The 271,490-nt window shown below is 41.1% G+C and overlaps 21 protein-coding genes and 1 long non-coding RNA gene across 31 annotated transcripts; 13 read left to right on the forward strand and 9 right to left on the reverse strand.

The window, feature by feature from the left end:
• Window positions 1-7,971: 7,971 nt before the first annotated feature.
• Window positions 7,972-20,318, reverse strand: LOC114447770 (carbohydrate sulfotransferase 15-like). 2 transcript variants are annotated; one of them, XM_028424219.1, is made up of 8 exons: window positions 20,121-20,318; window positions 12,261-12,849; window positions 11,433-11,775; window positions 10,119-10,262; window positions 9,410-9,569; window positions 9,102-9,258; window positions 8,401-8,548; window positions 7,972-8,320 (listed from the first exon to the last, which is right to left on the reverse strand). In XM_028424219.1, exons 2-8 carry the CDS (start codon window positions 12,702-12,704, stop codon window positions 8,130-8,132), a joined length of 1,587 nt encoding a protein of 528 aa, XP_028280020.1. In that variant the 5' UTR covers window positions 12,705-12,849; window positions 20,121-20,318; the 3' UTR covers window positions 7,972-8,129. The 2 variants fall into 2 exon arrangements, with proteins under 2 accessions (XP_028280020.1, XP_028280021.1); XM_028424220.1 differs by having other exon boundaries at window positions 20,117-20,318.
• Window positions 20,319-34,682: 14,364 nt separating this feature from the next.
• Window positions 34,683-36,678, reverse strand: nkx1.2la (NK1 transcription factor related 2-like,a). Its single transcript, XM_028423713.1, has 3 exons — window positions 36,492-36,678; window positions 36,140-36,148; window positions 34,683-35,293 (listed from the first exon to the last, which is right to left on the reverse strand). Exons 1-3 carry the CDS (start codon window positions 36,676-36,678, stop codon window positions 34,683-34,685), a joined length of 807 nt encoding a protein of 268 aa, XP_028279514.1.
• Window positions 36,679-59,017: 22,339 nt separating this feature from the next.
• LOC114447546 (protein FAM53B-like) lies at window positions 59,018-78,218 on the reverse strand. The gene is made up of 5 exons (XM_028423884.1): window positions 78,069-78,218; window positions 69,510-69,776; window positions 68,009-68,063; window positions 65,646-66,505; window positions 59,018-60,146 (listed from the first exon to the last, which is right to left on the reverse strand). Exons 2-5 carry the CDS (start codon window positions 69,588-69,590, stop codon window positions 59,814-59,816), a joined length of 1,329 nt encoding a protein of 442 aa, XP_028279685.1. The 5' UTR covers window positions 69,591-69,776; window positions 78,069-78,218; the 3' UTR covers window positions 59,018-59,813.
• A 2,472-nt stretch (window positions 78,219-80,690) lies between these two features.
• Window positions 80,691-84,187, reverse strand: eef1akmt2 (EEF1A lysine methyltransferase 2). Its single transcript, XM_028423398.1, has 6 exons — window positions 84,025-84,187; window positions 83,566-83,631; window positions 83,313-83,427; window positions 83,018-83,125; window positions 81,682-81,898; window positions 80,691-80,986 (listed from the first exon to the last, which is right to left on the reverse strand). The coding sequence occupies exons 1-6, from the start codon at window positions 84,135-84,137 to the stop codon at window positions 80,889-80,891; spliced, it is 717 nt and encodes a 238-aa protein (XP_028279199.1). The 5' UTR covers window positions 84,138-84,187; the 3' UTR covers window positions 80,691-80,888.
• Window positions 84,188-84,585: 398 nt separating this feature from the next.
• On the forward strand, window positions 84,586-92,824 carry abraxas2 (abraxas 2, BRISC complex subunit). Of its 2 annotated transcripts, none has more exons than XM_028423761.1 (9): window positions 84,586-84,702; window positions 85,911-86,001; window positions 86,514-86,550; window positions 87,015-87,081; window positions 87,542-87,732; window positions 88,008-88,130; window positions 88,726-88,810; window positions 88,908-89,025; window positions 89,284-92,824. In XM_028423761.1, the coding sequence occupies exons 1-9, from the start codon at window positions 84,631-84,633 to the stop codon at window positions 89,859-89,861; spliced, it is 1,362 nt and encodes a 453-aa protein (XP_028279562.1). In that variant the 5' UTR covers window positions 84,586-84,630; the 3' UTR covers window positions 89,862-92,824. The 2 variants fall into 2 exon arrangements, with proteins under 2 accessions (XP_028279562.1, XP_028279563.1); XM_028423762.1 differs by having other exon boundaries at window positions 88,011-88,130.
• Window positions 92,825-93,508: 684 nt separating this feature from the next.
• Window positions 93,509-109,232, forward strand: LOC114447424 (ubiquitin thioesterase Zranb1-like). The gene is made up of 10 exons (XM_028423669.1): window positions 93,509-93,859; window positions 94,829-95,895; window positions 101,376-101,563; window positions 102,502-102,655; window positions 103,468-103,539; window positions 105,000-105,198; window positions 105,751-105,871; window positions 106,255-106,384; window positions 107,236-107,465; window positions 107,773-109,232. Exons 2-10 carry the CDS (start codon window positions 94,923-94,925, stop codon window positions 107,989-107,991), a joined length of 2,286 nt encoding a protein of 761 aa, XP_028279470.1. The 5' UTR covers window positions 93,509-93,859; window positions 94,829-94,922; the 3' UTR covers window positions 107,992-109,232.
• A 1,312-nt stretch (window positions 109,233-110,544) lies between these two features.
• Window positions 110,545-114,863, forward strand: paox (polyamine oxidase). Its single transcript, XM_028423272.1, has 10 exons — window positions 110,545-110,789; window positions 111,127-111,303; window positions 111,433-111,563; window positions 111,641-111,828; window positions 111,981-112,162; window positions 112,351-112,520; window positions 113,176-113,261; window positions 113,342-113,454; window positions 113,583-113,737; window positions 113,826-114,863. Exons 1-10 carry the CDS (start codon window positions 110,636-110,638, stop codon window positions 113,976-113,978), a joined length of 1,509 nt encoding a protein of 502 aa, XP_028279073.1. The 5' UTR covers window positions 110,545-110,635; the 3' UTR covers window positions 113,979-114,863.
• A 281-nt stretch (window positions 114,864-115,144) lies between these two features.
• mtg1 (mitochondrial ribosome-associated GTPase 1) lies at window positions 115,145-117,468 on the forward strand. The gene is made up of 11 exons (XM_028423468.1): window positions 115,145-115,354; window positions 115,477-115,541; window positions 115,673-115,777; window positions 115,867-115,953; window positions 116,032-116,088; window positions 116,250-116,340; window positions 116,423-116,484; window positions 116,558-116,654; window positions 116,763-116,844; window positions 116,935-117,047; window positions 117,166-117,468. Exons 1-11 carry the CDS (start codon window positions 115,252-115,254, stop codon window positions 117,261-117,263), a joined length of 960 nt encoding a protein of 319 aa, XP_028279269.1. The 5' UTR covers window positions 115,145-115,251; the 3' UTR covers window positions 117,264-117,468.
• A 964-nt stretch (window positions 117,469-118,432) lies between these two features.
• Window positions 118,433-119,539, reverse strand: sprn (shadow of prion protein). Its single transcript, XM_028424085.1, has 2 exons — window positions 119,468-119,539; window positions 118,433-118,900 (listed from the first exon to the last, which is right to left on the reverse strand). Exon 2 carries the CDS (start codon window positions 118,898-118,900, stop codon window positions 118,433-118,435), a length of 468 nt encoding a protein of 155 aa, XP_028279886.1. The 5' UTR covers window positions 119,468-119,539.
• Window positions 119,540-121,353: 1,814 nt separating this feature from the next.
• Window positions 121,354-123,807, forward strand: echs1 (enoyl CoA hydratase, short chain, 1, mitochondrial). The gene is made up of 8 exons (XM_028423291.1): window positions 121,354-121,515; window positions 121,969-122,166; window positions 122,264-122,391; window positions 122,504-122,603; window positions 122,699-122,803; window positions 122,974-123,093; window positions 123,201-123,268; window positions 123,360-123,807. Exons 1-8 carry the CDS (start codon window positions 121,425-121,427, stop codon window positions 123,423-123,425), a joined length of 876 nt encoding a protein of 291 aa, XP_028279092.1. The 5' UTR covers window positions 121,354-121,424; the 3' UTR covers window positions 123,426-123,807.
• Window positions 123,808-126,080: 2,273 nt separating this feature from the next.
• On the forward strand, window positions 126,081-128,042 carry fuom (fucose mutarotase). Of its 4 annotated transcripts, none has more exons than XM_028423407.1 (8): window positions 126,097-126,368; window positions 126,547-126,639; window positions 126,814-126,882; window positions 126,960-127,030; window positions 127,105-127,203; window positions 127,298-127,371; window positions 127,502-127,564; window positions 127,924-128,042. In XM_028423407.1, exons 1-8 carry the CDS (start codon window positions 126,194-126,196, stop codon window positions 127,937-127,939), a joined length of 660 nt encoding a protein of 219 aa, XP_028279208.1. In that variant the 5' UTR covers window positions 126,097-126,193; the 3' UTR covers window positions 127,940-128,042. The 4 variants fall into 4 exon arrangements, with proteins under 4 accessions (XP_028279210.1, XP_028279208.1, XP_028279209.1 ...); XM_028423408.1 differs by having other exon boundaries at window positions 126,104-126,368; window positions 127,502-127,592; window positions 127,924-127,942; XM_028423410.1 differs by having other exon boundaries at window positions 126,271-126,368; window positions 126,471-126,639.
• On the reverse strand, window positions 127,715-129,248 carry LOC114447245 (titin homolog). The gene is made up of 4 exons (XM_028423406.1): window positions 129,168-129,248; window positions 128,970-129,024; window positions 128,819-128,856; window positions 127,715-128,620 (listed from the first exon to the last, which is right to left on the reverse strand). The coding sequence occupies exons 1-4, from the start codon at window positions 129,173-129,175 to the stop codon at window positions 127,927-127,929; spliced, it is 795 nt and encodes a 264-aa protein (XP_028279207.1). The 5' UTR covers window positions 129,176-129,248; the 3' UTR covers window positions 127,715-127,926.
• Window positions 129,249-143,372: 14,124 nt separating this feature from the next.
• msx3 (muscle segment homeobox 3) lies at window positions 143,373-144,583 on the forward strand. Its single transcript, XM_028423565.1, has 2 exons — window positions 143,373-143,846; window positions 144,085-144,583. Exons 1-2 carry the CDS (start codon window positions 143,486-143,488, stop codon window positions 144,489-144,491), a joined length of 768 nt encoding a protein of 255 aa, XP_028279366.1. The 5' UTR covers window positions 143,373-143,485; the 3' UTR covers window positions 144,492-144,583.
• A 1,266-nt stretch (window positions 144,584-145,849) lies between these two features.
• znf511 (zinc finger protein 511) lies at window positions 145,850-147,755 on the reverse strand. Its single transcript, XM_028423431.1, has 6 exons — window positions 147,530-147,755; window positions 147,370-147,443; window positions 147,004-147,205; window positions 146,751-146,875; window positions 146,216-146,434; window positions 145,850-145,969 (listed from the first exon to the last, which is right to left on the reverse strand). Exons 1-6 carry the CDS (start codon window positions 147,716-147,718, stop codon window positions 145,897-145,899), a joined length of 882 nt encoding a protein of 293 aa, XP_028279232.1. The 5' UTR covers window positions 147,719-147,755; the 3' UTR covers window positions 145,850-145,896.
• A 3,955-nt stretch (window positions 147,756-151,710) lies between these two features.
• On the forward strand, window positions 151,711-152,583 carry LOC114447263 (uncharacterized). The gene is made up of 2 exons (XR_003671822.1): window positions 151,711-151,940; window positions 152,044-152,583. It is a non-coding gene; the product is annotated as an uncharacterized LOC114447263 (long non-coding RNA).
• A 2,575-nt stretch (window positions 152,584-155,158) lies between these two features.
• rassf4a (Ras association domain family member 4a) lies at window positions 155,159-169,416 on the reverse strand. Of its 2 annotated transcripts, none has more exons than XM_028424175.1 (11): window positions 169,330-169,416; window positions 164,110-164,178; window positions 163,889-163,964; window positions 158,800-158,909; window positions 158,328-158,398; window positions 157,547-157,719; window positions 157,105-157,206; window positions 156,967-157,018; window positions 156,774-156,895; window positions 156,099-156,196; window positions 155,159-155,500 (listed from the first exon to the last, which is right to left on the reverse strand). In XM_028424175.1, exons 2-11 carry the CDS (start codon window positions 164,160-164,162, stop codon window positions 155,431-155,433), a joined length of 927 nt encoding a protein of 308 aa, XP_028279976.1. In that variant the 5' UTR covers window positions 164,163-164,178; window positions 169,330-169,416; the 3' UTR covers window positions 155,159-155,430. The 2 variants fall into 2 exon arrangements, with proteins under 2 accessions (XP_028279976.1, XP_028279977.1); XM_028424176.1 differs by having other exon boundaries at window positions 164,110-164,223.
• Window positions 169,417-169,615: 199 nt separating this feature from the next.
• Window positions 169,616-175,259, reverse strand: tmem72 (transmembrane protein 72). Its single transcript, XM_028423563.1, has 5 exons — window positions 174,966-175,259; window positions 173,067-173,133; window positions 172,296-172,367; window positions 171,972-172,111; window positions 169,616-171,705 (listed from the first exon to the last, which is right to left on the reverse strand). Exons 1-5 carry the CDS (start codon window positions 175,039-175,041, stop codon window positions 171,278-171,280), a joined length of 783 nt encoding a protein of 260 aa, XP_028279364.1. The 5' UTR covers window positions 175,042-175,259; the 3' UTR covers window positions 169,616-171,277.
• Window positions 175,260-197,439: 22,180 nt separating this feature from the next.
• On the forward strand, window positions 197,440-202,709 carry cxcl12a (chemokine (C-X-C motif) ligand 12a (stromal cell-derived factor 1)). The gene is made up of 4 exons (XM_028423000.1): window positions 197,440-197,578; window positions 198,968-199,085; window positions 199,966-200,049; window positions 201,474-202,709. Exons 1-4 carry the CDS (start codon window positions 197,512-197,514, stop codon window positions 201,499-201,501), a joined length of 297 nt encoding a protein of 98 aa, XP_028278801.1. The 5' UTR covers window positions 197,440-197,511; the 3' UTR covers window positions 201,502-202,709.
• Window positions 202,710-225,620: 22,911 nt separating this feature from the next.
• ercc6 (excision repair cross-complementation group 6) lies at window positions 225,621-238,299 on the forward strand. Its single transcript, XM_028422999.1, has 22 exons — window positions 225,621-225,693; window positions 226,183-226,388; window positions 226,499-226,727; window positions 226,835-226,955; window positions 227,062-227,176; window positions 227,404-228,121; window positions 229,371-229,502; window positions 229,981-230,139; window positions 230,963-231,098; window positions 231,311-231,481; window positions 231,578-231,754; window positions 232,840-232,956; window positions 233,384-233,479; window positions 234,161-234,379; window positions 234,803-234,913; window positions 235,278-235,397; window positions 235,547-235,641; window positions 236,095-236,237; window positions 236,325-236,900; window positions 236,995-237,166; window positions 237,256-237,334; window positions 237,424-238,299. The coding sequence occupies exons 2-22, from the start codon at window positions 226,193-226,195 to the stop codon at window positions 237,874-237,876; spliced, it is 4,335 nt and encodes a 1,444-aa protein (XP_028278800.1). The 5' UTR covers window positions 225,621-225,693; window positions 226,183-226,192; the 3' UTR covers window positions 237,877-238,299.
• Window positions 238,300-239,888: 1,589 nt separating this feature from the next.
• drgx (dorsal root ganglia homeobox) lies at window positions 239,889-244,854 on the forward strand. Its single transcript, XM_028423658.1, has 7 exons — window positions 239,889-239,934; window positions 240,096-240,184; window positions 240,960-241,060; window positions 241,497-241,598; window positions 243,109-243,281; window positions 243,505-243,617; window positions 243,701-244,854. Exons 2-7 carry the CDS (start codon window positions 240,127-240,129, stop codon window positions 244,078-244,080), a joined length of 927 nt encoding a protein of 308 aa, XP_028279459.1. The 5' UTR covers window positions 239,889-239,934; window positions 240,096-240,126; the 3' UTR covers window positions 244,081-244,854.
• Window positions 244,855-247,673: 2,819 nt separating this feature from the next.
• Window positions 247,674-262,523, forward strand: c15h10orf71 (chromosome 15 C10orf71 homolog). 3 transcript variants are annotated; one of them, XM_028422639.1, is made up of 3 exons: window positions 247,674-248,120; window positions 249,752-258,592; window positions 258,749-262,523. In XM_028422639.1, the coding sequence occupies exons 2-3, from the start codon at window positions 249,962-249,964 to the stop codon at window positions 261,881-261,883; spliced, it is 11,766 nt and encodes a 3,921-aa protein (XP_028278440.1). In that variant the 5' UTR covers window positions 247,674-248,120; window positions 249,752-249,961; the 3' UTR covers window positions 261,884-262,523. The 3 variants fall into 3 exon arrangements, with proteins under 3 accessions (XP_028278440.1, XP_028278441.1, XP_028278439.1); XM_028422640.1 differs by having other exon boundaries at window positions 249,752-260,869; window positions 261,183-261,313; XM_028422638.1 differs by having other exon boundaries at window positions 249,752-262,523.
• A 1,103-nt stretch (window positions 262,524-263,626) lies between these two features.
• On the forward strand, window positions 263,627-270,141 carry vstm4a (V-set and transmembrane domain containing 4a). 2 transcript variants are annotated; one of them, XM_028423365.1, is made up of 8 exons: window positions 263,627-263,911; window positions 264,880-265,359; window positions 267,737-267,790; window positions 267,874-267,981; window positions 268,071-268,104; window positions 268,272-268,420; window positions 268,947-269,014; window positions 269,743-270,141. In XM_028423365.1, the coding sequence occupies exons 1-8, from the start codon at window positions 263,863-263,865 to the stop codon at window positions 269,896-269,898; spliced, it is 1,098 nt and encodes a 365-aa protein (XP_028279166.1). In that variant the 5' UTR covers window positions 263,627-263,862; the 3' UTR covers window positions 269,899-270,141. The 2 variants fall into 2 exon arrangements, with proteins under 2 accessions (XP_028279166.1, XP_028279168.1); XM_028423367.1 differs by having other exon boundaries at window positions 264,901-265,359.
• Window positions 270,142-271,490: the final 1,349 nt, after the last annotated feature.

The raw sequence follows: 271,490 nt of genomic DNA on the forward strand, positions 1-271,490 counted from the left end.
TGCACCACATGTCTCCTGCAAAAATGTCAGGCAAACATTATAATAATGCTGCAACCATCTGTTCAGCAAGAAAACGTGTACGTGTGTGTGTGTGTGTGTGTGTGTGTGTGTTTGAAAAAGGGACAAACAGATTTAAGAGAAAAAAGTCGAGGAATCACCAGAAGGAATCACTGGGCCACAAATCACGTTCTAATCCTTTCAGTAGCTGTCACAACATTTTATATTGAAGCGTAAATGTCAATTTGTTGCTTTATAAAGTCAGAGAATCATGAAACCTCTGCAGGAGTACTACTTTAGGTGGTTGTTAATATTTCTTAAACAACTAAAATTGAACTTTGTGGTGTCAGAGGAAATTAAGGAGCCTGGTAGTGTCACTTTACTTGTGCATGATCCTAATGAGGAATAATTTTATTTTTATGGTATATTTCATACTGTGAATCAAAGGAGAACTTAACAATGGAAACTGAATTTGTATTTGTAGCAGGCTTTTAACATAAAGGTCTATGGGAATGGAGTCAGTTTTAGAGCTCTCATCTCTACAGCTGCTTTCAGCTGTCCTTTGGTGTGCCATGTTTGTTTAGTAGAGTGTAATCCACAGTGGAAGCTGAAGATCATCAACTCGTCAGCTTTAATCTGCAGAGGACCCATGATGGATTCTTTGTAAAAATATTCCACTGCATTCATGAGTAGATTCAGGACTGGATGAATTTTTCAAAATATGACATCCGTTAAAGCATTATTGATCTGATTATTTCTCTTGGAGATGCAATCTAAACCACATTGGGACCCCACACCTCTATGCAAATACATCCAATTGTGTGTCCTGCTATGAGAACCACCTTCCTACAATCTTAGAATATGCTGTATGTACTGCATGATAATCAGGCTGTATGTTACAGAGAAGGGAATGATTCTCATGCACACAGAGTGAAGGTTACTGAGAGGCATAACGAATATGCAAACACTGAGTCTCTACTCCTGCTGCTTCTTCGTGTGTGAGTCACACCCACAGCTGAGTAATGCTGCCCTGAATCGAACCGAAAACTCAAGAGGAGGGAATTCTTCCACACGTTTTGTTTAAAAATAGAACAGCAAAATATGCTCTTTACTTTTTTTTTTATTCCTAATCAAGATTCAAGATGAGACAGCAGACATGCTAAGGTGTAACAACGGGGCTCTTATGCGAATGTGAATAATGAAGGAGTCTATTTACATGCAAAGTGCTTTTTGAAGAATACTCAGGAGTACTGTGTGATAACTTGCATGGCTGCTTTTACCAGGCGCGGCATGTTTTATTTTTTGGTGGGTTTAGCTGTGCCAGCTGCTGTAAGGGCTTTGCTGCTGCTGACAGTTAATGAGAAGATGATGTAGTAGGGTGACTCACTTTCAACCATCTGCTTAATGATCAGAAGATAACAATAACCGTCAGAAGTTTGGGTGAGTGTACAATTTGGATGTACGACAGATGGCTTCCACTGAAACTTTTGATTGGTGTCCAATACTTAAAAACATGATTTTTAATTGATTTATTGAAGTAAACTCTCTTTTTATAGCATGGGTTGATGATAAACTCTAACTGCAGACTTGATATTATTTGCTTTGTGTAATTTACAACTTTATGTATTGAAGATTTTATGTGAGATAGAGGGTTTTATTATTTGTAGTGTATGTGTGTGTGCTAGATAAATACAAGCTGCAGCATTCAGTACACAAAAGTTAAAGGGTTAACGGCACTGTGAGACCAGTTTTTGCAGACATGCAGCTCTGTGCTGTAGCTTAGCATGGTGGCCGATGTATTTACATCAACTCTAACCATGTTTCTAGTTACTACTAATTGCTGCTGGTGTTGTTCTGCAAGTACAATGGTGCATAGTGCCAGTTTTACATATAATTATTTCATTACTGTGCTCCTGATGAGTAAATACATCATGTGTAAATAACAGCACATCATTACAGAGAAAGTGGTTTCACTTTCCCAGGGCTGTTTACCAGTAACAGATTCTTTTCTGACCTTTAAGCCTTCAGTTAACATGCTGCCCATGTTTACCAGTCCCGCCCGGTATACAAAGCACATATTCAGACAGCTGCCTCCACTGATGGTGCGCTGCATGCAGACTCCCAACAAATCCATCCATTAACTTGACTCGGCAGTGCGTCAGATTCAATATGATTTCTCTTGTGCAACATTCATAGAATGCGCAATATGTCACGTGCAATAATTGGAGTAATCAGTGTTGCAGGCTGTTAGTTTATCTATCCATAGCATCTTCTCTTATTCACACAGCATCAGATAAACACACTATTGTATCACTGCCATGTGTCAGTTTGCTGAGATAAACCTCAGGCTATGAGCTGATGCTATGAAATGCACCTGACAGGGATTTCCACCTTTTTCATTACCTTGCTGTCAGCCACAGTGAAAGCTGTGTGCAGTAAAAATGTGCCAAAAAGAGCCAGTCTGACATGACTTACGATTAAAAATCCCATCATACAATAACTGAGACCAAAGAGGGGCACATCCAAACTGACACAGGGGGAGATGCATCCTTTTTAAGGATAGATCCTAGATCTTAAAGGAAGGTTAAAGGAAAAAGCAGAAGTGAAGACCCCACTCATGATTGTGCTATATTTTAACAGATAAACCTATTCTGATGCTGTGTGAAGAATAAGGAGAGAGGGGTATTCACATGCAACAGGATGTTACCATATATGTCCTTTTCCACTCAGTCAATGCACTCAGCCACAGAGGAAATCTCCAAGAGAAATGTAAGGAGAGTGCCATTCTAAGAAGAGGCACAGAAAGGCCGGTGGAGGGATTGGGAATCTATCAGAAGAACAGAGAACAAAACTGATCTACGCCATTATTGTTTGAGCCAGCTAAGAGCCCATGGCTTAGGGAAAATCCATCAAGTCATTTCATTAGGACAGACCTCGGCAGTGAAAAGATCTGGAGACAATGGAGCCACTTTCTGGAGAACAGCGGTTACACATGAATAAGCCTCTCTCACAGAGGTCAAATGAACATGCAAGCTGTGAAAAGGGGAATTACTGTCAAGTGAAAACACTTGATAAGAATGACCACGGGAGACCTGAAATTGCAGATGACCTTCTTGTAATTTCCCTGACGTAAAAGCACGTACAATTCATTCATCTGCATGTCCAATATCGGATGCTTCCACACTGTTATTAAGAAATGACGCAAGGCGGGTATGTCGATTCAGAGGTAAACTATGGTGACGTAAGTGGTGCAACGGTTAACACCCCCTCTTCAAAAAATAGTGGGTTGATTGTGTGGTCAGTGCATGCGTAGGCTGTCTCTGGTGTTCTTACCTTGTGAGACAGAAAGCTTCATCACACAAGAGTCTCTTCAGAGTGCTGTGAGGAGCTGCTGCAGGTGTGACAGCAGTCTACAGTCACAATAGTGACAGTTGTATCTAGTCCTAACACATGTTGGTCAAGTGAACTGAAGGTGAACCTGTATAAGTGTGGCTGCTGTGCTCCAGAGCACTACAGTACTGTCTACAATGGCAGGCTATGTAGCATTAATGTTTTATACTAACTACCTCACCACACACACACATACACAGAGAGAGAGAGAGAGAGCCTTCAGCTGATTAAGCAGCATCATCACTGACAGAGGCGGACATCCATTAGCATGCATGTGTGGATGTGTGAGTGTGGTTGTGTGGATGTGTCAGAGAGGGAACAGAGAGTATAATGGCTGGCATGACATTAACCTGACAGAGGGGGAAACATCGTCACCTGCTGCGAGCCATGAAGGCTCCTTATCCGTTTCCAATGCTCCACTAGCCACATGTCTCACTAATAAGGTGAGCGAGACGAGATGATATGTTTGATAGCATCCGCACAGGAGAAACCCATCCTTGATGTGACATTATTTTTAACCACAGAGCAAGAACAAGTGTGTTAGAGCATTTAATAAGGCACTGGACCATTTAATATAAATGGAGATTCCAATATTCTTCTGTTGGATAGAAAATAATGGCAGATTCTTATTTCACACAATTCTGAATCATTATGCATCACATTGTAAAAGTGATTTTTATCACATTTTAAGTTTCACATAATTATTTATGAGTCAGATGTAAGAGAACACAGCAGCTGCAGACTGACGCTCACACACACAAAAGAAGCAGCATGATTAATTATTATCTTCATTAGCTTTTACACACTTTTTTCAGCAAGATAAGATTTATTGTTAAGAGTTGGGACATAAGGAAAGAAGAGAAAGACAGGAAGTCATATTTTTGATCTCCAAAATAATAAATAAATTGCTGCTGAAAACTAAACCCACAACAGAACACAAACTCATCTATCCACCCTGTATTTAAACATCGTGACCTCTTATACCTGTGTGAAATGATCATACTGTATGTAGAAAGCCATTATCTTTCATGCAGTATAGCATATGTGTATTTCTCCTGTGACACTACCAGGGGAAACATACACAAAAATGGTTGCTTTTCTTACAATGATAATAAAAAGGCAGAGTCCCTGCAGAGGGCCACTCTATTGTGCAATCAAATGAGATAGCAGGATGAACTTCCTCTCGCTGAAATTGAAGTCATAGCTGAGTTCAACCATGACTGATTGCCTTTTCTCAGGCCCAGAAGTACACAGAGATTTATCTCTATCATTCTTTTGCTCTGTCTCTGCAAGCGTAAAATGAGACACGTTGCCGTTCAGAGAGGTCGACTCTTGTTGCTGATGATGGGCGTTCATGAGGAAACAGATCCAATATACACAAAGTCAGGATGTATACCTCTGTAACACACTGCTGATCCTACACAGGGTCATTTGTTTGTGTTTCCTTCTGTGTAAAAAAAGCAACAATACTGATTTTGTTTGCTTTTCTATAAACATTGTATCACTCATATCAAATTTATTCTCAAGCTAATATTAATAATGTCTGCTAGTGAGACTTTGCAGCTCTGCTCCATAAATGGATCGACTCGCGGGACCCATTATTCCACATTATGTGACAGTGTCTAGATTATATTCTGTATCAGTGATAAATATGATGTTTACTCCGAGCCAAGTTATCACATGTAAACAACACAATATGTTGAATCCCCAAATGACAAAATCAGATATTTAGATGAAGTAGCAGATAATATAAAAAAGGAGAATGCCATGAAGTGGCTTCTGGTGCCTGATGTGACTAACCTGATGTGAGGCACAGCAGAAGATGCTTAGAAAGTAATGAAAATATGGATGCCATTCCATTTAGCAAATTCTAATTCCCAGACTGGCCCTGGTTGACTGGAAAACATTGATTTGTATTGACTGGTAGGTTGCTGCCTCTTTAAAGGACCATTACACCAAAGATCACACCAGAGAGGATCGTTATAGAGTGATATGTTCTCTAAATTTGGGTTCCAAGGTGTTACAGGGGGAAAGACAAAATTATTAGCCCCCCCCCCCCCCCCCATAAAAATTAGGCTACTCTTTCTTTAAGCTCAAATTAAATGCTTACAGCATCGTTCAGTTAAAGCATAGACTACATTGCCTAACAGTGATTTGTACTATGGCTAAAAAAGAGGACAGATCTTTAGGGGGGTAATAATATTGACCCTGGAATGAAGTGTCAGATATTTCACTATTATGAAGCAGCATTCTGACATCCTTTGTTCAAATTACAGGTTTTAATTAAGAAGTCTGACAAAGTGCTGCTGGAGAAGAACTGTACTAATAATCATGTCTGCTTTTCAGTCTAATCAGATTGTCAAAAAATTGGATTCATTAGTTATAGCAGCAGATGTGTCTTATTTGCTGTGACCACGATGATACAAGGACGTCATTGTGCTTATACATGTGGTTTTTTTCTTTAACAGTGTTGTTGTTCTCCTGGAAACCAGAGATACTTTGTAGAAGCTAAGAAACTTTTAATTCAGCGCAATCAACAACAGCAAAGGAATGAAAATAAAATACATACAGGACAACTCATGCAGAATAACACAAAAGCTCATTTAATTAAATTTAGCAACGGCAGTTTCCGGTCCAGCCAAACAATGAGTTTGATTCCTCCCTGTTGTAACTTATAATATTGGACTTAATATGGGATGAGTTCAACAAAACCTAAAAAACTGTATTGGGTTAATGCCAAATATATCCTGGAGGAAGTCATCATTGTGAGACCTTCTTTGCTTTGAGCCTATGTGCTGCTGCAGGTCCAGGCTAATGATCTTTGCTCACTGCATTCTCAATTGATTGAGTAATCAGTGAGCTGAGGATGCTTCAAAATTTCAGTGGCTTCTTTTCCTCACAAGCATCCTTATCCCCAAAGAGGAAGCATCATGGCCTCATGTTTTCATCTATTATTTATTGATTTTTTTTTATCATAGCTTGTGAAATATTTTTTCATCTATGGTGTACTTTTGAGCAAGGCACAAAACCACTGTAATAAAACTGCTCAGACATGATGATGAAGATGATGAAAATGTTTTTTTCTCATCAGTTTCCAGGTGTGAGGAGTTGGAACTGTGAAATTTGGTGTGAAAAGGAATGATGCAAGAAAAAAGCTCTCACATACACTCTCGCAGCTTAAACACACACACAAACACACACACACACTACTGTGTGCACTATCACACGTCCTTGACAAAATGGAAGAATGTCAGAAGACACCTTATCAGTCTCTTTTTCCGCCTGGAAGAAGGATTACTATCATATCAACTGAAGAGGGCAATCAGCCTGTCAACTGTCGTCATCGTGACGCCAACAACATCGTAAATGCATAAAATCAAACTCCTATAAGATGCTCAGCCTCCACGGGCCCTTTCTCTGTCTGTGACCTTTGATTTTCCATCTTCAATAACTACATATTGACGAGTAAAATGTCACCTGTAATCTGAATAGTGTTAATTGTAATAGGCCAAACTGTCCAGTGAGGTACAATGGAGTAATTTTCTGAAAAGGTGGCATGAAGTGAAAATAGAAGAGTAAAATAACTCATCCATGTACAAGAGCAGTTTATGTAAGCGAATCTCCAGAGACATTTTAGTGCAGTCTGAGAGTGTAATTTTACTTACACAGAAAGCAAAGAGAAAAAATGTGAAGACAAATCATTTTACAATGTTGTCTTCCCTTGACAGAAACAAAAGCAATTACAGAAGAGAGAGAGGAAGGAAAATAGTCTTATATCATCACAGTAGTGATTTGCAACTCTCCTGATTCCTTGGCTGAAATAAAATAAAAATATTATATTTAACAACTCCCAAGGAGATTAGAAGGCCAAAAGAACTGCGGATGAGGCGCTGCTGAATTCCAGTGACATCACCACACAAGAGACCACTGACCGGATCCATGACATGACAAATCGATCTCCCAGGAACGTGTGCATACAGTTATCCACGTGTCCTGAAACTCCTTGTGCCTGATAAGGGCGGATTTATTACAACACTTTGTTAGAGACCTCTGATTTTTGCTCAGTGGTTGCCATTATTTATCATCTTTATGTGATATAATTTAACATTCTGTGTGGTAAAGCTGCCTGAAACACAAAGATGACCTGTAGTCTCACGTTCGGTGGCTGTTCCAGTGTCCATAATGCTCTAGTGAGTTATTGTGAATAAAACATTGTTCCTAGATTTTATCTGATATTCACTAAAGTATTCTGGTTTAGTTGTTACACATTATTGTGTATTCTCTCAGCAGCTCAGTCATGTGGCACAGTTTCCTCTGTGAAGAGGATTGTGGGTAAGAAAATCCAAAGTATGTCCAAAGATGTAGCAAGTAGAACATCCTGGTGTTTTTGGCATATTACAACTAACATACTACATGATGGTGCGCAACTAATTCTTTTTCTGGAATATTAAAAAATAAAAAATAATAAATAATGGACACTGGAGAGCAGCCAATGTTACACTGAGATCTCACGCTGTGTTATAGTGCCCTCTTGTGGTGGCTCTGTAAAATGTATTATTAACTTGAAGTAAATTAAAAATTGAATAAAATAGAAACACAAGCCTCCTTTTATTATCATGATTTGATAATCCACTCACAGTCTTTAAAAAACAAATAAATATCACAAACACTCCTATTCAAGGCCCTCTGTGTCCTTTCATTGTACATTATTTTCTTCGCTCTGATCATTCACATGTGTCCATTCAGGTGTTCCTCCAGAGGAACGCCTTGTTGTCCAGCACACTTGCCAACTTCATGTTGAAAGGACGGTGAAATTCACTGAGGAGGTTTCTGGTGGCTGGAAGCATAGGACCAAGGTTTCTGTCTGCTACACGCCTGGTGTTAGACATGGGCCGTTTACTCACTGCTGCCTCCACCTGCTCCGACAAAGGACCTGCAATGAATGAAGCTTTTAATGTACAGAGCTCGTCACTCAGACTCTATGTTGTTGTTGCAGCTCTTTCGGATACACACCTACACCCAGGAAATCAAAAACCTTCTTTATGGTCACTTTGAGGCTGGCTGCATAGTCTTCCAGTCGAAGGACTAGAATGTGCTCCCTGTGAAAAACTGTCAGCCAGTCCAGTACGAAAACGATGTACATGCCCAGATTCAGTCTGACCTGTGTGGAAAAATAAAAACAAAAACCAAATTTCATCTTTTAATGGTGCATGGATGGTAAACCTTCAAACTACTACAACTCTCAATGTAATGTCATATGACTCAAACAGTATGCCACATGGAGGGCATGGTAAACAGAATATGTTCCACTTACTGAAAAAGACATATGACTGAAAAATACTTTGTCTGCAATAATCATTTAACAGTTGTACAGACACTTTATGTCCTCAAGGGGGCACCACAGCACAACACCTCTGCTGAAACTAGGCTGCTGTGGTCTGACCTATCAGCAGACTGGCAGTACTCTTCCTCTCCTCTGTAACAGCAATGTAAACTACATGGGATTTTTCGGACTCTGCAGTGTTAGAGTTGATTGCTGCTTTTACTGCAGTAGATCTCAGTAGATCTCAGTAGATCAGTGACAGAGGTCACATGTCAGCTCACTGTCTGATAGAATAAAGGGTCTAAGAGGGTTTTATGCAGCAAATATTCTAGATTTGAAAGAGCTGTAATTATTCTTAATCATTTAAATGCAGAATTTAATTAGAGCTGACCGGCATGGCGTTTGAGAGGCTGGTGTTGTAGACGCAGGAGCGCAGTGACCTCTCAGACAGACAGGAGTGAAACAACTGCACTGACTCTACGACCTTCTGATGGAAGTCCTCTGCCGATTTGTTGGCCATCTTAAAGTACAGGTAGTCAGAGTAAAGCCTGGAAGCACAGTTAAACACACTTTCTTTAATCAGCTGGAAGAAGGGAATTAAATTTCGCTTGACAAACAGGAATCCTTCAACAATGACAAATGACAGCAAATCCCTTTAGAAGCAATTAAACCTGTCAGGATGGATTTCTTTCTTCGTACCTCTCCACTGGATCTCTGAGCATGATGATGATTTTGGCACCAGGCTGGACTGCATGGATGAAGTCCTGAGCCAGGAAGGGGGGCTCTGTTGTCTCCTCTCTGTCTCCATGGAGATAGCTCCAGGCTTGGTTGTCCCACATTGTGGATGCACTGGCTTCACCTGTCAAGACACTGACAGTCTGAGTATCACCGTGGGTAACAACAGTTTATTTAAAATGCAGCGAGTGGTAGAAACTGAATTTTTTAGGTCAAAAACACTGATGCTCCAACTGCAAGCATTGGTGACTCATTAAAGTAAATAAAAACAAAGTGTTAGTCATATGCAAATACTTTTTGAGGGGTTGCATATCATTTTCTCACTGTCAGACAAACTTTTCACCCACTCTCTGTGTACATTTCTAAATACAAGAGGCTGTACGCATTAGACCACAAACTATGTAGAACAATGTGGTATTTCCCTGCAGCTCTTCACTGCACTGCTTCTGAGTCGAGAGCCATTTGTAGGAAAATCCACTGAAAATGACCCCAACAATAAATGACACAGCTGTATTTATTTTTAATCAGGATCTGGATCCAGTCGTCCCTCAAAAGACGCCCTAAATGAAAACTTTAAAGACTAAAGATTCTTCCATCTGATGCATGATGGGCGCTAACATTACCACAAACCATCCCCACCCACACACACACAAACGCTTTCACATGTGTTCACCTGTTATGAGCTGCACTGCTCGGTGGTCCCCAGATGAGTTTCCACTGATTCCTTCTTGGATGTTGTAGGCGGCCAAATCAAACAGATCCAGGTAATCTTCCACAGGGAAACTTTCCTGGAAGCCATCTTTGAAACGGATATAACCTGCAGCCCGAGGTAACACTCATTATAAACTCATTTATGGACTGCCCTGCCATAGGATGCATTTAATGAACTGCTTTTGAACCTGGTAACACAAAACCTTCTCTGGATAATAATCAGGTTGTCTGCATGCACATTATACATTTTAAACATTTATTATGTATTAGTGACTGAAGCCATTGCAGTCATTCTCGATGTGTTGCACTTCCTGCAGGAAGCTGGCTATAAAAACTCTCCAGGGAGGAGAATTAATGAGGCCTTTTAACTGTGAAGCAGCTGCAGAGGGACTTATGTTATAGTCAGCAGCATTTGATTAGCTTTAGCTTAATTTTACAAGCTTTAGCTGTAATTCTACATGTGGACGTTTTTACAGTGACTGTGAAATGTGTGTCACAGCTGATGTTTTGAATTTGATCATGAGATGGTGGAACTGAATGCATCTTGCAGTTGGGAATTTTATTAAACGTTTACAAATGTTATGAAAAGTGAGTAAACTGGGAGTCAACCAGCTCCAGTTCAAGTTTAGAAGCAACTATGCTAATAATGGTTTGCTTTAAAAAATATTAACTTTAGGTTTATGGTTTATTAAAGGAATATTTTCACATTTAGGCAAAAAACAAAGGTCCACATCGGGAGGTTACAGCAGATAACAGGGGAACCGGTCACAATGAGTTTGCTTCCAGTGCAGGACCTTTTTCCCCTGTATTTTAATGTTATTTTATGTTGCTGTTTCTTCTTTTTTTATTATTTGAGTGGAAATGACATTGACAGCGATGGCTGCTGTTTGTTGTTGTTGTTGTTGTTGCTTGATTATGTTTAGAAGAAGAACGATTACAGATAAATGCTTGTACAATTCTTTACCATTGAAAAATTACGATCAAGGTCCAATGTAATAAATATATTGGTGCTGCCACCACATAACCTATTTTTCACTGTTTAGATTTTGTTTAATCTGTCTGAGGCAACAATATTTGCAAAGTGGTGGCCGTGACTGGAGACTTTCTTCAGTCTCTGCTGGTTGCCTAGCAACATGGCAGGGACCACAAGGTTTTAGAAAGTTACTTTCTGCAGATAGTTCAGTGCATACAGAGCTCAGCTGTCTCCTGGTTTTAGCTGTATATACAATGGAAAGATATGATATGAGGAGTGACTGATAAATTTAAAATGCCTTACCGAAACGTTTTCTGGTCCACCAGTGCGGCTCCTTCATGGTGTTGAACCTGACCTCTGGATGTAGCAGCAGTCTATGAAACAAGTCTGTTGTACCGCACTTTGGTTGCCCAATGATGTAGAAGTACGGCAAGCACCGCAAGCGAAAGTGTTTGCCTTCCCTGTAGAGTAAGTGGTGGCGGAAGCCGGCCCTCAGGCGGTCACACGCAGTCTTGAAAGCTTTGGAGCGCAGGGTAAAGAGGTTCCTCCTGTAGGGATCAGCACTGAGATCATGACTGGAGAACTCCTCGTACCAGCAAGGGCTCTTGATGCCAGGCAGGAAATTACGAGGAATTGCAGCGAACAACTGCACAGAGGAAGGAAAAGCTGAATTTGGCTTCACAGAATTAAAGCATGACGTAGATAACAGCAGACATAAGAAGAGTCAAAACATCCATAATTCACAGGCACATTACATGACTCCACAGCTTGTCAACTGGTGTGTCATCACCTGCTTGGCCTCTGTTATTGCTTTAAAAATACACTCATACACCACTAATTGGTATCCATCTTATAGACCCACTTCTTTGTAGCTGTGATTTACAGCTTAACTAGCAGATGTGCTAATGCTCTTTCTATAACTACTGCCAACGATGTGTTGTAAAGTAGAAACACACGATGAGGACATGCACCGACACCCGTCAACACTTAGTGAGAGTGTTCCTAGCAAATGCTGGTCATTATGAACTGCATAAATGAAAGCCTTTACTACAGAGTTGATTGAAGGTTGTATGCAATGTAACAGCGCCAATATATCTAACCGTAACTTGACACAATGTCTTCTATACGTACATGTGAGTCTGTATCCATGACATCCTTTTCTTTGGGCACCTTCCTCGGTGTATATTCCTGTTTGGAGCTGATGAGCTTTACCAGCAGTTTGATGTCTAAAGTCTTTTCGAATGAAACTTCAGATGGCGTCGCCGGTCTGAGCTGATAAGGTGATGGAGTGAACAAAAGTCCTTTCTTGTCCCACATGAGGACATAGGAGGCCATGATGAGGAATGTCAATGTCAAGGCTAGAAGGAAGCTCACCACTTTGACTTTAGAGATGCTCTGCAGGTTGGTTAAAAACAGCAGAGGAACCTGCCTCACGTCCAGATTTTCAGGCCCGTTTGTGTGAGTAAAGTCAAAGAATGTCCTGACAGGCCGTTTGCTGTAGTGTTCAGCCATAGGCAGACTGTGGAGGCTGTAACCGTGGTCCCTTTTGGGGTTGCTCCCATCTGACACTGACATACTGACACAGTGTCTGAGTAGGCATGTAGAAAGAGATACAAGGAGATTATTGTCTAAAAATAAGTTCAGGTTTCACCTGGGAGAGGTTGTGTTTTTAATCTGCAGGTCATCTTTTGTGTTGCTCTGTCGCTGTGAACAGGGCCTCCTGTAAAACAGAAACACATGTTAAAACACATTTCAACCACAGTGCTGCACTGTTTCCTGTAAAGTATTTTAGTCATCCCCTATAAGACCAAAAAAAAAAGGTGGTCTGAACATTTTTAATATCGCTGCCACTCTGATGCATCAGAGTTCAGACTTGCTCCCATTACAGGAGTCACCTTTAAAGCATCTGAGGTCAGCTGCGGAGTGTGTGTGGTCTGCTGTATGGAGAGCTTTATGATGAAAGCTGTACAGCACATGCAAAGACCAGCTCCAACAAGAGACCTTCAAGGTCAGAATAATAGTTACTTTGTAATTCAAAACTAGAAACACATGATTATTTTTCAGTGAGCTAAAAGCACTGAGGGTTCTATTTTGTTAACCTGGAAATGTTTTTTTTTTCCTAGATCAAGAGAAAGGACTGTTAGGTATTGATACAGGTGGACAAGCAGTGTGGCAAGTGCACGTATTGTGTTTTCCTTTCTCACCACATGAATAATAAGAATGTAGGCATTATTATTTCAAGGTTGGTGTGCTAATAAATTTCTCATGCTGAAGTGTAAAATGTTTTTAAATCACTTCTCTGACAGTTTTTCTTTTCAGATTTTTTTCTAACAATCCCACTGGACCAGGTAATTAAAACAGAACCAGCAAGCCTCAATTTACAGTGTATTTATTCTTACTGCACAACAGGACCTCTTAAAATGCAGCCTCAGTATCATTATGCGACTCCACCTGATCACACTGTCATCATTAAAGAAGTATGCTAGGGAAGGGGAAGTTTATCATAAACCAAGGTGTTTGATTGGTAAAATAAAGTAAACCAAATAACCAAGCAGGTAGTTAACAAAAAGAAAAAAGAAACAAAACAAACAGGGCACAGAAAAAAAACAGGGCACATGCGGTTAAAAACTAAACCAGAGCCTAAGCGCTAAGCTAAGCTAAACAAAACCGAGAGGCGAAAACACAAAACAAACGAAGCCTCAGCATGGTGCTAGCTACTAGCTACACACGAATCCAACCGATTACAAAATGAAGCACGGAGCACACAGTAACACAGCAACCCAGTCGACACAGAACAAGAGTCACTCGGGCAACTGCAAACTCCAACACAGCTGCATCGGCGGAAAGCCGGCGTCATTTTTGAAGCTTCCGGTCCTCCCGCTGATTGGCCCAGTAATCTTTGTCGTAGCCGTAGTTCAGCCAATCAACGGACATAAGGTGGACAGGTCCACACAAACAACAGAGGGGTGAAAAATAAATTAAAAAATGGGGCCGTAACAAGTATAATAAAATCACCTCTGCTTCTGTGCATGGTGCATCAAACCAGTGAAACAATTGTAACAAATATATATGATGATTGTATAAGAAACTTCAACTAGCTCAGACATTCACTTTTAGACAATTACATGGCTACAGCACACAGAAGTAACCTCAGTCAGCCAGATGGAAGATACAAACACTCCAGCCTTTGGAGGCCCTGCCTGTCTCACCTGCAACCATGACATGGTTCCATTAGGTACATGTTTCCATTAGTGTGAGACTAGCCAGTAGACACAAGCTTACTTAAAGACTGAAGCTGAAACAGGAGGCTAGCGGGCAGGAAGCAAGCTGACTCTGAAGCAGGAGCTAAAACGGGCGTGAGGTTATGTGACTCAAGCAGGAAGCTAGAAATGTGGAGGCTTGCTAGGAGAACTTTAGGTTAGTACTCAGAGGAGCATAGTGGCTAACTTCTTACAGGTGTGTGGACCTAAAAAGAACTAAACCCTCAGCTCTGTTGGTCCCCGTAGTTTGGCTCAAAGTCAGAAGGAGCAGTCTTCTGAAAGCAGATTCATTTGTAGGCCTATGTGTAATTTAATTATTCTGCAGTCTGCATCAGTAAGGGTTTGAATATGTGCACAAAAGGCTTCAGAAGTCCAGCAGAAAAAAAACCCTCACACACTTGCAGATTTCATAATGGAGAAGCTCTGAGTATTTGCAGACTTATCAGGAATGCATGCTGATATATGAGCTCGGAAATGGCTTATTTTTTTCTGTTAGAGGTGCTATGGGCTTAATTAAATGAAGTATTGGTACAGAGGTGAGCTCTTCAGTAGTTAGTAGGTAGCAACTGTTCTGCTTCTCATAGTGATTTTAATTTATATTTGTTATATATTTCCGTTTATTTCTGCAGTTTTTATTCTTTTTAATGATGCCTTTGCGGCTGTGTTTTTTGACAAATACCCCATTGATGACATCCTCTGTTCCTCCCTACGCTCATTTTCTTCTACCTCTGCATATCTTTGTTTCTACATACGCAGGTAATCGTTATCATCTCTGGTCTCTGAAGCTCTTAATCTATTATTCCTATTAAGCACTGATGTCTGGCTCGAGCGAAATTTCAAAGAGTGTAGGGGAAAAGAGAGATTTGAAAATGTGACCGTTCAAAAAATAAGACAGTGAGAGTAAAGGGTAAAGTGGCGGAGATGAAAGAAACAGTATGAGAATAAGCAGGAAAGAAGACTTTAGACCTCTTTAGTCTGAGAATCGATCGAAGGCAGTAAGCCCACGGCAGGTGGGATTGACTCAGGTGAAAATCCACCATCAAAATCCTGAATTCAAAATTGCAGGACACCTCTGCTGTGTCAGGCTGGATCTATCAAAGTCAGAATGGGATGTTATTCACCATGTTTGTTGCAAACTCTAAGACACTTTATGGTGATATAAATCCTAGCTGCTTTTTTTCTGAAGTGCCAGGACATAATGTAAGATTGCCCAGCAGCTTACACAGTAATTTGAAACTCACATTATAGTACCAAAAGTTCAGGCTGGAAACACTTTGCAGAATCATAATTCAGAGCTCAAGTGTTTCTACTAAGTGGTAGAAGACATTTATATTTGTGCACAGTACACTATGATCATATAATACCAACATCTTTGTAAGACTGAATCTGTGAAACTGTGGGGTGAAAGCAGACGAGTGTTTGACTGAACAGCTGAGCTGGGATGAGGCCAATCATACAGAGGTGGTGAAACGAGCTAAGCTTCTATGTTACATTAACAAAGATGAGACACGTTCACCAAGCAGTTTTACACATATAGTATAAATAGGCACTTTGCCATATTTAGGGCAAACTACAGCTCATCTTTTCCAGATACACTAACATTGTGGCATAGGAGCCCTTAGACACTCACAAAGTCCATCCTACCCTTTGGACCAAATCAACATATTATAGATTGTGTGCTGGCTTGAAAGTTTCATGGCCCCTGGAGAATTAACGATGATGCTTGCAGTGAGTTCCTGACCTTTTGATAGTTCTGCTGTGAGGCCAAGATTTCCCAATATTTTGGAAAAAAATGGGATGTTTGCCATGGAATTCAGAAAACACAACTAAACACTCACAGAAAGTTTTTTTTTCTCAAAAAAACGAAAGAGCACATTCAGGTCAAAATATCAGCTTTGCACAACATATCCTATGAACTCAAGTCCATGCTCATTAAACACTGTCTTGCTGTCTGACAAGTCTCCCACCACTACATCTACTATTCCTGAAACAACTCAGCTTCCTTAAAGACAAATATACTTAATGCAGATGTGATGTACATCTCTGTGCATCTCTGTGCATCACACACACATTCTCACCTCTTCTGAAACATGTTTTAATGATGTCTTTGTGTTTATATATGTATAAACACATCCTGACCTTACACAGTACACTCTGTGACTGGTACTTGGATGAATCCCAGCACCGAGGCACAAGAAAAACCTGACGCCACAAAAGGAAATAAAACAGCCTCCCTGCTGACGGGGACGTCAGACAAAGACAGATGGGACACAAAACTGAGGTAATAATAAAACTTTCTCTGTGTGGCTGAAAAGGAAATCAAAAGTCAAAGTCATTTGAAGGAAAGAAAACAGCAATTACTTCCTGCTGTGAGGTGCTGGGCTTCCTTTTTCTTTCTGAAGCTGCTTTTGCATTCAGAATACGTATGAAATCTTCACAGGAAATCCAGAAGTGCCCCGAGAGCCCGAATATCTCAGGAAACTGGCATAATCCACCTGGTCGTGCTGGACTGTTCCTCCATTTCCTCCTGACTTCCCTGTTTTCTGTCACTGGAGAATGATGTCGCCTTCACGGGAATCCTAATGTCTTAATTTGTTAATTTGGTAGACTATTGAAGCAACAGCCTTCAAGTAAACATGCTAAAAAAAGAAGCATTAAGCTGCTTGTTTCACCACAGGGCACCATGACATCTGGAGTGCAGATGTGGTTTTCAGTTACATTTGTTGATGCATGTCAGTGTATATATCTGCATGCAAATGTGTTTGCTTGCTGTACGTTGTTTGATTTAAGCAGGAATATAAAAGTAATGTGACATTAATAGCAAGCAGAGAACATCTGAAGCCTTATACCTAAGAGGAGTAGGGAGGTGTGAAGACATGAAGTGCATCCGGTGGTCAACCTGGGTGGGCAAGCCCCTCAAAAACCTACTCCTTTCCTGATCATAGCTAATTATGATAACACATCATGATCATGCTACTGTAGTTTTTACATGCAGTTTTAGCAATTAACTTAATGAGTTAAATGTTTACCAGTAGGCTGCAAATCACAGTTGTTTTATTGTGTTAAAAGCCAGTTAAATCTGAGCAGATCTGCCTGATTATTCCTTCCATTTGATTAACAAGCACAGGAGCCAAATTAACCGCAGCTCTGTGTTTTCCTTGAACATGACGCATGTCTCCTTCTGAGCAGTGAACTCGCCTCTACCTGTTCTGCTGGAAAACACTCAGGCAGAGCTGTCCAGCCACCTCAGATCGCTTTTGACTGTAAATGAAGACGTATAACTGTAAATCCTGTTTGCACACACAGTTTGTTCCTACAACATGCAGCAACTTGACTGCATTGATCGGATTTCTTTCTTGTGAACTAAACAGTGAAAAAATCTACTACTACCTTTAGACTGTGATTAGTATGTACCGTGAATGTAATAATTATATCTGTAGAATGACTCACAATGTCTCTGCCTTATGTTTCACTTGGAGTTCTGCCTGATCCCACATAATAATGCTTTTAATACGTTACAGAAAATATTTGTGTTGGCTGGTGACTCAGAGTGGATTCAGGGTTGCAGCACGTATGCAGCTAATCAGAGCAGTTTGAAGGAAAAATCTTAATGGATGCAACATTAGAAAGGGACATGACCTCTGCCTAAGCACTCGTTATATGAAGTATATGTTGAACATATTTTGATGGTCCTTATATCACTTTTTGCTGGTCCCATTCATAATGTGTAATGACCCACTTGTTATCATCATGTTTAGGCGTATCACTGGTATTTCCAATTTCTGTGAGGAGTTCAAAAATCAGTAATCAATGCTGAGTCAAAAACCAACAATATAATGTTAGTGTAATTAATGCAGTGTCACAGTAATTTGGTTTGCAGGTGACCTTACAGCCCCATGATTCTGTGAGGCCACCAATCCAGTGAATGTAATTATTTTTCAAAACAAAACAGTTTGTGAGTTAAAAGATGAATTTGACATTATTTGTTTTACTTCTATTTTAAGATCTTAAGATTGATCTTTTAAGTGTGTTGGAGGAGATTTAAGATTTTGAATGAAAAATGATCAGGGTGACTGAGAACATCCATTGACGTACATTCAGTAGGTGCTTTATCAGTCATTATTAATGGGTGCAATGTGTTGAAGCCACATCCTTTCTTCTTGCTGTTTTTGTTTCATTTTGCTTTTTTATGTTTATTTTTATTATCTGTTGACATTTGGTTATTTTTAGGGAGTTTATTCCTATGACCAGAAAATCTGGGTTACTTTGACCACATTAGAACACACCATGACACACTGTGTGGGCAAAACGTGAATATACAGCACATACAGGACAGTATGGGATGGAATAATATGTGATCATAATACCAGTTGTTTTGTTTGAAATCTAGTCAAACAAGACCATTTTAAAGAATGACAGAATACGTTTTTAAATTAAGGGCATTGAAGTGCAAATTTTGATGCTGCGACTGTAGAAAATATGATGTCAAAACACATCATCAGAATGAAAAGAAAAACAAACATCATCCATCAGGAAAATTGCTCAACTGAAAGAGCAGAACAACAGAGTGATGGATGCAGATAAGAGTCCTTAAAACCCTTCTCATGTTAGAAATAATAATACACAGCTTATCATGCATTACTGAAGCCTGTTGTCATCTCAGGTTAAAAACTACAGACTCTTGAAATAGAAACTCTGCCGTGTTGCCAAAACACTTTAGTATCATGCAGTCCTCCCACATTCCTAATGCTGTGTTACAGAATCCTTTTCTTCCATTTGTGGCAGACCCCCAGAGTCCAGTCTAAACAATCTGATATGGTACGACTCGCTCGCTCTCACTTCTCATACTTGTAGCATTACCTAAACATCTGAAGCGCTGGCTCTGACCAAAAGAACCACGGCTTTGACATCTCAGACATTTGTTCCACAAATTCTAAAGGGGGGCAACCTAAAACCTTCCTGCCCAGCAGACCAGACGGACTGCAGCAGCCGCGGTGAGGTTTCAGCTAGGGTGTGTACAGAGTCCACCCCCCTCCTCCCCTCTTCTCTGATTAACAAAAGAATACAACTAAAGTAATTCAGGATCCGTGCTCAGAGGCAGGTTTGTCCAAAGGTCATCTGCCGTCCTGTCAGGACCTGAAAATGAACTGAGCGCCAAGAGTGCACAAAGAGATCTTGATTTCAAACCCCATCAACAAACCACTTCTGGGCTTGTTTGCAGCCATGCAGAGAAGGAAACATTTGTGCACCATGACAGGAATCTGCTCTCAGATGTTGACGAAGAACACTCCAGTTTGTTATGCTATGGTCTGCTTCTGGCTCATCACACAGTCCTGTTTGTGATGACTAAACCCCTGGTCCTGTACCCCCCTGGACTTGACACTGAGATGTTGTGCAGCTGTTCAGGGAGGGGTGCTGTTTACACACAAACTTTGAGCAATACTACAGCTCATTTCTGGACATTCAAACACTGTATGCAGTGTTCTGTAGCGTCTGTGGCTTCTCCAATGTCGCAGAGCTCTGATCTGCTGTCAGGTTGTCCGACACATCGTCACAGTTCTCTTTGAGATGGTTTTAACAAGGCGAATTAAACAAAAAAACTCTTCAATTATAAGAATAAAAACTTTTAAATAATTAAAGAAAAAACAGAATTCAGCAAAGCAAACAAATACGACAATACAACATCTCCTCACTGTTTTTGTCATTGATTATCTTGGACAAACGTACTCACGCTGGAGTTGCTGTTTATTCCGCGCGTCTCTTGTGCATCTGGTCACGATCCATTGTGAACACAGCTGAAGGGAAACAAACCGACTCGACAAGTGTGTGAAACGTTCGCGAGAATAAAGGATGAGCCTCCTCACTGTGAGCGGTGTTCATGCTGAAAAAACGCCGGTAAGGCGGGTTAGTGTCCATCGGACTGAGCTGTGCTGCGCGCAACAGAGAGGAGAGGAGGAGAAAGGGGAGGCGCGCATGTGGAGGCGCAGCACCATCCAACAGCAGCCTGTTACTTTATCTGCTGTATCTATAAATGCTTTTATTGATTAGGGTCTGATGAATGATGTATCACTGAAGAATAAGCTGAGTAAGTAAAAGTGAAGTAAATGATTCATTGATAATTAAAAGTACAATAAAAAGTAGATGAAAATAATATCTCATTTAAAGAAAATACTATTAATGATTGCTAGAGAGTAATAAATGCTCCAAAAAACCCTCCTTTGTAAAAATGACTGGAACAAAGTGACTATTTTGTGCGCATCGATAAGATTAGCCTGCCAGTTGCTACTTAATTAGCATAACTAGCTATGCTACTTAGCTTAGCATAACTAGCTATGCTCAGCCAACATACCAAAGTATCCAGATCCATGCAGCATATCTGAGCCACAGCTAGCTGGCTAACTTAGCTTGCTTGCTAATTTCATTATTAGCAAAATGTCTTAATTTGATTTTTATTTAACCAAATGTGATACATGCGGTATGGATTTTAGCTTAATAGTTGCTTTGCTAAGAGCAACACAAGTCAGTGTTAGCTGAGCAGCTAGCTGTAGCTGAGCTGGTGCTCCTCGCTGTAATTCAGTTGTCATTATGCCGTGAACACTCATCATGTTGACGAGATGTTTCTGTTTCTTTCGTTCGGAGTTTGTAAAGCTCCTGCAGCATGTTTTTTAATAAAAATGTTTTTCCCTCCTGTTCCCCAAAACTCAACAGATCATTAGCATGCACACTCTAAACAGTCCTTCTGTGAGCTCGGCTGCAACGTGAGGATTTTTGCTTTCATGGACTCTTTGCAGCACTTACAGCCCTGATATAATCTGTGATATAATCTGTGTTATAATCTGTGTTATTGTGAGGTTTCATTGCAGTTTTAATGAACTGCCTTCCCTTTATTCATCAGAACCTGTCCTCATAGTGGACTGAGAAATGTTGATATTTGTATGAGTGGCACCCTGCAACTAGAGACATGTCATGGTTGTGTAATATCTACATTGTTACCTGAAGAGCTGTCATGTGTATGTGACAGGTGGTTATGACTGGTCCTCTTTTATTGGATTTCTTTCTTCTTCTTCATTAGTTGTTATGACTCATTCTGTGTGAGTGGGAGTCACAGGGACTAATGATAAAACCACAAGCTCAGCTAAAATGAAACTCAACTGCAGGTCCACACAAGTACGTGACAGTAGTGTTTTGTTATGTAATTCATTCTGTGGGAAAAAAACTTGTGAATCCTGGAGTATTGTTTGTATAATACTGATGATAATAATACTGATACATTATGTCGAGAAATTGTTAGTCTTTGTTCCTCGATTCTGCTGAAAGGTGTCATTTAACTCCCATAAAAAGACAGCACCATATAAACGTATCAAAAAGATCAGCTGGATAAAACTTGATAATCATGATGAAATAAACCCTTTCAGTTCACTGTACGTTCACACACATAGTGGCTTCTCAAGTCGCTGACACGTTTCCTCCTCTTTACAGGAAGGAAATTAATTCTCTTGTCGAGATCCAACTCCCTCATCATTCCTCATGACATCTGTTTCTTGCAGGGAATAAACAGGCAAAAAAAATGCCATGATGTTCATCTTTGGAGCTCCCACCCGTTGCAACTTTAAAGAGGTGAGATGGTTCATTTTTGACAAGTGAAAGAGGCCGCCCTGGGAAAGCAGCGCTGCTATAAGACGATAAAGTCCCATTTGAATAAAGTGCCTCCCCCTATTAGAGCGTATCCATATGCATGAGAGTCTAATTGCTGTTAATTCCTGCTAAATTGACTGGGAATTTATTCACATTTCATGGAGAAGCACAAGCTGGGGCTGAATTGAGGTTAGCAGTAAGATTTCCTGCACTCAGCGAATTAGTTATAATCAGTTTGAATGAATCAGATGTGCTTCATGTAGTTACATTCAACAACATTAAATTATCTTATCAGTATTGGCTGTTCCTGAATAGTTAGTCTCATTCGTATTTAGTCAAATATCTCCAAAGAAACTAGTGAAAAGTTTAACTGTGTCCCTAATTTTTCTTTTCATTTAAACACTTTCATGGAGCATACAGGTCTGTTCTTCACAGAAATCTAGAAATGATGTCATCAACACTGTCCAAATCGTGAACAATCAGCCCTTTCTTCAACTCAATAAAGAGGCAGATGTCAAATCAGGTGAATGGTGTTGTTCGAGTTCAAATCCGTGACTTCTGGGCTGCACTGTTGCTGTGGTGAGGCAACACTCTGCTCTCTGTAGTGGGCCCCTGAAAGTCTGACCTTTTTTGTAGTCTACCAGTGGAGCTTAGACTGCACCCCAGAAAGTGTTTTTCTTGGGAGATGTTGACACTGTTTTGGTGAGCCTATGCATCACTGTTCACTGTTCACATCAAGTTACTGAAAAGTTTCTAAGATTTTGCCTCAAAAATGGTAGATTGTCTCTGTCTCTTGACATTTTGTGACAAATTTGCTTCTCATCAGGCCCAAGGAGGTTCAGGACATGAGGAGAGCTCACACCTTGGTCATTTGGAGTTTGTTGTGAGTACACTAATATTTTTCGGAGAAACCCAGCTTGATTACATTGTACTCTAAGTCACATTAATGTTGTGTCAATGACCAGCCCTTCAGGATGGAATGACCAGGCTGGTCATTGTGTCCAATGTCTCCAATGGCCTTTTCCTCTGCCATGTTTGAAATCAGCAATCCACTTCTCCATGCCAGAGCACCCGCCACCAGTGTTGTTTCAATGTTCTTAGGTAGTTAACTGTGTGTGTTTGTAGTGAGCTGTATGACTCATATCCTACTGTAGGCCACAGATACATCACCCTTGGTGTTGTTTATGTGTCACACTTTATTCTTTCTTCTAAAGCTCATGTTAATTTCCTATACTCACCATAAGTCCAAACACTCCTCAGCTGTATATAGAAAATGCATATATAAACATATAGACCTGCAAACTTCCTGTCATCTCTGCAGGAAGTTGACACTTTCTTCAAAGAGCTGTGAGGGTGCTCAGCAAGGTGTGGATGTTTGTTTACATGGTTGTTGGAGATCCGTGAAGGGAGGCCAGGCTCATTAAAGCTACTCTGCATACAGCACCGGAGTCAAATATTAAGACGTCAGCTCAGCTCGGAGTGTTTTCTATTCAGCAGAGAGACATTCAGATTTCATCAGTAAGCAGAGGCTACTGTGCTCATGAGAGGTGAGGAGGCAGACAGACGGTTGCATCTCTGTTCCAAAGCAAACAGATTTCATGAGAATGTCATTAGTTCACTCAGCAGCCGTTAAAAGATAATGTCCTCTAATGATGTGTTGGAGCTGCTTGTGTGTGAGGGAGGATGAGCTCACTTCTAACACTGTGGTCTTTGACTTTGAGACAGACTGTAATTAACAGCACAATGTCCTCCTCTGTGTTATTAGCAGAGCTGACCTTTGAATGCATCTGATCAGCGAAACAACACATCTGGTAAAGCTGCAGTGTTTGAAAACAGCAAAGGTGGACTGAATATTAAACAGAAGCTGTCAGTGAGAGGAAGTTTCTCCAATTATTGGAAGTCTGTTGTTGCTTTGTTTTGATCAGAAGCTACAGCATTTCTCTGCTTGAGCACTTCCTTTGTATTATTCAATATGTATCCTCAAAAATTATTACGTGATACAATTTAGTAAAGAGTCAATCCTCCACTGGAGGGAGCTGTTTCTTTTCTTCATTCGTACTGTCAGGGGCAGTTCTGAATAGAATCCAATCCAAACTTAAACCCAACCAAAGCAGAAGTAACCCAATGAACACAAAGGGTTCAAAACAACTCCAACACACTGGAAACACACAAGATGATCAAGGCAAGGCAAGGCAAGCTTTATTTATATAGCACCATTCATACACAAGGCAATTCAGAGTGCTTTACATAAGATGAAATCACAGAATAAAAACATATTAAAACATTAAATTAAGAAGGAAATTAAAATAATAAAAAAAAAATAAAATCATAAAATCATAAAAAACATCAAATAAAATCAGGATGATTAAATGAGAAGAGTGCAGTCAAGAAATTAGGAGAACGCTGCAGTAAACAAATGAGTTTTCAGGCCTGACTTAAATGAAGTGACTGTCTGAGCAGACCTCAGGTGTTCAGGAAGGCTGTTCCACAGGTGAGGGGCAGAGTAACTGAATCCTGCTTCACTCTGTCTGGTTCTGACCCTGGGTCCACACAGTAGGCCTGTCCCTGATGATCTCAAGCGTCTGGATGGTTCATAGGGAACCAATAAGTCCAGGATGTATTTTGGTCCAAGACCATTCAGTGCTTTGTAGACCAGGAGTAAAGTTTTGAAATGGATCCTTTGACTCACAGGAAGCCAGTGCAGTGATTTGAGGACCGGTGTGATGTGGTCCATTTTCCTGGTGTTACTCAGAACTCTAGCAGCAGCATTTTGGACCAGCTGCAGCTGCCTGACTGATTTTTTGCTAAGACCTGTGAGGACGCCATTACAATAATCTAGCCTACTGAAAATAAATGCATGAATAAGTTTTTCTGTGTCTTGTTTGGACAGAAAGCCCTTGATCCTAGCAATGTTTTTCAGGTGGTAATAGGCAGACTTAGTAATGGCTTTTACATGGGTGTTAAAATTCAGGTCTGAGTCGAGTATTACACCGAGATTTCTGGCTTGGTTTGTGACCTTCAGTGACATGGAGTCAAGGTAAGCACTGATCTTAGCTCTTTCATTTTGGGGCCAAAAACGATCATCTCTGTTTTGTCAGCATTGAGCTGGAGAAAGTTCTGGCTCATCCACTCATTGATTTGTTGAGTACACTTACTTAGTGAGTGTAAGGGACTGTAGTCATGTGATGACACTGATATATAAAGCTGTGTGTCATCTGCATAGGTGTGGTAGGAGATGTTGTGCTGTTCTATGATCTGAGCTAGGGGCAGCATGTAGATGTTGAACAGAAGTGGTCCAAGAATGGACCCTTGAGGAACCCCGCATGTGATTTTAGTTCGGTCAGACTCATAGTTACCAATTGACACAAAGTAGTCCCTATAATGTAAGTAAGATTTGAACCAGTTTAACACAGTGCCAGTAAATCCCACCCACTGCTCCAGCCTGTCGAGCAGTATGTTGTGATCAACAGTATCAAATGCAGCACTAAGGTCCAGCAGCACTAAGACAGAGACTTTGGATGCATCATTATTCTGATGTATGTCATTTAAGACCTTAATAAGTGCAGTCTCAGTGCTGTGGTGTGCTCGAAATCCAGACTGGAATTCATTAAAAAGATTGTTTTGCACCAAAAATACATGAATTTGTTGAAAAACAGCCTTTTCAATGACCTTTCCCAGAAAAGGAAGGTTAGATATTGGCCTGTAGTTATTTATTGCTGAAGCATCCAGATTTGATTTTTTGAGCAGAGGTTTGATTACTGCAGTTTTCAGGGCCTGGGGAAACTGCCCTGACTGAAGAGAGCTGTTAACTATCAGCAACACATCTGACGATATGCAGTTAAAAACGTTTTTAAGAAAATGTGTAGGCAGATTGTCAAGTGAGCATGTTGTGGGTTTTAACTGTTTAACAGTTTCTGTCAGTGCTGTATTATCTAGAAGGTTAAAATGTGCCAGCTTAACTGGTGGATGAGAAGGCACAAGTGACATTATGGTTTTGCCAGAGCTAGAGCTACATACTGTTTGTCTTATTTTTAACACTTTATCTGTGAAAAAAGATGCAAAGTCATTGCATGACTTTTTAGACAACAGTTCAGGTGGGACTGATACTCCTGGGTTTGTTAGTCTGTCTATAACAGAGAACAATGTGCGAGCATTGTTGTCTTGCATTTTTCAGTTCCTGTTGTAGTTATGTAGGCTCTCTTTGTAAATGTTATAATGAACCTGGAGTTTAGTTATTCTCCATCTGCGTTCTGCCTGTCTGCAGACTCTTTTTTGAGCTTTAACCAGTGTGGCATTTCTCCAAGGTGACTTTTTCCTTCCTGACAGAACTTTGGTTCTGATTGGGGCAATTGAATCAATAACAGTCATAACTTTGGAACTGAAACTGTTTACAAGGTCGTCAACAGGAGCTGTGGGCAGGGTTGGTGATGGTACAAAAGCCTGTGTGAACAGTGCACAGGTGTTATCATTAATGTGATGCTTTCTGATCACCTTTCCTTCTACCTTGTTGGGATTAGCAGGGTTGGTCGTTTTAAACGCAACACAGTAATGATCAGAAAGAGCAACATCGGTCACCACAACCTCAGAGATGTTCAGACCTTTGGAAATAACTACATCCAGTATATGTCCCTTGTTATGTGTTGAGTCTGTTACATGCTGTGACAGCCCAAAGCTATCTAGGATGTTAAAGAGTTCTTTGGCACTTCCATCATTAGGATAGTCAATGCACATAATAGACAATAGTTTGGCAAACTCATCAAAGAACTTTGCATTGTATTTCGGGGTTTTGTAAATAACTGCAAAGGTTGCTTGACAGGAGGATTTTAGCTGAAGAGCAACATATTCAAAAGAGTCAAACTTTCCATAGGACACCTTTTTGCACTGGAGGCAGTCATTAAACAAAATGGCGACTCCTCCTCCTTTCTTGTGCAATCTTGCTTCACTCATGAAACCAAAGTTAGGAGGAGTAGACTCAATAAGAACTGCTGCACAATTGTCTTGCCCCAACCAAGTTTCAGTTAAAAACATAAAATCCAGATGGTGCTTTTGAATAAAATCATTAATTAAGAACCTGTGTCCTGTCTATGTTCAGGGACAGACTGTGGCTGACATTGAATAGATTTTAAATTTGATAGTACATTTCTTGGATGATGGGGCTTTCTTTTCCTTTTACTTATCAAAACATGAATTGATGAAGCTACGCTGTGGGAGAGTGCTCTCTCCCTGGGCCTCAGGTTGGTAGTGGGATTATTATGGGTACAAGTCCTCAAACAGCAGAAGCCCTGGGTGTCCTAGTCCCTGATTGCAGCCTTGGTGTTGTTAAAGGCCTTAGAGGCCAGTGCTCTGGGTGGTGGCCGGGGAGGCTTAGATGGTGTGCTTAGGGGAGTGGAAGAGGGAGGGGTGGGTTGGGTTGACCTGAGCTGCATAATCTGGGGGGAGGACGGAGGGGAGCATCTTGGGGGCCTTGAGGGAGGTGTCTGGGGGGATGCTGGTGGATGTTTCAGTGTTGAGGTTAGGACCTTGATCTGGCTAGATTGGGGGTGAGGGGGACCATTTTGATCCCAGACTTCACCAAACTCTCCATGTGACTTGGAAACCCAAGAGGTGAAGCAGGGGGGGAGATGGATATCGAGGAGTTGGAAGAGGATGTAGCTGACGCGGTGCAGGGCTGTAGTGCAGGAGGTGAGGTGGGGAGATCCGGTGAAGCGGTCCTGCTGTTGTCCCCCTGCAGCTGGTGTTCACTTTGCAGTGGAGCCTTAGGCTGGGCCCAGGGGGGGTCGGAGGCGTTTCGGTGTCTCACAGAGTGGAGAAGATTATCGGTTAGCCGCCTCAGTCCACGTCCATTCAGATGAGGGCCTCTTCCTTTGAACAGGTCATCACGTTCCCAGAACAGGTTGAAGTTATCGATGAAGGTCACTGCATGTGTCTCACAGGTCTTAGACAGCCAAGTATTCAGTGCAAGCAGGCGCCTGAATTTATTTATCCTTCTATCAATGTTTGGGAGCGGCCTGCTGATAAATGATTGGACTTCCAGTTTGTTGAGTATCTCTAAAAGTTTAGAGAAATCTTTTTTCAGCAGTTCTGATTCGCCCCTGTTGGTGTCAACTGCACCCACATGCAGAATGATCTGTTTGACTCCTGGGTGGTTTGACATGACCTGAGGGAGAAGTCCTGTTATATCAGTGACCATGGCACTCGGATAGCTGCATGTGAGCATTCTTTCATTCTTGACATCAGTGATAGCGCCGTCTCCAAGCAGCAGGATATCTTTGTCCTTCACTTCTGACACAGATTCTCTGCCTCTGTGTGCCTGATGTTTTGTCTTCGTCTCCCTCTCTGTTTTATTCTTTATGTCCCATTTCTTATTGACTGCATTGTATACTGGCTCGTTTACAGCCAACTCAGACAATGGTTGATATTTGTTTCTGAGCTGTATGCCTGGTGATGCAGCGTATACCCCGCTGATATTATCATTCATTTTTCTCATTCTGTGTCTTTTTGGTTGGCGCCAAGTGTATGCCAGGTGGCATCAGTCTGTTTAGGACCAGCTTTCATAAGTTTTGGAAAGGACACAGTGTCGTCCAGGTTTAGCATATCAGCAGCAGAATCATAATTAACACTGCATTTTGTTAATGCAGATTTAGTCTTCTTACCACCGGGTGTGATCGGGAGAGTCTCATGGAGTCCTTTTTCCATTTCCAGGGCAAAAATCTTTGCTTTAAGCTCGGTGATTTCCTGAAGATAATTCCAGCAGTTTTGGCAGCGTAAGCTTGTTGTGGTGTCTGCTCCAGACATTTCTTCACTAGGCTGATGAGTAGACAAAGTGAGCTGCAGCAGGTCCGTTGATTTGTTTAAAAAGTTAAAATCCAAACATCCAGTGATATAAAACGTATCATGGGTATAAGATTGAACTGTAAAATCTTTGTGGGTAAAAAGAGTGAAAGATAAAAAGGTAAAAAGTAAAGTAAAGGCAGGCAAGAGCAGGAGCAAGCAGAAAAGCAGAGAGATCAGGCAGAAACTGAGAGGAAACACACCTTAAATACACCTGGAAGGGGAAGACAATTAGACACAGGTGGAGCACATTAGGGCGGGGACAGGTAATCAACAAGGAGGGAAAAACACACCAGGAAGTAAAAACTGACACAAGGATACACAAAGGGGCGGAGCTTACCAATTATAAACAGGAAACAATCAAACAAACCATGGAGGCACAATCACAGAGAAATAACCAGGATTAAATGAAAAAAACAAGAACAACAGAATACAGAATCATGACACGTCGTACACCAAACGGATGTCAGAATGATGTTTGTACCATCAAGAAATCATCCAATAACCAACCTGCTGGTTAGAGCCCGCCTTCACCAACAAAACAGCTTCTGGACTGACTGGATGCTTCTTTGATTCATTATCTTGTTCTACCATGGAAGGGACCTTCTCAAAGGGATTAATAAAGTATATTCTATTCTATTCAGTATGTAGCATACGTCACCAGGTAAACAAAATGATGATGTCAGGCAATATGATCTGGTGTGTTCTGTTAATGTAAATGTAACATCATGTTTACATGCATTAGACATAAATAAAGGATTGTTTTCATAATGGATACTGTAATATATTACAAAAGGTACCCTAAAATAACATTTATAACAGAAGAGTTGGGTTTTACAGTGAAGTCACCCGAGGGTTTGTCTAATAATATCTGGCCTGAGTTAATACGCGGTAGAATCATTTTATCCTGAAGTCTGACTGTTATGAGAACATTTACGTCCTCCATGTGATGATGAGGAACACAGTTGTGTCAGCTCTGGTTAAATTCAGCTGAAACTTAAAGTTGATTCAGGATCTGGAATCCCCCCTCATCTTATTCATGATTAAATCACAAGCCCCTTCCCTGGAAAATCTCTTTTCATCCAGTGGCTGACTCTTGTGCCAGCAGTCATGTAATCAGCATGTCTGTGTGCAAAGATTAGAACAGATGAAGTCAAAACATTTGTGAGTAAAAGGCAAAGATGGACCTAGACAAGCTTTAAACAGTGGTGTGTGCCAGAGGTTTATTGAAGACATTGCTCATGCACTCAGCAAGACATTTCTGGACTGTCTCAATCTAAAAAAACAAAAACAAAAAAAACCCTAAAACTGTGGAGTCATCCAAATATTTCCCCTGAACTGAGATGAGTCCAGCAGCCTCTCTCTGTGTGTCTAATTGCTCATACTGTAGCTCATTCTGTGGCTTCTTTCATTGTTTTGCCACTTTGAATGTTCTGCCTCTCACAGGGAACTTCTGCGTAGAAATTGCTTTATCAAAACCACCTCGTTCATCATAGGAAGGAAGAAATCAATAAGAGAGGGCAAAGCCAGACTGAATGAGACAAAATATTGACTTTCTCACACACTCTGCTCCCTCAGGCAAATCCAGAGACAAAATCCAGTCAAAATAGAATTTGCTGCTGCAAATGGAAATTCAGATTTCATTATAAACACAGAAGAAGATACTTCAGTACTTGCAGATTTCTTTTTCATTACATTCTTTCCTAATGAGTGCTAACAGCTGGGGAAGGCGGCTAAAACGATGACAGACCGCAGGCAAACATAAGGAAGTGTTTAGATTATGAAGACATCTTTTTGTTCAAACACAGAAGCTGTCTGTCGCTGAGTAATGTGTGTTTCCAAGGATGTAGGAAGACTTTAACAGCTGGTGTTAGAACCGTAACGCATGGATGTTCAGCAACTCTTGCTCCCATCAATGATCCTGATTAAGTTTTCATGACTTCCGTGGCTTGTCATTGAACCGACCCAGAGATGAAGTGGTACAGTACAGCCGCTCATGTCTGGCAGTTAAGCCTTGAACCTCAGAGGATACTCCTTTAACAACAAAAAAAACCTCAACCTGACTTTCACTGTCCACAGCTGATTAAAAGACCATTACGAGTTCAGTCAGCTCCTTCTGCCAACTGACTGAAGACATCAGTTTTATCTCCTCCTGCCTCGCCAGGGGTCCCCGCTGCACTGGTAAATGCAGCTGAAATACAAAACATCTAAAAGAGACGTCAAGCAAAAAGATGTCTGTAATGCAAGACCATCATCATTCGATTTGATGCCATTCTCTTTGTGTTCGTCCACCATATTACTCACAGCAGATCCTCATGCTTCCAGCAGACCTACAGATGTTTAGAGAATTATCTCATGTGACACATGTGTCTGTGTTGGGTTAGTTTTACTATAAAAATGCAGATTAACAATCACCAAACAACCACTTTAATGGTAAAAAGTGTGACTGAATTTAAGACATTTTGATACCATCCAGTATTTAGTTCCATCTATATTGCCTTGGAAACAATGTTAAAATAAAAAAGACAGCTCAATGCAAGTATGGATGGAGTTTGTTGGGAGTTGTCATTGTCAAGGTCATAATGACACCGAGCTGTTTCTATGACGACTGGATGAAATCCAACCTCAAAGGAAGACAGTGGGTGGACACAGAGGCTTTTGTCTTTTGAGTAATGTCACATTTTGTATATTATTTTTTAACATAATCAATAGTTCATATTAACAGCTGATCACAGAATCTGCTCTCATCAACATCACTTGTGATGAAAATGGATAAACATTTAATATATCGGTTGTTTTGTGAATCTATTCCACTCGTTTCCTCTTTAATGAAGCACTCCCACCGTGTTCTGCCTGGAAACAACTGCCTGTTTTCCTTCCAATATCTCTTCTCACCCTCCTAACCACACCATCCACTCTTCCCATATGACCTGTAAACCTCAGCGGGAAGGACACCAGTCCCAGTGGACCACCACAGCTGAACATAGAGCACACACACACACACACACATGCACTGGGAAATCCTCAGCTCGGTTTTATTTATTCAATCCTCCTACTCGTTTCTCTGCAACAGATAAGTGCAGTGAACAGGCGCTGTAAATGGAATTGTCTTTCCATACCACCACACACACACATTAAAGCACTGTTACTATTAACTTCTGACCTTATCCCAGAACATTTCTCCATGAATTTTAAACAAGTGCCCTCATCCTCCAGACCTAAATGATCCCCCTCAAATACCTTGCAAAATTATTCATCACATTGTCAGAGAGACAGTTGCCTCAAGCCAAAATATGGGATGCGTGGATCCCTGTGCTGGATTTCCCAGAGTATTGATCAAAACTGTCAAGTTCTTCGGCTGCATGCCAGGCATTGTTAAGATGAAAAATATCACAGAGCCAAAGGCAGGGACATTCATATGCACCAGTCAGAACAAATAAATGTAAAAATTTTATTAATGTGTTTACAGAAGTCAAACATACACACTGAAAAAAGGGAAAAAAAGGGAAACTACATAACTATGAGCCAGCAAAGCAGCAGCATCTCAGCGACAGGTTGACATCGCCCAGGTTCTGACAGAAGTGACAAAATTCTATCTACTGTAATTGAAGGATGCTTGTCAGCCCTCAAACCATCAAACTGATGTCAGGGGGGAAATTGCCAACCAGCCACTGTGTGCTCTTGCTCACTGTCTGCAGAAGCCTGTTATTTAACCAGAGTGTTGTAGATCAAGAAGAAGTGAAGGCACAGCAACGCTGCTGAAGGATGTCAGTTAATGACACTGGTTTGACTTTGTGTTGCAGGCTCTTAGTTTCCTGCTGAAGCATCGCACTGATCGTCCTGGACACTAAAGCTGTTGTACCAAATGTTTTTCTTTTCCTTTGTGTCTTCTGTTCGGCTGGCTGCCTTCTCTCCACTCAGTGGGTGATACGTTACATCAGACATGCACAAATGCACAGAAAAAGAAATGTGTGAAGAGCTTGGTGCATTTCCTCCACAGCCTTACAAAACAAGTTCAAAGATAAGCTGAATTAACAGGTAATCCCAAATTAAATGTAGTGTATGTTTCACTGTATTTCAAAATGAAAGAGCCTCACTGCCATAACAAAGGGATAAAAAATAGGACTAATTGCAAATATAAGCACCAACGAGATAATAAAAACATATAGGCCTACAGACAAAGAAAAAATATACATTGATTAATGGGATTTATAATCCTCCAATTACCCATTTGTTCTCATTCTGATTACCAAATCACTCCATATATCCAGTGGCCCAGTGGTGTCTGTGCATAAAAGCTGTGAAATATTGACACCATGTGGTCTGAGTGTGTAAGTGTAAGTTAGACTGTTGAGCGTAGAGGAAAAGGTAAAAAGAATTACATTACTTTAGTTATTTGCAGAAAAAAACAGTTAATTAGTCATAACATCTGATTTATGATACTATATTATCAAATACAAGCCTGAATACAGAAGACACCATTAACACTAACAGATTATCAACCTGCAATTATGCACTTTTAAACTGTTAAAAGCAAAGAACTGTATTGTGTTGTAAATTTAATAAACTAAAACTAATAAATGATTTCCCACTTTAATAAGATATGTCAGCAGTTGTAAATGTTTTGACATTAAACAAAAGCTTTATTATTTTGTCACTGGTAATCAGTTAAAGTTGAATAGCTAGTTACCTGTTATATAGTCAACTAGTGTTTTCTGAGCTGCTAATATTGGGTTATTTAAGCTGTTATGTTTATATATGTTTTTCAACTGTAACACATAAAATAAGAAGTTCATGTTAGTGTTCAAACAAAACTGCACAACAGTAAAACCCTTACACTGTAGCAGCATCAACCTCTTTACCTATCAGTGCTCAGTATTTTGGATGATTGATGATTTTTAATACGAAAGCCTCCAAATGAATGGCAATGTAATTGTGCATCTTTATATAGGATCATTAATATCAGGTAATATGTTAAACATTTTTAAAGAAAATATGAGATATTTTGTTAAAATGGAGGATGACAAAAACTGTACTTATTAATATATCTAACCAAAAAGGCCTGGTTATTGATTTATTAGCAATTAACCAAGCCATTACTTACAGCATCTAAAATGATGCTTCAATACAGTGACACACATGTTTTACTGTCATTATTATTTTGTTAAGTAACCAATATATTTGATGAATGTTTGTATACTTAGGATTAACAAATGCTTCATCTGCCTGTGGAATGCTGTGGAGCAGAAGAATAATACATTTCCACAATCACACACAAACAAAATAACGAAATAATGTTCTCCATGTTCTCCACTGTGCACAGCATATAAGTAATGTATGTTTTTATAAATGATTGTATTTATATTGTAATAATGTATCTATAACAAGGACAGGATCCTGCTACAAGTCCATTATGTCACCTTTGCAAAGTTAATGTTAACATGTTTGCAATCTCAAGTAATGCTCATGTAACAGGAGACACACAGACAGATGTTTTATGACTCTTTTTTAATTAAGTTACAGTGATCATATTGTAAAAATGGCAACAGATGTCCACACCAGTAAGAGGTAGAAACAATGAGGCCACAGTCTGAGATGTTCAACAATACACTGACACAGAACACACTTCTGTCTTTTCACAGGAAGAACACTTTATCTATGTTGTTTTTATCATTATGTTAAATATTCCCTAAATGTAAAATGCTGAAAGTTGGACAACATGAAACAAGGAATACTGAAGCAGGTGCAGTTACTCTTTGCATTAAATATTCTTACTTTGTTTCAAAATATATATAAAAATGAGTCAGTCAGTCAGTCTTAGTTCATTTTATAGATGTGGGCTAAAATAACTCGGCTGAATGAATCCACTGGACACGAAGGGGTGCAGGAGCCCTCCAGTGGATGAAAGTGGAACACCACCGGCTGCGTGGAAAATCACATTCCCAGAGCTGAAGTTGGAGAAAGTTTGGTGGAAGTTGGCGGAGCTTGGCGCACATGTGGCCGTATTTGAACTAACCAAGGAGTTGGTGCCGGGCTGAAGGGTGCTGTCAGCCCCCGGGTTCTGCTTTTTCCACTTGGTCCTCCTGTTCTGGAACCAGATTTTCACTTGTGTTTCGGTCAGGCTTAAAGACAGGGCAAGGTTTAGTCTCTCACACACGGACAGGTAGCGAGTCGAGCGGAACTTGTTTTCCAGGGCCACTAGTTGTTCATAAGTGAAGGCTGTTCTGGCCCTCCGAGGTTTGGCGCACGCCTGGTCCGGGCGCCGGCGCTTCTGAGTGGGTGAGTGACCCTGGAAGGTGACGACAGACTCCCGGTCTCCGTCGTCCTCTTCTCCGGTGAGACATGGCTCTGTTTCAGCCGGTGGAGAGAGAAGAAGGGGGTCACTAATATCTGTAGGGGGTCCAGGGAGTGGAGAATGTTCATCTCCTGTCTCATCCCCTAGAAATAAAAAGAAGAGTTTAGTTTACAGGAAACAAATGCTAAAAAATCTTTTTATTTTAACTGAAACGCAGAAAAAGCGTTTTAAAGTGAATTCTGCCTTATGCGTAATTGTAACTTTTTCCCTTAAAATTGCTTTTTTCACCCAGATTAAACCGTTTTAATATGTGGTCTGTAGTATTTTACATACGTGTGGAAACGTGAGTTTTATTTGTGTTTCTGTGCTTTAAATGTTTGTACAAAAATCCTGAAAGGCCAATAAATGTGCTAAATTGTCCGTGGTGCTGAAGAACAGCCCTTGACAGGTCAGAAATCCCAGAGTTAAAGACTCACACCCGGTAAAGAAACGTATCTTCATTGTGCAGTGACGCTCCTCTTTGTTCATTTTGAAGTAAATACTAAAAATAGGAGGCCTGAAGCTGACATGTGTAAAGTGTTTGATTAGGATCCTGAGGCTGTTGGAGTGAAACGAAGCACACAGATTCAGAGGAGAGGGGGGAAGACTTGGTCACTAATCCTTAAATAATTTATAAACCACACAGCGCCTCAAATGTCATGTTGCGGAAAGAAATCCCGTCTAAATCCAGCTCCGCCAACTCAGCCATGACGTGCTAATGGAGTTTCATATTTGCGGGTGGATCGATAAATGTCATCTATTTAAAGGGAAGTTTTAATCGAACGATATTTAGGATCAGACATGGATGGGGTGTGAAGTTTGTACCTGCAAGGTGCTGGAGGGAGATATGCAGGATGCAGTAATGGGATATCGATCAAAGCGCGCAGAGGCATCCTCAATGGGACGATTTAAACAATTATCTAGACTGCCTGTCCCAGTGCCAATCACACGCTGGGGCTCTGGGAGCAACCCTTTGTGGCTTCCTTTGAAAGGAAACGCAGCCTTGGAAATTAAGGGAAGGTCATACAGAGATGACAATAAATCTGATAGAGAGAGCACCCCTTTCTGGTGTTATACTTTAATTTTATTTGTAGGTTTATTGGAGGATTTTAAAGCATTTGTTAATTTATATTTATATTTTTTATCATCAGTGTTTTTTATTATTTTTTTCATAAAGCTACATATTTATATAATTCACATCTGTAAACAAAAATGTGAAACATTTCCACGTTTAACATTTTATCTATGTTCTAAATGATAAAATAATAATAATAATAAAATGATTATTATGTGGTTTTCTACCTGCTTCTGTGCGATCATCTCTCAAGTCTTCACCTGCAGTGCTGTCCGGCTCCAAACTTGTCCTCTCTGCATTTGGCACAGGAAACTTCTCCTTCGCAGTGGAAAGTTCGTTTACCCTTTTACTGTTGAATTTGTTCGGATCCAATATATCAATAATAGAGAAGGAAATCTTGTGACTAGACGTCATTGTCACTCCCTGGGTTCCAGCATCCTTTACACAGAAACACCCATAAACACAGAGAGGAGGAAAATGCGACTGCCGTGCGTAATTACGCGCGTGGAGAGGAACTTTTTTGTCAAAGTTTAGCCCACTTCTTGTCTTCAAGCTTCTTTCGCAGCTGCTCAGTGGCGATGATCCCCGCGCAGTGTGGGCTTCTCTGCTTCTGTCTGTCTGTCGGTCTTGCGGCGTGAATGAGATGACCGGAGCGCGCGGTCTTTAAAGCGTCTGTCCCCCTCCAGTCTCTCGTTGAGACACGTGACACAAACACTATTAGTGTTTCACACGACCACCTAATGGGCTCAAAGCATTCGCCGATAATCACCCATATCATTAAATTCAATCATTCACGACCTGGAGGGAAATTGGGCACAGATGGCACCTGATCCATATCAGAGATCTCTTTTTTTAGAGACGTTGCTGTCATGGAGGGGATTTTCATGTCCGTGGGGAAACAGAAAAACTTTCTTTTAACAGACACCAGACAGTGTCAGCTTCAAACTGCTGTCTGACGTTGCAGCATCACTACTTCTATCAGCATTGTTAAGAGGGATGAAGCCTGCAGAGCACAGGATGCAGGAGCCACTCTGATAATGATGCTTCATAGACATAAAGGATGAATATCCACTTTTTCTTTAACCTTTTATTTTACACAGCATCAAGAGATGAGATGTTTGGTTTCCTTAAAGGAATGCTCTTAAAATAATTATTATAATAATAGCAACAAATCTGCTTTACATAGTGAGGGAGCTGCCTCACACAACAAAAAATGTTTTAAAATTCCTCAATTATGTAATGTACTTTTTACTCATCAATATTTCCATTTCAATATTTTCAGTCATTTGTACTAGACTGCAGTGTACTCATGGCTGTTTTTGTCTATGTAGTATTTGTGTACCTCCATTTGCTTATTTAAAAGATACTAAATGAGAATGTCCAGGCTGCCTTAAAGCATCCATGATGACTCACTGATCTATATGCATCTTTAAAGCATTCAACAGTATAAATTGCCGGCGCGGAGTGAATGCAGCTGATTGTTTTCTCACCTAATGTGATAGATTTATATTCACAATCAATTGGCTCCCGATTAGGAGTCAATATAAAGTGACATGGGGTTGTTTAAAGCTTGATGCCCCGTGATGGCTAAAATGGTGAAACCAGCGCAGGATCAATATTCTCAGCAGGTGTCCAATACAGATAAAACCCTGATGGCTGCAGACAATCATTTAGGATACTGGGAGGCTAAACCAGTAACTGCAGCTGCACAGAGGGGTTAGTTTAAAGTGTCTTTTAGTCCTTGGATGACCTAAATTTGCATTTTCTGTTTATCAGTTTTCTACCTTTTTTCTTTCTCTTCAGGAATGTGTTACAGAATTCAAACAGCTGATATAAATAAGTGTTTTTTTCATTTGCTTATTAACATATTTTACCATCTAATCCTGTGAGGTCTGCATTAAGTGTGGATGAGACAGAAGGCACTATTTCTGTTCTATCCAGTGTTACTGATCTAATCATGTTTACCTACTGTTAAAGGCCTCCCGGCACAACTTCCTGTTACTTACACAGTTCAATGTAATGGCAGTTTCATTGCCATACCAGTCATAGTCTGGTGGACTGGCTGTAGTTACATAGTCAAACATTTGTTAAAGCCACCACACTACAGGGTGTCTGCATGTCTGCATTTGCATGTGTATGCCACTGACACGGCCATTACTGTAGTCCCTTCATATGAATAGAGCCCACTGCACACTGGAGGTTTACAACTTCCTACGAGAAAGCCCAGTGGCTGGACATCTGTTTTCTGTGGGTCAGTGGGACAAAAGGATGGACCCCAAGGACAAAGAAACCCTCAGGTATACTTCAGAGAACGGGAACAGCAGTTGTCTCAGATCCTCTGAGTCTGCACGGGCTGGAGCAGGAGGAGAGTTCCCTGTTGAACACCGCAGGGAGCCACGGAGACACACTTCCATCCAAGACCCCCCTACAGGGTCCATAAAGTCATCAAGTTGCAGGGAGGCTGCCCCCAGTCTGCTAAACGTCAGATAATTTGTCTAATGGCAGGAGCGGCATTATGAGCCCACAGACTGTAGTGTCCATTGTTTTCTTTAAACACTGCCACTGTCTCCTGACTCCTCTCTCAAACAAAAGATCAGCAAGTGTCTGCTCAACCATTCAGGAAGCTTTTACATCCTCTGTGCCAGATTCCTCGAAGCTGAGGTGGCTTGGTGGTTTCATAGGATACAGAAAAATCACCTAAGGTTTGAGTCATAACTCTACCTTCCATTGTCAGTTAGGGAGAGGCATGAAAAAACAGGGAGAACAAGGCAAGCAAATGTGTCACGCAATGTGTCATAATGTTTTTCCATGTTAAATTTGAGCAATACATTGGCTCTAATGTTGGCTATAACCACATATTTAATACTCCAGCTGGTTTTACTTTCAGTAAAAGTCATCAGGATGACACATGAAGCTATGATGATGAGCATACATGACTTGATACTTACTAAATACGTGTATGTTGTCAACTACTCTGCTCCCATTTGAGGATTTAAGCGCCATCTTTACAAGTTTGTGTGTGTCTGTCCACAATGGAAGTTATTTCAGAGTTCTGCTGCTACCTACACTTCTACTTTATCTTTGCTTAGGTGGCATCGATGTGTGCCAGTGTAGATCAATACAGTACAATCTTTCTTAACGGACATAAAGCTTCCCGCTTTCTGCCAACTCTCCTGCTGCCTGCACCACAACATGCCACTGGGCACTACCACCTTTTTCTTTTAAGTTAGACCTCTGTGTTTGTTTGACTCTCTCCCTGACAACAAGGTCAGTGGCATTGCCCAGTAATTGTCCTAACGGCCTGTATACCTGTTGGGTGGAGGCGAGTAATGAGAGTTTTTCATTACAGGCGGGACGGGTGAGTGCGTCTGGCAGATGCTGACAGGCAGCAGATGTGTAAAGTTGGGGGTGATTTGTAAAGGGGTCAACTGCATCACAGAGACGATGGAGGGCGATGCAGGGTGGGGGTAAATTATGCTGAGGGACACTGTCAGTCATACTGCACCCCTGTCACAACAAGGTAAAGGTCAGTTCAAACGTTTGTGCCGTCAGCCGGCAGTCAGGATAGTGTGGTTATATCAGCAAAGAGAGCACAACTTTTCAGCCATACAGACACATTTACTGTAAGTTTGTGTCAATAAAAATCTGAAAAAATTACTTTTTATCCATTGCGTGTCGATACAAAGCACGTAAATTGGATTGTTTCTTTCTTTTCTTCATCTCAAGAGAGAATTTCTTTACAGTTTGTAAATGATAAAAATGGTCAACAATTGACTGCAGAAAACCCAAGGAAAACTTAAGGCAATTTCTTCAGAATTTAGCAGAAAGGGTTCATGTGGGATAAACAGATTCAGGGCAGTTTCACTCCAAACTTGTCTCAGGTCAGATTTTAAAGTGCTATGTAGTCCATTAGAGTTCAGGAATTATATCAGATGTCAAGAGTAGATGTCTTCAAACTGGCAGCAGAGACACATTACCACTATGTTCCTGACTCAACAAAGAGTGTTTCTACCTGACCCTCACCAAACAGTGTTTATCAAACAGTGGAAGAAAGCACGAGTAAACAGTGAATAAAAAAAACACACAATGTTTGTAATATCTCTACTAGTAGGAAGACATAGTACATGATTGATTCATAGATTGTATCCACAGCTTTATAATTGTAGCTTGACTGGTTAGCTGTAATACTAGCTTTGTACTGATAGTGCTGTCTTTGACAGCCCCCCCCCCCCCCCCCAATATGCTTTCATTTCTTTTTGTTGTTTACATAGCTTTGCCTAAACACGGATTCAAAAATCAATGAAAATCAAGATCCTCTGTTATGAGATATGTGAGGATGATGGACCAAAGATCACAGCATTTCATCTCATTTCCATTCCATATGAAGCACAGGCCCAGATTTAATGCATAAAAAACAGCAAAGCTAAAATCTCACTGACATTGTATGGAGCTGAGAACTGTCCTTGGCTGGCCTGTAGCTGGTTCAAGTCTGTAAATCAGGCTCCGTTTAGCCTGCATGTCTTGTCCACACAAAAACTGCAATTACATCCACATGTAAGTGTGTGTTATTGTGGTGAGTATAGTAGATTGTGCACAATCAGACAGACTAAGAGGAAACGGGCAGAAAGGAGCTGCAGCTGCCTGTTTTCAACGGTGCTGAGGCCTGCTAGTATGGCTCTGGCATCTGCACAGAGCAGCACTGTCACTCAACGTAAGCATTGATTAGCCATTGTTCTGAGAAGGTCACATCATAATTCATTAACAATAATTAGTCCCGCAGTGCCACCTGCACTCCTTCTCTCGATTGCCCTGCTAAATTACGAGCAACCATCACGGTTCACGCGTGGAACAATGAAGATGTATCTGCAATGTAAAGGCAAGAGCTATTAGTTACATTATTTAAATGGACCCGTTTAAACCTGGGGAGCTGTCTTTATGAAGGGCAATTAGGCACTAACCGTAACTGATAATTCACGCTAATTTACAATTAGGAAATATAAATAGTGGGTGTTGGATTAATCATCATTGTGAAGCGGGGAGCAGACACGGTGCAGGCTGGGTAGGTGTGATGGAAGGCAATGGATTATGCTCCATTCATCTCCATCTAGTGCAGAAACAGATTGTGTTTGTCCCTTTATATTTCTCCATTGACCGTTATCTCTGTGTTGTTTCTGTGCCCTTGCTAAATAGTCCATGAGGCTGTGGAAGTGTGAGGCTGGGGTGAATAGTGAATAAGCCAGCATGGAGGCTGTGTACAGGTAGATGTGACAGGGAAGACTGCTGTCTTTTCATGTAAGCTTAAATTATGACATTAAAGGATCACTTTGCTGGTTTTCAGTGTTATCTTTTTATATTTGAATTACTCCACCTCTTTGAATTCAGAGGTTGTGCTGTTTCTATTGGCCTTGCAAGAGAGTACGGCCAGTGGGGATCATCAAAAAACTGAGCTGCTGAGAAAAAAAGCAACAAGTGATGTCAATTTGCTGCTATTAGTTTCTCTTTTAGCTGTTTTTCATTGGCACACAGTTTCAGGGCAGTTTAACAGCAGACAGATAAGGCTGCTCTCGTGCTGTTTTCACAAAGGACCAGGTCACGTTTCAGATTAAATCTCGACCTCTCACCTCTATTTAGATGAACGTTTCTCAAGGTCATCTCATCTGACCTTTGAACTTCCTCAGACAGGGATGAAGATGCACATTCTAATCCAGCACATTCACTTCCTTTACAGCGCATGACACAATCAAAGTCACGTGACACAATAAGACATTCCCACTATCATCATTTATGCTAACAGGAGACGCTGTTGCAGGCCACCCATCGATGCATGTGCCTGCAATCTAAACAAGTGCATTAATAAGTCAACAAACGCTTTGGTTTAGTCTTTGGTCTCAGAAGAGACAAGTCTGATTTAAATACAAATACCAGGCCGCCTTAGCTGAGCAAACAAACAAATAGCAACCAAGCTCTCTGGTAGGGGTGTAGGGATGTTGACTCAGATGTGCCCCCATTAGACTTTATTGCTTTATTCACAGGGGATTTGAATGAATCATTGGTGTTTTTATGTATAGAAGAGGAAGAGAGAGAAAAGAAAGGGACACGCTGCTTAACTCTGCACTGTCATAAGCAGATCTGTGCATGCTTCATGCATAAATAGTTCACTGGTGTGAACTTCATGCAGTTGTGCATCCGGGCAACAAACAAAAACATTTTATGGTAAAGTCCACAGGCCAAAAATGCTTCGTCTTGGGGCCCTGCACAATGAGGCCCCCCTCTGTCACTGGCAGTTGGTGGTAATTGCTACAGTGAGAGCTGGATCAGTGGAGCTGCTCTAATCAATAAAGTCTTCATCAACCATTTCCCCCGATGATTCTCCCTCATTTCTCCCTTAATTGTTCTTTTTCATCAAACAAGGTCTGTGCCGTGAGCATGTGTGTGCGTCTTTGTATGTTTGTGTGCTCCCTGGAGCTCGCGCTGCCGTTCTCCCCTCTCAGTGGACTGCAGCTAACAGATTGCTAATGGAAGCTGGGCTGCAAAACAGCACAGGGAACCTTTGCCTCTTATAACTAGACTGTGACCTCCATGGGAGGAGGATTACCGTTGATCCAGGCTCAGGCTTACCCCCCAAAGCAGCCTCACTGCTGACACTGAGCATGACCACTGAAAATGTCCATGAGGCTGGGCAGCTGTACTTTAACCCAGGAGGGAAGTGTCAGCACTGACAAGTGAGATCTAATGTGCTCGATAAGCTTAAACAGGTAGATCTTAATGAATACGTTGGCACAGCTGATAGCAATTAGACACTGATAGTAGACATGCAGCACCTAGATTGGGATTAACCTCCTACAGTGCATCTTTTAAAATGGGTCTTTTCATTCAGAGTGCATTTTACATAAGTGATATCACTTATCTTGATGCAATGTGACATACATGGGCTTTTGATCTGTCAAAATATAACATATCAGCTTCTGATATTACACATTACAAAATAATCAGTATTGCTGAATTCCCTCTATATAATCTGCTGTTAATGTTTTTACACTGAACACAGTATTAAAAATATAAGCTAAATGTATGTATTATTAAAATGTTTAGAGTATTTTTATATTATAGTATATTATGAACTCTCCAGACCTCTCAGATTTTTGCTTTCTAAATGAAATCTAATCTCTAAATATTTTTTTTTAAAATGTTGTTTTTTGTATTTTAAACTTCAGCCTAATCTGTGTTTACCTTGGTGTGCCATAGTGCCCTGTAACCTTCATCCTCACACCATTTTGGCCCACGTCTGCCAGAGATTTGGAAATGATTGCAGTATAATTGTTTTCCTTTAGCACTTATTGCCCTTCTGTGCTAGTAAAACGGTTTGGGCCCTCACCTTCCCCCAGGAGGGGAGGAGTCGCTGGCTTTCATAAGGCCTCCCCTCTGGTCGTCTGGCTCTGCAGGCATCACCGCCCATGTGGATCAGCCGGCAGTCAAAGGACCAGACTCTGGAGGAGGGGGAGTGAGAAAAAAAGGCGGGATGAGAAAGGTTAAAAATACTGAAACAAAAGGTGTTACAGCTTTTCAGAAGTCGATTCACATTAAGAATTCTTGACTAAATATTTGAAATGATCTCATGGATCAGCAATAAATCCAGCAGGTTGAGTTGAGGATCATCTGCCAGCAGTGCTGTGGGTCATTAACTGCTCTTAATAAGATGTGACCGGACAGTCGCTGCATTTCGAACAAGCTGCCACCACTTTAACCTTAATGATCAGCACAGACATACACTATGAAGTACTGAGGAATCAAAGAAACCGCTGCTTGGATGGCATTCAGGACTACGAGGACAAGAAAAAGGAAGTCCAAACTTTCCAAACATGTCCCTTTACCTCTTTGAATATAATGGCTGAGCTAGAGTAAGTCATTGTGCACATAAGATTACACACACTAATGAAATAAAACAGCCAATTTTGCCATTAGAGCACACTTAGTCCTGGGATTCATGCTGCGGTGGCACTTTGCCATATCAGTAAATATGTTCTTGATGAATCTGTCCCATATTAAGATTTATGAAAGCTTTAGGGCTGCTGATTTACAGGGCTTTATTTGAGAAAATTAGATTTGAGTTGTCTAACAGCCGGGCCACTCATCTCCTCAGTAAACTGCCATAGATTGTGCCGCTGTGGGTTTTATCGACATATCCCATTTCTGAAGTCTTCACGTTTTATGACCATTTCCATAAATTCTGCCTGGGACAATCTCTGCTCTCTGTGGGGCTGATGGAAAGATCATCTCTGCTTTGTAGTTTGACGCTTCAGCACCCTTTCTCACACACACATATACATCCACAGTTTAAGCTGTGTGAGCTCACGTTCTTCCCTCATGAGCAGAGACGGCCCCCTGCTCAGCGGTGGAAATGATTCAGACTCTCCCGGACGTCAGGGGAGAGGACGCAGAGTGTTGAATGAGTTTACAGATGATGAGAGTCCTCGTTCAGGTCAATCTGTATTTACAGTTCAATCGCTTAACAGAGCAGGCCTCTCTATTAGACCTCTATCTATCTATCTGGCTGGGTGACAGCAGCAAACAGGGCAGCATAACGGACGAGGAGGGCAACTGATAAGACCTCTGGGACACAGAGAGCACTCTCAGGGGAGGGAGCTCAATTTTCCTCCCATCCCCTCTTTCACTATTAATCCATTTATGGTACGTATTAAGTTATTGGTCTATTATAGGTCATGTTCTTGATTAACTGATGGCTAAATTGGACCAGTAGATTTCTGCTCAGTTTGATTTTGGTATGCCCCCTCATCAGAGGATGCTGAATCATCCTTTTAGACACATATGGTATCATGTTTGTTGTTTTTATCAAAGCCCCAGTAAAATCTGTGTAGCATGAAAAAGGACATTTAAAACATTTATACATATACACACAAAGGGGAATTCAGTCCAGACGCTTTAAAGTGTGTCCAAATTACTGGAAAAAAACATACTTTTCACTTTTGTCTCTGTCCTCTACAAGCTGATTACTTCTCTCATGTTCGGTCAGGTTTTTAACCCCTGTGATAGTGTATAAATGTGACCTTCATTAGCAGTATTCTAACTTATCTTCATTGAGAAACGGTGGAGTCAGCAGGCTGAGCTGCAGTTCCTGACTCTCTGTGTCAGAAGAGGGAGCTGTGAACTCAAACATCAGTCTATAGTTGGGTTTGGCTGCATGCAAAAACAGTGTCAGCGTTAATGTGCAAAAGAAAAAGCACAAAAAAAGCCTGTGATTAACATTATAAACCAAAATGTTTTACTTTCAAAAGTGATATAATGGGTGGTAGGAGTGAGGGTATTTTAAGTAAATGCAAAACAAAATCCTGGATTTTATGTTTAATTAAAAATATATCAATTTGAGATGTTTAGTCACAGGATCACAAGTTGTTTTAAAAATGGCTTGAAGCCTGTTTGAAATCAGGCTGGGCTCATTACTGCTGCACATAAAACAGTAAAATGGCGCCATCTGCTGGTACTGCACTGTCATGAGCCGCTATAAAGCACGGTGGTTGATTTGTTTTCCTGCTAAATTATATGATTTTTTATGATGGACTTCATTATTTTTGGTCTGCTTTTTGTTTTAATGTGCTTATGGCTATAAAACTCTCTAAGCCCAAATATTATTAAAATATGTGGTGCCTTACATGTCAGAGTGTGTATTTGTGTGTGTGTGTGTGTGTGTGTGAGTGAGTGTGTGTAGCAATGGAAGGCTGTTGTGTCTCTCTCTCTCTCTCTCTCTCTTTTTTTTAAATAAGACTGAATGTCATTGGCAGCACAGTTTGTTCCCTGGAGAGAATAAAGTGTTGTGCAACAGTCTGTGAAATGATTAGTGGGACTATTAGAAGATGAGTTAGGTCAAGATGGGGTTATCAAGAGATATAAACACACACATGCACGTATACACACACACACACACACACACACACACACACACACACACACATATACACCCTGTCACCTGTGTTTGTTAAACATTAGCAGTGTTATTCTGGTTCAGTTGGCAGTTGAAGGAAGGTTAACTGCTATATTGTTGCCTAAGCTGCACACACACACACACAGCTGCCACACTGAAGACTTCATCTACCTTTACTGCCACAAAGGCTCAGGTTCAAAGCCATGAGGAGTCTTTGACTGCACGTCCCTGACAGCTGCCTCTTGGACAGGGTGTTGAATAATCATCACTGGGCTTACATTGGTTGGGTTATGGCGTCTCAAATTTCCTGTCCTTCTGCCAGATAGGCATCTAGATAGCTTTTTTCCTGGAACACAGTGTAATAGAATGGCATTTCAGGCACTGACATTATCTGTAAATATATTGTGTTTCTGTGTACATAGTTTGCACTTGAATGCAATTTGTGCCTGCGTTCTGTTTGTTAAAGGCCAGATGCAAAAGCATTGGCTCACTGCATGCAAGCCCAACCCAAACCTGTATTCTCTCCTGCACTGCACTGCACTGTGTGTGTATATGTGTGTGTGTGTGTGTGTACATGCAAACCTAGCAGGATTGGTTTTATTCAAACAACATGCAGAAACTATTAGGTTGAATTAGTACCACATTATTTAGAATAGATTCCCTTTTTGATCTGAAATTGTCATTGTGAATTTTATTGCACAGAAATGGGTTCCTATTTTTCCCAATAATTAAAGTATTTTTTCACCACCTATGGGCTGGAGTGTTGGACGAACACTCGGAGTGAATATTCTTGATTTTCTCAGAGATCAATATAGTCGGCTCTTGTATCAGTTTCTTCTTTGCATCCTAAAAACAGAGGCCTCCACCTTCTTTAGACCTGCAGACTTGAGTTTTTTTCTCGGGTATGAAGTGGTAAACCCAACGCTCATCCGTGGTCACAACATGCTGGAGAAATGTCTAATGGTTCCACCTCAAGAATGGCAGATTGTCCCATGATATGCCAAATCCACTTCTCATCAGGCCTGAGAGTTCAGCTCCATATGCATGTAATGAGAACATTATAACTTTATAACTATCCTCCTGGCCCTGAACTTTGACCACAAACTCATCAATCACCTCTTATTTTTTTTCATGTGGATCTTAATAGGAAAAACAGCTTTCTGTGTTTCATTGTTCAAAGTCACATCAAGAGAGTCCATCTGTGTGTTGATGTTTCCCAGATTCATCTGTTGCGAGATATAACTCAGGAGGGATTTTTCTTTTAATCTTACAAGAAGGGAGTGCTGAACGAGATATCCAGGTCGTGTCAGAATTTATCTGGCAAACACACACACAAAGACACACAAAGCCTGAAAAACCTCGCCATTAATGTTTCCTGAACCACAGGAATAACAGGTTATTTCAACAAAGAAGATATCAGTTTGATTTACAGTACAATAAATCAGTTTCGGTAATGATTGTCTAATTTTGTTTAACCAATTATCAGTGTTAGGAGTTCTGTTAATATGACTGAATTGGTGAACTGTGTGGCAAAAAAATCTGTTACCAGTGTGGGAAACATTGTGTGAAATTAAATGTTTTAGTGTTTATTGCATTCAGGCAAATGTGAAATTGCATCACAAAGTGCTACTGAACTTTCCATGAGTCAGCTGTATGTGTAGAAAATGTGTCATCCCCGCCTTCAGCAGGAAAAGCATCAAATCAGTACTGACTGTTTGTTTGTGTTCTTCTTCCCACACTGTCTTCTCCTGTACAAATATTGAGTCCATTCCAAAAGATGGCCTTTAATTTAATTTAATGTTTCTATTTTATGAAGAAGAAAAAAAAATCTTGTACCGTTCGCTGTGTGTTCCTCCCCATCCCTTTTCCAGATAAGTGCTGGTTTCCTGTATTGTTGTGCCAGGGTCCCACGCCACTCTGCTAAATATGCTGCACACACGCAACTACAACCGGTGAAAGTATGAATGTTTTCTGTCATCTTTTACATTTGTGCATTGACCTCAAAACAGCCTCACACAGAAGACTCTAACATCAAACGTCTGTGAAATATTTTCTGTTTTGTTGTTTGGGTTGGCAAGACGCCACGCTCTTACGCAGCCTTCAGACTCTTTATGTCAATAAAAGAAAAAGTTGCCAGCCTACGCTTTCTGTCATCGACTGTTTATTATGACATGGGTTATGATAATGACAGCCCTGTGGCTACAGTAAGACACAGACAGACAGACAGTGGCAGAACTAGATTCTCCAGCAGCGTTTCTCAATGGCAGTTAGAACCAGTCTACTATATATGTGTGTGATTGTGCAGAGACTGCACTTGTTACTTCGACCTGATATTCCTACTGTAAACATTCCTACAAGCATTGAACATAATCCTTCTCACACACATGCACACATCTTCGAATGTTACCACGGGGATTTACATGTCATGTGTCTACTGTGTCAGTATTTGTCCTAAAGATATTTAAGTGCTTCTGCAATTCTATCACCATTTCTGGGTCAGTCTCACCTCAGTGTGACTGTCTTCACTCCTTATCTTAGACAGCTTTAAATCAGAGGCACATTATGGATCATCTTGTCCTCACCCTCCATAAACACCCATTTTCTCCTCTCCATTCACTGCTCCTCTCCCCTCCTGACAGACCTCGACTCATGCACCCCAAGGGGCCACCCAATGTGAAAAGCCCGACACCCCGCCCCCCACATCTGCTCGCCCATGACCCCCAAAGACCACAAGAGGAGCCACATTCTTTCCTTTGTGGCCAGTCTTTCATCCTTCTCCACCACCAGAGCACCAGAGATAGCCTGGAGGACATATAGTGCGGCGAAAAAAACAGGGTCCTTCGTTTGGGCCGTGCCAAGGTGTGCAGATAAAGCAAACACACCATCTTTCCTTGTGTGTTAATGCCGTTTTTTGATGTACAGCCCGCGTGGGAGTGACAGGTAAAACAAACCTAGTTATCGTTTATTCAAGAATATGTGATGTAATGTACATATGCTAAAGGAGTGTCAGGCAGTACATCTTTCACCTGTGTGCACAAGCTGTTCCCATACATCCACAAACATTGAACACCTAATGCCAGTTTCAATGCTTTTGAGATAATAAACTTAAAGCTGGTAGCAGTTTAACATGTCAGGCATATATGCAGCTGCCGCACCCGGTGACCCATTGGCAGCAGTCAGGCAGGCAGAGTGAGACAGGATCTGACAGGACAAGACAGTACGAGGTGTGGTGTGTTTATCTTTTAGTTAGCCTTCCTTCATTAAACACGCACTTCCTCCATTATAGATAACCTCTTGGAATTGCAGTAAACATTGGCCTGTTTTTGTGCTGTGTGTGTTCGTTCATATGGATGGATGCAGATGCACCCTTAAAAGGGAAAGTTTGAAATGTTCATATTTAACATGAAGAAATAACAGCTAGGTCAGAGACCTAGAGATGCAAATAAGGTGTCCATACTAACCAGCTAATGCTTGTCTGTAATATTAGGTGGCGATAGTAGGCAATAGTGAGTCAGTGTAGCATCCAGTCTTCTTTCAGCCTGACATGTGCTGCCCAGAGAGGTATATGTGCTTATTAACATGGACCATCATGCAGGCTGGTTGCTGAATGTCCCACAGTTTAGCAATGGTATGTTTATATGAACTAGAAAGTCATGCTAAGAAGCAAAGAAGTCAGGGATAGTTTGATATTTAGACATGTATGGTTATACCGAATGTTTGCAGAGCTTAGCATAAAGGAAACACCGGAAGCCTAGAGGCAACTTCCTGAAGCTTTTTCTGGTTGCCTGGCAACAACCAGGCTAGCTGTTTCACCCTGTCCCACCAAACCAGCAATGATTTTGCTAAGCTAAGCTAACCCCTACTGGCTGTAGCTTTGAATCTGACATGGTATCAATCACATCTACTGTGAGAGAGTAATGATGCCAAATGTTCGTTATAGCCATTACACTTCCTCTGTAACTAGATTAACCATCAGAGAAGGTCAGGCATCTTAACTGTGTTTCTCATGATCAAGTATTAGCTTAACTGGGTTATTCTAACAAAATTACGATGTTTGTGTGTGTCAAACAAGGTTATGTGAGCGTGTGAGGTAGAAAGACTTCTCTGTGTGTGCTGATTTTTATTGAACACAACCGTTAGTGATGGAAAAAAAGGCAGGGAGCGGGGGAGACATGCATGCAGACAGATGGAGGGCTGAAACCTTACACCAGCCTGTGGACGAGGAGGGCTCATCTGAACTGTCAAAACTAGAGGAACCAGTTTGATCAATAGTCATTCAATGTGATTAATTTGTCCAATCACAAAAACAAATTTAGGACTATCATCATTTTTTTTTTAAAATAAGCAATGCTCCTTTCAGGATTTACAAAAGAAGGAGGAGTGGTGTTTGTTTTGCATGTCAGATCATTCCCTCTCTCATAAACCCACAATTTCCATGTCAGCGCTGGATGCTTTTCCCTCTCTGACATTCTCTGTTGGACAAACACCTTCACTAATCCAAGAGGCTTTATGCCAGTAACGAGACAGTGTTCAGGTAATTCCAAGCAAAACACAGAGCGCAGTGTTTGCAGCAGGCTTCTGAGGAACAGTTACAATCATCCATTTACTGAAAACAAGCTGAGCCACCAGCATGGAGCTCATCCAGTCATGACTGTCCTCACCAGCAGAGGCACAGCCTGCCAGGAGGCAAGGCAGGCAATTACTCCAAATGCTAAAACTGGTTGCATTGTTTCTTTAATTAAAATACACTTAATGTGCTGAAACCCTCATCATCATCATCATCATCATCATCAGACAGGGCTGTGGTTATTCTTGCAGCCTCTACAGCTGTATCAATGACTGGCTGCTCTCCAAAATATGATGCATGGGCAAGATTTATTTTTCCTCACGTCCTGGATCTAACTTGTCCTGAATAGGAGGAAGCTTTCAGTAAATATTTAGACATGGCTAAATTACAGATATGTAAGGATCAAAAAGCGGATCAACTGTGCGTGTATATGTTAATCTGTCTGATCACAATGTTGTTGAGCATCCAGCGCGTTCTGTCTTTATGTCTTTATGTCGCTCTGACCGCAGCTTTTTAAGTGGCGAGGCCATGGGGAGAGCAAAACAGAGACAGGACATGTGACACAGTTTTAAAAGCACTTTGTGGTTGCTTTTGGCAGCTGGAAACACCACTATAGCTTCTATGGTATGCACCAGGGGATAAATAAAATGGAATGAAGAAAATGAAAGAAAAGAAGGAAATTGCTTTAAATGAAACCTCACGTTTGGAGGTTATTCAGTCTGTGTGTACACAGATCTGTAGATGTCTCCATATGGCCTAAATCGATGGAAATATGTTTGCTATTCCTCCCCTGTGAAGGATATCAGAGAACTGGAAAGAAACGTCTGACAATCTTTCTGCACAGAGGTCAGAATCTCTGAAACATTTTACACCTACAATGCTCTATATCCAACTTACAGTGAAGGGGGAAGGAGACGTAAGAGAGAAACAGAGAGAGAGAGAAACCAGTGACTAATGCTGAAAACAGAACTTGGAGCTGAAAGCTTATAAAGCTCTTTCCTCCTACTCTCCTGACACCCAATCACTCCGTCCCTGACGTCCTGTTCGCTCCACTCGTCAACTCAAGACGTTTCACATGGTACCATTTTGTTCTGTGCAGGTTACATAACAGTTTGCTATGACACTAGGCCCAGATACTCATTAACTGATAGGAACTTTCATTGTTAACAGTGCACACACACACACACACACACTGTTATTTTATTTTCCGGTGCACAATTATTATTCAGACACTCCTATATTGGCTACTGAAAGTCCATGTTTGATTCCAAAAGTCAACTAGCCTGTAAACATTTATTGTCAGTAAGAGCCAGAGCTTTAAAATATGCTGCTTCATTTTGTGGACTGATTTGTACAGCATAAAACACAAAGGTTTCCTGCCTTGTGAGGGACAGTATTATGCTATTGATAACATTAATGAGAAAACAATTCAATGGCAGTATCTGCCTTTATATTTTGGATTCATCAGATGCCATTACCCAGATAGAATTTTGCTCTAAGTTATAGCATCAAGATCAACAAGTTGTATAACACATATCCTCTCAGAACAAGAGAATATATTTGGAGAGATATAAAAATGACACATAAAATGTTATAGAAGTGATATTTTAGTGCACATGATCGTGCAAATTGAACTAGATGTGTCAGAGATCGTCATAGAAACTGCTCTCTGTGCCAGTGTGTCTGGAAGCCAGCTTTTGTTGCCCGCATGTGTTTTTTGTCTCCTTGTCTGGCAGTGGCACCGTTAAATGAGCTGGTGACTTGTGTCTCACGCCTCTTGCCAAGATATGTTTTCCCTCAGCACTGTTTTGTCTCTGCTGTTTTTTTCCTTCTTCTTCACTCTGTCCATGTTTTCTTCTTTCACGTCTTTGTTTGTTTACATTGACCCAGGATGGAAATCACAGACTGAGGAAGATGCAGCTCTCTCCTTTTCTTTGTCCTTTCCTTCCCCCCATTTTACTGAAATGCAGGCGGTCGGCATGCTTGGGGTTTCCAAACTAGCGTCTGTGTTGGGGGTCCCTGGAGAGCAACCCTGCCATAATAGCCGGGTGGAGTGGGCTGGCGAGCGCAGGGGAGGGAAAATGAATAGCATGCTATGGGGCTTTCCAAAACCCGAACTCCTTACAAGGCCTTTGTAGACTACATAGTGCAGAATTTTGCCCGTATTTACCTCAGCTGACAAACCGTCCAGCGTGTGATGAAGGACAGAGGTTGAAAAATGTTTTGCGGCCTGAGAGTCTTTCTCACACTCATGCTTGGTCTGTAAATTTGAACTTTGTTTAAAGTTGGCTGTTTGTGTTATTGCTACTTTCTTGGTTCAATCCTTCAAACAACGCTCCCCTACATTTCACAAGTCTCCTCTCACACACACAGAGAAAAGTGTGCACTTCTTTTGGGCATATATGATATGAAGGAGTTCCTGTGGTATGCAGCGTGCATGTCACTGCCGATTGCATGGCAGCCTGCAGATTCCCGTGTGAAGGAGGGAACCACGACACGGCTGTAAATCTTAACATGAAGCTGATAAATTGTAGCATCAGTGACAGTTCGACTTTGCTTCCTATCACTTTGTTAAAGAAGAGATCAGAGAGCTCAGTGATGAAGAGCAGAGAAGTAGGAAAAAATAAAAGAAGGGAACCCCCCCCACACACACACACACTCCCGAAACACTTCTCACATCCCTTCATCTCACTGATTATGAGTGTATGTCAAAGGAAGGGAGGAGTGAGCAAAAAAAAAAACAGCAAGAACAAGTAGGAAACATCCAAATCTCAGACAGGCGTGAAGTGCGTCAAGTACAGTACACAAAGTGTGACTGACTCCCACACAGCGGCCGCTTTCTCTTCTTTCTTTAATCGCTGAGAGGCAGACTGTACACAAACAGAGCGCACACTTGGAACACTCTCGCTGTGCAAACATGGGAAGAGGCCTGTCTCTTTTGTCACGGACATGCAAACCTATAGGGAGGCAGAAAAAACAGACAGCAAAGTTCAATCCATTGTCCTCTCTGTCCTCTGAATTTACTCACATCTCTATGGTGGCATTATAAAGACACCTACACTCGCCCTGTGGAGCTTTTACACAATGGCCTGCTTGTGCTTCCTGTGTGCAACATGGAGATGAAAAGAAGACACGTTGAGTTTTCACAAAGAAAGGAAAGAGAAAAAGAATCTGCAGACAGATCAGTGTTTACATTTAATAAGCCTCTCTTTGTCACTTTCTGTGTCCGTTGCAAACGAACCCTCCCACTCTTGTTAAGAAAAACCTTGAGGTTAAACAAGAGCACGGCACATGATGCACTGCCTTCCACACAGAGATAATGGCACGCTGCCGCTGCTTTACCAAGGATTTCCTAAGCACTCTAATTTTCTCTCTTCCCAGCTACATCAATCAGAACTATCTGTGTCTGTCCTTGACGGAGACCCACACCAAAGCAGCAACACTGGCTCACACACAGATTAGTAATCTGTTAGTAGTGCTTGGTGCATGGGAACCCGAAACACTGAAACCATCAAGAGCCTCTTCTCCCACAGGATGTGATGGCATTCCAAATCCTGTTTGTTCCTCCTCCCTTCAGACGAAATGAAAACATTTATCACATCGGATAAATTGGACATTGGATGCGTCATGCTGGCTGCTACAGCTGCTTAATGAGCACTTCAAAGAATAAAAAATGGGGATTTTTCAAAGAGAAGATGTGGTTCACATCACATAATAATAATACCAAGGATCTACTGAACTGTATTCTGTAATAATGATGTTCCCAGCTGTCAGTCCATATGTCCAAGCAAGCAAAATAACATTTACATTAAATTTGTCTTGTTGTCATGCTGGACTATTGTATGTTTTTACCTGAGCAGCTAACAATGCTAACACTGAGAACACTGTGGAAGGTCTTATTGTTCATTTGCTACAATCTGTTGACACATTAATAGGAAACAATGACACAAATCTGCAAATCTGTTGTTGGTATTTCAGGTTTTGATTTAGGTCAAACATGAATTCAGGCAGAACGCAGTATGTTGTTAGTGCAGCAGCATTATCTTCCCACACAGCACATGTGTCCTGGTTGTTGATCGGCCAGAAACCTTCCAAGAAGTTTATCCAGGAACCCAATTAGCATTTTCATGTCCATTTGTGGTCTGCCCAGCGGCTAATGTCTGCCGTGATAACATCGGCGACTGCTGCTTACACGTCCACCCATGTTTACAGATGTGAGTCCGTGGCAGGCGCCGGTCCTGGACGCACCCACAGGACTGGAGCTGGATTGTGGTAAGAGTAGATCTGATTGCTATCACACTTATTATTCTCACTCTGACTGTTAAGAAAAGAACCACAAAGCCTCTCAGCAGACTGCCACCTCTTCTTTCTGTCCCCTCACCTGCCTCCCTTCACCTGCATGGCCCCCCCACCACCTGCTCAAACAATCGCATGCTGAACAAAACACAGGTCACACACTGCTAAATAACAATAGTGTCACGTGAATACAAACAGGAAGTACATATACATCCATGTGTTTTACTTGAGGATGTGATATCTCTGGTGCATTTCAATAGAATATCATAGTCAAGAGGTCAAAGGTTAATGCAGTCAAAACATAAGAAACAGGAAATAATGTTGTACGTATACATTGGCAGCTTACAAGAAAGCACTATCTTACAAATTCATGCCAACAATTCATGTTAATGATGGGATCTATTATTACACCAGGTGGTAGTCAGACCAACTCAGCCTCTATTAGCCATGACCCCACCACCTGCAACTACCTCTGCACCAAAGGTCAGAGTTAAGTAGGCTGCTGCTGCGCTGGCTGTTCGTTGCCCCTGAGTAAACTTTGATTTCAGCTCAAGTGTCCTGAATCAACCCCGCCTGCTCTGGTCACTCTTATTGCAGCTGAAGTACAAACATCTGCGATCAAAACTGACAGGACAGCGTCCTCCGAGGCCTGAATTCAGATTATAAATCAAGACTTTTATACAGAGCAGTGATACAAATCTGTTTACTCTGCTTCTGCAGCACGAGCCAAGGATTATACTCACAGCACTGTGTGTGTGTGTTGCTGTTTTATTTAAGTTTCAACACACAAACAAAGCTGCTGTGTGTGAGCTATTAGGTATTTACTATTTGTTGACACACAGACTGATGCCATATTTGTCACAGAACTGCTCTATTCTTTGTTTTTGTCTCTCTCTGTGAAGCAGTAATGATTTTTTTTTTCTGCTGACATTCGGAAGGCAGCACTAGTTGACCCAGATGTAACTGGAGTGATGGATGGATGAGGACCAGGCCCTGCGAAAACATGTCTATTTCAGTCCTCCATTGTTTGGCATTCAGTCATCACTGTGTGTGTGTGTGTGTGTATAGAAAATCAGTCTCCTGTACGTACTACCCTTTTGCTCAAAAACACAGGAGCATGTGTTTCCTCCCTCTCAGCACGTGTCCTTCCACTGAGTAAAATGTCCCTGTCCACCTTTCATCTCTCTCATATTCTATACTCTCTTACAGAATGGGAAATATCTGGGCAGCATGGCAACCAATTTCCAAAATGGAATAAATGCTTGGCAGCATATGCGTTGTCAGTCAGCTGCTTTTTTTTCTGGTAACAGGAGAGCTGGCAGCATTAGTCCTTTGAGAAACACTTGATTTGAATGAGTTGCTGTGAATACTGCAAAGTACATCAACAGCAAACAATCTTACCATCTGCTTCCCATAAAAGTGAACACGATTTATGAGTCCCAGTACAAAGCAGTGAAGTCTGGGTTTTCCAGAGTTTATTGTTAGTCAAGTAAACAACACGTAATGTTCAGGTGACACTGTCCAACCCATACTGTGATTTTCACTTAATTCAAAAATGATATATGGTCCAATAAGCTGTCAGATCAATGCTTCACAAATGCAGGTGAAGGACATGACAGGATTTATAATCTAGAGCTGGTCAGTTCTGTTTATGTGTCACTCATGGTGAGTTTCGGGTGAGTTTTCTACAAGAAGCATCTCTGCTACTTTGGTCATCAGGTGCCAAATCCTGGCCTGAATATGTGACTATATGTGTGATTGTTTTAAAGGTGTGGCGTTTTCTTGTGAGGATAGGCTGTAAATCTTCTTTAGTATCTAATGTTAAAGGCTACTTTTCGTAGTCTTGTTGGCAGACCCATGGCAGTTGAGAAAAGAGGTGGCTATTATTTATATATATTATTTTATTCCCTCTTATTGTTTTTTTGTTTGCTTCTTGAGCCCTGAAGCTCAACAGCAGGACATTTCTTTGTTGTAAATCTTGATGAGATGTGAATATTTTTTTTTAATAACGATGATCAGTCACAGTCACATACAGACTCTATGTGACAGGGTTTGCACTGCAGGGATTTCCAGGTATACTCCTGGGTGGTTGGAGTACAACAAAACCAGTCATTACAGCTTATTATGAAGATGTAAATCACACCGGGATGCAGAGGTGGGGGGCAGGGGGTGCAGTAATTCATGGGAGCAGTGGTGAAAAAGTGTTGGGTTGCACTTTGTCACTTTTGAGAGGAAAACTCGTCAATCAGTGACATGTGACACTGCCGGCCACCTGTCTAACGAGGTGCCTGCCAATACATGTACGCCCTTACACACACACATGTAGACACAGATAAACACAGCTGTCCTGGACGGGAAGGCTATGTGCTCAAACATAGGTACTAAATGTACCTTTACAGAGCAGGATGAGTGGTTTTCAGCATTTCTATGTCACGGACAATGAGGAAGTGCCTCAGTTTGAGGGCAGGTTTACTTCTTTGTCTTCGTTATTTTATGATTCAACTGTGTATTTAAAACTTATGAAATGATAAAGGCAGAAAAAGTCAGCACCGAATGATAACCAAGAACATTCCAAGCACTATGCCGAGGGATTTGTGTCAAGATTTCAAGTGACAAACTATGTTTCAAACGTCCCTTTAAGCTTTTCTGCATTTTCCTCTTGAAGAAAAGTTCTTCAAAAGCTGCCTGCATACCTCCCACTCAGTTGGACATAAACAGTATGTAACGCCTTAAAAAGCTGCTGAAACACTGATGTCATTATTCTGACTCCTCTGAAGAGAGCCTGAGCGATTCTGCTGACAGAGTAAAGCGCAGCTATTTTCTTAAAAATGCAGCCAATGTTTTCTCTCATGTAATCGAGGCTGAGCAGAGCAGGCCGCTGTAAATTTGTCTAACGTGGCCTTTCCTGTCTCCCTCTTTCCAAAGTCTACACTTGCCAGCCACAACTACAATGCTCCCTATTTATAGCGCTTTTACCTCAGATATTAACTCTCTCCCCCGCTTAGACTGCCACTTCCTGCCAAAGAGGAAATATGTGTGTGTGTGTGTGTGTGGTTTACTGACCTTTGGGAGCAACAAGCAACCAGACTACTGTTGGTAGCAACAGGATTTTATGTTTTCAGTATATTTCTGTCAACTTGAAGAAGCGAGGTGTGAACTTTCAGACTCTATGTGTCTGTCCTTGTCCAGGTGACTGGTTTTTTGCTTACACAAGCAGGGCACGCACTGTATCTATTTCAGGGTTTGAATGAGTGTGTATTTGTGTAAGCCAACACCTAAGTGTTGAGATGTCGGAGTTCACCTTCCTTCAAGGCCACGATCTAAGGAAAAGCTGCAAGTGGCTGTAGCATCCTGTTTTGAACATAAACACCGTTTTGCAGCCAGACTTGGAAAAACAATCTGTCGTATCACTTCATTTCTGCAATCAGCCTCCCTGGTGGCCAATAAACAAAAAAAGCCTCTAATGCATTTTTAAAGAGACAGACACCTACTGAGGCGGGTCTTATAGAGGTGGCAGGTGCTTTTTTAGTTTGTTTCAGCCTTGGACAGACATGACAGAGATGATAGGAAATCCCAGGGAGGAACAACCTTTGCCCGGTCCACGTGTCTGTCTGCGTCTGCCTGAAAAGTCCCGAGACAGTTCCTGGTGACATCACCTCCTCTGGTCACTGAGGGGTTACCGGCCAGGAATATTCCATGGCCACGCTTCCTGCCATTTTGTTTGGGGCTCATTGGCAACACAGGGGCAGATTTTAGTTGTATTCATCAAGAGAATAGTCAATAATTGGCTTCATAAAACAAAGTATCAAAACAAGGATGTTTAAATGAGTTATGCAGGAACTGAGTGTGGGGGAGCTTCTACAAAGGAGCTGGAGGCTTTTGATGTGTCAAAGTTTAATCTGTTGTCTGTAAATACTCGGCATTAATGAGCAAAATTCAAACAGGACATACAGTGAGTGCAGGTTGTAAATTTATTTCATGTCCGTTCTGTTAGAACAAAGGCCTTGCATTCTCGCTCCTTCACAAACAGATCATAAAAAAACACTTAGAAAAATATACGCTGATGTTAGAACTGGAGACTTGAGATCCAGTGTTTCATTCAAATATACAATTTGCATATTAAGAAACTACAAAAAAGGTCAGAAAAAGTGGCTTTGATCGAGCCAGGCATGGTGAAGAGGAAGGAGATAACAAGCATCCAAAGGAAGGCACTTTTCTGAACTCCTCATAAAGCTTATCGAGTCTACATTCAGCAAAATAAATCGGATTCTCATGTGTGCAGAAAAGACGAAGAGGAGGGCAAGTCTTCCTCCTGTTGTTTGCCCCCCCGCCATTAGTTTATCTGACAAACAGACTTGAGCTAAATACAGGAGAGTCCAGCTACTGCTACAGTACTACAAACCTAAGGTTAACTGACTTTGGAAAGGTCATCAGGTTTAAAGGAGTGGGGACAGGGAGATTTTCTTAAGACTAACCCTCACTTTCCCACTCCTGAGTTAAACCAAATACCCACTTTTTTGATTCAAACAGTAAGAATGTTCAAGGCAAATGTGTCATTAAGAAGCGGGCTGTTAACAACATCTTTTATTTATCATCTCTTTCACTTTCCTGGCCTTTCTACCATCCCTTCCTTTTCCAAATTGACGGTTACTTTTCTTTAGTAATCATCTCATTTGTCCCCTCTTGCTACATCCACCACAACCTTCTCCAAAAGTTCAAACACAGTCTTTCAAACCGCCTATAAAATGTTTAGTTTCTTTCAATCTGATCAAGATCCAGCTCCCCGCCCAGCTGGAAAATGTCCCTCTGTGTCCCGCAGTCACCCTTCCAGAGGGTGCGTTTACCACCCACAAGGCCTACAGGAGACCCGGGCCGCGAGTCTACGCTACAAGCCGAGTCACTGTCTAGTTCCTCGTAGGAAGAATCCTCCTCATCTTCTCTTACTTCTTGCCGTGACTCCATTCCTAGCTCAGGCACAGCAGTGAAGTCTGACTCTGATTGGCTGGTGGTCTCAAAGGAAGGAGGAGGCAGGTCGGTGGCTGAGAATCCAGGACAGCTCAAGCTCTGAAAGGTCTGAAGTTTCTGAACAAAAGAGACAGAAAGAAAAAATAAATGTTTTGCATTTATAATTCACATCCTGAGTGTAAGAGTTTGTTAGAGGGAGGAATTTAAGCTCAGGGTTTTCCAGAATGTCAGCTTGGGTTTCGGTTTAGGAAGCCAAAAGCCTGGCCTTCCCTTTCATCGACGGCACGTGAACATGTAAACACGCAAGAACACAAACCACTGAGAAATATTCACAGAACTCTAAACCTTTGTGATTGTTTGAGAAAAACACCGAGATAAAAACCACAAAAAGGTGTCTCATGTCTAACTTTGCTTGAGGCCTATTTATCACTACACCTACCTCACCCAGCTCTGTATGCTGTGGGAGCATTTGTTTTTGGTTTTGTGTGTGAACAACTGCTTCTGTTTTTGCTTTAAAACTTGACCTTCATTCACTGAAGTATTTCTATTCTACAACAAGTCATCTCCGGGCTCTCTTTCCATTCTGAATTCCTCTCTGCAACAAAGAAAGAGGCTGAGCAGTGCAGTGAAGGGGTTAATGATCTCTGGAGTGCCCCCAGCAGCAGATGTTGGAGGCATGGAGGTGAATAGAGATGAGGTTTTCTCTTGAAAGCCTCAGCTTACATGACAGACACCTCTAATGTTCCCTAGCATGTGTTGAGACATTGCTTTTCCTGTTACAATGAGCTGGGAGTCTCCCTTCTCTTAAGTCTTTTAGTAGGATCACTCTTTTCTCTGGCTGCTCCAAAAGAAAAATACAACACAGGATCCTGGCTGTCTGACTTTAAACTCGGGTCTTTCTTGCTGGATTAACTCTACATGTAAGCAGCTCACATGCACACACACACTATACTTCATCTGCAAACGCTTGAGGTGATCATGTGAGGAGTGGGAGGCCTCTGCTGTAGTTACCCCACTGGAGTGGAAAAGGGGATTTTTTTCAAGTCCTCACTGTCTGTGTTCAACCCCTGGTATTACCCCACTACTAATTATCACAGCGGAGGAGCATAAAGGAGGGGGAGGCAGCAGTCTCTCCACAATATGCTTCCTATAAAGTCTACTGGGGCTAACAGGGATTTGGGTGGGTGTGGTGGTAGGTTGGGGGAGCAGGGTCAGGTTTCTGCTGTCTACCCAGCTTTGCCAGAAGAAATACATTCACACACACATACAAATCATTCTTACCACACATATGCTCTCTCTACTCAAATGCTGTCATGCTCTCACATAACACACTACCTATACCAGAAATATAACCATATACAGACTTTATAATAATAAAGGTACCAATCTAATAACAGCAGATCAATGCTACAAAGCAAGCAATTGTGCTTGGTAACTACCTTGCAATTGGCTAGCAAGCCAATTTAGTGTGGCACACACAAGTACACAAAATGTTTCCATTTGGACCCAAAGTAGCAATGACAAACTCTGAACTACCACGGAGAATATCTTTGCTATGACCTACAGTTGGCATGTAGTGACATATTTGACAAAAAAAATACAGACACTTCAATCCATCACCAGTGATAAGAGGCAGAGTACTGTGCCAAGAAAGAAAGATGATTCTGTTTACAATAGAAAGACTTGTGATGTCGCATGTTTCAATAAAAGAAGATCGCACTAGTCACCACTCTCATCATCAACATGTTGATGTTCCAGCCGGTGAGTACTCACACCACACCTATCGCCAAGCCTGCCAACATTTTAATTTCCACCGCACACCTGTAATGCCTTGTTCTCTGTACAGCCATGATGCTTTGTGCCAGCGTCTTTGCACAGAAATGCTGTATAAACATGGAGCTTTCGTGGAAAACATGCACATGCCCTGGTCTTTATCGTGTGATTTCATGGCTTGAAATGCCTTCATTCTGCTGCTAACAACGACAATGCGAAGACGGGCAAAATCACTGCGTTAAACAGCCTCAGGTAGATGTAACTCATTACTTAAAAGCATGATCAAAACAGCCATGCAACTTCAACTGTAAAGATGTTATCTGCTTTAGAGGCAGCTGTGGGAGAAGCACATGTCAAGAGGTTAGGCAAATATCCTCCTGATAATTAAAAAACAACAAACAACACCAAACAAGTTGCTGCTAACTTGCCCAAGTTGCCCAACAAGGTACAACTAGTACCCCCCCCCCCCCACACACACACACACACACACAAAACTACACTTATATGTGCATATAAGTTGGGTTTAGCTCTAAGAAGAAATGAGGTCAGATAAACAACTCTGAGGAAGACAGGCAAACAGACCTCCGACAGCAAACAACTGTAAAACAAAAAGGGCCAGGAGTGTGAGCAAAGTAGAGAGAATTTAACTCATTCCTGACAGTCAAGCTACATATTTTAACACACCTCTGTGATATATGTGTGTGTGTGTGTGTGTGTGTGTGTGTGTGTGTGTGTGTGTGTGAATGCCTTTGCCTCAGGTGTGTGCATGTCTGGAACTCACTGTGCGCAGACAGAATGCAAATCAGATAGGCGTAAATGCCAGGAAGTAAGATAAAAAGATAGATACGTTCACGAGTGTTGACAAAGTGTAGATCATATTTAGGCTGTGGCTGAACAACGTGTGTTTGTGGATGCTTTACAACACACATTTGGGACGAGTCATGACATGTAATTATATGCAGTGAACACTGCACCTCAAGACGCCCACCTAGGTGTTCCCACAAGCCTGCGAGGCTCTGCTATGATCACCACGTCTGCCATCCCAGGAATGGAGTGAGATTGAGAGAGGAGGAGAGACAGAGCAGAGTAGCTTGAGCGAACTTGGGCCATTAAATGATATTAATAGAGAGGAGTTTGTCAGCCAGGTCCTGCAGAAATAACAACCGCCTTCTTCACCCTGCTAGCTCTCTCAGGAACGCATCCACACACACACACTTCCAAGCATTTGCTTACACATGTTTCCTTTTAACACAAAAAGATAGCCAGTAAGTGTTTTTCAAAATGTACAATAACCCCATCTGAAGTCATCAGCTGCTGCCCGGGCTGACGTCATGCTGGCTGCTTCCTCAAAAGCAAAGTCAGAGCTGTGTCAACAATCAGCAAGTGACCTAGAATCAAGACAGGCCAAGGTGGAAGGGCAGCCTGTAATAAAACAGCGGGCAGGGGAGAGAACTGATAAACACATCCGACAAGCAGGATATTTGAGGAATTTTGGGGGGTGGCTGCACGTAAATCCCTGCAGTAGTTGAGTTGTAGCCGATTAGCATGACATGCATCCCCAGAATTCACACCCGCCTTCATTGGTGTGGTTGAAGAATCTTGAGGCCATATTACACCATGTTCCACTGACAGAATACACAGGGGACTTGTTACGTGTTGACCGTCCCAATACTTCACCCAGCACACGTTCAACCGAGGGTTATTATCTGGAAAACTACTAAAGTAATACAGTGCTGCATCCTCACATCTACTTTATTTTTTCTTTACCTAAAGTTGTGATGAGATTACTCATCCACACGCCTATGAAACTGAGAGTGGGAAGAAAGTGTTTGCTGACTGCATGAACCGACCTGCACCTTTGCACGTGTTCCTACTGTTGAGAGAGGAAGAAAAAAAAAGGACTTACTGTTGGGTGAAAGAGCAGAACAAAGGAAGCAGGGAAGTGAAAATAGACCAAAGATGTTGTAAAGATTACTATGTCCCCATGTGAGCTCAGTGAATTTGGAAAAAAAAACAACCTATAGAGCCACTAGGGCATGGCTGAGTAGGACACCTGCGTGTGGCTAGAGGAAAGTAGAAACAATGCTTCACATTTAGAACTTTATTTAGAAATTTTGCTAGGCAACAAATTTCTATCAGAGGTGGTGAAGTCTCATCTGTTCCAAACCCTGACTGTAGTTTCTGTCCTCCCTAGAACAGACACAGGTTGTAACCAGCCCTGCGTTTCCACATTATCACTTCCTTTTCCAGACAGTTTGCCAGCTATGAGCTTCCCCTTTCAACATGATGCTCACTCAGATTCAGACTAACCTATATCAACAATGTGAATCTTCATGGTTGTTTCTGAGAGTACAGGTGTAGCACTTGAAGACCAGAGAAGTGTGATAAATTATAAAGTGTGCTGTGTCACTGGTAACTTTCCTCATTTTAGGCGTGCCACTCCATGAGGTTGAGAAAATAAACACAGCAAATGACCCATTGAACCTGCACAACTTGGCTCCTTGCAACAAAACTCAGGTCAAAAACCCCAACAATAAAATATATTAAAAAAAGGAATTAACTCTGAGCAAAAATAATTCTTACGCATCTAGCAGAGGTAATAGCAACCAGAGGTAACATAAACCTGAGCCCATGTGTTTGTGTGTTTGTGCGTAATCAGCGTGCTTGATTTTCCCCTCTTAGCAGCTGGCATGACTAGAGGAAACATGCCTGCTAGGCTCCATTACTTAGGCTTTGTTGATCCAGCCCTGGCTAAGTCCTAAGGGTGACTGGCTGGGAACGCTTTTTTTTTTCTGGAAAGGGAAGGGAGGATAGACAGATAAACTGATGATACTTTCTAATAAGGGAACAGGAAAAAAGATGATATTCCTCTGAGGGACAGTATAATGAATGAAGATTTCAGGGTGTATGTTCAGGAAAGCAAAGATAAATCTGACATGGTTTATGAGTACTATGTATAATGCTGAATTTCGAGAGCATTTAAATGACTAGTGAGCTAAATGGGACACAAAAATAACAACCAAAAGGTATTTCTGGGCTCAGTAAAGTCCATCATAGCATTACAGTATATCAAAAAGTCCATGTCGTAAAATACTTTCTATTTTGGGTTTGTCCAGGGGTCATTTATATTCTCTGGCTGCTCCTCTGCTTCCTCTGACCTCACAAAAGAACAAACAAACTCCTGGCATGGGGGAAAGACATAAATCCAGAGTTCCATCCATCCAAATATCCCCACAATTAATCACCTCTGCTTTCTGTGACTGCCTGATGGTGGACAGAGGAGACGGGATTGGATGAAGCATGGATGATGAAAATGCATAGTTAAAGTTGTGGAGAGGAAGCAAATGACCAGTGAGAAGTTCAACCTTTAGATGAGGTGTTTACCCAACAGAGTTAATGAAATGATAAACAGGAGCCGGGCTTGCTAGAGCGTGGGGCTAACAGTGTGACCGAACATGAGGAATGCTTCTTAAGAAAGAAGAACTACTCCATGAGCTGGAGAAAGGGAAGCCTGAGTCCACTTTTCCCTGAAGCCTCGCAACGACAAAAAACGCAAAAAACGCAATGCAGCTTCATTTAATCCAGTCCCTGATCAGATTCAGAGAGAGAGGAACCTAATTATGTCTGAGGATCTCTTGAACTCCCCTTTGGTGTACAAACAAATGGGCACTTGTCTACATGGTAAGTGCGGGCCAGGATTTAACTAAATGCAATAGTGTACATTTTGGGGTATTAAAGTGAGATTAGAAAGAAGATGAAGCTGATTCATGTTAAATCAGCAAACAAAAGGAATACAAGTGCTTGCTTGTGCATGTCAACACGTGTTAAACATTTTCAGCTAACCTGAGTCATCTTTGCCAGGTCCAGGGAGGGACGCTGCTCCTGGGCATCTTCCGGTCTCCTGCGCTTCATGCCAATCTTTTTGTCGTTTAGCACACAGGGCTGGGACCTGCTCCGAGACAGACACCCTGTCCCCCCAGCTTTCTGGCCAGCTCGCCTCCCCAGCTCTGGGGTGGAGTCTGGAGAGCTGCTCTCAGATGCTTCTTCCGTCTGGAGCTCTGGCAGGCTGATCTGTTCATGGGAAAGGGAGAGAGGCCGGAGGAAGTGGTGATTGCGGGAGTGGTGATGATGTGAGGAGGGAGAGGTAGGGGAGACTGGAGAGGCAGTGAACTGAGGGTGGAGAGGCAGTCGCTGGTTGAAACATGGCAAGTCCAGGACTCCATCTGAAGGCACACTGGAGCGTGAGGGCAAGCTGAAGCTGGAGCTACGCTGCATAGTAGGAAAATGACCACCGCCGCCGCCTCTTACACTTCCTCCACTGTGGCATCTTCGTTTCTCCACTGCTGTCCACACTCGTGAGCCTTGGGGCCTCCAAGATGAGCGGAACCCACCAAACTCATCAGAGAAGGACAGGGAACGACACTGACGTTTGCTCGGAGGGGCTGTTGGAGCTTGGCTAGCAGCTGTAGTGGTGAAATGCACAGTGGTGGATGTGGTTTGAGTGCTGGTCACGCTGCTGTTGTCTAGATTAAGATCTCTTATCAGACTGGTGATCGCTGTGGCGTTAGTTGGTTCCTTGGCCCAGTGCTGGCTCCCCTGCTTGGGCATCACATCCCACAGGCTCTCCAGACTGGCTCCAGACTGGCAGGGAACTCTCTGCTGGATGGCACAGCTTCGCCCCAAGTCCAACCATCTCTCCGCCTCTGCAATAATCAGATCATACAGACTCACACTAATTGACCTCAACAGCAGCGCTTTATTAACCCCAAGGATAAACAAAAAAAACCTTGTGGAAGAAATATTTGGGACAAGCTGAGTGAAACTACTAACTTTAGTTGAACTGTTTAGACCTCTGCTAGAGAAAACAGATGTCTAGGTGGATATGCATCTACAGAATTATGTATTACACACACTTCCCCATTTCCCTTTTGGCATGTTTGGTTGTTTTTATACTGTTTTAAAGAACGAATTGTACAGATGCAGACAGCAATGGTCAAGCCCAGGGAGACAAATAATATCTGTTTGTGCACATGGAGACTCAAATTTAATGACACGTGGACCCTCGGATACACGGAAAGTATAACTTTTGCATGACTGTGTGGAACGCTGAAAATCAGAAAAACAAAGCGTAGCGAAGTTCGAACACTGACATTCCTTTCTCAAGTGCATTATAGACAGCAGCAATATTTTCTGCCAGAAAACAAACGACCACATTCCTGACTATTTAAAACTTGGTCCTACAAGAATGCTGATTCCAAAACATGAGGTACACACTATGATAAGAATCCACCAGCGAAACAGTTGGCAAGTCGCTCGCATTAGTCAAGCGGCAAGCAGGATATGCTTCTGAAAGCAGTAAGACCAGCCAGCTATCTCACCATCAGCACAAAAGAGTCTATCACGCAGTTGTGAGAGATAATACACCCACAGTAAAGTGCCATAGTGGCTTGAGATACTAAGCCAAGTGATTAAGTTGTGGATCTATTGAGCATTTTTGGCAAAAAGGGCCCCTTGCTGATCCAAATCTTATCCTTCTGGGTGCTTGTCTCTAATTTTGGCATGCTCTGTCACAGAGTGGTTGGACGGAAATCTTTGTTTTGGGCGGACAAACAATGCACGGGGGCTGCAGTGACGACCTGACAGGAATGTTAGGAAAACAACTTGACAAAGGGGAGAAAGGGATGAACTTCAAAAGGCCACCCTTTGAAAGCAAGACACAAAGTGCTGGTTGAACCAACAAGACATGTTTGGTGATGTTAATGTCAGGATTAAGAGTGGAAAAAGTACGCCACGCCACTCCCTCTGACGTCACTGCATCGCACCCCCCGAAAAAGAAAACGAGGACAGTGAGTGATTTATTTACAGTTGCTTGTCTTTTAACACAGGGGGTAATTACTGCAACACTAACAGAGCTGAAGGGAAATTGTTGACATAGGCAACAGCATATTCAATTACAGTTCACTCCCAAGAGAGCGCTGTGCAACGTTGTGTAGAGGCAGGTGCACCCTGATCATGAGAGGGGGATGAGTGACAGACGGAGAAAGGGGGAAGTGAGAGATGCATAAACAGAGACTATTACTGGTCACTAAAGTTCACATGTGAAATTCCCCACCTTGTATCCCCACCTAAACCAGTGTCACTTAATAATATGTTCAGGAGTAAGCAAATAAGTGAAGACATAAAGGGAGACAATGGAGAAAACTCACCCACTGTTCCACAGGAGAAGAGGGTGGTCCCTCTGCTCATGGTGTAGAGCTCACGCTGTGGGGGACATTACAAACAGAAAGATGCAGAATTAACCAAAAAGTGGGGTGTTTAAAATTTTCACAACAACAAATGATGCGGTCGAGCAGTTTACATTAACCTTTTAAGGAGAGTACATGATCGGTGTGAAACTGACTTTAAAAATGAAAGTTAGACGTCATTTTTACCATGATTCACACCACACCTACTTGATACTTTTTATGAGGAACAAAGGTTATTTGGAGAGTATAAAACAGTTTTGACTATCATTTAATCAGACACCTCTCCTCTTTCAGAGTTCACTTCTCACGACAGGGTGGTGGTTGTGTGCTCAAAAGAGACACTCCTCTGACTCACCTTGAGATTACCACAACAAAATATGTTTTATAAAATACAAAGCATAGAGTCCAAAATAAAGCGTAGTATGCTGAAGAAGACAATTACATAACAGATTTATTATACCGACGAGTGAAAAGGTAGGAGTGTAATGATAAGCGTAAGCCCAAAGTCTTTTTGTGTTTACTGGTTTATTTAAAGTAACAGCTAAGATCTACAACTGTATATATAAAACATAAAGGTCAAACAAAAGAAAATCAAACAACAAGACCATTTGGAATGCATGTGGACCTGCATGCAAGAAGGAATCTGGATCTCAATCTGTGTCAGAGAATGTTGCTGGTGCATCTCCATATCAAAGGAGATTATCTCATGACAGCAACACAACAGACAGAGTGAAAGCTTCTCTTCTTCTAATCTGGGTCAATAGAGTTGTGAGATAAAAGTAAAATGTAAATACAATTCTTTCACAACTGAAACCAAAGCAGAAACGGTGATAAAGTTTTATAGCAATGACCTCTTAAAAATCCAGCACACTGCTGTGTTGCTTCATGTTATTTAAAGCTGCTTGTGGGGGCATGTATGAAGACAGGGTGCAACTAAATGCCAGCAGAGCACTCCAATTTGTGGAAACATTAAATTTTTCCTTTTATTCGCTCATACCTTTAATGTGTAAGGCTGGGGTTATGCAGACCGTGGACACAGTTGGTTTTGCATGATTTTCTAGAAGCATCTAGAAACTCATGTTTGGTGCTGATATGCAGTTGATGCTCTTGTGGTTATCAGCCACACAAACAAGTCTAAGTCAGCATGTTTTGTCATGATATAAACAGAAGATAATGAAATTGCAGTCATAAATAAAGAGATGCCTTCCCAGCTCTCAGTTTTACATGTGAACATAGGCTACGTTTTCAACATGTCTTTACAGCAAGTACTAAAATGTGTGCTAATGTTAGGTACATTTGGCCACAATAACACATATAATATAATAAAATAAAAGGTGTATAAGTTGTATTCTGTCATTAGAGTTTTGGTTTAAAGCAAGACATCTAAATCTCTCACTACAATTATCTGAGCTTGTATGTAAACTTGTTTGCTTTGCATGAAAGTCAAAAATGTATTACTCACCAGCCGTCTCTCGATGTTCTTGGACCTTACATCATTGACACCCTTCTTCTTTTCCAGTGTTTTTGAGAAAATGATCACCATGGTAACAGGTAGCTCTGCTCCAGTTGGTTCAGGTGCAGAAAAAGGCCAAGGGCAGCCATCTTAGATGAGGACGGAAAGCAGAGAAGAGTGCATTTGGGTGAATCAGACGAGCAGCTAGTGATCTCCCATCTGAAGAGCAGTGCTTGTGATGTTGGTAGAGGTAGGAAGGTGTTTCTCAGCTGATCCCTGAGTTGACAGAAAGAAACACAGATAACATAAATACCAAGCACAGCGTATGGTACTGGACTGAACTAAGATCAGATAATGTACATAAATAACATAATCCATCTTGTTTACAATCTCTCTGCTACTCGCGTGGAGAGGATCATGTGAGAAGAATTTTATCAGCGGGCATAAATCTGCAAGTCATGCAACAAACATATGATACATTTATTTATATTTAATTAAAAATATAACAAAAAACTGTAATATATAGATAATTCTATTGCAATTAAAGCAATGGTTAACTCAAAGTTCCTTCTTTACCAGCCAATGCTTGCTGAAAAAACAAAAGGAGGCCTGGCATATGTTTTTCCATTCTTTCTTACTTCTCTCTCAGACTCACAGTGACCACTCATTTATCCATGCAGCTACACACCTATAAAGCTACAGCCTGTGAAAACAAAACATGCTGCTATACGCTAAAATGCTTCTTTATTTCTGGTGAATAATGGAACACTGGGTGTGCCAACGTAAAGAACTGAACATATGGGAACCGCAAATTTGTGTTGATCCAGCAAAAAAAAAAAGTTGCTCACGTCACATGTCTACAGATGTGGCCAGAAAACATGATCAGAAAAAGGAACATATATATAGAGCTGCGGTTGCTTCATCGACTAGCTTCACTCGCAGATGGTGAAGCACAAACAGTAGCTGCCGCAGTAAACGCTATATGGAACACCATATGTTTTTTTATAAACGTGCCGTGGTCATGTCTGCTTTACTCAGTCTTTGTAATCCTGCTTAATGCACAGGAAAAAACTTTCAGTGAATGATAGGCAGGTTTGACTTTGAGCTTGAGCTTCTCTCCTTTATTAACCAACCACCAAACACACTGACAGTGTCCAATTAGAGAGTACCAGCATGGTTCAGATCCCCCAATCAACTGCTAGCTAATGACAGCTTTCTGCTGTGGAGCAACACATGGGTCTAATGGATCTTCCAGACCTACAGAGTTACCCTGCCTATGTAACATGTGGTTTCATGTTAAGTAAGGGTTGTTGCACTTATATAACATGCTTTAGGGGACATTGGATATTAAATTAGTTTTGTGGCACGGTAACGTGAGCAGACGAAAACATAAAAGATATAGACTTGATGAATAAACTTTATACAAGTCTAGACACATCTTGTTACTCCACAATGTCATCTCTGTCCCTTCCCTCTTCTACAGGCCCCATGACTACATGAAGTCTATAAATGTTTCATGTAGGCCTGCCCCAAACCAACTGCTAGCATATGACTCCCATTATCTCCATTTATCCCAGAGAGTCAATGGAGCACAACTGGGCCTCCACAGGCAAGAGGAGCCGGTGCTGGTGGTGGGAGTCAGTGGAGGGAATATTCTTCGTGATCAGTTTTACAGATTACTTTACTGATTAGGACTGACAGTGAGTAATGGGTGGGGCAATGTAACACAGTTTGTGTGTGTGCTGAGGAGCATGTCGGTCATGTGTAAAGGTTGTTACTGTGTGCTGTTTGACTGATGCAGTTAGGAAGTGTGATGTCAGGACTGAAACAGCACCTCTGATGTGAGAATGAGTGTGTGTCTGTATGTGTGCATGTCTGTTTATGCTAACCTGCACTTGTGTGCATGTGTGGTGACTGGCAAGTGGGGTCATGGGAGAGGGCAGGCCGAGTGTGAATTCAACCCTGCAGCCATGCTTACTTAATGAACCGACTTCTCATGATGGGGAAACTGGAGCTTAATGGACAGAAAACATGTGTGTGTGTGTGTGTGTGTGTGGCCTTTACTGATCAGATCACATTTTCATTGCTCAAAGCTTTTGGCAACTTTGCACTGTGTGAAAAGTCTTTATTGTTTGACTGGCTGTCAAACAAAACAGAAATGCAGAGAGATCAGTTTATAAAATGTTTGGTCGGTCTATCTCACTCTAACAATGTCTATTATTTTGTGTGTTTAAGGTTAATCCAGATTAAGCTGCTACAAATAACTAACTTTCAGGCCTGTGTTCATACCTCGGATTTAAGGAAATGGCATCAAAAAGCTTACTCATGTCTTTTGACACAGAATATGCTGACTGCAATATGTAGCTATAGTATTTTCAGTATGGCCAAAATCTTAGTATGAAAGCAAAAGTATGTAAACCATGTGTGGATTGTACTGAAAGGACTATAGGAACGGCAACAATACTGGCTGATAAGGGTCCTTGTATTTTAAAGCCACATTAAACATGTTTAATTGTGTCCGACCTTTTACATTTACAGCTCTATAAAAGGCATGGTAGATATCAAATTGAAAGTCGATGAGCTTGTTTTCCTTTCAGTTTAGTCTCATTGTAAGTACAGCTGCTATTTGAAAACTATAAAACTTTCTCAGTTCATGTAGCTAGATCTGGGCTTTACGGTGGATTCAAAGCTAATGGTACTTCTACTCAGATGTGTGCATGCTGAGGGGTGCAGACAGCAGCTCTTGGCTCACAATAGTCAGTGACTCAGGAGGGCACAAGAAAGGGCAGCTAAGATAATATGGCTCTTTGCCCAGGCCGTGATTTGTACGGGCACATGAATAGAAGCCCATTTGGGCCCCCCTGAAGTTCTGTGACGGGGTGTTTGGTGTCCATCACTAATTGGCTCTGGTTACTGCATACTTGTGCGGAGTGCGTCTGGTGTCAAGACTTTGATCAGTGGCTGTAGCTGAGAGAAAGCAGTACAATTCATACTAATGAAATGATGATGACTAAACAAACACAATGCAGAATGGGTTACTTTGATCAGTTAACATGTTTTCTGCTGTTTTTTAGCACTAATGCAGTGTGAGAATGTCTTTTTATAAGGGAAGAAGCTGACATTTGATTTAGGGGGGACGTTCACAGGGAAAACATCAAAAAGATCTTTGTAGCAGTTTTCGAATAAAGGTTGGAAGAGTTCTTTTGTGAACATCTGTGGTGTGAACACTCGCTCTCATATGATGTGGTCGTAAAAATGGTCCTTGGGAGGTCAAGACATACCACTGAATCCTTTGGCCATCACCCTAGTACCCACTGGTGAAAGAACACAACCTGACAGCAGCTCACCATCACACCACTAGATCTTCACAAGTGAATAAACAATGAAGTAGTCATTCAGTCAAACTGTATGCTTTGTCACATGTCAAGTTCTGGCCTCCTTTCAGAGATTCCCTGGAAAGTTTAACAGCAACAACCATTAACCTCTGTAAATAAAAACGGCACTAGAAGTTCCAATGTGATGAGCAATTTGCTGAGCCTTTATTTTGAAAAGGGGTGTTAACCTTTCCAATAAAAACAAAAACTAGATTCAAAGCTTAAAAGAGCTCCTTGAGAATCTGCCTTTGTTAAGAGTCACCCTGCATGTCCAGAGAATATTCTTACTGCTCAGTTTGCAAGAAGACACACTAGCATAACTCGCATAAGTAATCACACTTCCCTTTGCAGTAATGCAGCTCTACTTCCCTTGTGGTCACATGCCGCTGCTGATTTGGGTGTGGAGTGCACTGACATCATTACCAAATACATGAAAAGAAAGCAGCCCCCACCCCCAAAAAAGAAAAAAACTAACAATATAAACACAAAACACTCACATGAGTTAAGTAAAACAAATACCACATCCTGCATGTTGTGGGGCATTTTATCATTTGAGCAGATAATTAAGATTTTTCACAGTTTCTTGTGCCTCACTTCATAAAATAGTTGCTAGGTAATATAGTGTTACTATGATGTAAATGGGTGGCCATGGCAACCAGACACAAAACAGAGGACAACAGTGACAACTGGTGATCCACAAAAAAAGGCAGACATCATGGTTCCAGTAAAGAGTAATATATCTGGACAGCTCATCATTTCTTTATCAGTGAGTGTGTTTGTAGACTGTTGAGCAAGGCTGAGCTGCAGCACAGTGACATGCACCCTGTAAACACAGCACAGTTTTTTTCTATCCAACCAACAGGAAATTTATGCAGAGGTCAACCCCCACGTCTCAGACCAAGGCTCTGTTAACCAAAATCCTGACAGGCGTAGGCTCAGGTGTTTTAGTTTGAGTAAAGGAAGGTATGGGGCCTCGTGGCCCCTGCAGTAACCTTTGCATGCCATGACTCTCCATACATCAGGTACCCCACTAATTGCACTGCCTTTCTGCCTGTGGTTTCTTCTAATACCCATGAGTGCCTGTTCTGTTCTCTGCACACTAACCAGAGCTCTAATCCATCAGGGATACATTACATGGGAGCCTCCAGCACTGCTTCCAATCCCACACAATTGCTCAGCTCAGGAAAAGAAGGGCGACCACTCGTATGTTGTATCAGGAGGTGATGTTATACAGACTGTGACTACCAATCAACCAATAAAGTAACATTTTGCTGTTACGTAATACCATGCTGTGGAGGCGTGGGTAAGTTGTGAGTGTGTACGGGTGGGAGAACTATGAGCAGCATTCCATCGGTCCATTCATTCATTCATGACGGGGCTCAGCTCACCATATGGACCCTCTTGCTGCTCAAAGCAGAGTGAAGCAGGAGTGCAAAAAAAAAAATTGAAGGTGTGTGTTTAGTGAAACACCACCTGTTTACACAGCTAAAAATGGAGCAAAATGTAAAGTGTCTGTGTTCTCTATTTAGAACAGGAACTAAGAGTTCTATAAAGATAGTTAAAATAGCATATGACTGATGGTGATAGTTTTACATTTATCAAACTGTTATGCTAGTGGGAATTGGTTAATTTCATCAAGTCAAACTCTGGAGAGAATGTGTGTTTTAATCTAATCTTTGCTGACAGCCTGTAAATCAAATTGTTTTGGATTGAATGCTACAATTAGCACATATAAGCAGGTTCATTTTAATGTGGGCAAATGAAAAAAGGCATTTGATTTGTGTGCCTATATCTGAAGTTACAGTATGCAACACACCCTGGTAAATGGTGAAAGCATCATGGAGGTCAATGACTATATTACAGCAGGTACCTTTTTATATCTTTTGATACAGTGTGGACCGCCTGTGGCTAAGATGGCAAACAGACGCTAATTTTATGGCTGGAGTTGACCTGGGTGTCACAGTTTTGTCGTTGCTGTATGCTAATTGGTTGCAAATTTTGCTGCTTGTTTATGTTGTGTTGTTCGACCTAAAGGTGTATTGAAAACATGCTGACAGACTACAACTGAAAAACTGAGGGCAGATTCCTACAGACGGTCATGACACATGTCACTTGCTCTGTTCTCATGCCTAGGCTTGCACAAAGAGACACTTTTAGAGGATGTGTCCTGTACCTCTTAGAGGAAGCTGGATGTTTTGTTGCAACTGCAAAAAAAAAAAAACAAGTTCTAAATTTATATCAAATTATTCTGTCTGTGCCAAACAGTAACAGAAGCTTTCAGTTCTCTTTTTTTTTTTCTTAAGGGATGCAGTTGTTTCATCACACTGGACACACACAATTCTACACAGCATGATTCAGGCAGGAGCTATGTGAAGGCTGACATTTTGAGGAAAAGCCTATCCGAAGCGGCTGAGGAAGATAAACAGAAGAATTCCAACCATTGTCATTCATAACAGGGGTGCCATGATGATACAAGGGAGAAGACTAAATATTAGCTTACCTGCACATATGGGGTTTTCCAGCACACACACAGACACAACATGTTAATACCAGCACATATGCAAACAACCTAAAAAACTAAACCCCAAGGCTACACACTCACTCATTTGAGAGTCAAAATGCAACAGGGAAGAGATTTTTTTTTCATTACCACATAGTAAAAGTGAGATACTATGTTGATGGGAGCATTCATATTGCATCCCAGAATGCTTTTCATCTCTAAGTAAGAGTCTGGTGCTAGAGCTCTAAGGGGGGGTTGGGGGAGTGCTTCTCTGGTGTATGTGAGAATGCCTCTTTTCTTTTCTTTTCAGCTGCAGGTCTTTGGCTCTGTGGGCGACGAGACGCCAGACCTACAAATCTATCATGGTAATGAGGAAGGAATATACAAACTGAGGAATGACAGCTCTGAAACACAAAGACATAGCCAAGGTGGTTTTTTTTAACTCCTTGAAGCTGAGTGGTATGAGTTTCGGTTGCAGTTATGACTGCAGGTCACAGAGAAGTAAGAGAAGCTGCTGAAATGAATAGAGACTACGACAGAGACAGATAGACAGGCATGGCTAACAATCCTTTTCTAGTAGCTTTGCATAATGCTTCAGGGCAGAGAGTGAGGGAGAGAAAGGAAGACGCAGTGCAAGTGGAACACAAAGACAAACAACAGAAAAAAACATGAAATTTAAAATATACAGAGAGAAATAGGGAAGGGGTGAAAGTGGCAGCCATGTGCGTCAGTGTGTGGACTGAGTGAGAGTTGTACACACACACACACACACACACACACTGTGAGCATGGCTTGCTCAGCACACAGGCACACAGCTGCCCTCTGACAGAATGGAGCTCTAATAGAGGCCTTTTGCCTGCAACACAAAGACATTGCAAATGTGTGTCTTAAGCACACATGCACACTCATTCAGACGCTAGAGCGCACCCCTTTAAAAAAAACACACCAGCCTTAATTGCCTCCATATATTAGCTTTGTAGCATGTCCAAAACAAGTCTATACACTAACAGTGCTAGATCTGCTGTTGAATACAAGTACAATGCATTGTAATGGCATTAAAAAGATTAAAGGGACAGTCCTACACAAAATTAAACTACGTTTTTTATGGTACAAAACTATTTAGATGAATGAGTCAAAGTAAGAATAATAACATTTGATTTTGGGGTAAAATGCCCCATTTAAAAGCATCTATAGACTCAGATATTGGTCAAAAGACCCTGAATAGTCTGTGTCTGCTTGCATGAACACATATGCATCATTCAAATAAGATAATGGAAAAACCAAAAACACCAATATGGAATATTTAGCACCTCGCACTGGTCATATAAAATCACCATCCAACGCAAACACATCTGCAGGGTTCACATGACAGAATTTGATCGATCTAAAAAGCTTGTTCACACCAAACTGCAACATTCCAGCTGCAGTTTATTTTGGAAATCGAAGCCAGGAAAGGCCATCATCATAATCCTCACAAAGAAAAAATCGAAGTAATTTTTGAATGTGCAGGTTTTCTTTCTAAGCCTTGCCAATATTTGTGGGGGCACCCCTATCAACATCTCCTTTGTAATTAAACACCAGAGCTGATGTGTGATTAAATCTTTCCCCTGCTTCACTTCCAACCTGAACTCCATGGCATTGCTGAGTAGTATATATTTATCTGATGTTTCCTGTTTAAATCAAGGACAAATGCCGCTGCCTTAGAATCAAGAAACATTTCGGTGTATTTTCAATCAGTGTGTGTGAAACCAGTTCTCCAGGTTTTCACTGTTTAAGGTATCTACAAACATCAACTGACTGCCGAGTAATGTTAGAAAAGGGCAAAACAGAAGTGCCTGCAGACAAGAAAAAGGAAACAACAATGACAAATAAGCTGTTCAGTTGCCACGGTGCCCTATTTTCACCACCATGGCTTCGTTTTTTTACTTAACAGGACCATAAAGTTGTTGCAAAGTGTGCCTCATCTGTGTCTCATTAATTATATAAATGAACCTATCAGCTCTCACCAGGCTGGTTACAGTTTCATAAGTGTGTAATAACACATTTTGTGGTCATAATAATACAGTGTATATTTTCATTTTAATGATGCAGCCTTTCACATCCAAAGAAGCAACAGTTTCAGTTTCTTCATCCGGCACAAAAATCAATAATAACTGTCTATAGAGGGGAACAAATACTTCAGAATATGTGTGGTGGAGATTGGGGAAGAAATATGCAACCAAGCTTTATGACTCAAAGCACTCACTCATGCCTCTTTCAGTCTCTTCTCACAGGTTGTGGTGAGGATCTGTTTGCCAATATACGCTGCAGAGCAACCACACTGCCTCCCCACCTACAGGTACTGTATCTGACAGCAGGCTCAGTGAAGGAGAAAGGAAACTTTGCAGTAAGCAGATTTTTCTCATGTTCAGAATCAGTTGTAAACAGCTGATTTAGTCCAGAAATAATAAAAATGAAAGTGTGACACTCCCAAAGAGAAGATTGCCACCCACACCACAATCTGCATTCATATTAGTTATTAATCTGGTTTAAAAGTAGAAGTAAAACTAATTAAAATCATTTGAGTGATTTCCTGACATTTGCTCCAAAGTAACCTTTCAAGCCCCAGAGGAAAACCTAGCATGAACAAAGTGAACTTCAGTGGGAGAAAGAAGCAGCTATAACAACTATGTATCTGAACAAATGTGCTACTACCTGGCCAGCAGAGTCTCGTTCGGTGTTAGGTCATCTTCAACAAAGGGAATGCAAAAATACAAGAAAAAGGTGTCTCGCAGCTGCAGCCGCCAGTTCAACGTCCCGGCGCAGGACGGAGCAGGACTGCGGGCAGCTGAGAGCTCCGCTGCTGCTTTCAGCTTCAGCATTGATTGTAACAATATCCGCGTACATACCATCCAAGAGGACGAGGGGGGGAGGCGAGAGGAACACTCACAAGTTAACAACAACTCATAGACAACGACACACCAGGCTGTCATACACTTCAACCAACTAAACCGACTTATACATAAAGAACAACACAATCTGCAACACTTCGTTAGAACCAGAGCGAAGTTTTATTTATAACTAACACCCCCAACCCTGTTACAGTTGGTACGTTCCGCTGCGGTCCTCCCTCAGGCATTTACAATACTCATGTGCTACTTTTGTTACTCTGCACTTCATTGATGTTTGGGGCATGTGTTGACATCTTGCTCAATAAGAAAAAGTTCCTCAGTGAAAATTACTTTTATCACTTTTTACTACTAATATCACACCTTTATCACACTGTGCTGGCGCTTTGCTTAAAACAACCAAGTCTCATTTTAAAAATGCAACTTAAAGTTGAATTTAAGTAGCATAACAATGTGTTTAGGAGTAGAATACAAGAGCACATTACATGTATACATAGTATAGTTATATTTAGAATACAAATGTGAGTAAGTGTGTGCAGTTTTTACAAAAAAAGATTTATTTTCATGCTCTTTTAGGTACTTTTTTGAAGTAGTGTGTAGCAGTGTGGGAAATTTCTAAGCTAACTGCATGGTAAACTACATGCAAGCCGATGGCAGATTAGTAGCTTGCAGGTGTAACTAACAAACATGCATTATGTTTGATGTATTTTTGGCAACAACATATTTATTTACATACTGTATATACCTACCAAAATATACTGTTCTGGACCCTGTCCTGAGTCCTGGGTCCAGTCTGTGTTTGGTAGCACTATTGTTTGAATGTTCATTCATTCAAAGTGTTATATGTATTAAGACCGTTTATATGTATCATAGTGAGCCGTAGTATGAGCAGTGAAATTTGTTTTCAAGTGATAAAGAGAATACAGTTTGTATTACTAGAAAGGCATGCAAAATACTTTTAACAGTTACCCCCCCCCCCCACCCCCAGCCCTGACCATTACTGAAAAACCAGAGCATGAAAGTGACTTAAACAAAAAAGGAGTGTTTCCCATTTGTATGTCCTGCAATGGAAAAGTTCTGTTACATGGTGGAGTAATTCAATCAATCCAAGAAAATCCTATTAAGGAGACCTTCAAATGTGTTTCCAGGGCGATGGGAGTGAAAAAATATAAATATTTGCAGTATCACACTTGAGAGGTTCAAATGAAAGCATGGTATTTATGCTGCAGAAGCAGCCAGTGGGCTATGGCACCAAGTTTAAAACCTTATAGGTTAACATTATGAGTGGAATAAAAGTGTAGCTTCAAACGTGTGCCAACCCAAAAAGCCATGATAAAAGTGCTGACTGTGGTAAATGTACAGTACAGCTCAGCCCAGCAAGAACCTCAGCTTTATGTTTTAATTTTATCCACTTTATGGATGGGAAAGAAATCTATTTTAAAGACGAAGGCCCCAACTTCCCGTTTCAATACGTTTAAACATTTATTAAATTCTTATGAGACACTCAGAAACACTTTAGAACTGTTCCACATGATGTAATAAAGACTCTGAGAGTGACAGAGGTAAAGAGCAGCACTGAGCTGGATCTCAGTGGAAGATACTTCACTTCATGGGAAAATGCCTGAGAGTAGTAAACATAGGCACAACATGCACGTCCAGGCAGGATATCCAAAGCCTTGTAAATTTCCAGTCAGTAAGTCTTGTAAAGCTCACATATGTTTACTCAACAATGTTGGCAGCTCCCATTGGACCACTGGTCTGGCTTGCAATTAGGATTGGCAGATATTAATGATGCCATTGAGAAAGGAAATGACAGACAATCCCCTCTCCCACAGAAGCCATGGCCTTTTGTTTATTTATTATGTCAGACACTCTTAATCATGGCACTGAGGGTGCCTCAGAGCGCTGCTGGCTTCCAGTTTAGCCAATTATGTGGCATGAAAGATGAATGTAATCAACCTTCTTGTAAGAAGCAGTGCTGTTATTTTTGAGGTTCGGACTTTTAATGGGGTCAGTGCAAAGTAATTAAAGCAGACATAAGATGATTTATGAATAGGGCCAATTTTTTTAGCTTCAAAAAACAGAATGCTCTTGAATACCCTGAGACTATATGGTCTTATTTAACTGTCAGACAGAAGCCAAACAGAGGTTCATTGTACCAATAAATAATAGCATACAGATTCTGATCTGCCTGGCTTACTGCCCCAAATAGCCTCAGGTAACCTAAACAACAGTCAAATTAGGCACAAATATGTTGATAACAGAAAACTCAAAGACCTGCTTGACATTTAAACACAGGTAAACACATACATGAACACATCCGATACAACCTCAAACTACCTGTGTGTCATCTCTTCGTGTTATTCAGCAGAAAGACAAGGTTACTGAGGAAAAACTGCAAACTACTGCTTGTAATCCACAACGAAGCTCATTTTTATTGTAATTTTTATTGTAATAATTAATCATATTTAACAATTTGACAGGTGATTTGTAATGTGTATCCAGGAAAGCACAAAGAACAGACTCAGTTGCTACTGATCTGATTCATCATGTCTTTTATAAAAAAATGTCTTTATGTGCACAGAGACAATCATTTTTAAACAAATGTCCACTTGATAAAGGTGAATCAAACCACTCTCTTGAAGATGAGTGCTGTCACACTGTTGCCTGTCTTGCCTCCAAACTGAAAACTGGGTGTAGGCAGCTGCTGTACAAGCTCAAATCCTGTGAGGCAACACAGAGAAAGAAGAAACTGTGCATTATGCAAAGCAGCACAACATTCACACAAGCCTTTCTTGTAAACTATAGAGCAGAGAAAAACCGAGAGTCAAAAAAACTATCCATCCACCATCTGTGGTGCTTCCTTGGGCCTTGTAAAGACAGGATGTTGCCTGACAGATGAGATCTCAAGGTCCTTTGGCCCCCTGCTGGCTCTCCAGGGGGACAACACTCAAAGGAGTGACAGCTCATGGAAGCTTGATAAAATTCTGACTTTACAGGCTGTTGTTGCCTGCAGCTTAACAACCTGCCAGGTAACTGTCATGAAGGTGAGAGAACAATTCACGTGGATGTAAAAGTATTAAACGCCAAAGAGAACACTGTAAATCACACTAATGCATATGCCTAAAGGATGAATATATTTCATTTGTAACACAGCAGACCGGTCTTGTGGCATTTTCTTGTAAACCAACAAATTTAGTTATGTGTGAATCATGCATACTTAATGCATTTAGATGCTCTTAAAAAAATTACAAAGCAAGCTTTCTCAGTGATATTCAGCCTTTTCTTGTTGTTAGAGACAGTAACGATACAAACACTGGATCTCTGTGAATGAACATGCACAAACAGCAAAGCTACCTACAACAGATGATAGGCTTGTCTATGAAAGAATATGTAAATAACATTCATTTTCCTCTCACCTTCTTTGAACCTGTCTGCGAGCTGCTCTTGTGTGCAGTTACAGGAAGTAATAGCAAAGAATCCTTGGTCTTTAAGCGCGGCTCTTAGGGCTTTGACATACAGTCTTTTACCCTCTTCTGTGTTGTTTGGGTTTAAAATTATTGCATCAAATGTTCCTTTGTCGATACAGACATCAAACCCCTTAAGCTCTCCTTGGCAGTTTAAGAAATCCATCTCCTAAAATAAAGAAGACAGACGTTAGTGCCTAATGTACAGTTACCTGTAAAATAAATCTTTCAGCATCCACCAAGATGAAATGTGTTATACTTCACTGGTCCACAACCAAATTCCAACTGTTGACATGACAGCAGTTAATTTTGTGGAGAGTTTTGACCTCTAGTATAACCAGTGAAAGGACCCCTTTATCCAGATAGAGGGCAGAACACCAGATCTCCGGGGTGAGCTTGAGAACCACATACTCACAAACCATGGGTCACAAAATATGAGATTTATGGACAGGGGTCAACAGTGACTCACTTGAGACAGAAATGGCTATATATTGTTGCAGTTGGGCTGAGTGTGAGGGTATAAAATGGAAAAAGAGTGAAGACTCCAAAAGAACATATGAAGGTGAAGTAGCTGCAGGTGGTAACTAATGAAAACAAAGACGGGGACTGTCATAGATTTAGGAATAAGAGCTGGAGCTAGACACATTTAAACATTTTTAGGTGCTGTAAAAACTGAGCAAGATGCCAACACACAATTTTTCTCTCTCTCACACACACACTGTACTTTCCCTGTCCAGCTTAGGTCAATATTGACTTGAGTGGCAGCTTTTCTGCCCAAGCAAAGCACACACCATCACAGGCATGTGGTGCACATAACATATATGCATGTATGAAGCACACAGGAGAGGAGTGCTCACACATCACGGCCCAAACAGAATGACCTAATTTTATAACCTGTTTTTCTTGCAAGTGTATGCTAGCAGTTAAATCCTGCCAAATCATTTGGGGTTTGAGGTGGGAAGACTTCCATCACATTCAAGGCCTTCCTTCTATCCAACTCGCCCACATGGTAAACACAGGAAAAACCTTTCCTCAATCCGCCACAGGCTCAGGTGGGCTCACTTATGTTGAAAGCTATATTGTATTATTAGCAATAAGGAATGAAGGGAATCCATTTTGTATCTTTGTGTGATGCATGGCAGAAGTGCAGAGACACATTTCAGCCTATAACAACATGAATCCCACTACAATGTATTTACTGCAGTATTTTTTTAATACAGAATGTCTGAGATTTGAAAACAGCCCTCTTTTTAAAACTCTAAATTAATTGCAAAATGACTGAACTCACCTTAATAGTAACATCAGTCAGGTCCTCTGCCAGAAGAACACTTCTGGCCAATTCTACAGATGCTGCAGAATAATCTATACCGGTCAGATTTTTGTACCCACTTTTTGCCTGGACACAAAAAAAACACAAAGCAAAACACAGTTAGGACACCAAATAACATGAATATATATTGAAAAGCTTTAAGCTTGGCATTATTTTCAATCCAAAAAAGGGATTAAATAATATATTTACATTGGTATACTTGTATTCTTTGCATGTGGAAAATCAAAAACACTCATTTTTAATTCATTCTCACTAGTTCCACTAAGAAGGCTCCATTTCCAGTGCCAATGTCAAGAATGGCAGCATTTTCTGGAATCTTAGCCTTGTCCATCCATCGCAGCACACGGTTCATGCTTTCCTCACCAAACCTTACAAGAAAACAAACACACAGATGTTGTAACATTAAAATTAAAACATCTCATGATTATTAGCCATGCCATTGCCCATGCTGGGATAATTCTTGTTATAATCAAGCAAGAATGTGACACTGAATTTGGCAGTATTACCATATCTCACCAACATCTCCAATGTCTTTAAATGTCTCAAGTTCTCTTTGGTAGACGTTCTCCCAACTGCAGAAAAGGACACACATCAACAATTAGTTATGTCAAAACAACATATTCATATGCAAACATGTATATAAATAGGTAGTCCACTAATGTTTTCACATAAGTAGAAGTCAGCAGTCAGAATTGTAGTTTATCAAATTGATATAACACGTTTGCATGATGATATCCTTTGCTGTGACAACAACTAGGCGGCGCGCCTGTCACGGCACAGGGCACAGATACATAGCAAAATAACGGACGTCGTGCTAATTTCTATGCCATTTTTCCCACTTTAGTCCTGGGTGTGTGAACATAAACATGCCTTTACAACTTCACATCAGCAGCTAGCTTAGTTCCGGTTATCTGTGGATCTTAACAAGAATAGCTTTCCACGAATAACACTTTTACAACACTTACTATTCTTGTGTTCCGAGTACTGACGATCCAAAATCATTATCCGAGCATTTCTCTTCTTCTAGGTCTGAGGTATTTCCTCCACAGCGGTTCATGCTTTCTCTGTCCACTTCCATGCTGGATGGCTGTTTTCTTCTTCGATTTCTTCTTTTACGCCGCCTCCTCCTTCTTCTTCTTCGTTAGTTTTTACAGCAGTTTTCATCCACACTGGCGCACTATACTGCCACCTTCAGTTTAAATTATCCCTGTAGTGTCAGTTAATTTTAAATCTGTCTCTCCAATCTAAATATGAAAACTAAATTCTAATCAATATTCATTCACCCCTTCATGTTGTACATTCACACTTTTGAAAGAATTGCTTAATTTTATACAAAATGTCCTTACTAATGATTTAGGCCCAAAAATACGTTATAAACCATCCACCTCAAACCTCGGGCTGTTTTCACTGTCTGTCTCTGTCCTTGCCATCCATTCAGAGTTGGTGGTAAACTGGTAAAACGTTGAATCCACTACACAACATATGTTGCCTACATTTCCCAAGAGACGTTGCGCTTGAGAAGCGTGCTTGCAACCGCAGGGGGCATCGGGATTGATAGGGATGTTTCCATCATGGCGGCATCCATTTCAGGTTATACTTTTACTTCTGTGTGTTATCACAGCGCCAACAGCAACTCCGATCATGTAAGTATCCAAAATTATGTTTATATGCTATTATGCTTTGGTTGCTAAAGCGTGCGTATCTTGGTAAGGTGTCCGATCGTTCACCAGTGCCATGAGTTTGTGTTGTTTTACAGTGTCATTATCCTGTTGCTGGCTAGCTAGTATTGGTTCCGTCTATTCACCGGCTGGTATGGTTTAATCAGACTGTGTATATACAGCAACACGAAGAGAGGGCTACTGAATTTATCATTATTTTGTGTATTACAGCAGCCTGCATGTTAAATGTCTGTCTGTCTTATTAGCTTTAAATGTAGGTATGTATAAACACCTATTATGTCAATGCAGACAGTGCTGTTGAGAAAGTTTGAATTCCAGGAAATACCCAGTAGTTAGCATGCTAGCTTAGCCACAAAGTCGAGTGACTTCCGTGTATCGGTGCTGCTGTCTACAGTCCCTTCGATATTTTGTTTTATAGGAGTATCATCTAAAATACACTTACGCAATAAATTTTCACGGAGACAAACGTTGGGTATTTTTGTCTTTGTTTTTTAATCGGCATTGTTAGATCAGCTTTTTAGCCACCTTGCTAATAGTTACATTCATGTCTAATAAAATATATAAGGGGCGTGAAATGTATTGTACTTCTTGTTGGGACGTTTGTTAATATATTTAAAAACACACGCCCTAGGAAAATACTTTGTGATTGGCATGTTGGAAGGAAAATAATTTGAGACAAGTTGAGAAAACTAAGCTAACGTAAGCGCTGTTTACATCAGTGTTCCTCTTGTCAGACTTTAAACGTCGGCCTGTGAAAGTGGATGGTTGCTACTTAGCTAGCTACAAGTTTGCCTGCATTCCATAGGCACACAGAGCTTCTTGTTTACCAGCTGCTGTCACGTCTTAGTAATTTGAACTGTAAGAAGTATGCGGCTTGATCTACTTCCAGAATGAAAAGCTCACATTTTTTTAAGCATCTAACATTAACCATAAAAGTCTGTAGTTCTGTGTGGACTCAACCATGTTTAGGAGTTTTCTAAATATATACTTACTTTCTTTCTTTAATCTTTCTTTCTTTAATATCTACTTTCTTTCTTTAATATCTAATATCGCTAGCAATATTTTGTCATTTTTTAAAACATCATTTGTGAATCTATGAATTCACTTAAACATTTGGTTTCTGCTCTGTATCAGCACTTTGACCACAGTTCTGTGTACATGTCTTCACACAGGAGGGCTTTCTGCTAGGAGATGTAAGGCAAGAAGAGACTGTCAGCATCAGCGACACACAGATCAGCAGTGCAGAATTGCTCCAGGTAGTAGGTAAGCTCAAAACAGACAAATCAAATATTTGTGACAAGTCAAACAATATGAAGTAACTCATTAACAACACCCAGCCATAACAGGCTTAAAGACACACAGGATCAGAAGTTTACTGCTGTTTTTCATGGAGGACATGAAATTGTGTAAATATAACATTGTTGATGAAGGTTCTCATTCATCCAGGTCATTTTCATTTCAAGAGTTTGCAGCAGGCCAGCTGTACTTGTTGTTATTACATTCTGATATTAAACTTAATAAAACACTACCAGTACAAAGCTGGAATAATGTTGAAAATAATTATTCCACTAATAATCCTGGTTTAATGCAGCTATGCATACCTTAATTAATACCTCCACGTTGTCTGCTCTACAGCTATGCCCTTTAAATAACTTTTTTGCCCTGGAGGATTGTTGCACCTTTTCAAACTATCCAAGTCTTTCATAATGTTTAAAAGCAGGTTTGTTTCTTTAGACCCTTTTTTTTTAACGTCTCTCACTCTTTATCCCCACCAGAAATCCATAACCACGATCCCTGTGCGCACTTGTTTAGGTAAGATGTGAGCTCTTTACCAGCTAATATTATAATCAGTTTTGTCTACAGTACTAGTTTTGTGAAGACACTGCTTTAGACTGACAGAATTACCAATTTTGTCCATAATGAGTTTAGAGAGAGACCTAATGACATCATAAGATGTAGATTTTTGCTGTATTACTTTCATAACATAGCAAAGTAGATAGAAGATGACATTTACAAGTATTAGTGCATGCAAAGAACCTGTTGACAGTAGTCAGCATTTATCATTATATTTTTGTGTACAGTATTTTTTGATACTTTAGGTTTTTTGTTACTGTAATTTTAACGTAAATAGATACAACAGGCCCCATTTTAGGATTGGCTGAACTAATTTGACACTAACAGCAGATGGCCCCATCTGACAAAACTGAGTAATAGTAGCAGCATAAGCTTGAAGAGAAACGTGATGAATTTCTTTATACCTGTTTTTCTCCTATCAGCTTTTATGACTACGCAGGCAAAATCAATGAAGAAAATCTCAACAGCATTCTTAAGGATAGGCGGAAAGTGAGTAAATTATTCATTTTATCTTTATTGAAACACATTATGACTACAGTCCTGTAACATGACCTCTTGGTTACACTAGCTGGTCTTAATCAACTTTAAGGCTTTATAGTCGCTATATTGACTAGATCACTGTGCAAATATCCTGCTTGTTACATGGATGTTTTCCAAAGGAATTTATAATTTTACAGAGGAATACTGATCCGCAATTGAATTTACTGTACACAGTGTTTCCAATGATGACAGCTGCTACTGGAGGACAGCTGGAACAAGTTGTTATACAAAGCAACAGACGGTTACAATATATTGTTCACAGAATGCTATGGTTGACCAATCAGAAGCAGGCATTCAATACAATCGTAAATTTAATATATTTTTGCTACTTGAATCCTAAAGCACGTGGGTTGTTGAGATTCTTTAGATAAAACATGTTTTTACAAGAGTCATCCCTTTGGCCTTGTAGAATGTCATTGGTTGGTACCGGTTCCGGAGGAACACGCAGCAGCAGATGTCGTTCAGGGAACAGATCATCCATAAGCAGCTGACTCAGCTGCTTGGTGTCCCCGACCTCGTCTTCCTTCTTTTCAGCTTCATCTCTACCGCCAACAGCTCCACCCATGCACTGGAGTATGTTCTCTTCAGACCGAACCGCAGGTAATTATACACATTCACACACTATAACTAGTCAAATTCTTCTCCCTATTCACAACTAATCAATAGATTTGCATATTTAGGAAATAGGCCATTAGTTATATACATTCATGTCCATTCAAGGTCTCATTACTTCAATTTACTCCTACATTCAGCCAACAATGTATCAGTAATCTGTTGTACATGTAGGATAAAAGACTTTAGAATCACTAGAAGATATATCAACACCTAAAAAATTTGTCATGTTCAACAAGTGCTAACCGCTCATCTATGCTCAGTAGGTACAACCAGAGGATTACACTCACAATCCCAAACCTTGGCAACACAAGCCAGCAGGAATACAAAGTCTCCTCAGTACCCAACACCTCACTGAACTACGCCAAGGTCATCAAAGAGCATGGGTAAGGGTTGGACTATTTACTTCTCATTACTAACTCAGGCAGGGTTTAGACAGCCAAATGTGTCCCCTGCAGCCACCTGTGTGTGTGTTTATCCACTGCTTCACCTTGACAGCATGACATTTGTAACTGTCTTCCTTTTTGCAAGCTTGTGCCTCAAATCTTTAGGAGTTGTTTCACTTTGTCGAACACTTTTCTGATGGCATGCCTTCAGTCAGGCTCTCTGTAATGGTGTGCTACCACACTACAGCCAGCCTTGTTTGTGTGTATGTGCCAGTGAAAGTTTACACTTGACACTGCATGAAGTAGTATCAGCAGACATGTGCTGGTGGCTTGACTGTAGTGGTATGCTGGAATGTGATGGGCTGCACATGCCTCTGCTTGTATTTCTTTGTGTCTAAACTTAGACCTACTGTTTCTGTCAGGGATGAGTGTCTAGACTGCCAGTGTTTTACCAGGCACATCTATTTAGTTTCTGATGAGATCACTCTACTTTCAGCTGAGCTCATTCAACTGATATTTTATGTGTGTGATTTATTTCTGCACTGCATAGTTTTATTTCCTGTGTGACCAAAGACTTTGGTAAATGTGTGTGCAGGGCTGAATTCTTTGATAAAGATGGTGTGATGAAGGATATCCGAACTATATTCCAAGTCTACAGTGCCCTACAAGATAAAGTACAGGTGAGCTGGTAGATTATTGTTCCCTAAAATACAGTGAAAGTGCTTATTGATTAGATGTTTTATTTGTGTGTTGTTCTCATGCTTTTCTTATTTTCAGGCTGTTTGTGGGGAGGTAGAACAAAGTGAACGTGTTAAAGAGAAAATTCAAGAGGATGTGAACAAACTCAAACAACAAATTGCTCTCAGGAAACGAAAAACAGCAGAAGAGGAGAGAAGTATGTACTTAAAAAACTATATGACATTAAATTACAAATCTGTACTGCTCTTTATACAAGTATAACTGACCAACTGTAAACATCTGAACAAAAATTAGGCTAGAAATGCATGGCATTGTATTTGCTCTGAGGTGACCTTTCCCTTAGACGTTTTGTTTTAAACACCAGTTTTTGTGCCTGTCTAATTTTCCCTCACTGATTTTATTTGAATTTCCCCCAAAAACATGCATACAACCTTTTTGTCTCTCTGTTCGGTAGGGCTCCGTGAAGCCCAAAATGCAGACTCTCATTCCACTCCAGAGGAGAACACAGAACCTCCTGAGGCTTCCCTTCTGTCGAGGATAACGTTCCACTCACCCTCTGCACCAGAGCGGCCCAGCACCTCACCTAACCCACCATCATACACCGACCTCTTGTCCCAAGATGACTCTCTGCTCTCCTCTTCTTCGCCACCTACTAGTGCTGCTCTCTTGCCCCGGCCTCAAGCTGTGGGTTCACCCGGACATCCCACACCTGGACCCTTAGGCATGGGCCTGGGTCTAGGCCTTGGGCTGGGGCTGGGCGCCATTTCGAATCCTGTCACCACTCCTAGCACCCCATACCTTGGCAATGGTGATGGATCAAGCTCAGACTCATTGGACAGACACGCTGCGGGGCAGGAAGATGATGAAGATGATGATGACGACGATGATGAGGAAGATGAGGACAGTAGCGAATATGAGAACTTAGTAAGCGAGGGAGCTCATCTGCCAATGGTCTCAGCCAGCGTTTTAGCTCAAGGCCGACCAGCTGCCCTCAGCCCTGATGGGGACGCTCGTGGCTCACAGACCACATAGACACATGCCACAGGATGTGTAAGGGACACAAACAAGTGACACACCTTGAGAGGTGGGCATCTTAAGCAATCAAAGATAGGCAAATTATAGAGAAATGAAGTGCCAGTCCTGAAAGTGAAAGGCATGCGCAAGTGGTGTCCCGCTGTGTGTATTTCTTCTCGTCTTAGTCTGATCTCCATTTTAAGGGGAAAAATGTTGAGCTTTGCAGCTGCATCTCACTGGGGGGAACAGTCATCTTTTTTCATATTTTGCTTTGGAATGAGGTATTTAAGCGTGGATCGTGGAGTTTGGGGAGACTGCCCCACGCTTTCTATACATTATGTGTCTTTGCATCACCAACTTGGAGCACCCACTCTTGCATACCTCTTGCACTATTTTTTTCACCTTCTTTTTAATCAAACCATCTAAGAAAGCAAAGGGAAGACATTTTGCGGCCTTCAAACAATTATAAGTGAAGTAGGCAGATGGTTGTTTTATGTTTTATTTTGAAGAGAGATATATAGAGAAATTGTTTAACATGCACATTTTTCTCATTTGACTTTATTTTCCACAGTCTTTAGATAATCATACAGTTGCCTATTTAAATGACAAAGAATAGAACAAAATTTACTCTGCCACTTCTTTAATGGGTGCTTTATATATACATATATATATTTTGTCAGATTAACACTTAATCTAATTTGATTGACAATATCGTCAATGTCTTGTTCTTGGATAACACTGAAATTGTATGCGCTTTGCTGCACTTAACAAAAATTTAAGATTTCTTTATTGTGCTATACCAATGCTGACATTGTTGTGCCACTTGAGTAGTCCTCTTCGACCACCATGAGCCAAACTCGGCTCAGCTTTTTGTGCATTGTACGGGGTTCACAGGGCAAAAACAGTGTACTGTAGCTTTACTAACCAGATGCTTATGGTTCCCTTCTGCTGCTGCATCACAGAGAGCTACCACTCAAACAAAGTGCATCTGTCTGTTCTTTTTCATGTAAAAAACTGGCTGCTACTTTCACTTTACAATGCTGGTTGTCCTAATACTACTGACCATGTTCATAAAACCACTTCAGGCTCTTGTTCTCTATGTTAAACTCGCAACAGAAGGCTGACACCCCCCCCCCCTTCCTGACTGTAGTGTGTGTGAATTGTCACCTTGGGAACAGAGACTGGGCGATCACCTTCCTGTCTTTGCATAGTTGACTGCAGACCTCATGTATTTTGACCTACCTGGGTCAATGTTACGTGTAATGGACCTGGATAATGTGATGAAAACATCATGACCTTGCTTCAGTATACAGTGCCTTCCACTCAGGGCAATTTCTATCTGCACATTCACAGATCTCTGTACAGAGATACAGTTACTATTACTATTGTGTTTGCAATAATCAGCTTCCAGATTGTTTTATTATTTTTAGCATCTTTTTTCCACGTTGTTTTGTCTACCTGAAAAAACTTTACTGCTTCCAAAAGCTTTTTTTCTCCTTCACTTTTTCTTCCTTTGCTTCTAAGTGGACCTGCCTGTATCTCTGCTTGCTTTAATAAGTGACACTGGAACTACAATGGTTAAGTCCAAGAGGGAATCAGCCTGCAAGGCTAAGTTGGTGATGCGACATGCAGATGATAGCTTTTTAAAGGAACAGTTCCTCCAGAAATTACATTTTAACATATTTTCTGTGGCTAACAATGCTGTTTATTCATCTGAGCTGGAAGAGTTGTGAAGATACAACTGAAGTATTTTCTACCAGGCTACACCGGCCTCTCTCTGTTCATTAGGGAGTATACATATAACTCCATGACGAGCTCATTCTTGTGGTAGCACAACTGTATTTAAACATAAATAGCAACAGGCATTGTGACAAATTTTGGTTGTTGGGTGTAGTTTGGTTGAAAATATTTCCTTTGAAAAACTGTTTTCAATAATAGCTGTGGGTTTTATTGAGTAAACAGAATTTGTGAAAAGAAACTCTTTTGCATCATCAAATCCTGAGGGACACAGCAGAGTTTTGAGCCACAGATAAAATATGAATAAGATTTTGGGATGAACTGTCCTTTTTAATGCCCGTTTGAAGCCAACAGAGTACCAAGGTATGGATCAATTAGATGTCAGGATTCCCTGCTTGCATGGAAAGTTTAACTGTAGACGCTGTTATATTGAACATGGGACAGATGTTTGCACATGAAGGGTGTCAGATCTGTGAGGAGGAGGTTGCACTCAGTTTGAGACGCTTTGCCTTGTGAACAAGTTCTGCTTTATTTACAAAGCCTGTTTGTACATCATGTTTTTTGCCTTAGGGTCATTTCATGTGTAATGCCAATGCATCACTGATCGGGATCTGGCACTCCAAAATGTTGCTTAATAATCACAATCACACAATGTTGATGACAAAAATCAGTTTGTTTTTTTTGTTAGGATGTGTGGTTTCCTTTGAGTACTGGAAATAAATAATGAATGTATAGTAGACAACAGGGTGGGCTGGGGGGTAGCATTTAAACAGCACTTACTGTATAAGCTTGTCTCAGTTGAGTGTTGTGGTATAGAGCAGCAGTTCTCAGTGTTGGCTCTTAATCTTGATCCTGCTCCTTGGGCCCTAGCTGATTGCTCTTTCCTGCAGATGTAACCTGGTTAGAATGAAAACCAGCAGGGCTTTGGGTGCAGAGGATCACCAGTACAAAGCATGAGAGGATGTACACTGTTGGGATCCTATACCTTTTGAAGTTCCAACATACAGTTATACAAATATACACTCATGTACTCTATGGAAAGACCCTTCTCTTTGTCCCCCAAGTGGGCAGTTGCAACACCAACACCTCCCTGAAAGCACAAAGTCCAGAGCACTGCAGAGGTCTTCTCAGCTTTTATCTGGATTTGTGTACTTGATGAAAGTTGACTAAGGACTTGCTTGGATGAGCACAGAGAATACAGTTCTTAAACAGGGGGATAATAAATAAGATGTGCATATGTGAAATGATGAGCCTTTGGTTTTTATTATGGTCATTTTTAATGATTTATATTGCATGTGAGATTTTAGAACTCAAACATGAATTTGGATCTTTAGTATTATAAATACACAACAACCGCCTGGTGCTCCAATACATGACATCACTACTTAAAGTAGGACGTGCTTTCCTGTAAACATGAGTTTCATCCCGTCACAATGATGGATACAGTAAAGATTATGTGCAAATTAAATTTCGGCCTCAGCTGTAAGTGTTGCCATCAATAATCAAAATAATGAGCGCTGGGAACTGTAGCTGAAGCTGTCTTACACTGCTGCAGACTGCTTGCTGCAGTATTTTTACGATGACATCATCCTCTCATCCCCGTTGAGGGGATACCACGTGGTTGCTTGCCAAAGATGCAACACAATGTGATAAAATAAAAACAAAGCCATTTTTATGGTTACTGACTGAGCATGTCGACTAAAGGGACATATTTTTAAACGATCTTGTCGTTGTTCTTAGTGTGATATTCGAATGTATTTTTCTTCCAATGAGCCTTTTAACAGTTGGAGTGAGAGGCGTAGAATCTGATTGGTTGTTTTTTGTGTATCCCTTGACACTGGCCAATCAGCGCGCTTGGCAGATTCAGGTGGTAAATCCTGATCCTGCCTCTGACTGTAACACGGCCCAGAGCTCCCTGCTCTCTCCCCCGTAGAGTATTTTTCAGCCCTGCCTTGGCTGCTTCCCTTCCCCCGTGCCGCCATTAAAGCTCGTCCGCTTGTTGTTTGGAAATCGGAAAAAAAAATGATAAAAATGATTTAAGGCGACACAACGGACCGCCAAGGGACGGGACTAGGGGGGGTTCTCGCTCCGTGTTATGTATGGACCTTCAATTGCCAACTAAACGGCGCCCCAAAGAAGTAAAAATGCGGCTGGTGTCGTCCAAGTGAGAGAAGCCTGAGTTCGGACCGGAGCGGGTTTCTCCGATCTGGCTGCGGGAAGCTCCATTTGTTTGGCCGCAGCAGGGGGGACCGAGGAGTGTAAACACAGCAAAGCAAAAGGTGAGGGTTTGAAACAGCTTCTTACAGAGTTGACACGGGCCTCTCTAAGCATAATCCCGTAAAGGTTAGCGAGCAGCACGGCTAGCTCGGCTGTAATTTCTGGCTGGCAACCGAACGAATGCAGCCCGGTTATCATGTAAGATAACTAACCGCTAGCTAACACCGTTATTAGCTAGTTTATCAGTTAACTGCCCTTAGCTGTAGCTAATTAAACTCCGCCCGTTGCTTGTTTTTATCTGAGTACACCGTTTGCCACTCACAAGTAAATTAGTGACATTACATTAGCTGTTGTTTTTGTTAGCTTTACCTTGTGGGAGAAAACGCATCTGTTAAATATGTGTGTTGGTAAACTTGGAGGCGTGTCGTAAACACAGCACCCTCTCCGACCTTCCCTGGGCGAGTTAACTTTTTTTTTTTAACCTTTCATTTCTTAAGTAACGCTCTGGGCGTAGAAGAGGGCGCATGCCGTTTGTATCATTCAGTTTCATATGTGTGTAATAATAGGGTTCACATCGAATTCAATTTCAGTGCATCAGTAAGTGTCTTAACCAGTCACGCGCCTCCCTGCTGGGTGTCAGGTTTCTCTGTCCTTGTCTCCTGTTACCTCCTGTAGGGCACATTTGCTTGGTGTGAGTGTGTATCTTAGTGTATGTATTTAAAGTCATCGCCAGGTTTTAATAGAAGGTCTCTATTGTCTGTTGCCCAGTAAAAGCTCCGACAGGCCATAGATGTTGAAACTCGGCTGAGTGGTACAGGTGGCTTTATCTGTGTGCATTGTTTGAGAGAGTCACTACTGAAAACCTGGAAAAATAAGCAAAGCAGAGTATTTTTGTATGTTTGATGAGTTTTGTTCATCCTATTACCTTCCAGAAGTGTTTGTCTTTCAAGTAAACGATTACATTTCAGTCTGTATATTTGGCTTAACATCAAAGTATTCTAATAAAATATTTTCCCTCCTTTATACCATAGTGTGTTGCTTGCTGTGTAATCTCCCTGAGAGTGGATCTGCCGAGCTGAGAGTCCCTCTGAACGGCAGCAAGCCTCCCTCGGTGGCGGTGCGACGATGACCGAGCTGGTTGCCAAGTGGGCCTGTGAATACTGCACATACGAGAACTGGCCGTCAGCCATCAAGTGCACCATGTGCCGCGCTCAGAGGCCCAGCGGGGGTGCCATCATTACTGAGGAGCCCTTCAAGAGCAGCCCTGCCCTGGATGCCAGTCTGCATCAGTGGGACCCTGCAGGCCTCAGCAACAGCCCAACTCAGGGGGGATCCAGCTTACTCATATGTCCAGACTCCAGTGCTCGACCACGTGTTCGCATTGCTGATGTACCTGAGACAAGTAGCAAGTGGTCATGCCACATGTGTACCTACCTTAACTGGCCTCGGGCTATCCGTTGCACCCAATGTCTGTGCCAGAGGCAGCAGGCTCAACAACAGCAGCACGGGCAGCATGCAGTGCACCAAGGACATCATACTCAGCAGCCACGCAGCCCCACAGAATCACCCCAGACCTCAGGCTCTGGATGCCGCCCTGCCCCCCCAGCCACCACTACAGACCCTTGTGAGGAATATAATGATCGCAACAGGCTCAACACTCACACACAGCACTGGACCTGCACTGCCTGCACATATGAGAACTGGGCCAAGGCACTCAAGTGCGTGGTATGTGATCACCCAAGGCCCAATAGTCTGTTAACTGAAGCAATCGAGCTGGCATCTGAGCCCGAGAGCCAACAACCCCCCTCCAAACTTAATGAACAGGACAGGGACAACAGGAGGGGTGTTGTAGGGCATGTCGTTGGACAAGGAGTGGTAGGTGTCGTAGGTGGCGTGGGGGGCTGTAGCAGCAGCCAGAGGAGGTCACCACCAACCTCAAAACGGGAGTCGGAGGTAAACATGGACTTTCAGAGGATTGAACTGGCATCAGGGGCTGGGATTGGAAGTAAAGAGGAGCTTGAGGTGGATTTCAAAAAACTAAAGCAGATTAAGAACAGGATGAGAAGGACTGATTGGCTGTTCCTCAATGCATGCGTTGGTGAGTTTAAAGCATATATGGTTCATACTTAACCTGTTATTTAGCTATTTTGTTATGGTGAGCAATGAGTCAACAAATGATACAAACCAGGCACGAATTTATGTGAATGATTAACGCTATCCTTTTTATATATCCAGAGGACTCTTGATTTGCATCCTCTTGATGCTCACACACTGTATATGCTCAGAAACCCTCTGTGTTCAGCTAGTATAAACTTCCCCACACAAACAGCGAGTGTCCGGCCACCCACACTGTACTCTGGTGAATGCAGAGTAGGAGGGAGGATGAGCTTTATAAGCACAAGTAAAAAAAATGTTCCCCTCTCACACACTCTCCCTCCTGCCTTTGCCAGGGGTGCAAAGAGTTTGTTCTGCCCTCCCACTCAACGTTTATTTTGTCTTCCCCACCTGTGTCGTTGAAAATACCATCATTATTTTGGGTTATAATGACAGAAAGAAATGGGCATTTATACATGTATTCAAAATGCCAACAAGACTTTAGTAGTGATAAATAATGATAGATAGATAGAAACACCACCACAGCTAGTTTGCTCCTGTTTCTTCGCTGGGTCTCTTACTGCTTGTGACAGGGTGAATTCCCTCACATTGTCACCGTTGGGACTGAGCCTCAGCTGGTCAGAGTATCTTTAGCTTGTTAGCTGATTGTACAGATGTACAAAATCGTGTGATATTTGCCAGCACATTCATTAATGTAAAGTTTAGGCCACTTTTTTTCCAACAGACAGCTGGTATGGGTGCCGTTATGACCACTGTGGAAAACCACATTTAATTGGAAAAAAGTCAGTTAAATTCACTTGAAATGATTGTGTGTGTGTGTGTGTGTCAATTAAGAGTTTCTTTATTACTAAGTAGCCTTGTAATGAGTGTAATATTGTGCAGTGAGCTTGTCATTATGGGGAATTTAGCCCGTATAATTTGATAAAAGACTAGCATTACCCTCTCAGGGTAATTTCACTATAATGTCTCTCTCCATGTTATCCTTTAGATTCTTATTAATAGTAGTGTTTTACAGTGCCTTTTCAGCTTTTGAAACTAACTCTACCAGAATTTTAAAGCCAACAAATGGTATACTGCCAAAATGTGTAGGACTAGTATATAGACAATATGGACTACATGGTGGAAGTGCTGAACAGAAAACTACACATTCTGTACCAAATGGCTTAGGATGAATACTTGGTGTTTGTAAACAGTGGCCTCAGTTCTGAATGATGCTCTAGTTTCCTGAGAGACCCGCTGACCTATAAATAGCATGGCCCATGAAACAGAAGCCAAACAGTCCCTGTAGTGTGCATGACCCCACACCAACTCCCCGAACTGCCTATGTTGCTTACCTGTGATGCTTGTATGGATATTTATCTTATAAAGCCAGCGACACTGCTTTACACTGTTATCCTGAATATTAGGTCATAAACACAACTGTGGTTGTTCAGCTGGTTTGAGTGGCTTTGTGGCATTAGTGGAATTGCTCTTAGGGGTTGACGTTGCTTGTTGCTGTCGTCTTCTTCTGAGGTTTTTCCGAAACACTGAGCGGCATCAGGAGAGTTTTATGTTAAGTATTTTTCATTCATGTTAATGGGTTGTATAATTTTATGAGGATCTTGTAAGTGCCCACTGGGTTTTGTTTCTGCAGGGTATTGGCCCACACTGTGTTTAATAGTTGAAAAGACCTTACATAGAAACCAGGCTAGGAAATACCAAAATAGCAGTGTATGAAGCCTCACATATTATATAGTGATTTGGGAAACACTATGCATGAGTCCTCTTTGGTCTTAACATAGATAGGCATACAGTCTCTCAGACATAGACACTTACCATACATGACAGGCCAGTACTCCTACCTTAGGAATGTGAAAAGAAACAGGAGCATGGTCAAAGGAAGCCCATGTCAACACAAACCTGTGTCCTACTTTCTTTGAGGTGTTATTACTAAACCAAAGCTGTAATAATATTTCTGTACTTCAGTCATTTTGTGTTATTGTTAAGGGTAATAATTTAACGGCTTTGCTGAAGTCTAGCTATGCGATGCACAGAAACATATCACAGTTAGACGTTTCAGTCTACAAAAAATGTAAACACATAAAACAAATAAGCTAAACAATGAAATGACTTTGTATACTGTTGTACTCTAGGTGAAAACAGGTACTTTTACAAGAACAATGTTAGAATAGAAAAGAAAATACTTTATTCATCCCAAGCTGGGAAATTTCACTTACCGGTAGTTGTAGTTGTAATTAGTTAACTATTAGGAACAGAGTGTACTACCTCTTACAGAACAAATACACTCTTCTTTCCACAATAGACACAGCTTTAACATCCCCAAACAAGTAATGCGTTTCCTTCTGGAATCTAAGGTGAATGTGCTGAGGTGATGGACATGGTGATGCGATAGTTGATGTGAGCTGTCTGGTTTCACTCAACTCATAAATCTTAGCATAGTAAGTTATGAAAATGTACATAATCTTTTTCAGACGTCTCAGGGTGGTTCATCAAATGGGCCAGAACGTTTCTCTATAGCAGGAAAGGCAAAGGAAACCAATATTGCTTGTCAGAAAGATCTGTTGTGCCTGTTGCCAGCAAAGACCATAGAACAAGCTTGAAAATGCCTAATCTTAGCTAAAGTAAAGACAAAGTGACTAGTTTACCTGGAACGAGGTTAAATGATTTAGCAATGTTTAAAAGAGGGAAACATAATAAAATGCTGTCTGAAGGTATGTGCATTTTAAACTAAGGCATACAAGTAAAGACTCCACAGTTGTGAAACATGTGACCTCAAATGAAAACCAGTTTAAAAGTTTAAAATAGTTATTAATGTCTAACTTCATTGTTTATTCTGCAGTGTATTGGGCCCTGCTCATGGCTCTACTTTTGGAGCTGTGTTTCCTTTGAGGTTCTTTTTCTAGCCTTTAAGACTAAATCATACTTCTATATTCATACCAGCAGGATGCACAATGTCAGGACACTATAAACCACTTTTCAGTCAGTCATTTGGATATGTAGCATCAGGAAAAACACGTTACCAATATAGTTTGATTTCATTTGCTGGGCTTAAAACATTCATCTGTACAACTAATAATGTGTCAGATTCAGTCCTCAGTGCAGTGTGGTTTATTTGCTGTGGGGGTGGTCTAATTTCCTGTGCAGGGAAGTCATTTTTCTGACTTTGTATTAAGTTGTACTACAAAGCCCTAAAGTTATTATGTTCCTAAAGTGCATGTAAACAGTATTTGCACAATAAGAAATAGCAAAGGAACAGATCTATTCATTTAAAAAACATGGCACTGCAAGTAAACACATGGCCCAGATGTAAATGTAAAAAGTGAAGGCACAGCTGTAGATGAAGATTCTTAGTCATCCAGGTCTTTTTCAATAAAGAGCTCGAAGCGAGGCAATTTTCGCAGTGTCTTCAAGAAACTCGCATCAAGCTCTTGAACTGTAAAGATTATGTGACATAAGACTAACTAAAACACTAAATCTTGCCAAGTGCAAGTATAAGTAGTTTGATGGAGAGAATCTAGTTTGCTCGCAATCTGACAGTCTGGCTAATATTACCCAAGCTTTAGAAGCTTCTCCCTCAATATCATTTTAACATTCTAAAATCTGTCAGCCCTGTTAGAGCCCTACCCCCTTAAAGTGGCTGGTTCAGCGAAGTAAATGCACTAGTCACAAATGATGTCTGCTGTTCATTTTCCTGTGATAAAAGGCCTCTTTCTACCCACCTCATTGAAGCAGCTTGTACAGTGTGAAAGAAAAATGGCGGAATCACTTAGTTCGATTTGCTCCTTCTCTCTCATCAGTGTGTCCTAGGTGTACGACTGTTTACGTCGCTTGTGTTCATCTGTGAGAACAATAGTGACTGCACGGCTGCAGGCACACCCACACTAATGGAGTGTTCTGTGGAAAGTGGTTGTGGTCCCTCTATCAAACTGCACTGCCATTGTATAGCTTCTCTCCTCGTCTCTTGTTGCACTAGCCAGCTCCACATGGCACAACGAGTCCTTCCACCCACTCCATGTCTCTCTCTCACACTCACACACAGATGATGCAGCTGAGCATTGTGTGTGGTCCTTTTGACATGAGAACAAAAAGCTCAGCAGTGCTTAATGCTGTCAAATGTACCAGAGAATGCTACATGTCATTTACTGTATATGCTAGAAATAGAAACGGTGCATGTGTGAAGCTTTGAAGTAAATTTGGACTTTGATATTTGAGTAGATATTTGTCATAATAACACACCTGTCTAAATAGTATATTCTACCAATATCTCTCACTGTGTTCGCAGAGTGAGCAGGACAGCAGGCTAAAATCTAAATACGATTTTTTTATCAATGTCTGCTTCTGCTTTGGTTTAAAAATATCCTCATCACGACAATATTCATCATCAGTCATCCACTCTAGGCACATCACCAATTTGTATACTCCTCCTTAAATTAATACACAGACTTGACCAAAAAACATTTATGGACCAAAAATTGAATATTGTACAGCTGAACATCCGGCTAGTCAGTGTGTATGTTAGTGATGGGTTATTGAAATTTGTCCAAATAATGGTGGAAATAATTTGAAAACTTGAAAAGCCTGTGAGTTTTAAATTAATTACAGATTCCGGTTTTGTTTAAATGGGTCTCGGAGAAAATAATCCCACTGAAACGCATGTTAATGATGTATAAATTACCCTCATATTTACTCTGCAGAAATTACCCTCACGTTTGTAGTGTTTCTACTATACATCAATAACACCTGTACATAGTTTACTTTACCTTGCTTTACAAGTCCTGTCATGCACATCCCTATCTCTAAAATGATAAAATCCAAAGTTTGTTGAAACATGCACCCTTGTTGTAAATGGTACAAGATTAAGTAGCAACCTCTGGGACTGAGAAACTGAAAAGTGCATAAAACTGCATTACCTAGATTGCCTACTCAAGACTGGCAAAAGTTTTTACTTTTTACTTTTTGTATTGCACCTTTTGTAACATTAAAACTAAAGAGTACGATGTGATGCTGTTGCTCAATAACCCTAGTGAGCAAAAATTCAGTTCAAAAATGGTTGTCAAAAATAATTGCCTCAGTATTTTTCTGCATATGCCCTAAAAAGGACAGAGGAGCATACATGCACATGCATCTAATGTAACATATCCTTCAACCCTCATGCTAAGATGTGTAAGCCTGAAGATTATGAAGAGAAAAAAAATCATTATTTCCTCTTGACTTCTCAAAGTTGGTGCAGCTGCCACAGAGATAAAGCACATTCTGATCCCCAATATTTTAGGCATTTTGGTCGAGCACAGAATGTCCTCTGCACAAGGTTGTATTCAAGTCTTTTTTGTGTGTATGTTTGCTGTGCTGTGATATGATTTTAACTAGAGGTTTTGCCATTAAAGCTGCACATTGCAAGTTTACAGGTAAACGGTTTATTTATTTTTTGTGACCTTTCCCCTCCCCCTTCTTTTTGTCTGAAAGGTGTTGTGGAAGGCGACCTTGCATCTGTGGAGGCCTACAAGTCATCAGGAGGTGACATAGCACGACAGCTCACATCAGATGAGGTGCGCCTATTAAATCGGCCCTCCGCATTTGATGATGGTTTCACGCTGGTCCATCTAGCCATTCGCTTCCAGAGACAGGACATGCTGGCAGTGTTACTTACAGAGGTCAGTGGAGTCACGCAACAGAAAAATAAAGTAATAGTATGCTGTTTAAATTTAAGAACGTGAGCATCTACTTCATACATGTCCTAACAGGCTTCAGAGAGAAGAGCTGAGTCATGGTATACTTGTTAGCGTGCACATTGTTGCATCAGAGGTGATGCAGCCTTTTCTTGCAAAGTCTCTTAATCTCAGCATCCATTGAGATCAGCTGGGAGGAATCACAAGGCTGAAGGGTTTTGAAAGGGTTGATTGCAGCTCACAAGCTATCAGCACTGTGATCCCAGATAATCCGTACGCATACACCTCTCCTCACTCAGCCAACTGCCCCACTTTCTTTTCCGGACGAGGTTAGTGAGTAACCAGCAGATCATGTTTCTGAAATTCTACAAAGCTCACGACTGTTTGAAGGCTGTATACAGAAGCCGTTGTGTTCTTTTTATTGTCCTGTGCACCAAGTCATAGAGTGATAGTAGTCCTTCACCGCACAAGTGGTACCTTTTTAAGTTTCACAAATTTAGAATGAGTGTGTAGATGTAGAACGGTACTATGTTGTCTCCAACCTATAAATCATGAATGGACCCTGGCCTCCGGTAATAACATCTCTTCCGGCAGTAATCCAGCCTCTTATTTATGAAATGTTTTAGACACACTGATCTCCTCCTCTAAGCAATACTTCACCCAAGCAAATTCACCCTATCCAGCCTGCAGAAGCTGGTGACTGTTGTATTTTTAGGCATCTGATTTATTCACTTGGCCATAGCATGCAGCTAAACAATCATGAAAGAATGTTTTGCATCAGTTAAGTGAGACATTTTCTTTGGTTTTGTTGTTGCTTGTGATCTTCCACAGTAGTAAAATGCTTTTCCTCGGTCCTCAGCCACAGCTTTATGCTTTTCTGTAGAGTATACTTCCCTCTCTTTACCTTCCTTTCCTCTCTGCAGGTATCCCAGCAGGCAGCCAAGTGTATTCCAGCCATGGTGTGTCCAGAGCTCACAGAGCAGATCCGTCGTGAGGTTGCAGCTTCTCTGCACCAGCGCAAGGGTGACTTCACCTGTTATTTCCTCACTGACCTGGTTACGTTCACCCTGCCTGCAGGTCAGTAAACACCAAAAATATTTGTTCTGTCCACAAAGCAACTGGGAAACGCAGTACAACTGAGTTTAGGAATGTCACATAACATGAATTCCAAAGACTGTCAAAGTGTACTTTCTGTACAAGAGGAACTTTGTAGCTGAAGAAACCCAGTCAAGCCTTTACTTCTAGCTGTCCAAGTGTCTTAGAATGCTTGTTTTGTTTACTTGTGGCATATGAAATTGCTTGTTGTTGGGACGCTGAGGGGACATAATGCTATGGTTGTCTGTTCCTAACTGCCAGAAAACGAAGGCTACCTCTGTCTCTCTGTTCGAGTATTGTTCTTGTTACTGAATACAGCTGCCAGCCATGTCTGTCATTCATAACAAAACTATATATTTAGCATTTTTGCCTACATCCCTCTCTGAAATTGCATGCCTTCACTACTGTCTCTGTATGAATTTCATTGTGTGAAATAACCATTATGCTTCAGTCTGTTGCCGGTAGCTAAGCTAAGGATTTTTGTTTTGCCGAGTGTTCAGGACAATACCGACCTTGGCTTCAGGCCACTATAGAAACCCATTCTGTTCAGTTCCACAGTCAATGCATTCATTTATTTTAGCTGAAGAATAAGCTACTGTGTTGACGAGAGCTCAGAGCATCCAGTGAAAGCCATTGCTGTTGTGGAAAGAACAAACCATGGAGGCTTGAGTTGAAATGAGTAATGACAGAAAGATATTCTAGTTGGCCTTTTCAGTTATTTCAGTGTTACAAGTTGTTAAAAGTGTATCTCTATTAAGTAAAATGTTAATGAAATGTAATGTCTTTTGTTCCAGACATTGAGGATTTGCCTCCAGCAGTTCAGGAGAAACTTTTTGACGAGGTGCTGGACCGAGATGTACAAAAAGGTGAAATGCTTAGTCTCAGCTTTATGACTGTGTGATACACCCACCACATGCTGTGCTCATGTAGTTTCTCTGAGAGTGAAACCAGATTCAGCGACTGTCTGGACACTTGACAAACAGAGGGAGCCCCTCACAAAGTGTGTACTATAACAGGGAGGCTGCAGAGTGCTGGCAGCGTTGTATTACTTCTATTTACTCTCGTGCCAACACACTTCTTTCCCCTGCTGCTTGTCACTCTGCCAGTCGGCCTGTCTTTATTGTGTGCACCAGTTGAGTCTGCGCTAATCAGCCTAATTGAGTTTTAGGGATTTTCTCTGATCTACATTGAATGATTGTATTACCTTTTAGCCCATACACACACACACACAAATGTAAACACATTTTATATGTATTGCCTTTCCTTGTATAGCTTTCTGCTTATTTGTTCTGTTTAATCAACACAGTGTGCCAAATGTCTGTTTGCACTTAGATTAAAGTGTTAGTAGAATTGTCAAATTTCACAGTGAACACAACACTTGTGCCCTTTTTGCAAGTTTAGAGATTACGATGAGGCCAGTTGACGGTTCTTAAACCTGATTACCTGGCTGTGTGTGAGGGTATTTGCAAAAAAACAAAGACGAAACTCAACAGAGCAGCAATGTACCAAAAAGGAAAAAGATATTTTTGCTTAAAGGTTTTAGTTAAATAAATAAATGCAATAATAATTTCAAGTAAACAAAAAATGTTTCTTCAGACTGAAGATTGCAATAATAAATGTAAAAACCACAGAAATATTGTGGAATCAATTTAGTAGCATCATAAATCCTCCCTTGGTTAATTCTCTAGTTTAAGACATCGCCTTCCCCCAGCCACTGGCTTTAGGTGACGCTGAGAAAGTGGGAGCTTTGTAGTTTCTTTTTAAACATGCTAGAAGTTATTCCTTTAACTCAAAGTGTAAATGCAGATGTTACAGTAACAAAACCATATGTATTTTGCCATAGTCTTACAATATACTGAATACTGTTGTCTGTGTCTATTCAATAATTCAATTTAAACTGACTCAGATTAACAGATTCTTGCGGCCAAATAACAAAACAGTTGAAGTTTATCTTGCACTTCCTGTCATGTGGTAAATATTAGCGGTCGGAGTGGTCGGAGAGACACATCTGCTCCTGTCTGCTGTATATGGTTTTCTGCTGTAACCTTACTTTTTACAGTCATCTGGTTTCGTGGTGTACACCGTACATTGTTATGTCAGATCTATTTTCAAGGGCATGCATAGTCATTAACACTATCCCAAATGGTCATTTCAAATGCCATCGCCTGTTTTGCAGGAAAGCAAACACAGTATGTCCTCTGTGTAACCACTGATTGTTTACACTGTTGCACTTTTTTGTACATGTCCTCTTTGTAGTTAAATAATTAGTAACAGTACAAGCTGCTGTAGAGATATAGTCAGTAACATTTCCTCTGCTCTTTTTCAGAACTTGAAGAGGAGTCTCCCATCATCAACTGGTCACTGGAGCTTGGCACTCGGCTGGACAGCCGACTGTATGCCCTATGGAACCGCACAGCTGGGGACTGCCTCCTGGACTCTGTGTTGCAAGCTACGTGGGGAATCTTTGACAAGGACTCTGTGCTCCGCAAGACACTTCATGACAGTCTGCATGACTGTTCTCACTGGTGAGATCTTTAAACTGAAATCAGTACAGACTGGTGTGTCCCATTGAAACCTGTTGAAAGGTGTGTCCCAACCTTTCAACAGTGTGGCTAATTTGCATTCAGTCTAAAGCATATGCAAACTGTGTTAAACAGATAGCATGCATATTATTAACTATATAAGCACTGTCTGAGATCATGGACAGCATCCACAATGTCTCTTACAGGAGGGTCATCATCCCTCTCATGTGCCCCTGAAGCCTTAAGTTGACACTTGTGTGAGCTGCATACTTGCACCCAGGATTGTTTTAATGGTACAAAACATGTTTGTTGGTACTAACTTTAGGAAGACGAAAATTGAAAGCAGCCTCTCTGTGTCAGACCAGACTGAGTCTGAACATACCAGTTAAATGTGACTCATTATCTGTTTGTAAGAAAGTGTTTTGGGTTTATTTGTGAGAAAATTACTATTCAGATATAATGAGCATTTGCAACCTGAACAAAGGAATCCAGTCAAAAGCAGTCACACGCCTGTGCACACTGCACAGATAATAACATCGCTTTGTGTGTGTGCAGGTTTTATACGCGCTGGAAGGAGTGGGAGTCATGGTATTCTCAGAGCTTCGGTCTGCACTTTTCCCTCCGGGAGGAGCAGTGGCAGGAGGACTGGGCCTTCATCCTGTCTCTTGCCAGCCAGGTACATATACATGAAAGCAAATGTTATCATAAATGAAGCCCTGACTTCAAATGTGACATATTAATGAAGCATGAATTATGCATGGAGCTTTACAACCTTTACCACTGTCTGCTTAATCTGTAATGCCCTCTGAAAGTGCATCCTGTCTGTCATTAGCACTTCTTTGCCTTGTTGCTGCTCTATGTGACCTCACTGACTAAGTATTTGGGCGGGTTGTTGTTATTACATCTGGATGTGAAAGCTCAATAATAAATGTCTGTTTTTAACACTTAGATTATGCCATAGTAACTTGGCAGCATTTAAGAATCCTCTCTTTGTAGCTTCAGCAGCCCTGGCTGGGCTAATTGTTTTTTTCATGACTGTTTTTGTGTTTTCTTTTACAGCCAGGATCCAGCTTGGAGCAGACCCACATTTTTGTCCTTGCACACATACTTCGTAGGCCTATTATCGTCTATGGAGTGAAGTATTACAAAAGTTTCCGTGGCGAAACTCTCGGGTACACCCGGTTTCAAGGTAAACAATAAGTCGCCACTTTGTGTTGTTTTTGGTCAAAACGTGGCTGAATTTGTGACACAGATCCAATCTGACAGGCGTAGAAGGACTTAACCTTCTTTGTGAAATAGCTCCAGCCTACATGCGTCTGCATAACTGTCATAGCTGACATAACTGCCCCTGTGATCTGTCAGTAATTGGTATTTACAGCATGTATCTGTCTGTTTTTGCATGGTATGACTCAAAACAAAATAACAAAACAACGCTGTGTCACATGAGAACAGCAGAATTGCATTATGGTGCAGTAAAATGTTCCACACGCATTCCGATACAGTTCAACATATGTAAACCATCAGAGCCCCAAGTCCACCTTTACGGCCAGCAGTAAAAACAGTCTGGATTCAATTTGCCTGCTGAGTGATGCTGTGCAGGGGATGATGAAAGTGCTCAGTAAGGGCCAACTGTTTGTGGTGAAACCCGCCTGATGGATCAGTGATTTACTGTTGCCAGGAGCCAATGTGAAACACACGGTGAAAGGCGTGCCTTTGGGCGCCTATAGCGCAAGAGGAGAGAGGGGTTGTCTCAGTTAAAGTGGAGACTAAGTGAACCCAGTAAAAACACAGTGGTTACTGGGAGAGAAACGACAGTGGCGGTTACAGAAGCATTCATGGGGGAAGGGAATATGAGACATGACTACAGCATTGATTGTGTTGGGGACTTTATGCACTAAACTGAATTCTTTCAGCATTTCCACATGTAAACTCGCTATTTGGATTGCATAAGTGCATTCACACACACACATAAAGCAAATATACCATATACTGTACATATTTAGTAAAATTACCCTGTGTCTGCCCTGCACTCTCCTCCAGGTGTGTACTTGCCCCTTTTGTGGGAGCAGAGTTTCTGCTGGAAGAGTCCCATTGCTCTGGGCTACACACGGGGTCATTTCTCAGCACTGGTGGCCATGGAGAATGATGGCTTTGACAATCGCGGCGCAGGCGCCAATCTCAACACAGACGATGATGTAACGGTTACGTTCCTGCCACTGGTCGACAGCGAAAGGAAGCTGCTCCACATCCATTTCCTCTCTGCACAGGAAGTAAGGAACCCACCTCCTTGACCTATTTTCATTTTTCTTCATTTGTCTGCTGTTTTTTGTGTCTTACTGCTGTGTTTTTTCTTCAGTATGACAAAATTGAACTGCAATATTTAGCACAAAAAGTACCTAGCCTGCAGTAGGTACTTTTTCTTCCCAGAGGAAGGTCCTACATAAGAAGTTGTGGTAGTATGAGCTCTATATAGGCAAGGGTCCACTCAAAATGACCCTGCAGTTAACAAATCACCCACATGATCTCTTCACTTCTGTCCATTGCTCCCTCTGATGGTCATATTTAACATGTTTTCAGATGGGTAATGAAGAGCAACAGGAGAAGCTCCTGCGTGAGTGGTTGGACTGCTGCGTGACAGAAGGTGGCGTCCTGGTGGCTCTCCAGAAAAGCTCTCGCCGCCGCAACCACCCACTTGTCACACAGATGGTGGAGAAGTGGCTGGACGGCTATCGGCAGATCCGCCCCTGTGCCTCCCTCTCTGATGGTGAGGAGGAGGAAGATGATGATGATGAGTGACGCTACCGAAGCGGAGGGAGGGGTGGTCTGCGGGGGGGGGGGGGGCAGGACTCCTCCCCCCCTCCTCTCGCTTACAAAGCTTTTGTTTATTTTTGTTTTCCTTTCCTGACACGGACAAACTGTGAAAGCCTTCAGGAGAGGACAGGGAACAACACGTCCCCATCCACAACCTCCAACAGAAGACATCGTTTAACACTGACTGATAAAAGGTTTCGGAGAGAAAATAGAAGTTTACGAATGCAAATGACCTTTTGAGTAGTTTCAGATGTAAAGGTAAAGGTAAAAAAAGAATCTCTATCCATAGATGTAAATGCATGTGGTTGTTTAAAAAAAAAAGAGTATAAGGAAATATACCAGCATTGATTGAAATCAACACTTTATATCCGTTCAGTATGGGCACTGACGAAAGCACACTTCCAAATTGATCTTTTTTGATGTTTTTTCCAGTTGTATAAGAGTTGGCTTGTTTTGTTTTCGAATGGCCAGGGACAAAGCCAATACCATTACCTTTAGAAAAACAGATTGTGAAATAATAATAATAATAATGATAAATTACTTTAATCCTTATTACTAAGCACTGCACATTTATTACAATATTTCTATATAAATACAGTATCATTGCTTGAATTGAGGTCATATATGAAGCTCTTGAAAAGGGAGATTTTTCCCTACACTCACTAAAGGTTTGGCACACTAACGTTCATGTTGGATCTTTGGTTTACCTTTTTTCAGACTGATTGAACTGAGAAGGTGTGTGTGTGTTTTCTTCTACATATTTATTGTTTGGAAACTTATTTGACTTAAGAGCTTTTTTGTGTATATTTTTCTCCTTTTTGTGTGTTTTTTTAATTATTATTCTCTCAATCTTAATGCACACAAACACTGTTGCTGTGAGGAAAGAACCAATCATTACCATCAGTGAAAAGTTTACTTGCGTTTTTTTTTTGCGATTGAGTACCTCATCTGGATGCCTAAAATCTGGTGCTTTTTTTCTGGGCAGACAAGTGTGGAATTGAGACTCATTCAATGTCAACATAAACCCCACCTCTAAGCCGCGCTCCCCTACTTCCTGTTTGTCGCTTTGTTGTCACCCTCATGGTACATGTCCGTTCACCTCCTCTGTAAAGCTTGTTCGTTGTCATGTGAACCCATTTTGATAAAGGTCATTGTGAGAGATTGCAACCTTTAAAACCAAAGCTGACAGAAAATAAAGAAAAAAAAGGTTCTTTTTTTGCTGTGAATGTTTGCATTGTGTTTTTTTTTTTTCTTTCCTTGCCATGGCGTACTGTAACCTGTTTTACGTTTCATTCAAGTCATACACATTTTGAGCATCACCTGTATGTTGCTTTGTATTTATGCAATAGTTGCAGTTGTGACTATGATGGTTTGTGGATTTAGGCCTGACTTCACTAAACAGTGTGTAATGCAATGAGCAGGCAAAATAAGGAAAAAAAATAAAGGAAAAGCCTTTTTTGAATGTCCAACAAAACTGTTTCCTGTCTGGTATTCTTGGTGTCATGTTAATGCTGCATGTCACGACATCACTGCTTTTTATTATCGCTGTTACTGCAAAAATAGGTGAATTATTCATAAAGTGTGAAAGCTCTTTTAAAGCATATCCCTCACTTTATTCTACACATGTTTTAGGTTTGTGGCTCCCTCTAGTGGATTTAAGATTTCTGACAGTATAGGCAGGTCAGATGAAGGTCATAGACTGTATAAACCCTTAGTAATAGCTGATGCTGTATACTGTGGCTATGACCAGACAGAATTAAACTGTTTTATAACAGATGTTAGTCAAAAGCATCTGTTGTGCATTTATTTACATTTAATAAAAGATTGACAAACTAGTCAGTCTTTTTCCAATCTAATATAATTAGGTTTAAAACATTTTTAGGGCTTCAACTAATTAAACAATGTTACTGTTGATTATATATGTTGTTATATACACATCCACAACACACACAATTGGTTTCAGCCTGATGTCTGCATATGTATTCATAGAATATTGTTAAAAGTATCACGTGTTTACAAATAACCTACCACAAGGTCACTGAAGGTGTTTTATTTCAAGAGTGTGTGACAGCAACATGTCAGAACCAATCAAATTAAAATACAAATAATTATAAGGTAAATCAAAAATGAAAAAAATCTTGCCACAGCAAGATGTAATAAAATAAAATAAAATAAAATAAAACAAAATAAATGTTTCTCCGAATCAAAAACGAATGTATTTTCAACAACTGAGCCAACAGAACTGCTGAAGGCTGTGGTCATTTCCATTTACCTCATCATGCTCCAGACATCAGGCCTTGTTTACATTGTTTCAAAGGTTTTATAAATGTAAGCTTGACCAAATGTAAAAAGTGAACATGGATCATACCAACACGGGGCCGTTCTCCTTTGATCCGCTGGACGTCTCACTCATATCAGACACGTCCTGTCACACGCACAGTGTTGACTGACCACCACCACCACAGCTCCTTCTGGTACAGTGACATCAGTGGCTGACATGTCACTTCCGCTTTCTTCACCTGTCAGCAGTGGGCGGAGTTTGCGCCGTCTGGAAGGCTGCGTGCGTCTGAGTTTTGCTCCGGGGGACGCATCTACCGTTAGATTCCTGTGAGCTGCGAGCTAGGCAGCCATGGCGAGGAGTGTTAACGCTAAAGTAGTTATTATAGGAAGCGGGATATCAGGCATATCTGCGGCACACAGGCTCGTTAAAGCTGGCTTTAATAATGTCCGGATACTGGAGGCGACAGCAAGAAGCGGTGGACGAATAAAAACAGGCAGACTGGGTGAGAATGCAGAAGCTAGCTGTCTTAGTTTCACAGTCCAAGGGTCACTAAGTAGTTTTTTAACACACTTTCAAAGTGCTGTTGTACCTTTTCATGCGATTTTACATTAGCTGTGTTCCTCTCTGATCAGACTTTAGCATACAGTACAAATACTGGTTATAATCGCAGTACAGTAACGCTGAGCATGGCTGTTTCTTGCCGTGCTTAGTTGTGTTCTATAAACCATGTGAGTTAACCACACTTTGATTCCTGCCTATAAAATTGCTGCATAAAGGCTACAGTCTGAGTTTAACGTTGCTTTTCCTTTCCGTGACTGCACACTGTTCTTCACCTGTAGGTGAGAAGATTGTTGAGATCGGGGCAAACTGGATTCATGGACCCTCCCAGGAGAACCCAGTGTTTTGTCTGGCCCGTCAGTATGGCCTCCTGGAACCAGAGGCTCTCACCCCAGAGAACCAGGCCGTGGACATCGGAGGGCACCCACTCTGGGTTCCAAATTTTTTCAGCAGCTCAGGTTGCCACAAGAATCATAGCCTAATTTCCTCATGAGTTCTCTGTATATGAGTTTTAGTAGGCTGTTAGTCATGTGATATAGGTGGTTATAGCCTTTCCTTTAATCAGTACACCTATAAAACACGTGCAGGCCAAAGGCTGAATGCTGAGGACATCTTACCTGCTCAGGAGATGTTTGCTGAGCTGCTGAATGAAAGTTCCGAGTTTCACAGTCAGGGAGGAGAACCGTGGTCCAGCGTGGGTGATTTCATACGGTCACAGGTGCATTTCTTTTACTGATTATTGGCAGTGTCTGAGGGTTAGTTGGATATTAACACATTGTTTTGTTGTCTGTGGAGGTGAAACAACGAGCAGCAGAAAAGTGGAAGGATGTTGACGCAGCGACCCGATCTCTGCGTCTGTGTGTGATCAGTAACCTGTTGAAGGTGGAGTGCTGTGTGAATGGGGCTCACAGCATGGATGAGGTGGGCCTTGGAGCTTTTGGTTTGTACAAGACTCTGCCTGGCCTGGACTGTACATTCCCAGGGTGAGTACTCCAAAACTGCAACTAGTATTTAATTGATAGATAATAAACAATAATAAAGTGCATGTAAAGATAAACAGCATATTTAATAATATTGTCTAATGTAGCATGCATGTAGAGTGTGTACCGAGTTTCAGATTCTGTTTCCTGTGCAGTGGCTATGAGGGTCTGATCAGCAACCTGATGTCAGAGCTCCCCTGTGGTTTAGTGAGCCACAGTAAGCCTGTGCGCTGCATCCACTGGAACAACACGGAGAAGAGAGGCACACCTGTGATGGTCGAGTGTGATGACGGGGAAAAGGTTGTTGCTGATCATGTTATTGTCACGGTGCCTTTAGGTAAAAGCTGCCTCTACACAAACACACATTTTAGGAATAGTTTTAATGATAGTGTCTTGTTAACATGTGGCAACTGTTGCCAAGAGTCTACGTCATTAAGAATTAAATATGTCAACAAACGGGTATTTCTTGCCGCTAACTATATCTAACATCTCCCTACTCTTTCACTGTTTATCATTTGTTGTCAGGATACTTGAAGAAGCACAGTTCAACCCTGTTCCAACCTTCACTCCCTCTGCACAAGTCACACTCCATCCAAAGGCTCGGCTTTGGAACAAACAACAAGATTTTTGTGGAGTTTGATGAACCGTGGTGGGATGCTGACTGCGAAGTTATCCATTTGTTGTGGGAAGATGAGGTGAGACATCAGAGAATTCCTTTGTTTATCCCTGAGGGTAAAATTCTTTAAATATAGATGTCTATATATATATAACTATTTGGGGGGCTGAACGATTTTATAAATAAATTTAATTGCGATTTTTCTGGCAATTATTGCGATTTCAATATCCACGATTTTTTTCAAATCAAGTTTTAGTGAACATGAGCATTTGCAAAGATCACAGAAACTTACATCATACCTAGGGGTGGGCGATATGGTAAAAAATTTATGTCACGATTCTTTAATGATGAAACCACGATCACGATTTTGCCTGACTCTGTCACTTCTCAAAAACTATCAGTAGATCTAAAAGTAAACTCAGACTTAGAAGACGCACCGCTGCTGCCGGCAAAAACAGTACCGAACATAAAGGTGGAGTTCGTTTTAGGGACCGGTTCCTCCGTGACCTGATTCAGTTAGGAGCAGTGCAAAAAACCGTGGCTTTCATCTCAAAATCACGTTGTCTGAGATCGCAATTTTCGGTCTAAAACGATAGATCGTTCAGCCCTAATATATATATATATATAGTTAAAGCCTGACTGACTGTATCAACTGATAGTAAGGTAGATAAATATGCTCAGAAATAGTTTTATCACATATTTTGTCTTCCGCTTCATCTCCTGTCATGTGTTAGGATGCTATGGTAGACCATGTGCCTGACCTACAGAGATCCTGGATAAAGAAGTTGTTTGGCTTCACAGTACTCAAACCCACTGAAAGGTCACCTTGACTTTAATAGTAAGTTGATTTCCATTGTCCTCAGGATTATGTTGTGATGTATATTGTGTTTTTTTTTTCAGGTATGGCCATGTTCTCTGTGGCTGGATTGCAGGCCATGAGTCTGAGTATATGGAGACTTTATCTGAACCGGAGGTCACACACACCATCACACAACTTATTCGCAGGTTTACAGGTGGGACACGTCCACTGAGACATTTTCTGTGTGGTATTATTATATATATATATATTATATATAATTGCTCCAGAGCTTTAAACTGATCCCCGCCAGCACTCATAGTCTGACTGCCTGTGTGAGTTTAGGGAATCCCACCATTACACCAAGGAGAATGCTGCGCTCACAGTGGTTTCACGACCCCTGGACATATGGCTCTTACACTCACCCAGGGAAAGGGTGCTCACAGCAGGACCTGGACAACATGATGGAGCCACTGCCACCAAAGGGATCATCCTCCCAGGTTTGTGCACAAATGTTTATCCTAAGCTCACAAACCACCTGTCACATACAGAATCAAACATTTGACTGTTTTTTTTTGCTTGTTTCAGCCTCTGCAGGTGTTGTTTGCTGGAGAAGCAACTCACCCTTGTTATTTCTCAACTGTTCATGGAGCACTTCTCACTGGGTGGAGAGAGGCTGACAGACTCATCTCGCACTATTCCTCTGTTAATCCATCTGAGATTTCCAAATCAAAGCTTTAAACGCATAATGCTGCTCTGCCGTACAAATAAATAGGGCAGAGTTTCCCAACCTTTATTGAGCCACAGCAAATATTTTACATTTAAAAAATCCCACACCACATCTCACTTATCCAACTGTAGGGGGTATTTAATTGTTCTACCCGTCACTATACATTGCTGGCACAAATGAACTAAGACAATTTATTTACCAATAATTAATTATAAACCAATAATAATTTTTGGACCATTTTGGATTTTTGGATTTTTAGGTTAAATTGGATAATTTCCCATGGCACACCTGATGATCTCTAACTGCCCACTAGTATCCTACAGCACACTGGTTGGGAAACACTGAAATAGGTTATATAGACTGTGAAGCGTCACCAACATTTCAGAAAATATGTGATACACCTGACTACTGAATAGTATGTTAACCATACAGCATGCAGTCTCAGACTCACATTTCAAATTTAAGTGGTTCTTTCCTGTAAACTCAGATGGTTTCATAAATATTCAAATCACCCAAAAAGTCAAGGAAATATAAACCTAAAATAGAGCAGCTCTCAATGATGCTTTTCTAATGATGTAGATAAGAGAAACCAAATCAGTGCTTTTACTTTTATTATTACATTTTGCTGCTAATGCTACTTTTATTCAGCCATGATTTTTTTACGCAGAACTCGAAAAAGATTATTGTACCCAAGTACAGTATCTGTATTTTTTTACACAACTGCCTTTATGTACACTTGTTGAAAATAACACCATACTTAGCTAAAGCCATGTTGTATAACAGATGTTTGTAATTTCAGTAATTTTATGGACTGATTAAAGTCTATACAGTTTTTGGCTTTCCTCTTTGCCTGAACTGATTGTAATCAACTGTGAATAAATTATTGATTACTTTTACCTGCTCCACGTTTGGTGCGTTCTTCACTAACACCTGCTCTCACTCACACAAGCTTCATATTTTGAAGGGTAGTATTTCAGATGTTATTTGGACTGTACCAGAGTATACTGCACACTGAAAATATGTATTACAACAATGTATTACATTAGAGTAGTTATTTATGTTTCTGCAGATGCCAATAATGTGTTATTACACCTGCAAATAATAACGCAGAAGAAGAAATCTTAGAAAGGTTACAAGCGGAACGATTGTTTGACAACAGATTCCAGTCGGGATGTAAACAGCGCTGCACGGCAGCGTAACAGTTTTTGTAGACAGTAGGGGGTCACTATTTTTAGTGAAAACAAATGAAAAACAGCAATTGTCATATTTATTTTAACAGTAGTCATGAAATTGTACCAGGCGCTCAGAAATGTCGACAAATTCAGAACCGTTTTTGACTTCGGTGGACGGGATGTAGCTCACTGGTTCCCCGGACACATGGCTAAAGGTGACAGCTCTGCTTTTTAAGTTTGTGCTAGCATATTTAACGTATTACTATAGCGTGAGTATGAATACTTTAAGCTTGTGTGATACAATATTCTCTTTACATACGTTCGTTGATCTTTGCAGGATTGAAGCAGATGAAAGCCAACCTCAAGAAAGTGGACTGTATTATAGAAATCCACGATGCTAGAATATCCTTTTTGTTGCTGCAATAATCCCTCAGGATTGTGGAATATGTACTTTAGCAGTGTCATTTTATTTTCAGCACGATGTAATAGCAGGTTAATCTAAGGATCACTATGTTTTCTTTAACATCAGTCACATTCCCTTGTCTGGAAGAAACCCTGTGTTTCAGGACACACTGGATGTCAGACCACATCTACTAATTCTCAATAAGATGGACCTTGCTGATCTGTCCAACAAGCAGGTCAGAAGTCTTGCACGTCAGCACAACGTCACATCTCTCCTGCTTTTTAAAACAGCTGCACTAACACAACTATTTGCTTTAAACTGCAGAGAATCCTGAAGAAGCTGGAAAAAGAAGGGGTTAGGAACGTTCTCTTCACTGACTGTTTAAAGCAGAGAGATATCAACATCAAAAAGGTCAGAAGTTTCACCTCAGCTGAATTTAAAGGAAGATTATGAGCATGATTACACAAAATAATCCCCTTTTCTTTGTAGTTGGTGCCAATGGTGATGGAAATCATTCAGAGCAAGCAACGATTTAACAGAGAGGAGGTATGCACAATTTAAACATGTGGTGGTGACATCTTCATGCAACCAGAGGACTCCAACATTTGCTTACCTTTTTCATGGCACTTACTTACTTACTTACTTTTTGTTTTTGATTATTCACAAGATTCCCCAAAAATTAGTTATCAATTATTGATGCATTTCAGAATACAAATTACTGCCTGATGGTGATTGGAGTGCCCAATGTGGGGAAGTCATCTCTTATTAATTCAATGAGACGAACAAACCTGAAAAAAGGTATGTGTAAGAAAGTCACTAACTGACCGTGATAGTGTGTCACCTGCACAGTAATTATGTTGTTTTTATACACCCATTACAGGTCGAGCAACTCCAGTAGGTGGGGAGCCAGGTATCACTAAAGCTGTCCTGACTAGAATCAAGGTGTGTGTGTGTGACTATGGGATTATGTGTTTTTGTGTGCCTGTATAGTATTTGTAGCTGTCATTGTCCTCAGGTGTGTGAGCGGCCCATAATGTACCTGCTGGACACACCAGGAGTTCTACCTCCAAAGATTGAGAGTGTTGAAACGGGCATGAAGCTGGCCTTATGTGGTGAGCAGAACAATATCCACATTACAAAAAAGAAATTCTGGAAATACACTGTGGACATTTTGTTCTGTTGTTCTCAACAAATAACTTGTGCTGAATCTGTCTCTGCAGGAAATATACTGGACCATTTAGTGGGTGAAGACATTATTGCTGACTACTTACTGTATTCTCTGAACAGACTTGAAAAGTTCAGGCAAGTTATTTTTATGTACATGGTATTTTCTTTAAATAATTTTAGATTTAATTCTGTCAACTTTTGTATTTTTTTTTACTCTATGTGTAGTTATGTAGATAAATACGAACTTGAGGAACCCTGTGACAACATCCAGCATGTCCTTAAACGTATTGCTGCAAAACTGGGAAAGACTCAGCGGGTCAAAGCCTTCACTGGAGTGGGTAAGAAAGTGTTAATCCTGCATCCCACAGTTTTTTCAGAAAAAATACATTTAAAACATGCTTAACAATGTTTAAATTGTAGTTTACTTCACCAATTGAACTGTTTGTTCCCCATCAGGAAACGTTACCATTACAATCCCAAACTACACAGCAGCAGCATATGATTTCATACGAGCATTCAGGAAAGGAGAGCTGGGACAAGTAATGCTTGACTGACCTGAGGCATTTTTGGAAGAAATCCAAAGACTCTAACTGGGTTTCTGCAGTTTGCCCTCAACCTGAAAAGTTTTATATTTAACCACTAAAGTGGCATCCAGAGACTATAGCCTGCGTCTGCCCTGACATGAGTCAGTTTGTTTCTTTGTGCTTGGATGAGGATAAAACTAACTAAAACTTTTGTAAATAAACAAATTCAGATCTATAATTTGTCCCTCTGTTGGTAAACACACAAGGCAGATATCTGGCAAGGTGTAAACAGGATATTTATTAGCATAAAGACAGTGATAACAAATTCTTTATTTATTATGTACAGGAATCTTGTATAGCATATATTAGAGTGCACTTATATAAATGTGGAACAGTCTGTTGCTCCTGAGTGTCTTCGGTTGGTAAAGAGGTGTTCTGGGAGGATGGACACACCGTGAAAACCTTCAGAAACAGACATTTGGTTCGAGATATAAACTCACTAGATTTCAGGAGTGACTAAAAGTAATGATTTGCAGACATAAATGAGGATTGTGGGAAATACTGTTTAGTATACCCAATACAGAGCCGTGTGTGGATTATATGGCTAGATGATCTGATCTATCAAAATCGTAAAATGACTTTTGTTCTACAGCAGCAATGAAGTGAAAAACATGTAGTTTATGTGGTGAATGGGAAAAGAGGTCACATTTAAGAGAAAATCAGGGACATAATAATGCTGGTCTCAACTCATTTTTACTCTGTCAGTGTTAATGGGATGACAAAGTTCAGTTTGGCAGTACGATACAAAACAGCAGGAAGCAGTTTAAAGCTATTTGATTTTTTTCTGATAAAATAGTCTGCATTATTCAGTATAGCATTGAGCTTCAGGAAGTAAACCTATTATATTATCTTTTGTTTGGCCCTGTTTGTGACACATGGACTGAGGTGCACTCTCTGAGAGGTGAAAAATCACAATAACACGGTGCTGGTTTAATGTACACTGGTCCATTGCATGGCATAGATGGTTAGTATAAGTATAAAAACCTACAGTACAGTGATGCTTTTCTGTTAGTTTTCTTCCATCTTGTGTTGCACCTCTCTCTGGTCTTCTCGGTGCAGATTCCTGCACATTAGTCAGATTCTGAGCAGGGGCCCATAAGGACATGTATCCTAAAAAAAAATAATAATAACCTGAACATCTACAGTATACTGTCCAGTAAAAGTCCGTATTTAGGGCAAAATGTTGCAATAATAATAGAAGCCACTTGAGAGAGAAGAGATCCGTTTCGACTGGAGCCTGACATTTGTGCATCAAAGTAATTGGTCCTGTTGTAGTAGTCCAGCTCCTCCTCGGAGCTGTCGGCGTTGCTGCGGCGGTAAGCAGACGCATACCATTTATCCGCCGATAACGCCACAGCTGCCCCTGCGGCCGCTGCGGCCGCCACCCTCACCGGGGATGACCGCCCGGCCGCCCTGAAGCGAGAGCGGGTTCCACCAAAGGGGCCTGCACCTCGATAGGTCCCCGCTGTGGAGCTGCGGGAGGGAGATCCTCGCGAGGACCCACGGGAGCCTCCGCGCCCACCTTTGGACAGAACGGGCTGACACAGGAAAGCCGAGAGCAGGAGGCAGGTACAGCATGTTGCAATCACCCGGTTCTTCCCTGACATCTGTGCAGGAGGAATGTGCAAATGTAATTATAATATGACATCTATAATATGACCAAACAGTGACCCTACAGAATGATCAATTTTCACTGATCAATGGCTCTACATAGGCCTAATCAGAATATCATCCAGTATTGTGTGAATGTTAAGACTGCCTAAGTGGCATTTCTATGAATGTGTTGCACCTTGCCTCTCTCCATTTAAATAGGTCAGTTAAAAAAATGAAAATGTCTGTTGGCTTTCAGCCTTCATTTACATGAAACAAAATTCCTCCCATGTATGTTTATAAATATAGAGACGGTTTCAATAGGCCATCATTTGAAATGCACGATTGAGCTCTAGCAGGCAAGTGAGCCATCAGAAAGAAATGGTTTATGTTATGTCTATAATAAAGCATTTTACACATGCAGGGACGATGCCAATGGATGGATGCACGATGTTCATATTCACAAATTAGCCTGTGCCCAATTTTAGCCACCGTTTAAAAAATGTTTACATAGGATGCCCACACACACACACACAGGCCTGTGTTTACCAGCACATCCTAATGATTGAATGATTGGAGCTTACCTTGTCCCCCTGTGTTGTTGTCCTCGCTTGTGTTCTGGTTCGCGGAGAAAAGAGGCAGGGGATAGTCGTGGATGCAGGCTCGCTCCCGCGGTCGATCCCGGGAACGCGCCGCGCGCTCACACAGGCGCACATGTACCATACACGAGCATCAAAATGTGATGCTGTCAGACTACCTGACTCCAAAGCATTTTATTCTAAGGCTAATGCTTGGGATGAAATATCTTTGTTACACCGCTTCATTTATTCCTCTATGATGATGATGATGATGATGATGATGATAAGGCCTGGTATTATAAAAAAATATATAAAATATATAATATATATTATACCACACCTTTATGTCAATGCAACTTGAATTGTCATTGCTCCTGTGCTTTTTTAATTCTAAACATATGGCTCTGGGTCTAATGAACCGTCCCTGAGTTGCACACACTGTTTTCTAGCTGTTATACAGTAACTTACTGCACTGAAACACACCAAGTTACTGTGTTTTTTTTACAGTATGTCATTTATGTTATAGAGAGGAATAGACCAGGAGTGGAATCCTCTGGCAAAGCTACCCAGAGAAGCTTCCAAGCCCTTGGAAGAACTGTGGGCCTAGGCTAGGCCTGCTCTCATTGGTTGTTTTCAAACTCTCCTCTGGTTGGTTCTTCTTAGTTTAATTAGTTTGATTGCTGCTTTCTTCTTCTTCTTCTTCTTCTTCCGTACGTTTTTTGGCGCAGCATATCTTCAGCATACATTGACAGATTTCAGCCATTTAACTATCAAAATGTTCATCTCACAGAGGCCATTCCGGGTCAACTTCAAGTTTCTTTTCAAAAAATTATAGTTTTTCAAATATTAAGCAATTTTGGCATCATTTTTAACATGGGAGTCTATGGAGGAGCCTTCAAAACCACCTTCAAATTTGACATGTAACTAGTTCCACATGCTTTCAGCTACAGAAAATGTTCAAACATCATTCTGTTCAGCTCTTCAAGGACTATTAAACTTGTATTCGGATTTGTTCAAATATGTTTCGTTTTCAAAATATTAATAAAAATTCAAAAACCATTTAACATTGAAGTCTATAAGAGAACCCTTCAACGAGGGTCATCTGTATCTCCTCCTACAAATTTCAAGCTACAGACTCCATTTTAGTCTTAAAACGCTCACAAGATGCTGCTTTATCAAACTTGTATTCAGAATTTTCTAATTCCGTGGATGTTACCATGGTGACAGGCTGACACACAGGAAGCATACAAAGCAGACATATTTGTAGTCTTTATCAGATTTTAAGCATTATATCTGTCATATTGTTCATCCTTCAGCTGTATACTACTTTTCCACATTCAAATCACACAGCCTGTGCTTCTTATAAGCTTATGGTATTATTCCAGCCTCAGGCCTTTCATATGGTATATTCACAGGCTATTCTTTAAGGTCAGTGACTTCATACTGTTCTTGTCTTCAGCTGTTTCTTTTTCATATCTTCATAATATTACAACATTTTCTACTTTTCAAAATAAGAGCTGTGTTTCAGCAAATTAAATTCAGATTGCAGATTCTCAAGCAATCCTTTACATCAGCGTTCAAAGCAATGCTTCAGCTGCAGCAATCAAACTTGTTCTTCTTTTCTTTTTCTTTTTAGAAACAAACCATGGATGTCATGGAAGCTTTGTCTATAGTTTTTACTGCCAATAATAGACACTTATAGGAGGTTTACCTGCTTATCCATCAGTCATTAAACATTATCTTAATCAATATCTATCAAATTCATGATTTCTCAGTGCGTTACTACATTGACTTGACTGTTTTTAAATTGTATAAAGAAATCTGAGTGGAGGCTTCCCGCCTGCAGACACCAGGTGGCGGCAACGCAACTTTGTTCGAAGGAGCCTCGCGGAGAAACACCAACAAAGAAGAAGCTGTAGGAAGAAGGAACCTGAAGCAAGTTCACTGACACTAGTCTGCGGTCATGGCTTTCATCTGCAGAAGTGCTGCTTCGCTCCTGAAGCCTTCCAGAGCAGCACCGGCCCTGTTGTCCGCCGCTCGGCTCTACAGCTCCGGTATGTGTTTAAAAAAAAACAGCGCTGGGTCCATTTGTAGCTGCGCAAACCGCAGCCACAATGTCAAGAGACTGCGTCACTGACTGTGCGACGCGTATGGATCAGGCAGGCATAAATAAAGTCTGTTTTGACTGTTTATTCATTGTTTTTATACCACAAAATCTTTCAATTTAAATCAAATCTGTTTCCTTTTTTGTATTCTTGTTTGCGCATTCACCATAGCTGTAGCAATTTCCCAGTGCCTGAATGTTCTAACCGAGCATTTAAATGTGTCAAATATAACCTGTCAGCCTTGCTCCACATGTCAAGGCCTCCGTTTGTTTGCTTGTGTCAACCTTTCACCTTTCTTTTATAGCCTAATTATAATTCACCTGTACTTCACTTAGCTGATAATAAGATGACCACATTGCCCAACTGGAAGACTGCACTTCAGCGTTGTTGTTTTTGTTGCAGGTGGTCAGTATGAGTACATTCTGGTGGAAAAACGAGGTGAGAACAACAACGTGGGTTTCATCCAGTTGAACCGCCCGAAGGCTCTGAACGCTCTGTGTGATGGGCTGATGAGGGAGCTGGGACAGGTACTAGATGCCTTCGAAGCTGATGGAGACATCGGAGCTATTGTCATCACAGGCAGTGAGAGAGCATTCGCTGGTAAGTTTGATTTCTGTTTTTTTTCCACACCTAAGATGATAAGTTATTGTAATAGTAGGAAAACGTAATGAATAATTTTTGTGTGTGTTTTTTTTAGCCGGGGCTGACATTAAAGAGATGCAGAATCGAACCTTTCAGGAGTGTTACGGTGGAAACTTCCTGGCTCACTGGAACAGAGTGTCCACAGTCAAGAAGCCTGTGATTGCAGCAGTAAATGGATTTGCTGTAGGTGTCACATTTGTTATGTATGAAATGAATTAATGTTACATCTCAGAGTATTCTGCTTTAGTTTTACACCAGTGAAAAACTCATTCAGTTCCTCGTCTTATGCTTTCAGCTGGGCGGAGGTTGCGAGCTGGCAATGATGTGTGACATCATCTATGCCGGAGAGAAGGCGCAGTTTGGTCAACCAGAAATCCTGCTGGGGACCATTCCTGGTAAACACCCCTCTTGTATCTCATTTCCTTCCTTTTGAGATGACATTTCCTCGTACTGAGGCGAGCAGCTGTTAATGATGCCCGTCTACCTGTAGGGGCTGGTGGCACCCAGCGGCTGACTCGAGCGGTAGGCAAATCCCTGGCAATGGAAATGGTACTAACAGGTGACAGGATTACTGCTCAGGAGGCCAAACAATCAGGTAACAATATTGTTAAAAGTCCACCAGAGTTCAGAGAGAAATGTTCTTTTTACCCTTTACAACACAGAAATATCCCAAAAAGAAAAGACTTCTCAGATAGTATACATTTTTGAGGGTTGTACATTAATTTAAATGCTTTACCTGACCAAGCAGCTTTTTGTGTTTGGCAGGTTTGGTAAGTAAAATCTGTCCTGTGGACCAGCTGGTGACTGACGCTGTTAAATGTGGGGAGAAAATTGCTGCCAACTCCAAGCTGGTGTCTGCTATGGCTAAAGAAGCGGTTAACGCAGGTACTTTACATCTGTTTCTGCTCATTTAAAGAAGACTGAATATCATAAAATCATCTGACCTAAAATTGCCGCTGTTTCGCCTGACGTGTTTTTCTGTGTGGCTGCAGCTTTTGAGCTGACTTTGGCTGAAGGAAATCGTTTGGAAAAGCGTTTGTTCCACGCTACCTTTGCAACAGTGAGTTAGAGCTGATTATACAAAGTGAGAAGGGGCGACTTGTGAATTGGAAAACTCCATCCATTAACGGTGTGTCTTTCTTTCCTCACAGGATGATCGTAAGGAAGGCATGACTGCCTTCGTGGAGAAGAGAAAGGCCAGTTTCCAGGACAAGTAAATAAAAATGCAAATCACGAAATCAGCCAAGAACACTAATTTACTGATATCAGTGGGTCATTTCCTCCCCTGCATTAATGAATGGTGCAAATATCCTGATGGTAGAGATGCATACACGCTGGTCAGATTAGAAATCAGTGAGTGCACAAGTGTGTCTTATCACAGTGATGCCCTGCCTGCTGGGGTTCAGTGTTATAATCTGATGCAGTCTGGGGCAGGACGTTTATGTATGATTTGACCTGTGTGTAACAGGACGAAGCAGTCCCCATGACTTGTGCCGACTTTGCCTTTTCATTGGTCAAATGTTTGTCTGCATTTTTATATGCAACATATCTTGTGTGCATTTTACAAATAAAGCTGTAGAGTGGGTTATGGTGATGTAACTAGCTGTAAGAAGATTCCTTAAACCTTTTTCTATAATATGAAGCTAAAGAAGAGTTTAGAGGTTGATCTTTAATGTATATTTTTTAATTTGTTTGATAATTCCCCTATAAACCAGAAGTATGTTCAGGTAACTTAGATTTCAACCAGTGTGTATGTCTGACCACAAGGTGGAGCTGTTGTGCTGCATGGAAAGTTAAGATTCACTGGGCCTGAAATACACTTGATTTATGCAACTTAAACAAAAAAACACACACAAAAAACAAATACTGTAAAAATAAAATTAACACAAATGTTTATTTATAGCTTAGGTTTAGGTTTTGTGTGGTAAGATTTAAACATCACAACTGTAATGTGACTTTTCAGTCATCATCTTTATAGACTGCAGCATCAGATATCCAGCGGTCTTGAAGCCACTGTTGCTTCCACTAAGTATAATTTTCTTTATTGAGTGAGACACAATATCTCAGCAAGAAAAATGTGGCAACAATATTTGTTGAAATAACTTTATACTGCATCTTTGGTAATTTTATTAAAAGGTTTAAAAATAACACATGATGATTCATTCCATAATTGTTGTTGCTCACCTTTTTCAAATGATCTAAATGTTGTTAATGTGTTTAGTTGCTACTTGATAGATTATCAATCAAATTCAGTAACTTTACACATGAAAAAGGTAGCTGGAAATGAGCTGCATTAAACGGTACTTCTATTTACTGACCAGTCACAGTCTGCTGAGCAGTAAAAATGCATGTAATTGAAAATGTGAATGAACATTCCTTAATGATCCATTAACTGAACTAATTACATAAAATTATAGTGGTTGTTTAATTGTGAACAACAGAAATGCTTATACATCCTGCATTATTACCCACTACATCATTTGTGCTAAATTGTTATTAAGTCTCATCACCTATTGGCTGAAAATATTCCGGCCCACATAAAACCATAATTTTGACTTCAAAGAAAACACCAGAACAAATTTGGTTAGTGTGTGCTTTCTTTTGCTGCTCCAATCATCAGGAGGCAACTTTTTTCTCTCTGATCTTCACACGGTGGTGCCCCATATCTTCACAAGGCCATGGCCTAATTGATTTTTTTTTTTTCATTCAATATTCCCCTGGAGCTTGCTTTCTTGTCAGCCCGCTGGAACAAAACTTTAAAAAGGAAGAGAGAAAAAAAACTGGTCTCTTCACTCTGCAGGGAAGCACAAAAGTCTGCAGAGAGGGCCCGAAAAGAGACCCCTCTTTGAGGCTGCCGAAAGGTCAAAATAATAAATGTAGACTCAATTGAGGCTCTCCATGCAGACAAAAGGGGCAAAACGTTACATTTTGGCAGCGCAGACCCTCATAGCGTGATAAACTCATTTAAAGAAGCGAGAATAAAGGGAGAGCAGCATGAGTCCGGAGAGTGAGAAGGGGGCTTTCAGTCTGGCAGACAGGCCTGGCTCCTTTTTTGCTGCCCAGCAGCCTCCCATCTCTACCCCAAAAACAGTCTCATATACCTAAACAACACTGCGTCTGTGGCACTCAGGCATGTTGGTGCACCCTTTTACAAACCCAATTTAATTCAATGTTAATATTTTTCATGACATCAGTTTAGACTGCTTTTCAGCTTTTATTTACAGAAAAGGGAAACAAATACCCATTTTACACTAACGTTACAGTTCTGTAGAGCAAATCCTTTTATAATGGGTTGCAAGCTGGTTTATTATATAGCTAAGACAGTGGTGTTACACACAGATCAGCAGGTTCCCTTTATAACTGGGATAAAATGAAATACACTGTCATCATGTATTTGCAGTAAAGTATGCAGTAAAGTACCAACATTTTTCTGCAGTTTATTATTAACAGCAGCTGTATAAATCAGTGTTAAAGCCCACAAGCCTGCAACTGTGACTTGACTTTTATAAAAGCCTTTTTATATGCAGATCAGCCTCTCTCTCTCTCTTTTTTTAACAGCAGTAGGCTCTGCGGTCATGGAAAGGATTCCTCAGCATTTTTTTATTCCCTGCCATCCAGCTGAGAGTTTTTCTGGCTCAGATGAAACAGGCTGGGGTGGAGTGGTTTTCATCTGACAAATATTTTCATTATCTCACATTCTTGGCATCAGAGAGCGTGTCAGAATAACACGTTCACCGGTGTCTGCATTGAATTATGCCCACCCAAGGGTGTCAGAAACAATACAGAGTGAAGATTAACTGCACAGTGTAATGGCACTACCCACTTTTATAGCTTTAGATAAGATACCACCATGTCATTAACTTCTTCAACTTTAAAAGCCATTTATGCTGACCGCCTGCTTATTCATCCGAATGCTTTTTAGCCTACACTGTAAGGAAACTAGTTTTATATATTTATAATAGAATGTGGGCTCTCAAAAAGACTTATGAAGGTTTTTGACCGAAACAAAAAGTTATTTTTTAAGTTTGTGAAAGAAACTCGATCCGACCAATCAAATACGGCAACCCGATCACGTGATACGTTTCCGTGCGTCAACAAAGATGATGAAGACCACTTAACACTCTTAAAATATATTTTCCAGGAGACCGAAACAATAACAGGTAAAAACTTTGGCTTCATGACCACCGTGTGATGCTAACAATATAAATATGAACCTCCTGAGACGGCTGCACTCTTTAGTAATCGGTTATTTTAATGACTAGCATGTCAGGCGGACCCGAGGCGAAGGCGGACGTAGGTGAAGTGAATGCTCTCGCCTGTGTTCTCTGCTTGTTGTAGCTGCCAGTATGGTCGTGCTGAAAGGAATCCCCTCTGTTTTATCCCCTGAACTGCTGTATACTCTCGCTAAAATGGGCCACGGAGATGAGCTGGGTATGATCCGAATTTACACACACGTAGAGGCTAGCAGTGATAGCCTGTAACCTTTGCACGCTGTCACAGGCAGGGTGATGTGAGTGCATGTAAACACTGAGTGACAGAGCTGATCTCACAGGATCACAAACCTACACAGCCAGTCTCTGACTCACAGTTCTTTGTTTTTTTCAGTCCTTGCTGATGCTAATTTTCCAGCCTCATCCATTTGTGCCTGTGGTCCCAAAGAGATAAGAGCTGATGGTGTGTAATCTGTTGTATCACAATGCTGTGTGTGCTGATAGTCCATGTGTTCACACTGGGTCTGCTCTTCATTGCAGGTTTGAGTATCCCTCAGCTTTTGGAGGCCATTTTGAAGCTGTTGCCCCTGGATACCTACGTCTCCTGTCCGGTACAGGATCAAAATCATTCACTGGTGTCTGCTACTTTTGCTCATGTATTGAGTGTGTCAGTGTGTTTCCACAGGCTGCTGTCATGGATCTGGTTGACAGTGACAAACAGAGAGGTTTAGCAGTGCCCGTGTGGGACGCCTACAAACACCTTCTGTACCAGGCTGGGTCTCAGGTAAGACACCCAGATATCGAAACATCCAGTAAGTCACAAAAAAGAGTTTATGTTCCTTTGATTTGTGACTGTGTGCACATCTCTGTCCACATAGAGTCATCTGGAGACGGTGGAGAGGTTTGCTTTCTATGAACGAGCCAAGAAAGCATATGCTATTGTGGCAACAGGGTGTGTATTTTCTCTGCTGGCATTTGAATGGTAAAGCAGAGGTTATTATTTAGTGTCCACAAAATCATGTGTCTGTAAAAGTAAAGTCTGTAAAGTTTGTCTGATTGTCCTTTTCACGTGTTTTTCTCAGGGAAACAGCTCTGTACGGTAACCTGATCCTGAAGAAGGGGGTCATTCCTGCTGAGCAGCTACAGTGAGACACAGAAGAGACTTCCCAATTTGTAATCGCTCTGCGCACATTTATTTTAGTGATTCTTGTAGTTAAAAGAAAATATGTGTATGTATATTTAATTTTGTAAATATCCTCCAAATAACTTTTAAATAAACACTCAAAACATTACCTTTTTAGTGTATTAAAATATCTTTATCATCCAGATAGATGTGAGCAGCAGATATTTTAATGCATTCTGGTTTTCCAGGAATGTGTGAATTTATGGTGAAAAATCACTCCTGATGTTGAAGCTAATACACACAACAGAAAACATAATTTTATAGTACATTTAATAGGTTAACAACATCAGTGTATCAGCTGTCTGATTTGGGTTGTTGTAGGGGTCAGTGGTGGTAGAGGTCGTCCAGGTCCTCCTCTGGCTCGCTGTACATCCTCACAGATGGCGAATCGACTGGAATGGCAACTGCAGCATCATCCTGGTAAAGGACAGGCCTGAAGACCTCTTTGTGGTACAGGTCATCCATGTCATCCTCTGGTTCGAGGTGGACCCTGACCTCGCTTTCAGCCCTCATCTCAGGTCTCAGCAGCTCCACCTGAACAGGTGACCTCAGTTCATCTTTATGATACAGGTCGTCCTCATCCTTTTCTGGTTCAAAGAATCCACCACGGACCCCCATATCAGGGTTGAACTTTGCCACCATTGGTGCCAGGTACCTGTCCAGCTCCTCCTCCTTGTCTTTGTGGTAGACGTCATCCCAGTCGTGCTCAGGTTCTTCTATGTTGTCTCTATCCTCCTCTGCTCGCTGACTCTGCTCCACATTGTCGTCTCCCTGAGGGGGCTCAGCCTGAATGTCAGCAGCAGGGAGGACGTCCATGTTCTGGAGTAGGTCTGACATTGAAGGGTGGTTAAGCTCATCCAAGTCTTCCTCAGCCTTCAGGGCCTGTTTGTCCTCTCCACTGCCTGTCATACTCTTCCAAATCTTCATGCTGGGGTCAATCTCATACTGAATTTTATCCATGTCCTCTGGAGGCTCCACTTCTGCTCCCCAGGCCATCTTTCCGTTATCGTCTTTGGACCTGGAGGAAGGATTGTTCACAGTCAGTCTCATTTTTAGCTTATAGCATCATTCTGTTGTTGTGAAGCAGCTGTCTGTGTCACACACAGTAGACCCACAGAAATAAATACACCTGCAATTACAACTTGTGACCATAGAGGTCGCTGCTGACACTGCTTAGAAAAGACTGGCGCATTGCTTTAAGAAACTTACTACTTACATAACTGTTTCCTGGAAGGCTTCATCTTTAAGTTTATTCTGAGAAACAAATTACACATTAGTGACCAAACAAATCATTGTAAAGTCTTTAGGACCAGTGTACACGATTTGAAGTGTAATATTGTGCATGCCCAGGATCAAAGTGTACATACCCATGGCTTCGCTGTGATGCCAAATATCAGCGAAACACAAACTAACAGAGCAATCCTACAAGAGACAAGACTCTGAGTTAAGATCCCATTATTACGTACAGATCTTTGTCCAGTCATGCAAACAGTTCCCTGCAGCCATGCAGGGCTCACCGTTAAATTTAGAGACCTGTGTGAGGAGAGTAGCTGATGTTGACTTACCTAAACATGTTGTCTCCTTCTGCTGTCAGACGGTGTGTTGAATGTTTTCTTTAGTTCACCTGCTGTGAAAAAGATGGAGCAAAGTTCTACTAATAAACCAGTTAGACTCTCTTGACCTTTGAACGCAGGGTGAAATTAATCATTTCTCATCAGGCCCGTGTTGTGCATAATAAATTCACTCATCTATTTTTAAAGATAGAACCAATTTTAGTAGCATCTTGTAGACGTATTAAGGAGTCGGCGTGAAGACAGTGGCTGAAATTTAGAATTCTTTAAAGTGTGTAATTAAAATAATAATAATTCTTGCAAGCTCAAAAGTCTACACAGCTTTAATTACCAGTATGTGATTAGTGAAGGTAATCAGTTTCAAGGTTATGAGGCCTTAAAGCTGAGGTAGAGATATTTTATCAGGAGACTTTATGCTTTATAATTCTATGAACTCAGTGTAAGAAGTCAGCACAACAAATCAAAATCATCATCATCAGGCTGATGACATCATGTAGACAGGTTTCTATAGTTTAATGGGAATATATCTTATATTGCTAGTGTGTATAATGTTAGAGTACTGTGAAAAAACAATGCATATGCATGACTTGCTTTCATGGGGACCCTCTCAGACGCAGACAGAGTCCAGCTTTAGTCATTTAAAACAGCTAATTACCCATCAGTGTGGGAGGAGAGATTGGAGGCAGATGATTGGTTTGTAATCTTAGACCAGGCACCATTATAAAATCAAATGAGACTATCAGATCTGAATTATGTTTGTGCAACAATCCTATCTGTTTCAAACAGGACTGTTTGTTAAATTTCATTATAATGGATCTGGATCACCTTTTTCTAAAATGTGAAATAAGATCACATCAAACATCTGTGAGTTAAGGATAGTTGAGGGTATGATTTCGTGTCAGCTCAGTGTTTCAGCTTCTGACAGTCCCTCCATCAAACTGCTGCTCTACACCTCCTTCACTTCTTATACGACAGTTAGGAAAACCATTAAATTGACATGTGAGGTCATAATGTCTCATGACAACAGGATTCGGCACACTGTACAGCAGAACAGGAGCAGACACCCCACACACTTCCTGCTCTGTTCAGGGGATGGCTCCAGCATGTCTGCTGCTTATCTGCCCTCTCTATCAGATCCATATGTACAAGTCCAATATTTCCCCGCTCCCAGGTCACTGATTGGTCTGCTGCCTTCTGTCCAAAAAAGGCAAACAAAAGCCAGACATCTCCTGTGAAATATTGACAAAACAGCTACTGTCTGATTCTGCTCGTACAGAGAGGCGAAGCCCTCTTCCTGTGGGCCAAGTGGGACCTTATTTACATAAACTTTTTGATCTCGTTTGACCATGAATTACACATATTATGGTAGCCAATTTTAAGTTCGCCCTAAAGTAAATAATCCTAGACAGTGAATGAGGCACAGTAAAAGAGGGGAAATTGACAAGTCTGTTTAAATTATGATGACATCACTTGCATGATTTCTGGGTGTGTAATCTTTCATTCTTCAGAAACTCCGACTTTATTGACAAACAAACAAATTATAAGATCACCACCACTTGTTTAGACACCAATTGTGAAGCTACAGGCTGCAGCCGGCTAGCTTAGCTTAGCTTAAAATAAACACTCGAGAAGAGAATCTGGTCTGGCTAAATTTATTACAGTTTACCAGTCAGGCTGTTTCTGTCATCACGATAAACTAAGTTAGCTGGCTGCAGCTAGAATCTACATAAAGGGCCTCCGGATGTGATCTCGCACAAACCTCAACCCTGAGAGAAGACATCAAGTCTAAATTGTGGTGAAGCTTCTATCAAATACTTCATTCATCTGCAAACATCCTTCATGAGAAACCCAGCAGCTACCAACATGGATTAACCACAAGACTCTGAACTCCCGGCATTCCCACAGGTCTGTATACCGGACTCTGTCAGTTACTCTGCTTAGATGTCTGCTCTTTGTGAAATACAATCATATGACTTAAACCAGCTTCAGCGAATGCTGAAGCTGCTCTTTTGTATGTACACAGTGTAAAAATTATTTGTTCCTGTCACTCTGAATGCTTCTGCTGTTATCCTGCAATTTGCTGGTGTGATGTATTAATCTGCATGTATCATGTAAAAACTGTGAGGACAAACAATAAAGACCAGAACGAATGGCTGTCAGCAAGTAATGACTGCTGCCTATAAACCGTGACACACACACACACACACTGATATTGCGCAAAATACAAAGAGTGTGCCAAGAATAAATTGCTTGTCTGTAACTGTTTAAATGTGGCATTAAGTCATGATTTATGCTGGTAATTGTGGGATAGAAAACACGCTCCAGTTGTTGCAGCTTGCAGCATTATATGATGGAAGCCACCAAAATAAAAAGTTGACTGAATTCCCACTTTATGTTGCTTAATGTTTCAGTCACACACTTGTTGCATGAATGCATGCGTGCACTGCTATTTATACAAATAAGTAGCAGTTTAATATGTCACTGCACTGATGTGAATTAAGTCTCCACTGGTGGAGAAACAAATAGAGAACATAATATTTAGCAGGTGACAAGCAGCCGGAGACATCAGACTCCACTCTAAACTTCAACACATAATGTATCACTGTTTGAAATGAAATGAAAACAGACGAGTCACACTAAAACAATCATCAGCATCGAAACCTCATCATCACCGTCATTACAACCAGTAAATCCCATAAAGGTCGTCCCAGAGCACAGGGCTGTATTTGAGGCTAACCACCCCTCTGTCTGTGCACACAGGCTTCCGTCACATCCCCCGCACTCACAACATTTAAGAAAGCTAGGGTTTTCTAAATAACTAAAATTAACTCAATGATCTACAATTAACTTAATTGATGCTTCGCCGACATCCATTAAACGCACATTAGGCATTTTTACTGCAGGAATTACAGGCTGGGAGAAAGACCTCCATGGAAGAGTGGAGGCGAACATGAAATGTAGTGATCTGGTGACCAGCAGAGCTGTCAGACTCATGAATCTGAACAGGAGTCATCTGTTCAGCAGGATCTTTGGGGTCTGACACTGCCTGTAACATTGTGGTTGCTTGAAAAACTCCTCTCCGCTCCTCTTTCAGAGCAGGTGGGATTTTTTTGTGGGGGGCGTGATGAGCCAGTCAGTCTGGGGCCCGGAGCCACCTGATGATCTGGCTCCACAGGTAAAGCCTGAGACAGATTTCCAGCAACAATACTGCTGATGACAGCTGAGTCAGACGAGGGGAGATGGACCAGGAGCTGCAGAGGAGACAGACAGGACAGACAGTCTGTTATGTAACTGATGACAGGACAGTGGGAAGTGCTTTGTTTGACAGAAGATGGTTGACCTTTCTGTCCAGGGCAGCTAATCTGAAAAGCTGATCCGACCATCTGTGTGAAAGATGACCGTTTGCTATGCTAGCTGTCTGAGCTGACGCAAATCATTTATTAAAGACACAATCAGAGGAGGGAAAACTCATGTGGACCCTCTCCACCTTCTCTCTCACGTACACAAACACGCCGTACACCCTTCTTCTCCCTCAATCACACCCCTCATAAACTCACTAAACATGTGGGAGCTGTTAAAGTATGTTTAATGGCTATTTACTGTGTTTTTGCCCTTCTCATTAAAGAGATTTTCCACTCGAGGAGAACTAATGTTTTGGAAAACTCTGTTAAATGAAGTGCACATCATGCCAACACTTGGCACATGTGGCTGATTTCAGTAATTAAGTAGTCTGCCCTCTATTGAAGAAACCAGGGAACTGCAGAAACCTTACTGCTGATGTGGATTTTTCTGTATTTTCCCAAAATCTGACACCATGATAATTTTTTTTTGTAGCAGAAAAGAAGAATATAAAGAGAAGCCTTACATCAAACATAAAGCACAAAACACAATGACACAGAGAGGACTTCATCCCCCCCTCCTGCTCTGGTCCCTGAATGCCTCCTCACTGGAGTCCGCTGTGGCCCTGGCTGCCAGCTGGAGTACCCCTAACCTTTAACCTCTGACCTCCAGCCCCGCTGAATTCATCACAGAGAAGTCAGATGAACAAGCGCAGAGGGGATCCCATCCAGTGAAACACATGAGTACAGGTGTTAGCACGGAATGCAGGTGTTGCAGATGTTCTTCACCGCTCCCACGGCACACTGCATTGTCTGTCATGCTTTGAATTTGTCTGTGTGTGTGTCTAAGTTTGCGTGTCACCATCCCATCTGTCCTGATGCTCCCGGGTTAAAGAGTGGATCCTGCTGTTCCTTGATGGAAAGCTGCCCGCTACAGAAAGATCCAGTTACAAGAACGCTGCCCTTTCATCCTTATTAAAGAAACATGTGCCCGATCTGAGCATTTATGACGGCGGATGAAACTTTTCACGCTCTCTGCTTTTTTTCTTTTTCATTTGCGCAGATAGGATTTTAAACAGTTGTGTAGTTTAACATATGCTCAGCTGATAAAAACATGAAACAGCCATTATTAGTGAAAGTGATTTATGGTTTCTTTTTCTTTTTTCATATTTCAAATACCAACATTTTTGTAGTCAAAGGATAATTACAAGTTCTGTGGTGATAAAGACTGTCAAACCCATCTGGTTTAGTTAAAGATAACTATATCTGTGAGCTCCATCACATGTTCAGGAATCCATTCATTTTTACATACAAAATCTAGTAAGAGCCATTATCATCAGCTTCACAATATTGTGCCACTTGACAAGCAGCACTAAACATATAATATAATATAAATCGTTGTATTCATTCATGTTCTGTAACTGCAGTGTGTTGTGCTGACAAATTGTAATCAGCTTTGAGGAATCTTGTTACATGTAATGTATCGCTCATCAACAACCTCCATTCATCCCACAGATCGCCAAGTTGCTAATTACACACATCATTCAGTGGCACAATATCAGTAAGAGGATGTGAATCAGACCTTCGAACGGACTCCAGTCTGTCGTTTGACTGTCCCCTCAATGTGTATCTGTGCAGTTTGTGTCCGCTGCGCTCCCTGACCTCTGCTCCCAGACCCTCCTTTGTTCCCACGCTGTGCCCTGTGGAAAGCCTGGCTCCAACCTTTTCAAACCATAATTACATACCTGCAGGACGCAGACGACAGCAGAGGAGTCACAGCATGAAAGGGAAAGGGGGTACGGTGACTGACACGTAATAGCTTGCTAAATCAGTTTATTTTAAAGGAGACCTCTGAAAGTAAGTCTGTTAATTCCACTCAGGTTATTAATTTGATCCCAGATTAATATTGACTCTTTTCTTAGTTCCTGAGAGGGTCCACACATAAAATTTCACACTGATAAGGTGCTTATATGATGTAGGATTCCATATAAGGAGGCATGTTGCTGTGTTTACATGTCTGATATTTCTGGGTAAGACTATGAACTAAGCTGTGAAAGATATATGTTTTTAGAGTAATGCTGGTTTTACTTTCTCTTCCTCATACTAATATACTGATATTGATATTATTAAACACTGCTCCATGAACTTTACACATTTGTTTTATTGATTTTTGTAAGTGATGTTGTGGTTTGCTCAAGGCTCAATTTAATAAAGTGCACAAAGCATTGCAATTTCCTGCATCATCTAATCATGTTTTTAGCAGCGGTTTTTGTAGGAGTGTTCTGTTTGTTGAGGTTTGATCAGAGTCACAGTCTGTTTACCAACATTAGGTCTATGAGTGATAATCTCCTCTTTGGTATCTTTGTCATAGCTAATCTGATGAAACGATGTGGGAAGTCAGAGAGCATAGAGCAGAGGGACAGTCCCAGTTTGGGGGCTGCATTAGGATGTCAGCGTGACGAGGGTGTCCCCATTTTGAAGGCGCCTTTAAATACAAATTAGGTTCTCTTTTTCCTAGAAGCGAAAGATGCAAAAGTTGCACTTCATAACCCAATTTATACCAGGATTTATTGTGCAGTGGTGACCTGTTTAACTGCACTGTATGCAGTTTGATACACAGGAGTTAAATGTTGTACCCAGAGAGGTTATAGTCAGAAGTCACAGTGAATTAAACTAACACAATAACGATGCCCGCTGTGTCCTCTCCAAATAAGCCAACACAAGATGACTCTCACTAAAGAGGGTTACTTTTACATTGTTGGTTTACATAGCCCTATGAACTTATCCCAGAGGAAAGACACTCGCCAGAATGGGATTTTACTAATGTCACTAAATCACTCCCAGCTGGCCTGACTGCAGGAAATGCTCCTTTCTTCTCAAAACCTCAGAGCAAATAGTACATGAAGTGTAGTGCATTCATCAGTGTGTCTGTCCTCAGAACTTATGTTGAACTGTCTGTCCTGGATTTCATAGCGTTTTAACATCCTCCAGGGCTGCGGTCACAGTCTGTCTCTGTCAGTCTGCGCTGTCGTGAGAGGCCCTATTCACCACTTAACCTTTCAAACGTGCTCGAACTAACTTCAGAAGGAAAAATGATTCCTGGCTAAAGAGGGTGTGAAGCACGCCAGATCAGTGAGCACTGATGCCATAATGACAGCAACAACCACTGTAAGGTCAAGCATGCGGTGACTGTGGGTCCGAGCGGGGTCTAATAGACATTTGAGCAGGCTTTGGTCTCATGCTTATGAAAGCACTTTAGCAAAGAGGCAAACAGCCTGGGGCCAGCAATAACAGAGTGGAACTGATTAGAGAAGGAGAAGGAAGGAGGGAGAGAGACAGAAAAGAGGGGAAAAATGAGACAGGGACTGATAGCATCTTCTTACCCAATGTAATTATATTAGACTCCATAATCTCTCAGATGATGGTGTGTTTAAAATCCCATGTGAAATGTAAACAATAGCAAAAGAGGATTCTGTAGAAATATTTCTCTAATCTAAAGTGATGGGCATAATTAAAACAATCACCGGCCTTCGTTTTGATGAAAATTTAACAAAAGCAAAAATCCCACAACAAACAATAAGATGTATGGTAATAGGATTTAAGGCTTAAATGTTGAAAAAGGTTTAGAATATGCAATGAAATGATAGTCATGATGCAGCGATATCTACGAAAGTTACCCACATTAGCATTGTGTAATATCACTTTGTACCACCAGATGGCACATTGAGTCAATGACTCATCCACAGAGATATAAGACAGAAAGAAAAATATTCATCTGAACTTCTAGCTCTGATGAGTTATGACTCTTTGTAAGCAATCACTGAGTGCAGCATTAACATGACAGCTGACCTGCTTTGTGTTGTATTTTAGCCAAATTTGTGCACCTCATCTCCTTGCATCCTGCTTACGTTTCACTGGCCTTCAAAAACACAGCAAAAAGAAAGAAGACCAAGTCCCCGCAGCAAGCTGAGATCATCATTCATGTAGGTTGTTGGATGAGTTCTATGTTGCAGCATTGTCTGATTAAGAAAAAACTACAACTAACTGTACTGTAATATTGTTTGAATGACTAACTCACAGTAATAATTACCAGGCAGCATTGACCACCAGAGACCAAAAATACTCCTCTCTCTTCCCCACAGCTCTCACCTCCTCTCTCACCCCATCTATCTGCTGCCAACTCTTCATATGTCAGTAGAAGCTGTTGCTAATAAAAGTTAAAAAGCACACTATGAAAAGGAGGTAAGAGGGAGCAGAGGGAGGTGCATTCTTTCCCGCCTGCATGTGAAGAGCTTTGCTGGAGCAAAAGGGAGTCCCAGTGGTCTGGGACAGGACTGGAGGGAAAAGGGTGGATGGTGGAATGAGGGGAGGTGTGGATACGGAGTGTCACCTCCGTCACCCCAGGACATGGAAAATAACCATTTTGTTTCATCGGGTTTCAAAAGAGCAGCAATTACATCTGAGACGAGGGCTGACAGGACGTCCCTGCACGGCAGCGGCAGAGCTGGAAAACACGCCACGCCTTCAGAAACTTTAAAAAGGGGGGACTCATCCTCTCCTCTCTTCTCTCATCACCTCTCCTCGACATGGCTATAAGCAACACTAAAGCAGCAGCCGAATAGCTCATCTCCATCTTCTCTGTGTCCAGAGAAGGCGGCCATTGTGTGCCCGTTCCTCTTTCCCCAAGTCAGTTTCCTATTGAGGCCCTGAAAAGGCCTTTGAGGGGCCCTGTTTTGGCTGCGCAGCTCACCTGCAGAGGGGAAACTATGGGTCTATTCTAAAGCCCAGCAGCTGCCAGGGCAGAGAGGCTGGCACCCATTGGGTTAGAGAATAGCGGCCGCAGAGCCTTTCAATATGAAGCCACTTAGTAACAGAAGGCATGTGCCAAGCCTGCAAAGCCAGAATGAAGAGTCACCCTTTGGAGTTCACCAAATATCAGAGGAGAATTAGACCCATCCCACTCTCTGCCTTATCCACTATATAGCCCATCATTTCAGGAATAACAAACCACAGGTAGAGCCAGAGACTTTACTTTGAAAATATAGATCAACAGGTGGTTTCCATTGATAAATGGATTTGAAAGAATGCCACCATACTCTTGCCTTTTCCATGTTTAAGAGTAACCGCCGAACTCCTTGTCGCGTGACAGATCGAGCTATGACACCGCTGTGAAGATCTCAGTGGCTGCAGGCCTGTGAAGAAGGCTTTACGGCACAAAGCCCCTTTTCTGTCAGCGGGCTAGCTCCCACACTGACGCTAATTTACGATGCCCTCACAGCAATTTCCACAGTCAGAGAAGTTCAATTGTGTTTTCCAGCTCATTAAGCATCAGCACAACAAAGCTTTCATCTTCTCCTTCATCTAATTCATCCCCCTCTCCACTCCCTCCACCCTTTATTCCGCTGTCCATCTACCTCTTTTACGTCCAATGTAAAAAGAAGAAATAGTAAAGGTAAAACGGGCTACCTTATTTGGACAATTTTCCCCTCTCCGTACATGTAATTCTGTTGGTGTCTGCCTTTGTGTTTTGGTTTGGTTAAAAGGAACTCCGCCGCTTCACCCTCACACAGGCGTAGGGAGAATTTAATGGCTGTTTATTCAGGGGCCTCCGCTGTGCCCTCCCATCCCTTTCACAGCTTCATGAGACGACGTGGAATCTATTGTAATCTCAGAAGAATCAAGTCGCCATATTTGTTCAGGCTGTCACTGTTCTGAGATCACAGAATTGCACTGAGATTCACAGGTTAGTGCCCTAAATATATTTTAATTAAACTACATTTTTATAGTATAGAATCTGTAAATGATGTACAATTAGAGCTGAAGTAGATATTTTTGTAAAAGTATAATGTTCTGTGACCAGAACATTATACTCAGAGGAAGTGACTACAATTCCCACCATTTACAGCTAGCACAAAATGCCTCTGAGCAAGGCATGAAACACCAATTTGTTCCAGTTTCAGCTGCGCTATGTGGCCAACATTATCAAAGCCTCTGATAAAAGATGATGCCATAATTTACTGACAAAATCAACATGCCTAACACCCTTTGAAGTCAATGTGAGTCACAAGCTATTAGGAAAAATGTAAGGATCTACTCATAGATCAAAACAAGTTGCTCACAACACATTTGCATTTAACTGCATGTTATGCACACTTGTTCCAGTGAATTGTATTTATATAGCACCCTTTACAAGCATTTGTCTCCAGGTCCTTTAAAGAAATAGTTTCATAAACAGAGGAAGATTTATTTAAAATTTTTTAAAGCAAAATAAGAAAACTTAGTAGCTGTTGTCAAAGGAAAGTCCACAAACAAAGCAAAAAGACTGCAAACTTTGACCCTGGAGATTGAAGTTTACAGCCTGGTTCAACCATTTTTATTCACTGTTCAGCTAACAAAACCACTTGGTTAGGGTAAGGAAAAGCTAACACATTTAACCAACCTGTATACAGTCCAAAATGGAGGATTTCATATGTATTTACTTGACACACAACTGGTCATTTATTCAAAAACCTGTGGGACAGTGAGCCTAATATTTAACAGAAGAATTCCTTCCTCTTTTGTTTCCCCCTTTAGGTTTAGTCAGTTCACAGTTTGCTTTTTTTCTTTGGAAAGCTGGAACAGCAGGCCGATAGCTTACACCTTGAATTATGACATTTTCAGCTCCGGGGTTTTGTGTATTTTTCATTTACCATACATTGTTTGGGGGTATACTGACATCAAAGAGCCACAATGGAGACTTTATTTTCAGTTGAATGTCTCTGTGGGCGAGTCATCTCCCAACAGGTGCTGTTGTGTGATTTGTCACAGTTTAAATGGTCACAGCATGTTGCGGTGCAGCTGCCATCACATGAGCGGTTGCGAAGAAGATTGTTGGAAAATGTTTAACCTAATTTGCAAACCAGTCAACCAGCAGCAGCAGGTTGACTCAAATCAGTGCAGCTTTTTTTTTAGCTATTCAGTGAGACAACACCAAAACATGTTCACTCACTGTGCTGAGGCCTGACCCCACTCTGCTGTTCACAGAGGGGGGACTGCAGCACACATGGGTTAGGTTTAACTCAGTTTGAATCTATAGACTGTAGGAGAAAAGGAAACTGCAACATCATTCACTAAATGCACTACAGGGACATTCCTGTCTGCTGTGTCCCACCGTGATTCACTGGAATGCTAGTCATTATACTCAGAGACCTCTTCAGTGGGTTACAGTGGAGCTTCTCTGCATGGGAAGACTGTGTGTTTTCACAGTGCATGTGTGTCAGGTTTCTCTTGCCTCCCTTAGTCCTGCGATGTCACCCTGCTCCTCTGCTGTCATCACCCTCATACTAATGACGCCTACATCTGCTATCATGGCCAGACAATAAAGAGCCTGCAGTATCATAATTTGACATCCCTGGCCTCTGTTCTTGGGTCATTCTCTAACATCATCATCCACACAGAGTGCAGGCTGCTATCTGAGCCCCCCTTCACCCCTACAACCCCTGCTGTCAGCGCTGTCACTGAGCTCACTCTAACCCCTGAGAGTGTCCGGTTCCCTTTGTCCTTGTCCATTTCTCCCAAACTACAACAATACAGCAACAATATCTCTGTGTTCACCTGTTAGCACCTGGCACTGCAGGCAAGACTCACTGCTGGGCTCCCTGTCAGCCAAACACTCCGCTCATCTCTGTCGGACACCATGTGGGACGCGCCTTCCTGTCACCAAACCCAATATCCTACACAGAAAACACACAGAGACATAATAACCCGTCGCTGCTCGCCTGTCAGCACTGTGTCCTGACAGCAGAGTCACGCTAACATATAGAGGATAAATGAACAGCACTTAACCAATCAACAACCCATCAGGTAATTACAAAGGTTTCATCTGCCATGTGAGTCATTGTGCCACCATCACAAAGGAGGTATTTTAATCTAAAATAAAGCAAGTAAAAGCTTCATGCATCTCAAAGATCTACAACACTGATGCTTGCAGTACCACTGTGTTTCCAGGATGTCAACAAATAATAACAGAACATATTACAGCACCCTGTCTTAACTAGTTCAAAACTGAGGTGCTGTCACAACAAATGATTATTTAAGTTCTTTATACGCACTGACAAGCACTCAAAGTACAGGAAATACTGTGAAATCTGCCGTCATTATAAACATTAAGGCAACATCATAACCTCTTCTTAAACCTTAACCAAAAGGCAAAGACAGGTGGCCTTTCCTTGCAGAGCGTACTGTTCACTTTGGTTAAAGTTAGGGTCTCCTGGCCTAGTGGATTTACAGGAGACATGAGATTACCACAAAATGAAGGAATGTGTGTGGCTTAGCCTGGTATTTCAAGCACAGGACAGTATAATTTAAACAATAGCGATCAAGATCCGCCTGTGAAGTATAGCGTTGTGATGTATCCCTGGGATTAAAAAACAGGTTTAGATTTAGATTCACCCACAAAGGTTGTTTCATAACATTAACTGTAAAGTGACCAGGGTGCTCAGTCAGACATGAAGCTGACACGTTCAGCCCCCATCAGGTCAACTGAAAGGAGTACATGTCTGAAACCAGCCTTTGTAAATTCCATCCCATCGACCTCCACTTCCACGTCAGAAAGAAACATGTCATGTTTTTAAATGTTCTCAGGTGGTGATCTGAGGCTCCACGTGACCTGAGGCATGCTGGAAGAAGGAGGAATACATGTATAATGGCCGTATCAGTGGCCTCTTTCACAGTTTAGGTCGACAGGTTCGATTGGACCTTTAGTGGAAACAGAGAGTAGCAGCTCTCAAGACACAATGTGCTGACAGTGGCAAAAATGAAACAACTAATTGAGACTGACATGTTGTTGCACTTCCCTTCAACTGCAGATCAGATAAGGAGACACATCACTGGGAGGACCTCAGGCCCTCCACATCCTTTTTGGCTGGTTGGCATGATTGGGCCTGAGTGAAAGTGAACTGGAGCCAAGTGAGCCTGTCTGCTTCACTTTATTATTACAGTAATGGATCCAGCAGTCTTATCAATCATTGCAATTTAAACTGTTAGTGCTGCAAGTGATAACCGGTGCTTAATAGGTGTGTTTAACACAAATCAGTGACCCCAGTTTATTAAATGGAAGCTGCTGTGCAGGGTTTGAGTTATTGAAAATGTCAGCATGGAAAGGAACGTTTATGATCCCCCATCCATTGACAGTTTGACATACTGATGTTGGCAGGTCCACTCAGACACAGAATAATGTGCTGTTATGCTTCAGCAGACCGGCCTCCCCTCTCCTTTAAAGACGATACACTTTCACCACCACAAGTTCCCCGCTGTGTGTTTCATAAATGTTTATTCCACACGACTCCAGCCCCCTCCCCAAAGTTTGCTTAGGATAGCAGTGAGTACTGCCAACTCTGATGAAAGAGAAAGGTTTGAAAAAATGAAGTGTATGAAGCCTGCTTCAACATGTTCAGTTTGATACAAAAACTCTTTCAGAAAACCACAATTAACTCTTTAAATAATCCTCCACTGATGAAAAGAGAGAATTTTCCACACATTTTGGACTTTTCATACAGCGCCACCAACAGGTCAAAACTTACTGGCATCATTAACATCTACACTAAAGACAATGACTTACTTTTAACAGTGGTATGAATACCTGGTTATGACCTTTGATTTAATTGTTAAATATAATTGGATTTATGGCAAATAAATCTATTTCCTGCCTGTCTGTCCTACACAGACAGGCAGGAAATAGACTTATTTGTATTAAAACAATCGAAGAGAATACAAAACATTTCAGACGGCACTAAATCTCCCCTCAAACAGAGTGAGTGTGGTAATATTCACAGTAAAGTAGAAGAGAATGTAATGTTGTACTAAATTACAGTCAATGAAAGCTTGTATAGTTACCCAGTGATCTATCACTGTCACACAGAGAGCGAGAGGGGGAGAGAGAGCAGACAGGCGCCAGGCTCAGCAGGATCAAAGCAGGAACGTACCTCGGGGAGAGAAACAGTTAACTCTATTTAACCAATTGTCCTGCAGACAGACTGTCAGTGTGCTGCTGCAGGCCCAACAGCAGCAGTTCCCACAAGAAAGAGATAAAGTTTCTCTGAAAATGATTTGACTTGATCTGATGAGCTGCAGAACAAGGCCAATTTGGAGAGGCCTCTCCTATGAGTCCTTTACTGACTCTCAAAGGGTTTACACACAGTGAAGACTAAAGGCTGAAATATGGCCATGGACAATTTGATTACAGGCCACAAGACAGAAATTTACAGTGATAATAACTCTTAGGAATATAAAGAGTGCAGTAAATCACAGCTGGATTGTCTTCCTGCTTTAATGAAACATGGTGAAAAACTGCTGTCAACAAATCTCTCAAGTACAAGTTTCCAGAGGAGGCGCTGCAACAATGAAAGCCACTGTTTGCTTTTTGCAGTTTGTAATTATTTATGTTATAATAGTGAAATTTGTAATGTCTGTCTCATGAAGTTTTGGGTCAACTTTTTTTGGCTGAATTTTTTACTTTAAAACAACAGGCAGCAAAAACTACAACATACAAAGAGACAACTCTTACTACACTAAAGAAAATGTTTGGTGGTGTGTAGAAACGCAAAAGCAAAGCTTTCACATCAGACTTTGTGTGGGGCAGACTATGGAAGGTAAAGCAGAGATGGGTCCAGTCTTACACACGCTCTGCCACTGATGAGGGGTTTGCATCTGTCAAGATTGCATGAAATGAACCACAACACTGTCATTACAAGCTTAGCCTATTGGAAACCGCTTTGCTCAAGTCACGTGCTAACCTCTAAAGACTGATAGGCAGGCGGCGAGATGAGAGAGGAGCTCGTGGCTCTTCGCTGAAGGAGAGGAACGTCAGTGCGTAAAAAGAAGTTTGCCACGCAGCTGCGCAACAACGGGGGGACCTGAGCAGCAACACGGACCTCTTTAAGTGAAGTCACGATAACATAAACAGTAACGGAGAGAGCGACGGGAGGACTAGGTTGTATGGCACCTCAGTCGTGCGTAATGAATCCTGCGCAAGGATCACCGCTGTCGGCTGCTCCTGGAGAGACCTCGGATGAGGACAGAGTCGCTGCTGGCATAGGAACAGACGAGCTGGACCTGTCTCCTGTTCGAAGATGTAAATCTAAAAGTTCAGATCTGCCTTTCAGTGTGGAGTCTCTCATATCAGACAGGACGCCTTGCAGGAGCCTCCACCCTGCAGAGCCCGGCTCCGGCTGCGCACGAGCGGAGGAGACTGAGTGTGCGTCACCAAGGGGACTTTATCGGTCCAAACCGGAGGCTGTGGACCTCAGCGACAAGGAGGCGAGCACCTGGCTTCAGACCCCTTATGCATCTCCTCCAAGTAAGTTCAGCATTTGTTTCTTCAATAAATATAAACAAGTCTTAAAATAGGATTAGACCTTTAAAGTCCATTACAAGAAATATGATGGAGAGGGCTTTTGTAAATAACCTGCTTTATTAATAAACAGCAAATAACTCAAGATGCCTATTGGTTACTCTGATTTGGAATGATTTTAATTTAATGCATAATGCAAATGAAAGTGACTTCCAGTCATTTGACTCTCTGAATCTGCCTGCAGGACTTCCCAGCCCGACCCCGTGCAATTTACGGAAACACAAGAACAACAGGAAGCCCAGAACTCCTTTTACAACCTCTCAGCTGCTTTCTCTGGAAAGGAAGTTCCGTCAGAAACAGTACCTCTCAATCGCAGAGAGAGCGGAGTTCTCCAGCTCCCTCAGCCTCACAGAGACCCAGGTCAAGATTTGGTTTCAGAACCGCAGGGCCAAAGCCAAGAGACTGCAGGAGGCCGAGATTGAGAAATTAAAGTTGGCCGCGAAACCGCTTCTCCCGGCCTTCGCCTTTCCCTTCCCACTGAGCGCACCCATGGGTGCACCGGCTCTGTACGGGGCCCTGAACGGACCGCGGCCCGCCTTACCTGTCCCAGGAATATTCACTGGACCATACGGGATGTACTACTTGTCATAACTCTCACTAACTTTAGACTGCTTTGTCTGGCCTTCATACAACAAAATAACCAGCACTGCAAAAAAACAAAAAATGTCCATCTTAAGAATCACCTGCTGAAATAAATCTTATGACAAATGTTTAGGAAAACATCGAATCATTTCATTTGTACCCATATGTTTTTAGATAAAACAATGTGGTTTCATTTTTAGTCCGTTTATTTAAGGAACAGAAGAAAAAAATCACTCGATTGCTTTTCATTAAAACAAATATTTAAAAAGTGTTTTACGGTAATGTTATGATGATTTGTTAACATGATCATTATAGCAGGATATTGACTAAAATCATTTGGCTTATTATGACGGACTTTAGATGATCTAAGATGTCAAGGCCTTTACGCTGAAACCATTACCTCTCCACTGACACGACTTCTTTCTGTTCCTGAGACCTTCGAATTTTTTTCACTGCACTTCTTCAGTATTTAAACGCCTATTTTTTAATTTTATGAGCTTCACTCTTGTTCCAGAGCCAGGCGGTTGTAGGCTATATTAAAATATTGGCAGTTTATTAACAGCCCCCAAAAAGTTTAGAGACCAGAGAGAGAGATTAAATAAATGCTGAATTTGGACCTGGATAAAAATAAAAAATATAGAAAATCAAACTTGTATTTAATTGTGAAAGGCCCTCAACCCTCTAAAACTTTAACACACTTTCTGTGTGGGACTGAGCTGTAAAACAACACATCTCAGTGTTTTTAAAGCTACAGGGACAGTTTAGGAAAAGAACCATCTGATAACTTCTGCTACTGTATATCAACATGGATATGAGGAAATTTTCATCTGTGCCTTTTTAGTCGTCATAAAATCTGTCTGTAGGTAATAGAAGGTTCATCTGCAGACATGTTTACTTTTTGTGCCTTTCTTCTTAAATGCAGCACAGTGACTTATAAAACCCTATAGAACCCTGTTCTTTTACATAAATTAAATATAACGGTAATATCAGTAATAACTTTCCTCGTTTCAACAATACAGATCTATAAATCTGCCTCACATTACCTCAGAAAGTTAAATGTTTTTGCACAGAGTACGGACCAGTTTCATTACTAAGTGTAAATAAAAAGTCCTCACTTATTTTTTACAAACACTCAAAGTGCTAAATGTGACCGAGGTCACGTCAGTCTTAATGTACAGTGTATTTTATATTTCATGGGTGAAATGTGTTTTGTACAATTATTAAAGTCTATTATGTAAATTCTGGCATTTGTCATTTGTCTTTTTCTAGATGATCATTTAGGACACAGGGAACTGCAAACACTATTTTCACCACCTAAATGAAAGTCTTTTCTTTTGTTTGCAAAATAAGCTTTATTAAGTTAAGGACACATGAGAATAAATATTTTGTTGTTAAAAAGTTTGTAGGCATTATGTCATTTCTTCCTTCCCCGTCGTCCTCTGAAGCCTCGAATGGAGCCGTGACCGAAGCACACAGTGGTAGGAACCCTGCGAGAGAAAAAAAAACACTGTCGTTGAATTTTGGTTTTCAAATGGTTTAGGTGCAGTTAACTCAGGAAAACAGTCGCTCACATTTTAATTAAAGAATATTAAATATAAATTAGATAATGAAACGTCTCATATAATTGCACACATCTGCACCAGACCTTTAAAGTGTTATTCAATTGAAGGATTTACAGCATCTTGAAAATGACTCGGCACAGCATTTTCTTCCAGCTTAGTTTAAAGACTCACCTGTATGAGTACTGAGGTTTTGATGGCGCTGTGCTTGAATGCTCCGAGCCCTGTTGTGCTGCTTCTTCATCTGACACATGTGTCTCCATTGATTCTGCTTGCTGGGGCTGGTCGGACATCACATTACACACAACCACACACACGCCCTCGGACTCACAAACATCATCCACTACCTCCATGGCTGCATCCTTCTGCTGCTGTTTCTTTATCTCTCCATTTCTGTTAACAGAAAGGTGATATTTAGATTACAGCTACAATTCTTTTTAAGAAAAATATAAAAACCTAAAACATGTACATTTTATCATGCTTATATAAGAACACATACAGGCACAAAGCTGCAAATCTCACTCTATAACACATCTAATCTTATCTTAGGAACAAATGAAATAGTCAAGTAAAAGTAGAAAGATGGTTTCATGTCTGCACAAATACATCCTTTTTAACCAGTATTGGATCACCTAAACTGAAACCCTAGCTACATTTCTACTGACATTTGGCTGCCATCTAGTGGACAAAATGCAGTAAACAGTCTTACCCTTTGTCCTTTTTGGGTCTGTCAAATCTGAAGTCTGGAGGATATTTGTGAATTTTTATTAGGTGGTCCTTCCTGTCTCTACTAGTCCTAAACTTCTGTGTGCAGCCCTCCACCAGACATTGGTACTGAAAAAAGGGGAAACCATTTGTCTCCTAATGATTTAAAAAAATATCCTACTGTATGTTCACAGTTTAGGAAAGTGAATATAAAACAATAAATATATATCATGGGGCAGATTTGATCATGGACTTACCATGTCCTGCCTCTGGGCGAGGATAGTAAAGAGAGAGTCATGCCACTCCTGGATGTGAATGTCTAGGAGATGGGCACTTGGCAGAGAGCGACGGCAGGAGCAGCACACATGTCTGTGCACGGAGTTGTAGTGGTGCTCGTACTCCTCCAGCGTACTGAAGACAGCACTGCAGCCTGAGATGTGACAGGCAAACTCTGACACACTGAGGGAAGAGGAGGAGACAGAATGACCATCAACACTAAACCTCAGGTGTCCCACTGTTTTCCCTTTGAAAGGACAAAGATTTTCTTAATTTCTGTACCAGTCTCAATTGTCAATTTTAACTGTAACACAAGGCATATATGGATTTTTTTCATGCATTCATACCTGAGTATAGGGTTGGCTTCTGCTTCTGAGGTGTACAGGTCTTGCAGATACATGTGTCTGTGAATATCTCCATCCTGTAAACAGGATGTACACGCGAGTTACAGGGGGCAGCTTACTAGCCAGATAACTAACGTCACCAAACGTCAACAAACGTTTTTACCTCAAACAGCTCGTGGTCCTTATGCAGGTGGATGAGCTGCGGGGTGAAGCTGAACGGATTTCCCTCCTCAGACTCTTGCCGCCTGCCGTCTTGCTGCTCCGTCGCACCAGTGAGACTTTCTTCGCAGCTTCTTACTAAAAGTCCTCCCGCCGTCAGACAGTGGTGGTGCACTGGTTCTGGTTGCAGCATCGTATTTTTATGTTTTAATACTCTGTGCTGCACCTGCAACTGCCAGGAACGGGCTGTAGACCCTGAATTGGGACACAGCCACGGTGTTCCTGTTTCAGTTGAAATTGGCGCGGGGTGATGACGTCATCTAGTGTTTTCATTACACGTATATGTCGCCTTCGCCGTTGCAGCTTTGCTTCTGCTTTAGTGCGGTTCCTGCCAGGCATATGATGTTATTGTAGCCAGACCTGACCAACTGAAGGTAGCCCAGAGCCAAATGCTGCTTTACAGGTACGCATGGAGTCATTAATCCATATTTATTTGCTAACTTTTCAGGTATTAATGTGTTGCGAAGTTCTTAACTCCACTTTATGGGAGTAAACATTCGTACCAGTGAAACAGATTTCACCTAGAAGGCTTTCACTTCGCTTGTCAGTTTGTAATAAATAAATAAAGTAATAAAGATGATGGAACCATTCTGTAGGCGAGGGCACACATTTAATCACAAATAATGTTTTTATTGTGTTAATGACAGGACCTGACATTGCAGCCACATACCACGGGCAAGGGTGGAGAGGTGACGACGACAGTCTTCCATGGCGTCCGTCAACTGTGGCTGCATCTAAAGCAATGCTTCAGCTGCAGCAATCAAACTTGCATTTTCTTTAGGAAATGCTTTTCTAGTTTTAGAATTAGAATTTTTTTTCAACTTTGCCTGAATTTGTGTAAATGATCCAGTTGCTCTCAGGTTGTACTGAAAATAATAAAGTATGCCTTTATTAGTTGTATTTTTAGGCTGATCATCACGGTGAGAGACGTTCAGCCACCTGTTGGTCAGACATGACAGGAAGACAAAACAAGCATTTTGGCCCCGTTCACACTGGAGAAAGTCATTCCAGCTAGAGTAGGATTGAGCCCAGACAGCCTTTAAGCTGGATGCGTTCAGACCTATTTTCAAATCTGGCTAGCACACAGTTGTGTCTGCACTCAATCCGGCTTCATCCAGCGTGTTTGCTGTTCTCCAAACCATTAGGTGGCGCCTCGTAATATGGCTAATAATGTGGCTAGCGAATCCGGCTAGCCACATTATTAGCCATATTACGAGATTATTAGCGTTCACACCTGAGCCACATTTGAGCCAATCCTGCTAGATCCACCTCTCGAGGGTGGATCTAGCCGGCTTGAAATCAAACTGGATTCAGCCGGATTGGAGGTGTTCACACTCGGAAAAAAACACATCTGGATTGATCTGGATGCGGCCAAATCCTGCTTAAGCCACATTTTTTCCCCCAGTGTGAACGGGGCCTTTGAAAATGTGAACAGACCAGCTGTGTGACCTGACCTGAATTTAGCGCATTAATGAATGAATTAATGGATGAATTAAATCATGAATGCTGTGAAATGACACAAATGTTGTGCAATTTCTTATCAAAAGCCAGGAAGAATAAGAAGCTGCAGCTGACATCGTTTTGTTTGCCACTGGGAAGCAGTATATTATAGTGTATTTTTTTGATATAATATTATTTTTTTGTTTATATAGTTTTCATCTTACATTCATTTTTATTTTAATGTAATTTAACCTTTTTAATTATAATAAATAAAAATTATAATAAATAAAAATTCATAGTAAAGGGTTTTCATTTTATAAATTATAATGTATCTTTCTTATTTTTCCGCCCAGTCCACTGGATGGTGGGATCAATAACTAATACTTTATTTATAATTTTACACTGCACAGATGCTTGTTAAAAATTTGAACGGGGTGCAGCATGGTTTAAATGCAAATGAATTTTAAAGACTGCTCATTCAAGGAAAACTAACACAAGGTTTAATGTCAATGCTCAGGGGTACAAACGGGTTGTAATGGGTTCACTGAGTGTAATGAAATCAGGTGTTTGCATGACTGTTGGTTTTTTTTTGCCAAGGTAATATCATGAAATATTGTTCAAATGAAGAATTTGCTGGAAATGCAGATAAGTGTCTGAATGAAATGAAAGTGTCTGAAAATCATGGTGTTGGTGAAATATGGTTCAAAGCAAAAATGATTAATGGTAAACTGAATGAAAATACTAAGAGGTGGTTATTGACAATGAAAGGGTGTGTCTGAAAATGAGGGTGTTCATGATGGCAGCATTTCCAGTGCGATAAAACATCCACTGTCCCTCATATGTGGACAGAGGGACCAGAGAGGTGCAGACCTTTCATTTCTGTGTCAGACAACGAAGATGAAGTGATATGGACGCTCTTCTTGGTAGTTCGTCTTCGTTCTGCTCAGCCTCATGCTGGGGTTGGATGATACTGAAAAGGTGTTTTCTTTTGAAAACAATAAGGCAGGATGGCCTTTAACATATTCCACGCAGTGTAAAGTGGTCAGGTGGAAATGATATCTACTCTCACAATTGCGCTCTTTTTGCATGTGGAACAACCACTGTAACTTATTTCTGAGGAACTACTGCAGTGTGCAAATGGAAAGCTCTGGTACATGCCACACCATGGCGTCTACCATCCCAGGAAGGGCTCACTGCAAGTACTGTTTGTCTCGCTACAATTCAAGGTGCATTGTTGATCCAAACCTCACCAGTCCTCTGCTTGGAGTCCTCATTCAGTTCAGAGAGCAGCCTGTGGCCTTTGTGGATACAATACAGGCTGTTTCCACCAGGTGAAGGCGGAGGAGGACATGTTTCCATTCTCTGGTGGCCAACATATTGGCACATATTTGGAGCTGTATCATGTCCCTGTTATTAATGTGTGCTGATTAAGCTGGCTTGAAGAAGTAATGCAGATCACAATGCATTGTAATTTTCTGCTATTAAAAGTTTTATGTGGCTGTGTAGCCTCAGAGGAGGCCATTCAGATGTTCATAGCTCCATGAGCCCTTTATGAATATGTGATAAGGAAGTTGTGCTGTGCTGGATCTGATGAAAACGGTCTTCCTCTCAAGCATGGTTTAGGCCTGCTCCGATGTTGGAATCTGATTTATTCAAGTTCAAGCTGGAGCTGAAACTTCAGTCTCTAACTGGATGTGGAATGTTGTCCTAACTCCCAGTGGATGTAAAGCTGAAGGAAGAGCTACAGCTTGTGTGACGGTTTCATGTTTTGGACACACAGGACATCTGTGCTGAAATATATTAACAAGGACGAGCGTCTTCAAACATTTGTTACCAGCAGGATCTCCCTTGTCAGAAATGCATCAAGCCCCTTCTTAGTGGCGACACATTCGCTCCAAAAATAATCCAGCTGATGTTGTAACCAGAGGACTGAGTCAGTTTTTAAAGAGAAAATGATCTTTCTATAATACTTGCGCTGTGGTGCGTTTCCAGAAGACCAACAAGCCACAGTGCTAGATCTGGAAGGCCTGCTCTGTGCGGATTCTGATTTATTCAAGTTCAGGATGGATGTTCCGGTCTGTGGTCATCGGGGTCCATTTTTATCTTCTTTCACTCTTCTCCCTCACAGACTTGACATCACAGGCTCAATGCGTGGTGTGCAGGGGACCAGTCCACAAGAAGCCCGGGATTCTTAAAGTCATTTCCAGCGGAGCTTCCCTTGTCATGCTGTGGCTGATGGCTCGTTCTTATGTCTGTGTTTGTTAATGCCTTTGTAAAGTTGTATTAGTTCTACTAAACTGTCTTTCTTTTCTTCTGCCTGCTCTGTCCCTGTGGGCAGTTGGAGTCCTGTTGAATGCTTCATTAAGTGTGCTCTGTGTTGACTGTTTTCCTAATATTCGATCTTTATCTCTTCATTTTATCAGCGCTGCCTCCTTGTGTGTTGGACTAGGTGGTGATTAGCATGTTGAGCTAATTACCTGTGTGAAAGGTTTGAAACCAAGATTTGAATGTGTGTATCACCTTCAGAGTGAAGAAATGTCAGTGTAACACTGAAAACCAAGCTGGTGAAACGGTACTCGAGTACTGGAATGAATTGAGTGGATGTTGACCTTTGACCTCAATGTCTTCTAATCATAATAAAAAAGATTAATCCTAAACTAAAACAGCCTGAAGTGCTTATGAACTGCCAGCAGCTGGTTTTCAGGCTGATTCAAAGGGACCTGACCTGTTGACCAAAGTGTTAACAGCTGTGTATCATCCATTAGAGTCTCTAGGACAGAAAGGAGGCTAGTCCAGAAATTCTGGACAAAGTGATGGCACCCCCCACAACAGTTGTTGCCTGTGAGGAAGCAGATATTGCCTCCTGTACTAACTCGGTACTAAAGCTGTTGACTCTCACATTTTTAGTTCTCCAGGTGTGTTGCTAACTGCTTTTTTTGATGCAGGTCCTTAAAGGTGGAGTCATTGTGGCTGTTTGTGATTATTCTGGGATCTTTGCTGTTTGTTTTCTGTCCTCAGGTCTGTGATGACCTCCAGGATGGCTGCTCAGAGGGTCAGGCCTAACAACCTCCATTCTCATGAAGATTGCGTGCTGTGGCTGAGGACCAGGGATCTAACCTGGAGTCCAACACTGAGTGCTGGCTGACCATCTGGCTGTTATCTTTATTTCATATTCCTATATATATTCCATGTTCCTACTGTACATATAATTTCATTTATTAGTTATGCTTACACTTTCACACTGGTTAGTCTTATTTTAATCATTTTGTAAATGTATAACTTAATGGTTAATAGTTCCTTGTTTAGTCTTTGTTTTTGAAACATGAGTTGAACATGACTGATCAGAAGTTTATAATCATTGACCTTTGAACTCTACACGAGGACGTGTGTTTATGTTGATGATCAATACTGGTCTGTGATGTTTGGGGAAACCTTTTGTTATAGCACAGACAGATTTAGAACCACATGGAAAAGACTGCTGCCACTGGATGAACAGATTGTGCATATAAAGTTTCTCTGTAAGACTTCATGTGTTCTACTAAACTTTGCAGACATGAACGCTCTCTCTCCTGTGGTTATTAATTGTGTTTTGCTCAGTCACATCTTCAAACTGACAAAGCAGAGAACTGCATGAGTCCTGGACTGAAGTGGGTAGATGCTTCAACCCCTTCTACCCCAAGCCTATTTTTAAGGCGTCAGCTTGAAAATGGCATGCCCAAAATGAATAGAGTATCTCTCAGCAACCACAAGGTGTATTTATCAATAATTCTGGTGTCATAATAAAGGGAACTCCTGGGAAATTTGTTTGTATGCCTCTGGCTCTTTGTACATTAAGTTGGCACACAACAAAAATGAAAATTTTTTCTCTAAATTATTTTATTATTATTTAAATTATAATATCATCTTGAAATGATGCAGTTGCAGCACCTTATATACATACATTATACCTCTATAGATTATAATGGATGTATATAGCAGATATACCACACAGGTTCCCGGACCGACTGGCCCGCTGAGACTGGGGGAGTATGCAGCAAGTTATTAGTATAAAGTTTATACTAATACCTTGCTGATTTATGGGTTAGGACACGAGGCAGCACTGCCTCCTTGTGGTGATTTGAACGAACAACCCAAAGGCTGCACTGCAGTCCTGCTAATGGTAAACTACTAGAGAATGTTAAACACACTTTCAACACTGCCAACATACAAGAGAGGAGTCTGTATGTAAAATCATCTGTGAGAAATAAGTTGATGGCGGGTGAACTGAGCAGAGAGCCAGAACAGCCATGGTGGTACTGTGTGGGCAGGATGGATGTCCTCATGAAGCCAGTGTTTTGGTGGCTTTGGAAAGGTGTCTTATTTTATGTAAAAGTAAATGTGAATGGTATGTTAAAGCACAGCATACAGTAGTAAGCTGCTGTAGTTAGATCAGGACACACACACACATTACAGTCATTCTAATTATTTACCAGGCTTTGTGCAGGTATGTTGGCCGAAGGTGACCAGCACTAGTATCCTGCTTATTCTAATGAGTCAAAGCTGTATAATGAGGGGTTAAGGAAATTAAATTAAATTCAGATTGCAGATTCTCCAGCAATTCAGAGCAATCATTCAAGGCAGCGTTCAAAGCAATGGTTCAGCTGCAGCAATCAATCTTGCATTTTCTTCAGGATATTTACTTTAAAATACAGGCACTGCATTTAGTGTTTTTTTGTTGCAAATACCACCACCTAATGTTTAGTCTTTGGAATTGCAGCCACTCATATTTACCATTGTATTTACCACGGTTGTGATCAGTCTTACTGTTATGTTTGTATAGGGCATTCTAATAAAACTATTTAGAATAAATGTTCATGAGCAGGAGAGCTTGCTGTGTATGTGTGATAGACATGTTGTGGTTCATCAGTACAGTTGCAGCCTCAGGAGATGACTGCAGAACCCACTGCCAATGTGGACCACTCCAACAACTGTGTTCCTGCTCTTTTCACTCACAGTTATAATCTGTCTCTCAGTTTGGTGTTGTATACACACACAGCAACTTTGTCTGCCTGTTGTAGATGTCTCACTTTGAGGGGGTGATACTCTGTATTAAACTGCACTGGCAATATTCTTGCAACACCACCTCTTTGCACTAAAGCAGGTTGTACTTTCCCTGTTATATTAGACAAAATACAAAGGTTATATGGTTGGAGAATTTTGAAAGTAGTTCAGGTAGTTGAGCATAGTCTACAGAAGCCCCATTTGTAATCCGGCCCAAAACTGGTGCTTAGCCCTGTAGTGGTTTATTCTGTGCTGGGCAGTGGTGCAATCAGAATCAGAAATCCTTTATTGATCCTGGGGGGAAATTGTTTAAATAAATAAAACTTAAAAAAAAACTTATAACTCAAATTTGAGGTTCAAAGTACTGCTGAGCAGTTTGCAGTTGCTCTATCTACCCACTCAGAGATGCTTTCTAAGATGTTTATTTCAGTTCAGGACAATTAATAATATAGTAATGTCTAATATGGTTTGGATACATTTATAGCCTATTTTTCTCTCCCTAGCATCTATACTGTTTTTTATACAGTATATTTCACCATCATTGAAATGGTATTTGGCAAAAGGTATTTCACCGTCATTTTCTTTCAGGTGATGTGTGCTTTGTCTTACTGGCCGCTGAATACATGTTTGTGTTGTGATGTAATAGTAAACAGCATCCACAAAGGCAGTAACCAATGAGAAATAATTAGTCTGTGTAATATCCGTGTGTGTGTGTGTTTAGGGGGTGGGGATAGGAGTTGTTCTTATCATTATTATTATTCGATTAATAAAAAACAATAAAATGGTCAGCTGCTTGTAGGTCAGTGTTAAAGATCAGGGTTGGTCCACCAAATATTACAATCATAGTCTTTGTGAAACTGTGGGAAAAAGGAACAGGTCTCCTTTCTCAGGATACCCCTATTGTGTAATGTTGATAGGTTCACACACACACACATAAACTCATGAGAACTAGTTGGCAAGGAGGGTTGCTCAGAAGAACAATGCTTATCTGTGCACAGTTTGTGGAAGTACAGGAAATAATAAAGATGGCTGTTTTCTTTTTGGGAAGTCTGAGGTGGGTATTATGTTTGCTGTCAAGCAGAGATCAGGCACCTTTTACAAGGGCAACACTGAAGCACTTTATTCCATAAAAAATGCCACAGAAGTCAGAGAAAATGACCAAAAACATTGCATAAATATTCATATGTGCCATGATACAAAAATTAAATATATTAACAGCAGATATTAAAACAGAGATCATACAAGGTAGTTCTAAAAGTAGGAACAACTTTACATTCACTACAGTATTTGTTTTCTATAGTAAATCAACAATCATCCGTGTTGCGTCACACAAACACACACACACACACATGCATACAGACACACTCATACTCTATCACTTGTGTGGGTTTGGCCTTCGAGCTGATGGAGAATCATAGACCTCAGAGCGCTGTATCTGCAGGGGTGAGAAAACAAACTTGATTAATGATCCTGTGACACATAATACAAATAAAACACAAATACAAATAAAACACATTTCAAGGCATCACAAGGTCAAACCAAGACAATTTAAACCAGACATGTTCCTACGCATGTCTGTGGTGCCCACCATCAAATAGGTTTCTACACATAATGTTTGTGAGACAGCGACAGAAATAGACACTCATATACTTGTGGTTCCATCACTTCAGGGGATGTTAAATGGACTTATATATATGATTTCTTGGAACCCTGTCATGTCAAATTACATTAAATGATTTACACTATGGACAGGGGCTTGTTTTTTCCCTACAATGTGACTGTGCAAACTGATTTATGTCCCAACAACATGGGTAAAGTACACACGGTGTTACAAGGTTACAGGGCAGAAATCAGTCATATGAGTCAAATGGTTACACAAGTGTGCTCACAGTAATAAAAGCTCCCTACAAACAGTGTCCTCGCTGAAGGGTAACGCTGTTGTGATTCTGTAATACTTGAAGGACACACACATTGGCTTCACTTACTGAAATAGATCAGAGCCTGCTGGGTGACTGTGTGCTGGGATGACTTACTTTTTGGTGAGTTTTTTTATCTCACGTTCCTCTTCCTCTTTCAGTTTCTCTACAAAGCTGTCTAAAACAGGGATCTCAAACTTTATGTACTGTGCAACCTAGAGAGCAAAAAAACACATACATGAGAAAAACAGTCATATTGCTTACAGCTCTGCCTCTGACTATCACCACAACAGTTTACCATAAAAACACAATAGCTGCCTTGTGGTTATACGGCCCCTGCAGTAGCAATTTACATTTACGTCTGTCCAGATTCATATACACAGAAAAGACGTACAAATGAGGAAAATAGTCATTATGACCCTGCCCATGGCCATAAAAACAAAACTTTTTACTTATAAATGAGAAACTGCTTTTATAAGTAAATGACCAACACAAGCATCTGTTTCTGTTCATTGCAATTTTGTTGAGGCAGAAACAACAGGGATGTTTCAAAATAAACAAATCACATAACGATTCCTTCCAGCAAAAAAAGGAACAATCCTTTTTTATCCACATTACTCAGCACAACCACAATGTACAGTCCATCATCTTGCTCTATTGTCAGTACCAAAGCAGGATATCTGTCCTCAGTTTGCTAAATTTATCCTAACAGGGGGCCCATTGTGTCACTGCGTGTCTGTGACACAAAAAATAACAAGAGAGAGAAATTGCTGGCATGAGGTCCACACTCACATCATACGTGACTTCCTCTCCCAGGTCAGCCTCCGTGATGAAGATCTTGGAGATTTTCTCACAGGGTCCATAAAGCACACGAGTCACCAGAGGGTATTCACCCTCCCTCAGACAGATCCTCTCTGCAAGAGAAACACTATTTACAACCACACAATACAAAAGAATTTAGCGAGAAAAATACAATATGACTTACCGCCTGACTCATGCACCATATAAAGGACAAACTCTTCCGTCTTATTCTCCACCTTAAAAGGACACAAAATACAAATGATTATTATTATTTATTTTGATTTAACAGCACTTGAGGTAAACCAACATCTTTGCTGCTCACCCGAAACTTGTGAAGCAGCAGGTTTAGGACCTGCCCCGTTGTCATGGAGCTGTTTACTCGGACATTTGTGACAGAACCATAGGCTGGAGTAAATACAGAAGTCTGTAGGAAAGAAGACAAACATGCAAACTGAGAATGTCTTGTGACAGGACATGGAGTAATAGAACCGAGACTCTGCTTCATCAACATTTTTAAACTTGAGTAAGGACTTGGACACCTTGGACATTTTAGGCAGGAAATCTATAATAGAGAGGAAATCCCTTCATCTACAGCTGGAATCTATTCAGTGACCACACACACACACACACACACACACACACCAGCCCGCAGAAGGCTATTGTGAAACTCGGCATGAGTACAGGCACACCCACAAAGGAAACCACGGCCCCTCTGCACCTGGAGATATGTCAACATTAAAGTCACTGTGTTCTGTTTATTGTACCTTGTGGTTGTAGAAGTGACCGTTGATGGAGAACCTGTGTGTGCGCAAGCGCTGCAGGTCTTTGGCAGTGTGTGTGCGTGACCTCCTCTGAACTCTCATAAAGGAGGCATCACTCCTTGTCCTCAGCAGCTGAGGGGAGTCCTCGTCCCCCTGACCGACCATACAGTCAACACCTTAGGGATGCAATAAAAACAGACCTGTTATCGTGTATTGTGAAAGAGGAAAGTCTTTTACATCTTTCTGATCCTTTGTGTGCCACTTTTGTTTTTAAACCCAGACACTGATGTTAAACCTGTCAGTTATTTTGCCTTATTTTGGTAACTTGGCTGTAATTAACATATTTTATCAAATGTTTTGTTTTTAAGAGTTGATAAATGTAAATTAAACAAACACATAATTCACAGGATGAAGTGTTTCTATTCAAAGATTAAATCCTTTAAGACCTCATTAACAAAAACTAAAATTCATACAAATTATGGGGTTAATAGGCTCACTCAGTTGGTTCCTCTGATGCTTGGGCCCCGTGAGATATCAGCTCCTGACTAAACTGCTTATAAAGGCCACAGTCAAAGCCATCATTGAGCAGTCTAATGCTGGTTATTTATAGGTGATCTGATCGGGTTGGCATCTTGAGATAATATGTGCCCAACACGTGAGCACACCTTTTCCACTGTAAGTGCTCAGTGAAGAGATTGTGGAGCTTAATCTGTATCATGTGTGCATAATCTGCATTAATCCTGCAGGTGTGTGCGTGAGAATGGCTGCACATGTTTATGCTCACCAGCTGGTCCGGTTTCTCTGCTCAGTGAATTATTGTTGGACTCAGCTGATAGCTGCTTTGCCACAGAGGATCTGTCACATCAATAAAGTAATAAGAGAAATGAGGTTATTACACAATTACGTTTTGCAAAGTCCACATGCAGGCGTTTTCTGAGCTTACAGCTGCCGCCTAGTGTGATATGCGTCAGGTAGCATTTAGAGGATAAACCTTCAGTTAACATTTGCCTATACACTTTAGGCCTTAATAAGGAGATCAATAGTGTATGCGGAATAATTGCAGTTTTATGTTGCCAGTAGTCCAAAATCCAAATATATATTCAATATTCGACACATTGAACATAAAATTCAATTTACATTTGAGAAGTTGGAACTAATGAATGTTTTGCTTATTTAAGTCAGTCTGACTTTTGTCATTGAAAGACAAAGCTGGTTCAGCCATTTAATGCCTGTGTGTCCTGATCAGGTCATCATACCTGTTGAGGTGAAACCTTTCATTGTCATCATACATCTGCAGTCTTATTGGTCGGCGTAGACCCCAGTAGATGTTCAGCAGCCCCTCAAGAATGAACTCCCCATCCTCCTCCTACACACACACACACACAGAGACACACATGTAACAATAATTATCAGCAGTCTTGGTAACAGGGGATATCCTGCATGGCCGGCCGCCACTGTGGCTCAATATCAGGTGTACGTGCAGAAACAGTCGCTCGCCACTGCAGGGCGAAGCCTCTCATCTTGCAGAAATTCAGTTCACTCCGGTCTGACCCTCCCTTTTTTCCAAGGGTGAAGTCACGTCTGAGAAAGCAGCAGAAAGGACTGCTGTGGGTCACGTACGTGCAGGGGGAGGCGTTACATTTTTCCAAAATGAAACTCTAAATTTAGAAGAAAATGGCCGCCTTGATGAACATGCTTTGAGTAGGGATGAACCTGTAATAAATCAATTCATACACCACAACTGTGAGTGTGCGTGTAATTGCTAATACAGAAGACTGTCAGTTTCCCTTATATGGAATCATGGGTTGTTATATCATCACCATAAGTAATTCAATAACATAATGCAGATATATGAGCATTGATCCTGCTGATGGAAACATCTATTGAACAGCAACGTGACAGAAAAAAAGCTTCAGATGATCAGTAGACTGGTCAGCTGATAAACTGACAGATAATAGAACTAATAGCATATTATAGCACATATACAAACCATAACAGTGAGAAATGTGTGATTTATATTTAAAACATTTATATTACATAAACTGTCAAAGAAGAAAAAATGTAATTTTTTGAGGTGCTCACAAGGGCTTCATTGTTTCTGGAACATAAACATTGAACACAGCTGTACCAGTGAACCTCGCTAACCCACCACTCCTGAGTTTCCTGAACAGGCATGAACACACACACACACCCACACACCGCTCACACCGCTCACACCAATGTGAGTACAGTCAGCAGTGCTATTTTTGGAAGCAGTGGTTAATCGCGTTGCTGTGTGTCTCTATAAAGCCTGGATACGTGCTCCACTCCACTCAGACTCAGCTGCACAGACAACCAGGCATCACTCAGTTCTGCGTGCCTAACTTACAGCTCAACCACCAAAGGTGAGAATGATTCTTCTTTTTTGTTCTTTATTACCAGCTTTAATGATTAACACTAAATAGACTTGTCCTCTAATTTAAGGGAAACTGTAACTAAGTAGACATGTGGTCAAAACTGTTTTTCTTCTCTCTCTGCAGCATGAAACATAGGCGGCTGTTGCTTTCTCTGCCTTTATTACCCACCATTACCGAGACGCTCGAGGACCTGCCTGTCCACCCCTCAACTGCCCAGACTACCCAGAGCTCTCCGTCTCTTGAGGACTATATGACCAGTATCCAGGCTCTTGCTCGCCCTGTTGAAGCCCCGAGCTACGGCCCGGTCAGACTCCAGAGGTCTCCCAGGCTGCGGCAGTTCTCAAAGGCTCAGATGAAGCTCTCTGCCTCAGCCTCAGCTCCTCGTGGGTCTCCCCACTCACTAAGGACTTCCAGACCCTGCAGTTTGAATCTACACAACACAGAAGATTTTTCTCTCAAAATGAGCAGAGATTGTCGTGGCAAAGACCCCGTGGACTGGCTCTTTGGACAGATAAGGACTTGAAGGGAGTCTTTGTTGTTGATGTTGTGGGAAGCCCTGTGGGTACTTTGGTGTAGTAACCAAACAATGCTGGAGGAACCTCAGGAGGAAATGTACTGTGGCTGGACGAAGACAAACTTTTCATGTGGATTAACTTTACTCTCTATTTATTTCTATGCACTATGGACTCAGGTCTACGTGTTTACATATTTTAATATTTTGTAAAGATGTTTCTAATAAAATAATTAAAGCATTTGAAAAATATTATGTATTGCATATATGTTTTTTTCGCTGTTTATAAAGTTATTTTACAGACAGAGGACCAGTAAAATTCAGTCAGCCAGTTATCAACAGAAACAAAAATGCATAAACACCTCATAGTTTTGGTTATGGACTGTTGGTCAGACAAAACAAAAGTGAAAGTGTCATCTGAATGCCAATAGTGACATTTTCTAATGTTTTTGTGGCTAGATGATTAAATTATTAGATGTTAATAACTTAAATCAATTAGCTTATTATTATGATAAAATGTTACAGCAATAGTTCACATGGCCAGATTGGCAACAGTGAGGTGAACTGTTGAGTAAATAAATAAATAGTTCTGTTGGTCTTTGTTGCATTATAGTTACTCAGTTACTTACATCTCATCTCATCTCATCAACATTTTGTGGTTTATTCAGCTATGTCAATTTCTTAGACTACTGTTTAAATATAATACTAATACTTTCAGGCTAAAATATTAGTGTAGTATTAGTAGTAGTAGTGGAAAGTAAAGTTTTAAAATACTTGTACCACTGTCTGATTTTAGAGATGTGTACTGTAATGTTCTTCTTTACCAAAGTTAATATTAAAAATAAGTAGGTTAACTATATGCGAAATGCAGCATTCTGCATCACTTAAAATAGTTTAAACACTCACTTAGTAAATAACCCATTTTAGCCTGCCACAGTGAAACGATCACAGCATAGATGGTAACAAACCAATGTAAGCTTGTGATTTAAATATTTTAATGCTTATGCTTGCCTCTACTTAAATCTGGACAATTCAACACTGCTACAAGTCAACTTCACTACTGCCATCTAGTGGTGAGAACAGTTGCTGCAGCGGCAGCCTTTGACCTGCTTGTAGTGAAGTGAAGATTCCTAATACAGCCACTAGGCGGAGCTACAGGCACAAAGATTGAGTCAGGCTTCACTTCAGTGATGTTTTGAGCCACTCTTTTGAACACAACATATTATTAGTACTTAGACTATAATCTAAAAAGCAGTCACAAGGCTATGGAAAAATAATGAAAATAACCAGGAAACCAAACTTCCCAGAGTGTCCCAGAATCCCCAAAGTGCTTTAGAGCATAACAGTGAGTGAGTCGGTGCTGGCTCAAGGTTCTCCAGCCTGAGCAGTGAGAAGAGAAAAAAGCTTCCAGGATCAAGCACACTGTCAAAGCTAATGCTGTTAAACTTCTAGTAGGTGTGCTGGACATGTTAGAGCACGCTTTAACTGAAACATTTATGGATTCGTTTACTTTGGATGGCACTGAAGTCACCCGATAAATCCTCCCCCAACATGACTAACACATCACCTGACTATACCTGCAGAGCATGACCATGAGCTAATCTGCTTACATCTTTTCTCAGGCTGAAGCTCTTTGCTTCACATGTAGTATATGATGAAATTAAAGGTGTTCAGGAATGGTAGCATAAGTCTATAGTGGTCTATGGCTCTTTTACATCTAAACTCACATGTGTTACAATGTCACATTAGGAGTTTCCACATATTTTTGATGATTCATCGCTCAACTTCCAACCCAAAAATGTCACTGCTGAGTAATGTTTTGTCCCTCATAGCCACGAAATATTTAATGAGTCAATACAGATGACGTTCAGCTGCATTGTTGTGGCAAGAATATTTTATAAGTTTTATATCTTAAACTATATTAAAGTATATTTATGTGTCACTGTGTCTTTTCCAAGGGCCATAGTTAAATGATTTAATTCTTACCACTTCTTAGTTTGCCTTTGTAACGTGCAGCAGTAGTAATACTACTCATTTGGATATTTTTCATACTTTTACATAGTTGAGTGCAATCTGAACAGTGGAACCAGTATAAACTTGTCTTGTTTTATTTACTACAACTATTCATTCATCCAATTTCACATCACTCAGATGATCAGATTGCATTATAGCATCTGCATCTGCAGTAAAAACACATTATTTGCCTGTAAATGCAGCACTTCAGTCAACTTAGACTAAACGCTGCTGTTTCTGAACACTCACTTGAATTTGACTAAATCCAAGATACTACAGAAAATTTGCAACAAAAAAGGCCTCAAGAAATCATCAATACAGGAAAGTGAAGTGTTTTATCTACATGTTTTTCTGTTTGTTATTTTGTTTTCTGGCCAGGTTTACTCCCCAAGATCAAGTCAGATATTTCTCTATATCCCTTTAGAGAAGTACCAGAATTGGAGGAAGCGCTTGGCCTAACCAAGAACTCACTGGTGTCTCCCATCTGGCATGGACACAACAGGGGAACCCCCAGGTGGAGCAGGAGGAAATCAATGGACACAGGGTGGCCTTTCTGTCTCTGTCCTCCTGCTGCTACTGTGACCGTGATGAACTAACTAGTTCTGAATTTATTTTTTATGACATTACAGTTTTGATGGAACAGGTTAAGTTGTGGAATAATTAAGAATTGATAGTTTGTTTTGTTGAGTGTGTGCATATAGGTGTTATGGGTGAGGCAGTACTCCTGCAGATTAGACAGTAATCCCTTAAATTTCCCCACATACGTGTGGGAATTTTTGTACAAAACATGGTGTAGACTCTCTATTGCATCACTGCAGTCTCTTTTATGTCATCACACATGTTGCATTCAGTAAAGTAATGTTTGGGTTAACGTAAACACAATAAGTGATGTGGTTAATATTAGCTGACATCATTAGTTTGTCTCTATTGGTCTTTGCAGGGATTTTCCCAGAACCTGACTGTAGTGAGTTTGGTTTTGGGGGGACAGATCTTGACCACCCTTCCCATGTACACACAGTTATATAAACACAATGCCTCAAAAACCTGCAAAGGGAAACTCCCGACCATAAAACCCATAGAATGATTATCACACAAATAACCAAACTCTATTTTACAGATGCAAAATGCTTATACTGTGGAAATGTTTTTATGACAGAAAATGTGAGACTCTCCCTCTCCTCCATGTTCTGTCTGAGGGTAATGGGGGCTTTTTGTGGTATGCCAGACATTTGGCATTTTGGAAAGGGACCCAGGAATCGCAGGTCTGTGCTCAGTACTGCCTCCATGTTGGAAGGATTATGTGTTTTTGTCCTCAATATGAGTCTGAATTGCAGGGACTGGATCCAATATTCAGTAAGTCCCCCATTTACCTTTTCATGTCCACAAGCACAGTTTGCTGCCAGGTACCCTGTCTGCACTTTTTACCTCACGAGTCCTCAGCTGGAAGTTTTTTCCTTCGTGGTAGCAGTTGTAGGTCCTCAGAAGAGAAAGGATGTCAGACCTGAAAATAAATGCACAAACACAAAAGGCAGATTAGTGCAAACAACTCTCAGACAATAGAAACAATGGGGACATTTAACACATGTAATTTCCACTTTCATTTTTGTTCTTGGTGACAGTGCAGTGATGGAATGAGAAGGACTTACTTTGGTATAAGTTTGTCTTTGCTGAGCTTCACATAGGTCCGACGTTCTCCCATACTGACTGGAGCCCAGCTGTGGCAAACAAAAGTGAATAATGATATATTCTCTTCTGTAGTTCTGCAATGCAAAACAAAAAATAATGTAAAAGATGCAAACTATTGTAATGTGTTTGTTTTTTTTATGTATAGACGTCATGGCAAAAATAAAGATTCTGAAAAGTTATACTTTATTCCAAGCAGTTGCATGGAGAGAAGCACATGAAGAGGTTTGACACAGCTCTGTGTGGTTCTCTGCAGAGCAGGAGGTGTCATCTTTTATAACACTAATACACATCAAAAAAAGGAATTTAGCTTTGTACTCAGTTGTGTCTTGAAACTTGTCAAAATGGCATTAAACCTTCACCTGCCAGTAAAAAAACACTATTATCAGGCATTGTGGTCACAAACTGTAACCTTAGGAGTTTAATGCAGGTGCAGTTCTTTATCTGTCACATACACATTTTCAGTCATATTAGCTCCACTACACAGATCTATGATGGAAATCAGTGTAAATAATTGTTCTGATGTTCGGAGCAAGGACAGGGAATTAAGAGAAATCACATGGTGTTTTTGACCCAGAGCCAGCAAACTGATATCATGTTGCAGCTCAACAAAGACCGGAAAACTGCCTTAATCTTATCCAAGGTTAACTTCTGCTACAGTGGCCGGCTCAACAGATGTCATATAAGAGGAACAGTCATCACCTTCAGTTTTACAAAAAAAAATTCCCCATATCCTTAACATTGGTGCTTGTGTTTTTATCAGTGCACAGCACAAAACAGGGGAAGTGTATTCATCAGAGAGTCCTTCAAGATGATGTTTCTATGGCAAACCCAAAAGGAATTTTGTCCCTGATTCTTGTGTCTAGTTTTTTTAGGAAGGTGCATTTGGGGAATTTCCTGGTTTGGAAAGCCCAGTCCTTAGGAGTGGGGGAGGAGCTCAGTATATAACAGGCAACATGTGGGTAGGAGGCTCAGTATCAGGGCTCAGTCCTCCACCAGTATGACGCGGTATCTTCAGTCAGTTTGTCGGCTTCTCCTGCTGAGTTTCGGCTGTGTACTGATCACAGGTAAGAATCTGCAGTTTGATCTGTAAATACTGTAAAAAGTGAAACTCTGTTGCTTGCTTGTTTGTGCATACTGTAGCTCCAAGCACGAGTTGAGTGTTGACTGAGTTTAATCTGTGCTTCTGCTGCACTGTGTTGAATTAACCTGTAATCTTGTTACTGTGTGTGCGCAGTGAGAGAGTCAGACGGCACGTTTGTTCCAGGAAGATGTTTATGTCCACAGACGCAACATCGTGTCAGAGGGCAACTGAAAGACCTCACAGTTTTCCCAAAGAGCCCCAGTTGTAACAACGTCACAGTCATGTGAGTAGAAGATACTACACACACACTAACCTAACAGCACACTTGCAAGAGTTTGACTACATGTTTGGTTTTACATGTGTTTTGCAGAGTGACACTGAGAACTAACAACATGACAGTGTGTCTGAATCCAGAGGCACCGATGGGAAGACAGCTGACTCGCTGCTGGAAAAGGTCAGAGCCTTGATCTATAACACGTATTAAGCTGTTAAACACAATCATGAGCTGCACAGTAGCTGTATCCTGGAAAACATGTCTCTGCCAGAGTTTTGTAGACTAATAGCTTTATAAACCCTCCTAAAATCCTCCAAGGGGGGAAAAATGAAACTCAACAATGACCCTATTACAAAGGCGCCTATATAGGCTATAAAAGAGATACACCCTTCTTCATATTTCCTGTAAATCATCAACAACAGTATCTTATTTGTTGCCAAGCCAGTTCTTGTAATAATAAAGCACCTAGTTGCACAGTTTCATGTGCCCTGCAGAAAGCAGTATCATGCAGCTGCAACAACAAATCAACTGTGATTCTTCCTGCAAACACTTTGATTGGCTAATGTCTAATACTGATATATTTTTTTCCCTCTGTGTGTTTGTTCAGGGCTCACAAGTTGGGTCGTGATGTGAAGGTGTGCCTGAAGAGGCGGAGGAGGAGGATGAGGGGTCAGCAGCCTCAACAGAGGAAACGCAGCAACAACAGAAAAGCCTTGTCCTCAGATACCACATAGTTATGCAGACTGCCAGATGATACAAGTCTACTGCATGGAGAGGAGTGCATACAGACTGATTCTTGCCATGAGAGCATGCTGACATTTCTCACTTTCTAATGTAACAGCTATGAAACCTAGCTCACTTTTCTTGTGTAAATAAGTGATGCAATGTAAAATAAGCCCTGGAGGCTTATCAGAAATGTTAAACATGCTTTAATGTTTTAAAGCACTGTTAACTGTTACTGATCAATGTATTTTTTATGTGTGGTTCTGTACATGCAGCTGAAAAAGTGGTTATTTATTTTTATATGAACATGGAGAATTCTTCAGATATTGTAGACACTTTTTAAAAAAAAAAATAAAGACATCTGAATAATCCTGTGCCAACACTTTCGATATATTTATGACTTAAGGAAGTGAAAGATTATTGCTTTATTGTTCGGGATATGAGTTAATAAACTACAGAATGAGAGCCGCCTCAAACACAAATCAAATTTTGCATGTTTGTTTTGCCACAGAAGAACCAACAGCAGGGATTTCTTTAGAGAACCTGACTCTTAACTCTACAGGCTATGAAAGAGGACATTTATGGACAATTGTTGGTATTGCACAACACTGACAGGTGATCCGGGCGCAGCTCAATGAGAGCAAGCGGCTGAATTTTCTTGTGAAACATGTGATAAGAGACACACTATTAGAGCCAACACACACACACACACACACACACACTTTCACCTGGACACAAGCATGTGTCAACCTGTGCTGTTCTCCCTTTGAAAAGCTGCTATTTGATCCCATTTACTGCTTGACAGCACATGTCAAAAGGAAAGTGAAAGTAAAATCTTTAACAATACAGCTCTGTGGTTCTGCAGCCAGGGAATTTAAGGGCATTTCAGGTCAGTTTTAATATGAATGAACACCATCGAAGGCTCCTAATATTAAATGTTATTTATTAATAAGTTACACAGTAAGGCAATCTATCAACAGCAGCTAAAGCACTGTCTTCCTGATGGAATGTGACCAACAAAGTCCCTCTAAAAGCAACAGAGGAATGTAATGTAGTACATTAATCTGAGTATTTGTAATCATTTACAGGATTAGTATTTGATGTATGTGTTTCATTTCAGATGTGGTCAAAATCCAGGTCTGTGGTCCGCTTATAAAATGTGCTCTTTTGTTTCTATCAAACTACTCAACAGTTTAAAAATGACCTAGCAGTAACCTGCTCCTCATCCATATTAAAATAATAAAGCATCTATATATCTATCTACCATCAACAATATTTAAACACTGCTTAATGCATCAGAGCATCAGACATTATACTAATTAATACTTACTACTGATTAATTAAATTTAATGTGTACATAAACTTCAATATCAATAACCCAACAAAGTCGTTATTAACTCTTAAGACAAAAATGATTGCTTAATGGAAAAATCCACCACATGTTTGCTTTGAATGTGTGGTACCTGATACAATAGCACCACCTGGTGTCAAAATCTGCATACTTGTTATCTCTGCATCCTCATGTAGCAGCGTGGATTGCTCTTTCAGTGATTGGCCATTAAACAGCTTTGGTTTGTTTGTTTACTGCGGTTTCTTTTCTTTTCACACTGATGTAGGGACAGAGCACACAGGGCAATAGACAACTTTAGGCATGCAGGAGATGGGTTATATTAGCATGTGTACTTCAGTATAGTAAGGTTGAATTTATTAACTTCTGGGGTACAACTCTTGGAAACTGGAGCTCCTCGTGGAGTGCCTTGGATGATATAGGACCTGGAGGCTGAGGTAGCAGATTACTGTACAAAGGCTGTTGTAATGCCCAACAGTGCTTGCTTTAAATGTTCTATTATCTAAAAAAAGTCTTCTGTCACTGATCTATCACCCTTCAAACTACTGGGTTTTAAGAGATAACCCAACCAGTATTCACTCAGTTACTTTGTATACTTTGTTTTACATTTACATATGTGATGTTTCCTCTACCAAACAATCATAATAATTATGGCTTGAATCATCAGGTCTATTAATTTAGTATATGGGAAATGAAAGAAGTATATCTGGTACAACAGAAGTGAGTCTTAAAGCAGAAAGAACATCTCTTTGGTAAGAAAAAAAAGAGAAGAAAAAATGCTTGCATGAGCAGTCATAGCCGCCACAAAAACCAGGAAACACACTGCCCAGTACTGTCTGACTGGGAAGTGATCTCTGGGCTGTGAGACGTGCTAATTCAGCTAAACAGCAAGGATAACCAATGGAGACAAGATACTTTTAGATAGGTGCCACACTGCTGGCCATACAGCTGCAGTTTATCCAAGCTCCTCAAATGAACCTTCATAATCTATATATGAAGATTTCATGTTAATTATTTAATAACGGCACCTGTCTGCCCTGCTTCTCCTCTCTTCCTTTAATGACCTCTGTCCACTTTCATCCAAAGACAGTGCTGACAACTAGCCCTGTGCATAATGGGATGGTCACTCTATCTCTCATACATATTAATACACAGTAATAGCAGTATAAATTTTCCATAATTTAAAGGATTCCAGTCTGTCACCATTATTATAAATTATTCAGCCAAACACAAGGAGATGGACCAAAAGCTTAGAGAAAAGAAAACATGGGTGGATTCATGCATCTCCTCTCCCCTCTGGTACCGCTGTGTATATGCTCCCTCGGCGGACAAAGAACCTCCGTTGCAGGTCTGCTAATTGGTTTGATCATCGCGAGATTCGTATCCAATTATCGCACCTACACTGCCAGCTGCGCCCGAAGACGATCCATTCCCATGCGTAAAATGTGCAGGAGAGCTCCAAATAACGCACGCAATTACGTTACCAAGTAAACCTTGACTGGGCAGATACAAGCAAACGCTTGTTTTAGCGATCAATGTGTAGTTTTATAAGAGCTGATCAAGTTTGACACTGATGCATTAATATTCCTGTAGCCTATTAAAAACTCCAGATTTAACCTGCATCCAAGTTACTTGCCCACACACGGGGCCATTGTGTTGTTTTCGTGGCTTGATTGTATCAGTAAACTTCCTTTTCGCTTAATGTTGGGCATTTACACATCTCCTGCAGTAAATTTGATTATTTTGCATCTTACCATAACAGAGCACGTCCCTCGCCTTCTTCCGTATATCCACCAGCGCTGTATCCCGTTTATCAGTTTTCATGCCTCTCTTGCTGTGCGGTATTCAGAGATGTTAGATTGAACGGACAGAAAGGCTGACCAATAGAGGGCCGTGTGGACATGCCTCAGCCAATCAGAGTTGTTGATGGGCTGGATGAGCTGGGGTGCGTCCCCTCTTGGTCTAGGTGCCTCTGGGGGCTTTTTTCACAGCAAAGTCTGGTGTTCAGTGCTCAAAGGAAGATAACACTCAGCACAGAAGGCCATTGAGGTTATTTTTATTAAAGGTGTTTTTTCACTCCTTATAATTTGTGCACTCTTTTCATTTAGTTTATATTTCAATTCACATGTTTAGAAACAAACATCAAGTATTTAACAAGACAAGACATAATGTGTTTTTCATCCAGCTGAGCTATACAGGAAGAGGTTCCTGTGCCATGTAAAGATTTATTTCACCCATCCTGTTTTTGAGCCTGGATCTGCCATCTAGGAAACTATTGTATGGTGGAAACACTGTAGGAAGTCTCTCCCTCTCTCTGTCTGTGTGTGTTGGAATAGGATTTATGATTCAACATGCACAGAGGAAGTAAGTTGTTCCAACAGCTGAACAACTTCCTTCTCAAAAGGATGTGGATAAGTATAAAGCTGCTATAGCATTTATGGAAGAGGACTGGAAACTGTGACCTACATTTTTCTTCTCCTCTGTTTATTATTGGGTTACTCAGCTACTAATTGACCAGAGATCATTATGAAGACCATAATAGAGATGATGGGCCCATGAGTGACCTCAGGACAAAGGCACTCTGTTCTCTCCATTAAAGTCTCATCCCTCCTGACTGGATTCATACGACACTGGGATGAATGTATGACACTGAGTAGCTGCTGGGTCTGTAATTTGTGTCAGATATGGAGAATAACCCAATTGTTTAACCTTCAGGCTATTTTTATGTGCATGTGGGTTTTTCACATGGTCGCTGTCTGGCTCCACTTCTCAGTGAGGTGCTTTCTGATGAATGAGGTTCTCTGCTTTTATTGATTCTCTCTTTAGCTTTGATGCTGCAGAGAGACCGCTTTTAAGGCTTCATACAGCTATATACTGGTGAACAAAGGACTGAGGAATACAATGTGTGTGCATGTGTGTAGGTGTGTGTTTTGACAGGACAAAACAACATTGATTTATGACTTGAACATTAGAGGAGTATCTGTATTCTTTGCACCGTGATAAAACAAAAGGAAAATTAATGTTAATATAGGATTTTCACACCAGCCTGTGTGTCACACACATGCTAATGCCAGGGTGATTTATTGAGCTTGGGTCTGATTCACACAACCCATGAATATTATCAATGTCCAGAAATTATACTACAACATAATTTGGTGCATTTTGGTGGAGCACAGGCCCATGGTGGAGCCAGTGTTTCTCTCATCACCATAATAACGTGAGTACTCCTCCCAGGAGCTCCGTCTCCATGGTCACCGCTAACACATGACAAACACACAATGAGGAGGTTTGAATCTGACTAGCACATGCACCTGCACATGTCTGCTGCTCTCAGTCACATTTGCACATTTTTCCTCTGAATGAATGACAAAACACAGTTGATCTAATTTATTACCTTATGAATAATGCATGTTGCAGTAACTGGATTGGATTGCCTGCTATTAATGTATTACCCTTCAATCAATGCTCCTGGCTTTACAAATAGGAAGTCCAAAGCCACGTGGTTTAACGTCTTGTCTTTGAATTTATACAAGGTCAAATATTTACAATGGATTTCATTATATACAAAGAAGTAAAAATATAGAATATAGAAATCAACCATTTTTTTAAATAACAAAACAGACTAATAATCCTTGTGTTTGAGTTTTGTGATCACATAGAATAAACAGTCAGTTTTTCCTTTGTGTGCGTGCAGTGAGGTGTTCAGTTAGTAATCATAGGTGCGGTGTCTGAGGTGGTGTCTGGCTCACTGTACCCCTCCATCTCCTCCATCTCTCTCTCCACAGGCTCCTCCCTACTTCTGAAGCATATCAGTCTCCTCTCTTTCCACCTCCTCCTATCTGTGTCTGCATCTTTAGGTGGTGCTCTCAGCTCTAGCATGGCTTGGATGCTCTCCCCTCTCTCTGTGAGGTTGAGGCAGCTGTCTCCACTCATGAGTTCGGATCCCTCTCCTTTCCTTCTTGTCACCATGTGGAAGAATGAGAAAATTCTATCCAAGCCGGGTCTTTCTGTCTCACAGACAGTGGTCGGGCCTTGGTCGTTGTAGCTCTCCTGGGGGCTTTTAGGAGATTTGTTCTTTGTTTTCTTGCTTAGGACGAAGTTGAAAAAGGCTGTCACCAGAAGCATTGTTCCTGCAGTCAGAAATAACTTGTCATTAAGTCATTAATGAAGGATCTCATGGCTTTGGGGCAAAGGAATCAGAAATGCTAAAATGTTAGCGCATTTCTATCTTTTGATCTAATGCCTGCAGCACTCTATAAGCCACCATTTACACTATTCTCTTGGCTGTGATTGTAATAAGCTGCATCAGAACCAGTAGATTTTACAAGACGTACTTCTTCTAGAGACACTTGAAAAACATTAATAATAACACCTAAACCTGTATCATTTTTTTTACCTGGGATAATTGCGTGCCACACCAACACAGGGTGCAAGAAGCAGACCACTGACATGATGGAGTAATAGAGGAATTTGTGGAAGCCTCCAATGCGAGCCATCTTCCCCCACAGTACAAAGATCTGCCAGTCTGGAGGACAGCTGTGGGGGTGAAAAGGAAGACGATGAGCAACACAAGGTGGGCTCACTTTAAAACTGATGATCCACATATACTTTTAAACCTTAAAAATCCCTTCATTACAATGGTTTCGACAAGTAAAACAGCAGTTTTAAAATAACTTATTGTTCTATACAGTAAGCCAAATGTAGATGGTTGTGGACTCACGGCAGACACATGTTCAGGATAGCATCCAGGAAATAGGCCAGCTCAAACATCATGATGCCTGCAGATGATGTTCTTGGGAAAGGGGAGATTATGAGCCAGATAAAACTGATAACGACTCAGTGATACAAACAGTAAACACTTTCTTATCTGTTTTGATCTAAATGGGTCAATTCTGCATATTTTTTGGCTTCAGATGGAGAGTTTTTCTAATGTCTAAAAAAGAGGGGAAGACTTAAGTGCCAACGACAAGCTTGACATGCAGGAGATTCTGTTTTGATTGTTTAGAGTTCCCATGTATATGCACTCCATCTGTCTCTGTTTTGTGATTAAACAGTGTGATAACAATCTTGTCCAGTGAACCATAAAAATGCCTCCAAATTATTGTGTGCCAGCCTCTCTGAAGTGTTGAGTTTTGCGTGTCCTGACAGAATAAACAGTCATTTATTTCTGGAGTCCTTGGAGAGATGTTTTCCTGTGGCTCTGTGGGAGTTTGGCCATGAGACAGAGATAATAACAGCAGAGGAATACTGGTCTCATTTCTGCCCTCTGCACCCTGCTTCATCCTTTTGACTCCTTTCTCAATATCTTCCTGTGTGCCTTTGCAGCATGAAAGATTATGAAAGCATGCAGTATTTTAACTGTTTCTTAAACCCCCCAGACTGCACATTCTTTGTGTCCTATTTAGGAATGCCACCAGTTTATCCTCAACTTTAGTAGGATTTAATTCCCACAGCGGATCACAAAGCAGACTTAAAACCTTTTAAGACTTACAGAAGGTAGATGCCCAGGCTGGTGAACTCTCCCTGTTGTAGTGTCTCCACTCCCACAGCACACAACACTGAAACAGAGATATATTCTCTTAGTGTCCACCAGATGTCAGACTTGGTTCATGATATTCATGTTAGCTGACGGCAAAGTTTCAGCAGAGAGCAAAAAAACAACTTAAACTAGCTTAAATCCTTTAATATTTTCCACTCTGTTGGGTTTAACTTTCTAATGTATCTGTGTCGTGTTGTTTTCAAGGCAGTCCAGACCAAAACCCCACTTCTTTCACAGAGCAAAACTTGACTAAAAGTGATCCAGCTTGAGGTTATGCTTTACTTACCAGGGGGTACCACTGATCTGATGATGTCCATAAGTTGTTTAAGGACGCTTCATGTTAGCAATTATTGCAATTGTTTCTGTCACAGTCACAAAACCTTGCTAATGGTTTACTCCTGCTTGCAATTATCATATCATTGTGAGAAAGTATGTCATTTTATTTGAGTTGACTTTTAAATGTTTACAGGACTTCTGCCAGTAAACCACAACAATGACATGCTAAAAAAACACCAAGTGTTTGTGGTCAGTGTGGGTTGATACCCCCTCTTATTTGTGTGCCACCTTGGCCTTAATAATGATAATGATTTGGGTTCATCAGTTGATTATCAACAGGAACCTTCAGATGTACTCGGCAGGTGGAGCTAAAATTCAATTTTCCTAAAGATATCAATCTAAATTTCTAACATTTTAACAGAATGTAGTTTGATTTCTTAGTTTTATAGAAGGTTAATAGCGGTTAGCATAGCATATAGTCTATGTTTCATCACTGGACACTACTACACTGATTTGACAGAAACAACAGTACAAGTACAAGTACAACAAAGTATTTGAAAAGCCACCAAAAGCATTTTTTTCTATTGTGAGGTAAGCATGATGATCACTGTGAAACACATGGAAGCAATTTCTGTGGCCCGCTTACCAGAAATTCACAGATACTATCTGCACCAAAGGGAAATCCAGGGAATGCTGCTAAATGGTTTCTGGTAGTTTAGTGAGTGCAAGGGGAATTAACACTGCATAATGACCAGCTGCACATTAGCATATATATATATATATATACATAATATATATGCACACCCTACATGTCTATAAGTCTGCATATGGAACACACACAGAGGCCAACCCAGACATGCAGACAGCCAGACCAGAGGAGCATGCACACATACTATAAACATACACACACACTTATGAAAACAATGCACAGAAAGCTCATGTAGGTGTGAATACATAACAGCTTGTGATCATATAAGCCCAACAACCCAGCTGGATACAGAGTCTTGGTGTTCTCTCAGTGTCTGCAGCTGCTTAAATTTAAGTGTAAGGGGGTCTCATATTTTTTGAGGAAGGCAGCAACAAGAGAGCTATTTCCCCTGTGATGATTTAATGTGGCTAAGAGAGCTGCGTGCAATCTGTCCCTGTGTGAATAGAGAAAACAGAAAAAGGAGAAGAAAAAATAGCATGGTTATGCATGATAAAGTATATTTTTATATACACTATCAGCCAAGAGATGATTTGATGTCCTTGGAGGTCAAGACTCCTACATGACATTTTTAAAAAGCCCAACTGGATGCTTCTCTCTTTAAGCTTTAGGTGAGCAGCAATAAAAAAACAAATCACACTTCACAGAATCTAACTACTGCTACTGCTTCTGATCATTTTTTGGAGGATAGCTTTTGAACTTAGACCTTTACAGAGATCATCTAGATGTTGTTCTGCTACTGCTAGTGTCTCCAAAAGGCAAAACAGGCTCATATTGAAACAATAACTGGCACGCACGACAAACGCAAAGTTAATCTAATTATATTTAATCTAATATTTGTCTGTTTTTAATTTATTTTTTTATGTTACCTGTTGCCGTAGAAACACCAAGGACCTTGCAGGCGATCTCCACTACAGTCCACCAAGAGCTCTCAGAGTTTCCCATGACCTCAAATACTTTCCCTCTTTACTGATAAACAAATGTAATGCTCTGTCAAATAGTTGAACTAAAACAAAAGCAGCATTCTAGATGCATAGTCGACCGATCATCAGATGGACGGATGGTAGAAAAGCCACATAATCCATCAGTGCCATGATGTGGAGGCCATTGGACTGGACAAGTTTACCTCAGAAAGGTTTGTGACACAATCCCGCTGTTGCTCCAGAAACTGCTAATCATACACACTCATGTACGCACACGCACACACACACACACACACACACACACAATACCACTTTCAGCTGGTTTAGCTTGTAAGGCAAGGTGAAACTCAGCCCAGGGTTATTTGTTCAGTACAACATGAATGTCATTGAAGCTGGTTAAAAATTATCTGTGAAGAATTAATATAAAACTAACACACATATCGAGAATTAGCATCAAGTGACATCTGTGACCATTCCCTACCACTGAGTAATTTTGGCGATTATGTGTAATAAAATCATCTGAAACTCATTATAATGGATTTTTTTTATTGTATTAACAGCCAAACACGCAGCAGCATTCAGTGGTTGGAACTTCGTTTCAGCAAGAGTGAGCAGTGACGAAACAGGCTACAGACCTGCGTCAGTAAACACGGAGCAATTTTTACAGCTTTGCAAATATTATAAACAAACTCCTCTTAGTATGCAGTTTACTTTAATGCACCACTGACTCCCTGCACATAGTGAATAGTGTGACAATGCTGTGGATATGGGATAAAACAACACAAGAAACAAGTAACCCGGATGACAGACTTGTGTGTGAATACAGGCCCGCGTTATCAGTTGACGCAGTTTTGGCTGAGGAGTAAGCTTGTTCAGGCACAGCAGAGGCCTACTGGAACCCACAGTTAGAGTCACAAAGTTCACACACACATGCACACACACTCTGACTCCTGGTAGGAGCCAAAGTAAGCTACATAAATCTCCTTAAATCTCCAACAAAGACACTTTTGTGTTGTTGCTCCAGTTTCACTTGTTTCCGGCTTAGGATCCGGGTTATTTGTAGCATTCAGGGAATGGAGTGTAAATGAGTGTATAAACCGTGCTGCAAAAAGTTCACAACACCAACAGTGTCACTGTAATTATTAGAAATTACCAGTCAGCTCTGGTCCTTTCTAAAGTTGCTGATATTGGTATGGTGGTGATATCTGTTGCTATAGCAACCACAAGGATATCTGTCCTTGTGATCTGTAGAAATGATCGAACACTTGCATAAAAAAAATACACAATTGTCAGTTTTAAACAGAAACTATATTGTGTCTACATGTCAAAAACGAATAAAACGTGATCTCACCAAACTCCAGTCATTCGGGTAAAATCCTTTTAGTCCTGGGGTAATCGACTGTCTTTGGTAAATCCACGATGTCCGTAGATTCCACTTAAATCGCGGTAAATCCAGCCAGGGGAAAGGCCCAAGGTGTGAAGACACACAGGTTCACATACTCAAGAGGCATGAGACGTGGTTACTGATTCAGTTAGAAATAACACTTTTATTAACAATTCTTTGAGTCATTTAGTACAATGCTTGTATCACTCATTCACACTGAGAGGGGAAGGGGGAACCTGATCAGGAGCTGGGACCTATGGACAAGACAACAACAACAACAACAAAAAAACTTAAATCACCCCAAGCACACGTGGCAGGCACACTCTGAGCAAATAACCAATCCCAGAGGAACACTGTGGACAAGACACTGGATGCCAACACCAATCACCGGCACCACCACCAGCCAGCGGCCACCAGCCACTGAAAAGGGAAAAGTAAATCAAATTAGTAGGCTCACAACAAAGAACACATAAAAAGAAAGTAAACCAAAACAACTTATAGGCAGGTTACATACAAGTTACACAAATCAAATAACTGCCCAATTGCAACAACTTATAACAACAGCAAACAAAAAAGAAAAAAACAATGCCCAGTTTACATAAAGAAAACCCCTCCGCATAAACTATTTAACAAACTTAAACTAAAATTAAATAAATAAAAAAGAAATATGTGTAGTAAAATAATGCCCTACGAGACCCATGCAATTTGCACTTTACTCGTTTAATTGTTAATTAAAACTTGTGCCCAAGCTACGATGGCCTGTTAATCAGTTTTTCTATTTTAATGGGGCTGTGTTTGTTTTTCTGAGCTGACCTGGCAACAGTGCTAGAAACACCACAAAACTCAATTGGAAACTCTGCATAATCAGTCAAGGAGTTGAACTGCATATTGTATAACCCAGTTTATTAATCTGCACATACATGGCCTTTACATAAGAGAAACATAGCCAGGGATATACACACCAGTCTGAACACACACTATATGTGATGTAAAGAAAATAAAAGACATCTGATTAAATCAAGTGTTTGGATGGACATACATTTGTGCACATGAGCCAGGTAATCACTGACTCATACCAGAGCAGGGGTTCAGTGTATGTTTATTTGACATGTCTGGTTTATTGTGTGAGGATCCTTGCTGACATTCACTGTACTTTATGAGTATTAGCGACCTTCAGGATGTGCCAGAGGGTGGACCAGTGAAAGTAATTGTGAGTGATTTCCATCTAAGTGTCGAATGTTACAGTATAAATAGAGTCTTGTGTTTTCATCTGGTCTGTGCAGCTTCACAGACACATCTCAACATCTCTGACCACCTGACCTCTCTTTTCAATCTTTCCCTCTCCCGTTCACACTTCCTTTCGCCCTGCAATCATCTCCTCATTATGCCTCCTCACCCTCCACATCATGTTGGCTTCAGACCATTCTCAGCCTCACTGTACTGAGCCTGTGGGTATAAGACTAGAGATTATCCCTAATTCCCTTTCTTGCTTTCAGCCCAGCGTGGGTGTGTGGTGCCTGTCAGAACCAGTGAAAACAGCTTTAATCTTAATCACACCAGCAGCAGAATACCTCTCCATACTGTCTCATCTGATGCTAAGGTGTTCACAGTTTGTCTGTTACTCTACACCACACTGACAGGATTAAACACCGCTATTCTGCCACAGTGGAGACTATTAACAAATGCAGGGAGTCACCTAGTGGTTAAGAGGTCTTGGTGCAGGGCCTCAGTGGTCATTGCCCGACTGATTCATGAACTGAAAAGAATATTTAAAGCGCTTACAGGAAAAAGTGTCTGAGAAAAACTTTTTTTTCTCAGATACTATTAATAATGATACCGAAGGGTCAATAGCATCACCCAGAAAGATGAAGTACAGACATGGGAAGGAGCAGGAGAAATATGTGGTTGTGAAACAGATACGAATCCCGGAGAAAGTTCTGGGAAGACAGAAGATGTTTAATGCTTTTCTGTTTAACCTTACAGTCGACACAGATTATATACATCATTACACAGTGGAATATGTATTTCATTTGGTTCAGACCCCTCACAGTTTAAAGGAAGAATTATAGTATTAGCTGGAAGCTGCATAAATAAAACTAGGTTCATGTCATTGGATCGCATTCCTGCTCTGCAGCAACAACCTGAAGCTAGACTTAATGTTTGAAGTTAAAGTTCAAACATTGTGAGAACTGTTTCAATTTTAAGTTTCTGATTTGTTTGTGAGGGAGGAAGAACCACGTTGTTGAAAAAAGGAATTTTTCTCACAATCAGTTATCTCTAAATGTGCAACTGAATGCAGCTTCTGCAGCTTCTGTGCACTTTGGAGGATTTTTACCAATTAAGACAGCGCATAACCTGGAATTAGCAATTATTTGCAGTCATGTTTGTGTCCACCTGATGAGTGCACGCCCATCACTTTGTCTCCTTTTAGCTCTGTTGATATAGAAGAACTTGATGTTTCTTGATGAGTTCGGTTATTCAGAGTGCAACAGATTTTCTCATAGATTTCTATTCAGGAGTTTCTGAGTGGTTTCTCTTTCCATTCTATTAAAAGAAATAAAACACATACATTCTCATGTGTACTTCATTTTGATTGGCAGAGTATAACTTGGCACGACGGTCTGAAAAATCCAGACTCCTTCATGCAAATGAGCTGGTTGAAGACAAAACGAAATGATCATGTCACATCCATCACATGTGTGAATGTGTGTGTGTGTGTTCTCCCGTGGTTCTGATCCAAAGCTAATGGCAGACTGTCACATCTTTTCTGTTTCAGGTTTTGATTTGAGCAGCTCAGTCTGGAGGTTTACATCGTCTGTAACACGAGAATCAGACTTTGATGTATTGTGTGCATTCAGCACATTCTGCTGAGGTCATCATCTGTTTTTGTGGTGATGTGTCTGTAGATCGCTCTCTGCCCTTTCGCTTTAAATGACAGCATCTAACAAAGAGTTTAAACAGTCTTTTCCCATTTTCCCATCATCCTGCTCATAACTTGTCTCCACCGAAATAAAATCTTTTGTCTTTTCATGTCACAGACAGACCTAATTAACAGAAACAGCTCTTTGATAAATGCCCACAGATGAACTGTCTGGATAAGTGATTTGTTTTTCAGCCAATGAGTGGATGAAGCCCTGTTGTCAGACAGGTTGGATGTTTTTATACTGGGTTATCATCTTGAGCAGGGCCGCTGTATACACACATTGCCAAGCAGAGATGGGGTTAAAGAATAAGGGCAAAGTAAACACACACATGTGCACAGACAATTAGATTCACACACTGATATTAACCAGAAAAGAGAACTGTAAACAATCCAGAGTTTGGCCTCAGTACTGAGGAGTTCTGATATTTCTTATTTAATTTTTCTTTCTGTATAAAACAGCATTTCTGTCCCATGAGCAGTTCCTTTGTGGTTGAAGTGTAAAGTCTTTAAAGATGAAGTATTTGCCCTCAACCAAGAGGTTGCAGCACAAACCCAGGCCCCTCTGTTCCATGCAGCCTGACGGCAGCCTCCCATATGGCTCGGGTCGCCTCACGTTGGCTTTGCTTCACGTGCCTCCGTCTGATCAGACACGAGAACATGGATCTAAAATATGAATATAAAATATGAATAAAAGATTCAACTGAGCCCACAGTATGCTTCCTTTTAAAATATATAGATGAATAGCATCATCTCCACCATGATAACATCTGAGAGGGTGCAGCTTTTTATTGCACACAGAAAAATAAATCTCATAAAATAGTCTTTAATAACATCCAAACCTTAGTCATAAAAATCTGCTCCTCATTTCATCCTTGTTTCAGGAGTGGAAGAAAGGCTTTCACGGTAATCTGGCCTGGCTGTAAGGATTTTCTAAGGGGGGTTCTAGAGAGACAGAGGTTCAACTTAGAAAGCAAAAAGAGACAAGAGGGAAAAGAAGCTGAAGTCAACAATGTTGAATACACCACTGGGTGCAATAGACTGTAAGAATATGACAGTGGATATGGGAGTTTTTTCCTTCCTGAGGACATCCTGCTGTATATCCTGGTGCAGTGTGCGCATGCTGGGTGACAGAGGTAACCTGCATTTTGTTTTTCCATCACAGAACACAGTAAGAACTTGTTTGGAATTTCAAAGGAAAAACTACTTATTGTATTGTATATAGTGTCCATTTGGGAGCTGTAAAATTCATGGTTCCATTAAATCTGATGAAAAGAGAGAAATAATACAGGCAAACACACACACACACAGAGACACACACACACACAGATGTGTCTGGTAACCTCAATTAATTGCTTTTCAAGCAATCAAGTTAAATCCATGTAAAATCTGCCGGATGAGGAGTTACCATGGCAACTAAGAAACAAGAAGAGAATCTTTCTGCTGCCTAGAGAAGCTGCCAAAAGGTTTATTTTATCCTAAACTGTAACTTTTTCTAAACCTAACCAATGTAAGAAAAGGTAGAGTGGAAAGTGATGGCCCAAAGCAAGTTTAATCAACCCTCACCTGATAAATGACTGTGGTGTTTGAATTTTGTAAGTGTAAAATAAAAAAAAAACGTCATTTACATATCTGGCACCCCTTGTGTAAATGTGCATGGGAAATCTTCAGCTCATGTAAGCCAAAATAATGTTTGTACATGTTTAATAAAGTGAAAAACCACCAAACCCAAACCATGACATTTCCCAAACCTACAAGTAATGAGAGTAAAATTGTCCCACAGGGGGCACAAACACCAGCCTCACTGGTCAAAGTGCATAGTTGAATAATGTTGTCATCCCTCCTGTTGTTGCAGCTTTCCAAGCTGTTGTGATATTGGTCTTATCAGACTGTGGTTTTAAATAATGTAGAGAACTAAAATACGTTCTGCAGTAAAGGTGTGGGTGCCATGGGTGTGTAAAATATGCCTCTTATTTTGTAATGAAGTAATATTTATGTATGTTTGTCTATCCCCTGTGTGTGGGTCAAGACCATAAACTAGAATCTTTCACAGAGGCACAAACAGATGGTGTTTAGATCTGTTTCTACATTTCAGGGCCACTGGAATCCAACCAAGAGAAAGTTTAACTTCTGTTTAGCTTGTCATTGTGTAGTCAATAGAAGCAAGTTTGCCAAAATTGGAGCTTCCAGAAGACACAATAACCCTAGCTGGAAGACTGGGCCTCTGTCTAGGTTCTTTGTCCTGCTTGGTTTGGCCTTTTCCAAAAATCACAGTCCCTAATCCTGCAGCTGACATTTACAGTTGTGAGCTCTGTCCAATAACAGGCAATAAATTGGATGCTTAAGTTCAAGATCTAGGTTAAAAGAGTAAAATCATGTCTTATTATATGCCACATTATAAACACCATGTCATTAGTCATGTCTACTGCCCTCACAGAGAAGTCATCATCCTCCCAATCCTTTACACATGGCTGTGTTTTACGAGTGTGTGCGGTGGTCAGGGTGAGGGCCATCCTTCAGCCTGGTTAAATGTTTCCATGCTGCTGGCTTTAGCTAACTGCATCTGCTTGGCCATTTGTACCAATGAAGGGAGGCCTCAATCAAGGACAGCCTGGTAGGTAGATCTCATCAGCAAGTGTGGAGGCATTTGAGCACACATGTTTGGTTTTAAGAGACTGTAAAGTGTCAAGGGAGCAAATTGAATGTTCATTTAGTCAGTCAGCATCATAAAGAAACTGAAAGTTTTGATCTTATTATCAGACCAGTTTTAAAAAACTGAATAAACATGAAGCAAGGTTGATGGGCTACAGTTCACATGAAACGTCTGAGGGTGTTTTGAATGTGGGCCAGCTTTCTAAATCCCCAAAACAGAAAAAGTCTCTTCAGTGTTATGAGAATTCATGGATTTGATGACAGAGATTTTAAAATTGTTTATCCTGGCATCCACAAACCTGTTGATCTAACGGCGGAGGAACAAATGCTTTCTGTGGTTGGATCAGGACATTGACTTTACGGGAATAACAGCCACAGTTCATCCTGAGTTTGTGTATATATTTGTTGAACACCTGTCGCGTACATAAATCACATAAGAAGACGCCATAATTATTGCTTCCATAACTGGACGTGCTAACAAGCTTTGAGTGACAACTGGTGGGTTTAATAACAGCAAACACATGTAAGACTGATCACTTTCAATGTCCTCCCATGGCAGGAGGCTACTAGTGCTTATCATCACACAAGCAGGTCAGCACAAGTTGGCTGTCAGATGATGATATGCTACGCTAGTACGATAATGACCGCTCAGATGTCCATGTGCAATAGGAAATAAAGAAATAAACAAAAAAATGTCCAGGGGTTCTGATGTTTCTATATCTCAATCAAATCTCATGTGCCTCACATAACCTAATTCATCACGGTAATGAAGAAAGTGGCCATCAGGATGGATGAGACCTCTGTCAGAGTGATGTGTATCACGTTGAATGAATGTGTTGCCTGTATGTAGTTCTCCTGTCACTCTGGCCTTAACCTTTCACAGGTCCTCCCTGACCCTGTTCGACCACACAGAAGTGCTCCATCAGCAGGGTCATGGCCGCGCTTTAACCCTCCACTCCTGCAACCTCAGCTTCAGCGATGCATGACATGCTTGGAGGTGCGAAGACGTCTTTAACATTGGAAAATCATTGCGTGACCCTGACGTCATGGGTGAAACACTACAGGTCTCTGTCACTATGGCAACCCATCTTTAAGGAAAGGGACAGTGGCTTAAACTTATTGAAACAATATTGGATGCAGATTGAAAAGCACGGGGGAGGTGTGAAGCTAAAGTTGAAGAGGAAAGGATCAATGTTAGTGATTGGTGAAAGGTTAACAGTGAGGTCAGAGGGATGTTATGATACAGAATGTTCGATATTTGTGAAAAAGCAAAGCTCTATTGGAGGTGGCGAACATGAGGTGCGAGATCCCCAGGGTCCCTTTTTCAGCCAAGGTCATTTGTCTAAATGGAGAAACTCAGCACAGCAATAAGTCATGCATGAAATCTGTGTTTATACTTAACAAGATGCAGCAACAAACCACAAGAGTTTAACACGTTCACATGTAAACGGCTACATAAATATGAAGGAACACGATTCTGTTTCAGCAATAACATCAGCAGTAATGACTCTAATTGTTTCAGTTTATTCCAGTGTGGTAGGTGTAAATCACTGAAGGCGCTTTCAGCTGGAAAGAAAAAGAAAATTATAATTATTTGTTCTGCTATGATATGAACCTGTGGCATAGCTCCAACTCTTAATTTCTTCTGTGCTGAAATGTCAGCTTCTGATTAGAGCAGCTCTGGTTTATATCCGGACAAAGAGTTATGATTTTAAAGTGTTGTTCTAATTTCAGATTTCAACATATCTAAAACTCACCTGCACTGAAAGAAAATCCTCTTGTTTCCCAGAAATCCAAATGATGTTTTGTTAACTGGCTTCAAACACTTTATAGTCATTATTGTTTTAAACTCTTAGGTTTCTGGTGATTCGGATGACCTGTTGACCCTTTCATCTGCAGCAATAGGCTAATTCTAATTCTATGCCAGTGTCATACGTGCTACTACCTTCAGTGAGACATAGTTTAAACCAAATTTAATATATAGAGAAATATAATATATTTAGGACTGCCACGACCCACAGACATGAACACAATGAAAGAAACGCTCTCTAATTGTTTCCAGAACCTGTCAGACCTTCATCAGAATAATTCTTTGGCTTATTTTGGTAAAAGGGAAAAACATGGTATCAGAGATTTTGAAAGGAAAACAATTTATTTCTACCATTTCTGTGAGAAACTCCACTAGATTTTATATAATGGACAATGTAAGAAGTTATTATCGATGATTAAACAAAGGTTTTTAACATTCTGATATATTCCCTTTGTGGTCTCACATTCCAGTTAATGTTATACATTTGTTTTTGTTTTTGTTTTTTTTTTCAATTCAATGCATAACAAACAGTTCTTAAAAATCAGGTATTTCCTTGATATGCTCAGACGATGGCTTCCCATGACCTCAGGGAATTCCAAAAAGCTTCGTTCAATCTCCGCATACCACAAAAAAAATTTTTGTCGATTAGCTGGTCAGTGATGCCTGACGCTACACCTTGTCCAAATTTCATGGTCACTTAGTGTGATGGAGGTCTCTCCATGATATATCCTTGCAGTTATGACCTTTAACACTGTGGCCTCTGGCGGCTGCACAAAAAAACGGTGAATGAGTGATTTAAACTGCAGAAGGTTTGCTGTTGACAGTCAGAGACCTGTGCATGTTGACTCAACACTGACACACAAAGGAGGCTGCACTTTAATGTGAAGGTTTACCCACTACTTCATACCTAACATGTCTGAACATTAATCACAAAAAAATTAGAGACCCTCTAGTCAGAGACACACGTGTAGGGGAAAAGAAAGCAAACGGAGTAAAACAAATGACAGGCTTCACTCATTATAGTTCTAAGATGCATTATTTTCAACATGAATACGTGCACACAGTCATATACATACATAGAGCTCCTTATACACACACCAACATGTGCCAGACGTGTGCTTACTCAGGCAGGGGTCATGGTTTCTCTTAGAAAAACACATGCAGTAATTGGTGTATGCATCAAAGCTTTTGTCACATGTGCAGAAAAAGGACAAAGTGCAATGATTAGAAGGTTGTTTTTTTTTACACAATTAAGGTTTCTGAACTTTTTTTGTACAATAGAAAAATAACAGGTTCGTTATCGACATCACAACACCAACAGATGATGTAAGCTTGACAAAAAAATGACTCAACAAGCTCACTTTTTTAACAATCTGAAACAGAAGTTGACTTTGTTAGTGCTGTGTGGGTGTTTTCTGTGGTTCATAATAGTTTTAATGGGCTTTTGGTAAACTGTTCATTTTCTCATGATTTGACGTCATTGCAACTCATAATGATAACAACTGATAAGACAAGCAATCAGATGCATGAGGGCTTACAATCAAACACCTATTTAATTTCAGCCCTTGTTGATTCATGTGCTGGGCGGCTTTACACCCATGGTGTCTTTCCAGATATGCACGCTTGATGTAGATCCTCGCCCACGCTTGAGAAAGACCAAATACTCACACAGACAAACAATTCTCTTTTAGGTGAAAAAGAGCAGATTTGTTTCACAAATTGAATCTGTGTTTGAGATGCTTCCCCGAGGACTCCGTGAAATGAGCCTGACCACAGTCTAAACAAATGCCAGACAGATAAACCCACAGTGAACATCTCTCACTGACACACAATGCACACAGTACACACAGATTTATATGAAAAAAGATATGCTCTGAATTCCAGTCCTTCATATCCACACAGGAAGCAGGCCTGTTAAACCAGTTAAACCTTACACTGACTCCATAGCAGACTGATTTTTTTAATGATGAAATGGTGTCTTCCTTATCAATATAGCCCATGATTGGCATAGCACCTCTATCACCCCCTGGTGGCTGGTTGTGGTACAAGTGGGTTAGTAGTGGGGCAGACCCTGTAGACTAGTTCTAATATGGCTGGCAGCGCCTGAAATTGTAAACCAAAAGAATAAAAATGACACAAACATTGTGACTAAAATACAAAGTTAAATCATATACAGCATCACATTGACTGCATCCTTCAAGACAGCCCATTAGTGTTTACTTCAGCTGTGACTGTGGGTCCTGAGTCAGATCTCAGTAGGTGTGTGAAGGTTGCATTGCGATGGTGTCTGAGAAGGAATATTTCATCAAGGCCTTAGGCTGTTGTTACAGTACAAGTCATAATAATAATGAGTGGAGTGCTTACTAATGTGTGTGTGTGTGTGTGTGTGTTTGGTTGGACGGAAACCAGCCTAATCCATCAGGATCAGTCTATTAAGCTCCAGACAGATTAAATTAAAGAAAAAAATAATTACTCTTGCCACAATAACACAACACAGCCAAAAAAACAATACTGTCTAACACACTTAACCACTCACAGCTTCACATGTGGGCAAATATTTAAACATGAGCACAAACTGAAGTTTGATCATTGTTTTTTTTTGTCCTGTAAAGTCGTGCGGTGTAGGGTCCAGCATGGTGATTGGGATTTCACGGATGAAAATGTAAAGTAAGTCACGTTAATAGGAAACAAACGCAGCTCTATGTGCTTGTTAAGCGTTGAAAATATCTTCCTCAACCCGAACTGAAGCAGAATGTTAATAGGTTTCAAATTAACATTGTTTAGTTGTCCAAACACTTCTTTCCATGCTGCCAGCTGCACAAATATGAACAATTTACACACTGGGAGTATAACTTTCATTTCATACTAGGCTGACACAGACAGACGAGCCACTGCAGATAGAGTTCAAACCTTAGTAATGAAATCCACAGAGGGGACACCTTATATTCCACAACATGAGACATAGAAGCACAGATATGAAACCAGTGGAAGGGAAGCTGTCTAATCTCTTCCAGACGTTGCTGTCAAACCTTGATCAGAATATTGTTGTTGTTGAAAGAGTATATTATGGTAATGGTTCTTATATAGTCTAAGAGTTTGAATGGAAATAGCCAAGAACTGCATGCAATTGTATAAAGGAAACTTCATGTGTTGCACTTTTAACAGTAAAGATTTAACACAGTGAATAATATTGAACGTTTCTAGAAATACAGTGTTGTTAACAGAGCCGCTCAATAGATTTTCTCCTTCTAACCTTCTCACATGGTTCCATTTGAACAAAAGTCCAAATGATCCAACATCTGAACAAAAATCAAAGCTTAGGGGGGAAAAAGTTTTAGAAACTGAAAACAGATTTGTTCTTTTTGTTCATTTGTTTTTATTTCTGTCCCTTTCATCGTGTAATCACCTCTCAGATTGATCTGCTGTCCGCCAATAACACTGCATACGATGTAGTTCAAATTAGCAGCCTCACTTGGAGCATTGCACTTGATTTTCACTCAGCACTTTGTAATTAAGTAATTTTTTTTAAGTTAAGTTACCATTCAGCGTTTTTGTGTTGAAGTGTTTTCCTGTCTATTTTTGTGTATTTTACAACAACAACAACAATAATAGTCAATTAAATAATAATAATAGAATGAAATAACGATAATACAGCTTTAGAGGTGCGCTAGCTGTATTTTGTTACCAATTTGGGCTGTAAAGCCAACTGGCTGCAGAAATAAGAGCGGTATTAATCTTTTCATCTGGCTCTTGATGGAACATTCCCAAATATATGTACACGTTCACTTTATTCATCACAGATCTTAACAAACAACAGAGAACCATTCATCAGCCAGTCCTTTGCTCTGTTTTAAGAAACCACAGCAGACCGTATAGCTAACTAACCATTCAGACATGGTTCCTCTATATCCTTTCATTAGCACAGACGTTAGGAAGAGACTCAGTCAGGCCTGCTTCACAATGCAAGAAAATTTCCTTTTATCTCCTTTTAACCCTTTTACAGCTACTATATGTGTTAAAATGTGACGTAATGAAAGCGCTTTCTTCCCCCTTCCTCTGACCTTTCCCCTCAGGTTATCAGGTTTTATTTGGTTCAAGATAGCTGTCTTGGAGCTCAGATGCTTCCCAGAAGCCCCCTGTGATCTGGCTTCACCAACATGCTGCAAACAATCAATACAGGGCCACTTGGTGCTGGCCTGGGAACAACACACGTCTTATCAAAATCACAGCATGACACAGACCTGCTAACCAACCTCACCTGATAACACCGATTCAGAACGAGCAGAGGAAAAGATGGAGGATCAGTAAAATATGGAAAGAAAGAGATGCATCAAAGAGGGAGATTAACACAGAGGGTTTGATCTTACCAGGTGTTAATGATGTGAGGGCAGACTGCAGCCTGTGTCACCACTCTTTGTCCAGAGAAACAAACCAACAAAGCTCTCCTCGACAATACTTAAATATGGAGGCCTGCTGTGTTTGTGTTGGAGAGCCTGGAAGTCTTAATGTACGTGTGTTCTCCACAGGGTAGCCCATAGTAAAACTTCAACATCATCACTGGCCCACACAAATAAAGCCCTGTTTAAGTTTACAGAAAATCCCTGGGGTTACAACCATGTAGCTCCACACCTCATGTTTTTAATCTGAGTCATGTAAATCATGCAATTCCCCTGCTCTGTACCAATGCCACATAATAAATGCAGAAGTGGCCTGTTTGACTATTATTGAGTGTTATGACCCCAAAATTAAGAGAATGAGCCTTCTGAAAGCGGGTCAGGTGGAGGGAAAGCAGAGGTTAGCTGCACTGATTGGTTTCTGTACCATTACTCTCCCTGTCCTCTTTAATAGGATTCGAGTGAAAGCCACGGCTGCTGAATAGCTGCCACACCGTCCTTAAGAAAGACATACAGTTCCACTCAATGCCGGCTCAGATTTCAACGGCGAGCCAGCATCTGAACAGTGGATTATCACAGCTTCTTGACCATTATACATCTCTTGAATGGTCTTGATTCCCCCGTTAATGGCTGCCATACATTTGTAAAGCGAGGAAGTGAAAGACACAGCGGAAAAAAGAAGAAAAGAGAGAACCTTATTTCACATTCACCTCCCGAAACCTTTTCACTGCACATACAGCTCTCAGACACAAAGATGCTTTTGTGTGGAGTGTCTGGGGTTAACAGAGCCTCGCAAGGGTCCGGACACAAGGCCACTGGGAACCTCCAGGCCTTCTCACATAGACTGGCACAAATGATTACAAAGGCATTATACATAATAATTAATAGTAATGTATACATTGTTTTTTCCACACAAAAAAAACATCCTTTATCTCCTTTTTTAGTTCACAAACCAGCAAATTGGACTAGATAGCAACAAACCACGCCTGGGTAAGCTGAAAACAGAGATATCTCTTTATAAAGATGTTACTCATGTAGGCAGAGAACAGAACAGAAACAGAAACTAACACAAATGCATGCAACTTTTAAGGAGAATTCGTGAATCTCGTTGAAATGAGCTCCAACCATCCCCTAAAGTCTGTGTGGTCAAAAGACCATTACAGGAGCGTGAAGTCATTGTCGCCGGAGAACAATTTAGAGAAGATGGATGAGGAAGGGAGAGCAGAGGAGGTGAGGTTGTGAATGAGCTACTAAACCCTGTAAACCTCACTATATTGGTCCTGTTTCCTGCACAGTTGAAAAATAACCCAGAGCACAACACCAAAGACATTTTAGAAATGTCCCACTGTGGGTTTGAAGACTCACAAGAAGAAGTCAGGCTATTTTTCATGTTATTTTTTTGTATGATTTCATCATACATCTTCTTCAAACAGCAAGTCTGCCACAATAGAAACAAATTAACTGCCAATGAAATTTTAATGGTTTTGTAGCACCTAATTTTAATGTTTATCCACACCTGCTAGAAGCCGGAATTTTTGGTGCATGTGTGTGACGTGAGCAGTTTATGACCTTTAAAGCGTAAAACCGTTGGTCAGGTTTGCTCAAGTGTTCAGACCACATGTGGAGAAAGTTGAAAAGAGCACTTGTAGAGGTTGTGGCTGCTTCAAAGACCACCCATAATTGGTCTACATGTACGCACCGCTTTGGCTGCTGCGTTAAACGATCCTTTTTCTTTTTTCCAAGACTGGGTTTTGGATTCTTTTAAGATATGAAACACACAGGAGAGGTAAAGGTATAGGGATCTCAGAAACCTTCCCTTTTATATGATTATGCCATATATAAATCATGTGTAGCCCATATAAGTCTTAGTTGGAGCTCCTTGGCCATCAAATTGGTGGAGACATTTTAGCACGTGGTAATAACATGCATCTTAAGAGAGCCAATCACAAGTTAAGTATGTTATTTCACACCTGATGTCTGGAATAACTGTGTATTTTGTGTCAATGTACCTGGAGACTCTCATATGATCCTGTTGCAGTTTAATGTTGTAAATATGCAATAAACTCAAAGGTAAGACTACAAAAGCAGGGAGCAATGAGCTTAACATTGCCTTACATTAGTCCCTGTATCAAATTCTAAGCAGCAAGCATCTAGTAGTGAAGCAACACATCAACTGAGAATCATGCGGCTTGCTTAGTGTTTCTACACAGAAAAGATCACAATTGAGTTGTAAGTGGAGCCAGATGAAAATGAAGATTTCTGGAGTGGCAATTCTTTCAGTCCTGCCTCATTGATGAAGATACCAGTGTATTTTATCGCTGGAAGGCCTTCTGTTCTCCACTGTAGATCATTTTATTCTAACACATACATTTTACACCACTAAAAGGTGTGAATCCCACAGTGGAAATATCAATCAGATCAGAAGCTGTTTTTGAATTATGGTAACCTTAGTTGTGAAGGGGGACATGCAGAGGATGAATTTAGACTGCGTTGCCTAACCTCTCAGAAAGAGTCAGCTCTCCCTATGCTGCACCTCCACGCTGTGGCGAGTTAATGAGGAACAGAGCGTGGTTACAGTCACTAATCAAAGCCAGCTCTGGAAACAGGCCTTTAGCTGGCTGCTCATTTTTCTCCCTCACCTCTTGTTACTTTGTCTTTCCTCAACATCATCTGTACCTCCACCCCTCCTCTACTTTTACCCACTGTTGACTCTGCTTCCTGTTTTCTCTCTCTTTTCTGCCAGTATTCTCCTTCATATCCCGTTTTCATTTGTCACCCGCTCTGCTCCTTAGAGAACATCGGTGACGTACGTACGTTGCTCTAAGCAAGCCTGCGAGAGGCCTAAGGGATCACACGGTCTATTAAGAATAGCAGAGGAGTAGGGGCAAATAACTCTAGGCCAACCAACCTTGATGTCAACATTCATCGCTCACACAATCATCATTATCATGGAATGCTGATAACGCCAAAACTTTGTCTACACCACAATTACAATGTTTTTTTTCTTTTTATATCACATTTTGCGTCTTTGTATCCATATGCATGTGATTGTGTGTTCAGGCCATGCCTGCGGACATAATCCTCCTCATGTTCATTTATGTCATTGTGAAAAATCACCTTCAGTTTCCCCACTGGGGAGTTACTTCAAAGTTGCCATGCAGGGTGAGCAGCATGTAACAATATCTTGTATTTGTCCATGTGAAAGAGGACAAGATACTCTGTCTTCGCTCCTCTGCCGGTGCCGTTTCCTCACTCTGATTAATAGGCCTTTGATTGCAGCTACAGACCTGTGCTCAAGCACACACAGAGCGGCATGGCTGCCTATCATTATAGCCTGCTAAGTTACAAAGCGAAGACACAAAGGTGACAGTCATGTTAAGCCGCTCTATTGCTCTGATTGACAGCTGTAGCCTTCACTCTCTCTTTAAATGCTCTTCAAGTGTTTTATGTTGTGACCTGGGCATGGTAAAGCAGTAAAGAGACAGCAGCTGTGGCGTTACGGCTCAGCAGAGGACTGAGAATAGAAGGACCTGGGGGGTTGTCCCCAAACAGAGGTGGCAAGGGAGAATGAGGAAAGTTGTGCCTAAATTGAGGGGAAAGTACTAAAATTATAATCACATGGTTAAATATAAGCATTGGAAACAGTATGTGTCCAGTGCACTTAGCAAATTAAACTCATGACCCAGAGAGACTGGAGGCCATATCGATTGCTCCACATGTATTTATTTTTAATCTGGACAGTGTGCAGGTTTCTTTTTTTTCCAGCCAGTATTGTTTTTCTCAATCTTCTCATTAGTCTGTGATGAATTTCTGATATGACTTCCAAAATGTAAGTTTATCTCTCTGGGAGCCTGAGGACGACTTCAGATCATAGTGTCAGAGTAGAATAAAAATGAGGCTGTATTGAGGCACCTGAGAGGTTGTATGGTCTGGGGCACTTTATGTATTATTAGTGTTGTATTATTGAATATTTAGAGCAGGTCTCTTGTGTCAATGGGCTGTTTATGCATGCAGAACTGTAATAAAATACTGTTATAATACTGTAAGCACAATAAAGCAGTATGATGAGTGAGTTTAATGCATTATTTACTTTTTACTCTAAACAAGGAAACATGTGGTAATTTATGTCTGAGGAGGTCTCAGCTGTTTCTGACACTTACTCACCTGTTGCAGCTCCTCTCGCACTCAGAAACCTTAGAGTACTTGGCCACATACCAGCCCGATGACAGACGGAATCAGCGTAGTGGATAACACTTGTGCTTTGTGACACACAGGAATAAATGAATAATGAAATATTAACAGGGTCCATGTGTCTTTCAAGCCTCTTTATCACACAAATGGATCAGGTTTAAGGACTGGCCAAAAACATCAACTGTGTGAGGACGCTTTGACTTATCTAAGAGCCAAAGAGGCTAAAATAAATAGGGAAAATAAAAAAGGAGACTGAACAGGGGGGAAAGGGATTGTGTGTCAGTTCCTTTGTCAAGGATTAAACATGTGGCCTGGGCTGAAACGTGGGGCATATTGTTTGTGTTGTGGTTTTCAGTTTCGGTGACAAAATAAACTGTGGGAGTTTTCGCTTGTGAGAAAGAGTGTGTTTTGTGTATGTGTATCTGTCCTGGTATTTAATGTGTGTTTATGCACAGTCACAACACAGTGACTATGTGGACAACTGTGTCTCTATATACAAGATCAGGGTTCACTTATTACAACCTATGCTGAATTGAGAAACTACAGTGAAGAAACAAAACTGAACCTAACTTGTACACTCATTGTAATGACTTATTGCTCTAAATGTTGTGAGTGAGTCACAGATCTCTATGAGAAACGCACCCCAGATTTTTTTTATGAAAGAATCAAGATGATATACTACATCAGCATTCCATTGGTTTACACAAAACATAACTGCATGACGATGGTATATCACCAGGCTTGACTTCAAAAAGACGATTCAGCAGCGTTAGTCCAAACGTCAATATGTCTTTGAGCTGTTTCTCGGCTCCTCTGGGGCAGAATCACAGAAGCAGCTGAGGTCTTTCTGTTCCCGTGGTCGGGCAGCACCATGTGTCAAACTCCATGGATCCACCACCAGCCAGCAAACCATCCAGCCTCACACCAGCTGTGGCTCCCTCATGTTCTGGCATAAACTCACAGCTGAAACCATAAAAAACTAGCATATCTGACATTTGCTTTAAATCTAACTTTATGGTTAAAATGTAAAGTGAGAAGGTTTTTTGCTGTTATTATTTCAAAAACTCACCCCGCTGTTACTTATTAATATGCCAGTCATCTCTGGTGCCTTGCCTGCAGAAACGATGATATTTATTTATTTATTTTTTGTGCACAACAAGAAACAGCATCTTGAGTCAGGTTTAATTTGTTGCAAAAACGAAAAATTAAAGCATTCATTCGCTGACAGCTTTGTGACGCAGGAAGGATTTTAAGTGGTTTGCGAGCTGTTTTGGAGGACAATAAATACAATTTGACACAAATTATAACTTATTTAAAACAATAAAACAGAGAAAACTAATTATTAAGGACGCAAGGGAAATGTAGAGACACTATTGGACTTGGAAATTTGCCATAATATTTGAATAGCAGTTAGATGAGGTAAACTGGGGCAGAAAATCACTTTTTTTTCACGGCTGTATTTGGAGCATCTAAACACTTGCCAGTCATTATAAAGCCATTGTCCAGAGCATTGTTTCTCCTTTGATTCAACATCTATAGCTAAAGACTTTGTTGACAGGCCATTGAGGTGGTCCATATGGTGGTATGAAGGCACAGGGCTCGTGACTCTCTGGAGGATGTAGAGGAAACCAAACAAAAGGCTGAGCCAGCAGGCCCTCAGCCTCACAGAGCCTCAATGCAGCAGTGGCAGATCCCCTACTGGGGCCAGTTGCCTGTACATTCTCAACCCTCAGTCTGATCTATGGAAACTGGCAACTCCACCATAATACGCTCAGCCATCCATACTTCAGCCCCCCTGGAGCTACATGGTTTCTTTTTAGATGTGAATAGCAGTTAAGGAATGTTTAACAATCTATTGGCATGTGACAGATTTGTGTTTTTCCAGCTCATCATCCACAGCGTGCAGATTCATGTGTGGAAGCCATGATGACATAAAGATGGGAAACCAAGCGGTGTTATACTAACCAAACTGTTTAACCCTCGTCTCGATCTGTGTTTTTGACACAGACACAAGCTCAAGTTGAACTGACTATAACTAACTTCTTATTATTTTCCAACATAAAAACCTTTTGAAGAGACATATTGAACAACAGAAAGAGAGAAATGAGTAGTGTGTTTGCATGCATGGGAAAAAGACATGTACACATTTATAGTACAATAAATACCTGGAGCATCACTGAGAGCCAGCTTTCATTTCCAAGGACAGCCTGGTGTAAAGCAACAAAAGCACATAAAGTTAAAATACGCATCATCGAACATGAATTTATAGAAAGCATATGCATTCACAGTGCACTATGCCTGCTAAAAGAATCTTAAATAAATAGCTTATCTAAATTTACAAGCTTCTGCAGGTTGTTCCACTTATGTGGTGCAGTTAGAAAATAAGATTATCCTTTGTTTATTCCCTTTTCTGATATTCAGGGTTTCTATAAAAATCCTGGAGGACACCTGCTCTGCTGTCGGAGCTTCAGAGAAAATACTTGAAGTGTGATTTACATTTTACAGTCAGAAAAGCATTTACCACGTTCTTTAGGAGTTCTGTAAGAAACGACTCATGCAGAGAGCAAGAGATGGACCCCTGGAGCGAGACCTCCTGAAACAGATCGATGGACAGATGGGCAACAGAACACTAGAAGTCGTATAAACAGGTGTGAGTAACAGGTAGCATGCATTGTTTTTTCATCTGCACTACCATCAACAGAAAGATACCATGCAAAACAGTCACCGAGACCCTAAATCACCCTTAAGTGATCTTCTTTCACTTTTCATTTCATTGCAGTTACTGGAAGAAGTTTACATAAATGACTCCTTGTGCTGTGAGAAGAACTCTTTCATTTTGGGACATGCAGGCCACGAACTTGTTAATGCAAGAATAAAAGAATACGCTGCCAAATGTTCTTATGTAACGCACACTCGTACAGTCCATTCACCTCTGCAGAAGAAAGTAAATCTCCCTGATTGTGGCAGAGATGTTGAAATACTTGGATGTGCTCTGACTTCTCTCCCTTGACATGTCACAGGTTGGCCCTCATTTATAACTTTCATGTGTGGGTGCTTGCATGTGTGTGTGTGTGTGTGTGTTGAGACAAATCATTTCCATTTGCATATGCTTGCGCAAACTGCACTGTGCACGTTTGTTGTTTGTGGAGGCTCACAGTCCATTGTAATGACACATCAGGCATCCTGTGTGAGTGCGAGCAGGTTGATGAGCTGCTGTGATCGAACACTTTGATCTAAAAACCCTCTGAAGTTACCCTTCACTCCAAGCTGGGAGAACCTTGCTCAAATACTGCAGCTTTCATACTGCACTGCTTTACACTTTGGTTGCTTTGCTTTCTAATACACACGCACGCACGCACGCACGCACGCACGCACGCACACTTGGAGTCAGCCTTTGTGGCTTGTGAGAGAAGTCAATATGTCCTTTCAGCTGTCAGCTGATTGTACCGTGTGTGCATCTCTTCCTGTCTGTCTGGTCTCCATGGCTTCGTTTAAAATGATGTTTGAGATCCAAAACACAGACTGTCTGCCCCATATCGAACTAAATGACTCAGACAGACACAAAATTATGAACACTCATAGATCCCCCCCACCACCACCACCACCAAAAAAGGTTGTCAAGGCACATCGTTATTAACATCTTGCATATTAACACTCAGACACAGTCCACAGAACTTACACAAAAGAGCATTTGTACGTTACTTTTAATACTAGCTGCATGCAGTAAATCACAAGTGTAAAACACTGTTATTCTCCTTGAACTAGCCTTTTCTATTCCACACTCATTTTCATGACAAAGTGTGCTGTCAGCAGGTGGTTTGCTTTCCCACAGCTGTGTGATGAGAGACATATCTTCAAAAACGAAAGCAAGAAGAACAGAAAAGTACTAAAATAACCACTTATTCACATTATTCATGTTGCTCTGAGATTCACAAAAAAGTGTATCAAAACACATTTCAGGCTGTGTAAATATGAGCTTTTGTTATCCTCAGAGTCGAGAGTATTATTTACATTGTGGAACTGTGTGTCTGACTATGTAACAGGTATTAGTGGGGAATACAGGAGCAAGAACACACTTGGACGCCCACATGCACACACCCAGAATGCACACATTTGCTTGTATACACACACACACACACACATTTACCATACAGTGTAGTGTTCTGCAGGACGATGAAAGCCAAAGTCTGGAAGCTGACTTCACATCTGCATCCTGTTAAATAACACTAATGATACCCCCCAAACACAACAATGCACACACAGCACACACACAAGCACACTCACTCTAAATTTGGACATTTTCAGCCGGCTGTATAAAGTCAATTGTTTAAGAATTCACTCACACTGAGAAGAATTCATCTCAGTGTCCAAACACAAGCAGGGAGCTGTGTGTGTGTGTTCTCCTACAATCCTTTCTATTTTATTTTTTAGAACCTCTGTAACAGAACATGTGAGTCCTCTCCAATTACACGTTTAGCTTTTTATTAATTTTAGACCATGAGAGGACACACTATGACTAAAAACAAACACATGCTTACAAATGTCTCCAGTTTCTTTTCATAGCCGTGGGCCCATGTTGAGCAGTGGAAGGCGTATCCATGACTTGACTGGTGTGTTTGTGTGTTGAACTCCAATTAGTTTGTTGTGAACCTTGCTCTCTTTGCCAAAACTTTCACAACACATTTATGTCAGCAGTATGATATTTTTTATGTATTATGTGATGTTTCTCGCTAGAGTGTACAGGGGGTCGTGGTGGCTTGATGATCTTTTGTGCGTAATTTGGCTGCGGGAGTGAAATACGTCTAATAGCACAGGAAACACAAAAACTCTTACAAAATAAAAGCATCACAATCAACCAATATGAGTCAGCTGTCATGATAAAGGTGGACAAGTCTTCTAAATGCAAATGACAGCTTTTCTTTTCAGATGTGATGTGAAATATTATCCTTTGATTAATATATGTTAATGAAACACCTGAGCGATGGCTTTTATTTTGCAATCTTCAACCGGAAGTGCCAGCTTGTTGTTCGTGCGAATTGACAGGCGGTGCGTGATTTAACACTCAGGCAGCGTCCCGTCTGTCACAACTCCTCCGGACTTTACTCTGAACAGGATCAGATCGCGGTGAGATTACGGACGTAATGGATGTGAAGCTGCTGGCAGTGGTGGCTGCCCTCACGGTGCTGATGTATGCGCCTCCATCACAAGGTATGAACATATTTTCTGTTTGCTTTATTCTGGTTTAGGCTTTTTTTGCAGCTGCCAATATAAAGACACTTATTTGTTGGCAATTGAGATGATTTTTTTTTTTTTTTTTTGCAAAAATGTGAAAAAAGTGCATCAGCGTACGGATCCATATTTACATTACAGACCAGTTACCTAAATGAAAAGTAGCCTGATATTATTTCGTGTGTATTATTAATATTGTGTGTTTTACGTGTATCACCAAGCCCTATAGAAAAAGTTGCCGAAATCCCAAATTATTGCTAATTAATTCAGATGACAGATGACGATTCAAATAATTATGTGCAAGTAAGTGCAAATTTCCTTAAAACAAATGTCAAATAAACGCAAGACCTCTTTATTTTATTTAGATCATTTTTAAAAACATCTTATTCAGATGTTTAATGTATGCGTGATTTGTGCTGAAGCGTGGAAAACGCATTTTCTGCCATGCGTAAAGAACCAACTGGCTGCACATGTTTTTGTAGATAAAAAAAAAAATCCCTGATGGATCCCGGCTCAACGCGTGTATTAGTACGGGCTTTTGTTTTCATTTAATTATGCACAAATGAGCCATCTATAAGACAAAGCTTCAGCTAGTCTTTGCGGCGACATCAGTCACCACAACTCGAAGGTGTTGCGCCCTTTATCATGGTAATACCGTTAGATCAGGTGTCAACAGCATTAGCATAAAGTTAATCTGTGGACGTGCCCCTCACCATATGTTTGCCTGACCCGCAGTTTGCATCATTAAAATGATTTAGAACAAAAAAAATAACAGATTTACTTAATCTAAAATATATGTTCATTATCACAATGACCTCCTCAAAGTGAAGTTTGTCACATAGGCTACTTTTATTTTTCTACATTAATCATCCACATCTCATGTGCTCAAACCTGAAAGTTGTTATAGAAAGTATGCACATTCATCAAGACGTTTAGTGACCACACAGCACACTGTGCATGACTGAAAGAGCTCAGTGTTTGTGAGTCCTGATATGAGTGTGTGTGTGTTCTGTGAGCCACGCAAAAACAAGAAAATGAGGTTTAAATACAGGACTTTGATTTAATGTTGGTCTGTGCCTGCTGCAGAGGGCATGGACAGTTTTTGTTGGTGTTAGAGGTCTGTGTTCATGTTTCAACTACATTATTATAGGATACGGTATAATAATGTCTTTATTGGTGTGCTTGATGACTCTCTAATCATATTTTATAGTTTGATTATTGTTTAATGTGATTCCTCCTGAATAAGATCCGTGCACTCTCTTCAGAGGAGATCATCAGTTCTGTTCCATTGCTGCCTGTAAACACATATTGCTGTGAATACTGCTTCATGTAACTGATACTTATCTCTTCTTTTTTTGTGTGTCTCAGCAAAGCCCATCAGCCTGGTAGAGAGATGCTACTGTCGCTCAACAGTCAATAACCTCCCACGAGGCTACATCCGAGAGCTGAGGTTCATCCACACACCGAACTGCCCCTTCCAAGTGATGTGAGTATTTTTTTATATATATTCACGTCAGTGGCAGCATGTTGTGTTTCATTCTTGTTGGACATTTCTCACCATCAATCTCTAAGAGGTGACAGGCCAGAGAAAAGAGTTGTGCATGCATGTGTACACATACGCCCCTCTGTCGGTCGCACCCACATTCACAGAGCGCGAGACGTTTTTACAACTGGCCCACACTGACTGACACATCAACAGGAAGTGCCTGAGTACTAGTGAACGTGAAAAGGAGCTGGGAATTGGATGCAGTTTTGCGTTTAACAGGAAAGCAATAATTGTGGGTTTTGTAATCGGGTTTGCTTCTCATTTGCTTGTCACGCGGGGTTTCTACCTCATACACACAGTGCTTACAACCTTTCATTTATTGTTACAGCTTGTGTGGAGTAAATTTGCAGATGAAATTGAGCGGCAATTGGTTACGTTAGAAAGGACTAAGGCTGAATAATGGAAAGTTTGACAACATAAAATTGGCAGGTCATACAAAAAATAGATCTTTTGTTACTCAAACACAAGACATGTAGACAAAGGAGGCCTGGTCACCCACGCAGAGGCATGTGATCCTATACTTTAAATAACTGCAGGGTAAGGCTGGATTTAGAGAGTAGCCTTTAGGTACTGACTTCTAAAAGTGTTTACTGCACATTCATTAGATATCAAGGTTTAAATATCAGGGGCCAATATCTGCAAGAACTGCCTGTGTCACGGGATAGAAGATTCATAAATTAACATGGCACTGTGAAAAGGTCTGCGTGTGACAAACTCACGGCTCAGTGTGAATTGATAGCAATGTGTCGCTGATTTCAGATAAGTCACTCTTTCATCTTCAGCTGAGGTATAACACTGAAATTCTTTTTTTCTTGATCAGCGCCAAACTGAAGACAAACAAAGAGGTGTGTGTGAACCCAGAGGTCCGGTGGCTGCAGCAGTACCTGAAGAACGCTATCAACAAGTAAGTCAGTTGGATATGTTTTGGTTTGTTTTGTTTGGTTTCAATACACATTTGCGTTGTCTGCCATCGCGGGCCTGATAACAGATCACTCGTTTGGATTACTGTAACATCACTTCCACTGTATAGAAATTTAAAGTGAAGAAATGCATGAATGCAAAAGCACAAATGCGCATTTGGACATCTACTAGTCAGCCATTGTGAGAGTGACAGCTCCCAATTGCTCAATTTACACTGGTGCCTAAACTCAGTACATGCTGGTACATGACTAAAGGCTGATTCTACTTTCACACACTACCTGTGGCTTTTAATGTGGGATGACACACAAGTTTTAACACCACATTAAATGTGCTCTCACTGAGGTGCAGGCAGGGTTCATTCCTGGTCATCACAGTTAGTACAAGAACCAGGTCTCCATAAAAACAGTCCCAATGGAGATTTACAAGTGACAGAAAGTGCAAGGTGATACGTGGCCTCTTAATGTAAAATGCAACAACTTGTCATTCTGCATTCATGTTACAGTTTGTCTGAGATATAAAGGGATGGAACTCACTGCCAAAGTCAACTGTCTCCTTCCTGTCTTCGGGAAGGAGACACTTTTCTGAAAAACATTGGCACCAAAAGGTTTATAGAAGGGATTAAGTTGCCATTTTGGGGCACTTACAACTGTGCACTATAGAAACATAAAAAATCCACTGTCTTTCTGCACCTCTGCTATTGATCCAACACTTAATACATAGTGAGTGATGCACCGACTGTGCCGCAGTCACCCCGTCTGTCTCACTGATGACTGTGGCCCCCGAGTTCTTGAGGTGTTAACAGTCCTCTACATGACAAAAGCAGCCTGTGTAGAGAGTAGATGGTGCTCATTTACAATGGATCAGACCTAATGTGTTTCCAATTACACGTTGAGTCAAAGGGGAGGAGGGATAAACTATTTACAATGTGTAGAAATACACACGATTGTAACTCCTGCATTATGTTGCTCTTTAGTCTGCTAAACAAAACCATGATTACCTTTCTCTTATATGTGAGTATTCCAAAGACAATAATTAAACAGGCCACCCATGCCGAACTGTTTGTGTGTTTAATATACAATGTATGTAGAGTTATGTGTTCATTGTGCTGCGAACAGACGATGAAGTGATATCTTTAGACATACAATTTAGCAAAACAAGCTTTGCAGCAGCTAAAGTGATCAGGTTTAATAGCTCTTGATTGCAGGTCAAAAACATTTTGGCCCTATAAACATGAGGCAGCTGTTTTTATTTGACAGCCTGCAACTAAGTGAATTCAGAAATCGCTACTTTAATAAAATGCTCATTAATTTTCAATGCAATGTTTACAAATTAACAGTCATTTCTGTGTTCAAAGTCAACAACTGGGAGAATTTTTTTCCTCATATCCAACTTATGTTTCCTCTCCAGGATGAAGAAATCCAAACATGGCATCTAAACCCAGAGATCCTCCCGAGCTGGCACCGAGGATCTGGACCACCATCACAGATATGTAACGTGACATGAGATCACCTGGTATATTGTACAGCACTTATCCCAGCGGCCCTGCTGCCACCTTCTCTTGCATGGAATGAAACTACCACTTCTCACCATGAACACCTGACCACCTGTCATTACCACTCTCACCATATTATAAGTGCAAAGTGCAATTATATCTGTGAGTGTATGTGTGTCTAACCGTAGTGTATATACTTTTTTTGTGTTAATGGACTTTAACAGTAAAGAGCTATTTTTTTTTATTTTGTTGTCACTCTGGCTTCTCTGTCATTCAGATGTAGATCAGGGAGAGTTTCTCCACAACAAACATGAGCCAACATCTTCAGTAGCAGAATCCTGTGGTCTGCTGATCCAAAGGAATATAAATATATTCTCTTAAATATGTCATCTGGCTTTCAAATTGTACAAAGAAATGAACAATGTATAGCGTCTCCTTGAAAACAAGTTAATTGACTTTAAGGAATTTCAGTGGGTGCCAGCTGCCCCCAGACTGAATATAAGATCCTAATAAAAATGGCAATTACAATGTTTTTGTGATGGAAATTAGGATTCCAAAAAAGAGCCTGAGCGTTTCCTGAGCTGTTCTCTGGTGGTGATTATGCGACCCTTCGTTATCCGTGTCTGGTTTTTCCCCGTTGTTTCAGAAAAGCCAAACATCTGGTTCACAAACTGTTTCTAATTGGGCAACCAATAAGTTGAAATTTACTGGAATCGTGAAGTTGTGTCAATTAACAAGGGATGGGAAGAACAAACCAGGACATGTCTGTACTGGTGGTGGTGAACATCCTGTTATGAAACTAGAGAGCACAACAGATTCTTAACAATGAATTAAAAAAAAAGTAGACAAAGTAGTAAAAATCTGTACATCGATGTGACTACCTACAACTGTCATGCAGATAGCACTTTATATCTGATGTATTCACATTTTAACAAAAAGAATGACTAACTCTTATTATTAAGCTCTGTCTTTTGTATGTTTTCTGTTCTTCTGATCACTGAATGTGTAGCTGCATTATTTAGTTGTGTAAGTCCATCTATTCATTTACTTGTCATATGTAAGATTTATATTATACAAATGTTTTATTTTTGTACTCTTCTGCATTTATATATTAAATCCAAACATTTAAATGAAGGAACTGTACTCTCACAGTTGAGCCATCCAGCGTTTTATTGTTAAACTTGTATAAAGCTGGTCAGTTAAAAAAAAGGAAATCTTTAGTTACTGTTTTAATCTATGATTTCCTGTATGTTATGAGCCTTTTCATCATAAATAATTACACTTGTACCCACACACATGTACACTGTTTATGACTCTGTACATCTTTATATTGAGTGTAAAGCGAGCACTTCACCACAGCTGCTGTAATCTTACTGTACCAGTAGGTCAGAGGGTGAATTTAAGACTTTGATGTGCGAACATGTGTTTAGCTTTACTCACAGGGGCAAATGAAAGGCAAGGACAATGATCCTGCCTGCTATTTAACTATTAACTCAACAAGCGGTCATTAGGAAAACATTAGAGCTAAAGGGATGAACTTTTAACTCCCCTCTAAGGGCATTATATAAGGCGGAGTAGTGTATGTGATGTGAGCGGTGTGCTGATTGAAACTTAAAGGACAGATAAAGGGATATGACTCGCAGCCCGTTTTGCTGTGTTTACTGATTAGCTTTGAAATCCAGCTTAAAAGAGAGAAAAGCAGAGTCAGCAGCTCACATATGGAAAGGTGGTCTGATACAATCAATGACTCGATTGATTGTGTTGAACTGATTAAAGTGTGAAGGTTAGAAGCAGACATTTTCATTTTCAGTAATGTGAGGTTCGGCTCCTTGTCTAATGTTGCTTTCATTGTACATCATTTGTATTTCAAAGTTCAAAATGTCAATTAAACATTTTATGACAAGTAGCCAGTGTCGGAAGAGTTACTTTAAAAATTTCACAGAAAAATGCCCTCTAAATTATGTTTCTCACATATATAGTGTTGCATAATACACTGAATGATATTTTAATTCATAATAAAATTAAAAACAAATAAAAAAATACAATATGGCACTAAGCATAGAAAACAACGTGCAACCAAAAAGACTGTAGTTGTTATAGATGAAAAGCTATGATAGCAACGGGTGAGCTGGCAGTCTGCTAGCTCAACTAAACTTGTACATTTTAGAGGACTGATTTTAACGAAGCTATATTCAGACACCAGTCACTGTAAACAGCTCACTTGTCGTTTGCCTTCTGTCATCAGTATACTGTAATCTTTTGTTGCAACACAGACAAATGTGAAATGCTCTCTAATGAAAAGCAGTTGTTTATAATAGTTCATAATCCGCTGTGTTCTTGGGAGTTCTGCCAGCTCTCACCAGTTAAACTATGCAGGTGTGTTGACTGGTCCCATGAAGCTTGCAAATGTGGGATGTAAAAGGTATTTTATGTGCATAGTATTTTTTCTTGCAAATAGAAAACATACAAAAGCATGCAAGAAAAATGTCAAGAATATCACACATAGCTTGTAAAGCTAAGTCATTCATATAAAATGCGTTGTGTCTGAGAAACAAAGCAGCTAATGCAAACATATAAAGAGAAGCCTATGTTAAGCTAGAAGCCGCGGAAAGTGAATGAGATGTGTTAAAACACTAATGCATCTGCACATCAAACTCACTGAAATGGAAAAAGAACAACATGGTTATATGAATAATTGGCAGATTTACATCACTGATGTTCGTCAGTACCCTGTTGGTGCTTGAGGCCCTGTGGCACTGAGCCTAAAGAAACATCGCAGCCCTGAGTGACAAGCACAGATACAATCAGACTCTCTGCAACGCTGTGCATAAAAACATTAAAGCAAATATTCAAGGTTTCACGTATGTCTCAAAACAATTGTGAAATATTCTAAAAATATATATATGAAAATGTTATATAAGGCTACTCAGCACCTTGGTATGAACTGTTCAGCTATATCGCCGCTCTGTTTTACTCAAAGGCCGAGGAATGTAGGAGACAGGAGAAGACATATGAAATTCATATTCAAAACTTTGTTGGGGTTTGGAGTTCAACCACAATGTCAGACGCAGAACTGACACCTTGACAGATGAATACAGATTTATCACGTGAAATGTGTGGAATGACACAAAAATAAGGGACGAGTGGAGTGCATGTGCTCATTAAAATCACGGGCCATGTTCCCTCCATCTTTAGCTGTAAGGGCTCCCAGATGTGCAGCCAATGAAACTCCACTTAGTGGTTATTCATCATGAAAAGCTGAGCATGAAAATATAAAATATCAATCACCGTGTGTACATCTGTGCGCGAAAGGGTAACGGGGGTCAGAGAAAGCCACTTCAACAAGGTACCAATGCCCTCAACGGTCAAACTAGTTTCTAGTAAAAAGTACAAGGTGGTAAAGTAAGCCCAGGTCAGTGTTGATATATGTGTTTCCGCATCAGTACGAACGTACTTGACTCCAAGCAGAACTTCAAATCTGTACGTTTAGCCATGCTGGCAGTTACATACAGCAATTTAGAAGTTGTTACAGTTTGTCACCACCCGGAATATCAAGGGATGAGGGAAATTGTCTTGCGGTACGTTTTAGGTGGTCAAAATGCAGACGCTTTCTCTTTGCTGTGGTTTGATGAAGGAGGACTAAAGTTGTGCTGTTGCACAACAATGATCTCTGACAGCGAAACGAAAAATCAGGTCATTACTGAGCAATTGTTTGAACTGGCAGGATGGGGATATGAGTACAAACAGACCTTACATTTCAGTTATTTATACTCCATAAAAATGCTCTCTGGTGTGCACCAACTTTTTCTCCATTTACTTGAAGTTTGTTAGACTTGAGCCATCTGGTGGGTTGGATGAACCATACCGTTATTCAGATGCAACACATATTTAATGAGACACAGAAAACAGAAATAAGTCTTACTCTTAAACTGATATATGATAAAGTAATTGAAGCTTCACCACTGAAAACTGTAATCCTTTGAACCTAAGAGAGGCCAGACTAATGGGACCAAGTGCATTATTTCATCAGTCCAAAGTACATTTAATGTAAATAAACACATTGGGCCTCTTATAATCTCTGAAATCAGTCATTTTATTTACATTAACCATCAGTCATCGAACTCCTTCATACTGTAAGTCCACACAGACAGAATCTGGATTTTACCAGCTCAGGCAATATTATACTGTTTTATGAATCTAGTATTTACATCTCTCTGTGTCTGTGAGTACTCATTTTTCCCATCATTCAGCACTGCAGCAAACAAGCCAACTTTATCCCCACTCTGTGATAAAAGTGTTTTGTGTGTGTGTGTCCACACCTCCTGCTCTCTTTCAACCACAGTGCCCCTCCTTCTGTTGTTATTTACCTCCCTTGTCTCCTTCGGACCAGGCCACTGTCTTGGGGCACTGTGTGCACTAAGCTTTCGCTCCCCAAGGGAAACATTAGCAGACTCATAGCTGTTCTTGTATCAGATGACCCGTAACCCGTTTCCACGAATCAAGTAATGATTTGTAAACGACTTGTTGATTGTGCATTGAAAGGGCTGTTAATTGCCTTCAAACAGCCAGTGACCCAGTGGGGCATTAATCATAATTATGACTGCTGAACGTCTTAAAGGAGTTATAGTTACAGCGGCGGATGTTGAAAGTGACCAACATGTGTGTGTAAAAACAGCGTCATGTGTGTGTCTGTTTGTGAATGAATGGGAGGCTAATAGAGGGGCCTCTATGAGCAGTTAAAAGCAGCCTCCTGCAGCCTTTCTACCTTTCATGTGCTAATATTGGAAAGGTTATGAGTCCCAGCTCCAGCCATCTCCACACAGATGTTAGCGTGGACATGGGGCCTTCCCTACAACATAATAAACCCAGATATGGACCAAATTCCTTCAGTGTGAATCTGGGTGTTAGGTATGGATGAGACACAAAGGAGTCACACACCCAGTGGGACAGTAGGAGGCCTCTAGTCTGTGGGGCCCAGTGAAGCTGAAACACTACCAACTTTAAAACCTCACCCACATATCACACACTGGGTTCCCCTTCATCTCCATTCCTTTCAGGATTATCACCCACATCCTAATTGGTTGGTGTATCCATGATCCCTCCATGAATGGTGTGTTGAACGTCCTCAAACATGTAGCTCTGGGCGCCATGTGATACCCAAAGAGGGAGAAAAATAAAAGACCATAAAGGATGTGACTAATCGTAAGAAAAAAAGAAACAATTACGCTATTATCTAGGGATGGAGCCGATATACTGTACTTGCCTCCTCTCCACTGCCACAAAGTGCTTTATTTTGCCATAAGAGTGTTCACTATAGAGACTCCTCTGTTGGCCTGCCCTGTGACTCAGAGCCTGAGCATGTGTCTGTCCATATGCAGCCAACATGGAGGTCTGATGTCTAATGGCATCCACCAACATTATTCATCCTCAAACAATTGAAATTTCTTTTTTAAAAAATGAATAAACATTCATTTTACCCACAATACATCTGAACAGCATTTTGATGTAACGGATACCCCACAGATATGTGGGATTGTCTTTATTTCATTAGATAGTTAGTCGTGTTGTTTTGACCTGATTTTAAATTTGACAAGGATTGTTTAAAAGAACCAAATTGTGTAAAGGCAGATTTTCTGAACAAAAGCATGTTCTCCAAAAGACAGGACTCAGTGGTAGACATGAAATTTGACTTAATGATAGCTTTAGGCCAAAAGTGTATTGGTAGGTTTAAAAAAAAAATCTTTTGAACAAAACAGTTCCTTTTCTAGTCTTGCGTTTAAGTTACAATAAAAGGAATGCATAGTATTGAATTGTTGCTTCATTTTTACATCATTTACATTTTAAATGGTCAATAATCGATGCTAATGATGTTGTGCATATCTTTCTGCAACAAGCTTCCCCACCGTTTTCTTGGCCATTCACCCTAAATATTTTATATTGACAACATAAGTGTCACTACTTATACTACTACACTAGCATAAGACATGTATGCACCACTGTATTAGAGCACTGCCATCTTTCTGTGTATCTAAATTTAGCTTCAAACATGTGAAAAAGACAGTATTTTATGATGTTTGACTGTTCTGAGGACTAATAAAACAAAGGGGAAAGAATACTGTTTGTTGTTTGTAGAGTTTTCTCTACAAGTACAGGCGCCTTGATTCAATCTTCTCTACGAATTATGACCTGGATGACTGAGAATCTTCATCAACGGTTTGTTGTTAGACAATCAGTGAGAGCAACATTTTAACCAAATGTTTAGGGGAAAAAATGAAAATAGTATTTCCACTTTCATTTATACTTCAGGCTTTGCCAGACCTTTTTCATGGCTGGGCCAAAATGAAAATCATTACTCTCTTTGGCTGAAGGTCCAGAAGTGCAACATCCAAACTAAACATGGCTTCACATCACACACACGTCTAGCCAGGCTTACAACTTGTCTTTTACAACTTGCCCCAGAGCTCCTCAGTCTCTATGCAGGAAACTACAGGAGGCACACCAAGGGAGTTGTGAAGTTGTACAGCCTTGAGCGTAGAGGAATATTAAAGCCCATCCACCTTGCAGTTTGCCTGACGTATTTGCTCCCATCCATCTGGCCAACTCCATGAGGCCTTCCTGAATCACATCTATTGTTATAAGAGAGCACAACCTCATAGACAAACCAGTTGTCTGTTGCAGTTTACATAAAACACATCAAAGAAAGTGGAACAAAGGCTTTCTAATAGCCAGACTAAAAGGAATTCTCTATCAATCTGGTATGAATTGTACTATAGGCCTACATAAAGGAGATCTTCTTAGTAGTGTGTTTATTTTCTGGCCCCAGTTAAGACGGCTTGTGTCTGGCTACTGCAAGTTAATATTTTAAGGAAAATCATGTGATTACAAAAGAAAATCATCAAAGCACACAGTTCTCTGGGTGTTCTTCTTCCAAGCTCACGTCGTACAGAACACGAAAGCCATGGCCAACTAGAGAAAAGAGAATGAGTGGTGATCTTTAGTATTACAACACAGGCCAGCTAGAAGATATTTAACACGGCCGACTTTGGCAGCAGAGGAGCATTTGTCTTCTATTGGCCTCTTTGTGAAGGCTCACAAATCAGAATGTCAAGGTTTCCACACGAGTGACCTTAATAATACAGTTTAACACTGCGTTCTTTATAAACAAATATTTACATGTATTTTTAACGTCTGTGTACACTGGCACAAAGACCAAAGAAAACCAAAGGAAGACACCAGATGAAAGATAAAATGCAATCTGTGACATCTAACAGCTGCAAGCAGAGCTGTATTAACACCACACAGCTGGAAAACTACTGTGGAAGATTCAGTTAAGAGAAGCATGATTATACTAACAATGCAATGTAAATACTGACAATAACAGTTGGTCTGATTTGCATTCTGAGTTTTGCAAGAGTTACAAATATTTGTCCTAAAACATTGTTTGGATTCATGTCAGCACTCCAAAAAATTAACTTTCTCCAAATATGAATATGCTAAAAGAAACAACAAAATGTTCAAACAGTGGAAACAAGGCAAAACGTTTCTCTGCGGTTTGACCGCTCCAACGTATTCAATAGCTAAAATGGTCAGTGAAAACAAATTATAAGCCGCTGAGGGGAAAAGCGATAATCTGCGTCAACATGCACTGGATAAAGTCAAAAAGCACTCATTTAACAGGGGACATAACATTTGGTTATTTATCGTTGCAGTACTTGTGCTGCTGCTGTATCCCCTCACACAATCACATAAATAAAGAGATCCTGGATCCTACAAACATGAACAAAGCTGGAAAATCAGCCAACATGTCTGTCAGTGTAACTGAAGATGCCTCTCCACCTGCACCAAAAAGCTGCACTGTGAACTGTTTCTCCTCAAACTCCAACTGTCACATGGATTTAAACCGAGATGTGCTCTCATCTCTTTTGTGTACTTTTTAATACAAACCACAGCTGGAGATGTCTGAGTGTGGAGAGTGCATTTTCAAGTGATGAGAGCCTGCAGTGTTGGCCTAATTTGGAGACTTTGTAGCAAGAATAGAACAGAAAGGGAAAATGTGGACTGCTAGTCTTGGGAATGATGATCTGAATAATCCACAGAAACTTTTTTTCTGTCTCTGGCCCCTAAAGGAATATGTTAACATTTTGGCAAATGACCTGATTCAGAAGTAGGTGTGTTTCATTCATTGACTCCATGCCCATCAACATGACTGGCAGTGGGTTCTAGGTGGCATTATGTCTTTTCCGTAAGTTGCCTGATAGCAGATAAGGCACTACACAGACTCACCATCACATAGAAGTGCTGTATGGTCCAAGGCAAGCTGGCTAGCAACTTCAGTAGAAAACTACACAACACAAAGCGAGGCCTTCGAAATAACACATCTACACATTGTGGCATTTTTTTCAACTCAAAATAAACTATGCACAAGACAAAAAAGTCTGCTTGTCTCCTGTCAAACTTTCACAAAGTATCCATCCATAACTGTCTTTTACAAGCTCGCTGCCAGCTTTTTTAGGCCGCAAACAGAAATAATCACATCAACACTGACAGCCTCTGTTTCTGACAGAAAATATACACACCACATGCAAGCTAACGGGGGTCCTCCCACCTTCAAAGTGCCCTGTAATTTTCACAGTTGTGGACAAATCTCTATGTTCTCTTTTAGCTGTTGGAGTTTAATTCAGCCCTGAGAAAGGAGCTGCTGTGTCATCCATTCCTGCGCTCGCTTCTGATGGTTGTGCCAGTGCACGCCTCATTTCGGCCACCGACCCCCTGCTGGGGTTTTATTACTTGCATCAAACCATCAAGAGTTAATAAGACAATGAGTGTTGTCAACAAAAAATTCAAGTGCACTAACACTGAAAGCCATGGGTAATATTTGTCAAAACAAAGCTTGACACAAAAGGATGTGTTTTAGCTCTGACATATTATGTGGCATATTATTTGTCTTTGTTCGTGTTTTACAGGCACAGCTCTTCAGTTTGCTGACAATATTGGGCAGCTCATGTCACAATTCACATGCTTGTCCTTCATACAGAAATGTTCTGTTTTAATGGATAATAAAAAGACTCAGGTCAGTAAATTATGTAGGAAAGGGAAAAGGAGGGCAAGGAGAAGAATTCATTCAGAAAAAAATGACAGAATCAAAGTGATAAAAAGAAAAAAGAGAAAAATAAATCCTGTATAATATCATATAAATATTCCTGTAGTCTGCTGTGAATGTGTGTGTGTCAGGCATAAATGGCTGGATTGTGTGTGAGTGGCTCTGGGGTGAAAGAGCATTTCACACCTTCTCAAGGCCTGTTAATTTCACTCCAGAGAGTGAAGCACTTATTATTATTGCAGTCTCATTCAATAATTACATCCCAGAAAATGCTTAAGGTTACATCCATGTTATACTGATTTTGTGGTCCCTGGGACAAACCTGAAAACTGCACTATGTGCTGTTTTTTTACAGACTCATTACTTTGTGTACATATTGTGTTTATACAGCAATTAAGAACGTGGAAATGAAATTGTACTGCGCAAACACTGGCAGTAATAAAAGAGAAAATCTGCAACAGTTTACCTGATTCTGATATTTCATGAGGGACACATCAGATTTCTCCACATGTTCTGGATCTGTTTTTTTGCTCATAAATCTTCTTTCCTGATAATAAATTCTTTGAGTTTAGAAAAAATATGTGGAAGCCAGTGAAATTCTTTTTTCCAAATAAGACTGTTTCCCAGCTCTTTGTGTCCAGTAAAGCATGACATTTCCCACATACAGGGAGGGAGAGAGTCATCAGCATTCTCAGGCTGCTGATGCAGTGATCTGATTCTGCAGTCAGTTTACAGGCTCTGTAGGCTAACATCAGAACCATGTACTCCTCCTCCATAAACAGAAATAAGATATCATAAATGGACCAAAACAGAGGTAACATGTTGAAAATTAACTTTATGTGAAATGTCAGAATTCATCAAACTTAAAATAGGATTTTCAAGATCTCAAGATACTGTAATCTCAGAATTGGCTCTCGAGACATCAGTGATCATTCTAAAACTAAAACTACAAATTTCAGTTTCTGACCTCTGCTGTGGTTTCTGAATGACACTCCATGTGAAGTCTTCAAGTTGACACATCATGATGTTGTGAATAAAAATAGGACAATGTTTTTGGAAATTGAGAACTGTGTTTGTAGATTTATCTTTGGCAGTATTTTCAAAAATGTCCATGTTTGGTTTGTGTCCGCCCGCACACACACACACACACACACACACACACACACACACACAGCAGTAGGTCAGTAGCTTCTCTCTCAACAGACGACCACAGACCCTGAGATCTGGAAACACTTCTCTGTTTGTTCTTGCAGTGATGCCTCACAGTCTCATGCACCAGCCTCTACTCAAACCTGCCACCACAAGCAGAGATGACTAACCCACACTGAAAGTAAAGTATTTTTATTTCATGAAAAATAAGCCGCTTGCATTCGACATTAAAAAAAAAAATAATAAAAAGGGTTAAATTTGAAGAAAGAGCCAGTGACCTTCCAAAGGAGGAGAATCTTTTGTTTAGGTTTCTCATGTTCTGGGAAAATGTTTTTACCTCCACTGAGGAGGTGGTGTTTTTGTCTTTCTTATTTTGTCTGTTTGGGCACATCAGCAGGATAACTTATAAACCTACCAACAGTTTTACATGATGCTTTGTCAACTGAATATATTTGCTCTGTTTACAAAACATTGTCAACTAGGCTGAATACTCATGGAACAAACGTCTTTTAGTGGCGGTCAGTGACACAGTAGGTATTCATTGGACTGAGATGGTCTCCATTCACTGAAGAAGATGTGTGAGGTGCATTTTAAACTGAGCTGATCCTGATTTGAGTCTAACAGATTTAGACGCTACTCCTCATAAAAGATGGTTTTGGGGCTGAAGAAATCAAATTCAATAAAGCTTCACATTTTTCAGTTGTAAAACCATATTGAACCAAATGGTTAAAATATTCCTCATGTCTGTGTATGAAACATCTGACTGTCTAGTAAATGCCTAAAAGACACACCGGTACTGATTTTATTATGAAAAACTATGCCAATAACAATCATAGAGAGCAAAAATGACAGGTCAGGTTTTCACTGATGTCCAAAACAACATGTGTTTTTTAGTCATTGCTGGTCAAAATATAGATAAATGCCACAAACAGAGAAGGTGTGATGATTTGTGGTAATAACCAAATACCAGACATTCATTCATGTTTTTCTCTTTCTGTCACTGTTGGTTATGTTTAGGATTTTAAACCCCAAGGAATTACAGGAAAACATCACAGTTTGGATTAAAACAGGAAGCTTCGCCGCAGTCTGTGACTCTATTTTCTTGGACACCATGAGGACAAGTCTAGCATCAACATGCAGATTTTACGTTAAACTACTATTTAAAGTTATGTAACACCTAAAAAAATGTGATCTGCTCCACGTCCTCATAAAAACAAAACGCACACACAATTTAGACAATGCCTCTGCCAGATACAACACATGGTTATGTTTATGCTAACTTAGAAATAGACGTATTGCCCAACGTCATCAAACACAGTACCGATACAGCCACAAAAGTCCGACAATTAAGGAGAAAACAGGGAGGTTGGCGGATGAATTCTAAGGTTCCAATACCCCTGACACCACAAACTGTTTCGTTTTCACCCAGTGTTAGGGTTCAGCTGGATATAGGATCAAAAATGTTAAGGTTATGCATCAAAAATTACATAAAGATCATGTTAAAGTGCATACATTTTTAACAAAAAAGCACATTTTACTAGGAAAATTGTTCATGTTGTGCAGCCATCATTTTTCAACAAGTCAATGAGGTCCTACCCATGAACATGGACAGATTTAGAAATATGCACATGTTTAGTTGTTAAGGACTAAACTGTGTACTCTTATATTATGCATAATAACAACAAACCTACCAGTGGGGCCAAAACTTAATTAAAATAATATAAATATTATATATATATATATATATACTAACCAAACAACAAAATGCATCATTTTCATTTTTTAGCCTTCTCTAGTCACTCAACCCAGACAGGGAGACTCAAACTAAATCAAAATCAGGTGCTGAAATTAAAACTGACAGATTACTGAAGCGTACACATAACTGCACTGGAAATGACCTTCACAGCTTCAAAGTGTAGCATGCTGTCACCCATTATAGCCACATTACAAAACCCCACGTCCATATGTGTCGTACTGCGCTCATGTCATTCATGATATCTTCTGTCATGACAGTGGGGAACTCAGGAACAGGACTCACCGTTTCACCAGAGGAATGAGCTCTCTGGGGAGGGATGGTATCTGTTAAAACAGATATTCAGTTTGTTATTTTAGCTCTGGGAGGCAGAGAGGATCTGTTTTCAGATGTAACCGTAGGGGAGCTCGAGTGGATGTTTATTTGTCTTTCTCATTGACAGAGGCTGTTATCTGTCACTAAAGTTTAAGTCTGAGGGAATCACCAGCGGACCTTCGCCACTGATCATAATCTAATAAAACTTCACCTGCGGATGCCTCTGGCTGGTACGACAAATACAAACTGCAGTGATGAATAGACAACAAGCAAACAGTCATGTCAAGTGATAACTTGCAGCCGCAAGCGGGGTGGGATCATGTTCTAAAACTGTGCAAATTTGTACCATCTTTGTGTGATGCATCACAAATCTAAAGGTCATCTAAAGTCATCTTAGATCGCAGGACACTGAGCACTCCACTAAGCACTCCACTAAGACTAAACTAGATTTATTTGCAGTGTTGACAGCTCATGCAGGCATAAAATAAGAAGCACTTCAGAAGGAGAAACTAAGCTACACTGATGACACAGTTTTAATACAAAGACTACAAATTTTGCTTCATAGTCATGAAAAAATCCCATCTGAAAAAAAACATAAAAAGTAAATGCAGCATTGTGCCTGAGGAGGCTTGTTAAAATGTATACAAACACACCACTTGGACCTCCAGGCTGCTACAAGCTGCTTGCATTAGAGAGGATGTTTAGATGTTTAGTCTCAGGAACCTCCAAAAACCCTTCTGGGAGAACTAGTAAAACAGAGCCACAAAACCCCTCTGACCTCTGACCTCTCAGAGGGGCTCCTCAAACACTTGTGCATTTAAACAAAAAGTAACACATAAATGTATAAAGAGAAAAAGAGATGACGGGAAGCTGAGAGGGAGAGGCAGCAGGAGGGAGAGCGCAGCAGAGGGGAAGAGAGAACAGCACAGGAAGGTGGAGTGTGGCCTTCACCAAGTGTTAAGGATAATAAAGAAGAGCTTAAGAGGTTTTAAGGGCTGTTGGTGGATAACAGCAGGACAAATGAGAGGTTCTGTCTACCAGCAGCACTTGACTGACCCCAGCTGAGTCAACAAGAAGCCCTGAGAAATCTGAATTTACCTGCAGGGGAGGAGGAGGAGGAGGAGGATGTTACATCTCACAAGTGTGAAAAAAGCTTCTCAACACAGACAACAGATAGTGATTTATGCCCTATTAAAAATGATTTGTACACAAGAGAGAGGTGTAACTGTCTCTTCTTATCTGTAAGTGGAGTAAATATCATGTCAGGGAACATAAAACAGTATGTTTTCAAAGCATAGTGTAGCACATGTTGCTGTGAGAAACATTTAAAGGGCCGGTTCACGCAATCACACACAACAAAAGCACAGCATTGTTCAAGCGTTTAGATATTTTTTTAGATTTCAAGGTCAGGAGTGTATAGAATTTGTGGTGCAAAAAAGAGAAAATCATATTGGAAAATATCTTTATAAGATGTCAAGGTTATAATAATTCACAGTCTTCAATATTGCCCACTGTCTGGCAGACAGTTAGCTGAGAAGATTGATACCATCTGTCTGTATAAATGTAGGCCGCTGGCTCAGTCAGAAGCTCTGCTTTGGACAAAGACGGGAAACAGCTAGCCTGTCTCTGTCCAGGGCTAACAAAATAAACTTATAGTTTGCCATCTACAGTATCCAGGGGGGGTTATGGGTCAGGCTATTTCTAGGCTGGCAGCATCAGTATAGATGAGTCTCAGTCACTACCTTTCAAACAGGGCGTCATCATGTCTACAATTTTTGTATACCGTAAATTAACTACATGTTGCAGCCTTACGCATAAAGCAGATGTCACATTGGTGTCTTATCACGTATATGTCTTCACTATGTGAAGATATATACCTTGCCAAAGTAGCAACTGGTGGGTTATATGTTACCATAATGTACTGGGCAAAAGTGTGCTAACAGAAGTATGACACACAGCATTGTTCTGCAGCCCAACACCTAACCTCTTTGCCCAGCCCAGGTGGCAAATATCCAGTTCATTTATTTTATTTATTTAATTAGCATCAATGCTTTTTTTCACAGAAACAAATCTGTGGGTGAGTTTTTTTTAATGGGCAGTGCTTCCCAGGGGGAAGGGAGGTGTTCCACAAAAGCTTACTAAGAGCAGGACGTCGTGCCAGCTCTGTGAAGCAATGAGAGCATGACTGTGCCAGCATTCACACAGAACTACTTCGACACTCCTTTATTGACTGACAAATAAGACGAGAACGATGCATTAGATCATGCTGGACAAGCACACAAAAAGAAACATCTGTGTTTCATTTCTGTGGGAGACAAAGAGTTTTCCATTGTACTAAAAATATTTTGCATCCAAACAACACATGCTGTTAAATCAGCTGCTTTGTTTTACTGGTAATTGTCAGTCAGACACATTTCTGTGTGATGCAAAGCATCAGATCTGATGAGCAGGTGAGACCTCACACAGTTCTGTTGATGCAGTGCAACTGTGGGTAGCACAGTAATAATAAATAAAGCTTTATTTTGTCTGTAAGCACAGACTTTTCTGGAATATTTTTAGTGTGGTTGCTCACAGCATGGCCACGGAAGAGAGGCACATTTGATTGGTTTCCCCTATGTGTTTTATATGGCATAAGATTTAGTGATTTGAATTTGTAGGCTTGCACAATGGATGTCAGGTTTTATTTTCCTAAGGTTCCGGAGCATTAAGCACACACCTATCATGCCCCATACCAACATGCCCCTCATTCTGATCTCAACTATCGTCTGTAAAGTTTCACGATTGCACTCTTGTCACACCATCATGTTGACAAAATCCATCCACATCCTGAAAAACAGACAGACTAACAACACAAACACCAGACATACTGTTAATAATGATTATTCTGAGGGAATACTGACTTCAAAATGCGTCTGTTCCTTGTTTCATACAGACTTTATGTGCCGTGTAAGCTTTATAACAACCTGTTGGCAGAAGTGTAGGAAAATGTTTTTAAGCCCTTTAACCCTTTATACACTCTACAGCAGCTTGATGAGCTTCTTTCTTACTCTTTCCTCCATTTGCAGTCTCTGCACTCTCATTTTCAGCTACCCTGATAATGCTGTAATTCCAAGGGAACATGAATGTGACGATAGGTCATTACTTTGTGATGAAATATGCTGACCTTGCCAAATGAAAATGCTCTGAACATTTCCGCTCCTCGCTATCACACTCAAGGTTGTTTTTATCCACATTTGCACATTAACCACAGCTGCTACAGTATAACACAAATCTCTGTGCAGTACAGCACTGTAGGACATCTGCCATAACAAAATATAAAGAAACTGTAGTACAGATACCAAATGTTTTCTATACCAAGTTACACTATTGTTTTGTTAAACATAGGAAAAAGAAACTGATTAGTTCATTGTCTGAAGAGGGTAATGAAAATGGAAGTGAATGGGAATGCGGTCAAACAATAAACATAACTGTGTTTACATGCAGCAGAGATGCGGTCAGCTTCTTACAAGAACTGTGTTGTTTACACAGTGGAAAGACGTGTTGTATTTTTCTGATGACTCCAGTTTTCCTGTTGTGCCTCACACTGTATCACTGTCTATTCTGAAGAGACTCCAGGTCATTACAAACATGTGGCAAGATAACAAGACCCCCTTTAACCAGGCTCATGGCTCCGCTCAGGATATTACAGAGCAAGGGAAAACTTGATCTGAACAATAAAAAAAGTGCCATGATGCAAAGAAACACAATAGCGTGTGCTGAAATGTGGCATGGCCTTATGTTCCTGCTACCAAACATAGACTACCGCTGAATATTAAATTCGACAGGAGTCCGGAGGTCTGACCTGAGGAAGTTCAGTGCTCGGAAACTAAGGTTAAAGATGACCAAGATGTCAAAACCAACCCAAAAAAACATCATAAATCTCAACAGAGGACAAATAATTGTTCCTTAAACAACAATACAAAAGCAGGCCAGACATCATTCTTATGATTAACAATAATACAGGAAGCAGCATTCATGGGACAATGAGTCTTTTCTGATATTTCAACATACACTTGCTTTCTTGTATTCAGATTGGAACTCAATACTCATCAGGAGGTCATAATCTATAGGTGCTGTTCACCCCAACATAACACAAAGCGACCTGTTATTGACGCACTGCTCTGTTTTATACAAAAAAATGTTTCCACATCCCTTTATTGTGTATGATTTATAGACCTGTGTGCAGTCATACAGCAGCTTCTTAGTGAGCTGCATAAACATGCTTATATGGTAAAACATCTAGTAAAATTTGAATGTGTAGAGAGAAAGTTTTGCAGTTGGTTTGCAGGAGCACTTATGTGTGACGCCTCTTTAATTATGTGCTTTCAAAGTGTCGGCCACAAAAAATAATCACATTATTACTCATGTTGTCTTAGTTGTTTCTGCCTTCACTGCTTGTAAGGATGTATAATTAAGAAATAAAGAAAACAAACTAGATTAAATGAATGAGGAAAGCCAGTTTCCTCTCCCATTGCACGTATTTATTTTGTGTGCAGTCCATTTCGTCAATTAACAACCTTTGATAGAGGATGCCAGCAGAGCTGAGGGAGAAGAGCCAGGAAGGAAGGATAGTTGTGGGTAAGGAGAGGAAGGGGACATGGTTGGCAGCAGCAGCAGCAGCAGCAGCAGGGCTGTACTTTCCATGCCTGGATCCCTTTGTATTAAAGTGTGAATTTGGTGGTACAGAGGATGTGGTGGAGGACACAGGCACAATAAGATGCAGAAGAAGAGCTATCATTCTGCAGTTTCTATATTTGTCCATTCTCCCTTTCTCTCTCTGAGTGTTCCCTGCTGACATGTAATAAAAAAATAAAGCCTTTCTTTTCCCTCACTGACACAACTCCTTTGCTGATTCTTTGGCTCAGAGCTGATATCAGATTGGGTTGCATAGTAAAAGACTCTTGGCTATCAGACATGGAACATTATCAGCCTTTCACTTTCCCAGCAATGCTCCTCATTTATCTGGATGTGTCTTATACATAAATCTACTGTTCTTCAGACCTGTGCACTTCTTGCAGAAGGTGTGATGCTTTAAGAAAGGGTCACATGATGGCCATAACCTCAGTGCCTCTCAGACAGAGAAAAGTGTATTTTACCCTGTTAATTCAACATCCTTTTTATGCAAGTGTGGGACACATAAGACATTTCTAATCAGAGCCTGATGTTCTGTAGATCTGCCAAGCCTGCTGAAAGTTTAGATACTGGCAGAGAATATTTTATAAGTAAGTGACAGAGAATAGTCATTATCAACCCCAATAAGTCACCACGACCAGGCATTTAATACTCTGTGAAAAGGATTTGGTGTTACACTTCATAATATTCCTCTAATGCACTGAGATGTTTTACAAGAATGGTCATTGCCTCCCACACTTGATATCTTTGTGCAGCTGGAAACACTTGAGAGTGCGATTAAAACTGGGTCGGAGGAGACGTCAGCATGTTTCATTTAGTCCACCAAAGAGATCAGATAATCTTGTGTGTGCATTTCATCCCCCCCTGTCAGTGTCTGTCTCATCAGGTCATTACTATGTCAGTTTATAAAAGGGAGTTAAATCTGCATTTGGTGCAGTTTCTTCTGCTTTTCTGTCCACTGTGGACAGAAAGCCAGTTATTGTCCTAAGTGCAGACACTGATACATACCGTGCGACTCAGTGTGTTCCTGGATGCTTGACATGATTCTAATCATGCTGAGTGAGGACAGGGGCCAAGTCAGGATATGGATAAAGGGTAAGTGTGGCAGAAGGGCAGGGGCAGAAGACTGAGCGGCTAACAAAGCTTTTTGACTAATTTATGACTCCTGGGGCAGATTGGGGAGCCTGGTCCCAGCTCCTAGGCCACGTAGAGCCTTTGCTCCACACCCATGCTGGAGTAAATCAACCACTCACTCTCTTTGAAACACTGCGAGCTGCCCTAAGCAGCCCATCGTCCCCATGCTACACTCTATAGGGCTGTTGTAAATCAGCTGAGCATCATAGAGACAGGACAGACTGACTCAGGAGTGTGGACAAAGGGGACCCTTGAGGTTGAGGGCCTCAGGGACTCAAAGCTGTCTGCCTTTTATCAAGCATAGTTAAGCATTCTTAGAATGACAGAAAGTGATGGTGTAACCACAGACTTCCTTATACAACACAGCAATCTAATTAATGCTCCAAATGTCTGATTACAGTTTTTCAGTGAGACCCTGAACATCAAACAGTATCTGCCAAAAGAATCTCACACATGTGGAACTGGCTCTGAGAACCAATATTAAAAGAATGAACTAACACTAAACTATCATTTCTATGTGAAAAAACACCTACCTACCTACCTACCTAACTAAAAGCTACTGAAACAACAGTGTGTGGTTGATAAAATATACATAAAATCCTTGTGAATCATAGTAGATATACTGTATTTTAGAGAGTGGCATGAATACTGTTAAATATCCCCCATATTGTGTTGATGAGATAATAAAAAGTGTAGCACTAAAATAAAACTGAATTTAAAACAACATAAAAAGTAATAAACTGCAAAATAACAAACAATAATAAAACCTCTATTGGGAATACATTAAACAATAATTTATTAAATGTATTGTCTGTATATGAGCATTTTTGAATAAACTGCAAAGAGCTCCCTAACTGTAGCAAGACAAATGCTTTTGTGATGCTTTTAACTAAATGCATCAGCTGTGAAAAAGCAAATTGCTGTGAGACAGCCAAAGATTATTTATGTCTCAGAAAAAGTCAAATTCTCTGCCTGATGCATCACTAAGCACTCCAATCTACTGTGCACAGCATGAGTGTGGAGCTGGCAAGAAATGTTGAGTTGTTTCCTGTTCCCAGAACATCCAGAATGTCTCAATACAGTCACAGGAAGAAATTTGAACTCGGAGCTTGACCAGAGCTTTGTCATCCAGCTTAGCCCCACTCGGTGCTTCTCTTTGACCTCCACATCCCAACTTTGATCCAGAGTTGTTTACTCTTTTCATTATTTTCCCCAAAATGAGCTTAGACATCCTGGATTTTCAGATTAAAAGTTATCTCCTTGCATTATTCTTGTCCCCTTATGAACCCTAGCAGGCATCCATCATGTTGGCAGTGCATGCTGTTGATTCCTGTTGTTGTGCTCTATCACTGGAGGTCCCTGCAAATCTGTTATTATGCCCATGAAGCTAATTTCCCAGAGGGGTGAGGTCTCTAGTGTGTGAAAAGGTCCCCCTGTTAAAGTTCTGTGTGCTCAGCGCACATTTCTGATGATGGTACAGATGTTTCTTATTAGACCGAGGGAACAAACACACAACAAACAATAGAGCTGTTCAAGTGTTCTCTATAGATGTATCCCATGTGGGCACAGCAGCATCAAACCTATCTAACACCAGAGGGGAGCCGCACAGAGAAATGTGAGGAATCTCAATCTGACATTTGGTGTTGAAAGGCATGGAAGATCACAGCTCAAAGCCAAATAAGTAAAGGAAAACCTGATATTATTGCATTTGACATTTTGGAATTGTGTCTAGTTGAGTTAGGGATTGTAAATGTTAGGGGCCAATGTGAGTGATGGAAGTTGTCTGTATTTGTTTATCTTAAATCTTGATAAGTGTGTGGTTTAAAAGAAATCCCTTTACAAGCATCTAAGTTATTATGAATGAAGATATCAGAGTTTAATGACAGTAAGACGCCTGGAGAGAAGGAAAAAACTTTGGAGAAAAAAGAAGATATATCTGTAACTGCTGAATATAAACAAAGCTGATTTTTCTACTCCTGGTGAGACACCAAAGGAGAGCCATAACTCAGATTAAAGCACTGGGAAAGGAAACAAAAGTTGGTAGACTGGAAGTTTTCCTGCTGTAGGAAGTTTACATACATATACTAGTCCATTTATCAACCCCCCTATTTGCTCCCTACCTTTCAGGCTTTGACAGAAACTGTTTTTTACAGGTGCACCTGCACAAAGTGTATCAATCAACAGCTGTGAATGTAACACTGGAACATGAAAGGAGTGTATTCTAATATAAGCTTATGTTTCAGGTCATGCTCTGGCGGGGCACTACTGCCACTGTGTATCATCAGAATATTTTAGATCCTATTGTTGTGGTCAGCAGCTATCACTGCTTGGAGTCCTCCAAGCCACATCAATGAGCAGACTGTATAGCTATCACTGGAGAGCAATGCATAGCCAGGCCAGCCCTGACACACTGAAACACACACACATACCCACGGAAACAATACCCTGATCCCACATTGCGGTTCTGGCAGCTTCATGTGAGATGTCACTGTACCACACAGCCCTCATCCTGATTCTTTCTGGTGTGGTTTTTTCCAGCTGTGTTGAAGATCTTCTGTACACACAGAGATCTGAGTGAACTCCGATTTCATGTGTCAACACAAGCTGACCTGAAGAAGGTAAAAACAGTGTGTGAGATTGTGTCAGTGCAGGCTGTGTGCGCACTCTAGAAATCTCTTTTTATGGGAAGATAAGGATTAAAAGTCATTTCCTTGAGTTTAGCATTTTGGATAGTTCACGTCCCAAAGCAATTTTCGTTAAGATTTTTACAAGAGTGCAGTAGTGCATTGTTGCCATGCGGTTATGTGCGTACATAAACGCACACCTGCTGCTGGGTGAAATCACAAGCAGATGAATCAGGCATCTACAGCAGCGTGGCGGTGTTCTGATGCACCCGGATGAGAACTCAGCCCACCCCTGTAATTACTGTCAGACACACAACTAACAGACATGTATTAAATGGGACAGGGGAACACGTGGGAGGCATTAGCACTGCCAACATGGCTGCACATGTGTGTTTGTGGCTTGAATATACATTCATATAGACATGATGATGCTTTACTCATGTTGATTTATTAACCAGTTTGAGGCGTGAGAGAGAATCATGGTCCTCATTATGCCCTGAAGTCTTTCATTTTACACATAAGTACAAACCAAGTGTTCCACTTAACTGCAATAAACTCCACCTGCAGATTTAATGTGTGTGTGTGTGTGTACTCTTATTTGTAATTTATAGTCTCTGTGAGTTTTTAATGAAGCACTTAAGAGGTGATCGGTAAGGGTTTGGCATACATTCAGTTTTATAAGACCTTCTCAGACCTCCACTTTTCTTTGTTAATTAAACTAATAATTAATATTTCTGTATATTTGTATCAGTCTTTTATTAAATTATCTCCGTTGAAATTGGTCCTTTTATGTAAATGCTTTTCTTTTTAGAAGAAGCCAAGGCGAAACTGAAGAATGAAGTGTTAGAGAAACAAAAGTGCCCTTGAGCAGTGGAATTCTGGAAGTTTGCAGCCAGAAAAAAAGAGCACCACCAGTATGACTGCCCTGAAAAGAATGAAATTGTACATTTAAGTTTTGAGGGTAGAAACGACCACATGAGAATGCTCGCATTTCACTTTTTCACTGGGACTCACACCACAAAACACAAGAGCATTTCTGGTTTTTTTTTTAAAAAGTCTTTTTGAAAATGAAATGCAGAAAAGAAAAAAAAAGAGGAGAGGAGAATTCATCGACACAGCTGTCAAAGTTAAAGCAGATCAAGATGGGTACATGTATTTTGGACTCACCAAGGACCCACACAAAAGTGTAAATCACTGCAGCAACAAGACAACAGGAAGAAAACGCTTTCAGCACACCTGAATATGAATGCAAAACTGGTGTCCTTCTCCCAGGGTTCCTTGCAAAAATGATTTCATTCCCAAGACATTTGTTCTGGTCTCAGACAGCTGATGAAGGCCATTCAGCCTTAAACACTTGTTATCAAAATGAGGAGGACAGCGTGCAAGAAATAACAGATACACACACACAGCTTCATCAGGAGTACAGGGCACAGATCACCTGTGCAGGCACATTTATTCTGCCTTGTTATCTCACACTCAGCATGTAGTAAAGCCATTACATCACCTGACAGAATCACACACGCACTCGCTCTTCTTTCCCTGCTTGTTATTCTACTGTCACGATGCAGAGTGTTACCAACACACCACTGCACACTCCCTCTGGGATTTGCCACCCTAACCCCCCTACACCCTATAAATCCACAAACCCGTCTTGCATACAAAGAAGCAGGATTTATATGCTAACACATGCATACATAAAGTTGAGATTAACAGCTTTACCACCCACTGAACGCTGTAAGCTCGGCATGGTCGACGAACTAACTTTAACCATTTGAAATGTCCTTAAATTATGATGTGCAGAAAACAGCTTCATCTCCTCCCTTTCTGTGATGAAGGTTAGTCAAATACATAAAACATGGAGGAGGGGAAGATGATGGACATAAGTTTACATTCCTCCCTGCAGCTCAGCCTTACAGTCACAACACTGTGCGTGAATCAGGTTATTTCCCACCATAGGTGATTTATAAGGAGCTTAATAGTTTATTTGACTTATTCTGACTCTTATATGTGGGCCAGCACCCAGAGGACAACCAACAGAGAAAACATTGTGTCTGTGGGCTACCTGATCAGAGTTCTGCAGGTCTTCTTACTAATTAGTTTGGTTGCCGTTGTTAGGCAATCAAACTCTTGTTCTTCACCCTCTTTCTTCTTCTTTCTTATTCTTCCGTACGTTATTTGGCGCAGCGTACCTTCAGCATACATTGACCAATTTCAACCATTCAGCTATCAAAATGTTCATCTCACAGAGTACATTCCGGGTCAACTTCAAGTGTTTTTAAAAAAATATATATAATTTTTCAAATACTAAGCAATTTCTGTGTCATTTTTAACATGGGAGTCTATGAGAGAGCCCTTCAACGAGGGTCATCTGCCAAATGTATCTCCTCCTACCCATTTTAGTCTTAAAACGCTCATTAGATGCTGCTCTATCAAACTTGTATTCAGAATTTTCTAATTCCCAATTGTTTCTGCACGCCAGGCTCTCAAAGTTGGAGTGGTTTTTGAGGTCTCCTCTGCTGTTACCATGGTGACAGGCTGACACACAGAGGCATACACAGAGACAAACAAAGCTCTGAATTTCTGGAGTTGCAGATTTTCCAATTCAGAGCAATGCTTCAACTGCAGCAATCAAACTTGCATTTTCTTCAGGAAATGCCCTTTTCTATTTAAACTACAAATTCTCTATGTGACACACTTTACCTTTGGTTCTTTTTAAATTCTCTCCACAGAGAGATTCCACTAAAGGTGACCTATATCTTAAGCAAAGCTTAGAGCCAAGGGTGACAGCAATATCCATCCTTATATAGATATGTTTGCTTACACAAATACCAGTGTTTAGAAAGAGTGCTGGCTTTTGCTCAGACACTCTGGTAGAAGGCGGAGATGATATTTTAATTAAGTCCTTCATTTATTGTTGCAAGGCAGTGGAAATAAACTTCCTCTGAGATGCAAATACTTGGCAACGCACATGTTTCTGACATCCATGAAGTGCACAGCTTCCTGAACTGCAGAGAGAGAAAAAAAACTACCATACTGATGCTTTGCTGAGAGGCGTAGAGGTTTTAGAGTGGCTTACTGTATGGTGTCATTACGCAAAGTCTGACTGAAGTGGATACATGCTGCTCCCCAAGCTGATAATACCAAAACACAATGTGGTCCAGAGACCAGCATGCAGGCGGTTCAGGGAGTTCCTTTGTGGTCAGTTCTCCATGTATAGTTAGATGGCGCCATCTAGAGGCCAAGAGCTCCTGTAGCTGTGATCCAGCAGAGGGCGCTGTTCAACAAGTTAAGCGTTGAGTAGACAGCACAATGCTCTGAAACCGGAAACCAAGAGGAAGCTTGGCACCCTGACATAAACCAATCCAGTTATGTTGTGTAACTGCACCTTTTGTAAGTAATTTTTGTGATTTGCGCTTCAACGCCCAGTTTAATGAACAAAGTTTAATCCAGACTGTGCTGAACACATAGTCGCTGTCTATCGTATGAGTGTGTTTCACTATCTTAAGTACCAGAAGCCGTACAGCTGATGATACTCGGCTCACTGTTAGCTTAGCAGGCTAAGCTAGCCACGTAAACAATGGACTGCTCTACTAAAAATTCTTTTTAACTTCATGTGAATGTTAAGTCTGTATATTATAGCTTTGTAAGAAGCACCTAATAACACATTCATTGGTTAAATTGATTTATACGAGTATTATGTCCCGTCCTTGTGTATTCATTCAAACCATTAATAGCTAAAAAACACCGTTTCATGATCGTTTCTACTGTTTCTACTGGGTGTTATAAAAGTATATACATATACTTGTGTATAGGTGCTACACACACATACATATACACACACACGTTGACGTTGTGACGTTTGACTACCTGTGTTGACAGCTGAATCATAATGCCTGTAGAAGGTACAGAGGACCAGGTACCCTCCTCTCTCACCAACCCGGCTAGTGCTGCCCTCACCCCTGGTGGGCTGGAGGAGGATGGAGCCACAGGGGGGTCAGCAGTCTGCGCCTTTCCTGAAAACAGCCAGGGTTCCGAGGCTGCCGCAGCCTATCCTGCCAACACTGGACCTGGGGAGAGCAGGAGCGGTAAGCTATTTAAAAGATGGAGCATGGAGATGGAGAATGAACACCTGGATTATCAAAGCATTTATTAAGACAGACATAATGTCACAATGTTGACATCTGTGTGTCTTTAGCTGGCAAGAGGTCTGGAGCCTTGCTACAGATCGACCGCCAGCGCATCCAAGCAGCATCCGCAAGCTCTGGAGCTGATGAACTCCAGGGCCTTGGTGTTGCTGTGTATGACCAGGATGTCCTAGAGCAAGGTGTTCTGCAGCAAGTGGATGAGGCAATTCAGGAGGCCAATCAGGCTGCTGTGAAAGCTGAGGCTGAGAAGGAGTACCAGTCAGTGCTGGATGATGTCAGGTAAGACAATAATGAGAAGTAATCACCGCTATCCTGCAAGTTAAGTACTTAAAAGTCATTTTAAAATGCCACCATACCCTGATAAATGTTTAATCATTGTGTTTCAGGTCTGTCACAGCATCTCTGAAACATATCAACAAAATTATTGAGCAGCTGTCTCCTTATGCAGCCTCCAGCAAAGACATCAGCCGGAAGATTGAATCTGTCAAACGACAGAAAGAAAATAAGGTAAAATGGTAAATGACAGGTCTTCAAATTAAAATAATATGCTTTACATGATGATGCTGTAATGACATGATGTTAATAGTGTGCTTTGATGATGGAAAAAAACTAGGAAAAACAGCTGAAAAAAGTCAAAGCCAAACAGAGAAGACTTCAGGCCATTCTAGGAGGAGAGGAAAGTCAAAGGGTTGAAGCTGAACTTTTGGCAGAAGATGATGAAGAGGAAGGTAGGTGACATGTTATTACTTTTAACCTGTAATTTCTTTAGTCCCACTCATTAATATGGAAATAATCACTGATTCAAATAATAAAGTTGGTACAATATAGTGTCACGCTAGCCAAAAAGACAATTCTGTGCCATTGCTTGGACAGTTTAATAAATTGTCACATAAATAGAAATCACCTCAAGATAGTTATGTATCTAACTGTGCATCTTTTTTTTTTGTTGCACTAGAAGCCGGGCCATCTACGCTGGGTAGCATGCTCATGCCAGCTCAGGAGACTGAGTGGGAGGAGCTTATCCGAAAAGGTCACATGACTCCTTTTGGAACCCGAATCCAGCAGAAGGAGATAAAGAAAGAACCACGAAAACTGATGCTTGCTGAAAACTCTGCCTTTGACGAGTACTTAGCGGACCAGGCAAAGTTGGCCACTGAAAGGAAGAAACTTCCTCTGCTAAAGAAAAAGAGGAGGAGCTCTGCACTCAGCTCTGATGGGGATACCAAGGAGAAAACCAAAAAAAGCATTTCGTCCAAGGATAAAAAACTTAAAAAGCGTATGCGGAAGCTGCAGATAACTGCGCTAAAAGCCCATCCAAAGGCCAGGCCGAAGGCTGAGCCACAGCTCCTTAAGGCAAAAAGGAAGCGACGCGCTGAAGGAGAGGAGACAGATAGCGAGGGGTCAGAGTACCTGCCCAGTGATGAAGGAATGGATCCTGACCAAGAGAAGAGAGATGCCATGGAAGAGGGCTTTGGGGAGGAGAATGATGAGGAGTATGAGCTGAAACCATACAAGAGAAAAAACGATGGGAGAGGGAGGAAGAAAGTAAAGAACAAAAACAGTGAGGAAGAATACTGTCCAGAAAGTGAGGATGAAGAGGAAGAAGAAGACAAGAATAAATCCCAAAAATTCAAAGATGACGGAGATGTGCAATACTACCGGCAGCGAATAAGGTATGATCAAGTGCTATAAATTTGTTGAAGGCTGCCAAGGTGCACAGAGTTTTTATGTCTTTATGGTAGTCTTCTAAAGAGAATGCAGAAATCCACATCTGCAAATGCCATGCTCAACAAACACCAGATTGAGCCTTTTGCTTTGCATCACATTTGTAATGGCAGTGGTGCAAATGTGCTATTGTTATTCCTTTTATTAAGGAGAAAAGCAGTCAGTTTCTGCTGGCTCCATAGTGCAGAAAGAGAGTTAATCCCAGATGAGATTGGCAGCTGTTTCTTGACTAAGCAAATTCAGTCCCTGCTCTTCTTCTCTCTCTGCTCTCACACTGGCCTAATTATCCTCCTGCACATGGTTTTATACACTCACTCTAATGCTCAAATTAATGGAAGAGCAGCCCTAATGAGATTTCATATTTATAGCTGCCAAATAAATTGTGTTGGCATGTGTCCTTTTCTACACTATGGCAACTGAATGTCAATTCAACAGCAAAGACAGCATAGATGGTGAGGCTAGCTTATATGAGGAATGATAATACTAGAGTGGGTTGTATTTGTAGTTGGATGGGTGGAGGGGGGTGGAGACAGGGCCGAAAAGTGTAATTAACTGAACCAATGCTTAGTCTTGACTTAATTAGAGAGTGTGGTCTCTCAGGCCCAGCTAAAGGACCAGTTCCGTGGCAGGGTGACAGGACCAGGCCCAAATGAAGATGGATTCTTATCCTCTGCACCTCACACCTTTCTGGGGAACTCGCACTACTAATTGTCTGTATCAATCTTCATTTGCGGCACGATGACTGTGCCTCTAACTGCCCTCTCTCCTGCACTATTAAAACTGTTCTCCGTTACATTTCCCTTTTTGCTGTAGATGTTTTCCGCTCAAGGGAAATACCTGCAACTCAAAATATTTGCTTTCCATAAACCTGGGTCTTAAAATAAATCAGAGAGCAAGAGGGGCAAACAGAGAATACTTTATGTCTATCCCACCTAGGCTAGCTGAACCTCTTTACATGCACAGGGTGGCAGCATAGAGGACAGGTAGCTAGGCACAGCTGGTGCATATACACTGAGAAATCAGCAGTATTAACTAAAATATTTTAGTTATATGAGTTGATTCACTTGAAGTTTATTAAGTCATCAGCTGTCAGTTTGTTTTTGTCTTGTTAAAAAGTGATGCATTTAAATGAAGTGGTTAATTTTACCATTTAGGCCTGGTAATACTTAAGTGGGTTTTAATTAATGTACTCTGAAGGAAATGGAAGCGGCAGCGTCTTCGGGATAGGGAGGAGAAGCGTGAAAGAGGTGAGGAGCTTACAGACGACAGTGATGCAGAGTTTGATGAAGGATTCAAAGTTCCAGGTTTCCTCTGGAAAAAACTTTACAAGTAAGTTCTATATGTAACGTTGATCAAATGTAATGTCACATATTTGTGATATGTTTTGTTAATGCAGGAATGATAACAAGGACGTGATGGCTATAAAATAGGTACTGATCAAAGATTATCTTTGTACTTTGGTCTGCATCACACCCACTGATCTTAGAAACCTTTGCTCTAAAATGTATTGATTAAACAAAGATGATTTGATTATATAATCAATAAGCCATCCAGTTAAGTTTTTCTTTGTGGATAAATGTACAGTAGATTTATTGAGTCATTGAGTTGTGATAATATTCCTTCATTATGTCCTGTTTGCTTGTTGGCTATCCTTATCCTAATTGAATTTTGACTTAATAGCAAGAATTATGTAATTTAATCTCTTAAGGTGTGTGAACGCAAACATTGCTAACCTATCTTTTGTTTATTTGGATGGCTCAAGTTGGAGGTGGTAGAAATTTCAGCATACTTGTGTATTATGTTTCAGATACCAGCAGACAGGTGTGCGGTGGATGTGGGAACTCCACTGTCAGCAAGCTGGCGGTGTCTTGGGAGATGAGATGGGACTGGGCAAGACCATCCAGGTCATCAGCTTTCTGGCTGGACTGAGCTATAGCAAGCTCAGAACTAGAGGGTCCAACTACAGGTATATACGCACACACACAGTGTCCAGAGACTGTGTGTCTGTATGGTATGAATATTTGATCAGGGGGATTTCTGCTTGAGAGTGTGCATCTGAATTATTAAACATGTTTCAATTATCAGACTCTTCACTTTCTTACTGCAGACTTTAGAGAAAACACTGACACTCTGTGTGTATGTGTGCACGTGTGTGTCATCACCATGTCTGCTATGTCATAGTGAGTGTCTTCATGGAGATCAAAAATTATTTTTTAGTCTCATGCAGTGAGGATGGAGCAGGTGTTGGACAACAAATTAACCACAAAAACACGGGGGAGTGGTGGAGATAATCTGATTTTACTCCACAAATGACACTCATGCATTTAGCAGGTGGAGCTTCAAGACTCTGGTCAATACTCTGTCTACTATAGACGCCCACAAATTGATTGCTTGCAAACTCAATTATGTCCCGTATCAATAACTTCCACCAGGCAGAGATTCATGCCGGTCCATTAGTGTATCTGTGTGTGTGTGTGTATGCGTGCGTTTGACGAAGTTCTTGTAAGTCTTCACAGAGGAGCTGAAGATACACACATCCATTGACTTCCTTTGATTATTTACTTTGTTGTAGCTGGATCACTGTGCTGTGCTACAGTAGATATGACTTCTCTTGTTCTCTTACACCTATTATTGGGAACAATAAGTATAACAATGTATTATTTACTGTAATTTACTAATAAAATTTGCTGAGGTTAACCAAAGTTAAATGAACTTGGTTCCCCAGTTTACCCATGTTGATCACAGGGTTTGGGAGTAATCACATTTTTGCTATGTGTGTTTGGTTGCAGGTATGTTGGTCTGGGTCCGACAGTCATTGTGTGCCCAGCTACAGTCATGCACCAGTGGGTAAAGGAGTTCCACACCTGGTGGCCTCTTTTCAGAGTGGCCGTCCTTCATGAAACTGGCTCCTTCACTAGTAACAAGGTAGAATGTGTACTTGTTTGCATATTCATAGTTTAGCTGAGTTGTTTTCTGTAGGTTATTGTTTCCTCTGGGGGGCACCAGAGGCCTGTTTATACAACATTACCTCCAAACCTTTACCCCCTAACTCCTCTTCTCAAGCTATATTGATACTTTTGACCCACTCGGACACTAAAGCACATAAATCGAAAGAGAAGTTTATTCCTCTGTTGCAGGAAAAGCTAATTCCAGAAATAGCATCATGCCATGGTATCCTGATCACCTCATATTCAGCTGTGAGGAACATGCAAGACATCTTACACCGCTACGACTGGCACTACATTATACTGGATGAGGGCCATAAGATCAGGAATCCAAATGCCGGCGTAACTACTGCCTGCAAACAGGTATTGTTTACACACAAATACACACATTTCCAGCAGTTTGCTACCATTTGTTATTATTATAGTATGTATATCTAACCTTCTCCCTTTCTTTTCTAGTTTCGCACTCCACACAGGTTCATCCTATCAGGCTCACCTATGCAAAACAATTTGAAGGAGCTTTGGTCTCTGTTTGACTTCGTCTTTCCTGGCAAACTGGGGACATTGCCTGTCTTCATGGAGCAGTTCTCTGTGCCAATTACCATGGGAGGGTATAGCAATGCCTCGCCTGTACAGGTACATTTTCTGACATTGTAGTTAGAGTACTTTCTGCTAGAAGTGATAGGATAGGGTAGTCACATACAAGCATGTATGCTTAATTTTTGGAGAGCTTGCTAGGAGCAGGTCAGGAGAAGGAAAGTGCAACAGTAGAGCCATTAAGTGCAGCTCAGGATAATGTAAGTCCATGCAAAGGAACTTCAGTACTTCCTTTGTGTGTGTGTGTATATGAGAGAGGGAGAGGCTAAAGTGGAGAGCCAGTGAGCTAAATTGTAGCCCTTTGTCATTAGTGCCCAATCGTTAATAACCCACTGACTGTATAGATTTAATTATTTAAGCTGGCTATTGATGCTTCTTCCGCTGTCGATAATAAAAACCTTTACTAATTATTAATGTTATTAAATGGTCAGAGAGGGCAACGCTCTGCTGCTTTATCCTCTTCTCGAAATTCTCAGAGCAGCAAAGCAGGCCCTCAGACGATACATAAAATGTTGCATGTATGCAGCTGGATGTATGTAAAAATGTATGTGTTTTGGGGTGTGGCCTTATGAGCATGGTATCCATTACTGAAGCATGCATTTGCATCCCCATGTGAATCCACTCAGCAGCTTGTCCTGGGATCACCACATCATCTGCTGCTCTCCTCTACTTCTCCACTATGACCTCAATTGAGCCCTAAATCCCTCCATGTTATTGTCCCCTCCAGCTTTGCCTGGAGTGTTCTTGATCCCTCTGTGGACCCCCTTGTTAGTTAATGTTTAAAAGGCTAACTGGCTTTTAGCACCATCTATGGATAAGGTGTAGCAGGCCATTTACAGTGGAGGTTCTAGTGTGGGATGGGACCAAGCGCTTCTTAAAACCCCCTTCTGTTCCCAAGAAGCTGGCCAGTAATACTGATGAAAGAGGAGGGTTCCATCCCTCGAGACAAACTGCACTCTGATCAATGTGTAATGGCTCATACAGCTGAGAGGGACAACAACATGAGTTAGCTGATGATGGAGAGTGGATGAGGGGCTAAACAAGTCATGCCTCATCAACCCTGAACACACAGAGTTGCGATTGTTGATGTGCTTGTTTATCTGGTTTAACTGTTTTTTTTTCAGGTCCAGACAGCATTTAAGTGCGCATGCGTGCTGAGGGACACCATAAGTCCTTACCTGCTCCGAAGAATGAAGGCAGACGTCAAGGCCAACCTCTCCTTACCTGACAAAAATGAACAGGTATTAATCATAGTCTGAGACATTTGACCTGGGTCTAAATATTGAACACCCTCCTACAACTGGAATTCTTAACAGGGGAGATGTTTATCTGATTGGCCGTGACACTGTGTGTCACACCTAAAGAGTATTTGATGAATGTGCATGGCCTTTGTCAGATGCAGAAGCTAATAAAGTCCTACTAAAGTAAAAGGATCAGGTATTCATTAGGGTGGCTGGTCTCTGGTCTGTCCTCATGGCTGATGCTGGTTGACTTCTCTTTCTCCTTCAGCTCATTAAGTCAGTCCCTAAGGACAACATTGGCTTCAAAAAACACATTACTTCCCTCTAATTTCTCTTCTCACACACACACACAACTTCATCAAAGGGTTTTAAAATGGATGTTCACTGCTCATTACACACTCTCATACTGGCCTGTCTGTTTTTGTAGGTTTTGTTTTGCAGACTAACAGACGAACAGCGGCAGGTGTATCAGAGCTTCTTAGATTCCAAAGAGGTCTACCAGATCCTAAACGGGGACATGCAGGTGAGACTCAGTTTGTTTTATGCTTCTTTTTTTTAAACCATGCACTATTACAAAGAGGGTAAAACTGTAAGTCAAGAGAAACAACTTCCAGGAACCAGACTTGCCTTATTCATTATTTACCCTGATGAATTTCACTTCCCCTCACAAGCAGTTGTGTGTGTGTTTAAATTATTTTCCTATTAAAGATCAACACTGACGTGGCATCAGTGGAATTTAATTATTTTGCCATGTAAACTTTGTTAAACCCCTAATAGGCTGTCCTTACTATTCTTTAAGATGCTTGCTTTAAGAGGGTTGTTCCCGTTTTTCTCACATTAGCAAGACCCTCGAGAGAGGAAAGAGACTACCATTTATCACCACTGACCAAATGGACGTGGTTGGAGAGCCAGGGGTGACCACAGATTGTGCATACACACACACACACTTAGACATATGCAGTGGTCACTCTCAGTCCATTAACCACCATTACTAATGCAGTGACCATTGGGCCTTCATCAAGGAAACGCAGCCTTTATTATCCATAAATGAATTATGTAACTCATTCTTCTAGACTAAAGTAAATGCGCATATTTGTTTAAAGGTGCAACCCTGTAAATGCAATAAAATATATATTTTACTTCTATCAACCGGTTTTGTGTTCTTAAAAAGAAGGTATGTTTGAGAACCTGTTGTGTTCTTTAGGTCTTTTCAGGTTTAATTGCCCTGCGTAAGATCTGCAACCACCCAGACCTGTTCTCAGGCGGACCCCGGATGCTGCGGGGTATCCCAGAGGACCAGCTAACTGAAGAGGAACACTTTGGCTTTTGGAAACGTTCAGGCAAGCTGATAGTGGTGGAATCACTCCTGCGTCTCTGGTTCAAACAGAGCCACCGGGTTCTGCTCTTCACTCAGTCTAGACAGGTTAGTCACCAATACACACTGACTACGTTTCACTTTGCAAAAATGTATGCATGCCAGTTTGCTGTATTTAACAACAGTTTATGTCAATGTGCTGAGATTGATTTTTGCATATGTCCCTGCTTCATTTAAACTTCCAATTTGTGATGTCAATTCTATGCATTTGCTGCTGGCAACGTAGAAGCCATGTGTCTGTGTGAGTGTGTGAGAGCGAGAGTGTGTATATGAGGCCCCAGCTGTTGCAGTCAATACCAATGAGATTATACCTCAGAGGGAACCTGAGACCCTCCCTGTCGGTATCTCTGTCCATGTAATATTAATCTGCTCTAATCCTTTTAGAGATAATCCAAATCTCAGCCCCTTTTTCTCTACCTTTCTCCGTGTCTTCCTTTTCTGTCTCTTTCTGCTGTCTTCCCTTCATTCCAGATGCTGGACATCTTGGAGGTTTTTGTAAGGGAGAAAAACTATTCATACCTGAAAATGGATGGCACAACCACAATAGCTTCCAGACAGCCGCTCATTGCTCGCTACAACGGGGTAAGGATTAGTCATCCCTAATGGGTTTCATGAGTGTTTCCCATGAAAATCCTGTCCTGAGGGACAAAATGCTTTAGTGGAACCCCACTCGTCAGGTGGAGACACTAATTGATGACAATCTGTTGTTCATAGAGGGTCAGCGGTATTGCCTCTGTGTGGAAATATTACTGAGCATTATAACAATAAATATGCATCTTCAAAATGCATTGTATAATGTATAATTTTACTCTTTTTGCAAAAGGTTTGATTTGGGAGGAGGTTGTCCACCTATGTATACAGTGTTACATAGATCAAAATGAGTATCAAAGTGTGCACATGCTGTCCATTAATCAGACTTTTTTCCCCTTGCCTGTCTTTGTTTAAGGACAAATCCATTTTTATCTTCTTGTTGACCACTAAAGTTGGAGGTCTGGGAGTCAATCTGACTGGAGCCAACAGAGTCATTCTTTATGACCCAGACTGGAACCCCAGTACAGACACACAGGTTAGAACATACAGAAAAATAAATTAAACATTTACTAGATTGCTTGTTTTATGCTAGCTGCTTGTGTTTTTCACATATCTTGCAACTCTATACACTTGCAATTCTGACTGACTGTGCTTTGATCATTGACTTAATGTTTTATGTCGTAGGCTCGGGAGCGTGCATGGAGGATCGGTCAAAAGCAGCAAGTAACTATCTATAGACTTCTGACTGCAGGGACTATTGAAGAGAAAATCTACCACAGGTCAGACAGCAGATTTTTAATTATGCTTCAATGCGCAAACATAATATTGCTTTTGTGCCCTCCCTCACGTTGTCTTCCATTTTACTTGTCATTCCATGGACTTCACACATTCTTAAATATTAGTAAAGACATGAGTAATTGCTTACATCACTGCTGTATTACTGCTTGCAACATCCCAGTTCTCTGTAATTGAAAAGCTTTCCTGCATTATTAAATGGCCAATTGAGGACTTCTAAACTATTGCTCTGTTTGGTTTGTGTCTGTAAAGTGCTTCTGAAAAACAAGTTGGAGGAACTGCAGGGATTCTATTTTAAAACCTGCAGTAGTGAGGTTAACTAATTTTCTCATCCATCAGCCAAACTACTCTGTAGTGACAGCAGATCAGAATTGCCTGCTGAGTTAAAATAGCACATTACAAGCATCTAATTCTGTATTATATCTGTTGTAATTCAGGCAAATTTTCAAGCAGTTTCTCACCAATCGTGTTCTGAAGGATCCCAAACAAAGACGCTTCTTTAAGTCCAATGACATCTATGAGCTCTTTACTCTGTCTGACCCTGGAGCACAGGGAACAGAGACCAGCGCCATATTTGCAGGTCTGTTTGTCAGTATATTATCATTCAGTTATTAGGCTACCTTTTAAAGAATTTATCTGACAGGTTTTTCTTTTTATATTCAAACAGGTACAGGATCTGATGTCAAAGTTCCCAAAAAACCTGAGAGGCCCAGGTCATCGCACACAGTAAACCATGGCAGCCATGCACATAAACACTCCTCAGCAAACTTGAATGAAATTGGTACAGTAAGCAGACACTCCTCAACAGACATTCCTGCAGAAGGAAACACCTCTCCATGCAGTAAAATCCCTCAGGGTAAACCAAATGTCCTGATGGACAGCCAAAACACCAACCAAAATGGTGTGGATGTGGTGCCAGACACACAACAAAGAGAACAAAATAATAGAGACAGCAGCGCAGCCAAGCCAGCGATCAAAACATTCAACTCACCCAGAGACAAAGACTCTGCACTGACTAGCCCACAGAAACACAGAGAGAAGAGAAAGCACTGTGACTCAGCTGACTCGGACAAACACATGTATAAGAAACGCAAACACTCACAGGATGCTCGATTTGAAGGCCGCCGCATCTCTCATTTGGTGAAGAAAAGGACCTACAAGAAGGCAGAGGGTGAAGACGGTACGACAGAGAACCAGAAAATATCTGATGATTATGTGCTGGCAAAGCTTTTTAAAAAGTCTGGTAAGCATTTCCCCATAAATACCATGCTGCACTTGCCTTTTTTAAATGTACCCTGAACAGAAACAGTTGACTCTTGTTTTGTTCTGGTCTGCAGGTATCCACAGTGTGATGCAGCATGACACCATAATGGAGTCCTCCAACCCTGACTATGTTCTTGTCGAGGCAGAAGCCAACAGAGTGGCAAAGGATGCCCTGAAAGCGCTTAAGGCTTCTCGGCAGCGGTGCAGACTGCCCTACAATAGACCTCCTCCTCCTCCTCCTGCAAAGTACGCAATTCAGCACTGGATTTGTTTTGAGCTTTTTGCATATTCCGATCTCAAACATATCTCAGTCTTTTCTTCTGTTGCCTTCACAGGAAACGTTTTGGACAAAAGAAGAATTCTCTTCTAGCTGCACCTTCTGTTCAGTCAGTCCCCATTTCACCTAAATGCAAGGTAACTGCTGTATTAAACAATATGAAACTAGGGAACATGTGTAGCAATTCTGATGCCGTGTTGATCTTGTTTTTTGTATTGGTATTTAGGATGCTGCAATTATAAAGAAGTCTGTGTCAAAGAAACCAGGTTCAGGAGCTCTTTTCAGTGGAGAGGCGGCAGAAAGTGACTCTGCCCCACTCTCCTCCACCTCTCTGCTGGCCAAGATGAAAGCCCGTAATCACCTAAGTGTGCCCTCCAGCCGGAGAGATGAAGTGGAGGAGGAGGAGGAAGAGGAGAATGGCTCTGGAGCCCCAGGAACGAGCCTCCCTCCTGCTCCACCCACCAAGCATGATGAGCTGCTGGTTGATCTGCGCAACTTTGTGGCCTTCCAGGCGAATGTGGAGGGGCAGGCCACCACCCAGGAAGTGCTGGAATATTTTAAACCGAGACTGACCCAAGAACAGGCACCCGTGTTCAGGGAGCTACTCAGGAGCATCTGTGACTTTCATCGGACCTCGGGTCAGGAGGGCATCTGGAGACTGAAGGAAAGTTATCGCTGAGAGAAGCTGTGACTCATTGTTAATGCCGCGATTAAGCCAAATGGAGATGTCTGATACCCAGCAGATCACAAAAGGAAATGGTGCATTACAAGACGTATCCACTTTAAACACAGTGAATAAGTCTTAGAGAAAAATTCTGTCAGTATTTAAATGATTTCAATGAGAGGTGTTTGTTTACACAATATTGCTGTTGTTTCTGTTTTTGTTCATTGTTGTTAGTACCTGGTTATACTTGAAATCTTATTTTGTTGTTTTTTTTTGTTAAACTTGAAACTATATTACCTCCAGTAATGACACACTCAAATGTCCTGTTAATATTTGTACTTGAACAACCTGACTGACATGTTTGTATGAATTTTGTCTTTCTGGTAATACAGTTGGTGATGGCTGTACATTCAAGTGGGAGCGGGATTGGGTTACTTTAGCTGCTGTATTTTATTTAAAAAAAATGAAATGAATGTGCATATTTTGTATGCAATAAACCTTTGTAACTCATTGCTCAGTTTGGTTATTCAAAATGTAGAAGGTGTTAAAAATAATTTCATCTACTTCAGTGTTCAGGCTACCAATGAAACATCAGGCTGTTCTTGTACATTTACCTCCAGAATGCTGGTAGAATAGTTGATAAATCCTAATATAATTTGGGATCATCATTGAGTGTGATTAAAGTGTGGTGCTGACCAGGGTGCTGAAATGCTAAATGACTAGAAATCACGTAGGCCTGAACATGAGGCACAAAATCTGGGAAACCCAGTTAAAGTTTATTTTCTAAAATTGTCTGTAGTAAAGGAGATGGGAGTGTAATTCCATTTATTCACTTAAGCAGTCATCAGAGGATGGAGAGGAAAGGCGCTGACAGGAAGCAGACACACACTCCGGGCCTGCACTCTTGTCAGAGTTGTCTAGACCAAATATTGGGGTAAAGTTATCAACCGTTATTTGATTTCAATTTTCTCCACGCACCTCGCCGAGGTCATAATAACAACTTTATTTTCAGTGGTGCATAAATTAATTACGCGCATTTAATAACTAAAATATCATTATATTCCCCCTTTAATAACATAAACGCTGCACGCCAGGGAAACCCTTAATAGCGCGGGGCCCTGTAACTGGCCATTATCCGCCTGTAATGATATTACAGAACCAATTACGCGCCATTAGAAGGGATTTTCTGCACTTTATGTGGTTTAGTCCAATCCCGCACTCCTCTTCTAAATTTCAGCTGCTTCTCGAAGCCTCATTTTGCCTCCACCTCAGAGACGCTTGGCGTCTGCGCTCTGCCGTCCCTGATGCGCTTTAAAACTAATTGAAAGGGTCCCGCAGCAGATCATTTATCTGAGGAAGCGAAATAAATCGCAGGACCCCTTGCTGTGAACAAAATCAAAAATTTGGCCTTGTGAGTGTTCTACATGCGCAACTCCTTGTAAAGTGGACCCCCTAACACACCCTGACGAGCAATTAACCCACCCGACAGTCAATCTAAAACCCAAAAGCAGTCATCCTCCTTTTTTTAATATATGAAAGAACCAAATAAAAAGTGCAGCGGGTATGTGTGCATGTTTATGGTTAGGGAATTTGCTTGACTCTGGAATAACAATCACTTGTGATGAATTTTTTGGCACCAGAGCAGAGCTGCCGTTTGCCACCCAGGGCATGTCTCCCCTCTCCCTCTGTCTTTCTATCCGTCTTTCACTGACTGACACACACACACACACACACCAGGGGTTGGGGGTGAGAGAGACAAAGCCATGATAATCCGATTAGGACCAATTAGGCGTGAGATTCTGCGACACTAGCTGAAAGCCTTAACACTCTGCAGACAGTTATACAGTTATAGAGACATCTGGACACTCCCAGAGAGAAACAGAGGGAGAGAATAGTGTGAGTGAGTGTGTGTGTGGTAGAGAGAGAGAGAGAGGGAAGAGGGGAGAGGGAAGAGGAGAGAGAGAGAGAGAGAGAGATGTGGACACTCCCAGACAGAGTCAGATAGTCAGAGGAAGTGCAGCAGCCACTTCTCTCCAGTGCGCGAACTCACTCACATCAGCATCCTCACCGCAGGTAGGATGCTCTCACACATCAACTTTCAGTCTTCATCCCGCCGCACGCGTTAGTATAGAGGCGATGTATCCTCTTAATGTCCCTCCATCACAGATCAGACCCACTCTTTAGATGCTCTGGACGCTCTCAGCTCTGAGCTGAAACTTTTGTCTGTGTTCCAGGTTCAGTTTCGCCGCTCTGAGACGCGCCAGGATGTTCTACTTTCACTGTCCGCCTCAGCTGGACGGAGAGTGCTGTCGCTCCAACACATGTAAGTTCTCCGTCCCGCATTTTACATCATTGTTTCCAGCTGATCTCATTATTTTAATGTGACTCTGTTGTAAACTGTAAAGTTTTGTGGTGTTTATTGTACAGGCGCGCACAAAGTGTGTGCGTGTTTGTGGGAACGCGACAATTCAGGCCTGCTTGATGTCTTCTTTGTTTTGTTTTTCTTTTGTTTTTGTTGTGTTTTGGGCTTTTTTAAGGTGCAGTTAAAAATAAGAAGCTTTGAAAAACACTTTTTTTCTGAGATAAACTGAAACACGTTTCCTTTCTAAGTCGACATAACATTTGAGATGTTTTCTGTCCTTTAACATTTTCACTATCGGATGCAAAGCGCACCAACATTTGTATCCATCAAACATTTCCGAATTAGACTGTGAAGGGTTAAGTGTTTTTTCCCCTCTGCCGTGTCAGTCTGCCGGCTGTTTGTGTGAGCAGCGCTGGTGCTTTGGCCCCGGGGCAGAGGGGGCGTTTTGTCCCGGGCACAGATGTTGGATGTCATGGCTCTTAGTCCGTCATGGTTCCCCTCAGACACCCAACATCAATGTTTCATGCAGCTAATGGAAATACAAAATATGTTCGCTGTTGCCAAAATGTATTGGCCTTTTTCTTCTACATTTCAATTTGACGTGAAATTCAGTGTTTCTTTTCACATGAATTATTCTTAATAGTTAATAACATTGTTTAATCTGTAAAGCTCATTATTGGCCTTAATCAACATTTTATTAAACTACTGATTTCTCTTCTCTCGTCAACTTTTCCAGTGAATTCAGGCGGCTTTGGTAACCACGCCCCGGCCGATTTTGATGATGGGTTTTTACGCAGGAAACAGCGCAGAAACAGAACAACGTTTACTTTGCAACAGGTAAATATTTAACACAATAAAAAGGCGAGGTGAAACACACACACTCACACACACTCACGGTACTACTAAGAGTTAAAAAAGAAAGAAAGAAAAGAATTAAAGTTGGCCAGGTTTTTCCATGTGTTGCACACACACATGAAGATAGAAAATGGCTACAATATTAACGAATTCTTTAGATTTATTCATTTAATTTTTTAGACTAAATATAACCATAAATGTTCATTTCATACACTTAAACAATTAACGTCAGGGCACAATTTAAACTAATTTCACGCAGTGAGTTCTTTCTTATCCGTTATCCCTTTGCGAGTTTTACCATTTCCAACAAGATATATGTGAAAGAAAGAAAGAAAGAAAGAAAGAAAGATTTTTCAGCACTAAAAATCAAACACAATCTGTCTTCCTTAAAGTATAAGTGCTGTTTGTGTGACTGCAGCTGGAGGCTCTGGAGGCTGTCTTTGCACAGACCCACTACCCGGACGTGTTCACCCGGGAGGAGCTGGCCATGAAGATCAACCTGACCGAGGCCAGAGTGCAGGTATGGCTGCAGCAAATGTAACGTGTCCTGGGCACGTTTGACCATGTAGGAGAGGGGTAAATTAAGCCACTCTGTCATTCCGGCGATGCACTTTAATAACATCAACATAATGGTGAATATTAGATTAGCTTGATTAATCGGTCATTCATAATTAACCAGCGATAATGTTCTTCACTAATTTGTCCGCGTCTCAGAGGTAAGAATACATCAGGCGTGCAGATCTCTTTCCCGTAACGGAGACAGAAAAAGATGATGTGTGTTTTAAAAGAGGTCAAAGTCTGGAGGCTCCGAAACTCCTTTCTTCTTTCTCTCTCACACATATAAATGCTTAAAAATACAACCTTAAATTTAACAATTTATATTCCGTTGCTGCCCTGCACATATGCGCCGGTATAAACTTGGCCAGATGTAATTAAGTTATGTGTCCTGTATGTAATTTCCTGCATTCCAGATTTGCTTTTGGGTTTTGTTGTGCGCGCAGATCTAATTGTGGGAAATATAATAGTTTGCCTTTTGTTCCCCAGGGTCATCTTACTATCGCTTAAACCCAATGGCGGGGTTGATAATGGAATCCAGCGCTGTAAATTAGGGATTGTAAACAAATTATTCCCCTCCTAATCCGATTACCACATTCCTATTATTAAATCTGAACATGAATCCACCGCAGTATGCAGGGATATTAAACTTACATTATTATTAGAAAATAAATTTCCTTTCTGTTGTAGTGTTGTTGCCCCCCTTTTTGTAAAGTGTCAATGGGCCTCCCCCGCATTAAGAGCACGCAGCAAATTGAGATTAATGGAGCAATTATAGCCCATTCAGAGATGGGTGTGTGTGGGGGGGCGCGACTTCTAGCTGGAAGGTGCAGGGGTGAGATAAGTCCATTGGTTGTATTGTTGTCCTGCCACCAAAATGTTGTCCTTTCTTTATGCCGAATGAATGCATGTGTTTTGTTTGGCTGTTGACATCATTTATACCCCCGGTACAATGGGAGGCATGCAGAGCACATGCACACCGACTATAACCTCCATTCACACATCATGATTAATGCCTGCTAGAACCAAGTCCTAATCGAATCTGATGTTGTCAAACAATCACTAAATAGGGAAATAAACGACTTCATCATAGCTGCCTCTCTCTCGGGCAGCACAACTGTCAGTGGGAAGTCATTAAAATATGATAATGAAAAATTGCTCAATTAAATGTTGTTATAGGCAGTGACCTTCATTCGATTAAGATACCAGAACTTGGCTATATGTTCTCAGCTGTGTGGATGGGGAAGTTCTAGGGATAAGTCAGGGACTGTAGGAAATTAGAGCGCTGCTATAACACATTCAAAGACCTTTTGATATACTCTAGACAGAGCAATTCTTTTTACTGACAGAGATCTTAACAAGGTAGAAAACTGTCTTTTCTATACTATTGCACTGGTTTCCAAAAAAAACAAATGAAATGAATTAAAGCAAGAAGTGCATTATTTTGTTTTCTTTTTTTCTGTTTATAAATGCAGGTTTGGTTTCAGAACCGCAGAGCAAAGTGGAGAAAGACGGAACGAGGGAGCTCGGACCCTGAAGGAGGAAAAGAGCAGATGAGTGAGGGCACTCCTCCATCTCGCAGCATCAACTCTCAGTCCCCGGTGGACCAGACAAGAAAACAGAAAGAACCACTGGAGATGCAGCAAAGGTGGGGAAAGACAGACGCCTGTTTGTATTGTTTGACAGTAGAAAAATTACGATTGGAGGATTGCTTGGTCTAGATTTTCAGGCTGGTGGAGCTGAGTGAGCGAAAGCAACATAAACCCATTCTGTGTATTCAAAGCTTATTTGAAAAACAGCTGTAAATGTCTGTAGACATGCAGGTGTGTTCTTAGAATAAACTCAACTCACCCTGTGTTTGTTCTCTGCAGCATCAACAGGACTGTGGGTCCTGGAGGTCCGTTCTTCCCGTCTTGTATACCAGGCACCCTCCTTAACTCCGCCACCTACGCCCAGGCCCTCTCACAGGTCGCCACACTGAAAGGTGAATATGTTTATTATTCATTTTTGAATGATGAAGATGATGTGATTCTTCACTAGTCTCACCTCATTTCTGTTACTTCCCAGGTAACGGTTTGTGCTCCTGCTGCGTTTCTGACCCCATGGGCCTGTCTTTTCTGCCACCCTATGGTTGTCAGGGCAACCGCACAGCCAGCGTGGCTGCCCTGCGGATGAAGGCCCGCGAGCACTCAGAGGCCGTGCTGCAGTCCGCCAACCTGCTCAGTGCGGCAACTGGACCCGGCGCCAGTGTGGGGGTCTTATCTGGGGTCGGCGTAAGCGCAGCCGGGGTGGTGAGGCCCGCAGTGGGTCATGCCGTTGAGGTACCCAGTGTTGTCGGAAGAGGTGGAGACAGCTCCAGTCCCAGCCCGGCCACGAAGGTTTCTGTATTGGGCGGCAGTCCTGATAAACACCCTCACTGCTCCAAGGACCCACTGGAGAAAAAGTGAAGCGTTGTGGACACAAATGTGGACGTACTGATACTCTGTGTGATCGTGCCTGTTATTGCTACACTACAACTAAGCACAACTACTGACTGACTCCAGAAGCTGCCTGGGACAGACATCTTTTCTTGTATCACACTGTATGGATGCAAACATTAAATATTTATTTGACAGTAAATTATCATTGTGAGAAATATTTGGGGCCTGGTTACCCCCATAAAAGCACAACTGTGGTTTTGGATCTTTACGTGTCTTCATGCACTCTTGGACTCTATTTGATGGACTAGTGTAAAGAAGACACATTTGATAATGTGAATTTAAGTAGCTCCTCTTCTTTTCACTGAGAGGACAGATGCTTACATTGTGAATGTTGATGCATGTAAACTAAGTGTAAATCTGATGGCAGCACAGTGAAGATTTTGGCAATATAACGTTAATGCCATCAGGTCAGCAAATGGGCTCAAACAATCGTCTCTCATTCTTTAAAGTGAAAGTGCACTTTAATTGATTGATCGGCCATTTTCAGTGTAAATGTGTACATGTGCCAGACTAGAGCTTGTTCGTGTGTGTGAACCCCAGGCACGATAAAGCAGACTGGGTGACAGAGCGGCAGTTGTCCCTTCCACTCTGTTAGCACATCTGTAGCGCCAGCAGACAGGGAACACACTAGTCCTGTTGTGACATGTTCTTTAAAACAATTAAAGATGTAGCCGCTCATGTTCCTCTCCTGTTGCCTCTCGCTCCAGCCATCTGTTCTGATACATTATTTATCAGCTTCCCTTAAAGCCGGGAGAGGAGAGCACTCGTGACTCTTATTATTTATTTACTTTTAGGAGCGCTCACTCTCTCTCTTCCTCTTAGCATTTTTTTTATAATAAACCTAATTAAAACCATGATATATACTATTTATTAATGTTGAATTTACATTTTCAAAAAACATCTCTCATCACCTCAGGGCTTTTCACTCACGTAGTTTATCACAGGCAATATATTTGTTGATTCATTTTTTTCCCCCTAAATTTCTCTCCTCACTAGAGTGACTCACAGATAAAAGATCAGCTGACCAGACTGAGAAAACCTAACCCGCAGAGCACACAACCAGTAGTTGGGCTGATTCAATTTGTGTCCTTGAGGATTTTCAGGAAATTACTTTTGATAGTCAATAACACAATTAAGTAAACTACACACACATTATCATGAATAATTGATAAGAAATTATGTATTACCATGAAGTACTGGTTCAATAATTGATGAGGCGACACCCTGGTGACACAGAAGAGGGAGATAATGTCAGAAGTCGTGCCAGGTTGTATAGTGCTCACATCCTCATTTTTTTCTACCACTGTGTGTGCATGTTGTAAATATCTGACAACTATACTAATAAAGTGATGCTTTTACAGACTGTGACTGTAAGAGTTTTTATAATATGACTGGATTTTATATCAAATTGTAATTGCACGTTAAATATCACAGTATAGGCCTGTTGTAGGTTCCCTGCCGGATCTATTTATGCCCCAAATAATATTACCCCCAAAAACATCATGTCCTAATATAATGATTTAGCTTTAAGTGCATGAGAGCAGAGCAAAGCCCAGTGACATGGCAGCTAATGACAACACAATATCCTTACACAAATCAGCTCCTCTTCCACAATGTACCAGAATGGACGACAGAATCCAGCCAAGTCACACAAAAGATGTGAAAGACACATTCAAATCGTTCCAAAATTGAATACAGTAGTTGTGGAATTTAATCATTAGCCAAAACAAAGGATGCAGAAGTTATAATGACTCCGATCATCATTAAGTTCCACATGGGGCCCATAATTCACTGCTTTAATATTTCATAAACAAGTCAAGTTGGTGTTGACATTCAGCTGTGCATGTGGCATCATTGATAATTTTCTGTCACCTAAAAAAAGTCCTGAGGCGGGTTTGTGGAGCATTGTTATATCAAATTAGCTGGAGAGCGGCCAGAAAAGCAGACAAACATGGTGAATATGGGGGACAGCAGTTGAACTCTGTTCTTACAGTGCAGTTAATGGGCTTCTTTTGTTGCAGTAATGAAATATTTTTTTTTGCAGGGATGTGGGGAAATATGTCCTGAAACAGGGAGATGTACACACACACACACATACACGGACACAAACCGAAAAAGACACATAAAGTGTACATACAGGGCTTTTGCTTGACATTAGGTGCATTACCCAAATTTTTACTATTCAGCCACACACAGCTTTCCAACACAAAGTGCATTCAGGCCTCGTCCACTGAAGGGCCAAAAAATCACCACACTAAAATGTCATCTCTTCTTTTCATACCTGCTACAGAGCTAATCAATATCCCAATCAATTAGAATCAATTAAGCTCATCTCTGAATAGAGATTACATAAACAAAGCTTGTCTTAATGCAGCAAGTAATGTGCCTGTCTGCTGTCTGCTGGCACCACAGCTCTGCTCCTTACTCAGCACAGGGAAGAGCATCCTCAGCGTTTGTGATCAATGTTCACAGGGAAACTATGTTCAAGCAAAGTTGAAAAGTTGCACTGTGCAAAAACTTACTACACGTCAGAAAGTCCGCATTTCTAAACAGGTCAAACTGAACTGGAGCTATGTTCTGTGTTTGTCCACTAGAGGGGGGTAGTGAGCAGGAAAAAATGTACAGACTCCACATGACAGGCTTCGTTTCAAACCTAATACACTGATTATTTTTTTGAGGAAGCGTTCAGCTAATTACAATTATTAGTAAAAATATTTTTTCATGTACATTCAGTGTTGAAGACCAAAACATAAGTAGGAATACAAGATGATAGATTAGCAAGGTTTAGTTGTATAATATCAGTGAAGCTAATTATCTCATCAAATGAGGTGAAAGTAAAATGATTGACAAGAGTCCAAAGAGGTAAAAGCTGGAGGAGATGGACTAGGAATGAACGAAAGGACGACAGGAGGAGACATGTGGGCTGGAGGTTGTTTAGAAGGAGATCAGTTGAAAAGGGATTACTTCAGCCTTTCCCAAACTTTAGCACACTGTATGTAAAGCCACCTGTGTGTGCTGGTGTGGGCATGTGCGGAGGAGTGTGCCTCCATTAGGGCCCATGTGTGTGTGTCCATCAACCCGTGAGGCCGGCCCTGCACCCGCCAAGAATCCCAGGAAATTATCTGCAACAGCAATCTCCTATTATAGCAGCGAGCTGCATGGAGGGGAGGGAGAGGAGCTGAAGGGAAGAGGGACAGTTCCTCCCCTTACTCTGCCTCATGGCCTTTTCTGCAGGGGGGTGAGTGAGGCTGTAGTCAGGGAAATTACACATCCCAGTTTTATGCAAAATTCAAGTTTACTCACAACTGTGTTGTATGAAAAGATAAATATGACAAAGAACTTCATTCCAGTGGGCTGTGGTGACCAAGAGCCACTTGTTGACACTCCATACTGTGCTTGTCAGATCTGTTCAGCCAAGAGAGCAGCACTCAAGTATGAGGCAACCGAGTTATTTATGTCCCCTAAAACCCAAACTAGAGGCCCCCCTTCACCTACTCACCCACCCAGTACCTACAATGCAACCCAGCAAACCATTTTCAGAAAATGTTTCTTTTCCTGGTTTGGACCCCTCTTACGTCATTGCAATATTTTCCCAGTTTACCGCCAGTTAACACTAGCTACTAATGGCCAACTGTAGCTGTCCAGATTTATAAATAGTTGAGAGGCTGTTTGTTTCATCCGTCTGACACTCGACACCAAAGGATCTCACAGACCCGCATGCTAGCTCAAGCCCTCATTCTGTTCCCCATGGTGGACACTCTCTCTGAAACAACTCCTCTATTTCTGTCTGGTCTCCAGCCCCCGAGTCCTGCTGCCTGCTGATGGTCAGATGCTCAAAGACCCGCTTGTGGACTACAGAGAGGGGTTTTTGCTCTCGACTCTTGTAAGAGTCAGAGCTGCCAGAGAGGGCAGGCCCGGATAAGATCAGCAAGGTCTTTTTTTGGAGGACACAAACCGTTTTGAGGAGTTTATAACAAGGCCCTAACTATGGATTATAGAACTGCAAGGTAAGCAAGAACTCAGTGTGCACTCCTGTTCATGTTCAAAGGCTTCCATTCAAACATGCAGTTTCAACAAATGAAGATATTTTCCTGCAAACAAATGTATAGAAATGAGTTTTATGTTATTCCACTGGCATATAATGACATTTCTAAACACTTTCTGCTCTCAGAAGTGACAGATCTTTGGTGTCAGGTTTTAGAGTTGGAGGCCTGACACTGGACAAAAATAAACCTGTCACATGCAAGAAAAAAGAAATGACTCTTAACAGTTTAGCAACAGATTATTTCTGCAAAAAAGGGACTAAAATTAGGGACAGCTGTCATAACATTGTGTGTTTCTGATGTATTCTTGAGTGTAATGTGTTGTTTGTGTTTTATTGTTTTGACTATTTTCTTAATGCGTCTCTAAAAGAGGAGACATATTGAGGCAATGTTGCACAACATTTTTTGAGCTCCATTTAACATTGCACCAGCTCATTTTGATGCTGACTGAGCCAGTCTGTACAGTAGTGGTGTGTTAGCTGCTCTGTTGATGTGTATGAGATGGATTGCCTCCAGGTCAGAAGGTATTAATGAAGCACTGGATATTTTGAGCAAGGTGACGGCTGCTTGGCAGCTGCTGTGTATTTAACCAGAATATACCCATGATATTACCCCGCTGCCTCTACAGCTACAAACTTACTATTTAAAATATAACAGAGGCAGTGTGTGATAAAAAGGATTTAAACAAATCCAAACATGTTTTCTAAATAATTTTAAAAATAAAGCACAACAGGCAACTCACTGCTGATGAATAAAGAGAAGAAGATCAGATGCAGACATAAGGTGGTGCTCACACCTCTGGCCTTTGCACTGGAGAAAAATGCTTGCTTTAAATATAAAACTCAGTGTTTTTAAGTATCACTAGATGGAAAGTCACATTAAAACATCAGCTTTTACTTCATCTGCAGTGAACTTAATTTCACCTTTAAAGTCTCAGATTAGCAGCACTTCTGCTTCAGGATATTTTAGTCTGCTTTCCACCTGCTCTGTACTGTAGTAAAACCAAAGGGTTGTTTACTACAGGATTAGTTTTCAAGTCACACTTGACTCACCCTACCCGGACATAATACCATAGATACACACCCAATATGTAGCTATCAGTTCAGAGATGATATGTGTATCTGAAAACAGTCCTATTTTTTAACTGAATCCATGAGATGAATATAAGTCAGTGTAATGTCCACTGAAGTCATAGATACATGACTGCATTTGCGTGAGCGCACCTATCTAAATTTGTCGGGATGCGTCTTGATTACCCAAAATAACTCACGTGAAGCTCTCTTTAATGCGCCTAGCAACAGTGAGGTTTTATTCACAACATGTCTCTGAAGGTCACAGTGATTGAGTGGAAGGATTTACAGAGCTGTTCTAAGAACCACATACAGTACATTGCTGCAAAGGGAAACCGTTTCTTATCAAGGCCAGCTATTATAAATTAAGCGCCACCACAAATGAGCTACAGTTCTGTAAAATTATCTCACATCAGAGAAAACATTGTGTGTATTTAAAGCTTTGGATCCAGGTTAAAATACAACTTATGCATCATTATAAGAACGACCAGCAGTCGACTTATACACCTGTTTTTTCTCCTTTAGGAAGATCACAAATTCCAGGATTGTTTTGGAAAGAGGCCAACATAAAGGCACGATGTCTTAGGAGCGACTGGCATTACAAAATCCTGACCAGGGCCCCAAACTTTGGGTGCTGCAGCTCCAGTGGCAGGCAGAGTGTATAATTTTGAGGTCAACATTTGCATGAATGACTGAACAACTGCAGACAGAGTTCTTTGTAAGTGAGTCTACATCATGACCTCAATTGAGAAGCGCCGCTCGGGACGAAAGAGCGGCAGCCATCGAAAGCACAGCGATGGAGGCTACAGTGACACCTCCAGTGGCGGGTCCTTTCTGGATGAGAATGACCGTGAGGTCAGCAGTCTGACTGACAGAGCATTCAGGAGTCTCTGTATTGGTGATGAGGCGGTTTACAATGACTCTGACCTCAGTTTGTCCTCACCCTGCACCCAGAGAGACAGACAGCTGGCCTTTAGCCACAGTGACCAGGACAGAGAGGACACAGAGAGGGAAGAACTTAAAAGAGCTGCACATGAGAACTTCAGCCTCAGGGTGCAGCAGTATGGACAGGACTGGGTCCATGGAGGAATGTATGGAGCTGAGATCCACAGAGATCCACAGTGGGAGGTTAACAAGGACTGGACACACGGGAGGGTTTCTGCCACATTCCAGCACTCCTATGTGGAAACCACTCAACAGGCAAACACTCTGAGGGAAGAACAGCTGTCCTTCCTCAGCAATGGAGCCACAGAGCTGAGTTCACAGCAGCGCAGAAGTCGTTCCAGAGTTTCCTCTCTCATCAGAGCATTCAACTCTGAGGAACACAGGGATGGAGCAGTGGTGGATGAAAGACTCAGAGAGTGGAATGATGAGACAACCTGGGACAAATCAGCTCTGATGAGTATCCAAAGGGAACTGTCAGAATTCTCTACGTCGTACCAGCAAAATTATAACAGTGGCAACTTCTACTCCTCTGAAGTGGCAGCAATGGCTCACATGTCTCACAATTCTGCACCTTCGTTTATGAGGTCTTCACACAGTAAACACAGCATGTCTGCACAGGTCAACTGTAATTCTAACTTTTTTATACACAGCGAGTTTAGTCCCTTCAGGGTATGGAGAGACTACAACAGGTTTCCCTTCCAGCATGGACAGGTCTCAGGTTTTATGCACTGTTCAGAGTATGAGACGCCAATGTACAAGGAGCTTTCACTGGAGGATCAACAACGAGGGCCTTACAGGGGTAACAGACACCTGAGGAGTAACCTGGCACCTGTGGTTCCTTCAGCTCCTGGTCGCTCCACATCAACATCCACAATGCTGCAAAAAGCTGCGCCTGTAGAGAAGCGCTGTGAGTCTGAGCTGGCAGGTCATTATCCTCACAGGAAGCGAGCCCAGAGTCTGGGACCTAACAGACTTCCATCCCAACGTCCGTCAACTGCATCACCAACCATCGAGATGTCTCGACGAGTCCGCGACACCATCAGCTCTGTCAAAGCCCTCCAGCAAAAAATCAAAATGATGACAGCGCAAAATATCACAACAGGGGTGATACCTGATCAACAAGAACGACCATATAGTAATCAGAATTTAATTTCCATTAGCAATAATATAGCAACAGCCGCACCAAATGTTGTGAGCAGTAACACCAGTACAACACCCTTTAACATCAGCCAGTTGCTCACACCTTTTGCCCCGGCACACCAGGAAGTAGATTTCCAGCAGTATGGAGTTTCTCCACAGCCTGTGGAACATCCACCAGTACGAGCTGAAAGCAGGGGAGCCACTCCTGATGTTCGAATGTCCAGTTACAAATCCAGAGCCACAAACTTACTTTTCAATCTCAAAGACAACAGGAAAAGAGTGAAAAGCACCTACAGCCCTACCAAATTTAAAGGAATGGAGAGTGTGGAGAAAAGCAAACAGCCCTTCAATCAGGAGCCAAGAGAGACTGTGATAGATATGCCTGATTTTCCTGATCCATACAATCAGTTAGAGGAATCCAGACGGACAATTGCTGCTGCGTATCAGTATAGCCCTGGAGTGGCACTAAATTTTCAACCTCCATCAGTACATACAGGCCAATATCCAGAATACTCTTTGAATGATTACCAACCAGCTCAGATGGTTCATCATGCTGGGTTCACTGACTTCATACCTGAAAATTACTCTAGCAATCAGCTGGCTAATGGACAGAACCTCTATGAAGACTTAGCATTTGCTTCTTATAAGAAAGACGTGATTGATAACTTGGGAACTTTGGGAGGCAATGTATACACACCTAATCCATCTTATACAGAAACATCTAGGCTAACTGCTGGCAACAATAAAAGCAGAGAATATTTAATAAGCAAGGCAAATGCTGAACAACCTTTTAATGAAACAGTGGGAAGAGTATTCACAAAGGTGGAAAGATATGAGCAGCTCCAAGACAACAGGCAGGATTACAATAATGTTTCCTCACAGGATTGGTGGAGACAGACAAACAGCCAAGACACAGAACAGCTCAGTGTGAAAGCAGTTATCTCTCCATGGAAACAAGAGATGAGAAAAGAAAATCTGCCAAATAAAGAACATAAAGATCTTAAAAAGCCTGAGTTGGTAAGCTGTAGTGCTTCTAACCAGCTGCCACAATGGTCATGTAGTAATGAAAATCAAGAATATCATGGACAACAGCAACTATTGGATTATAGGGATAAAAATGTTCTTCACAAGTACTCAGAGGAAAATGAAATAAAAGGGAATTATGTGACACAGAATTATTACAGACATACTGATCAAGAATACAGAAGCCAGCATGCATCTTATTCTACTAAAGACCGACCCGAGGCCATGCAAGAAACAAACCAGAGGAAACAATACACAGCAATTCCGAAGATACAAGACATGCAGCCAATAGAAGCTAAGACACGGTTTGAACAGAATTTGATATCTGACCCAGGCAACATATCTGCACCTATAATCCCAAACCAGATGATGAAGGATAGACACTTAGTTGAGGTCAAGGCCGAACAGGTTATGCCAGAACCTATAAAAGCACAACACACTCAAACAGTGCTGGCAAAAGCTCAGCAGTGGGCTCAAGTGGAGCAGTCCAAAGCAGAAGCAGCTAAGTTAATTTTAGCAGGGCAGGCTGGTTCAGAGAAAGTTACAACAGAAGAGGCCAAATCAGAACTAACAGAAGAGGAGAGAGCAAAACAGCCGAGAGAAACACAACCAGAGAGGGTCAGAGAGGACCAGGCAGAGGCCGACACTACCAGAGAGCAGAGGGTAACAGTCAAGCCAAGAAATATTACAGGGGATACCAGAGAAGAGCTTAGTAAGCAGGTCAAAGCAGAGCAAGCTGAAGCAGAGAGGCTAAAAGAGGAACACATAAAAATTGAACTGCCCAACACCGAGCAGGCAAAAATGAGGCAAGCTAAAACTGAGCAGGTCATTGGGAAAAGGATCAATGCAGAACAAGTGGAGGAAGAACGAGTAAAAGCAGGAGAAGCTGAAAAAGAGGCAGAACGAATCAGAACAGAAAAGGTTAATGTAGAACAGACTGCAGCTGAATGTAGGGACGCAGAAGCAACAAAAACAGAGCAGATGAAAGAAACCAAAGCAGAACAAGTGAAGACAAATGCAGCTAAAGTGGAAAAGGTCAAATCTGACCACATTAAAGTCGAGAATGTTAGACAAGCAAAGGATCAGAAGGATTCAGTTCAAGTAGGTAAAATGAATGCAGAGGAAACTACAGCACACACAACTGCTGCCAAAGATGCAAAACGTGAAGTGAGAAAATCAGAACAAACAACACTGACTCAAACAATAACAGAAAAAATACAGGAAAGATCAGCTAAACTCACAACAAAACTAACGGCAACGAAACTGGTCAAAAGTGAGCCAGACAAAGTAGAGCAAGTTAAGACAGAGTTAGCTAAAGCCAAAGCAGAACTGGCCAAAATAAAGGAGAAAATGAGAAGTGATCAAAAAGATAAAGCCAGAAACACTGCAATGAAAGAGGCAAACACCACAACCAACAATAAAAATGAGGAGAAAAAGCAGGATCAGGCAGCACAAATACAACAGAAGGATGAGTCGTTACATAGCAATAAGAGAGGGGCTGATGATTATGATCGGCTTAGAGAGAAATATGGTTTAACTGATGCAGTTTCTACAAACAAAACCAAAGAGTCAACTGCAGAGAATAATGTTTCTTCAAATGATTTCAGCCAAACACAAAATACATCTCTCAATAAAGTTGAAACAGTTAATAAAGAGACATCAAATGACGGTCCTACAAGTAGACTCACAGCAGATGACACAGAAAATAAAGAGGGGGTACAGAGCTTTAGTGAAGGGAAAGAAACTCTTTATGTTTACAGTGAATCATCCAAAGAATTCAAATTATCCAGTGCAGATTATTGTTTTACCGATGCAGATAAGATTACAAATGGTGACAGTGTTACTGATACAGTAAAGAATGACAGTGCTGAAAAACATGAAGCTCTGAGAGAAATTGATGGTTCACAGCAAAATGATTCAGTTTTTGCCAAAGTGCCCCCTGTTGAAAGAAAACCAAAGTCAACTGAGCCCAACGTAGGCCCGGCTAAAGATCTAAATTTTACCCCTCCCAAAGCGTTATCCCAAAAAGATAGAGCTCAGACCAAACAGGAGATTCTGACCTCCAAGATAAAGGCTCATGCTGAAAAGGAGATTTCAGCAATTAAAGAAAAAGGTTTTGCTAAACGAGATGGTATTATAAGCAAAAGCTCTATAAAGCAGCTAGCAGGTAATGTTAATATACGACAAAAGCCGCCATCACTGGACATGTCTAAAAAGCCTGAAAACAAAGTGTTCAGCATCAATACACAAAAGCACAAGATGGAGTTGTCAGGAGCACAGAATGAACAAGTCAAGTCTGTTTCACCTCCTAACTCTGCTACGACCAAGCCTGCAGGAGCCACTACTCCGTTAGCAGATCACTTACATCCACAAGCTCCACAAAATTCACTGAAAACCAACAGCAAGGAGCCAAAACAAGCAGGCAAGGAGAGCTCAATACTGTATCAAGAGCAAGAGAATCAATCTGAGATTACACTGCAAAATAATGAGCAGTCACTTAAAAGTTACCAAAGAAAAGAGCAAGCAAACCATAGAAACATCTCTGGAGAACAGAAAGAAAATCCCACTACGGACAACAAGAAAGTGAATCTAGCTGAGCCTACAGGTGTCAAAGCTGCAGGCTGCAAACTGGTCATGACAGAAAAGGCTGAAAATAAAGAAGCAGCACACAAGGACACAGAACCCTCTATAGGCCTTCCTGTGGCTGATGACAGCCTGCAGATTATGGGAATAATGGTGACTGTGCGGGAAAGAAAGCCATCTGTGAGCACTGGTCCAGAGAACAACAGTGCTCATAAAGAAAGCAAAGAGCACAGTAATTCTGTGCCAGATAAATGTCCCAACACAGATCTTGTTTTACGACAAGGAAAAACATCTCAAAAGGATGTAAAGTCAAAGGACACACAGGAAACAGAAGATCATGCAAAAGTTAGAATACAAAGTCCAGAAAATGAACAAAAAACCTCAACCTTAGACACAAGAAAAAATGCAAAACTCCAAAGGGAAGCACAAGCAGATCCATTTGGGAAAAAAGATGTGCCCTTCACTGTCACAGTACCTGCTAAAAATAAAGCTGAAACACAACCCCTTCTCTGCAAACAGAACACAACAGAGCCAAAAGACTGCACAGATAAATCAGCAAAAGAGAGCTCAACAAAAAGCATAAGAACAGATGTAAATGAAAATGTCATTGCCAAAGTGATGAACACAGGAATCAAAAATGATGCTGAAACATTGACAAAACAGGGTGTCCAGCCACCACCGAAAGAAGATAAAACACCTGTGATAAATAAACCCAAAAGCAGCACCACAGATGGAAAGAGTGCACCGGAAAAGAGACATGAGTCAACACCACCACAAATTCTTAACAAAGCAAGTTCTTCTGACACTCTAGCCCTGAAACATAATGAGACACACACTGGAGGAAATAATCAAGATGATGATAACGTGCACATTGACAGGATTGCCATCAGAGTTGTGCCAGTAGTACTGGAGAGGGGCAATGTGAAAATGGTGGGAAAGCACCCCATCACCACCACCCTTTCTGATGTGGTGCCTGCTAATGATCACAAACATCAGCATACTGCTCCATCAAGCCAAGAAGAAAAAGTAAACAATGAAAACCTCACTCCAGTAAACACTGAAAAGAAGATGAGAGACAGTGTAGAAGACAGATTAGGAGTACAGCATGTGCTGTCCAGTGTAAGAAAACTGTCTGAATCACTAAAAAACAGCACTCATCAGAACAGCGTTACTGCAACCAGTGAGATTACTCCAGCTGAACAGCCAGAAGAAGGAGATTACTTTCAAGTACAAGGATTAACAGAAACAAGCAACAAGCAACATAACAATAGCACAAGTGTTGTAGATGCATCAAGGGAAAGGGAACTTCCAGAGTTACCACCAAATAGGACAGCTGTCAGCAATGAATCACACAAGGAAGAAAAACATGAAGCCTTTGTGTTTCATGTGGATCAAGGTAAAAACAAAACAGTGGAATCAGATTCAAAAAGCACTCAAGAGGAGAACATGAAAAGAAAGAATTGGGAAGCACATGAAAAGCTGGCTTCAAAACAGACTGATGGTTCCACTGAGAGATGGAGTAATATTGAAAACATGACTGGAAATCAGACTAATCACATCAGAAAACATCACACTGAGAACCATCCCGGCTCATCTGAAAGACAGAGTTTAAGGAACTCAACAAGGGAAAGTACACTTAAAGAAAAACCTGAAATTAAACCCAAACCAAAAGAAAGGGTATCCACAATACCGGAAATATCAGCACTTGCTGATTATGCCAGATTAAAAGTGATTGTTTCAGAGGACAGAGAGGCAGACACAGTTCAGGAACTCCCACCAAACAAAAAGGAAGGATTCTTTCCACTTATACAGTCTCGTCATAGCAGACGTCCTGTGTTCACTGCTGACCCACAAGACCTCTCTGTGAAAGAGAAAGGAGTGCCAAATAAGACAGAGATGAATGCCAAAGTGAACAAAGAGCCCAAAGCACCAGTATTTCCCATTACAGAGAAGGAACACCAGAGAACAGGGATGTTCAAACTGGGTGACAAAGAAAGACAAGAAAAAATACCTCCAGATAACAAAGTGAACCACAGTGTATTTGACAATGTGGCAAAGAATCCAAACCACAAAGAGAGAAATAACCCACCAACAGTTCAGACAGGACAAACAGCCATAGGGGACACCCAGAGTCAAGTTTATCAAGGTATCTGCCAGCCAAACAATTATCCTGTGCCTCCAGCAACCTCATCTTCTCTAGTCAACATGCCAAGGAACACATCTGAAAGACAGACAAGTTTGGATAAAAATGTTCTTCCTCAATCAACTGTGGGAGAAATGCACCACAGGACAGGGAATTTGACACCTCTTAAGAAAGGTGAGAGGACTGAAAAACAACGAGATAAAGACACAGGGGCTAAGACTGAGGAAGGGAGGACAGATAAAATAAAGACAGAAAGGACTCAGCAAACAGAAAAAAATCAAATGTCCAGGAGTGAAGAGGAGAAAAGAGAAGAAGCTATGAAAATAAAACACATGATAGAGGAGAGCAGAGCTTCTCTGGCTGAAGAAGAGAAGAGAGCTTCTCAGAGAGAAGAGAAGAGGAGAGCAAGAGAGCGGGAAGCTGTAGCTGCTAAGATAAAGGAGAAGCGAGAGAAACAAAGAGAGGCTGAGAAAATATCAGAGGAGGAAGGAAAGGGAAAACAGAAAGACAATAAAGAGAAAACTACTCATGAAAAGGAGATCAAAGCACAGCAAAGGGGAGAAGAAATGAGAATAAAAGAAACTGATGAGGAGAAGAGAAAAAAGGCAGTGGAGAAGAGTCAAGCAAAATTGAGAGAGGGTGAAGAGCAGAAAAAAGAGGATAGGGAAAGGAGGAGGAATAAAATGCAAGAAGAGGAGAGAGATGCTAAAGAGGGAATGCAGGGAGTTGCAAAGACAGACATACAAAGGAGATCTGCACAAGAGGAGCAACAAAGGAGGGCAGCACAAGAGGAACAGCAAAGGAGAACTGCAGAAGAGAAGAAGAGACTGTCTCAAGAGGAACAGCAAAGGAGAGCTTTACTGGAGGAGCAGGAAAGGAGAGTGGCTCAAGAGGAACAGCAAAGGAAAGCCACAGATGAACAGCATAGAAGAGCTGCCCAAGAGGAACAGGAAAGGAGAGCTGCAGAAGAAAAGCAAAGGAGAGCTGCTCAAGAAGAACAGCAAAGAAGAGCTGCTCTAGAGGAACAGCAAGGGAGAGCGGCTCAAGAAGAACAGCAAAGAAGAGCTGCTCTAGAGGAACAGCAAAGGAGAATGGTTCAAGAAGAACAGCAAAGAAGAGCTGCTCTAGAGGAACAGCAAAGAAGAGCTGCTCAAGAGGAACAGCAAAGAAGAGCTGCTCAAGAGGAACAGGAAAGGAGAGCTGCAGAAGAAAAGCAAAGGAGAGCTGCTCAAGAAGAACAGCAAAGGAGAGCGGCTCAAGAGGAACAGCAAAGGAAAGCCACAGATGAACAGCATAGAAGAGCTGCCCAAGAGGAACAGGAAAGGAGAGCTGCAGAAGAAACGCAAAGGAGAGCTGCTCAAGAAGAACAGCAAAGAAGAGCTGCTCTAGAGGAACAGCAAGGGAGAGCGGCTCAAGAAGAACAGCAAAGAAGAGCTGCTCTAGAGGAACAGCAAAGGAGAACGGTTCAAGAAGAACAGCAAAGAAGAGCTGCTCTAGAGGAACAGCAAAGAAGAGCTGCTCAAGAGGAACAGGAAAGGAGAGCTGCAGAAGAAAAGCAAAGGAGAGCTGCTCAAGAAGAACAGCAAAGGAGAGCGGCTCAAGAAGAACAGCAAAGGAGAGCGGCTCAAGAGGAACAGCAAAGAAGAGCTGCACAAGAAGAACAGGAAAGGAGAGCTGCAGAAGAAAAGCAAAGAAGAGCTGCACAAGAGGAACAGGAAAGGAGAGCTGCAGAAGAAAAGCAAAGGAGAGCTGCTCAAGAGGAACAGCAAAGAAGAGCTGCTCTAGAGGAACAGCAAAGGAGAGCTGCACAAGAAGAACAGCAAAGGAGAGCGGCTCAAGAGGAACAGCAAAGAAGAGCTGCACAAGAAGAACAGGAAAGGAGAGCTGCAGAAGAAAAGCAAAGGAGAGATGCTCAAGAGGAACATCAAAGAAGAGCTGCACAAGAAGAACAGGAAAGGAGAGCTGCAGAAGAAAAGCAAAGGAGAGCGGCTCAAGAGGAACAGCAAAGAAGAGCGACTCTAGAGGAACAGCAAAGGAAAGCCACAGAAGAACAGCATAGAAGAGCTGCTCAAGAGAAACAGCAAAGGAGAGATGCAGAAGAAAAGCAAAGGAGAGCTGCTCAAGAGGAAGAGCAAAGAAGAGCTGCAGAAGAAAAGCAAAGGAGAGCTGCACAAGAGGAACAGGAAAGGAGAGCTGCTCTAGAGGAACATCAAAGAAGAGCTGCAGAAGAACAGCATAGAAGAGCTGCTCAAGAAGAACAGCAAAGGAGAGATGCAGAAGAAAAGCAAAGGAGAGCTGCTCAAGAGGAAGAGCAAAGAAGAGCTGCAGAAGAAAAGCAAAGGAGAGCTGCACAAGAGGAACAGGAAAGGAGAGCTGCTCTAGAGGAACATCAAAGAAGAGCTGCTCAAGAGGAACAGCAAAGGAGAGCTGCAGAAGAAAAGCAAAGGAGAACTGCTCTAGAGGAACAGCAAAGAAGAGCGGCTCAAGAGGAAGAGCAAAGGAGAGCTGCAGAAGAAAAGCAAAGGAGAACTGCTCTAGAGGAACAGCAAAGAAGAGCGGCTCAAGAGGAAGAGCAAAGGAGAGCTGCACAAGAGGAACAGCAAACACGAGCTGCTCAAGAGGATCCACAAAGGAGAGCTGCACAAGAGGAACAGCAAAGGAGAGCTGCAGAAGAAAAGCAAAGAAGACAGAGAGAAGATGAAAAGGCTTCTCATATGCTTGCAAAAGAAAGGATCAGACAGGAGGAGATAAAAACAGAGCAGACTTACACAGGGCAGGAGCGAGAAAGGCACTACAGCCCTGATAAGGCCAGACACATTAAGGAGAATGAAGCAGCACTGAAAGAGAAAAAAACACAAGAGATGCTAGCTCAAAGAGAAGATGACATCCAGGCTAAAAAGAAAAAAGAAGAAGAGTTGGCTGTGCACAGAGAACAGGTGAAGGCAGCTCAGACTGAAAAGCAAAGAAGTACACCACAGATGGATACTCTTCAGTACTATGCCATCACAGACTCAGAGAGAAAACCCAGAGAAAAACAACTGTGCTCCCCATTACCCCTGCAACATAGAAACAACCCATCTGGCCTTGAGTCAAATGAGGAGTTAGCATCCCATAGTAGGCCTTACAGACCACATGCCCCTGCATCTCCCGCTCCATCTCTTCCCCGTTCTAACACATCTTCTCCTGCTGTAGGAACCAAGCCCTCAATGTTCAGAGTTAAGGATAACACCACCAGAGGTTCCTCTTCCATCAAGTCCGTCATCCCACGCTTCCATAAGAACTTTGGAGAGGATTTCAGGGTGGGCTCACCTATGGACAGAAGGTCAGAGAGGGGGGAGGAAGAGCAGGAGATAATGAGATGCAGTGCTGGAACTCCTGTCTATCCTGACACAGGATTAAACCAACTTGGCTCCATCAATGAATCCTCTGCAACTTCATCACAGGATTACACAGTCCCCATCCCTCATCACAGGCCCTATTCTAGGAGAAGCATTGCTATGGATGAAGAGGACTCCCGTTCTGTTGTCAGCAACATGTCTGAGGGTATGGAGAGTTTTGCCACTAGTGTGGCAGACCTGGCTGATATACGAGGCCTATATGACTATGATCGTCCAGAATCAGCTTGTAGCTTCAGCAGTGATGTCTCCCGTTCCCTAGGCAAGCCACCAGCTGTTCCCCCAAAGAGTGAGAAAGCCCTACGTAGGGCTAAACGATTAACTACTCGGAGGATAAAAAAAGAGCTGTCCAAAGCTGCAGAAACTGAAGCTGAGAACGAGGTCTCCGGTATTCTTTCCTCATACTCTACTGAGGTACGGTCCTCCAACCGTCATGCTGTGGCTTCCCCTCATTTTTCCCCTCCTGTTTCCCTCACTCATGCTCCAGCACTGGGGTCTAGCTTGCCTTCTTCCCAAACAGAGCATTCATCTTCTCAACACTCTTTCCATGCTTCCCCTCATGCCACTGGTCCTATCTCTATCCCAGTTGCCTCACCTCATGCTACTACCCCTGTTTCCCTCCCCAATGTGTCTCCGCATGCTACTGGCCCTGCCTCCCACCTTGCTCCTCCTAAGGCAGTTGCTCATGTTTCCTCTTCTCCCACTCTCCATCATGCCAACCATCCAGCTCCAGTGACACAGTACCAAGTAGAGACAAGCTATCCCCAGCCCTACCCACTGACCCAGCGCAAGGTGCTGCAAGACCCTGGTTCTGGTCAGTATTTTGTAGTCGACCTGCCTGTTCAAGTAAAAACAAAGACTTTCTTTGACCCAGAGACAGGAAAGTATGTTCAGCTTAATGTGCGTGAGTCTGGCCAGAGCATCTCACGCCCCCGGCAACAACCTCAGCTCCAATGCAAAATGCAGATTGAGGCACAACAACAGCCCATCTCCCAGGCTGAAAAGCCCTATGTTCTGTATCAAGGCTATCATGATTATCCTAAAGGATATCAACCTGCACCTATCAACAATGTGCACTCCCACCGGTCTTCAGACCCTGTAACTCTCTACCAGCAGGACCAGCAGCCTGTCAGGGAAGGCCACAGCTATGGATATCCAGCTCCTGAACCAGAACAAAACTCTGAAGGGCGCCGCTACAGTCCAGAGAAAACTCCATACATGGACACGGTTAATAATACGGACAAAACACACAAGACAGTTTACAGCACATATGGCTCACAAGAGTCATTCCCCAAGTGTGACACAAACAGCCAGCCTGCAGAAAGCTCAGTTTGTGAAAATGATACCTCAGCCCACTCACGATATCAGCCCCGTGATATAATAACCATGAGTGAGCTGGAGGACTTTATGGAGGTATCTGATTGGTGAAAACAAAGACTGGAGTTGATAAAGAATAAATAAAATCCTCAAGCACAGTATGAATGGATCATAATGTGTACTACAAACATTTGTAAAGAAATAGTGTAAGAATGTCTTTGGTTTGTATTCCTAGTGACATGCTGTTAAATTGCTGCTGCTGAATATAGAGATTTACCCTTGATGTATTTATTGATTTACAGAGTTCACCATTCCATTTGACTTTTGAATGTCCAGAGCTAAGATGTTTCTTGTGTTGCCTCTTAAACCCTATCATACAGTACATCAAACAGCAACAGTATGTCACAATTGTTTAGCTATTTATAGAAATGTGTTTTTCTGCTATGAGCAATGACAGGCCTGCTGCAGTTGTTCTTTTCTTTTCTTGCTTGTGAAATCCTACTTTGGCATTTTGTGATGCATGAAACCCAAAGTGGCAATCAATTGGTTTATAAAGCATAGGTTGGAACTGTGTCAAAGTGGAAACACACTGACAGGATTGAGGTTTAGCGTCATACAGTAGTCTTTTTTTAAAGTTGGAAGTTTGTGAGAATGTTGCTGTGAACCAGAGTAGTGTGACATGGGCTTATACAGACACTGAAAACATACAAATCAAGCTTTAAAATAAATAAATAAATAAAATAATAAACGATTGGTGTAACAGAGTGAGTTCATTATACTACAAAACAGCTGTTTAAGAATATAACGCTATTATGTATGTAAGAAAAATGAAGTTCTGTACTGTTATACATCATGAGAGTTTAAAAAGTAAAAGGACTATTTCATTAATGACATCTTCCATTTACGTGCTATATGAAACAATCACTTTTTCTACAATACCTATGGGAACCAACGATAGAAATAATCTTGTGTGAAAATGTCTTTTGCTTGATTTCCCTTGATCCACTCATATTAAATGTACACTGCTGTCCTGAGAATACTTGCATCTACCCCCACTTTTACAGTAACCTCATATATTGTGGATCCCCTGAGAAGCAGTAACTGGCTTTGACCACCGTGGGGCAGAGGAGAGCGATACCTTGACTAAGTGAAGACTTGAATTAAGGTAGAGGAAGACGTAAGGGGAAACCCCAAGTAAAAGGTTCAGAAAATGTAATATGTCTCTACACACTCGCTATGAATTCATAAAAAAGAAATGTGTGCTATGGCTGAAAATACACTTCCAACCAGCTCACACACTTTCCACTGAATTCATGCTTGTCAGGAGAATCCTGCATACAACATGAAGAGTTAAATCTGTTGTGTAATTCCATTTGGCTTTGGCAGAGCTCAGGGCTCCAGCAGAAGCCCTACCTCAGCAGTTCAGCCTGCCCAATAAAGCAGCAGGCTTCATACCAGTGGGACAGTCTGACAACCACAGACAAGCCCATGCCACTCCATCCAGCAGCTAGCTAAGACTGGGAGAGGTTCTTGCACACAAACACACAGGGACACATCCACAAAAACACACAGACACACACATGCAAGCCCAACTAGAAGATGCAAGATTAGCATTATCGCTCACAGTTTGAGAATAACCTGGATGATGGAAAAGCATGTTCAGCATTTTACTGTGTATGTGCTTCTTAAAATTGCGCACCAGATTGACAGATGCATGCACACAAACCACGAGACTTGACCATCACTTTAGACTTCTGTGGGTTTTGGGCCATGGTCCAAGACTCACTCACAGGAACACAGGAAATGACATTTCCTACGTGAGAGAGAGAGAGAGAGAGAGAGAGAGAAGGAGAGAGAGGGAGGGAGAGACAGTCAGAGGGAGAATGAGAATACTGGGAGAGAGTGGGAGTTTCTAAGTGGGAACAGAGCCTTTACTGTTTCATATTACACAGAAAAGAGGAGAAAGAGGAGAAGAGTTAATGGTGGGCAAGGGCTCTGGTGGGTTGTGCAGTCAGGCTCTGTTTTGAATGTAGCTGCTTGTGTAAGTGCTCTGCAGTTGTCTGGGTTTATGGATTCGCTGACTGTGGAAAATGTACTTCTCTATAGTGGTCCTTGTCCTGACTAAGGCTCTGGTCACAGGTAAGTCTATCTTGTTTACAACAATATAAACCATAAAAATGTGAGTGTGAGAAAGTATGCATGAAGAAAAAGCACGTTTATCCAGCACTTATATGCCAAATCTATCAAACATAAAAGTATGATCATCATCAAACTGTTACGGTCTTTACAACTATCAAGATTTGCAAGTGCATTAAGGATTGTGCAGTGAAAGTCATGCAAACTTGGCTTTGTTTAAAACCAAACCAGTTGTGCAGTTTGCCCTCTGTGATAAAAAAAAACCTCAGGATAATTTGCGTTCTATAATCTGCCATAAAGAAAACTTACAGCTGCCCTGTAATCTTTTTGTCATGTTAGGTTGGAGTCACTTTTGCTGCTTTTGTTGTCAAATTAAATACTGTGGAACAGACCCTGAAGACCCAGAGGAGTTTATCTAACACACAACAACAACAACAACTATAAAAAACAAAAGAACTGAGGCAGCATGGGAGACCAGATGGTCCCTGTTATCTTGCCATGTTTCTCTTTGCCTGTATCTTGTTGTAGTGCACTGAGGCTGAATGTTTCCCACCTGTAGCTTCTTTTTGACTCACACATATTGTGCCCAGACTTCATGTCTCTTCTTCACAGACACGACCCAGCTGGCATCAGAACAAGACACAGAGTACAGCGAAGTTTTTTAGTCTGTCCTTTCTATAACTGACTGAATTCCCCTGCGGATGATGGAATAACACAAAACTATCATTTAAGCTTTGACAACATAAATCCAAGCAGCCACTGGGGCTGTGCATATACTTTGTCTGAATGCTACAATTATGTTTAATTGGCAGGAAATCAAACATCATGTAGAAATGAACTCAGACTCAGGGAGGAGTCACACAAGCTTCCAGATTGTGTCATTTTGTAACTGTGCTCTTTGGTTTATTTTGAATGAATTAATCCATTCAAAGACATAGATATATAAACAGACATACCTACTTAACCTGTAGTGTTTGTGTTTGTGTCTACAGAGGTATGTCACGCCCTGAATGTGACAGTCACCCCCGGACCCGTCGTCTTAGTAACACAAAAAGACAACCTGACACTGTCCTGTCTGGTATCTCAAAGGAAGAGGAGCAACAGTGTCCTTATTCTGCGCTGGTTCTTCTCCCCTCCTCTTGTTCCAACTCTCCTGCCCCCTCCCCCGCCCTCACCCTCACCCGACTCACCTCCTGCACTTGAGCCCTCTCAGTTTCTAATAGTGAAGATGGGTATAAGAAAAATGAAGATGTATGGGAACTACACCCGTCGCTTCTCCCAACCAAAGTTTCGTCTGCATGAGGAAACGGAGGGAGAGATATACCGGCTGAGGATCTTCAACGTGTCAGAGACAGACCAGGGTTGTTATACCTGTAAAGTTCAGGAGATCCGCAAGCACAGAAACACATGGAGAGCATCCTCCAATGGAACCAGCACCACACAGCTGACAGGTAACTGAAGGTGCACCTCCACTCCACATCACATTGTCTGACCCAGGGCATCTATAATGTATTATTTAAGCACCCGGCTCTAAAAGCACACCCTTAAACATGTACAACAGAACAATTCTCCCTGTAAGGGGACATATCCCCTTATAACTGTCCATCAGTTGCTGTTTGATTACATTTTATGAACCAAAACTTATTGTGTGTGTTTATCCTTGTGTCAAATCAAACACACGTGAATTTATTGACACTTATCATTTGCACCTGGAAGAAGAGTAAATACTGCTGCACTCTTTTTGACCTTTAAATAAATCAATAGTTTTTAAAGAAAAAACATTTACACAACACCGCTCACTGACAAGCAGGGATAAAACTCAAAGGGGATTTCTAATTTAATTTCTTTGAAAATACTTTCCATCTAATACTCCTTTCCACAGAATTCCCCTTACAGCCACCGTCATTCTACTGAAGCAACCTCCCCTCCTCACAGTATCTGACGGTTTAAAAAAAAAAAACAATAAAGAAGAGCAACAGCTTTTACTTAAGAACAAGGAGCACATAGAAATGTCCAGCGTGTATTCTCTGACCCTAGCAGCAATGTTTGCTGTAAGTAGTCCCTATATATGTCTGAGTGTGACCCCAATCCTCTGGCATTTCCATCTCAAAACAATGAGCTCACACAGCCAAACCACACTCAACAATATCACTCTCTGTGCAGGAGTCTGAGGAGTAAAAGGTAGAGTGTTGCTGAACTGGCAACGTTTGAAAACTCTGAAATACATGACATCAGCATTCTGGGTTGACTTAAATGTGAGCCTCACGAGAAAAATTTACTGGGGCGTTGAGTTGCAACTTATTTTGTCTGAGCCAAGGTTCCTGCAGAAGTCAACAATAAACAATGTGAAGGAATGTGGTTAATTTAAATCACATGCAGTCATAAATATCTCTTTGGATCAGTGGAGGGTTCAGGATAAATGGAGTTCACAAGAGATTTATGGAGCCGCCGTGGCATTCTTCAGTGTGGCTACATGTGACTTACTTGCACAGTTTACCTTTTACTAGTTTTAAAACAGAGAGGTTAAAATGCAGACAGAGCCATCTGACAACGCCCTGTCCTATATTCAGGGCAATGCCCTGCTAAGGAAGCCACACAACCTCAGGCATCTCCAACATGCATTGACCACAGAACCAGAGAAACAAGAGAAGACATTATGGGGTAAACAAAGACAAAAAGTTGTAATTCAGGAAACCCCTCAGTCTGCAGATTTAAAGCAAAGGCTACACCCCACTGAGGTCAATAGACAACTTTCTAACCCAGATGAGTGTCTGTACCTGCTGGCGTTCAGCTCATGGAAATCTGCAGTGACACCCACACACACACATACATGCATACAGAGCTTAAACATGTCTGCTGGTCCACATCTGTAGAGCGTGTGTACCTTGTAAAGCTCCCTAACAGACAACCTGTTGAACTCAGGGCTGCTCGCACTGATCAGATGTGGAGTTCAGCTTACAGTTAACCACAATGTGAGTCTTATCAGATGTGTGGTTTATTGGCATTCACTTTCAATATAGATCAAGTGACGCATGCTAAATATGTGTAGCTGTAAAACAATTTTTTATTAATAGAAAATAATTATGATGTTAAAAAATGAGTATTGTCCAACACAGGCATAATAATAACAAAGAAAGGGTTCTTTATTTTTATAACAATATGATTTCTTTCTTAGTTAGGATGCATAATTTTAAAAAATGCATGAAAATGATTAAGGCCCGTTTGGATATCTTGATACCTTTTACAGACATAAGACGAGACAAGACAAGGTGCTGACACTGAACCAGCAAGACACATCTGACAAATTTGCAGGCAAAAATATATAAATAAATAAGAGTCAATTAGAGCATCATGTCTTATTAATATGTGACAACCTGTGTGTGTAATTATTTACATATTAAAATCTCATTATGGGGAGTAATTTAGCCTCTGCACAGTCTCCTCAACCTCATGCTAAGTCCCCCTGACCTGTGCACAATCCAGATCAGTTTCCTTATTCATTATCCTTTTTTTTTTTTTTTTTTGCTGCTATGTACGCCACAAATAAAACAGCAACACAAAGTGGCTAACAAAAGGAAGCAGATACGCGGAGAGACGGGGAACCCCCTCAAACACTGTCCAAGAACAGCAATACAGTCAGGCCTCTGTGTGTGTGTGTGGTAAGTTTGGCTGATGCCGCAGCAGACTTCTTTCATGACAGTGGTTTGAATATTTCAGGAAACCACTGAGGGTGTCAGCTGTATTGGGTCAGCATTTTATAAAGATTCTCAGTCAGGGCACACTGTCCTGCAGGTTTTTACTGACTTTCTCTAACAACTGTTTCCCCAGTGCACCTTACCCCTGACGATGGCAACAGTGAAGGACTGTGGCTGTTATTTGCAGGTACCATTATCACCTCCAACACTACTTCTCTGTTACCTTATAAATCCACTGATCTGACGCCTTTTCCTGCCTCTGTTTCTTAGATGTGTATCTGTGTGCTGTGCTGATCTGCTCCCTGGGCCTGCTGTCCATCTTCCTGTTTACCCTCGTCCTAACTTGCCAGCACTTCTACAGAAGGCACAGACTCAAAGGTAAACCAGCATTTCTCTACTTTCTTCTCATTTATAACTAATGAAAAAAAACCCTGTTAAACAATTATTTTTTGTTACTTTCTCCACAGCAAGTTACCTTCTGGTTAAATGTCCAGAAAGCAGGTATATATATATATATACTTTAATAGATTTTTTTTTTAAATAATTCAAACTTAACTAATCTTTACACCAGTCTTTCTGGTTTTTTAAGGTACCTCATCAATATTGTAGATTATAATGAAAACAACAGATATTTGCAGCTGTAATTAAAATAAAATCTTTCCATACAGCTCAGGAGAGACTGTAACCAGTTCCAGCAGTTCTTCCAGTTCCTCTCCAAAAGCAGAAAGGAAAAGCAAAACACACAACACAGACAGACGGGCAACAGTGCCACCACCAAAACTACCTGCAGAGCCACCACTACACATACCAGCCAAAGGTAAAGTGCCACTCTGACAGCAGATCTTTGATTTTGAGTTTTGGCAAAGATACCCCAAATCACAGGGTGTGGCATCAAACAACAGATTTTTTTGGCCTTTGCAGCAAACCAAGGTGGTTTAAATTTGTGAATTTCAAACCTGGTTACCAAACAAGGGTTACCAGAGGGTGCCCTCATTCCCAAGGAAAGAAATGTGTGGCTAAACAACAGTAAATGATCAGTCGGTATGAAAGCAGAAAGTGATACAGTATCTCCAGCTTAATTCAACTACTGCCACAAAAAAATGGTTTTTATAGAAAGTGACAGGAAACATCCTGAGAAGGGAAAACCCTGCTGAGCATTTGCTGTCAGAGTTCAAATCAACACTGACACTGAAAACACAAGCTCTTATTTCTGTTCACCTCCATTAGGTTTAATATAAAGTGATTGTGAAGGACAATTTAGACTTCAACCACACAGTCCTATTTGGGAGTTCATTCCTCCTGGCTGCTGTTTTGAGTCAATTAAGGCCGTCTCTGTTTTTCAGTGCACATTGCTGCAAAGAGACCTCAGAAGCCCAGGAGGCTGAAGACGCAGCCAAGGCGATCTGCCCCTGTAAGTCTCCTCATTCTCATCCACCAGATAAGCACATGATTTTCAGTATGTCCACCATAAAACGGTGCGTTATAAAACATCTTTGTAATGCAGTTATTAATGTTTTGAAAAGACCAGACTTTTTTTTAACCATGAGCAGTTTGTTATTGAGACACATGCATAAGGGAATTTGTTTCACGACTGCATGATTGTCTACAAGACTTTATTGCCATCTCTTCATTCAGTTATGAGCTTGATAATTCTATTTAGCTTTATTGCTTCTGAAACACAATTATTTATTTAGAGTGCTTCATTGGTTTTATATCCACAATAAAAGTGTCAAACATGGATATCCAGAAGAAAACTACTCAGACTAAGGTTCCTCGGTTATTTGTACTGACGCCGTTCTTGTGCTTTTGTAGTGAAAGGAAGCTCTGGAGCATTTCTCTTGCACGAACATACTGATTGGATTAGTGAAACTAGGAGGATCTGAGGATGTTGGATAGGATACCTTTTGTACCAAATGTTTTTCGAGTAAACTGAATGTTCCAGGAGGTCTCACAAACCCTGTAAACACATACTTTCTGCAGCTGAGAAGCACAGAGGTGATGTTTACTAAAAGTAGAGAACACTGCTTAAATACATGCATCTTTTTTTCTGTAATACAATCTCTGTGTTTATATACATGTCCAATAGTTTTCTGCTCTGCCTTATCTGACAGCTAAATTCCTTCATGTTCCCTCCTCTAGCCTCAAGTATCACAAGAAGACAGCCTGACATATGCAGAGCTGGAGCTGGTGAGACCGAAGGTGGAGCAGCCCCCAGCTTCCTCCAGCCCTGACCCCACACACTCCAGCCCGGACACTGTCTATGCTCAGATCCTTTTCCAGGAGAAACAGCTCTAAACACGGCTGTCTGGTACCTCCTAGAGAAGAGGTATTCAGCTCTCCAAACTGAACTGGGTGGCATCCAAAGGACTATATTTATGAACTATCAGTGAGATATTTAGCATTGTGTTCTTTGTTTTGTTTTGTTTTTTTGGATCCAAGAATGCCACATCTGTTAGTAAATGAGGCTTTTGTGTTTGCTCTGTGCAGTTCCATTCCAGCACAGCAGTTTTGGGGTCTTATAATTCTGTTGTTTTGTTCGTTGGCATCACTGGCCTGTGAGCCAGATGTTTATAGAATGCTCTTACTGTTAACTATTCTGTATAAACTCAGGAGACTGTGTGGAAAGAAACTGTTGTCTAAGCTCTCTAACTGCAGCGTCATAAGACACTGTAACACACTCAGCTTTTACATGCATTTATAATTACAGTAGTAAAACACCATATTAATAAATATTCTGGGTGATCAATACTGTTTTTCATTATGTATTTAAAGTGAAATAAATGGAATTACAAATGTTTCTTCTGAAGCTTGATGAATAAGGCCCAGGCTTAAACAGCAAAAATAAATCCTGGAAGCTATACACATTACACCCAGGAAAGGTGAAGGGTGTAGGACATTTTCTGAAGGTCAGTGAGTGTGAAAAATGGGATGAAGATGGAGGTGCGTGGAGAAAGAAAATGATGCACATCCACACCCTTCCCTTTGGTGAGTGGGAGAAATTTAGAGAGGAAGAAAGAGAGAGATCATCACCCCCCCCCCCCCCCCCCCACAGTCTATACTCACCGACTAGGATGAACCCGCTAATGACTACATTTATTCAAATTAGACTAATTGTAATCATGGTTAATAATTAGCTTTACAGTGCATTATAATTGGGTTAGGCTACAAGATGGTTCTGCCTAGGTGCAATAATTTATTTGATTTAATTATTCTGAGGAACCCAGTGGTTTGACATTTCATATCATAAAACCAACGATGTAGAGAGAATGGAGATGGCCGTTGTCTTTAGAGAAGGTCATTGCTCGCTCCCTGGGAAAATTATGAGGACTATTTTCCACTCTATTAAGCTACTCCACTTAGCACAATTAGCCACACACACAAAGGTTAAAGAGAGAGACCCCTTCCTTTATGATAGAGAGGAGTGCCGCATGTGCATGAAAGAGCGAGCAGGAGACAGAAGCCTCAACACTCTAGCATGGTTGCTTAAAATTAAAACCAGTGAATGAGAATGTAGAAAAGTGCATCTTCAAATGGGTCATTTTCTAGGCCGTACCATGATGACTAAACACTTGAGGCTAAAAAGGCATGAGCTGTGACAAGCCTCAAATTCTTTACATCGCCCTCAACACAAATACTTAACAGCAGAAAAAAAAACAGCCAAATACTCATAGATGCCACATTTCAAAACTGAAAACACATTGTGAAAAACAACAAAAGTCAGTAAACTCTTCACATCCAACTAAACACCCTGAATATTTCCACAAAGTACAATATTACAACCCTCATAACATTAAATTCTGACTTGTGTGCCTTTTTATAACAGTGGATGCTTGATGTGCAGGTCCTGAAAATAAAAAGCTGTATTTCTCAGAGAATGCTGGCCGAGC

This window comes from Parambassis ranga, chromosome 15 (genome assembly GCF_900634625.1).
Source record: "Parambassis ranga chromosome 15, fParRan2.1, whole genome shotgun sequence".
Classification (NCBI taxonomy): Eukaryota; Metazoa; Chordata; class Actinopteri; family Ambassidae; genus Parambassis; species Parambassis ranga.

What these genes read in the sequence shown, in the direction of transcription:
- LOC114447546 (XM_028423884.1), bottom strand. Translation starts at nt 69,590, where the DNA reads ATGGTGATCATTTTCTCAAAAACACTGGAAAAGAAGAAGGGTGTCAAT. An exon ending in CTTCTCCTGTGGAACAGTGG is followed by an intron (nt 66,506 to 68,008) that starts GTGAGTTTTCTC and finishes TGATTATTGCAG; the next exon opens with AGGCGGAGAGATGGTTGGAC. An exon ending in ACCTGGCAAAGATGACTCAG is followed by an intron (nt 60,147 to 65,645) that starts GTTAGCTGAAAA and finishes TCTTTTGTTCAG; the next exon opens with AAACTTCAGACCTTTCAGAG.
- mtg1 (XM_028423468.1), top strand. Translation starts at nt 115,252, where the DNA reads ATGAAATTGTACCAGGCGCTCAGAAATGTCGACAAATTCAGAACCGTT. An exon ending in AACGATTTAACAGAGAGGAG is followed by an intron (nt 116,089 to 116,249) that starts GTATGCACAATT and finishes GATGCATTTCAG; the next exon opens with AATACAAATTACTGCCTGAT. An exon ending in AACAGACTTGAAAAGTTCAG is followed by an intron (nt 116,845 to 116,934) that starts GCAAGTTATTTT and finishes CTCTATGTGTAG; the next exon opens with TTATGTAGATAAATACGAAC.
- drgx (XM_028423658.1), top strand. Translation starts at nt 240,127, where the DNA reads ATGTTCTACTTTCACTGTCCGCCTCAGCTGGACGGAGAGTGCTGTCGC. An exon ending in TGACCGAGGCCAGAGTGCAG is followed by an intron (nt 241,599 to 243,108) that starts GTATGGCTGCAG and finishes TTATAAATGCAG; the next exon opens with GTTTGGTTTCAGAACCGCAG. An exon ending in ACAGGTCGCCACACTGAAAG is followed by an intron (nt 243,618 to 243,700) that starts GTGAATATGTTT and finishes GTTACTTCCCAG; the next exon opens with GTAACGGTTTGTGCTCCTGC.
- echs1 (XM_028423291.1), top strand. Translation starts at nt 121,425, where the DNA reads ATGGCTTTCATCTGCAGAAGTGCTGCTTCGCTCCTGAAGCCTTCCAGA. An exon ending in CAGTGAGAGAGCATTCGCTG is followed by an intron (nt 122,167 to 122,263) that starts GTAAGTTTGATT and finishes TGTTTTTTTTAG; the next exon opens with CCGGGGCTGACATTAAAGAG. An exon ending in TCAGGAGGCCAAACAATCAG is followed by an intron (nt 122,804 to 122,973) that starts GTAACAATATTG and finishes TGTGTTTGGCAG; the next exon opens with GTTTGGTAAGTAAAATCTGT.
- nkx1.2la (XM_028423713.1), bottom strand. Translation starts at nt 36,678, where the DNA reads ATGACGTCTAGTCACAAGATTTCCTTCTCTATTATTGATATATTGGAT.
- LOC114447770 (XM_028424219.1), bottom strand. Translation starts at nt 12,704, where the DNA reads ATGTCAGTGTCAGATGGGAGCAACCCCAAAAGGGACCACGGTTACAGC. An exon ending in TCATGGATACAGACTCACAT is followed by an intron (nt 11,776 to 12,260) that starts GTACGTATAGAA and finishes TCCTCTGTGCAG; the next exon opens with TTGTTCGCTGCAATTCCTCG. An exon ending in CTCAGAGATCCAGTGGAGAG is followed by an intron (nt 9,259 to 9,409) that starts GTACGAAGAAAG and finishes CTGTGCTTCCAG; the next exon opens with GCTTTACTCTGACTACCTGT.
- vstm4a (XM_028423365.1), top strand. Translation starts at nt 263,863, where the DNA reads ATGTACTTCTCTATAGTGGTCCTTGTCCTGACTAAGGCTCTGGTCACA. An exon ending in GTTAAATGTCCAGAAAGCAG is followed by an intron (nt 268,105 to 268,271) that starts GTATATATATAT and finishes CTTTCCATACAG; the next exon opens with CTCAGGAGAGACTGTAACCA. An exon ending in AGCCAAGGCGATCTGCCCCT is followed by an intron (nt 269,015 to 269,742) that starts GTAAGTCTCCTC and finishes TCCCTCCTCTAG; the next exon opens with CCTCAAGTATCACAAGAAGA.
- paox (XM_028423272.1), top strand. Translation starts at nt 110,636, where the DNA reads ATGGCGAGGAGTGTTAACGCTAAAGTAGTTATTATAGGAAGCGGGATA. An exon ending in AATAAAAACAGGCAGACTGG is followed by an intron (nt 110,790 to 111,126) that starts GTGAGAATGCAG and finishes CTTCACCTGTAG; the next exon opens with GTGAGAAGATTGTTGAGATC. An exon ending in CTGGACTGTACATTCCCAGG is followed by an intron (nt 111,829 to 111,980) that starts GTGAGTACTCCA and finishes TTTCCTGTGCAG; the next exon opens with TGGCTATGAGGGTCTGATCA.
- LOC114447245 (XM_028423406.1), bottom strand. An exon ending in GCATCACAGCGAAGCCATGG is followed by an intron (nt 128,857 to 128,969) that starts GTATGTACACTT and finishes TTTGTTTCTCAG; the next exon opens with AATAAACTTAAAGATGAAGC. An exon ending in GCCTTCCAGGAAACAGTTAT is followed by an intron (nt 128,621 to 128,818) that starts GTAAGTAGTAAG and finishes TCCTTCCTCCAG; the next exon opens with GTCCAAAGACGATAACGGAA.
- cxcl12a (XM_028423000.1), top strand. Translation starts at nt 197,512, where the DNA reads ATGGATGTGAAGCTGCTGGCAGTGGTGGCTGCCCTCACGGTGCTGATG. An exon ending in GTATGCGCCTCCATCACAAG is followed by an intron (nt 197,579 to 198,967) that starts GTATGAACATAT and finishes TGTGTGTCTCAG; the next exon opens with CAAAGCCCATCAGCCTGGTA. An exon ending in CTGAAGAACGCTATCAACAA is followed by an intron (nt 200,050 to 201,473) that starts GTAAGTCAGTTG and finishes TTTCCTCTCCAG; the next exon opens with GATGAAGAAATCCAAACATG.
- abraxas2 (XM_028423761.1), top strand. Translation starts at nt 84,631, where the DNA reads ATGGCGGCATCCATTTCAGGTTATACTTTTACTTCTGTGTGTTATCAC. An exon ending in AGAATTGCTCCAGGTAGTAG is followed by an intron (nt 86,002 to 86,513) that starts GTAAGCTCAAAA and finishes TATCCCCACCAG; the next exon opens with AAATCCATAACCACGATCCC. An exon ending in AACAGCAGAAGAGGAGAGAA is followed by an intron (nt 89,026 to 89,283) that starts GTATGTACTTAA and finishes TCTGTTCGGTAG; the next exon opens with GGCTCCGTGAAGCCCAAAAT.
- rassf4a (XM_028424175.1), bottom strand. Translation starts at nt 164,162, where the DNA reads ATGGGAGAACGTCGGACCTATGTGAAGCTCAGCAAAGACAAACTTATA. An exon ending in AAAGACAAACTTATACCAAA is followed by an intron (nt 163,965 to 164,109) that starts GTAAGTCCTTCT and finishes ATTTATTTTCAG; the next exon opens with GTCTGACATCCTTTCTCTTC. An exon ending in GTCACTTCTACAACCACAAG is followed by an intron (nt 157,207 to 157,546) that starts GTACAATAAACA and finishes TCTTTCCTACAG; the next exon opens with ACTTCTGTATTTACTCCAGC.
- LOC114447424 (XM_028423669.1), top strand. Translation starts at nt 94,923, where the DNA reads ATGACCGAGCTGGTTGCCAAGTGGGCCTGTGAATACTGCACATACGAG. An exon ending in CTGCATGACTGTTCTCACTG is followed by an intron (nt 105,199 to 105,750) that starts GTGAGATCTTTA and finishes GTGTGTGTGCAG; the next exon opens with GTTTTATACGCGCTGGAAGG. An exon ending in TCCTGTCTCTTGCCAGCCAG is followed by an intron (nt 105,872 to 106,254) that starts GTACATATACAT and finishes TTTCTTTTACAG; the next exon opens with CCAGGATCCAGCTTGGAGCA.
- c15h10orf71 (XM_028422638.1), top strand. Translation starts at nt 249,962, where the DNA reads ATGACCTCAATTGAGAAGCGCCGCTCGGGACGAAAGAGCGGCAGCCAT.
- ercc6 (XM_028422999.1), top strand. Translation starts at nt 226,193, where the DNA reads ATGCCTGTAGAAGGTACAGAGGACCAGGTACCCTCCTCTCTCACCAAC. An exon ending in TCCTAAACGGGGACATGCAG is followed by an intron (nt 233,480 to 234,160) that starts GTGAGACTCAGT and finishes TGTGTTCTTTAG; the next exon opens with GTCTTTTCAGGTTTAATTGC. An exon ending in GACCAGCGCCATATTTGCAG is followed by an intron (nt 236,238 to 236,324) that starts GTCTGTTTGTCA and finishes ATATTCAAACAG; the next exon opens with GTACAGGATCTGATGTCAAA.
- eef1akmt2 (XM_028423398.1), bottom strand. Translation starts at nt 84,137, where the DNA reads ATGGAAGTGGACAGAGAAAGCATGAACCGCTGTGGAGGAAATACCTCA. An exon ending in TGACTGATGTTACTATTAAG is followed by an intron (nt 81,899 to 83,017) that starts GTGAGTTCAGTC and finishes TCTTTATTTTAG; the next exon opens with GAGATGGATTTCTTAAACTG. An exon ending in CGCAGACAGGTTCAAAGAAG is followed by an intron (nt 80,987 to 81,681) that starts GTGAGAGGAAAA and finishes GTTGCCTCACAG; the next exon opens with GATTTGAGCTTGTACAGCAG.
- tmem72 (XM_028423563.1), bottom strand. Translation starts at nt 175,041, where the DNA reads ATGGGAAACTCTGAGAGCTCTTGGTGGACTGTAGTGGAGATCGCCTGC. An exon ending in ATCCTGAACATGTGTCTGCC is followed by an intron (nt 172,112 to 172,295) that starts GTGAGTCCACAA and finishes TCACCCCCACAG; the next exon opens with CTGTCCTCCAGACTGGCAGA. An exon ending in GTGGCACGCAATTATCCCAG is followed by an intron (nt 171,706 to 171,971) that starts GTAAAAAAAATG and finishes TTCTGACTGCAG; the next exon opens with GAACAATGCTTCTGGTGACA.
- msx3 (XM_028423565.1), top strand. Translation starts at nt 143,486, where the DNA reads ATGGCACCTCAGTCGTGCGTAATGAATCCTGCGCAAGGATCACCGCTG. An exon ending in CCCTTATGCATCTCCTCCAA is followed by an intron (nt 143,847 to 144,084) that starts GTAAGTTCAGCA and finishes ATCTGCCTGCAG; the next exon opens with GACTTCCCAGCCCGACCCCG.
- fuom (XM_028423407.1), top strand. Translation starts at nt 126,194, where the DNA reads ATGAAGGTTTTTGACCGAAACAAAAAGTTATTTTTTAAGTTTGTGAAA. An exon ending in ATACCTACGTCTCCTGTCCG is followed by an intron (nt 127,031 to 127,104) that starts GTACAGGATCAA and finishes GTGTTTCCACAG; the next exon opens with GCTGCTGTCATGGATCTGGT. An exon ending in TGTACCAGGCTGGGTCTCAG is followed by an intron (nt 127,204 to 127,297) that starts GTAAGACACCCA and finishes CTGTCCACATAG; the next exon opens with AGTCATCTGGAGACGGTGGA.
- sprn (XM_028424085.1), bottom strand. Translation starts at nt 118,900, where the DNA reads ATGTCAGGGAAGAACCGGGTGATTGCAACATGCTGTACCTGCCTCCTG.
- znf511 (XM_028423431.1), bottom strand. Translation starts at nt 147,718, where the DNA reads ATGCTGCAACCAGAACCAGTGCACCACCACTGTCTGACGGCGGGAGGA. An exon ending in GAAGCCAACCCTATACTCAG is followed by an intron (nt 147,206 to 147,369) that starts GTATGAATGCAT and finishes CTCTTCCCTCAG; the next exon opens with TGTGTCAGAGTTTGCCTGTC. An exon ending in AAACCTCAGTACTCATACAG is followed by an intron (nt 145,970 to 146,215) that starts GTGAGTCTTTAA and finishes TTTCTCTCGCAG; the next exon opens with GGTTCCTACCACTGTGTGCT.